Below are 282729 nucleotides of genomic sequence, written 5' to 3'. Positions count from 1 at the left end.
TTTATCCATTAGAATCAAAGGAAGAGATGTTAGGGGGTTACATGAATTCCACTGGTGTTAGATTAAGGGGACAGGGAAAAGCAAAGCAGGGAAATATCTGAGCTTAGATAAAAAGTAAAGCAGAGAGACACATACTTGTTTTACATTGGAAGGTACAGGATGGTTAATATTTATAGCACATAGAGACGGTATGCTGGGGACAAGATGACAATGAGGGGTTCTGTGGTCTCCTGCAAAAGATTACTCTGAGATTTCAGAGATATGTTACCTTAGATGCAAAAAGACAATAGACAAGCTTACTTAAAGATTGACCTTTGTCAAGGAAGCTACAGGTCTAGGATGTGAGTACCCACTATGACCTGCTTTTAAGCTAGGAATTTGTATGTTCAGACCATCATATGTGGATACTTCTAGTCTTTAAGTTTGTGAGGCCAGCCATACAGGCCTCCCCTGAGCTTGTCAGGTTTGGAATGTCACCCCTTCTTGCCCACAAAGTTAATTTTTGCCTTTTGAATAGCCTTGGAAACCTGGCTGAAAGTCATTGGGCTACAGTTGTATGGGTTTATTTCTGGACCCTCAATTCTGTAGAGAATTTTTATGAATTTGAGACAACTGACAACATATGCAAGGAAGCAAGATATCAAATGCTCAAGAGAATAACAGTTTGCAGTTTCTTTTTTTTTTTTTTTTTTTTTAAATATATTTTATTGATTATGCTGTTACAGTAGTTCCAATTTTTTCCCCTTTACTCCCCTCCACCCAGTATCTCCCTCCCCCAGCATCCCCCCCCAAGTCCATACCCATGGTTCGTAAAAAATAACTATCCCTCCCTCTCAGATATTAAGACCCTTTGTAATCTTGTAAAGGACAATGGGCGAAGGTCTCAAGCTCCTCTAGCTGCTTCAAGCTGGACATGGTCGTCGTCCTACCTACCCTTGGGTCCAGAAATCCCTAATAAGAGTGGGGGTGTGGAGGGGAGGGTGGCCTTCCCACATGGGGAAGGATCATGCAGACTCCAGGTCAGTTGGCTGTCTCCGGACAACGGCGTGCTTGGTTTAGCAGGCTGGCATCCTTGTTGTGTTCTGGGGGCAACAGATTTGGCAAAAAGGGTTAAAAAGCATCATTCAATCCATAACTACTAGGTGGCAAAAGGCAGGGATTAATTTTTCAATGTTCCACATTAGGAGAAAAAAAAAAAAAAAAGGGCTTCTTTGGAGGAAGGTGTGCTAGGCACATCTCTCCTGTCCAAAACCCTTTTGCCCATTTTATTTAGTTTGGGCTGAGGGAAATAGTTTATGTTTCCCCCTTCTCAGACCTCTGGGCCCTTTCTGTCCAAGCCATTAGGATAGAAAAGAGAATTTAGTTTTAAAGTGAAGCCCACAGACCACCCCATTCTTCACCAACTCAACCATTTAGTTCAGCCAAACTGTTGAGTCTCCGGAGGCAGCGCTGCAGAGAGGATTAAGTGAGGCTTATGCATACAGACAATCACTCAGGTAATGCGGTCATAGGCTTATGCCCTTTGAAAACAGAAAACACATGTTAATTTATGTAACATAACCAACAAAAAAGTCTCTAAATCTGTAAGACTGTCTTATTGGGAAGACATACAGTTGCAAGGCACTTGACATTCTACTTGCCTGCAACTTGAATCTCTTTGGTGATATCACAGATATGGTTTAATTTTCAAGTGAAACCATTTTTTAAATTAGAAGAAACTTTTAAGACGGTTAGCTGCCCTACTTTACAGTCTGCCACTGATCATTGTGATTTTCCTTGAATACTGATTTTTCTCCCTAAGATTACTCTCCTTGTCTTTAAAGGGACTACATTAAGTCCATTTTTAATTTATCCTGTTCATTTGCATAAGCATAACAAGAGCAGCAAATGATCACTTATGATCTTTAGTTCTGTTTTGCTGGAACTTACCCAAGGAACATTTAGGGTGGCCCTCAGTTTGCTCTTCAGTGCACAGAAGCTGGGCCACATACCTGGCATTCATCCTTGCCTGTACACACCTGTCCTTTCCAAGTCTTTCTGGTTTTCCATTGTGCCGTAAGGTCCCTTCTAGCCATCTTTCAGGAAAACAACCTTCGTTCCTTCCCTGGAGAGATTGCTGTGGACCGCACAACCAACCATGGCAGCAGGCCTTTTATTTCGCAGGCTTTTATTACCTTTGAAAGTCATTCCCAGTTCCTTAGGGCTTTTTGGTAACAACATGAGCCCAAGCATGTCTCCTTTAGGCTTGACATTCCAGTCAAAGGCTTGTTCAGAAAAAGGAACCTCTATTAACAACTGGTCTTATTAGGTCTATGCAAAGAAACTTAAGTCATTACTTACTTGTTTAGAATGCCAAACTCTGGAGAGATCAAATAGGGAGAAAAATATACAACGTGAAGGAAAATCTTTGTCCTAATATTCACTGAACTGGCATTTCCATTCTTCATATTTTCATTTTCCCCCACTAAAAAAAATTTTTTTGTTTGTTTTTCCATTACAGTTGTCTCTCTTTTTTTTTTTTTTTTCCCCTCTTGCTTCCCTGTATCCTGCCCCTCCCTTCCCCCACATTCAGTCCCCACTCAGTTGCCCATGTCTGTGGGTCATTTATACATGTTCTTTGATCTTACACTTCCCCTTCTTACCCCCTTTTCTCCCTCCCCCCTCCCCCCTTGTTACTGTTAGTCTACTCCTTGTTTACATACCTCTGGTTCAATTTTGCTCATTTGTTTGTGTTGTTCATTAGTTTTCTGTAATATTCACCCTCCATTTTGAATGAGAGCTTTGCTGGGTATAGTATTCTAGGTTGTAGGCCTTTGTTTTTCATTGCTTGGAATACTTTTTGCCATTCCCTTCTGGCTTGTAGTGTTTCTGCTGAGAAATCTGATGATAGCCTTATTGGAGTACCCTTGTATATTATTAGTTGTTTTTCTCTTGCTGCTTTTAGGATCCTCTCTTTGTCTTTGAATGTTGCCATTTTAATTATGATGTGTCTTGAGGTGGGCCTGTTGGGGTTCATCTTCATTGGGACCCTCTGTGCTTCCTGGACTTGCGTGACTCTTTCTCTCGTCATGTTAGGAAAGTTTTCTGTCATTAGTTTTTCAAAGAGGTTTTCTATCCCTTGCTCTTCTTCTTCTCCTTCTGGAATTCCTATGATACGGATATTATTACGTTTCATGTTGTCCTGCAGCTGTCTTAGAACCTCTTCAGTCTTGTTCAGTCTTTTTTCATTTTGTTGCATTGTCTGGGAGTTTTTGTGTAGGTTGTCCTCCAGCTCGCTGATCCGATCTTCTGCTTCCTCTAGCCTGCTTTTAATTCCTTCTACTGTGTTCTTCAATTCAGAGATCGTATTTTTCATTTCCTCCTGGCTCTTATTGATAGCTTCTATGTCCTTTTTCATGCTCACGTAATTTTCTGTGAGTTCCTTGTAGTTTTTCTGGAGTTCTTTGAAGTTTCCGCTGAGCTCATTCAGCTTCTCCATAATCCATGTTTTGAATTCCATATCTGATAGTTCGCTCCCCTCTATTTCATTTAGCACTCTTTCTGGGGATTCTACCTTTCCTTTTGATGGGAGGTTGTTTCTCTGTCTCCCCATTTTTTTGACTCCTATTGTTTGTTGGTGCTTCTTGGAATGATCTGCACTTCCTGGATCTGCCTCTGGTGGCGTCAGATCATGTACCAGTCTGGCCCTAGGCAGCCTGTTGGAGACTTCCAGGGATCTACTGCTGTTGTCTGTCTTCTTTGATTGTTAATCTATTCAATCTGTGATTAGCTGTCAGGCTTAAGAACTGTGGGTGTGGCAGCTTAATTCCTGTAGGCAGGGCTTTTGCTTCCCCTCAGGCTGACGCCACTTGGAGGGGAACGGTCTACCCGCAGTACTGGGGATGAGTCAGCACTGGGACCCAGTCAGCTGCTCCTCCAGTTCTCCCCTCAAAGCCACCGTGCCAAATTCTCCCCAAGTGTCTCCAGTCCTCTCTGCCTTCCCTCTGCTTGAGCCCAGGGTAAGTGGTGGCCAAAATATTTTCGTATGTGATCCACTTAAGAGCTCTTTTTCTCCTGCTGTTTCTCTCCGGCTAGCAAGAAAGCCTGTGGCTTTTCGCTTTTCACAGCTGATACTATTTTACTTTCCACTCTGTCGCTGTAGGCTGGGAAGCCCAGCTGGGGGTTTAGACCCTGCCCTTCTCAGGGGGAATCCCCGGCTGCTGAGCTGTTTCTCAGTCCCTTCAGCAGCCACCCGTGTGAGCCCAGCCAGCCCTTCCGCGTCTCCGCACTCCCTACCGGTCACGTTGTGATGTAGCGGCCTTTTCTGTCTCTCCGTGGTTATAAGACTTCTTTCCAGCTAGTGTTCCGTTGGTTATTCCAGATGATTTCTCCAAAATTAAGTTGTAAATCCAGACTGGTCCTAGGAGGAGGTTAGTGTAGCTTCCACTTACTCCTCCGCCATCTTGGATCTTGCAGTTTCTATTATACATTTGGATTTAAAGAGGGAACATGAGGAAGATAACATGAAGGTGGGGGAAAGCAAGGGAAGGATTGGATTAGAAGGGGGAGTGAAAGAGATCATTTCAAAGGTGTGTTAATCCAGATGCACAGAAACAATGGACAGGGCTTGCTTAAGGCAAAGACAGGCCTTTTTGTAAAGAAGTTGTATACCTGGGGTCTCACTACCCACCTAGACCTAGCCAGTTAGGAATTTACGATCAGATCACCCTGTGAGGTTCCTTGCCGTAGAACCTACTTTTCTTCTGTAGTACTACCCTTCTTTTGGTCATAAATCTATCCAAAGGGTGCATTGATGACCAACCTTTTGATCAGATAGTGTGGTCTCACAGCACTAGGAAGGCTTGTTCCTAGGATGTCTCAGTATTGACGTCATCTTGTTGACCATGGGGGTGGGGCAGTACAGTAAAAGCATGGGATATGAGTTGAGGCCAGATTTTCCTGAAATGGGAAGGGCAGGTAAGTGGAAGGCAGTCAGGTCTTGTGGTTTTCATTATGAAAAAAACACTGGATCATTTCCATCCCTTAAACCAGTATGATTTGAGTTTTGCTTTCTGCCTCATTTTTCTGTATTTGGCATCTAGTATAACATTTACACAGCCATAAGAAAGAATATTAACAGTTATCTTTTATATGTTCAGTTGGAGTATGTAGAGAAACCCAAAGAACAAGTGTAACTATTATTATGACTAATATCATCAGCAGACAAATAAAGACAAACAGAATGGGTTTCTGAGTTCAGTATCAATCTGTAGGTATAGAGGCCTTGTTGATATCTTGGGATAGCTGTCTATCTCTGATGTCAGTGACTTCTCAGCTTTGAGGAGTTTTTGATGTCCCTTATAGGCAGAGGCAAGTGTCAGAGACAGTTAGATGTTGATTCATGGTTAGGCTTCTGGTAAGGTCTGTTTCATTAAGGCTGGAGAGTGTATTTTATTTGATGTCTTTCCCAATAAACAAAATCTCCAGGTGATTGTCAATGATATTTAAAGTCTTTGTCTTCCCAAGCTCACTGTGAAAGGAAGAGTTTACACTGGCATTTTCTTGAAGTAACTCTTTCAAACCTTGGTAATAGGGTAAGATGTGGCCTTTCAATAATGTCAACTCATAAATTCAACTTAAATGCACTATGATGCAAGGAGGAATGCAAAAATCAAAAAATAGGGAATTAGGAAAAGAACCAAGCAGCTATCTTGGGTTTCCAATAGCCCCAACTATTTTTTTTTTTTAAATCACTTAACCTCCTCAAACATATTTCATAGACATCAAAATAAATTATTAACATGGACTTATTTTTGTAAAACCTAGGTGAAATAAAGACATGTCTGCCCTACTTAAACCAACAAACAAGCTAGATTTATTTAATAAGGATTAATCTTTTAGCACATGAACTTGAAAAGCATGAGTTAATTTCTGTATTTCTGATAATTTTAACATACCTAATCCTCACAAGCGCTTGCCTTTAAATTAATTTTAACAATACTATCCAGAGGTAGAATATATTATCTCACATTTACAACATACATTTATAGACTCACTGAAACAGATACAGAGAGAGAACAGTTGGATCCAAATTTTGTTTTAGTGGCATTTACAATCTGTCTATCCTTGACAAGTCAAGTTCCAAATGACCTTCCCCCTTTTAAAATAAAGACAGCCATTTTTAATACCTTAAAGAATTGGTTTGCCGCCTAACTGACATCATTGGTTGATCCATTTATATAAATGCGTTCTCTTTTTTTTCTTGTAAATCCTTTTACATAGATTCATTTTAGCTTAGGGGACAAAGTCTTTTTAAGTTCTGAGACAGTCTCTAATCATTTTCTTTTCATTCATTCTGCCTGACTGAATAGCTGGCTTTTTCTAGTTGTACACACAAAAATCAATTTATAGGTATCAAAGGCTCCTCATCTTGGCCATCTTAGTATTAATAGGAGGCTGACTGTCGTGGGGCTTGTTGGCTCAGAGGCATGATTTCCCATGTTAATTTTGAGGTCTGTAAAGTTTGAACAACCTTCTAGGGAAAACCAGCCTTTATGTCCACGTCTCTGGACAAGCCAAATGAGGTGGTTGTCCCTAATAGGACTACTTCACACCCTAGAGGGCATTTTTCCTCTTACAACCCCACAAAGATTCTTAATCACCTAAGAATACCTGAGCAAGGGCCAGGAAGAGCTTACTGGACACCACCAGAACTGTAATGCTTTTCCAGGGTGAACCCCAGGACTCCCACTGGTTTCTCCAATCCTGGACAGCCCTGGGGCCCATCTCCGCCACTCCAGATTTGGGGATCTGAACAAGTCATCACCCTAGTTGCCATTCATGTTGGGAAAGCAAGTATCCTTTCTCTTTTGGAGCTAAAAAGATTCAATTTCTTGGTTAAGTAGGAAAGGTTTTGTTCAGATTGCTTTGAATACTACTGACTTCTTAACAGTATTAAGTCTTTCAATGCATGAGTGCAGGATGTTTTCCATTTATTTAGGTTTCTTTAATTTCTCCTAGAAATGTTTTGTACCATGTTTAAAGTATACAAGTCTTTCATTTCACTGGTTAGATGTATTTTATTCCTTTTGGGTACTATTGTATAATAGAATTGTTTTCTTAATTTCCTTTTGGATTATTCATTGCTAGAAACACAACTGATTTTTGCATGTTGATTTTGTACCCTGCACCTTTGCTGCACCTTTGCTGAATCCATTTATTAGCCCTAGTAGGTTTTTTGTGGATTCTTTGGGATTTTCTATATACAATATCAAGACATCTGTAGAAAGAGATGGTTTTACTTCCTCCGTTCTAATTTGACTGCTTCATTCTTGATTTTCTGTCCCAGACTTTGTTCACAGGATGACACATTTCTCAGGGCTCATTGGTTTTGAATTCAAACACTGTCAACAGAGCATAGCATGTGAGGTGGGAGAACGGTGCCCCCACCCTGGGAGGAGGGGGGCTTTGGACAGCACTGACCAGAGAACCCAAGTGCATGTTCCAACCACACACATCTGTTTCCCCAGTTGTCCCTGTATGCAGGGACATGATTTCTCCTCCCTATGACTTGCTCACGTCCACACACCTTTGCTCTACATTCAGCCATCACTATGGATTTACTGTCATCATTTGTGGAATTCCTGCCAGATCCTTGTGAGAGTTCAGCAAGCCTGATCATGCCTTCTGCAGTTGAAACGCTGCCCTGAAAGGACACAGAGGTTGAATAATTTACTAGTGTCTAATCAAAATACCTCACTCACCTCCACCCTACCTCACCTCCTACCTCACCTTCCCCCTCCTCACCACATTCCCTCATTTTCCCCCTCCCTCACCTCTGCTTCTCACTCACTTCCACCCTCACTCACCTCCTGCTCACTCACCTCCACCTTTTCTCAACAACACCCTCTCTTTATTCATGACTCATCTCCACCCTCCCACACCTCGACCCTCTCTCACCTCCACCGTCCTCACCTCCACCTCTCACTCACCTCCACGTTTACCCACTTCTACCCTCACTCACCCACCTTCCCCGCACTCACCCCCCTTCACTCACCTCCTCCTTCATTCACCTCCACTCTCATTCATCTTCACTTCCACTTACCTCCACTCCTCAGTCATCTCCATCATCATTTGCCTCCCACTCTTCACTCACCTCCTACCCTTCACTCAATGGTGAGGCCAGTTGGGAGAGAAGCAAATTGTGAAAATTCAGGATAATAAACCTGTGGTCACTTGAGCTGAGAACTGCCACCTTATGGGCTCGAGGAAGCCCACATCTTAGAAGTAGAATGACCATAGCATTTACTGTCCAGATTTGAACACTTTGAGGGGGAAAAGAGAGGTAACACGAGGACCACAGGTGAAAACTCAGATTGTCTCCCTTCCGGAGACTTCATTGTAAACGGCAGGAGTAAGTCCCACTGTGGATAGGGGGTGCTCATGAACCACTTGCCTACCAACTCCCTCCCAAAGCCAAGTGCTGTAACTCCAGTGGGAGCACTTCAGAGGCAGGCTGTGCAGAGATGCTGACTACACAGCATGCAGCCATCCCCCAGCAGGTGTGAACACTCCCTCTGTCCTCATGAGCCAGCCCACTGTTGGCGCTCTGCCAGCTCCAGACTGCTTCTACACTGAGCCTGGCCACCGCTGGGCACTCCACCTCTTGTCAGTGGTTTTCCAGTGTGCACTAGCACCTCCTTTCCTCTATGCTGTGTCTGTCTTTCTTGCATCAGAATACTCCTCTTCTGGAATATGAACAGTTGGTAAGTCTCCTGACTTGCCCACTCTGAGTGTGGGTTTGGGCTCCAGGCTCCGGCTTCATCTTTAGACTCAGAATCCCCAACAGTTTTGTTGAGCATGTCTTTCTGGGTCCCTTTTTGAACCCAACGTGGGAAACCTCAGGGGCCTGTTCACATCATATACAGCCATACATGTGCAGCTTGCCTTTGCCTGGGGCTATTTGCTTCCTGCACTAGCCTAAGGGTGCCCTTCCTGGGCAGGGAGGCCATGCAAAGGACTGCTTAGCACTCCAAGGACATGCATCATAGGTTTCTCATTAAAATAACTTTTTGTTACAGTTTTTATTATGTATATAGAGTTTGCATTTCCTTTAAAATTCCTTAAATTGTGCTTTATCATCTGCCTCTTACCTCTCCCTTCCTGCACTCTGGTAGTGCCTCATGAGGTATTCCTACAGAGCTTTCCCAGCCAGACATGCAATCTTGAAGCCTTCACTTCAGCCTCCTTCTGGAATAAACGAAGGTGCTTCAGTCCAGGCCCAGCACCAAATCCTGAAAAACCTCAGCCTGGAGTCAGCACTGATTTCCAGACAGCCTCAGCCCAGGGTCTACAGTCATAACCTGTCCCGCTAAAGCTAGAGATGTATTAAGTCTAAGTCCTGGGGTCCTTTAGGAAAAGCACAGGAATCATGTAGAATTTAAACCACATCTGTGCTCTTCCATGAATACCATAAATTAGAGACTTTTTACTTTCATTGTTAAAATCAAATTAGGACCAAGGTACCAGCTATCTTCAAGGCACCATCAAGCAGAGCAACACTGCCAGTCGGAGGGCGACTTTTCTGGATTCCTGTACTCCCGTTTGAAGAACCCCAGATCAGACTGACTCCTGATTTGGGTCACAGCTGTAGCATATCAGCTGTGGTCTGGGGTCCCTCCTCACAGGATGCTTAGGAAAGATGTTAGGTGACATTTTTAAGCTAGCAGTGCAGATACACAGTGTCACACTCCCATGCAGCGTTTTTGTACCTACTTTTAAAAATTTTATGTTGAAATGTAACCTGAAAGTGTGACGAAAACGTGTAATTGGTGATTTAGGTGGAATCCGCTGTCAGATCTGCAATTTAGAAAAATTAGTTTCAACCCTTCCTCAAGGGTATCAACTGGAATTAATTGTTTGTTGGAAACTGGGTGGGAAAGGTGTGGGGATGCCAGGTGTGCTGACTGAAGACAGGATGCTAGGCAGACACTGGCAAAGCAGCTGGACTCAGACAAAAGAGAACTTACCTGTTTTTGAAGGTGGTTTGTTTTGGCTCCGTTTGACAGTGGTGTGAACAAGAAAGGACAACAGAAAACGTGGAGGGATGAGAATAAGTTTTGCTTTTTATGCATGAGAAGCTATACATTTCATTGAGCCGGCACATTTCAAGAGCACTTTCTTTTCCTGGCCAAGGGTTTTTCAAATACATTAAACAGGAAAGAATGGATGTTACCAATTGTCCTCATAAAGAACTGTAGCTGTGAGTGCAGAGACAGACGGGTGCTTGTGGGCTGAGCAGATCCCAGCCTCATGGTGGTGCCTCTGTGCTTACCCATGCTCCAGGTCTTGATGGAGTATCCAATGTAGGGAGCTAGGTTTGCTTTAAGTAGGAGCACAGGAGGTTAACTTGATATAATCTTTCTAGTCCAGCCATGATTTAGAACAAACAAAACCTACTTCCGTTGAAATTACATTTCAGCATGAGGAACCCAGTCTGCACTGATGGTGATTAATAACAGTCTTGTACACTTTTTATCGAGTACCTTCAAAGAACTAAAAGAATTAAAGAACTAAATTCAGCCAAAAGTGCCTTGAAAACCAACATTTTATTGTCAGCTTGCCTTTTGTATTAAAAAAGAAAAAGCTTTGAAGTCCTTTTAAGATAAAATATATTGTTACCGTTGTGGAATAATTGGTGGATTAGATTTATAGTAATTTTCCCATTTTACAAATGAGTAAACCAGATGTGTAGAAATGTTGGGGACTTTATATTATGAAACAACCAAAGTAGAACCTCAGGTGACATTTTCATGTAGTGTCATCCCCTCCACCCCACCACCCTTGCCTTGGGCCCCGGGGATACTGCCCACTGCCTGGCCAACCTCTCTTCATTGGCACCTTCATGCAAACCCCCTTGGTCCCTGCCTGGGGGCTGCTTCCAATCCTGCCAGCCCTGTCTCCTGCCTGCCCATTCTTCCTTCTGCATCTCTGGTAGCTTCATTTCCCCTCTGTGCTGAGGGCAGGACTAGGTGTGTTCACTGACCACTGGAGGATCAGCAGGTGAGCAGTAAGGTGGGGTTGCTTCCTGGCTGCTGCTTGCACTATGTGTTCCTGTGCCCAGGGCAGGCCTTGGTCTGGGGCCTTGTGCTTGCAGCTGCTTTTGTCCTGGGTACAGACCAAGTGAACATACAATAGGTGGAGAGGGTTGTGCTTGACTCCCCACGTGCAGCCATCATTCCCTAACATGCTGCCCGGTAGAGCACCCCAGGACTTTCCCAGCCCCCGACTTGGGAATTCCCCTGTGGAAAAAGATATAGGACTTTAAATGACTACATTAGATACTTTCCATGCACTTGACCATGAGTAGAAATGAGCAAGCCCCAATAGATCAAAGTGCCTGGTGGCCATCCCCTCCATTGCAGGCTGAGACCATCAACTGCCCAGCCTCCGAGCACATGGAGCAAAGCTGTCCCTAGGCTATATCATGAAGGATCACATGCTACTGCAATTAGTTGAAACTTAATTGTTGAATCAGAGAATGGTGTGAGCAGAGCCCTCCCTCCCTCCATGTCTTCACCCAGAACTGCAGCCGTGCTGAGCCAGGCTGAGCCAGGCTCCACGCCATGGGGGCAGCAGATGGAGAGGTGGGTGGGGCTGCCCCTCGGCAGCCTGGCAGGAGTCCCTCTCTGAAGATGGGGTCAGCATATCTTCTGTGAAAGGCCAGACAGTATTTGAGGCTTTTGATGGTCTTGGTCACAACTACTCAACTCTGCTTTTGTAGTACAAAAGCAGCCGTAGGCTGAGCGTGGCTGTGTTCCAATAAAACTTTATTTATGGACACTGAAACTTGAGTTTCATGTGATTTTCATGTCACAGACTAGTGTTCATCTGTGGTTATCTTTTCTGACTGCTGGGTCATGGTTTGTGGATTGCTGAGCATTTATAGAGAGCAGCAAGGACAGACCTGGGGTGACACAGGATGTCCACACATCCAGGTGAGACCCTGCGGCAGAGAACATGCAGGCAAAGGTTGTCAGTGTGCCTGGTGGAGGCAGATTCACCAGGAGATGAAACCCTGTCAGACCAAGGCCATTCTGTGACGTGGTAGGTTGGATAGAGTGGTGAATGATATAATTGCAGCGTTAGCGCAGAACTGTGGGACTGGATTGCTTTCTCTGTCATGGGAGTTAGAGTGTGTGAATATGGTTGTAAATTGTGAAGTGCCCTCAGTTACTATCACTGATGGTTGTGGCATTATAGTTTGGGGGTACACAGACACCCCACAGGTGGCCTGGGAGCCGAGGTACACAGCCCTCTGGTGCCCTGGTTTAGGGGCAGCTCCTGGAATGGGGTCTGGGGTGAATACCCCCCAACTCTGCACCAGCAGTTGGGTGGCCATGACACCTCCATGACCCTACAACTGACTTAGTTTTCTCCCCTTTGAAGGAAGGCACTCTTATATTCTTTCTGTCTCTGAAGCTCTGTTTGGGGAGGGTTGGTTTTATAAATGCTTGAGAAGTTATGTTTATATGATTTTGTTTTATAACATAGGATTGTATCTATTTGTAATTTGTTTAATGTAAAGCCCTGGATAGGAAAGCAGGTGCCTCATAACATGACTAAAATGGGAAAATGAGATCCTCCTGGAACACAAATAGGTATCATGTTGAAGAAGAACATAGCTTCTGAGCTGGGCATGTGAGAGTGAAGCTCCCCAGGAGGAGCGCTGCCTCTGGCAGGCCTTGTCAGATGCCATCTTTGGTGGACCAGGTGCCCTCCCGAGGTTCCTGCCCTCAGTCCTTGCAGCCACCCTGTGAGCTCCTGTGTGTGAAACAGCCAAGGAAAACAAGGCCCGGAGTAGAGATGGAGTAGGTCACACAGGCCTGGCCCCTCTCTTACATCCAAGGCCACCTGATGTGACTAGAGACCTTGAGCCCACCCAGCTGTCCTGGCCGGGCCAGTGGGCAGGTGTGAGAGGGGGAGGGTCTGAGTTCTTCCTTCAGAACAGCCTAACCCAGACATCTTATCGTGACTGCAGTGGTAGCAGCAGCTCTTCGAGTTTCGCTGTGCTGCCCAGGGACAAGAAGAAAAAAGATGCTGGAAAGCCGGCCAAGAAAGACAAAGACCCAGTGAACAAATCTGGGCCAAGGCCAAAAAGAAGTGGTCCAAAGGCAAAGTTTGGGACAAGCTCAATAATCTAGTCTTGTTTGACAAAGCAACATATGACAAACTGTAAGGAAGTTCCCAACTAGAAGCTTATAACCCCCGCTGTTGTCTGTGAGAGACTGAAGATCTGTGGTTCTTTGGCCGGGGCAGCCCTGCAGGAGCTCCTTCGTAAAGGGCTTATTCAACTAGTTTCAAAGCACAGAGCCCAAGTAATTTACACCAGAAACACCAAAGGTGGGGATGCCCTAGCTTCTGGTGAAGATGCATGAGCAACAGGTCCCACCAGCTGTACATTTTGAAAAATAAAATTTATTAAAAAACAACAACAACAGCCTAACCCCCAGCTGTGCTTGCCAGTTCCACCTTAGTTTAGTCTGGGCAGCTGGGATAGCAGGAAGAAGGTGAAATCATTTAAAAAAGAAATCGGAACATAAGCCACCTGTGAAGGCCTTCCTTGCTCCAGGTAAATCTGAGCATCTGAGGAGGGAGAAAAGAAAAGGAAGTGGCAGGATAGCCTCATTCTGCTCATAAACTTGAGAGAAGCCCGTCTGGCGACCATCCCAGCAGAGTTCTTGGCATGACATTGCAATGGGGAGCAGTTCTAACATGCCGGCGGAGACAGTGGCTGGGCTGAGTATTTAGTGCTGTTAACGGATTTTCATTGTTAGTGGTCCCCAGCATCCTATAATCCATTGTAATCGCACACCAGCGTTAAATTGCTGAAGTCAGGTGGTTGTGTGTTTCATGTGTAGTAAGTTGTGTATAAATTCAGAGAAGACATTTCCAGGTTATATTTGGAGACATTACTTTCTGGATTCTCCTCCTGGGCCAGTTATACAAGGTACAGCCCTGAAGAATGACCCTGAAAATGGTACCTTTGTTTTGACATGCTCCCAGTGTGGCCCTGAAAATTGTGAAGTGTTGGTACCATGGAAAAGTGAAATCTGTGGATGATGAAACTCAGAGCTAGGGTGTTTCCAGAACAGTCCCAGCCTCTTGGAAGTGCAGACAACATGGAGAAATGCCACATGGGCCTGTCACCCTGAAGCCACCATGCCAACTGTGGGAGGGACAGAGCCCCAAGTTCCTGCTCCTCAAGCTACCTCATTAGGCTTGGTCTATCCATGGAACCTCTCAGAACCAGCTCCAGCTAAGGATGCACTGACGTGTCTGCAGACAGCCCAGTCCTCCCAGGTGCATACAGGACACCTGTCCATCAGGGCCCATCAGTAGAGGTGGTAACCAATGTGGGGGTGTGTACTGTGGCTGCCCTGGTGGGCGAAGGCCTGAGTTTGGGTGTCCACTGGATCCGTGTTCCAGGCCCTAGGGAGCATTAGTCAGGATGGGCAGGCTGTGCTGCTGTCACCAATGCCCCTGAGTCTCAGTGGCCAGCATAGTGATGACCTGCTCATGCCACACACCCATCACAGTCATCATCACATCAATCTTATTCTGGTGTCTAGGCTCAGGGAATGACCCCTCTCTGGGGTGTTGCCTGACAGATGGTGACACATGTGCCGGCTCCAAAAGCTTCTTCCAGGACTGGTATCTGCCATGGCCACCACATTTCTTTGTCACATGGCCATTCCTAATGCCAGTGGGCAGGGATTCTGTGAACAGTGATGCCCACCACAGCTCTGTCTTGTGCCAGATCAGTACCTTAGTGGAACCCAGTATTTCCTGTACCTCAGAGGTCTTTTCCATGTAATGAAGCTCTTTTGGAGCCTGGACTTCTTTGTGGTAAACATTTGGGCAGACATTTTCCTGCCTCTCTCTTCAGAAGATCCTGAAGACACTTCTTGATTTAACTTGACTTCATAGACATGCAGGACCTAAAAGCAGAGCCTGGTTTTGGAGACATACAACAAGATGACAGCTAAGTGCCAAGTGAGCAATTTTGAACTTGAGGAAGAAGCCCTTACCTGGATTAGGAAAGCCAAGAGTGTGTGTGGAAGGTGTAAGGTGAGCTATGATGCCCAGGTGTCATGCTTGGGGAGTGCTTGTCAGGGTGAGTTACACCCGGCCCCCAGGCGGCAGATACTGCTGCCTCTGCCCAGGAAAGGTTCAGAGTGGTGGCTGGGGTCACCAATGGGGCAAATGGAGGCTTAGCTGAAGAGACAGGTCCAGATGGAGGGAGCATCTGCTCAGAGTAGCCTGAATTTTCCTGGGAGCAACTGCCTTTTTCAGAATTTTTCATGCGTCCTGATTCTCACAAGGTGTTTAGAGACCCTTGTATCTGCTAAGCCTGCTGGCAACCTTAGCAATATCACTATCACTCACTGACAAATAGCGTTGAGGGTCCAGTTCGGGCAGGAGGTTTTGGGTGGTGGGCATTCATACAGGACCCTAACCTGAAAGTACTAGGAAGAGGGAAAAAGGGACAGAAAGGGCGGTTGTAGCTTCAAGAGTGGCTTCTTTAGCTTTTGCCTTCCAGCTGCTGTAAATGTAAGGATCCTTGTTTGAATATGAAAGAACTGGGAATAGCATATTACTAGTCCTTCTTACTTGTTTCCAGTTACTTGTGGGAAACACAGGCAGCTCTGCATCCAGCTCTGTTTTTTTTTCAGGTGAATGTCCTAGTTCTTAGAAGTTTTGCTCTTCAGATTTAAAAAAAACACCTTAGACCTAAATACACAGTGCTGTTTTTAAATACTTGCATATTGATTTATTTTAATAGTTTTATTTTAATTAGAAATAAAGATCTGCGAACAGTATTTAGTATCCAATGTAATGAAGACTTAGCACTGAACTTTACAAAGAAGTTTTAAATTAGAGTTGTTCCTCATAACTGCTATGTAAGCTCCAGGCTTACAGAGCTCCTGATGCTCCTCCTGCTGCCGGACGGGGGCTGAGAACAGACCTAGGTGAGGGAAGCAAGGCTGTGAAAACGAGAGGTTGAGTCCAGGTGTGCACAGACAGGAGTGCAGGGAGTTTCCTAGCACTTTCTGAGTGTCTGTGCACATGTGTGTGCCTGTGTATGTGGGTGTGCGCACACACGCGTGCGGGAAGACCAATGTATTGTACAAGGCACCATTCCCAGCAGGCTGGAATGTGAGGCTTTCTGAGGCCTGCCCGCGGGGATGGGCTGTCACAGACCCATCTCTCTCAGGCTGTAGGAGTTCAAGATAATGGGCTCATTATCAGTGCTTAGTGGCTCTAAAGCCAGCTCTAGCCCTCACTTGTCTCTCACTGCTGCAGGAGGGCGCCAGTTCTGGGGTCAGCCCTGGGGGCCAATGGATGACACTCCCTCACTGTTGTTGCTCAAGGGACTTCTGCTTCTTCCTGGAAACCTGACCCCACAGACACCCTGTGTGGCCTTCTGGGCTCTCTGCACTGGGTTGCTCATCCCCTGTTTAAGCACATAGGCCCTGGCCTCATTCTCGCCTCTTTTGTGGGTTCCTCCAGATAGCCAAGACAGCTCCTGGCCGTCCCAGGGGATAGGTGGGCACCCTGTAGGAAAGGAGAAGGAATCAGTGGAAGGCTCTTCCCCCAATCTGCCCACCCAGTGTGACCTTGTTCACATCTATGCCCTGTGTCTATGGGAAGTCAGCCTGGAACCCGGGCACTGCTCTCTGCCCAGTCTGTGCTCCCACCTGCCTGCCTGCCCTGGTCTGGGCTAATTCTCTGGTCCAATTCACTGGTCCATGGTCAGTTCTTTGGAGTCCTCTGCCCCTTACCCTGTGAGTCAGTGGAGGGCCAGGTCACTCTGGGCAGGGGCTCAGAAAAAGGGAACTGGACCAGCCATGGGGCCTCCTGAGGCTTTAAGCCTCCTGTGCTGTGGTGTGGGAAGGGGGGATCTGGCCAGGTTACGTTGGTATTGTCACCTGGGCCACCCCCAGGTCCTGGTTGAGAGGTCCAGGTGGGGCTGCGGTATCAGATCTAGATAAAGGAGCTTTGGGGCTGTAGGGAGTACAAGCATTGGGATAAGAAGGGTGAAGCAGGGCTCTTCCTGTAGCAGCCAATATCCCAGGCTCAGCTATAACCAAGAGGTTTAAATGGAGGCTGTGGAACCATGAGAGAAAGGGTCTCGGTGATAGAGGATTCCCCAGAGCCACCCCCCATCCCTGGCTGCTGATGTCTCACGTCTCTAGTAGGCTTCTTGTGCCAACTTAAGTAGAATATAGGTCGGGAAAAATATGTGCCAGATGAGGCTTCTCACCTGGGCCCAAGGATCTCCAAGTCTACATCAGTGGCATTAGAGGTGCACATTGCTTTTGTTAATCACCGAGCTCTCCCAAGGGTGTAGAGTACAGACTTAAAGAGGCACCGCCACTTTTCCTTCCTTCTCCTTCCTTCTGGACACCAGCTTTGGGCCAAAAGAATCTTCACCCCTTAGGAATATCTCAGCCTCCCCAGCTATGAGGGTCAGGAATTCCAAATATATAGCAGCCTGTGAGTGTAAAAAAGGCAGGTATAGGTAGGTTGGGTGTAGACCAGATGCAGGCAGACTTGGTATAGGCAGGGTAGACATAGGCAGACTGGGTATAGGTAGACAGGCTGGGGCACCAGCCCAGATGAGGGGACCAGGCTTTTTAGACAGGCTTCTTGGATTCAAAGGTGCTTTCTGGGTCTGTGCACACAGGAAACCAGCGATGGCCATCGGCAGCCGGGGCAGGACGCTGGGTGCAGTCACTGGGCCCTTTCAGGAAGGAGGCCTCTGTTAATAGCACCTGAGCGGCTCTAAACAGGTTGGCTGCCCAGAGCAAGCCTCTTGGGAGTGTGGGTTTCACACACAGCTCCTTCACCCGCAGGGTTGAGAAAGCAGCTATTGATGGAAAGTGGGGCAGAGCAAGGCCCCCTTTGACCCAGGCCCTGCTTGGAGGGGTTGCAGGACGCTCCAGTGTACATCCTGGTTTTTGTTTATGAATTCTGGCTAGAGGCAAAGGCACAACGATGAATTAAAAGGCTGTTCTGCCTTCTGGGCTAGAAGTACCTGGGTGACAGACCCAGTGCACTCCCCCACTCAGAATGGCTTCACCCTGGGCTGCAGCATCTAATCATTGAGGGCTGGTGTTGGGGCTGCTGGAGGAGCCAAGCTCTCAGACCAGATGAGGGGCCTTTGTGATCACCGCCCCCACCATCGTCCACCCACCCAAGCCTCGCCATCTGGGTGATGCCCCCAGCCCACGTTCTCTCACTCTGTTGGAGCCCCAGCCCCACATTCTATCTGCTCTTTGTATCCCGATGTCAGAATGAGACAATGTGACTGGGTCCCAGAAGAGCCCCCTCGCCTGGCTGATTGGGCGGGGGTGCGGAGGTAGAGAGGACTTTACCAGCTTTTGCCACCACTGTTTATTGGTCCTTCTCCCCACCCCAAGCCCTTGTCCTAAGTGCCCTGTGGTCCTGTCCTATACATACCCCACTGTCCTTGGGTGCAGGTACCCAAACATGAAGGAAACACCCACAAGATTGGGCAGCGGGATCCTTTGGTCATAGGGGTGGCCACGGGGAAGATTTCTCCAAGGTGGCTGTGCTGGGAGGGTGGGAAGAGGGTCTTGGAGCCCTGTCTGTGTGGGGACCTTGCTATCTTAGGCTGTCCTTCCATGGGGGGTGGGATGGCCTCCTCAGCAGGTAAGGGGTCCTGATGTCTAGGCCCAGCCTGCTGACAGCCACTCCCGAAGTCCTGGGCTCCAGCCTGGATTTACCTCTTCACTTGCCCTTAGGGATGCTGTTCTTGAATTAAAACTTCAGTATTGATGGACATCTCTTGCTGGGACAGCCTCAGCCACATCCCTCCAGTCTGCAGGGCCCTGGGCAGGGTGCCCCTGCTGTTTCCCTTTCCAATTCAACTGGTCTCCTTTAGGTCAACACAATCCTCAAAGTGAAAAGAAGTTCCCTCTGCCCCCTGCCCCCTCCCACACCTTTCCTGTGAGGAAGAAGTGGCTTTCCCAAGTTCCAGAGACCGGCTCCCCCATGATTGGGCACCAACAGACCTACTGACCCCAGCCTCTGTGTTCCCACCTCTCGCACATGTGGGGCCAGGGGGTCACGCTGAGACGGTCGCCTTCTGAGGACCCAGTGCCAAGAGAAGCATGCTTATTCCCGGGGGAACAGGGATATGATGAGAAACAAAGATCTTGACTTTAAAGATCATCCCCATTTCAATAAAATTTTACCTAAAGTTAATAGGGAAAATAAGTCCTTTGTTGAAGAGTGAAGCTTTAAAATGTCTTGCGTGACCTAAATTTTCTGTTGTTAACATGCAAAGGCATTCCCCCAGTTGGCCAAATAACACACCGAATTCACAGTTCAGCAAAATGGTGATTCAATGCTTTTATGCAAGTACTGTACCTGTCATTCTGCTAACATATGTGTAGCATATAATCCCATTCTAAGCCACAGTAAGAGTTATGATCAAGTAAACAGGCAAGATTCTGCGTTTTGGAGTCAGCACATCTCCATGTGTGTGGGAATCCTGAGGTATAGAAGGAAAAGAAATTAGTGCTTTATGGTCAACAAAGTCATCAACATTTGTCTGTCTCCTCTCCTCTTATTTTTGGATGTTTTGATAATATATGAGGTTTTGATGAATAGATGAGTTATATCATACAGAAGCCAGGCTGAAATGGTTAGAAGTGCTGACCCTTGGTCTACCTCCTTCATTTTGTTTGCACCCAAAGGCCTAGAAACTATTTTAAGAATTTGTCAACATGTATTTCTCTTGGCTCACCATTTCTCTACCCATGCACACACACACCTGTAGAAACCTTTGTGCACAGACACTGACCCTGAACACACCCAGCACAATTGGCCCTCCCATACAAGCAGGCATGCGCGCGCGTGTGCGCACAACACACACACACGCCGTCACACACACTCATTGCCCCACACACACACCAGCTTCTGCTACACACACAGACACACACTGATCCCCCCCCACACAACAATCCCCACACACACACCAGCCCTTATATACACACATTTGGTCCAGCAAACGTGAGGGAAGAAAACGCTAAACAGAGTAAGTATTCCAGATGACTGAACTTGACCCTTTAAGATACCAAGACACTGTTCTCTTTTTAAGTATGTATTATGGAAATCTTTCTAAAATATATTGTATGTTTTCCTGTTTTCTTTAGCTCCCTTGAATATAGTCAAGCTAACTTGATTTTGGTGTAATTTAAGAGTTTCTGCCTCAGCTCTCAGGCTCCTGTGTATCTGTCTCCCCCTCTCATAATTCACATGTCCTGAAAAACTAAATTGTTAAGTTGTGCGCAAGTGGGAATGGTTATCCTGTGCCAGGTACACACACACAGTGTTCCAGCCTGGGATAGCCCTAACCTGGCTGGTCACATAACCTGACTTATTCATTAGAACCCCTCTTCCCAAGACGAAGAACAATCACCATCCGTAAAATGATTGGGGAGCTCCTGCAGCAGCGGCCCTGAGCACGACTTGGTATCTCTCTCTCTCCATCATCATGAAGCACCCAGTGAGGTGTGTGCCAGTCAGGAGGTTTAGGCACATTAGCATATGAACCTGGAGAAGACCACAATGAGATGCCACCTCACACCTGTCAGAATGGCCATCATCAAGAAATCCAGCAACAAGGTCTGCCAAGGATGTGGAGAAAAGGAACCTTTGTGCAATGTTGGGATTGTAAATTGATGCAGCCGCTGTGGAAAACAGTATGGAGAGTACTCAAAAAACTAAAAATAGAACGTGACCCAGCAATTCCACTTCTTATTTATCTATAGAAACCCAAAACATTAATTTGAAAAGATATATGCACCCCTATGTTTATTGCAGCATACTTACAATAGTGAAGATATGGAAGCAACTTAAGTGCCCATTGTTAGACAATTAGATAAAGATGATGCGGTACATACACACAATGGCATATTACTCAGCCATAAAAAAGAGTGAAATCTTGCCATTTGTGACAAATAGATGGCCCTAGAGGGTATTGTGCTATAAAATAAGTCAGACAAATACCATATGATCTCACTTATATGTGGAATCTAGTAAACAAAATAACAAACAAAATAGAAATAAACTCATAGATGTGGAGAACATTTTGATGGCCACCAGATGGAAGAGGTTTGGAGGGATTGGTGAAATGGGTGAAGGGGTTAAGGAGTACAAATTACCAGTTATAAAAACAGTCACAGGCCATGACTGGGTCAGTTGGTTGGAGCATTATCCTGTACACCAATAAAAGGTTTCAGGTTTGATTCCTGGTCAGGGCACATACCTAGATTACAGGTTCAATTCCCAATTGGAGTTCATATAGGAGGCAACCATGTGATGTGATGCTTCTCTCTCACATTGATGTCTCTCTTTCTCTCTCTCTCCCTCCCTCCCTCTATCTAAAATCAATAAGTGTATCTTTGGATAAGGATTAAAAAAAACAGTCACAGGAATGTAAAGTAGGGAATATAGTCAATAGTATTGTAATAACTCTGTTGGTGTCAGATGGGTACTAGACTTACTGGGTGAGCAGTCATTTCATAAGTGATATAAATGTCTAACCACTATTATACACCTGAAACTAATATAATATTGTATGTCAACTGTAATTGAAAAATATTTTTTTTAATTTTTAAAAAAGAACATGGAGAAGTTGTTTTCCTTTGGCTAACTCAATGTTTCCTCAACTTACTTGACTGGGAAATGGCCTCTTAGCCAGCAGACAACTTCCCTTGGGCAGCTCTGGCCAGAACCAGGCTCTGAATGGGGCCAGACGGCAGCACAGGGAGTTGGAACCAGTGGAGGGGCACACCCAAGGCTATGTGTGGGGGCCTAACCCAGTCATCATTGAAATCAAAGGGCAGAGAAGGAGCCAGGGAGGCTGTGGCTGCCCTGTGAGTGATGCGGGCTGTCTCTGGGATCTCAGCATTGATTCCTTTCCTTCAATGTTGGGTAGTTTTCAGAAGATGAACTGGTGAGGTGGAGCCCAGGAGACACACCCATTGGGAGGCTGCTGACCACAGCTGGACATGAGAAGTCAGGACCTTCTCAGAGGAATGGGCCTGGATTAGGTCATCTGAGCAACAGAAAGACATCTCTTCCTGAAAGGGTGCAAAGTTTGCATTTCAGTTCTTCCATCATAGGTCACTAAAGATGTGTCCCCTGGGATCATATTCCATTTCCTTCCCAACAGTGTCTTTTATCACATTAGCATTTGCTTTGAATTTCTGTAGGGAGCTGCACAGCCCCTGGAGGATGATTCCCACCCCTGGCTCAGAACCAGCTGCATTTATTCTCATGGACTAGCTATTAGCTTCTGACTTGGCTGTGATTTGAGTTTTTGGAAATCAGACCACACTGGCATTTTCTAGACAAAATCGGTATTAGGTAATTCCCATTGACAGGGGAGAACCAGCCATGGCAAGACTTGTGTGGGGCGTGGATGCTCCAGAGGGTGTCTGCCCCAGTGCCGCACCATACTGACGTGGAGGCGGGAGCTGAGCTGGCTCAGGTCTGCCTCACATCCAGTGGTTTGTAGAAGCTCAGTTTGACACTGTAGCACACACCTGCCGCATCTCTGTTTGACCTGGTCCCTCAGATAGTACAGACAGCCTCCCCCTGAGTTCTGTCCCCTTCAGGCCCGGAGATTTCGCTGCTTTACTGTCCATTTTCTTAGGAAATTATCTGTATCATTAGCTGGTCAGAGGAGTCTCAGATGTAACATCTGTCCCTTTAAAAATCCACTTGGCAATTTAACCTCTTTGGCTTTTAACTGTTATTTGTAGCTTTTCATTTATTTTCCAAACAAATGAATGTTGTGGTATTTCCTCAGGAAATGTTATATCTAAAAATAGCATTAAACCTTTTTATAAAAAATAAAAACATTCCATCTTTATATAAAAGCATGTTGCACCAAACATGTAAAGGGGACCAAGTACCAGTGATACTGTTTGCAAAGTGACTGAAAGGGCACAATTCTGTGATTTTTGACAGTGGTTTCTATTTAAATTTTTACAACGTCAATACAATTAAAATGGATTTACTGTGGATGAGCTTATTTCTGAGTATAAAATGGCATGTCCTCCCCACAGCCGCCCCCCCATTCCATGTGCAGACTCAGGAGTGCCAGGGAATGGGGAGCCAGGGAAGCAGAAGGCCCCCTGAGAAATTTCGTGTGCTCCATGGAAAATCCTAAAATATAGCATTTAAGGTGTATATTTCAGAATTTGATGGGATGGAACTTCTGCCAAATCTAAACTTGATTGTGCCTCGTGTGAAAATATTGACAACCTTCACTTACAAAATGTTATTTAGTGTTGCCCTAGTGGGCAGAGGTCTCAAGTCTACAGGTACAGCTGTGGAAACTTCCTCAGTGTGCTACTGCTGTGTGACAAATATAATTCAGGGACCCCTAAGTACCAGCCTGTGAAAGTCTCCATGCACCTGTCTTTATTGGTATCTTAACTTTTCGGATCCTCTCTTCCATTTCAGGACCTGGAATCCCTCGACACCTACATCCAGAACACACTCTCTGCTCTCTACCCGCCATTTGAGGCCACGGCAGCCACGGTGCTCTGGCAAGTGTTCAGCGTGGCTGAGAGGCTCCACGGAGGGGATGGGCTGCGCTGCCTCACGGACTTCCTCATCCCGGCCAAGAGGGCTCTGCAGCACCTGCAGCAGGAAGCCTGTGTGAGTACCCATCTCAGGGGACAGAGCCTGTGTGAGACCCTCCCCTCAGGGAACAGAGCTTATGTGAGACACTCCCCTCAGGGGACAGAGCCTATGTGAGACCCTCCCGCAGGGCACAGAGCCTGTGTGAGATTCTGGCCTCAGAGGACAGAGCCTTGTGAGGACTTCCCTGTGGATAATAACCTTAACTGTGCTTTACCTGGGGAAGAAGCAGGCAAAGATACCTGGTACCTGGAAAATATTCAATATTTAAGCAGAGAAAATGGAATTTTAGAACCAGTGAGATATGCCACTGATGGAGGCAAGGGAGAGCATTTGAAATTAAACCAGCAATGAAAACCAACATAGCCCTGGCTGGTGTGGCTCAGTGGACTGAGTGCTGGCCTGCGAACCAAAGGGTTGCCGGTTTGATTCCTAGTCAGGGCACATGCCTGGATTGTGGACCAGGCCCCTGGGGTGTGCTAGAGGCTACCGCACGTTGATGTTTCTCTCCCTCTCTTTCTCCCTCCCTTATCCTCTCTCTAAAAATAAATCTTAAAAACAAAAAGAAAACATAATTCAAGTGAGCATTTGTTGTTTTCTTTCTAAAAGAAAGCTGTGAGATAATGAGAAAACAAAACTATATTGTAATCTCAGCCATGTTTTCATAGAATTTAAACACAAACAGAGACTTCCAGCCAAGATGGAGGCCTAGACAGACATGCTGGGTCTCCCTCCACAACTAAGAAGGAATACCGCTACCTCAAAACTAGAGACAACCAGAAGTTCCAGAAAATCAAGCTGCATGGAAGTCCAACAAACAAAGATATAAAGAAGAAATACTCATCCACAGGTAGGAGGGGTGGAGTCAGGGTGGAGAGGACACATTGTGGTGGTGGCAGCGGCAGGCCAGTGGAAAGTGCAGTCACACATTTTAAAAAGTCAGGAGGGACACCTGGGGAGTGTTCCCAGCCCCAGACCAGACCATGCAGCTCACAGTCCCAGCGCCAGGGAAAATAAAGCCTCATTGCTTCTGACTATGGAAACCAGTGGGGGTTGAGACGGAGGAAGAAACTGCCAGTCTCAGCAGAGTCTGCTTGTTTAAAGGGCTCCCATGGTCCTAGAATGTCCACAGACCCACCCACTCTGGGAACAATGGCCAGGGCAATAGCTAGAGAGGTGCCAGTCCCATATGGGTATGGGAGAGGTGCCTGGAAAAGGGGCGAGTGCTGAGCAAACAGCACTGTTCTCTCTCAGACCCCTCCCCCACACACAGCGCCACAACGTGGTGAAACGGGTCACCTTCTACTGACGAATACCTAAGGCACCACCCCTTACAACGTAACAGGTGCGACAGCGCTACCTAAGACATAGAGGCAAACAAACCCAGGAGCCTGTCAAGATGAAGAGACAGAGAAGTATGGCCCAAAAGATGGAACAGATCAAGGTTCCAGTGGGAGAACTAGGTGATGAGGAGATAGACAACATAACAGACGTAGAGTTCAAAACACTGATGATAAAGATGCTCACAGATTTGACAGTTATGCTTAAGTACAGCAAATGCGTAAGAGAAGAAGTGAAGTCTATGTTAAGTGAAACGAAGGGAAATCCACACAAAACCAATGGTGAAGGGAAGGAAACCAGGGTTCAAATCAATGATTTGGAATATAAGGAAGAAAAAAAACAGTCAACCATTACAGAATAAGGAAACAAGAATTGAAAAAAAATGAGGAGAGGCTTAGGAACCTCTGGAACCACTTTAAACATGCCAACATCTGAACCATAGGGGAGCCAGAAGGAGAAGAGGAAGAGCAAGAAATTGAAAGCTTATGTGAGGATGATAATGAAGGAAAACTCCCCAAATTTGGCAAAGGAAATAGAGATACAAGTCCAGAAAGCACAGAGAGTCCCAAACAAGCTAGACTGAAGGAGGACCACTCTAAGACACATCATAATTAAAATGCCAAAGGTTAAAGATAAGGAGAGAATCTTAAAAGCAGCAAGAGAAAAGCAGAGAGTTACCTACAAAGGGGTGCCTATAAGACTATCAGCTGATTTCTCAAAAGAAACTTTGCAGGCAAGAAGGGGCTGGCAAGAAGTATTCAAGGTGATGAAAAGCAAGGATCTACAACCAAGATTACTCTATCCAGCAAAGCTATCATTTGGAATGGAAGGGCAGATAAAGTGCTTCCCAGACAAGGTAAAGCTAAAGGAGCTTATCATTACCAAGCTATTATTATATGAAATGTCAAAGGGACTTACTTAAGAAAAAGAAGATCAAAACTATGAACACTAAAGTGACAACAAACTCACAACTATCAACAACAGAATCTAAAAAATAAAAACAAAATCCAACTAAGCAAGCCAGAATAGGAAGGAACAGAATCATAGGTATGGGGATGATTTGGAGGGTTATCAACTGGGAGGGGGAAGGGAGAGAAATGGAGAAATGGTTCAGGGATTAAGAAGCATAATTAGTTAGTAAAAAATAGACAAGGGGAAGTTAAGAATAATATAGGAAAGGGTGAAGCCAAAGAACTTAAACGCACGACCCATGGACATGAACTAAGGGGGGTGGCATTGCTGGAGGGAAGTGGGGGACACTGGGCAGAGGGGAGCAAAGAGAAAAAATATTGGGACTACTGTAATAACATAATCAATAAAATATACTAAAAAAAAAAAAAAGACAAAAAAACCCCAAAACATACAAATAGAGAAATCTTCCCATTCCCCTCTATCTGATGGATCCATCAGGTTACTGGCTCATCTCCCACTTTCTAGCTTCTGGCTCCTCCTTTTTCTTGACCCAAATGATGGGTAAAATAAGACTATGTGTACCAGAAACCAGGTTTGTCAGGCCTGCTAGGGAGTGTAGAGTCCACTAAGTCTGCAGGTAACCACTCTGGCCTCCCCACAATGAACTTTCACTACAGTCTTTTAATGGAGGAAGTAAGTCACACTCTTGAATAAGTATCTCAGGGCCAACTTATTGGAGCAGTTACAATATATGCAAAAGAATCCTGCTTAATGAATTTCTCATGTATTCACTTTATTTCTTGGGATATTTTTATTGTAGGTTATTTTTGAGGCAGCGCTAACACTAATGGCAGCCAAGTTGTGGGTATATTGCAGTGAGCTGCTGGAAAGATTATAGCTCAATCTTAAAAAGAGAGATCTTTATTTATCAGCACCTTTTATTACTCCATTTATATTAAATTAGGGCTTAAAAAATAAAAAACTACCATTGGGCTACTTCAGTTTATTAAACTCTTTGAATATCTTTCAGTTAAAATGACCATGGTAGAGAAATAACCAAGGATATCCTAGATTTGATCCTTTGTTTGAAGTAGTCTACCCAGAGGATATTTTCCTTTGTGATTATGTACATTGACATAGAGCAGAAGTAGAGAAAGGTGCCTCTCAGGAGAGGTAAACAGCAGCACAGAAAACCAATCTGCTTTAAGTTAGATCTGAGGATACCTGTCCCCTTTTAAAGGCATGTCTTGAAAAGCTATTCTGACCATTCTGACCTAATGTGTTGCCTTTTTTCTTTTAAGTTTCTTTTTTCTTCCATTTTAATCGTGCCATCCCTTCTCATACCTTCTCACTTACACAACTGCCTATTTTCTGAAAAAGTCATATTAATAATATTACTCCTTAATATGGGTGCATATTTACAAGTGTTTAATAAGTGCAAAATGAAATTTAGGGACAATCTTACTATTTGCATATTTCTATTGCTATTGATTTTTACTTTTTAATAAAGAACATAAAAGTTGATCATCTTTATGACATAGGAGAAAATGAACTTATTCTAACAACTGTGAATTTAAATATATTTTAGTTAATATAAGTTCAATGCAGTTTTTATTCATTTACCCACTTTTGTCAAAGTATGTGACTTGGAAGTCATTATTAATCATACTAACTTTAAGATAAGTTATATTAAACTAATATTTCAATGACCACCATTCTGTTATCTCTAGATAGAAGAAGTGCTTAAAATCACTTATTGGCTTATTTGTAATTTTGTTTCATCAGTTTGGATCAGAAAATGTCTGGAGAAGTTTAAAGAAAAGTTATCAGAGAGATATAAAAATAGAATATTTCTACTAAGGGGGAAAGCAAGAGGGGATTAGAATAAAGAAAATGAAATCAAGTAGAAGTCAAAAAAGGAGGGAGTTAATAAAACAAGACATGGGAAGTAAAAAGCGCAACTTACATAACAGGTTAAAACTAAAGTTATTAAAGATGGTAGACCAGCAAAATTCTAACCAAAGGCTAACCTGTATAGCAATATTCATAACAAACTAAATATAGTAAAAGTCAGAATGCATTTTTAGGGCTAAAGAGGATCATTCAATAGTAGTACTAGTCACAACCAGAACTACATTAAAAACTAAATACTTAGCATAGCGTGAAAATGTTTGAAGCATAAACTGAGGGAATTACAAGGAGTAATTCATAATCATAGTGGGAGATTTTACCTCTCTCAAAAGTCCACAGAATAAGCAAACCACATATTAGTTAAGGTGTACATTTGAACACATATCTCTCTTCCGCTAATAGCATTCATAGAGTGCTGAACCCAGTAATTTTAGAATACATATCCTTCCCAAGTGCACATGGAACGTTTTCCATCTTTAATCAAAATTTGATAAAATTCTGGTCAGATTTTACAATAAGAGAATATACGTTTATCTCAAGAACTTACATTCTTCTTAAGTGTACATGTACATTTACCAAAATTGACCAGAATTGACCATTAGCCATAAAGTATCAACAAATAACAAAGAATTGATATCTACAGACTGCAAGATAGTAAAACTAGAAATAAATAACAACAACAACAAAACCCTTAATTTGGAAAATTGTAAATATACTCCTATAAACAGATAAAGAGTCAAACAAAACCACAAAGGAAATAAGCAAAACATTTCTTAGTGATGAATTGGTGAGTTCTATTTCTAGTTAGGATGTAAAAGTATATGAAAGACCTTTACTCCTGCCAAAAGAAATCCTAAAATAAATCAAAAAGCAATTACTCTTTCCTTTAAAACCATCCAAGAACTATGGAAACAAAAAGATCCAAAAGAACTAAACTATGAAGAGACAATGCTTTCCTAAATGAACAAAGAACAGAAAACAGTTTTTTTTTAATAGAATACAAATAAAAGTTTATTGTATAAAATTAAGGCCTTCACATTTCATATTTCACTAGTAGGCTAAAGAAAGATTAGGTAATTTTTAAAAACCTACATGAGAATTTCACATTCACTTCCTCTCACTCCCAAGTATTAAAATGGCCTGACCAAATGTTATCAAAACAAACATTATAAATAACACTGAGTCCTTTAAAGACAGCTATCCTAAATGTTATTTCTTGGCATAGGTGATCTTCATGGCATGGGACAGTGTGATCTTAAGTCCTTGTAGAGCATCCCTGGCCTCTCCAGCCTGTCCATCATTTTCAAATTCAGCAAATACAATGTCATGCCTCCCAGGTACCAAATGTACTTCCTTGAAACCAGAGAACTGATTAAACAGCATGGATAACATCATCTCATTAGTCTCTTCTAGTAAATTATTAATTAATAAAATATAGAGTGGAGGGACTGAGGATTTGGTGTTGCATTTCTTTGGGTATTAGCTGAATTTGGTGCTCCCTGGCCAGGCTTTTTATTAGCAGTAACTGCTGTCTGTCCCACAGTTTTGGCTTTTTCCTTTTCTTTGTCAGCAAAGGTGCCACACGTTTTAGATACTATATAGATCTGTTTTTGAATACTGGATTTGTATTGATTTTACCATAAAATGGAAATCCATGTAACTGTCTCAAGGCATTTGTGGATGAGCCCATTTCTTTATATAACAAAGGCTTGGCCCCTCATCTTCATGGCCTTTAAAAGCCACAGTATCTACTACATGGCCAAACCGAGAAAACAGGGCATATAGGGATCTCTTCAATCTCTTCAATTTTTCTTTTTTGTCATTCACGTTATTGATATATATTGTATGGTTTGGTCTGGTATCCATCTTTGGGGTTAAACTGTTCAAATAGCCTGGGGATGGCACGCTGTCCCTTAAGACCCAAAAGAAAACACTTCTATACCCACAGCCAGTCACTGAGTCTGCAGGGAGCAAGGATGGAGGGAAAGCTGCCAGAGAAGGACTGTATGTATACTCAGATGAAGAGAAATTGAACTCAAGGAACCTCAGGGCTGATACAGAGAGTCTATCTAAGAGAGCCTTGAACGTAAGGATGATCCTCTTTCCTAATGCTAAGCATTCTCTTACAGGCAATTCTGCTGAGTAAGTGGAGACTAAGAAATGGGGAAAGAAAGCAAAAGAAGATCTCAAAATCTAATAGTCACAGTTTCAAAGTGTCATAATCTCTAACTCCCGTGGTCTCATGGCCACATAGTCTTAAAATTTTAGTATCGTAATTCAAGCATCTCTCAGTTTTGAAGTCCAGTGGTGGTTGGTACCAGGATCCCCTGGATGGAGACTTGTGAACTCACCATCAAAGCATTTGAAACCAGAGCTAAGTTGAAATTAACCAAAGCTGAACCACAACCCACCCAGTTCAGATGTTTTAAGATACCCGTGGTTGCTGAGGGAGTCAGGGGCTGAGCTGGAAAATGGAGAGGTATCTCATTAGGCTCCTGGAGCTTAAATTCCAAGGCTCCACTAGAGTTTAAAGCCTCCGCCCACCCCAATCTACCTCTATTTCTACATGCATTAAATTGATAAGCCCCTTATCATAGCTACCTAAGAGAGGAAGAAGCATTTCTTCTTTTACAAAATTATCTACTTTAGACACAATCTCTGCATACAATTAAAAAATTACAAGATGTACAAAGGCACCAGATTATCAACCCATTAACAAGAGAAAAAATTTCAATAGAAACAGGCTCATACTACCCAGGTTTGGAATTATCAGGCAAAGACTTTAAAAACTGAGTAATTTTAGATGAATTGGTTGGAGAGAGAGAGAATTTCAGGAAAGATTTGGAAACTAAGAGAACGAAATGGAAATCTTAGTACTGAAATATACCATATCTGCAATTTTTATAAACATATTAGATGGGATTAATGTAGATTGGACACAAGAAAGGAAAGGATGCATGAATTTGAAGACATGCCAAAAGAAATCCAGCAAATGGAAGTACAGACAGAAATGAGAAAGGGGGGCAGGAATGAACAAAACCTCAATTACCTGTGGGAGGAGCAAGCAGTCAAACTTATGTGTGACTGGATTCCCAGGTGAGGAGGAGTGAGAAAATAGGACAGAAAAAAAGCATTTAAAGAAACATTGTTGGAAAATTTTTTCAATTTGTTAAAAAACAGCAAACCTTAGATTCAGGAAGCTCATCAAATGCAGAAGAGGATAGATGCAAAAACAAAACAGAACACTTAGATACATTGTAATTAAACTGCTGAAAACCAATCCTAAAGAGAAAATAAAGCTGCCAGCGAAGCAAGGCGCATCGCATACAGGGAACAGCAATAAGAATGACGACTGACTCTTCATCCAAAGCATTGGATCTCAATAGGCAATGAGAAAATATCTTTAAATGTTGAAAGGAAAAATATGTCAACCTAAGATTTTATACCCAGTGAAAATATCTTTCAAACATAAAGATAAAATAATGACATTTTAGATAAATAAAAGTGCCCTAGCAGAGGTGTGATGCAGGAAATGTTGAAGGAGGTCTTTAGGCTGAAGAGAAATGGCACCAGATAGAAGCTCAGCTCTATAGTGAGAAATGAAGAGCACAAACAAGGCTAATATATGAGTAAGTGTGAATTTCTCTTAAAAATTATTGACTGCTTGGAGCAATGTATTGTGGGATCTGTAATGTAGAAATAAAATATATGACAACACAAGCACAAAGTGTGGGAGGGAGTAAATTGAATTATACTAATGTAAGGTTCTACATTGTTTTTAAAAAATTTTTATTTATTTTTCGAGAGCAAGGAAGGGAGGGAGGCAGTGAGGGAAAGAAGCATCAAAGTGCAAGAGAAACATTGCTCAGTTGCCTCTCGTGCCCTCAACCCAGGCATGCGCCCTGACTGAGAATTGAACCGGTGACTGTCAGAGCTCCACCTCCTGTCCCCACCTCCGCCCCATCCATGGAAATATTGTCTTCCACGAAAATGGTCCCTGGTACCAAAAAGGTTGAGGACCTCTGATCTCGTCGGCAGCCGTCCGTCTCGAGAGACGATGGTGTAGCTTCTTAAGAGTCTATCTGCACCGCCGAGAATGGCTGTGCAGTCCGACTCGGGAGTGACACGGTATCTGTCTCCTCCCGTGTTGAATCGACATCTTGCGATGACGCTGGAGTGTCCTCTCCAGTGAAGCTGAAGCTACAGAGCCTGGGCAGGGTGATATGGAGGGTCTGCTGTTGCCCATGCAGCAGACCCCCCCTCTCTTCGCAGCTGAAGGGTCCAAGGGAAAGACGGAGTCAATACAGCTTGGCTTCAGGTGCGCCGCAGGAGTTGCCGGTGTTGACTACAACGTCAAACCGCCTTAGGGACTCCGGCTCCGGATTTTCTGTCGGGGTTTACTCCCTTAGCCTTTCCCCTGAAGAGGTATGCCGCAAGGCAGCGGAGGTTTTTTGGAATCAGAGTTTTCCTTCTCTGATGTGCCCTGACTGGAAGATCGAACCAGCGACACTTAGCTCGCAGGCCGACACTCAATCCACTGAGCCAAACCAGCCAGGGCATACCTCTGATCTAATAACACGGGATTAACTCTAAAGGGGCAGCAAGAGCTGGTCAAAAAAGAAGACAGACCCTGTATGATTCCACTTTATATGAATCTCTAGAGGAGTCAAAATCATAGGTGCAGAAGGTAGAATGGTGGTCCCCACAGGCAGGGGGACAGGGATGGGGAGTTACAGTTTAATGGGTAGAATTCTAATTTGGGGAGATGGAAAAGTCTGGACATGGATCATGGTGACAGTTATACAACAATGAATGTACTTAATGAGGACAATCCAGTCCATATTGAGAATAGTGTTGGTCTTGTCACAGATTTAATAGAGGTGTGGACCCCTGGAGGTGGGACAAAAGACCCCAAAATTCCAACTTGCTTCCACTTGTGTTTTCTAACAGAGCAAAACGCAGTGGTTATTCCAAAGCCAAGTAACTATTTTTTATTTTTAAGATTTTATTTATTTATTTTTAGAGAGGGAGGAGAGGAGGGAGAAAGAGAAGGAGAGAAACATTGATATGTGAGGGAAACATTGATCGGTTGCATGCCCCCAGCCAGGGATCAAACCTGCAACCCAGGCATGTACCCTTACTGGGAACTGAACCAGCGACCTTTCCCTTTGCAGGCCTGTACTCAATCCACTGAGCCACACCAGCCAGGGCGACAAGTAACTATACCTTAAGTGCTCATTTGCGCATTCCACATCAGATCAGCTCTTCAGTGAGAAATGTCCTGGACCCAAATACTGTGCTGTGGTGGGCATTTGCATCACCTGGGATGGGCCCTCGATGTTTTGGGGGGCAGACTTGGTGTGGGGTCCCTGTGGGCCAGTGGCTGCCTTTCTTTAGTGGGGTGAAATGTGCAGGGAGAGGTGGGGATGGCCCAATCTGAGGACATGCATTTCCTTGGGCACCAGGCCCTGTGCACAGCATTTGGGGAGGTGTGTTGTGGAATTACTTCTTGAATTATGTGCTCACTGATGTAAGGAACAGTGTCAGAGGTTTTAAGAATTATATGAGGTAATGCCGGAGTGGACAGTGCAGCTGCAGGCTCAGCACGCCCTAAGGAGCTCCTGTGCCTGTCCCCAATCTCTGCTGTTTAAACAATATGACTCCTATTTAGTGGCCACAGAAGACCCAAGGAAGACCCTGCTCCAGGTATTGTTTTCCATCTGAAATGGAAATACAGTTTCTGTTTCTTTTTCTGCATTGCTTTCAATTATTAATTTGTTATTTTCTGAAATCATGGTATCCTGCAGGCAGTAGGATCCAACACAGGAACATGGGCTAAAGGTGACCGCTGGGTCTGGTGTGCACAGGCTCAGTGGGGAGGTGGGTTGCATTTGGACTGCAGTGGCCTGAGGAGGGCTGGAGAATACAGAAACGACTGTGACCACAAGGAGGGCATGACAGGTCAGGGAGGCGGTGTACTTTTTTGGAGGAGAGTTGAGCATGCTTACAGCTGGTGAGAGGAGCCGAAGATGAGGGAGGGAGGGAGGGAGATAAGTGGCAGAGCTCAGTGCCTAAGCCAGCAGGAAGCGCATCCAGTGTGTCATCGCCATGCTCAGACCAGACATGTCCAGACTCCAGTCACGATGTCAGAACAGAAAGAGGAGATGGGCAGAGCCAGGCCAGGTTGCTCCTGGAACCTACAGACCGCTGTGCCCACACCCACCTCTGGGACATGGCAGAAGAGTGGAAGGAGGATGGGTCCCAATATATGGCACTGGGCAACTTGGTATCCGCGTGTAAAAAAATAGTTGGACCCTACCTCACACCATACACAAAAATCCATTCCAAGTGGACAGAGTCTTAATGCAAACCTCAAAACTAAAACTTTGAGAAAACAATGCAGGGGAACATTCGAAACACATAACCAATAAAGGACTATATACAGATCATATGGAGAAATCTACAAATAAGAAAAAAAAAAAAAACCTAAAGAAAAATGAGTAAAAGACTTGAACTGAAGACATGAGATACTGCTTCACAACCTCCAGGATGACAAAAATGTTCAGGTCTGTTACCAAATGAGGAGAGTGTGGAGTGATTGACATGGTTATACATGTACATACTGGGAAGAATGGATTTGTACCACCACCTTAGAAAACAGTTTGGCTCCAGCAAAGTTGATTTACACAAACCCAATTCCACTTCTAGGGCTATCCCCATGGAACAGTCTTGTATCTGTACACCGGGATTGGTTGTCAAGAGTGTTCACTGTAGCTGTGTCTGTAACCACCAAAGTGTACAGGACAGACATTTAGAAGCAGCTCAAATGCCCATCAATAGCTCTTCTCCCAAGGGCTCACCATGGCCTCCCTCCCCATATGTCAAAGCATTTGCTCTTATCCTTTTGAGTCTAGACTGTCCATAGTGACTCACTTGACCAATAAAATATAGCAGGAGTGATATCCCAAGATTTCTTAGGAAGGTCATAGAGGTGGGAGTTTGGAATGCTTGTTTCTGGAACAATCACTGTGGGGAAGTCTGACCACCCTGAGCCCACCACACTGTGAGGAAGCCCCTGTCATGGGCGAGACTGGAGAATCAAAAAGCCCTTTGGAGGAGGGACAGAGACAAGAGGAGAGAGACGAAGAAAGATCATGGAGTGCCATGGTGCAGATGTGGGGGTGAGGAAGCCACCTCACAGTGGGCTGTCTGGCTCACACCCCGGCTCCAAAACAAACCTGTAGCCAAGCCCTTCCCTGATTCCTGACTCACAAAGGTGTGAGCAAAATAGTTTTTGTAAACCATTAATTTCTTTTGGGGATAGTTGGTTATACTAGTAATAGTAAAAGATCAAATTACTACATAGCAAAGAACATGAATAAACTACAGCTGTGTGTAACAGTATTGATGAATTTCAGAGTTGATTGAAAAACAAGTCAGAAGAATACAGACTGTATGACTCCATTTCTGTGAAGTTCAGACACATGCAAAAGTAAAACATTTATTATATAGGGATTCAAGCATGTGGTAAATATAGAGAAAAGGAAGAGATTGGTAACAACATTTGGAAAAGTGCCTCCCTCTAAGGACATGAGCATGCAGGAGACAGCACTGATGGGCGACATTCTTTTCCTTAAACTGCTGTATCATGATATTTTATGATGTGTTATCTTCTGTAACACATGTAAACATTCTTTTGTATCTTAATATTTAATAAAAACTTTAAACTATTTCTTATCACTGTTTCTCACAAAGATGGGAAATACCTGCCTCTCCCACAAGACCTAACAGAAATAGCTCAGACAGGTCCATTTTTGCATCACCTGCCTTTCTGATAGGAGACCATGTGATGTGGCCAGAGTGCCAAATGCCACATCACAGGTATGACTGGCTCTTCCCCTTGCCTGGGCAGCGTAGCTCCTGCTCCTGTGGGGCCAGTGTTCTCTGCCGCAGCCTTGGAGCTTCCTGCCTATGGCCTGTTGGATGGTGGCAGCAAACCCAGGATGTGGACAGTCAAGCTGCTTTCATGCCAGGAGAGGAGTGGGCAGGACAGGGGTGTGAAGGCTGCGGTCACGGGTCACCAAGGGACAGCCCACCCTGACCTTGCTCAGGCCCTCCAAAAAGGGGTTGCCTCAGTTGGACTTGGACTCTCTGATTCTGGAACTTTCTGTCATGAAGGTCATTCCTAGGGCTCAAACCACAGACCCCAGCTGCACATCTTTAGGCCACAGCTCAGGTTGAACTTCTCTCCCTGACAGCTGTTGGGTTCCTGGCAGCTGCCAGGCCGGAAATCTCACTGTTGCTGACCGTGGGGCGGGACAGTGTCCTGAATCTTCGTGTCCAGTGTGGTAAGGTCGCTGACTACTCAGCAGGACCATGGCCCACATCTGCAGCCACCCACACCAGCAGGCACTGGCTCACCCCAAGGGCCCGGGAATAACCATACTCTTTGACCTGCTCTAAAACCTCAGATTCCACAGGAGCATCTGAAATCCCAGCTGGGCTCCAGGCCCAGAGAAGTCCATGGTATTTTTACATGTCAGAGCCAAGTTTGGGGAAGTTGGGATCTAGCAGTGAAGTGATCTGTGGGAAGAGTTTCTAACAGTCAGGAAATGCTGATGAAGTCATGTTTACAGGAGAAATCAAGGTGCACAGCGAACTTGTGATGTCATCACAACCATTACAAATGCACAGAGAAAGCAGTGCAGTGAAACACATAAATGTCCACAATGCTGACCTGGGGATTGGTGTTGGGATCATTTTATTCTTGAATCTCAAAGTCTTAATTTTTAATTAAATGTGGCCACAGGTGTGAGGGCACCTGGCAGGTGCCAAGTAAACACTAGCTGCATCTGCACCAGAGGCCATGCTGCGCTGCCCTCCTCGCAGGCCGTCCACCTCAGCTTCTTGTCCAGACCATCCACTCCTCCTTTCTGTGACATGTGCGTGCACAGTGAGCTCATGTCAGCAGGGACATAGCTAATGTCCTTCACTCTTAAGAACACATTGGTGTATTTGAGGTACAATTTTCAAAGTAAATTCCAGGTATATGAGGTCTGTCCAGAAAAAGTCCAGCCACTGTTAATATAACAAGAACAGTTTGTGTGATGTCCGTGTAACCTGGCAGCCAAGGAGAGTGGACTGGAACGCTCATGTGCGAACAATGACAGTGGCACGGTACTAGTCAGTGGGGGCGGTAGACACCTTTGAGTGAGCATGTGTACTGTGTGGCAGTTGCATTCAAAATGGCTGAGCAAATAGAGCAATGAATCTGCATCAGATTTTGCATTAAGCTTGAACATTTCCTCTGCATAAACTATTCGGATGATTCAGAAGGGCGCAGCTATGAGTGACTGGTGATTGGCAGCTTTAACACGACAACACGCCCACTCATGCGTCACGTCTGGTGCAGAGTTTTTTGGTGAAACAGCAAACCACGTGGTGACTCAGCCCCCCTATGGCCCAGATTTTGTGCCCTGTGACTTCTGGCTTTTCCTAACACTAAAATCACCTTTGAAAGGAAAGAGATTTCAGATAGTCGATGAGATTCAGGAAAATACAATGGGGCAGCTGATGGCAATTGGGAGAACTGTGTGAGGTCCCAAGGTCCCTGCTTTGAAGGGACTGAGGTATGTCACTGTATGTACAATGTTTCTTGTATCTTTTTCAATAAATGTCTTATATTTTTCATATTACATGGCTGGATACCTTCTGGACAGACCTTGTATGAAATACTAAATATTTTTTAGACCTCAACTCTTAGGAAAACTGAATGAAATAAGTTTTAAAGGCAACCTCTGGTAAGATACCAAGTTCGGAGTTGTAAGGCAATAAAAGATATCACCTAAAAGCTCGAGAAATGCAACTTGTATAAAATTTAAACATCTGTAGAGAAGAAAAGAACATAACTAAACTGTAAAGCAAGTGAACTGGGAAGAATAGGTGCAGCAGTTGATACATTACTGAAACATTTGCTAATGGTGATTGCAGAAAATTGTTACATTTTTTAAAAAACCCATGGCAACTCAAGGCAAAAACAAGACAACAATGGAGCAAAAATACATACAGAAAATTAAAAAGGGTTGACTTCATTATCACATAAATTGAATTAGAAGAGCAATATTCCAGTATACACACCAATTTAGAAAATGATTTCTTAAAAATAAAAAATTATTTATTTGATTTTAGAGAGGGGGGAGGGAGAGAGAAACATCAATGTGTGGTTGCCTCTCAGGTGCCCCCAACTGGGGACCTGGCCTGCAATCCAGGCATGTGCCCTGACTGGGAATCGAACCTGTGATCTTTCAGTTTGCAGGCCAGCACTCAATCCACTGAGCCACACCAACCAGGGCTAGAAAATGATTTCTTAATGCAAAGCCCAATGCTACTGAATCACAGCAAACCTATTACAGTGACAATGCCAACAGTGTGTCTCTTTCATGGCAAAATGGTCATAGTGCCAAGAGTCATAAAAGACATTCATAACCTTTGGTCCCAGAAGCATATCCTAAAACAATCATTTAAAGGAAAAAGAAACTGTATCATGAAAATGTTCTTGTATTTATTGTTCATGATAGGAAAAGTTAGAAGCACTATAGATTTACAACAACAGGAACAGTTAAGTCGCCATCACGGTGGTAACTATGAGACAGTGATGTAAAAAAATGTTTGTAGCCCTGGCTGCTGTGGCTCAGTGGATTGAGCATTGGCCTGTGAACCAAGTGTCGCTGGTTCAATTCCCAGTCAGGGTGCATGACTGGGTTGCATGTCAGATCCCCAGTTGGGAGCGCGTGAGAGGCAGCCATACAGTGATGTTTCTCTCCCTCTCTTTCTCTTTTCCCCTCTCTCTAAAAATAAATAAATAAATAAATAAATAAAATTGTAAAAAAAAAAGTTTGCTAAGGCAGACAAGAATGCCAAATTATATCTATGTTACAGTTTCGAAAAGTTACTTCCTGTATGGGTAAGGACAAAGGAAAGTTTAAAATCTCTTAAGATATATTGGGTTGAGATTTTTAAAAAATTTTCTCTATTATTGTAATAATGTGAGTACAGTAAGTTCATGCTGGGATGGGGAAATGTAAGTTGCAAAGCAAAAAATATTGGAACTAAACTTGTCCTGTAGAATGTGGTTTCAAGTTAGAACGAGTAGCCGCAGCTTCTAACATACCAGGGTCCCCCACCTCGTTCCCTAAGTGCTGGACACTCATACCTTGTGAAGACACGGCCCATGTTTGATGATATCTCATCTGTCCTGAAGCTGAAACCTTTTCTAGAGCAAGTTCTTTCAAAGAGTGCTTAAGAACTTTCCCAGTAACCTATAGCCTCGCTGTAAATGTCACTGACTCGTTAATAAGTAGAAACCGCCCATTGCATTAGGTGGCAGTTTGCGGCCAATGTTGTTGGTGTCCTGCCCAGAACCCACATTTTCTCATTGTGCCCCTGCCCTGCGATTCCAGAAGTCAGTCGTGCTCTTTGAGGGAGAGCCTACGGGCACCAGGAAGCCCTTGGAGGTTAGAGGGCAGGGGTTGGGGAGGCAAGAGTGTGGAAGCCCAGGTGGGGACAATCCCAAGGTGTCACTCCCCACAGAGCCCCCTTGGGCTCTGGCTGCATGAGACTGTGTCTGGGGTGGCTTCCTCCCTTCCTGTCCCATTGCCTACCCTCCCCCAGCCTCCCAGAAGGAACTGTAAAAGTGCAGTTCTGACTGACTGCACTGAATCAGAAAGAAACCCAGTTTCAGTCCCAATCTGATTGTTGTTCTGAGGTGCAGGGAGGGCGTCTCGTCTCTCACTCTCCCTGCTGGATGGAGACCAGGGGTCCCAGCAGGTTCCATGCCAGCCGCTAATCTCCCTCCTGTTCTTGTCCCAGGCCAGGTACACAGGTCTCATCTTGTTCCATGAAGGCTGGCCACTGTGCATCCACGGGAAGGTGGTGGTGCAGCTGGCGTCCCTCCGTGGAGTCAGGCTCAGGCCCGGGGACTTTTACCTGCAGGTCACATCAGTGGGGAAGCAGTCGGCCAGACTGGTCTTAAAATGCCTCTCTCAGCTGGGAAGAGGCTCAGAGGAAGTTGCTGTACCTGAGGCCATGTATGGCTGTGTCTTCACAGGAGAGTTCCTGGACCAGGTGAACAGGGAACGCAACAGTGTCCTCTTGAAAAACTGCTTGCTGACCTCAGGCTCCACCGTCTACCGCACCCCGTGGAGTAACATCACAGTCCCCATGTTTGTACCCACCCGCGGAAGAGTACTGCCCAGCAGCTCCAGCCGTCCCGGGCCTAAGCATCCTCCCAGCAGCACCTCAGAGGTCCTGGCCCCAGTACCAGCCATGGCCAGCCCCTGTCTGCAGGAGAGCACCTCTCCCAGTGACACTCCGACTTTGCCTCACTGCGCTGGGTGTTCTGGCAGTGACCAGCCCAGCCACCTTCCTCACCTGAGGAGAGCTGAGTGTGAAAGCCCCATGACCCTGCCCAGGAGCTCTGACGTCAGTCCGCAGGAGGTCCCTGAGAGCCCTGAAGGACCAGAAGGGAGGCTGGACCACGTGGACAAGAAAGGTGGCTCCCAGGCCCTTACCTCTCCTGAGGACACAGACAGCCCAAGAAAGCGGCCACCTGAGGTCCCTGATGGCATGGAGACCAGACGCTGGTTCAGGAAATCCTACATGGAGGCCCTTCAGAACCCCATGCCCCTGGGCTCTAGCTCTGAGGAGTCCCTCATGGATGAGGTCTCCAGCACCCAGAGCAAGAGGGCAGGGCCAGCTGCCAACCCGACCCAGAAAGAAATCCCCAGGCCCCAGGGAGACTCCCAGGGGATCTGGAGTCCAGAGAGCCGTCCAGGAACCACTGGGAGGACCCTCACCAGAAGGTCTAGGTCCTTGGACAGGTACCTACGGAGCATCCGAGGTGATGTCCGGCAGTCCTCCTCCCATTCAGCCAGCGCTGGACCCAGAGGTCTCTTAGGAGGACAAGCTGTGGGAACCAGAAACTTGGGCTCCAGCCACCCCTCTGTCTGCACCAAAGAGAAAGGTAAATGTCTCCTCTCCCCTCCCCCATCCCTTCTACTTTCCCCCACTGTCCCCTTTCTCCCTCAACTTCCTGTCCTCCCCGCTCCCACCCTGTCCCATTTGGTCCGATCACTTGGTTTAGTAGAAGCCTGTCTCCATATCCATATTAACTATTGAAAATAATATTCACGCATGTTCCTTTCCTGTGGCTCCTGCACAAAGTACCACAAACACAGTGGCTTGGAATGGTAGAAATCCATCCTTCCATGGTCTGGAGGCCAGAAGTCTGACCTCACAGTGCCACAGGCTCAAAGTGAGGGGTCTTCCAGCCTCTTCAGCTTCTGGGGGCTCCAGGCACTCCTGGGCTTATGGCCACATGCCTGTTTCTCCTCTCTGTCTCTCCCCACCTCAAACCTCCCTGTCCTTTCTCTTATGAGGACACCTGTCTTTGGATTTCAGACCTACCCTAAACTTTATGTATTCACCTCTGCAAAGACCCTTTTCCACATAAGGTCACATCCCATGTTCCGGGAGTGGACACATCCTTTTGTGGTCACCGTGCACCTGTCATTGTATTAATAATTGTTCACATATATAAATTCTGTTTAATGTTCATTTTAAATGACACGAGGTCAGTGACTTTGTGCCCCTTAGTCACACACACTCAGAGACCCTCAGTGAGTTTCTGAGTATCCATTCCTGGAGCACTTCTCCATTGGCTCTGGAGGGAAAATGATTAGTATCTAGAGGACTGTGTGCTGTGCATAAAGAAAGATAAGGAAAGAATGACAACATATTTCTCAAGTCAAATATTTCAGCTATTTCCCCCTTTTTGTAGAAAATGTTCTGTGAACAAAAACAGTGCCTCTGGAAAGAAGCAGGAAGTGTGCTGTGCTGTAGGCCTTAGAAAGCAGGTTTGGCAAGTGCTAGCAGCCCCACACAATAAATACAGTAGTGGATGTAAGGGCTCCTCTCTGGTCTCCTTGCCTGGCCTCCCCACCTGGCCCCCGTGGTGGAGGGAGAGGGCTCCAGTGTTGTTTGTGTTTGAGGACTCTTGGAGACCCCACCGCTGCGGGTGGGCCTTCCACCGCGCCTGTGCAGGGCCTCTCCCAAAATTAGACTGTGTGCTCCTGCCTGAACTTCTGACAGGATGCAGATAGCATAGCACATACACTGGGCTTTCTACAAAGAGTTTTATAATATGATTTCCTTAGGGTTGACACTTAAAAAACATTCTGCCACCTCTCTGCAATTCAATTAAAATTAAAATAAAGCAATAACACCCTGACCATTGTTTCCAACTTCCTAAACTGTCTCTTATTGTCCATATCCTTCCCCTTTCGTGTTGGGCAGGAAACACAATCCCCCACACACACTGGGTGTCACTGTGAAAACTCATGTCTGCAGCAAATCTGCAGGTAGGAGACAGAGCTTATGTCTTCACCCCACGTGTGCGTGTAAAACATAATCAAGTAAATTTCTCCCTACGGAGTCATGCTGGCTGTGCAAATGCTTTCGTGGACATGCAGGCACCATGTCACTGGGTGGTAGCCAGGGTCACAGATGTTTGACAACAACCAGATGATGTCTGACAGTCAGGAAGGTGGCAGGTTTAGTTTAAACAGACCAGCACTGTCCACTGGAAGCGGGGCCAGTTGCCTCCCTGTGTGTAGAGTAGCACATCTAAGAAGGTTCAAGGTCTCGTCATCAGAAATGTTATCTTCTCAAGTCATCATTTCTCTTGGGCCCAGTGCGCTTTGTCTACTCAGTATCCGGAGATTGCAAGTGAGTTAACACCTGAGGGCTGCCAGGGGGACCTGAGGGTGGAGGAGTTACTACCTGGGGAAGATGCCCCTTCCCTCCTTACTCCATCTCCTCTCCTTCCTCGCTGATGAAGCGGAACCCACATATGTGGTGTCTAACATCCAGGAAGGAAGGAAGACACTGAATAAGCAGAGGCCGCTTATGCCCGTGAGGAGGTGGGCAGTGGTACCAAAGGTCTGGTCAGAGGGCTGGGACCACTGATTGCCCACTGATACGTGCTTTCCCTTTCACACCCTGCTGCCCCTGGAGTCAAGTTTGTGGTGTGGTCTCAGACTCCATGTGTCCATTAACACAGGACAATGCCTCCTCTGAAACCCTGTGCTGACACCCATATTAAACAAGTGACATTTAGCACATTCATTCTTCTGTAGCGACAGGCACAGCTTGCTCCTCCAGTTCCAGCTTTCTGCTCTTCCGTCCCAGCTTGTTCCTCCTCTGTTCCCGCACAGTATTCCCTCGCTTATTGTGGGTATTACGTTCTAGGCCCCCTGTGAAGTAGAAACCTTACTTTTATTCTACACTCTTAAGCCTTCGTAACTTTAACAACATACGTATACAGTACCACAAAATCCCATGATATAGCAAACAATCTGCGATAAATAATTAAATATAATATTTTTAAAAATCCCATGATACAGTGAGGGCGCAATAAGTGAACTGTGATATAGAGCGGGACTGCTGTATTCCTGGCCATTTTAACATTGCAGCCCCTACCTGAGACCTCTCTTCTCATGGTCTCACGGTGCAGGCTGAATTCATGAAAAGCCTACACGAATGACCTACTCAACTAGGAAGAGGTCTGATGAGAAAAGTCCTATGTGAATGTGATGTCTGCTCCAACTGTCTGTGTAAGAAAACTTGCGGTTTGCTGCAGAACTGGCTTTACCCTTGGCTGGTGACATGTCCTAGAAAATGTGTGAGCACACATGAAAAAAATTAACTCTCAGAGATACTGTGCAATTGGAGTTCACCAGCTGGTGGAGGGATAGACCAAATGCAGTCCATCAGACAGTGGAGTAAGACCCACCACGGATAGGAAGGAGGCTCTGGCACAGGCGATGGCGTGGGTGAACCTCAGAAATAGTTCTGCTGAATGAGAGAAGCTAGACAGGAGACCACAGTCGTGTTCAGTTCCATCTATAGGATAGGTGCAGAGTAGGTAAACTTACAGACAGAAAGTAGACGGGTGGTTGCCTGCAGCTAAGTTGGGAGAGGATATTCACTGTAAAGGGACATGGCAGATCTTTTTCAAGAAACGAAAATGTTCTAAAACTGATTTATGGTGATGGTTGCACCACTTGGTCAAGTAGCTAAGAACCTCTGAATTGCACACACGAAGTGCGTGAATTTTATGATATGTTAAATATACCACAATAAAGCTTTTTTTTTAATACATAAAAATGCTGTGGACCTCTCAGGCCCAGCTCTAATAAGGAAATCATGCACAGTTATACAATGTTAGCTGAGACAGAAGTTAAAGATGAGGCTGAGGGCCAGGGAACTAAAGTGTGGGCTGCTTCGTAGTGCCCCAGGAGACTCAGGTTTGAACATCCACTTGCCATCTCTTACTGCGCATGTCCCTCCACCCAGGCGATTACAAGGCAGGGTTTTGGGTCCGTTTGCCCTGTTTGTGATGTGGCTGTCCTGTGGAGTGCTGTGTGGGTACAGCGCTGGCTGGAGTACGTCCAGCCAGGGCCACTGCCACCCCCTCCACTGTCGTGCACATCCTCTGGATGTGGCCAGGATCCCACAAATCACTAGGACGGTGCCGGCCCCGGGGTGCTCTCACCACCTACGGGCATATTTTTATGACACTCTGGGAAATTTGTATTACAAAATAAACTAGAATGACAACATTTAGCACTAAATGTTGCTCCCTGAGGTCTTCAGGTAGTGAGCACTCCTGGTGGAACTGCAGTATTCAACTGTACATGTTTATTTGTGCCCCACTTCTCAGGAACAAATACACCTGTCCTAGAAGGTGTGGTATGCTTACATTTCCACCAGGAATGGGACAGGTTCTCATGGAAACCCACTATTTTCACTCACAATTTTATCCTTGTGTTTATAGCAAGCTGAGCAGCTAGCTGCCTTCACGCCAGGGCAATACTTCATCTGTGACCAGGTCTCTTTCTGTTGTCCAGCTGGTGTCGATGCAGATGGCTGCAGCTTCCAAGGACATGACCCCCACAAGTTTCCAGACATGCTTGCTGAGCTGCTGTGTTCTGAGGGTGAAGGGCAGCCACCCGGCACAGGAGACCCGTCCAAGCAGGTGCCCAGGCAGGTGCTGGAGATCAACTCGGAGCTGCTGCAGTCCGGGGCCGTCACCCTCCCAGGTGCACATGGCTGTCTTTCTCTTTTGGGGCTGCTATAACAAATGCCACAGACTGGGTGGCTTGTAAAAGCAAATTTCTTTCATACAGTTCTGGAAGCTGAAGGTCTATGGTCAAGATGCTAACATCATCAGGTTCTGGTGCAGGGCCTCTTCCCTTTTCACTGTGTGCTCACATAGTAGAAGGGATAACGGAGTCTTGTGGGATTTCTTATAAGGACTCTAATCCCATTCATGAGAGCTCCACCCTCATCACCTAAGCACCTCCCATGGGCCCCACTTCCTAACACCATGACATCAGGCATTAGGATTTGAACATAGGAATTTGGGGGAACACAAACATTCAGATGATAACAATGGCCGTCACTCTCTCAGGTGAGTGCCAGGCTCTCCTCTCCTGTCAGAGCTCACATCTAAGCCAATAACAGTTTGCAGACCCTAGCTCAGTATTTCTCAAGCTTGAAGCCATGTGTGTCCCTATCGGGGCTTCCCCTTCAAAATGCCCTCTGTTTCTGCAGGGACCAGAGACCGCCAGGGGAGAGCAGTAGTGCAGGTCTGCACAAGGAGCCCGCTCTGGTCCAGTCAACACATGTCCAGTGCTGAGCTGACCCACCTGCTGAAGTACCTCCATGGCATCCCCAGGTGAGACTAAGCCAGGTTTCCACCTTCCAGACCCCTCTGGGGATAAACTCATGAGTGTGTGTCCTCACATGAGCATTTTCATCTACAGCTTCAGGGACTCTTGTGACATGGGCAATACACTCCTCCCTGCCCCTCAGTCTCCTGCTGTCTGGCTCCTCTCTGCCCTCAGCCCCATCTCCCATTCTCCCCTCCCCCACACATCACGCCTTTCTGCTCACCCTGACCTCTCCCCTCTGAAGCGAGGCTCTGCCACACACTTGAGCCCTGAACTCTGCGTGGCTCTGCCTTGTTCAGTATTCACTCTAAGCATTCTTTATTTACACGGTTTATATCCACCTCTTTCTAAAACATATGAAGTGGCCTTAGATAAAGACATGAACTGATATGAAGATAATATTTAGGATAAACAGGTGAAGAACTCATTCAAATGAGTAGAATCTGTTACTAGGAAGCAGGCAAGACTGCCGTGTGATAATTGGGCCTTACGTTCAGCTGCGCAATGCCATGTGCCGGATAGAGAGTGTGCCAGCTCCTCAAGAGGCATCATCCTGACAGAATTCTCTAGAGTGGCAGGCCTCCTGGACCCTGCGTAAGGACAACGGCATGGAGCAGGTCTGCCTGGGAAGCAGCCATGTTCAGGGGACCTTTTCTGGGGCAGTAGATTTGGGTCTTCCATGGACCAAGGACAGAGACAGAAGAGCTGGAGTCCAGGATGGTTCAAGTGCATTATTTAGGCCCCTCAATCATCCTACAGTTGCCAGACCAAGACTCCCGCCGCAGTGTTGGTGGAAGCACCCCAAAAGAGGATGAGCTCAGTCATAATAAGGACACATGGCCCGTCTCCAAATCCTGGCTCTGAGCCTACTGGCTGGGCACATGGTGCACCTCAGCATACAACGGTGGTGATAGCTCTCTCAAAGTTATGTTATGATCTCCCTCAGGTGCCTGCACTGGAGTCCAGAGCATCATCTTCCACCACATCACATCCCAACAGTTACATAGCACACACCATGTGATGTGATCTCACGTGAGAACATGCCGTGTGATACACACATGAGTTAGTGTGAGCATGTTATGTGGCACACGGTCACATGATACATCAGCACGTGCTCTCATGTTCTTTGTGGTGTATCAACTTTCTATTTTAATTTCTTCTGAAACAGTGTAGGTAGATCAGTGAGGGAACATTCAGGCAGAAAAAAGGAGTTAAAATAGTCTCCCTGACGCTCCTTTTTACAGAACTGATTGTCCAGTTATCTGCAGGGCACTAGTGTTGTTGCCTTTGAGGGAGCCTAGGATTTCAAATTTGCCCTTCAGCACAGATTTCAATCTATATTGAAACTTTACTGAGAAAAAATAGTTTCACTCTCACATTAGTTTATACCCTATAAGTCTCAGGTAAACACTTTCAAATCTTTTGGATAACGATGTTTTGTATTCACAAAAGCTTTTAATGGGAATTGCAGTGGAGGGCTATGTACTTTTGGAGCATACAACCTTCTGCATCTTCAGCCTCGCAGAGCTGGTGAGTGGTGCTGTGTTCTCTTTTGTAATGAAACACCTGTAAGTCAAAGTGGAGGGTACTTATGGGGTCGGTGAGGTCAACACTTGAACCTGGAAATTCAGCCCTCTGCTTTTTCTGCCTTGTGACAGCAAATTCAGACAGCCTGACTCTCCTCACCAGCTCACAATGCTCTGGGGGAAAGCCTTTGTTGAGGAACATTCCTAAAGCACTTGGGACAAACTTGTCCTGGGGCCCTGTGCTTTGACTGGTTATCTCTGCGAGCCCTGAGAAGCTGAAATCCACCTGCAATCGTGGGATGTGACACGGGCCTTCACCTCTCTGAATGAGGTACCTGAGATGTCAGCATTATTAGGAAGAGCATCCAGCAGTATCTTGTTAGTGGTTACTGCAGGTGTGCTACAAGGAGCCGCGTATTCTGTGGGCGTGCCTTGTAAATGCACTACCATCAAATGCAAAAGGTACACAAAATCTTAAAATTAGAAAGGATGTTGGTTGTCATTCACCTGACCTGTGCAGTGAAGGAATTCATCATCCATCTATCTATCTTATACTTACCTGGGAATACAAAAGAGAATAGGATACGGTTCCTGCCCTAAGGGAGACATGCATGGAACCCAGTTTACCGCAGCTTCCAGCAGCAGACAAGTCCACAGTGCTGGGAAGCAGCTGCATTCTCCACCAGGGAAGGGGACTTCCCAATGTGCTCTGTGTCCTGGAGGAGAGTGAGTGCAGACAAGAAGAAAAGGCTCTCCAGGTAGAAGGAAGAGCACACACAGCCCCAGGACAGTTGGTCACTTTCTGGTCAGGAGTTGGCACTGACGGAGGCAGGGAGCAGTGTGAAGGGAGCAGGTGCCCCTCAGTCAGATGACGACGCTGACCTCAGCGTGCAGCAGATGGCGAGGCTGGAGTGGTGGCAGGAAGACAGTTCTGAGGCTTCGGCAGCTCCCCCTGCCTGGAGACGCTGTCGGACATGAATGGTCCATCACAGTGAGGCCTGATTGCCTGCTTCCAACTGGTAAGCAGCTTGATTCCTGAGGAGGTGGAAGGTTGATGTGTCAGGAATCCTGAGTGCTAGAGATGGGAGCATCTGGGTGAGGATGTCTCACTGGGAGATGGAGAAACTCATCCTGGAAGAGATGTAACCTGCAATGGTTAACACTGTCTGTCTTTCTCCAGGAAGGAGGTGCGGGACCTGGGGCTGGTCATCCTGGTGGATGCACGCAAGAGTCCAGCCGCTCCTGCCCTCTCCCAGGCCCTGGCAGCTCTGCAGGTGAGTTGGGGTCACTCCTGTCCTCCCTGCCTGGGGTCTCAGGACTGTGTGGGCTGTGCAGGCGTTCTGGTGTCATGTTCTGTCTTAGCAGGAATGGTAACAACCCCTGCCCTTCATAGCACGTCCATGTCAAACATCTGACTAAATCAGGGTGCAGGGGTACGCACATCACCCTACCAGACAGGAATGGAGGCGGAGGCATGAAAGGGCAGCCGCCACTCACTATGAGGACGAGGGCCCTGGACCTTGGGTGCCCAGGACTTCTGAGAGGCATCTGGGATGGGTTCAAGGGAGGTTGTTCAGGAGGTTCACGGTGCCCCCAGGGAGACCCCATCCTGGATTCTGGTTCATGAGTAAAATCCAGAGGAAATTTGAATCCCTGGAGCGGGGATAAAGGCACCATGGGGATGTTCCAGGGACCCAGGGCCAGATGGGGGCCTGAGCACATCAGTCTCCCTGAGCCCTGTATAGCACTTGGGACTTGTGTGCCAAGTGCTGTCCTGCCGTCTGGGGTCTCAGAGGCACCTGGAAGCTTCTCCAGCTGCCCCAGCTACTCCCGGAGCTAAAATTAGTCTCCTGTACCTTTAGCAGAGACAGAGTACGTCACTGTCCCTAAGTTTAGGGACACCAACTGGAAGGGCTTTCGAAGAAAGACAGAGGCTGGGGTGTGTCTGAATGCAAGTGTTGAAGCCGGGGAAGCCAGGCCAGAGAGACCTAGGGAGATTATGGAAACCTCCAGGCAGGAGACACGAGGCCAGGAAGTGGGGTGGACAGGTTAGCAGGAGCAGGGACGTCCCTGGTGAGGGCCACTGAGCAGTGGTGCTGCTCCTGGCCTGGCACAGGAATAAAAGCCAGGGAGCAGCTTCTGGGAGAGGAAACAAGGCTGCTGGCCGCCCAGCACTGCTGAAAGGAATCTCAGAGCAAACCCATGGGTAACGTCTGCATTTCCGGCAATTTTATTGTATATAACAGTAAAGGCTGAGAAATTGCCAAGTAAAGTTTTTTAAGAAAATAAATAAATAAGTGCTTTCCAGAAAGATTTTGAGGGAAGTTCTGTTGAAAAAAGGGATGGAAGTGTTGGCAAACCTAAGATTTTCTCCGAGTTCTTTGATTTTGCTAAAAGATTGTTAATATGAACTTCCTGTTTCGCTGTAATCCAACTGGACACTAAGGGAACATTTGTTTATATCTCAGGAATTTATTTCTCTGAAGTTAGTGGTTGCAGGGGGTATGCCTCAGGTAATAACATCAGGTCAGGACCCATATCAATAGCAAGTTGAGAGAAAAACGACTTTGTTTTTGCCTCCAAAACCAAACTAAAATGTCACCATTGATTAAAGGTTTTGAAAAATGCAACGAGAAGTTTTGACCAAATTCCTAGAAATCCTTTCATTTGCTTCATGTAGCTTGTTGAAAAATATATCATCATGCAAGACCTGTGAGCACTACCAGACCTGTGTGCTGCACAGGAAGTCCTGGTGGGTGTCCGGCCGCACGTGGTGCTTCTGTGACCCACGTGGGTTTCAGACACTCAGATCTTAGTGCCCTCATGGAAGCCTTTTATGAAACTCAGAGGCCAAAGCAGACAGTTGCTCACAGCCCCACCCACGGAAGCCCCTCTGGAGGGTACTTACCTGTCTCCCCCTCGTGGGGACCCAACCAACACTTACCCTTGTCCACTGGCAGCCCCTGCCTGCTCTGGACAGTGCTCTGGGAGCCCTCAAAGGGGCCAGCCCTTCCCTCCTTTCCTCTTTATTTCTTCCACCTTCAGCCCCAGGTGGAGGTTAGGGGCCTGTGGGAGAGACTGTTGTGGCTGTCACCCCATCAGCTGGGTGCTCTGTCACCCTTGTCAGCCCTGATTCATAGCCTTTAATTCAGGGTCAGTAAATTGTGTCCAGGCTGGTCACTATTGTCATTAGCTGCCTTGGAGAATGTGATGAAGGTTTGAAATTTGTATTCAAAGCGGGGGGCTGGGGTGGTGTAGGACAACTATAGCATAAACAATAAATACATATATACATATATGTGTATATATGTGTGTGTGTATGTATATATATGTACGCACACTATATATTTTATATATATATATATTTGTATTCTGAGGAAGCCTGGAAATCCAGCGCCTTGCTGCAGGACTCAGGACAGCACCCTCCCTGGCTAGAAGGTGGTACTTGAGCCACAGGCTCCCCATGGTGTCTCTTCCTGTCTGAGTGGCATGGCCAGAGCCCCTAAGACGGTGGGGTTAGTGCTGGGGCACCTTTCACACGTGTAAAGTGCTTGGAGAACTCTGATGGCAGGTTGTCATTCTCAGGCCAGTACTGAGAGGTGAGGTGTAGATTCTGGGAGCGAATGAGGGCAGAACCCCAGGCAAGTGCAAGGTGAGGCCAGAAACATGTGTGTGCCAAGGGTGGGACTGGCATGATATCCCACCTCCCCCTACCACCACGATGCCCCTCACCTGCACCCAGGATGGCACTGGTTTTGCGAGAGGTTATCTAGGTACCAGTGTGAGCCACCTGGGGGTTCTCTTGCTGCAGTGTGTTACGTGCATGGCGCGTGTGGGATCAGGAGCACAGCAGGGCCATACAGCCAGGAAGATGCTGTTGCGTGGGCTCTTCCTGAAGGCAGAGGACTGCTGCGACCTCTGCTCCTTTGGCATCCAGTAAAATCTCAAAGATTAAGTCTCCAGCCTCAAATAGAGATGCGTGAGGCCTTCATGGGAAGTCTACAGACTTAGCAGCAGCGCGTACCATTGTGTGCGAGACCCAGGCAGCCCCACCTGTGGCCCTACAGCCCTTCAGTTGTCGATATGAGTTCTCAGTGACTGGACAAAGTCAGCCCAGAGCCATTTATCAATTTTCTTTATAAGAACAGCCCCTTCCCAGCATTTTTTTTTTTTTTAAGAGTTCCCTTAAACCCTGTGCCACTCAAATCCCACGGTAGAAGACTAAGCCCCGAGTAAGATGGTCACTGTCCACCCATATGTCTCCAGGGGATGAGCTGGGACCTTTAACTTTTTATCACAAGCGAATCTCCTAAGGATCTTCACGCCAGTTTATGAGAGGAGTCCAGTTGCACTGTAACTGCTCCACAATACTGGCATTCAGACGGCCTGCAGCCTTGACGCTTGAATTCTGGCACAGGTTCCCACCTCCACTGCCCTGGTTTGCAGCAGGGCCAACAGCAAGGTTTGCAGTTTATGTGAGAAGCGTGGAAATGACCTGGGACTCAAGGGTCATGTTTTATGTTTTCAATTTCATTTTTGAGGAATATAAAAAGTAGGTAAATTCCTAGAGAGCAAAAAACCATGTAACTTTTTCATAACTATCTCAAGTAACTATGCTTCAAATTTACTAATTATTAAACTTTAAATACCATTAAAAACTTTCCGTTTTGAAAGGAAATACTGATTTTTTTTCTCCCCTTGGTAGAAGAAAATCCTAAGAATTTATTCATTTTTACTGCCCCCTCCACACACATACAACACATAACTATTAGACACTAATATGGGTAATTGTCATAAAGCATAGACTCTGTTCTCATTTATCTAGAATTAGTATTATTTTTCTGTGTAATAGAACAGATCTTAATAGTAAAAATTCACTCAAATAGGAATATATGAGAAATATAAAACACTTCGCAAAGCTGTAGTTTTAATGCATGATAACTCAAAAGTTTAGCTAACCTGAGTGAGAGAACTAGAATACAGCTCTATAATGGGAAAGCAAGAATGGTGTTTTCCTTTGGGCTTCTATGGTTAATTTATTCAACGACTATTTATAAACTGTCATTCATAAGAAGCCACTTAACAAAAATATAAATATATAAGATTAAAGTAAGACAAAGAAGATATCAGTTCTGAGGCTCATCCAGTAAGTTTATTTCAAAATAAGGAATTTTCTAAAATCTGTTTATCACTTTAAGAAACTTGGAAAAAGTAAAGCTTTAGAGAATATTAATGAAGAAGCACTATGTAAGTAAAAGCATTTTATTGCTGAATGATCTGACCTCAATATATTCTAGCAAACAGAAACCAAGGAGATTTGATTATAGTCATAAACACATCAAAAAATAAGATTTTTCAACCAGTAGGGCCAGAACAATTGTGTATCTGTATACAAAAGAAAAGGGAAAAACACATACCTCATACTATATGCAAAAATTAACTAAAAATGGATCATAGACCTACATGTAAAACCCCAAACTACAATACTACCGGAAGAACGCAAAGGAGAGAATCTTTGTGACCTTGGTTTAGGCAAAGATTTCTTACCAATTACCCCAGTAGCATAATTCATAAAAGGAAAAAAATTGGACTTCATCAAAATTTAAAACTTCTCAAAAGACACTTACTAAAATGAAAATACAAGCTATGGACTAGGAGAAAATGTTTGCAAAACATATCTAATAAAGGATTTGTACCCAGAATATATAAAGTCTCAAAACTCAATAATGAGAAAACAAACAACCCAGTAAAATTGGGGCAGAAGATTTTAACACACTTAACCAAAGAGAATGTATGAACAGCAAATAAGCACATGAAAATCTATTCAACCTCACCAGTCATTGGAGAACTGTAATTAAAACCAAAATGAGATGACACACATACCACAACAACACAACCGGACAATGACAAGCACTTCGTGTTGCTGGTGGGAATGCAGAACGGCCCAGCCGCTCTGGAAAACAATGGGCTATTTCTTTAGAAGTTGAACATAAACTTATTATAGGACCCAGCAGTCCTACTACTCGCTATTTACCCAAGAGAAATGAAAACTTATGTTCATACAGTGTTTATGGTGGCTTTACTTATGATTGCCAAAAGCTAGAAACAGCCCGAATGTCCGTCAACTATTGAATGAAACAACAGACTGTGGCACCTTCATGCAGTGGAATACTGCTCAGCAATGAAAAGGGATGAACTGTTGATATTCACAACACGGGCAAATTGCGACTGCACTGTGCTAAATGAAGGAAGCCAATATTGTGCGATTCCATTTATACAATAACTGGAAAATGCACATTTATTGAAACAGAAAACAGATCAGTGGTTGCCAGGGGCTGGGGGACTTGACTACAAAGGAGCATGAGGAAATTTGGGGGATGTTAAATTGTTCTATATCTTCATAGTCATAGTGGTTATGTGACTATAAGGTACATCAAAACTTAGAGAACTGTACACTAAAAAGGGTGAATTTTGTTATGTAAATCACAACCAATAAACCTGATTACATTAAATAATTTATAAGGGCCAGTAATGTACATTCAGAGCAAAGGCAACTGCCTTTTATGCATTCTAAGTATTTTGGGAAAATACCAAAGTAGGAGTAGCACCAATCAAAACTGGACAATTCTGTTAACTCAATGAAGTTAAAAATTAGAAAGCTAATTAGTGTTTTTTTGTTTTGTTTTGTTTTTACTTATTTCAGAACACATCTCCTCCCATAATTCATAGTATTTTGCTGTTGGTGGATAAAGAATCAGCATTCAGGCCTGACAAGCCTGCAGCAATTCAGGTAATGGTTTTAGACTCTTATCATTAGACATGACTCTGAGTGATGAATAAAATTAAATATTAAGGCACCCAGATGAGATATGAGATAAAACATATGAAAGAATTTATGTAAATTCTCATCTAACCCACAAAGGAGCCCTGAGACCTGTCTCTGACTTCAGTTCTTGCAGGAGCAGGGCAGAGCCTAACATCAGAACATGATGAAAATCTAATCTTTCTTCTCCACCTCAGTTATTTTCTGTCCTTTCTCTTTCTTCTTTTTTCTTCCTCTTTTATCCAAAAAGGTTCTTACTTTGCCTTCTTTCTTGAAGGATATTTTCACTAGATATAGAATTTTGGCTTTACAGTAGTTTTTCTGTTCATTTATTTTCCAGCACTTTAAAGATGTTGTTCTGTTGTTTTCTGACCCATTATCTGATGAAAAATTCATAGTAATTCAAGTAATGTGTCATTTTCCTCTGGCTACTTTCAAGATTTTTTCCTTCTTTTCAGCAAATTGACTGATGTGACTGGGTGTGATTTTTGTTTCTTATTTTTTCATATTTATGCAGTTAGGTATGGCTGAAATTTTATACCAACAAATTTAGAAACTTTTCAGTCATTATTTCTTGAAATTTTTTTTCTGCCTGATTTTCTCCTCTTTTTCTAGGATTTCAATTACACATACTAATATCATGTCATAGGTACCTGAGAATGTGTTTTTTAAAAACGTTTTTTCTCTCTCTTCTTCAAATCAGATCTATCTTCAAGGTCACTGTCTCCATACTCTCATCTCCATTCAGCTGTTAATTCCATCTAGTAAATTATTTAGTTCAGATATTGTATTTTTCAGCTACAAATAACCTGTGGATTTTTAGATGTATCTTCTGTATCTCTGCTGAGATTTCCTATCCTCTCATTAATTAGAAGCATTTTTCCTTTACAACACTGAGCATAGTTATAATAGTTGCTTTAAAGTGCTTGTTTAATAATTCCAGCATCTGGGTCTTCTCTGGGTTGACCTCTGTTGATTGTCTTTTCCTCTGAGAATGAGTCACATTTTCCTGATTCTTCATGTGTCAAGTAATTTTGGATGGTATTCTAGACATTGTGAATATTCTGTTGTTAAAGACTCTGGATTCTCTTATAAACCCCCACAAGGTGCTATTTTAGCGTGAATTGAACTTGATTAGACTCCAACTGAAAACCATCCTGACATAGGTCCAGTTCAGTTCATCTTGCCTTCAGCTGCTTGAAGTCCTCCCCATACACGCATGGTTCAGGGTCAGAGTTTACAGACATCTAGACCTTCCTTTCCCAGCTTCCTCTCTTATGAGAACTGATCTACACTTTCTTCTGTCTATCCTCTGATTCTTTGGACCAGAAAGATGCCAATTTTCTATCAGAACTTCAGCCACTCCAGTCTGATAATTGGCAGCCTGCCTTCCCACCAAAGCCACAGAAACAGGACGCTTCCTCCATGCTGGTCCCTTCATCCAAGTTTCAGTTGCTCACAATAAGCCCGGCTCTTCCTCCTTCAGAGCTTTCAGACAGTTGTCGTTGCACTTTGCCCAGAATTTGTGGTTTTGTCTGAGAAGGTTCTACTCTGCCATACCAGAAGTAGCACATCCTCAATTCCATCCTCACTTTTCCCATACTCTTCCTGCCTTTTCTCTTCTCCCCTTATCATCTCGCCCTTGCTTCCTTCCCAGTTTTTTCCCTTTTTTTTTTATCCTCCTGCAATTGGGACCTTTCCTTCATTTCTCTTTGCTACCCTTTCACTTTTCACCTTCATTCCCGTATCAACCGCACCAGTCCATTAATGCCAGCAGCAAGGCAGCCTCACTGAACCCATCAATAGCAGCTCGTCCAGGAACGAGCCACTGCAGCAGTGTTTCCTTCCCCTTGGCAGTGTGAGGTGGTGGGCTCCCTGAAGGCCCTGCACAAGTTTGTCGACAGCTCCCAGCTGACCGCAGACCTGGAAGGCTCTTTTCCCTACAGCCACAGTCACTGGATCTGCTTCCGAAGGGTAAGGAGCAGCTCACAGCGGCTGCGTGTGCCACAGTCACCAGGGGACTTTTCCTAATGGGTGTTCTTATTCAAATCTAGCCTGTGTCTAACAACCACGCTGCACAGGCTTAAGAATGCCACTGAAATCCAGGCCTGGGCGGGGAGGTTGCTTCTGTAGACACCCAGAGGTCTCTGGGTAACACAGTGACAGGTTTACTACCGGCGATCCGTTTAAATGTGGGAACTCACACCTGCTCACTTCAGCGTCTAATAGAATGTGTCTTTTCCATCTCACCCTCTCCAACCACAATAGAAGCTGGAGCCCTTTACCACAAACTGCCAGGATGCCATTGCTTTCCTACAGAACTTAATCAGCTCCCTGAACACCCACAGGACCCTAAACACGGCACAGGTGAGTCCTCAGTGCTTTATTTTATTTCACAGTTGGAAACAGAGATCTAGCTAAAACTTGAAAATGACTATTTGATTTCACCATCACCCATAGCAGAAATTCTCAAACTGTTGGTTTGTAGATCCCTTTCAGTTAGCAAATGACTTCCAAGGGGCCTAGACCTCCATTCCTCTGACAGGCATGCTCTGACTTCCAAAGGATCACTTCCCCTGCCTTGTGACCAAAGTAAAATCCCATGCGGCCAGAAAGAGAAACAACACCATCACAAGTGATGCTCTGCCAGCAAGGCATGAGTGATTGCTGCTGGGAGCAAGCAATTCAACACAATACAGAGGGAGCTGGCCGGAGGGACTGTGACAACCTGGAGACACCTCTTGGGTGCCCAGGTGTGCTGCCCTCCAGATGCCAGGTTCTCCTACTGCCGAGTTTCAGCTTCCCTCTGTCCCCTGCCCTCAAGTCCCAGTCTCAGACTTCCCTCCCCTGAGTGAGGCATCTGGAATCTGCTACCCACCCTCCTGCTAGGCCTGGGTAGCTGGTGTGGCCATCCAAATGTGCTTGGAGATTGATTGATGGAAGCCCAGTGTGGTCACACTTAACTCCTACCCAGCATTAGACCTGGGAGGACCTACCTAGAGGAGGGGGTTCTATGACCACTCCTCTCACCCCCACAGGAGGTCACTGAGTCCATCAACAAGCACAAGGCCATAATGAAGCGAGTCCTGGAAGATGAGCTGCTGGTCACCATTCGCCTGGAAGGTGGCACTGTGCTGGCACGGCTGAGGAGGGAAGAGCGTGGGGCCAGCCGAGACGCCCGGTGAGTGTCGTGCTGGGGCAGGTAGGGGTGAAGCGCAGCGTTCTGCCCCACAGGGGAAGCAGCGTCTCCAAGGGGCCCAGACCTCCATTCCTCTGACAGGCATGCTTGACTGGGCCAGGGCTTGTCTCATTGGAGGACTCCAAGGAAAAAGTTGCCCATTCCTTGGCGTGCTCAAGTGGAAGACAAAACTCATTGTAGTGGGAGTCAGCAGTCAGAGGTCCTGACCAGGTGCTTCCTCCTAGCTGCGGTGCTGCGTCCACCCACCCACATTTCAGTCCCACCTCTGAGGCGCCTGCATGAGTGCGGCCAGTAGGTGTCGCCACTCACGGGCGCATTCAAGTTCCTGCTCTGGCTGTGGCCCGCTTCCATTTCTGCCAGATGTGAAGGGCATAAAAGAGTGCAGCTGTGTTTTTTAAGTAGGTTGTCACCAACGGCATACTCCCGAGGGGAGGGCGTGTGAACAAACCAGCGATCAGGATGTGTCACCCAACAGCTGCCTTCTCTTCCAGAGACAGCATTGAGGCTGCCTCCCAGCTGTACAACCAAGTGGATGAAGAGGTCCACAGGCTGGTCCTCACCTCCAACAGGTGTCTGCAGGAGCTGGAGAGTCTACGGGAACTGAGGACACTTCAGGAGGAAGGTGACCAGGTCAGTGCCCCAGGAGGGAGGTGACCAGGTCAGTACCCCAGGAGGCAGGTGACCGAGTCAGTGCTCCAGGAGGGAGGTGACCAGGTCAGAATCCAGGAGGGAGGTGACCAGCTTAGTGCTCCAGTCAGAGGAACCAAATGTGAAAAAGATTTTAAACCTCTACCTCTTGAAATAATCAGTGTTAGCACGCAGTATGTTATAACCCAGACTTTTCTCCATACACATGCATATAAATGCTTTTCAAGAGCTTGTATAGTCACGTGCTGCATAATGATGGGGCTACATTCTGAGGAAGTGCATGGTCCGGTGATTCCGTCGTTGGGAGAACACAGGCACTCACACAGCCCCGTTTGCACAGCCCATCGCACACCAAGACCGTGGTACAGCCTGCTGCTCCTGGGCTGCCAGCTGTACGCCCGTTACTGCGCCCAACAGCACGAGATTAAATCAAGCACAAGAGAAAATGATGCCATCGAGAGACACAGTAACCACAAGACGTATGATGCTGGCATAACACAACTACTGTTCCACAGTAAACGGTTTTATACGTAGAAAGAGTACACTCTGAAATCATGACTAACGTATAGTGAGTACATAAACCGTAGCATAGTTGTTTATTATCAAGTATTATGTACTGTACATAACTGTATGTGCTGTACTTTTCGTACAACGGGCAGTTCAGCGGGTTTGTGTGCACCAGCATCACCACAAACATGTGACTGATGCGTTGTGCTACGACGGTCCCATGGCTGCGGCATCTTCACTAGGCGATAGGAATTTTTCAGCTCCACTGTATTCTCATGGGGGGACCACCATCACACATGCGGTCTGTTGGTGACTAAAACAGCATTATGCTGCACATGACTACATACTTTAAGTAAAATCCTTATTATTTTATAAACCACTATTTTCATGTAAATAATGTGAAAACGGGAGTGTGCACAGCCAGGTGTGTAGGGCAAGGTGACTCTGGATCCTCAAGTTGTCAGATCACCTTAGGGCAGTTAGGGTGGGAGGGTCACCACTGCTACAGGGTTCCCAGGGTGGCCATCAGGCATGGTGGGGTGTGGACACTGTATTTTCCCCTCCCTGGTCTCCCCACAACCAACCCCAGCTCCAGTCATGGGCCAGCAGGGCACAGGGGTAGGGTCGATGATGACGGGGCTGATCCAGGCTTCAGGGCAGGGGCAGGAGCCCGTCAGCATGTCTAGGACAAGGCAGGTGCAGACAGGAGGTGGAGCAGCTCACCAGGTGCCAGCTGGTGGTGGCCTGGAGCGTGGCTGAAGGGGCTGCCCTGCCTGGGGGCACCTCTGACTCGTGGGGCCTCTTCTCATCCTCTTTCTCTTCCTCTTCCATCCTGTGGGTCACCTCTCTTTCCTGTGGGGGTTTCTCTCTGTCCTTGGGGTCTCCTCTCTGTCCTGTGGCATCTCCTTTGTCCTATGGGGACTGCTATTTCTCATATGTCCAGTTTTCCTTTTACTTCATTTTTCTGTTGTTTTGAGTAGAATACTCACCAGGACTTTCCAGAGAAAGGGATGGTGGAATAAAAATTTCTGGGATCTTGCATATCTGACAATGTCTTTTTCTGCCTTCATATTTCACAGTGGCTTTAATTTCCCTACTGAATTTTGGAGGCAGTTTCACGTCTTTTAGCTTCATGCATTGCAGTGGAGGAGCCCTTATCTGTTCTTCTCTTGACCTTGGTCTGGTCCCTATTTTTTCTCACTGGTCTCCTCAGGGCATTTTGGCCCCAGTGATCGCAGGGCATGGGGTTCCTCCTTTGGCCACCATGTCTGTCTGCTCTGAGATCTCTCGTCCTCGATGAGCTCTCCCATTTTCTATAATTCCACATTTCCACCCAGTTCACTCATTTTCTCTTCTGTTTTGTTTTCTGTATTGTTGGTTTTTTTGTTCTACTTTCAGCATAGATTTTTTTAAACTTCATTTCCTAACCCTATGTGAGTGTTTTTGCTTCTGCTATAACATTTTTAATCTCCGTGGAGTTTTGTTTGTTTTCTGAATGTCTCTCCGTGATGGTGTCCTGCTAGACATGCTGTCCCTGCCTGCCTACGGCCACCCCCTCACCTTGCTGCCTGCCCAGCACTCCCATGGCCCTCCTACAGTCTGTCCCTCCTCCCCAGCCCCACTGCTCCCCCATCCTTTTTGCCTTAAAGGACTTTTCTAAAGCTTTCATAGTGTTTCAGGAGGAAGCAAAATTAGGTATGTCTTAATCTGCCTTCTTCACCCAAAACTAAATACATTTTAACCTAAAAATGGGATCATTCTATATACAATGTATTTCACTTCTTTTCAACCAAAGACATGCATGAACACTATGGAAGAATTAGAAAAGAAATAGTTTTTTACAAAAGTGTGACCATGACGTGCACAGCTGTCCCTGACCTGCTTTGTCTGGCAGGCTGTGCGCTGGCTGCCCCGAGCAGCTGCACCTCCTGGGCTCCACCCTGCTCTTCACTATCACAAACATCACTACACCTGCTTCTTTACCCCTTTGTGATCCTTCACTATGGACAGACTCCTCAACTCAGGATAGCTGAGTGGAGCACACATTTTTTGAGGCTTTTACACATTTGGCAGGCAGCCCTCCATCAGCCTGCCCAGTTTTGATTATCACCTCCCTCATCTGGTGAGTGAAAATTCTGGGTCTCACTGATGTTTGCATTTGGGATTTTATGCTGCAGCTGAACTTTGTCTTCATACATTTATTGGTTATTTTTATTTACTCTCTAATAAGTTGCATTTTTCTTGCACTTGGCCAGTTTCTCTACTGTTTGTAATAGTTTCATTGTATCACGTCTACTGATCCTTTGATGATGTTGCAAATAATTTCCCCCGTTTGCAATTTGTCCTTTAACTTTGCTTATGATTTAAATGGGCTTTTCTACCTGAAGGTTACAGACAGCTAATATATTCCATCATAAGGCTCTTATGGTTTGAATTTTCCCATTTAAATCCTCAAAGCAACTGGAATTTCCTTTTTTTCACGAAGTTGTAGGGGGCTCTCCACCTCTTGGGGCCTTCACTCCCCTGGCCGTTCTCTGCTCCTTCACCCAGTGGCTCTGAGATTACAGTGCTTCCTCATGAAAATCTCCTCTCAATGTTTTCCTCCATGACTCTATCCACAAAGAAAGTGCACCCTGATTTCTCTCCTCTGCCTGTACATCGGGGATCACTAACTTGAATTCTGGTGGTCATAGGTGCAGCCCAATGACACCATTTTTCGTAACAGACCTCTCTTCTTGGGCACCTAACAGTCAGGGGTCCCAACGAGAACTGTGCATGAAAATGAAGCATTTCCTTATGACATGTTCAGTAGGAACCAAGGGACATTGCCACAGGCTTTGTCTCTAAAATGAGAACCTGGACCTCGTCACACTGGGAGGTGCAGGCTGGGCTGCGATCGGCTCCTCTTTCACTCCCAGGCAGCCCCTGGGTGTCCAAGCATCACCAGCCTGAAGAATATTTCTGGGGTATGTTTAGCATAGTAAGAAGTTTCAAAACAAAGTTCTGGATCTACTTTTCAATGACCTTAATTTCCATTTCCAAACAATGAAAATAGTTATAAACTGGAGCCTTTATTGTGGCCATTGCTGCTCTGTAGTAACTGGCAACACATTTGAGTAAGATGCAGTGTTTATTTTGCATCAGAATGAGGAGGGCCGTGTGGGAATGAGCAAGCCAGCCCTAGCACCGTCAGGCACCTCCCCTGTCCTCCAAGTCTGAGAGCCAGACTCCTTCACCTGTGTAAAAGTAAAACCTTCTTTCCCTGTGTAGATCAAGTCATGGTTTGAAAAAGAGCAAAAGAAATTCCTGGGCCCTTTGGAACTGCTCTCTGTTGAGACTGTGAAGCAGCAGCCGCAGGAGCTGCAGGCCAGACCCCCCAGGCCAACGGTGGGTGCAGTCCAGCCCTCGCTTGGAAACCCTAGAGTAAGTGCCCAGCTTGTGCTGATGGTTGGTTCCTTGGGTTACAGCGGTGTTGTCAGAAAGGACAACAGCTGATGGAGAAGGGCCAGCAGGACACAGAGGAAACAGTCCAAGATGTTGGGAGGTGTCTGAGCCCCACAGCCAGCCAGGCTGAGTGGAGAGAGGGAAGGCCGGCCCAGTGCGTTTGCCAGCCCCAGTTCTGCGAGACAGTAAGAGACCCAGCAGAGTTTCTCCTGGGAATCCACTTTTCCTTTACTATTCAGACGTTTAGTGAGCACTATCCCTATGCAGGTCTGGGTGAGCCAAGTGTTGGTACAGCTGGCCAGCCCTCCCATCAGACCATGTCCCTGGCTCTCAGTAGACATGTGAGGCATTTGTATATTGTTCTAAACAGGTGGGCCAAATGGACACGTAAACTTTTTGCTTGTTTACCGGCTCAGTTATAAAAGTCCGCTTACCACCAAAGACCCCAAAATAATTGCCATAGTATGGCACATACCTGCGACCTCACCAGTACCCAAGACTTGTCTAGCCATTGGAGGCTCTGGGGCTAGAGCCCTCAGGAGCACAGCCCCTCTTGACAGAATCTGAGGGGTCAGGGAAGGTCGGCACAGGCCAAGGCAGGGATAGGAGGAGTTCTCTGCCCTGCTATGTCTTGGGCTCCCACACCAGGATGAGATGTGGAGTAACTGATTCATAGACATCCATGGTCCTGGGACACCCCTCATGGTGCCCTTGGGGACTGTGGAGAACTTGTCTGCTCTGTGGGTGAGTCCGGATGGCAGCTGTCCCCATGGGCAAAGGGGTGTTCCTCTCGCTCTGGCTGCCTGGCTTGCCCTGACCCTTGATTTGGGCATCTGGATAGCAGAATGAATCTGTCCTGAGTTCACTTGAGCCACTCACTGGCCACATGACATTGGGTGGGGCCTACAGAGCCATCTGGCCTTCCCAGCTCTCTGCTGTACTGATCAGTGCGCTTCCTTCGCTGCACAGGTGAACGGGATGATACTGCATCGCAGTGAGTGCCTGGAGTGCCTGGGCCCAGAGCTGGCGGCTGAGCATGTGAAGAGCTGTCACCAGGAGGCCACGGGGGTGTCTGCGAACATGGCAGGGTTGGGTCTGGGTGGCCAGCAGCCACTGGGGCAGTGGCACACTTTGAGGCTACAGTGCCAGCAGGCCCACCTCCCCTCCCAAGAGGCCGTTTCTGAGGCTTCCCTGGGCCCTAGTGCCCCACCTTCGGACCAGAGCCCCTTGAAGCACGAGCTTGTTCAGGGGGCCGAGATGAAGCACCGTGAGGCACCCTGGATCCCCCTCACTGATCCTGAGGGCTGCACTGGGGAGTGGGCACGACTGCTGCCCAGCCCCCCTGGACAGGTCTCTCTGTGTGGGCAGGAGGCTGAGCACCTGGCCCCAGGTGTGCACACACCAGACGACAGCTCCACTTGTTCCTACGAGTCCATCCGGACTCCCATCATCCACCATAGGAAACATCCCATGAAGAAAATTATGAGGAAAACACTAAGCTTTGAGATGCCACAGCTTGACGGTGGCCCCAGGGACTCCCACTGGCCAGGCCACACTGGGGTCTTCATCAAAGGGCTGGAGGTGACCAGCACTGTGGCCTCAGAGAAGAAGCCCCCACCAAGGCCACATGCCGAAAGCCCCCTAGTGGCTCTGAACCGAAGCTTGTCCTCTCCCTCCAGGATCCACCCCTCTGGGGAGGACAGGCGGAGGCCATCAGGAAGGTAAAGTGGACGCCCCTGCAGCCTGAGGGTAGAGCAGTCAGTGGGGATCTAGAAGTGCGAAACCATTAAATGCGCTTCTGCAATATAGAAAATCCATGGATATCCTTCCCAGCTATGCTGTCCTGCCCTGACCAGACACTTGCCTTTGATCTTAAGCAAGATGTTAGTTGCCTCTAGTGTTCAGAACCTTTGAAAACTACTTCCTTTTTTATGACATGTGGTGACCTGGCACATCCACTCTGCTGGTTATACCACCAAGTCTAGTTACTTGGAGCCCATTTATAGAAATGACAATAAGCAAATCAAGCCCACAATAGGAAGGGAGAAAAAAAGCCTCTAAGTGCTGCAGTGTGTACCTGTTTATTTATTGCCCAAATGATGATAGATGCCCCTTTTAATTCATCTTTGAGCTGTTTGCAAAATGATACTTTTTATTAAATGTTTAGATTAAGTGGTAGGAGCTCTGCCCATCCCTAATGCCAGATAGTGACACTGGCCTGGGGTCACAGCACCTCTGAGCTGTTTGCCATTTTTACAGTGAGCCTTTGAGGCCTGGAGCTGGGGCATCCTAGTTTATTTGTTGGTTTGTTGTCCTGTGTTTCCTCCTCATGCAGAACAGCTATAATCTGAACTGAGATGGTTACAAAATACTCTTCTGAAACACACCTTTAAGTTTCAAAACCTTGGGCAGTTGCAATGTACCTTGATGAAGGTAAAGGTTTCATTTTTGCACTGGCGGGTGCAGCTGGGGTGTATTTCCCTGTGGGCTGGAATCCATGGGAAGGCGGCAGAGGGTGACACAGGTTTGTGGATGGCCTTCCAGCTCCACCATGCTCATGCAGAAAGTGCCAGGGCAGCAGAGCAAAGGGGTGCAACCGTCCACTCACCAGAGCTCTCCCTGGTCACTCAGAGTGGACATTGTGGGTCAGGAAGGGAGCAGGTTTGGAAAGCTGTCCTGCCTTGGCCCCTGGGGACAGGTCCCCTCTCCCACCATTCACAGGCCACAGACCCACCACCCCAAGATCTGGTAGTGAGGAGTCCACCGCATACCCAGAGAGGGGACAAGTCATCCTCAAACTCCAGGGCCTGGAGGTTGGGGGTGGTGGAGATCATTAAACCAAACCCATCTCTCCTGCTAGGTGTCCAGAGGGAGCACCTGTCACCTGGCCAGAGGTTGCTTCCCTAGAAGTTTCTGGCTATTATGACTTCATGAGTTAGTTTCCATTTATTTGGTCCAAATCCTCAGACCACTCTCATTTTACCTTTGTATCTGAGTATCTAAGGAGGACATTTGTTTTTCTGTGAGTGTTGATGAGAGGTGATTCTCCACAGCCTGTGCTTTGCACCGGGGGCACCTTCAGGCTACCCCGCAGTAGGTGTTCTGGCCAGGTATCTGCTTGGAAACAATAAGCATTTGTAAAATCTGTTATGGGGGGCGAGGGGAGCCAGGTTCTCCAGGTCTGTAGTAGACAGGATGTAGTCAGAAGCATTCTGACCACATATCTTTCCCATCGTTATTTGCTTTTAATTTTTTTCCAAATTAAAAAACAAGTAAAGATAGATAATGGCAGAAAATATTGCCAACTGCTATTAGTATCATTAGGGGTGAGTAATTTAAGAAAGCTGACAATTGGAATCTGTCAAGTACGGGAGAAAGCAGTGTCCCTCATTATTAGTGGGTGTGGCCTAGGTCACCAGCAGACCTCTTCTTGGTACCCTGCTGTTGTAGTTGATTGGGGACACGAACACGCTAGCATGCCACACCAGAAGGCACCCCAGAAGCCCTGGACCAGTGGGGAGAGGAGGTGTCTGCCACCCCCTCCATCCCCACCCCCCACTGAAATCCTCCTGCCCCCTGTTGTCCGGCTCCTGACTGTCCTGAGCCCCCAAGGCCCAGCTCTGGTGTCTTCTGCTCCAGCTGCTTCTCCTTAGGCCCTGCATCGGATATCACTACACTTTAAAGCTGCTTTTTCAGAAATATTTTATGGTAGATTAGAAGTCAGGGTGCATCAGAAATCTGTTTTCTCATAAATCTCCAGCACAGCCTTCCTTGCACAGGGCTCGCCACCACCGCTGTGAGCCAAGTATTCCAACTGCTGGAGCCGCCCCCAGAAGCGGGCGCTAATCGGGCTGCCTGGACATGAGAGCCCACAGAAGTCCATTTAGTTGGTCTGGGAGACTGCAAATCTCTCCTTTTCAGTTTCCAAAGGGATTTTCGTCTGAAAAGGCCACGACCAGTAACATGGAAACGTTTCATGTCACAGGCATCCCTCCCCTGTGTCTCTCACCCTTTCTTACTGGACATCAGGAGAGCAGCTTGGGTAACCGTGGGCGTGACTCGGGTGTGGGGCATGCCTGGCCTTATTCGCAGCTGAACATAGAACACTTACCCATGCGTCTCCCATCCACACCCTGTCCTGTTTATCCCTCAGCGTCCCGTCCGCTCTCTGTGTTTTCCAGCAGCCGCCTGCAGCACATAATGGCCGAGATGATCTCCACGGAGAGGGAGTATGTTAGGTCCTTAGGATATGTCGTCGACAACTATTTTCCAGAGATGGAAAGAGTGGACCTGCCGCAGGACCTGCGAGGGAAGCGCAGTGTCATTTTTGGGAACTTGGAGAAGCTCTACAACTTCCACCGCCACCATTTCCTCACGGAGCTGGAACGCTGTCGGCACTGCCCCTTGGCTGTAGGACGTGTGTTCCTGAAACACGTAAGTCCCCCCACCCCCCGTGTGGTGGGCAGAGGTGACTTCAGCCCAGCTCGCCCTTGGAGCAGCAGGGTCTGGAGTGCCCGCCCACATTCCAGGCCATGGGGAGCCGGCATCCAGGCTTAGGAAATGTGTCCCCAGCAGCACATTAAGACCTGTCGATACACAGGCGCCCCAAATAGACAATAAGGCAGCAGCAATGGACATTGTACTCACGGTTCTCCTGGCAGCACCCTTGTTGAAGGCCACATGGTGCTGGGGGCTTCATCTACATCATCACAGTTAGTTCTTTTGGCAGCCTCAATTCCTCACCCCTAGAGCCTAACTGGCCAAAAGGAACATCCAGAATCAGTTTGTTTCCTGCACTAGGAAGCCCACCTGGTCCCTTCATAATCCTCCTGCCCAAGGTCCACCCAGCTCCCCTTCCAGATGGACCCCAGGACCAACCTGATGAATTCTGAGAGAACCTGGGTGGGATGCACAGACTGACTTGAGAGCTGCCCTCTCTGCTGAGTCTATTCTCAACCGTGAACATGGAATATCTCCCTGTTGGGGTCTCTGAGAAAAATCTTAATTCACTCTGAACAGATTCTTTCAGCAAGTAGCTCCAAGGCACTGTTCTAGGCACTGGGCACCCAAGTGGCTCTGTGCTGTGGGCAGGTGACACGTTTGCCTCAGCGTTACTCAATATAAGTAACCACGAGAAAACACCATGGATAACGGAAAGCACACGTTAAGTCTTTTCAGCTATTTTTAAGGGGTGCTTTAGACATAAGGTACAACTTGTATATTGTTTTATATTGACAATAATTTTGAGAATTTTAAATGTTTAGACAACTTTGATCCTTAACTCTTAACAAAAATTTCAGCACTCCCCATGCCCCTCCTTGGCCCACCCTGTGAGTGCTCCTGGTGTCTCTTCCCCCAGTCTCTGTGCTTAAGACCCGTCCAGAACTCTGGCATTGCCCCCAGGAGCACCCACTGTGCTGGGTGAGCTGAGGTGGCCCTAATGCAGCACTGAGTTCTTTTCTCGTGACCATAGTGAGAACTGTGCTACAGGGCTGGGGCCACGGCACAGGTTCTGACCAGAGCCCTGCCTCAGGTGCATCATGCCCTCCCCTTTGCAGGAAGAACAGTTTGGCATGTACGTGCTCTACAGCAAGAACAAGCCCCAGTCGGACGCCCTGCTCTGCAGCCATGGCCACGCCTTCTTCAAGGTCATCCCCCTGCCTGTGAGCCCACCACACCTCCTCTGGCCTGGCCCAAGCTGACCCTGTCCCCTGGCCCTTGCAGGACAAGCAGCGGGCGCTGGGTGATAAGATGGACCTGGCCTCCTACCTGCTGAAGCCCGTGCAGCGCATGGGCAAGTACGCACTTCTGCTCCAGGACCTGGTCAAGGAGGCCAGACGCTGCCCCGCCCGCGAGCAGGAGCTGTGCGAGCTGAAGGCCGCCGAGGACATGCTGCGCTTTCAGCTGCGCCATGGCAACGATCTGCTGGCCATGGACGGTGTCCGTGGCTGCACCGTAAGTGCCCCGAGGCCCCGACAGGCTCCCATGTCTCAGGGCTTTGAGTTGATGAAGGGGAAGGACATGCGTGGGGTCAGGAGCACAGAGCTCTCCTTTAGGAATGTCCCCAAAGCTTAGACCTCCAGAGGCCCCCACCTGAGGCAGAGAGGGGAGCAGAGGGGACCTGTGTCTGTTTTTGGAGCAGCAGGTGTAGAGTATGAGAGCAGGTGGGCTCTAAATGCTACAGGTCGGCTCATTGGGGCTATTTTAACACAACCGAATGTGTGAAAATTGTGCTGGGCCATTGGGCTTGGGGCCTGGCCTGCCAGTTTACAGGCTGGTCTCTGCTGGGGACAGAGGTCAGGCATCCTATCCCTGACATGGTGGCGTGGCAGCACTACATGGGCAGGAAGAAGAGAACCCCTCCTGAGGCAGGACCCTCTTGTCTCTGTTGGTCAGAGGGATGGCTACAGAATTTCCAGATCACAGTGAAAATGCAGGCACTTTGCTAAAAGTGACGTTAAGAATTTCAAGACAACAGCAAAACGATAAACTGCAGGGTTATCACCAAATACCCTCAGCCACTCAGATTCTCCTAGCGAGCTTGGCTGAGCAATTGGGAGGACTGGGTTCCACCCAGAGTTCTCAGGCCTCACCCAGGACAGGTCTGTGCACTGAGGGAAGGTGGTAGGAGAGACGTCCTAATGGTGTCTGCCTTTGGGATCCATCCACAAAGAGCACCAGCGTGGGCCCAGGTTGCAGCTAAGCGGCATCTCCATGGTGGGAGACAGCTCAGGTGTGGAATTCATAATGTGACTCCTGGGGCTGCCACATGGGACGTTTATACACAGTGATTGAGACTCTGACACTTCAACAAGGGGGGTTCTGTTCAAACAAACAAAAGGGCTATGAAGTGGAAAGTTAAGTAAAACTGAAGACGGAGGCTTTTACCGTAACATCCACGCAGATGGGTAGGAACGTGGACACAGGAACCTCACCCTGAGGGTTTTGGCCCCAATTCCGATGTGGGGTTTCCCCCCACACATTGCAGCAGTTCTTGGATTCACTTCTGATATCTTCTACCCCTCGATGACACTAGACCCCACAGGTTAAGGGCTCAGTGCCACAAGACTCCTACCACCCTACTTCAGATGCCACTTGCAAGTCCAGGTTATCACCTGTTCTTCTGACCAATCAGCTGTAGATGGGGGTTCCCACAACCCCTCCTGGGTTCCATTAATTGGCAAGAGCAGCTCACAGAACTCAGGGAAACATTCCACTTACTGGATTGCCTGTTTATTATAAAGGATACAATTCAGGGATAGCGGTTGGAGGAGATGCACAGGACAAACTGTGGGGGAAGGGTACGGAGCATCCCCACATATTCAGGTGCTCAACAATGGGAAGCTCTGCAAACCTGTCTCTTTGGGGTTTTATGGAGGCCTCATTACATAAGTGTATTGATCAGATCATTGGCCTTTGGTGTTGACTCAGCCTTCAGCCGCTCCCCTTCCAGAGGTCAGGGTGAGATCAGATCAAACCCAGTGGTCCCTGAGGGAGTCTTCCTTCATCTGCAGGTGAACTTGAAGGAGCAGGGGCAGCTGAGATGCCGGGATGAATTCATCGTGTGCTGTGGAAGAAAGAAGTATCTGAGGCATGTCTTCCTTTTTGATGACCTCATCTTGTTTAGCAAGACCAGAAAGGTGGAGGGAGGCTACGACATCTACACATACAAGCAATCCTTCAAGGTAATGCACCTGCCTGTGCCTCACGCCTCTGGCATCAGGCCAGACCCCTGCAGATGAACAGAGACCATGTGATATTTGTTCTTTCCTGTGGTTCTTCGGCTGAATTTTGAAAACCTCAAACTCCAAAAGCATCAAGGCTTTCCATCTTCCAGCTCAGAAGCTGGAAAACAATTTCTTCTCAGTCACCTCATTTTGGATTTTGATAAAAGCGAACACCAGAGAGGCCCTCCCTTTGGTGTGAGGCTCTGGGAGTAAAGAGCTTCTGGGGCTCCTGGGAGGAGCCCACACCCATAACCCCTTACCTGCCAGCACCGAGGAACACATAGCAGTGTGGCAGTTGTGTGACCCCATCCAGTGTATGACAGCCTGAGGGCACCACAGAACCTTTGGTTTAGCCCTCATTTCTCCAGCAGGGAAACTGAGGCCCCAAGGGGGGCCAGTGTGGAAAGGGTGGAAATGATCTGCCTTGTCTCATGCTAGACCCTGGCTTGGCCTCATCCACACCATTTGGTGTCTGGGTGAAGGGGCCTCTAGCGCTGAGGCACTGGGGTCAAAATGTCAGCCCAAAAGAGGTCAGTTGTTCAGAGAGCATCTGTCTGGTTCCCTCCCATTATGTGACTGCAGATGGCTGACATCGGGATGACAGAGACCGTCGGGGACAGTGGTGTGAGGTTTGAGATCTGGTTCCGCCGCCGCCGGAAATCCCAGGAGTCCTACATTCTCCAGGCGAGCTCTCCCGAGGTCAAGACCCTGTGGACTGACATGATCGGGAAGATCCTGTGGCGGCAGGCTCTGAGGAACAGAGGTGGGCAAGAGGGCGCAAGGCCAGTGCCATGTCAGGGGGCCCACCGTCCAACAGGCCCAGGCCTGGTAGCCTCTGGGAGGCCCTCAGTCAGCACCATCACCAGGAAATGCATGGATCTGTCCCATCAGCCCACAAACACGTATTTCTCCTTAAGACAAATACGGCAGGACCCCTGCCCCCACACTGCAGCGCTTCTAGAGGAAGGGCTCAGGCTCAGGCTCTCTGACCCCTTAGGCCCATGGGGGTCAGTGGTCTGCCCTTCCCTGCCTTGCTTGTCAAGGCCTCCCAACTGAATGCTGGGCTGATGGCCACTCCTCCATTAGGCACCTTGTCCCTCCTGCTGAGACCCCTACCCAAGTTTCTTCCTCCTTGCTGTCACCCTTTTGGTCCCCCCTCTGCCTCAATTTAGTCACCGGGGCACCTCTGTCTACACCGACAAGGTGGCCATTATAAGTGCCATCTTCATAGCGACCCTCAAGCTGGCCTTCCCATAGCAGCTTGTACTCCCAGGCCTGAGAAACCCTAAGGGCTCTAATGGCCAAATGGCCAAACTTGGCCACCTGTCCCCTCAGTGGCTGTACACTGGCCAGAGCCTCAACCTATCACAAAGATGCCCCACAGCCCCCCACTGCTGCCTCCTTTGAAGCATAGACCACCCCTGCACATGTGTGAACACATATGCACACGTGTGCACATATGCACGTGCTCACGCCACACAAGGCAGCTCTGCTCAGGGTGTACAGTGGCGCCTTGGTCCCCTTGGAATGGATCCAGCCCTGTAAAGAGTTGGAGGCCCTGTGGCCAGTTCCCCAATCCCCTCCCCATTCTCCTCTGTTCCCTGCCCCTCCTTCTTCATCCTCCTACCTACTATAATTATTATCTTACTTTCCTTTTTTTTAGTTTTACCATGTAATTCATTCTTAGAATTATCCTTAGATCTAAGGATCACCTTATCCTTAGATCTCCTCTCAGTACTCAGAGACACACAGACACCTGTCAGTGTGTCCTTCTCATGTCGTATACTTCCTGGAGGCCTCTGTCCCTGACTCCACACTGGACCTACTCATCTCCCTTCACCAGTAGACAGGGACCCCTTCCTTCTCTACCCACTTGGATACCCGGTTTATGGCCCCATGTCCTCTGAGAGACGCCACTGTGAGGCCAGACCAGGTGCACGTGCCAGACTGGGAGCCCTGGCACCTCGGCCCCCAAGCATCATTCTGGGGAGCAGGGCCTGGCTCTGACAGTTTCAGATGCAGAGCACCATCAAGAGTGGTATTAAACCCAAGGAGTTGCTTGGAAAAGTGTTTACATTTTCTATTTCAGAACTCAGAATGCAAGAAATGGTATCTATAGGGTTAGGCAGCAAACCATTACTGGACATCAAGCCCAGCGACGCAGCCATAAGTGATCGGGCTGTCAATTACATCATGAACGGAACAGGTAAGGTGGCCACTGCCCTCTCCTCACTCTGCTCCTCCAACTGAGACCCAGGTCCCAGAGCCCCAGGGGCAGCACTCAGCACAGTGGACTGACTGCAGGCAGGGCAGCCTGGTCATCCCAGAAGGCCCTGTCTGGTTCTTGCATCTAGGCTGCACTTCCGGAGCAGAGGCCAGAACAACTTGCTTTCTGTCCCCTTCCAGAGTCCAGAACCCCAGCGTCCATAGCTGTGCCCTCCCGGAACCGTACCACCCCCTTCAAGAGACCGCACTCCACCATCTCCGACAGCAGCACCTCCTCCTCCAGCAGCCAGTCCTCTGCCACCCTGCACGTGTCCACCAGTCAAGCCCACTGTCCCTGGCCATATGATGTCCACACCTGCATCGAGGAGGACGAGCTGGAGCAGGAGATGGGGAGCCAGACTCCGCTACGTGAGTGCACTTGTGCGCTGCGGCCACGTGCGCTCTAGCCACTGACAGCTGATGTGGGTGGGGGCCAGTTTAGGTGTTCTTTTGTTTCAGTTGATTTTATATACTGTCAACGTTTTCAAACAAATTAGAAGCTTTCTTTTATTAAACAAAAAACAAAAATCTTCTACTTCCACCCAAGACAGTGTAACAGGGAACAGATTAGAACAAATAAGCCAAATAAATAAATAGACAAAACAAAACCAGATGAAATATATGAAGTGAAATACTTCAAAACACAGGACGTCTGACACAGAGCGCAGTGACCCTGAGAGGTGGGAGGACGATGTGAGCCCTGTGACTGCCCTGGCTGCTGCCTGAGAGTCCTGGGACAGGTGTGTGGGCCCCTGAGTGGAGGAGACCAAGGTGGCGGGGCTCACAGGACAGAGTAGGAGAGGCCTGTGCAGTGAGGGGCCTTGGGGGTCTGACAGATGGGTCCCCTCCAGAATCCAGCAAAGTGCTGGTCAGTACAGCGTGTGAGGAGCCCCCAAAGCCGGGGAGCCCCTGAAAGGATAAGAGAACACTTTCCGCAGTCACCTGGGCACCTGTTCCCACCAGCCGGATGGGACACTTGTGACTCAAGGGGTGCTAGGTGAGTCCTTGGAAAGGCCTTCCTCAGGAGGAGGGAGCATTCTGCTGAACACTGCCCCCAACCCACCCACCAGATCGCTAAGCAAGACCTAACTACACCCCAGGACAAAGCTCATGGGAATTATAGACTCACAAAAGGTCAACTCACATTATGTGACATCCGGTCAGAGCAACAGGTAAACAAAGAAGTAGAAAACATAAACCAGAATGAGAATAATCAATCACGCAAAACCATCCCGAAGCCGACATGAATGTCAGAATTGTTAGCTGTGGCCTTCAGACCATTGTTATAACCATCCTTGGTGTCTAAAAATTTAAACAATCACGTGGAAGATATGAAAGCACCAAGACTGAACATACAGGGGCAGAAACTGCAATATCTGAGATGAAAACGACATGAGATGAGGAGACAGGAGAAAATGTAAGACGTGTCAGGAGAAAGTACCCAAAATGAAACACAGAATCGGAAAGAAGCACATCAGTGAGCTGTCAGGCAACAAAGTGCACTAACTATTTGTGAACTGAGTAATATCACTTGAAGGTAAATTGTGATCCATTAGATTATAAACCCCAAACAGCCTCTAAAATAAAACAGACAGAGCTGATACATCAACAAAGGAGACCCTATTAAATTGTAAGAAAATATTTCAAAGAGCGTGAGAAAGAGGAAGAGGGAACAAAAAAACAGAGGGCTGGCTGGTCTGAGGTGGACCCAGTGCTTGTGTGTCAGTGACCACACTGAACATATATGAGCAGCTTTGGGGGAGTGACATGCATGTCCTCTCTGGCTGGGGTGTATGCACGTGTGACCTCATGGTGTATACACATGTCCAAAGTTGTCCATGTGAACTGGAGAGGTATGCAGTTTGTTGTGTCTCTCACACCCAGTAATGCTGTATTTGGCACACTCCTCCCCGTGGAGGAATGGATGTCAGGGGAATTCACCGATGCTGGTTCTCTTGGCATTTTCTGCGTGTGATGTGAGGACCACGGGTTTCAGATGTCCTCAGATCAGTGAGGTCTCTCAGAGAAACCTATCCCACAGCCCACATGTGGCCCATCCTTAGCCCAGATGTGGCCCATCCTTGGGCCACACTGCTTGGGACAAGCGCCCTCCCAAGTCCAAAATATGTCATTGCCAATAAGACAACATCTGAGGGCTTTGCAACGGACACCAAGGCATCTCTGTGCCCAGTGGAAGGTGTTGTGTGCGAAACCTACTTGGGAGCCCAGGTGGCCAGGTGCTGCACACCTGTCAGAACAGGCAGCAGCCATCGTGGGACAGGCCACTGGAGCACAATGGGGACATGCTATATTGCCATCCCAGAGTACGTGCATTCCCCTGGATGCATACTTCGGGCTCCAAGACCGCAGGTAACTGGCATCTGGTCTGAAGCAGCCTCCAGTCAAGGCCACATCTGGGGAACAGGAGCCTGGATGTGAGGACAAGGTGGAAGTGTATGTGTTGAGGGCTCAGGTTGGCCGTCCTCAGCTCAGTGCCCAAATGGCACTTGAAATCCCTGCAGAGGAGCACAGGGGAAAACCACTGCCCGCTCACATAACACTGGCCTAGAGCACAGATCCAGATGTGGGGAGTGACCCCAAGCCTGGACCCAGTGGCTTTGGCTAGGTCTGGGTTTGGGGCGATACAGGAGAGCCCGACAGTCCTGCAGGGGAGATGGGGGTGGGGCAGGGGGTCAGGCCTCATCAGTCCTGTTCTAGCTTGTTGTTTAAAGCAGGCAGCCCTTCTCTGGTCTCGGTTTCTGCTTCCCCTTTGACTTGCATGTCCAGTGGTCACAGAGATGCCCAGCATGAGCTGGAGGCCTCCTGCTGGTGGAGAGGTTGCCTGAGTGCTTCCCACCCTCGTCTTCTGGCTACATTGGCTCTACTCTGATTTCTGAAAAGCAGGTCAAGAAACACTGGTCCATTTGCCCATGAGCATACATGGTTGCCTACCTTCCAGCCAGACTGTCCTGTTCTGACCCAGCCCTCACAGGCTGTTAGAAACCTGCACATGGAGCAGGAAACAGCCCTTGGTGACAGCATCTGGGGCCCCCAGCTGTGGAAGGGGGCAGCCCTCACCCTGATGAACCAGCCCTAACTCAGCTCCTCTTCTCAGGGACTGAGAGCTCCGAGTCTTCCCAGTGCGTGTCGGCGGACAGCAGCCCTGGCCAACCCAGGCTATCACAGCCCTTCCCCCCAGGACTGTTCTCTGATGAGGGCCCCCAGGGAACATCTCCCACCCTTCTCCAGAGGGACCCTCAGCCACAGATCGATGGAGGCCAGTTCACCACAACTGTGAGTGCCCCCTTTTCTGAGACCCCAGGCGAGAGGCTCAGGTGCTGAGGGGGTAGTTAGCAACTGCTCAAGTGATGCTGGGTTGCCTGGGACCGCAAGGGCCCCCCCCCCCCCAGATCATTCTGCATACAAATCTGCTCCCCATCCATACCCCAATACAGCACACCTGGCAGGCATGCTGGAGTGAAATCAAAGGCCTGGCTCCATCCCTGGGCAGTTTCAAATCACTTAGCAGTCACTCAACAATGGAGCTTTAGGGCCTTCTCACTGCCTAGACTTTGCCGGCCACATGGAAGCCTGACCTATACTGTCTGGCATTTACTGGTTTCAGGCTCAGCAGTGCCCCCACTCAAGGCCCTCTCAGTCCTGGGTGAAGGACGGCTGATAGTCAGCAGAGTCAGTTTCCAAAGAGCCCAGTAAGGAGAAAGCTGGAACCACAGGAGGTAGGGTTGAGGGTCAGCAGCTCTGCCTAGAGTCCAGCCCCTCCTGGGATATTCATAGGACCCCCAGTTTTGCTCTTCTGACTAGCAAATCAGTGTTCCCCAGAACTGATGCAAATGTGTGTTTTCACCTGTGGAGGATGTCTGGGGCCCAGCCTGTTTTAGGGGGAGGCCCAAGACATTGCCCTGGATGTACACACACAGACATCATCCCTGAAAGTGGGGGACTGAAGTGGCCAAGGAGGGGTGCCCATCAGACAGGAAACAAGGAGATCTTTTCCTCAGAATGTGGCCAGGCCTGTGAGTTTGGCAGACTTCACCTATCCCAGGTCACAAATGTCACTCTGCAAACACATCTCCAATTCTGGAGGATGCCCTCAGTCCACCTCCTGGCAGCATCAGAAGGGAAGGTTTAGTGTTAAGGGTGTGCTGAGCTGAGAGGGCACAAGGCTTCAGTCGTCATGACGTCATGACGAATGATGCTGCTTCTATAGTGATGGCCCCTCCTACCCCTCCGTCTTGTCAGAACAAAACCCGTCATGTCTTAGGCTTCTGGACAGCACTTTGAGTGGCAGGCAAAACACTCTGTAGGTAACAGGCTTTCTTAGCTTCCCCAGTACACCAGGGGTTCTCTCGTCCACTGTAACCCCTAAGGCGCTGGGCACACTGCCACCACCCAGGCTGCCACCACCCAGGCCTGATTGTGTCTGCCTGTTGCAGATGCTTCCAAATTGCGATGGCTCAGCTGGGATTAACAGCACTGTGTGTGGGGGGGGGTTGCTTTGGCCAGGCAGGGCTGTTCCCCTGCTCTTCTGCCTCCCTGACTGAACTCCCTGGGGGATTCGCAGCCTAAGGTCCCTGGTAACAGGCATATTCAAGAGGCCAGTGTCCGGCCATTTCTGAGAGCTCAGGCCTTTCTCTGACAGGAGGTCCAGGCCCCTCTGCCCCTGTGCAGTTAGTCACTCCCCAGAGGCCAGGCCAAAGCACTGGAGACCATTTCCATCCACCCCTGAAAACGGGGCCTCCCTGACACCCACTCCCACCTGCCTGTGCCCTACGGCTGGAGCTTGGCCAGTGATTGTCCTCAGATGAGGCTGTGTTTTAGCCAGTGCTGCCACTCCTGCTGCCCAGGACTCTGTGCGGGCATTCCCGTGCACGCTTCAAATGCAAGTAGCATCAGGCACATGGTGCTGGGTGGGGGCTGCACCTTGGGTGGGAGCCATAGTACACTCATCAGGGTGAGGCCTCGGTGGAAGGTTCCTTGGGTGTGAAGCCACGTCCTCCACAGAGATCGCAAGGTCTGGACATTCTCAGCGGGCTGTGGGAGAGGCACAAAGGAGCTCCAGGAGACATCTTGGCTCGAGTTCCATGCTCAGAATCAAGAAGAATCCCCCTGCCCACCAACTCCCGCCATCCCTACCGTCTCCTGAGCCTTTCTGCACTGATTGCCTTCAATGCGTGTGTAGGTCCCAGAGCTAATTACAAATCTACACATACTTGTGGATCCCTTGTACCTATAAAATAGACTTTTTTCTACAAACCACATGTGAAATTAGTGATTTCAGTTCACATGACTGGCTGCTAGTGAGACACACACACACACACACACACACACACACACACACACACACACACACACACACACACACACACACACACACACACACACACACACACTCAGTTCCAGGATCAGAACAGCAAACACAGACCTGACTGACACATTTCAGGGCCAGAACCCTTTCCCCCAAGGATGCCCTGTGATGCTGAGTGCTTCCAGGGGTCACTCCTGTCCATGCCCAGACCTGCCAGCTTACAGACTAGCACCGCACCTGCCACAAGGGAAGTTGGCCTCACAGAGGCTCTTGTTTTTGATGTCCTGTCCTTATCCAGACCCAAGTGCTTCTTAGAAAGGATGTATGTCCATGAGCCAAGAATGCCTTTTGGGGTGTGAGGACCCCTGCAGAGCCTCACAGACAAGGACTCTGCACTGTGACAGACCTGGGGGCTGAGGGGCCGGTGGGGGGAGGCCAGGGCATGTGACTAACAGGGTCATTCTTTTGACAGCTCTGAGACCTGGACAGGATGTGGCTTTCCAGTGAGAACCCCAGGGGGTGCACCGAGGAGCCTCAGCCCAGACCTGTGCATGGAGTCTGGGGATGAAACACCAGCTGGGGCTGCTGACGTGCCCAGCCCCCAGCCACGGACTACTCGGGCGACTCACCACATGCCCCTTGAGGCCTGAAGTCATCCCCATTACTGCCCCACCACCACCACCACCTCGGCATGGCCAGGCCTCCTTCCATCCTTCCTTGTACAGCTCCTTCTCCAGCTCCTTCCAGCACGGACACCCCGTGTGGCCCAGCTTCTCCCACCATGGTGGGAGCACACAGACCCTCGGTCCCGTGCAGGGGCCCAGACATCCTCAGGCCTCCGAGCAGGGTGAGCCCTCTGGGACTGTGCTTCCCCACCTTCCAGGCAGCTTGGCCGTGGGGAATGGTCCCCAGGTGGGGCCCCATGGAAGTGCATCCCAGACGCAGGGCAAGTATAATGGGAATTTCAGTTCTGTTTCCTTTTTGACAAGTTGTATGTAGTCAGAGGAGTGGTACTCAAGTTAGGCTCGGGCCACGGTCACCCCTGTGAGCTTGGGTCAAGGCTACACCTGCTTCCCAGGTAGGCGCCAGGTTGGGGCAGAGGCACAGCAGCTGGGCCTGATGCTCTGAGGAGCTAGTGCTGGGAGGTCCTGCCAGTGTGGACCTTGCCCAAGAGGACCACCATTACCAGATGAGCTGAATCAGAAGCAGGGAGAGCCGGGGAGATGCCAGACCTGTAATGAACTTCATGCTGCAGGCATCTCCCCTCTTCCCCGCCCCCCAAGACCAGGACAGTGGCAGCGGTGGTGGCAGGAGCCACCTCTGTGATCTGCCAGCTGTGTAAACTGTTTTGTTACTTTAGTGCTGACTTGTCCCCTACTTGAGGAACAGAAATAAATCGGACATGTTTCTACCACATGGTGGCGTGTCTCTGTAAGGGCTGTTGGGTCCAAGGACATCTGCATATGTCACCTGCGTCACCAGGGAACCCAGCTCCTGTGAGGGAGGGGATGTGGCTGGGACAGCAAGGCCTCACTCTGGGGTCCACATCCACACTGAACACCCTCTGGCCATGTCAGGCGAAGCCCCGCTGCCTTGCACGCACACCTCACCTGCCCAACTGTGGTGGGCTCCACCCTGGGAGCTGAGATGCCGTGAGGCTCGTCGGGGACAACTGCCTGGCAGGACTCTGAGGGAGGGCCCACACTCATGACCGCACCCCTCCGCACATTCTTTCCTCCCTTTTCCTCCACTGCCTTTCTCTGCCTCTCTCCCTTCTCTTGCTCTTTCTCTCTCTAGCTCTGTCCCAGCTGTGGTCCTCCCAGACCAGTGCTTGTCCAGGTGGCCTGTGAGCTAACTGCCCCAGCCCTGTCCCAGTGGATGGTGATTGTGTGTGTGTGTGTGTGTGTTGGGGGGGGTGGGGGTGTTAGTTATTTAATCATCATTTAACAGCAATCAATGCCCAGGGTGGGTGTGTGGGTGTGTATGTGTGTTGAGGGGTGGAGGTGTTAGTTATTTAATCATCATTTAACAGCAATCAATGCCCAGGGGTGTGTGTGTGTGTGTGTGTGTGTGTGTGTGTGTGTGTTGGGGGGTGGGGGTGTTAGTTATTTAATCATCATTTAACAGCAATCAATGCCCAGGGTGTGTGTGTGTGTGTGTGTGTGTGTGTTGGGGGGTGGGGGTGTTAGTTATTTAATGATCATTTAACAGCAATCAATGCCCGGGTGTGTGTGTGTGTGTGTGTGTGTGTGTGTGTGTGTGTGTGTGTTGGGGGTGTTAGTTATTTAATGATCATTTAACAGCAATCAATGCCCAGGCTCTGCAGGGAGGAAATATTTCTCCACCCACCTTAGTAACAAAAGACAGATTAATGAGAGAAAAGCAAACAGATTCATCTAACCTACATTTCAGGTGACATAGAGCCCTCACAGGAAATGAAGACCCAACATGGATAAGCCCAAGCATTTCTCTACTAAGTTGCACAAAGATGCAGTCGTGGAAAAGTAAAGGAAGACGATTTACTTCATGAGGTCTGTGTGCTCCAAATTCTGTGGCTGACCTCCATCCCCCCTGGGGCAGGGAGGGTGACTTTCATACAGAGCTGTAACTTCTGCTTTCAGGAAGAAACGGGGAGGTCAGTGGTCCTGCTGTTGTTCAAGTGCCTTTAGTTCAAAATATTCCTGCCAAAGTGGCATATTTGGAACATTGTGTTCTGCCACCCTTCAGAATGAATAGCTGAACACCTGTTTGGGAGGCATCACAGCTCCCAGGACCTCTGATCCAGCCTGCTGGGTCTTGTGGTCACTGATAAGGACACTGCAGGTGGCTGGATGGTGTGGGGGGGGCGGGGGGGCGGGGTGCGTCAAGCCCTACCTCTTCCTGCTGCTCTCAGGCCCACAAGGAACCACCTGCACGGGTGAAGCAGGCTCGATAGCTCATGGAGTTGGCATTATTTGTCTTGTCTTGAAATCAGGAACAGTTATCAGAGATGCCTACCCCCATTCTCGTTACCAAGGGTGGACTCCAGCCCCCAGAGGCTGACTGTTCTCTGCTCCTATGATGGTAGGACAGACTCAGAGCTGGGACTGACATGCTCCACCCAAGGAGGCCTCCCCAGGACCAGCTTACTGCAGCTCCCAAGCATAGGCCACTCCTGCAGTGGGCATGGGTGGCCCTTTTCAGGGGCCCAGGCCCCCCTGAGCTAAGCACTCAGCTCTGCGTTTACCAGCCGAGCTCCACTAAGACATGCCAGCCACTGCCAGACACCTCGCCCAGAGCCAAACAGGCACCCAGGACCAAAATAACGATCAGATGACCACAGGACTGGCTGGCCAGCCACCTCCCTCCCCAAGGCAAACTGCTCACAGCAGCTGTAGTTAAAAATAGGGGAGGAGGGCATACACGTGTCTTTGGGAGTATCACAAGGGGAGAGCACTGTCCTGTCTTTGCCACCACAGGCAGGCATGATGAAGTCACTACGCTTTGCTTCTGCTGAGGCCCTGGTGTCCCACCCCCATGTGGCCCTGCAGAGCCTGGACAGTGTGGCCCACAACCTCTACCCACTCCTGTTCAAAGCCAGCTACTTGCTGGAGCGGGTGGAGGTGATCCGGGTACTGCTGGAGCGTTGGCCGCTGGAGGAGCTCCGGCTGGGTGCCCTGCTGGGGCCAAGCACAGACCACGCTGATGACCTGCGGGACCGAGCCTGCAGGGCCTGCCTGGAGGCCTGCGTGAGAGGCCTGGCAGACCATGTGCTCCAGGGCAGGAGCCAGCAGCGGCTGCGGTTGGCAGATCTCACAGGAGTCAGAGATGTGCAGGTGCAGCAGTGCCCCTGTGGGAGGGCGCTGGGCAGGTGGGGCCGAACCGAGCTCCTGGCCAGGACCTGCTGTGAGCTGCAGGCGGGTCACCATGCAGCCTGGCCTCCCATCAAGGTTCTGGCTGATATCTTTGTCACTGAGGGAAACTTCCAGGCGGTGGTGCAGGCCCTGGGGCCGACAGGCCCCGCCCCACTGCACGTGCACTGCCTCTCCTTCCGGGCAGACAGCCTAGACCCCAGCCAGCTCTTGCAGGTGCTGCATCTGGCCAGGCCAGGTGAGCTGCGCAGGCTGCAGGTGGTACACAACGTGCGGCTGCACGCCGGCCACGTGCAGCAGCTGCTGGCCCAGGTGCGCTTCCCCCTGCTGGCCTCACTCACCCTGCCTGCCAAGGCCTTCGACAGGCCCCCTGCCTGCACCTCAGCTGCAGAGGATGAGGACCCCCTCTTCACCTCCATTGCCTGGGAGCTCAGCCAGATGACCCAGCTTACTGAGCTGAGTGTAGCTTTTTCCACACTGACAGGGAAGATCCAGAAACTGCTCGGGTGAGTCTGGGGTGACCAGAGGGAGGCCGCAGGGTGGGTACAGTCTCTGCTCAGAGCCCCTCACCTGGGTCAGGCCAACATGGGGCCATCTTGGAGGCTAAACTAAAGATGCGCCAAGGACCGGATAATGCGACCTTATGATTTACAAGAGGCTCAAAGCAGCAGGAGGGGCCAGACTAGAGAAGGCAGGGGGTGTATCACTAGGGACTTTTCAGTCAGTAAGCAGAAGAGCAAATTCGTCGTCGGCAGCCGTCCGCCTCGAGAGACGATGGTGTAGCTTCTTAAGAGTCTATCTGCACCGCCGAGAATGGCTGTGCAGTCCGACTCGGGAGTGACACGGTATCTGTCTCCTCCCGTGTTGAATCGACATCTTGCGATGACGCTGGAGTGTCCTCTCCAGTGAAGCTGAAGCTACAGAGCCTGGGCAGGGTGATATGGAGGGTCTGCTGTTGCCCATGCAGCAGTCCCCCCCTCTCTTCGCAGCTGAAGGGTCCAAGGGAAAGACAGAGTCAATACAGCTTGGCTTCAGGTGTGCCGCAGGAGTTGCCGGTGTTTACTACAACGTCAAACCGCCTTAGGGACTCCGGCTCCGGATTTTCTGTCGGGGTTTACTCCCTTAGCCTTTCCCCTGAAGAGGTATGCCGCAAGGCAGCGGAGGTTTTTTGGAGTCAGAGTTTTCCTTCTCTGATGTGCCCTGACTGGAAGATCGAACCAGCGACACTTAGCTCGCAGGCCGACGCTCAATCCACTGAGCCAAACCAGCCAGGGCCTAGAAGAGCAAATTACAGATTAGCAAATTAACAACATGGAAGTAGCTATGTAATGTTGTGTTAATTACTTGCTATTGTAAGAAACTACCCCAACACTGGGCTGAACACATGAGCTTACCTCAAGGTTGCCTCGGCTGTTGGTGGGCTGCACTCTCCTTGAAGACTTGGCAGGGTGGTAAGTGGGGGATCTGCTTCCAACCTGGCTGTGCGCAGGTGGCCTGGGCTTTGTGCCACATGGGCTCGTCATAAGCCTCTGGCTGCTCATCTGAGAGCCAGAGTGCCCAGTGGGGAGGCTGTGCTTGTAACCTCCCCTCGAGAGCATGTCCTCACTTCTGTATTATCACGTTGGTTAGAAGCCAGTCGCCACACAAGGGTGTGAGCACCAGGAGGGCTGTCGGGTCACCTTGGCGGTCATCTGCAATGAATATACTTATACAAGTGTATAGAAAATTGAACTTCTTATTCTTGAGCCAGGAAGTGTGAAGGTTTTTTTCCTAGTTTAGGGAGCCCTTGGCTTACAGGTCTTTCTCTTTTACACAAAGGTAACCCAGAAGCCGCCAGCCCAGATGGCCTGGAGGCCACACTCCCTCTCCTCCCCTACAGGCACCCTGACTCCCCATCCATGCTCTTCCATCCCAGGTCTGCCGGTGGAGAAAGGAGGGCTCCCTCCTGTCCCCCACAGGACTGCAATCTCCCGACAGAGCAAAGGGTGGCCACTGAGCTCTCGCACAAGTAAAACTGATGGGTGGCTGGCTCTGTGGGACCTTTAGGACAGTCCTGCATTTGACTGGCCTGTATCCTCAACCCAGATGTGCCTTTGTGCTGGGGTGGTGTGTTCCACAGCCAGAAGGACCCATCACAAGCCTGGCCGGGCTATCTTGTTAACACAATCCCTGAAATGCTTTCCCATGCCCGGCACACTCTCACCCTCCCACGCATGGAGCCTGTGCTCTGTGGCATATTTCCGTGGGGCTGGCTGCTGACAGTTCATCTAGGGCTCTTGGGAGGTCAGGCATGGAGTGCATCAGGGAAGGCATACTCCTGAGGTCACCTTTGAGAATGAGGAACAGCCTGAGAGGGGACCACAGGTACAAAAGGCCCAAGTTGGGGATATGACGGGGCCAGGGGTCAGCAGGGAGAGGGCAGTATGAGGATGGGGCAGGGAAAAGGAGAAAATGAGGGGAGGGCTTCAGCTCTGAAAGTTCTGAGCAAGAAGGTGGCATCATCTGTTCGTATTTACAAGGGTCACCCTGACCTCTTTGGCCCCCAGAGCACACCTGGATGGAGGAGCGAGGAGACCCGTGTAGGAAGTGTCAGGTCCCCAAGACCAGCTAGGCTTGGTGATTCCTAGGACTCAGCGTACAATCGTCCTCACAGCTGTGATTTATTATAGAAAAAGGATACAGCACAATCCACAGAGAGAAAAGCATGTGGGAGGAGGTGGTGTGGGGGTGGAGCTCAGGCAGGAGCACCAAGGTCGTCTCCCGGTGGCGTCCTTGGACACGCTTGGTCCCTCAGCACCGTGTAATGCCATCTACCAGGGAGTTCATTAGACACCCATGCCCAGGGTGTTTTCTGAGCACTGGTAGGTGGGCTCCATACCCCAGAAGGAAGCACAGGTTTGGTATGAACCATGTTGTTTGTTCAAACAATCTAGGGCCAGGAACCACCCATCAGTTGAGTAGGGGAGCCCTCCCCAAATCCAAGCCCCAGATGCAGGCCTCCAATGTCAGTAGTGAGGCTGCTCAGTTGACCCTTTTTTCAAATAGAAGGTCCTCCCAAGTCCAGATAAAGAAGGACTGGGGCTAAGATCATCTGTGAGCAAGGCAGGTGGTGAGCAGAGCTCAGCCCTGGACTTGATGTGAGGGAGAATTGATTGAATTTCCAGGTGGATGGATGTAGCATGAGAGAAATGGGAAGAGAAGCCTTCACTCACGGAGCCAAGCAAGGATGCAGAGAGCACACTGTGGGGTAGACAGCAGGTACTTGTGGTGCAGGGTCCTGGGTAGACACCAGGTGCTCAGTGCATACACAGTACAGGTGCAGGAGGTGGGGGGAGAGCACCTCCAGCAGGAGGATGGGCAGGGATAGAGAACATGACCCAGTTCATCCTCCTGTGACACCAGGCTCAGGTCCAGTGACCAGGGTGCAGGTAGACCAAGAATGTGCATCTCCCCTAGCACCCTGGGGTGTGTGCTGTTCCTGACTTTGAGGACCATAGGCCAAAGCAGGGTCACACCCCGGCTGTGTGTTTATTGATGTGAGGCCACCTACATCACAAAGGGAGGACCTTTAGGTCCCAGGCAATGCTAAACCTGGAATAGATGTCTCCAAGGCCCTTCCCAGCCCTAAAACTGGCTTTTGCTCTTGAATGAAACCTGGGTGTTTCATTCCCTGCCAGTTCACATGCATCTCACTGCCCCACAATAAGCTTGTGACCAGACATTCTCTAAAGGGACCACTGAGGTCACTTCTCTACACTCAACCCCCAAAGAGTGTTGACAAAACAGATTTATCCTCTTAGGAGCTGTGGACAAGGGCAGACCTGCCTTTGGCAAAGTTAACTCTTCACTACCCGCAGCCACACCACTGTCTCGAGGATGCAGTTCTGCCTTTTTGACCCCAAAGCAGCCACAGGCAGTACATAGATGAATGAGTGAGGCTGTGTCCCAATAATGCTTAATTCGTGACCACTAAAATGTGAATTTCATATAACTTTCCCATGTCACAAACTATTCTTCTTTTGATTTGTTCAACTATTTTGAAATGTCAGAACCATTTTAGCTCTCAGGCTGAACGACATCAGGCGGCTGGTGGATTTGGCCCTCCAGTCGTGGGCTGCTGACCCCTGAGACAGAATTCACCTAATTGCCCCGAGAGCTCCTCTCCGGGACCCCCTTTCACTTCTGCTGTTTTCCACCCTGCCCTGCAGCCCCCTGAGAACCCCACTGAGAGCGCTGGACCTGGCCAACTGCTCCCTGAACCATGCGGACATGGCCTTCTTGGCAGACTGCACCCATGCCGCCCACCTGGAGGTGCTGGACCTCAGTGGGCACAGCCTGGTCCACCTTTTCCCTTCCACCTTCTTCAGGCTGCTGGGCCGGGCCGCCCAGACACTGCGGGTCCTCACCCTGGAGGAGTGCAACATTGAGGACCGCCACGTAAGCACGCTGATCCTGGCCCTGAGCCCCTGCCACCAGCTCCAGGAGCTCCGCTTCCTGGGGAACCCGCTGTCTGCCTCTGCCCTGCGGCGCCTCTTCGAGGCGCTCTGTGAGCTCCCCAGGCTGTGGTGGGTGGAGTTCCCAGTGCCCAAGGACTGCTACCCTGAGGGTGCCGCCTACCCGCAGGATGAGCTGGCCATGTCCAGATTTGACCAGCAGAAATACAACATGATTGCCGAGGACCTGCGTGGGGTGCTGCTGCGGGCTGGCCGGGACGACATCCAGGTCTCCACACCAGTTTTTGGAAGTTTTGACCCAGATATTCAAGAAACAAGCAACGAACTTGGAACTTTCTTGCTGCAAGCTTTCAAAACTGCCCTAGAAAACTTTTCCAGGGCACTGAAACAAATGGAGTAGTCCTGGCAGCAGGCCACAGCAGGCCTCGCACTACAGCCCCGGCTCGGCAGCGTGGGCTGAGCGTTTGTGCCCTCAACACCGCCACCCAAAGCATTTCTCAGTCGAAGTAGTATGTGGTATCTGTTAGGCGCTATAGGAGAGGAAGCCATGCCTTCCAGTAGATGTGACATGAGGACCACCTTAGTGTCAAAGCACAGAGGGCGTGCTGGAGTGGACAATGCCCCGGGATCGGCAGAAGTCACCATCACAATGGCGGGCAAAAAGCAGCACCAGGGGACCGAGAGCAGCTGTCCTGGTCGTGGTGTGTCCTGGGCCGCATGTGAGGTGCAGGCTGGTAGTGGTAGCCAAGAGGCGGTGCGGGGAGCAGGACCTCATGCAGGCTGGTATGAGGGGGTAAGAAATGAGAGAAAATGTCATGGAACAGATGTCAGAAAACAGCCAACTGGGAAAAGAGTGAAAGTGAAGAGCATGGGAGCCACATGCTGCCCCACTCCTGGTTGTTTGGAGTGCTGACGCTTACAAGTGCCGTCTGTTTGAATATTTGCAAAGGCCAGTCTAGCACGGCCCATGGGCTTTGGTTATTAATGGCTTCCATCCACTTTTGAGGGGGCGAGCAGTGCTCGGGCTCTGCTGCTGGCTGAGTCTGAGAGCACAAGGATGGGGAAACAAAGGGCCTCCTGGGAGGGCGGAGTGTGAAGGGCGTCTGTCCCTGCAGGGAAACCACAGTGCCTGCAATGACCCCACCCTCTGCTGCCCCCTTAGACTCTGAGGCCACGGGCAGGGTTCTCTGCTCTGATCCGGGGGAGCTGCTCTGCCTGGCACTCAAGGGGAGGACATGGGTAGACTTGGTTTCCACCCAGCTCTGATTGGTGCAAAGGTGACTACTAGGATGACTAAATGCAAAGAAAACGTTAGTGTGCCTTATTCAGATGTGACTTTAATTTCAGTGTAATTCAGAAGTTTTAAAGGAACCTAAAGAAAATAAAACATTTTCTCAAACAGAAGCTAGTACTTGATCTGACTAAACCTTCCTCACACCCCCAGCCATCCCAATGCCCCATGAGTGTTTGCCCTCTGGTCCAACTCCCTGATGCCCTCACCCCGGGTGTGACCCTACCCTGGTGCTCCCACAGCTCTCCCCAGGTGTGTCCCCACCCAGGTACTCCTGCCCTCCCCCCCACAGGTGTGTTTCATGCCTTTCTCCCACAAAGGAGTGGGCCCCTGGGATTGGGTCTCCAGAGTGACAGCCATCTAAGGGATCTGCTGGCTGGGGGAGACTAACCTTCCTTCCACTGAGTGGGCAGAAGGGGGAGGGAAGAGGAGACTTGGAGCTCTCCATGCTAATCAGATCTGTTCTCTGCTTACCCACTGCGCGCCTTGGATCTATCATGCTGGTGGTCTCTGGAAACCTATTTCAGACACATGGAGTTTACTATTCTAAGAAGCTCTTGGAAAGAGTAGGCATGGTAACATTTTAAAATGATTTGATTCTAACTGTGCAGAGCAGAGTAGCTTCCAATATTTGTGGAATTCTCTTGATGACAGACTTGGCTTCTGGGTGCTAGCCAGGTGGGACCCCAACACGTATATGGCTGAGACTGGCAGCCATGGTACAGAAGGGGCCAGGGGTGCTGTGGTGACCTGGGACCTGTGATTTGGCACACAGATGTCCGCTGGTGGCAAATGTCCCTGTGCTCTGGGGTCCCCGGGGCAAAACCATTGTTATGAAACCCAAGAGACTGGGAGGCTCAGTGGAGCCACTGTGGAGCCCCTATAGCAGCCTGAGCAGGACCGGTGCCTCCACACAGTCCTGGTGCCCGCAATTAACTCGTTCCTGTGGGCTTGCTCAGCCCTGACCCAGAGTGTGCCACTTCCGGCCACAAAGGATTTTCACTGCACCTGCCCAGCCTGTGACTTGTGGCTCAATATGGCAGCAGCTGTGACAGGTTTCTGCCAGGGTCCAGGAGCAGATGTAGCCCCCACACAAAAGCAAACTGTGGGCATGAGGAAATGCACTCAGAAATGTCTAATCATTGTGCTGTACACCTGAAACTAATAAAATATTATATTAGACTGTAATAGAAAAATAAATTTAAAAAGAAAACGTACTCATTACTGGGGGCCAGACAGGTAACTCAGATGAAGACACGATGGGCCCACCATGATGGACACGGTGGGACCATCACCCTAAACACTGTGGGAACTACTGTGATGGACACTGAGGGATAATACAGGGACATGGGGACACCACCGGTGCTGCCCCTACATTCTTTGTAGGGGATTAAGCATTTTTCTTCCTCCTGGAGTTCAGCACTGCTTCCTGTTCACCATCCTGGCCAAGAGAGGGCGCAGAATCATCCTACCTTCACAACTCTTGTGCCTGATGGTTCATCCCAATTACATGCTCAGCTCGTGGGCAGCTATTATTTTTCTCCATTTAAAACCATTTCAGTTCAATAATGTTCCACCATAATCTCACTTTATCCAGAAATCTTTTGGTACATCTGTGAAGCCATCATATGCCACTGCACTATGTAACATTTCAAGCCTAATAACATCAATTTTAAAAAGATACATGGCATCAAATTTATACTCAGTTAAGTTTGTTGATGGAAGATAGCCATGCCATGAAAATACAATGTGGCTTAAATCATTTTTCTGTAGAAAACTTGTCTTACTAATCTTATAATCTAAATAGGTTTGATTTAACTGAACTTATTTATCTAGCTGATGAAGGAGGCAAGGGTCAGAACATGCTTGACATTAGAAAACAGGGTGAAGATGAACAATTCTCCTTGAAAATCATTCACCTACTAAATGGCTGGGTGTGTTTTCCTCATTTTATTTATTTTTTATTTTTTTAAATTATATTTTATTGATTATGCTATTACAGGTGTCCCAATTTTTACCCTTTGGCCCCATCCACACAGCACTGCCCCCGCCTCAGGCAATCCCTACACCATTGTTCATGTCCATGAGTCACGCGTGTAAGTCCTTTGGCTACTCCATTCCTATACTGTATTTTACATCCCCATGGCTATTCCGTAACTACCAATTTGTACTTCTTAATCCACTCACCTCTTCACGCATTCCTCCATATCACCCTCTCATCTGGCAACCATCAAAACACTCTCTGCATCCATGATCCTCTCTCTGTTCTTTGCTTAGTTTGTTTTTTAGATTCAATTGTTGATAGATATGTATTTGTTGCCATTTTATTGTTCATAGTTTTAATTTTCTTTTTCTTAAGTCACTTTAACAAATTTCATATAGTAATGGTTTGGTGATGATAAACTCCTTTAGTTTTTTCTTGTCTGGGAAGCTCTATATCTGCCCTTCCATTCTAAATGATAGCTTTGCTGGGTAGCACAATCATGGCTGTAGGTCCCTGCTTTTCATGACTTTGAATATTTCTTGCCAATCCCTTCTAGCCTGCAAAGTTTCTTTTGAGAAATCAGCTGACAGTCATATGGAAACTCCCCTATAGGTAACTAACTGTTTTTCTCTTGCTGCTTTTAAGATTCTCTCTTTATCGGTAAACTTTGGCATTTTAATTATGATCTGTCTTGGAGTGGGCCCCTTTGCATCCATCTTGTTTGGGACTCTGTGCTTCCTGGACTTGCATGTCTATTTCCTTCACCAAATTAGGGAAGTTTTCTTTCATTATTTTTTCAAATAGATTTCCAATTTCTTGCTCTTTCTCTTCTCCTCCTGGCACCCTTGTGATGCAAACGTTGGATCCCTTGGAGTTGTCCCAGAGACTGCTTACACTAGCCTTGTTATTTTTGTGTGTTCTTTTTTCTTCTTGTTGATCTGTTTGGTTGTTTTTTTCTTATGTTCCAAATCATTGATTTGTTCTCAGCTTCATCCACTCTACTGTTGTTTCCCTGTAAATTGTTCTTTAATTAGTGTATCCTTCATTTTTTATGTTGTTGAAGTCCTCACTAAGTTTTTTGAGCTTCTTATAACCAGTGTTTTGAGCTCTGTATCTGATAAGATTGCTTATCTCTATTTTGTTTAGTTCTTTTTTCTGGATTTTTTATCTGTTCAGCCTCCTTGTGTTTGTTTCTATGTATTTGGTAGAGCTGCTATGACTCCCTGTCTTGGTAGCATTGCCTAATGTAGTAGGTGTCCTGTAGGGTCCAGTGATACAGCCTCCTCTATTACTCATGCTGGGTACTTGAGATGTGCCCTTTGTGTGGGCTGAGTACACCCTCCTGTTGTAGTTGAGCCTTGATTACTGTTGGCTAGTCAACAGGAGGAATTTATCCAGGCCAGTCAGCCGCAAGGATTGGCTGTGACCACTGACCATCAATCTTGCCCTCTGTGGGGGATCAGCTGTGCAGGGGCAGGGTAGTGGTGCTCTGACATGGTCTGAAGTTGTCCACTGCATGTGCAGGCTCTGGGGTTTCCTGGGTGGTGCAGGCCAAGGTCAGCCTCCTCTGTGTTTTGCCTGGGGCCACCCTGCCTGAGCTATAAAGTAATCTGAGATGCCTGCTATTTGTGCTAGGCTTGGAGATTCCCAGGTGAAGCCAAGCTGGTTGTTGCTAGTGCTGGACCTGGGGCCCCTTAGCAAGAGGTATGGGGGATTGGGGGCTCACTGAAGCTGGCTGTAGCTTGTTTGTGGGGATTTAGGAAGTTGTGAAGCCTGAACTAAGACCAGCCATTCACATGGAAAAGCAGGTTGGGTGGGCCTGTAAGTTGGTCGGGATAGAATCTCTGGGGATCTCCAGGGCAGGGCAAACAGTGCTTGCCAGGTTGATGGAGTCTCATATGGCACCCGCATGCCAGCTCTGTGGCTCTGTGGGGAGAGGGTTCAGAAGAGGGAAAATGGCCCACCTTTCTGTCTGGAGAAGGCTGCCCCAGTCCTTGCTTTGATGCCAGACACTTCACTTTCTCCCTGTATGCCACTGGTGCCCTTCGAGCTGCTACTCCAGTGCTGGAGCTCAAAAGGAGGGAGTCTGATTAAGTCTGTGTGTGGACTCTTTTAAGAGGAACTACTTGGAACTCTAGAAGTTTCTTCCACTGACTCAATCTCCACTGGTTTTTGCAGCCAGAAGTTATGGGGGCTTATTTCCTGGCACTGGAACCCTGGGCTGGGGGCCCTGGTGTGAGGCTGGGACTCCTTGCTCCCAGAATATCCCTCCCAAATTTTTATCCACCACACCTGGATGTGGGACCAGCCCATTCCACATCTCTGCCCCTCCTTCCAGTCTGAGTGGGTGTGGTTTCTTTAATTCCAGTTGTCAAACATTCATTCAACTTGATATCTAATGGTTCTGAGAGATGGTTGTTCTATATCTTTGTTGTAATTTTGATGTGCCTGTGCAAGGAGGCAAGCTGTGTATGCCACCATCTTGACTGAAGTCCCTATTTTTCATTTTAAAGACATAAACCAAGTGAAAAGCATTAAGTAGTTTACCCAAGGACATGTGACAAATCAGTTGCATAACAGGAACTGTAATATGCACCAGATTTAACTGAAGAAATCACTTACTCAGATCAGTGATGGCAATCTAGCAGAAAGACATTCTAAAGCTTTAAAGAAAGCTTTGGACCACGGTAAGCAGAGCCCAGGAGCTCTGGGAAGAGCCAGGGCAAAGGACCTGAATTCATTTTAGGGAACTTGCTGAGGCAGCTTCCTCATCTCTAAAATGGTTCTGAAGATTTTAACAACATATGAGCATAAATTATGTAAGATTCAGTGTGCAGTACGTATCCCACAAAAAGTAGCTTTAATGATTATACCCTATAATTAAACTGAAGTTTTTTTATAAGCTTAATTTTTTCAATAATATGTCTTATTGCCACATAGCCAGACAAGCAGGCAGGCAGGGTGAAGACAGGATTTGAAACTAGATGGATCTCAACCCAGTCACTTCAAGGCCACTTACTTTCACATATTTGAACCTAAGTTACCAGTAGCTCTGGAGCCAAAATGCCTGAGTTCATCCTGGCTCCAACATTACTGCCAGGGTGACCTTGAGCAGGTTTACTTTTGATGACCTTGCTGCCAGTTTCTTTCACCTGTAAAGTGAGGATGTACAGAAAAGAGTTCATACAACAGGCCTGAGACTGTGGTCCTCTGAAAGGTCTGCTTACAAGGGTGGGGTCTTGCATTTTGGGAGGGTTACCACAACCATTAACTAGTAAGAGCGGCTAACTGTTCTTAAACTATGTGCATAGTTTGGACTGAACACCTGCTTTCCTTCTGGGCACTTGGAATTTGCTGGGTACGCGCGATGCCAGGCAGAGGGTGCCTGTGTGACCCGCCCTCAACAAAAACCCTGGGTGCTGTCTCTGTGGAGCGTCCCTGGTTGGCAATATCTCGCATACTGTCGCAGCTCATTGCTGGGGATCACATCCCCTGGGAGGGTGACTCTGGGGCTGCACCTAATCTCCTTACTTCACCTCGTGTCCCTTTCCTTTTGTATCCTTTCCATGTACTAAATCTTAGCTGTGAGCACAGCTCTGTGCTGAGTCCTCAAACCTAGGGGTGGTCTCAGGGATCCTGGACCCAGAGAATAGTAACATTAGTTTACTGCATAGGATTGGGTTTGGGATTACTTGCATGATGTGTATAATACATATCAAAGGCTGATTCATATTCGCTTTGTGAAAAATGGGGCCATAGGTGCCTTCCTACCTATTAATTTGTGGCAAAAATTGAGATAACTTATGTAAAAACATTTTGTAAAGAGTAAAAAATTACACACATAAATGGTAGGTAGCTTTGAAACTGCAGGTATTTTTTTATTATGTCATCAGTAATCAACAATATCTGCTTATTGAATACAGACACAAGCCAAATTCCAAAGACCCACTAGGGAATCAAATGGATACAAGAAACCCTTATTTTCCCTTTGGTGGGAGAGATCTTTAAAACAATATAAAACCTTGATAATATTACTACTCCCTTATTATCATATGTTAGGCAGTTCTTCTATCCATTACCTGACGACTTCTAAATATAATTTTAGAAGAAAAATAATTTGAGAGAAAAACAGACATTATTTAGGGAGTGATAAAACCAGACAGGATATTTCTTATAGTGAGGATCACTATTGTATTTCACTTTCTTAAAAACAGTTTTACCCTAGAGCTAAGATACAAGGTTATACTCTCTGCTTAATAAAATGCTGCCAGCTTAAAAAATGCTTCTGAGAAACAGCTTCCTTACTAATTGTAGAGGATCAGGGAGGAGACCTTTCATCTGCTGAGGGCTGCTGTCCCACACAGAGGGTGGCAGGCTGGAAGGGCACTCTGTGCATGTGGCCACAACACAGGTAACACAGGTAACAGGAAGGAAAGGAAACACCAGATGACCCAGAATGCCACAAAGACAGTCTGACCTTGAGTCATTTATAAGCAATTGTGTTTCCTTCTTGTCTTACTCTTCTAGTATGGCTTTCTCTACTTTCTTAAACTTTTTCAGTTCAACAATTAGTTCCCAATATTGGAGATACAGCCACATGAGTCTCCCATTCTGGCGTTTGTTGGTGTTCCAGACATCACCACAATAGGTATCATGCTTAAATATGTCCGTCAAGCCAGCTGCCATTTCGAGGTCGGCAGCAACTGGGTCAGTGGATGCTCGGACCAGCAAGTTCTTCTCTATTTCTAGTCGCTTGCTGCGAGGGAGAACCAGGCTGCAGTAAATATTCTGTCTTTCTGAAAGGGCGCCTTCAAACTCTTTCAGCAGAAGCCGGGCTCTCCTCTGCCAGTCTTCTTCCTTTTCCAGGCAGCTCAGATATGCACTTCTCAAGGGCTGCAACTGTCTCTTTTCTTGCATGACCTGAGCCCGTTCCTGTTCCAGAAGCTTCTTTTCTTCCACCAACTTGCGTCCCTGAGAGATCAGGGCTTCTCGATAACTAGTTGTTCTGTTTTGTTCCTTTTCAAGTTCCAAAGACAACTGAGCAACGGCCCGTCGATTTTCTGAGATCATGGCATGGTACTTGGCTTCCAGGTCGCGCTGGAAAGCAGCCGTTCTCTGACGGTATGCTTCTCTCTCTTTTTCTATTTCTTTCTGGGATTCTCTAGACCAAATCCAACCTGACATGAATAAATTGAGGGAGAAAAAGACACATAATGAAAGCCAGAGCTTAAATTCTAGAGTATTAAACAAACAAACAAACATAAAGCAGCTAAGACAGCATTTCAATAAACTCTTAAGTCTTGAAAGGTACAAAAAGAAGATTTTTTGTATGAAACTATATAATATGCAAAGTTTTTATATCAGATAAAGGCTCCCAAAAGACGAGTATGACAGGCTGCAGTCTTTGAATTTTCCATGGCTAAGAAAAGCCAACTGCTTTCTTTTGCTCTCAAACCTACTGTGGCCACCCTGCCCCATGTATTATTGGCAAGATTTAAAAATTAATATGGGTTACTTGTTGAAAAAAATTAATATGCATATCCTTCAAATATTATTGGCCAGGTTATAGTAAATTTCAAAATGTGTTCAGCTTTGCCTGGCCATCACTAGTAAACAGCTGAAGTCCCAGATGTCTGCCTGTTATTACAGGGGTACATAAAAGTAAGATGGAGTGAGAAGTTCAACGTCAAGACATGGTGTCATCAGGCCAGAGGATCAGCAGGAAGCCTGGACTTCTACCCGGACCTGGGAGTAAGGAGGCAGCACCACCCTTTTCCTACCACAGCACTGCCCACAAAGCCAGCCAGAAAAGGTCTGAATAAAAACCACTTTCATAACATAATATCCAAAATGCCCAGGTTTCCACTGAAAATCACGCTTCACACCAAGAATCAGGAAGATCTCAAATTGACTTAAAAAATATTATCAGTAGATGCCATTGCTTAGATGACGGAGAGGTTAGTGTTACCTGACAGAGAGTTTAAGGCGGCCATCATAATAAAAAGTCTAGGCAAAGAAATACAGAGTTGCAGTAAAGAAATAGAAGACCCAAAAAAGGACATTTTAGAACTGAAAAATACAATAACTGAGATAAAAAATCAGGATGCTGAAATAGGTGTGAAGAGAGAGAACCTTGCCAAAGGGCTGAAATACTCAATATATCCCTTAGGAGCAGAGACATGAAAGTCCTTAACAAAATGTTAGCAAATATAATTCTACAATATTTCAAAAGAATTATACGCCATGATCGAGTGGGGATTATTCCAAAAAATGTGAGTGGTTCAATATTCAAAAATCAATCAATGTAATCCAATATATTATCAGGCTAAACGAATCAATCAAACAACCATATCAAATGATGCAGAAAAACATTTGACAAAAACTTAACACTCGCCCTGGCTGGTGTGACTCAGTGGATTGAATGCTGGCCTGCAAACCAAAAGGTCGCCAGTTCGATTCCCGGTCAGGGCATATGCCTGGGTTGCAGGCCAGTTTCCCAGGTGGGGGCGCATGAGAGACAACCACACATTTATGTTTCTCTCCCTCTCTCCCTTCCTTCCCTTCTCTCTAAAAATAAATAAATAAAATCTTAAAAACAACAACAACAAACAACTTAATACCCATTCATGATAAAAACACAGAGAAACAGGAATCAAGGAAATTTCCTTGCCTTGATACATAGCATCTATGAAAAACCTATAGCTACCACTGTACTTAATGGTGAAAAGGCTGAAAGCTTTTCCTGTAAAATCAGGAACTATTCAAGAGAATCCTGGAAGTCTCAACCAGTGAAGAAAGCATGAAAGGAAAAAAAAAATGCAAACAGGTTGGAAAAGAAGGAATAAAACCCAAGTTGCAGATCTTAGACAAAAATTAACTCAAAATGCATTGCCCACTCTTTGTGTAAAGTGTAAAACTAAAACTTTAGGAAATACATATGAAAGAGCCTTCAGGATCTAAGGATAAGCAAAGACTTCTCAGACTTGGCATGGGTATAAAAGGAAAAGTTGATTCAGCTGGACTTTATCAAAATTAAAACTTTTGCTATGTGAAATACTCCATTAAGAGAATAAAAAGACAAGCTGCAGACTTCGAGAAGATGTCTGCAAGCCGGATAGCCAATAAAATATTAGAATCTGGGATATGGTAAAAACTCAGAAGTCAGCATTAAAAAACTATCCAATTAGGAAATGGCTGAATGACAGGAACATTTCATGGAAGAGGGTACATGGATGGTGAGTAAGTAGTGGAAAGACGCTCCACGTCACTAGCCATTAGGGAAATGCACATTAAAACCCCAGTGGGCTATCACTCCACACCTACAAGAATGGGTGAAGCAGAAACAATAGTGACCACACCAAATGCTGGCGAGGATGCCCAGAAACTGGATCACTTGCACACTGCTGGTGAGAACATAAAATGGTACAGCCACTCTGGAAAACATGTTGGCACTTTCTTAGAAAAATGAACATTGACTCCCATGGAGTCTGACAAGACTTAGTGGTTTTTATGACTCAGTGACCTGTACAATGCCTGCTTCTCAGTGAAAGACTAAATCCAGCCCTAAGGCATTGACACCTTGCAAAGCACAATTTAACACTTGGAAGGACTACCTGCTGCCTGTGGCTAGGGTGATGAACTTGGTAAGTGAATTGAAAGGTTTATAATTACAATTACTAATGGAATAATTAGTTTTGATGCTGGGAGAGGCCCTGGAGTGACTTTCATTTTCTGTTTGTTTTTGAGACTCATCGCAAGTTTTATAGCCTTTCTTGACAACCTTTACTTTTCAAGTTCTTGTCCTGAAACTTTTGAAACGATGCTTTCTGTCCCTGAGAAGGGTTGAGGAATATTTTGTTTCTTCTTGGTTGTCTTGCTTAGGTAATATGATTAAAGAAGGCTTTTAACTGCATTCTTATAAGGATTCTCCAAAAAAATGTGTAATTACATGGTTGAGAAATCATATTGCAACATAAGGGTGTTAACTAGAAGCCTAGAATAGTCTAAAAGAAAAGGCAGATAAACAAAGTTGATAAAACTACTCTTGTCAGCCTCCACTTCGTCTATGTAAACCCATCCACCTAAGGAATCCTGGCACATAAAGTAGCACTCCATAAAAATTATCACTGGAAATAGAAAGCAACTTTTATTTTTCTTCCATTCATTTTCTCATATTCTTAAGTGCCAGCCCAGAACCATGGGATATGATATGACAAAATATATAACCAACTCCTCAACATCTGAAACTTTATCATGTAGTGAGGGATGTAAGCTAAGAGCTGGAATAATTACAATTGAATGGTGACTGGTAATTTCCCCAAAGTGGTGCAAAGTTACTTCAAACCAGACAGAATTTCTAGCCCGGCTGAACAGGTTTCACAGATGAAGTCTCCCAAAGACTGATTTCTAAACATTAAACAGATATCCACAACTGGTTTTCTTTTAGGCCCATTTTATTCTCCCCCCTCAGTCCTTCTAAGGGCGATGGAAACAGGGGAGCCACCAGCAGAGTAGTGAAGCCTTGAAAGGGAGACGACAGTTATTAAAACCCACTCCACACAAATGCTCCTAAATATCTTGCCTTATTTAACCCTCACATCAAGGCAATTCTGATTTGCCACCTCCATGGACAGGGAAACTGAGGCTCAGAGGGTAAAGTAATTTGCTCAAGACACACCATTTGGGATAAAACATGGATGTACACTTGCACCTGTCAGGTCCCAAAGCCCAAGGTCTTTGGGCTCCACACCATCTGCCCAGAAAATGCACCTCGTAGAAAAACTGTGACTTACGAAAAGCAGCCAATCCCAGCATGGGAACCAAGAGGGCATAATTCCATTTGCTTCCATCACCCCCATCATCCCTGGAATTAGGCCGGATATTCCAATTTGGGGGGTCATTTAAGTTATTCATGAAGATATACCTTGAAGTAAATAATAAAACCATTAGCCATACAAAAGGAATAAAATACATCAGTCACAATTTCAGCATTTACATGGCTCATAGGAATCCTTTTTTTCTTCCAAAACATTTTATTCAGACTACATGTGTTGCACGTCCCTGAACCTTATGGGATCAGAAGAAAACAACAAGATCTCAGATCAAAGCAGCTGGCGATGTAGTGATGACACAGACGTCTCAATAACTGAAATAACAAGTCGAATGAGGAAAGTTCTTTAGTATAAAAGTGTTTAAAGTTATGGTGGTACATTAAGACATATAAATAGAAGGTGTCCAAACACTGGCTGCTTTAGGAAAGGTGACAGGTATTGAGGGACTGAGGCCAGGGAGTAGAGGCTTCTTCATCCCAGGCACTGGTCATGAACCCCAGCTTACAGATCTTTCTGCCCGAAGCTCCTGGTTTATCTCCATCACCAAGCTGGGGTCTCATATTAATATGCATTTAACACCTCACTAAGTGCCTACACTAGGTTGGGCATTTCCGCAAAATACTGTTTCTGTGTGACTGTGACAAATCATACAGACTGATGACAAAAGAAATAGTAAAGGGACAGTTGAAAAAAAGATTCACCTGAATTTTGAAAATCTTAATGAGTTTTTCAATAGACACTTGCTTAACACCTAAAAACCTAAAATTCTAATTGGCAATAAAGAAGTGCCAAAAAATATGGCTCAGGACTTCATGGTAAGGAGTTTGTGGTAACAACGGAATAAAAAAAGTTAATTATCTGAAAATACTAGACTACATGACTTTCAAAGGACATGTGGGAAACGTGATGTTTATTCCCTCGGAACCTGTGGCCTAAGAAAACATATAATTCTAATAAAAGCACCGTAGTCCTTACAAAAAGACACAGGTTAGGCCTTATTAACTAGTAGCAAAAATTTGGCAACAATATAAATGTCAGTGAAATGTAAACGATCCCTTAAACTTACTCAATTCAAAATTATGTTGCACAGTTGCGTCCCCCAAAGGTCTTAATAATCTAAAGTTATGTGAAAAGCGGGTCGACGAACACACTACTTCTGACTATTGCTACTATTATTCCCACGCCACTTCCTTTCACAAAAGATCTCAGACATCTCAAAACACAGAACGAAAGGAGAAACACCATCTAGACCCCAGGTGACATCAGGCGAGTAGGTAAAGACACCCAAGCACAGACCTGAACCGGAACCCGGCCAGGTCGTCAACCCGCTCAACCTCGGGGACTTCCAAAGGAGGGAGCCCAGCTCACGCCCGAACAGTCAGGCCTGCAGTCCGCGGAGCGTGCAGACCCCGCAACCTACCCCCTCGCCTGGAGCGCGGAACACAGCAACACTGTCTGTAGCAGTCCACGAGTCCTCTCTGCGCAGGCGCGGTGCCTCCAAGTAATACTCCCTCCCGGGGTCGCGGCGAGGTGCGCAGGCGCGGTTTCTCTTCTGGCTGCAACCCTGGGAGCAGCGTGGGGCGCAGGCGCAGTGTCCTCCTTCCTCCACCACGGACACGGCGAGGTGCGCAGGCGCGGCCCGGCAAGGGGGGCTGGTAGGACCACACTGCGGAGGCTAGACATGTCGGGGGTCAGGGTTGTGTCGCAGCTGCTGCGCGCCAGACGCCTGGCGCTGACCGGGGCGGTGAGTCGGCACCGCGGGCTGGTTCGAGGTCGGCTGGTCTGGGGCAGGGCGGGTAGGGGCCGAAGTGGGTGCAGATGTTCCCTGCAGGCCGGGGCCAAGCAGACATCGGGTCCCCGCGCCCCAATCTCTCATCCTGGACGTTCTCCGGAGGGCCTGCGGGCTAGAACGTGGAGGACCCGCGGGGCAGCCCGAGGGTCTGGCTCCGTCCGGGGGCAAAGGGGCCCGCCAGACCTTCTCCGAAGCCGGCCGGGCCGCGTCCCGGTGAAGGTCATGATCCCGCGAGCCTCCCAGGCGCTGCCTTCCGTCCGGGATGTGGATACCCCGTTGGGCCAAGGGCGCCCGGCCTCCGCTCCCGGCACGGGAATGCCAAGAGGAGGCGGGTAGCGGTCTCTGGGTGCCTGGGGCCTCTAAATCCCAAAACGTCAGAACTGGGATGGAGGCAGAACCGTGACCGCAGAGGCCAGCAGGGCGGGGCACTCCGCCTACAGTTTGCCGGACCGTCCCGTCCCGTCTGATCCCTGCAGCCCCGCGGTGGGGCAGCCGAGGCCCCGTGTGGCAGGTGGCAGGTGGCAGGGTGAGGTTCGAGCCCTTGACCCCGAGCCTGGCTCTGTCCTTGCCGCCGAAGGCGGTGTGAGGAAACTCAACTTGCCTTGCAACTGTTTGCAGAACCGGGCCCCCTTTCGGGAAAGCATAGATTGTGTTCGCACCGAGGCCTGGCCAGTAAGTTTAGGTCCTTCATTTTGGAATTTGGATTGTGTCCTTTGCGCATAGTTTTAAAAATCAGGCGAAGAATTTCTGCGCACTGACTGCAACGCCGGGACGTTTGTTTTCCTGCGTTATCTGTGGAGGATTAGCTTTCCTGAGCCCTCCGTGCTGGGTTTTTCAAATGTACTCTTTACAAGTACATGTTAGGAATCGATATTTTACGATTTCTGTAAACACACTATCTTTAGAGGATTTAGTTATTTCTTTTAAATGAACTGTTCACTCTCCTACTTAGTAATTTACAGCGTAAAAGTTCCGATAGGAACCAAGGCATTCAACAGTTTGACATTATACCTGTAGATTTCTCCTTGAAAAGTATGGATAAAAAATGGCGTTAAATGTGAGAGGATTTAGCTATCCCAGCCCGCCAACACCAGAAAGCATTTTAAATGCTGGTTTACGACCAGAGCCCCCCCCCCCCTTTTCCATTTTAGGCTCTTAAGATACAGGTAAGTAGGGAGTCCAAGTGAAGTCTGGAGGTCCATGGGGTATTTTTAGTCAGCCAAACATGAACAGGTATCTCTTAAGTGCTTCCTGCTTGTTCGGTGAAATGACAGATTGGTAACTGATGGTGATTGGAAAAGGGCTAATACGGATATCTTTCCTCAACCAGATTGGCCCCCAGGCGTTCTTATACAAACTAAGACCCCCTCCAGCCTGTGGGACGACTCCCTTCAACCAGCACCCACCCTTTGTCAATTTATAAAAACAAAAGTTATTTATCCTTTATCCAGGCTGGACTGGAATTCTGGCTTGAGCTCATGGCCGAAAGTGAGAGTAAGGCTGTAAGCACAGAAGGTCAGAGTGTATAAACCTGTTGAGTCAGCTATTAGCTGCCAGCGCTTTCCTCGTTTGCTCCTTGAATCTTCTCCACTGTCCTGTGTTTAGGTAGTTGCTGTAAATAAACATGGTGGCAAGATAGAGACAGTAAAATTGTGCAATGTAGGCCTACAAAAGGTGGTCTCGGGTTTCTAAAATCTTTGCATCTTGATGAAGATAGGTTTTCCTATGGAAATTAGTTCTGCCCTCGAGCAATATATTGGAGATTAAGATCGGCAAGAACAAAAGCATCAATTTGACAGGACTTAAAAAGAGAAATTTATGATGACAACTGAGAAATGTCCACAGAGAGTAAGTGATGAGGATCATTTGAATCAATTCCACAGACAATTTTTTATCTCATTTTGTATAATTCTGTGGTGTTTCTAAGTCACTTAATGTTGATAGCTGCTTTCAAGTTACAAAATTATCCTATTTTGCCATTGTTTTCTTTCCAGTTTCCCTAATGCACGACACACTTTGCAACTGTTCCAAACAGTTTAATGAAAAGGAAAAGTAAAACCAAGGACATTAGATAAACCCAAGAGGTTTGTGCTTGGGGTGCTCTATTCAAAAACCAGACATGGCTGTTGTAAGGTAGTTTTATTCACTTAAGGAAGTAAAGGAAACAGGATTCAGGGTTAGTATCCAAAGCTCTGCTTCCCCAAAGGAAGGCTTAGCCATTGTTTATAGACACTGTTTGCTCAATTACATATTGATTCCTTTTTTGTAGTTGCTGCCTTTTTCAGTTGGTTATTTCCTCGTTCTGTTTACTGCTGCATCTGCAAAATGCTATGCTATATTTTAACATTAAGGAAGAAATAGCATTTAGAACTGCTCAGACCTTGAGACCCTTGTCCAATCTATTTTTTTCTTTGTATGTATTGTTCTGAATGTTTTAGTGGTATGTCTAGAATTATATTGCTTCTTGGCATAATAAGAGTGCAGATTGCGTAGTTTTGTGTTATGTGTGATGTTTTTCCTGGTTCACTTGGATAATTGTGGCTCAGTTTTGATATATAACCTGGATATTCATCTTCATTTGAAGTTCCAGAGCATCCCCCCCCCCCACAACCCAGGGGTCTTTACATAGTAGGGAAAGTACAGGATGTGGAACTAGCAGGCAGACCCAAATCCAGAGCTCAGGTACCCTGGATAGACTCAGTTTTTCTGTGGAGTTAATGAGGATTCTATGATGTAATGTGTGAAACGTTCATGTGTGCTCATCTGAGTCAGGGCCCACAGCTTGCAGCCTGTGTTATAATTTTGTCAGCTGTATTTTAAGCATCCTGTTTTAAAAGTCTTTAAATTTTTAATGAAAATAATTACATATAGTTGTAAAAAAAGAAAAAAGTCAATGAGTGCAGAAGGCCTTATAAATGAAGATGAATAAGATCCCCTTTCCCCCAGACCTGTTCCCCAGTAGAATCACTTATGAATTGTTTCTGGTATTGACCCCTGGTATTTACCTCCATGTCTCTAGCTAATATGTGGGTACATTTTTATCCATTTTAGACATGGAGTTTTGCTGCTAAGTAAGGATTTAGTTTACTTAAACCATCCTACTTCCCACATTCTCAGTGTTTCCAATATAGTTAAGCAACCACTTTCAAATCTTCTATTGGCTACTTTTGTAGTTGTATAGATTGCACTTACAAATGAGTTTCTTGTTCATGATTCATAGGTGTAGTGTGTTAGGTGAGGACTCCCCACTTGGCTAGATTGGGGATATCAATCTCGACCCTTCTCTTTTGTTCTTCCTCTTACCTCCTACTTCAGTCACCTGTACTTTTATGCCATTAAAAGATCTGAGTGCCTTTTAGTTGTACTTTAGGTAGAATTCCCTATTCTTCATGTTGTCCTTTTAGAAAATGTTTGGTGGTTGCTCTTAAAACATTAGATTAGTAAGTAGCACAAAATTAGTTTTATCTAAAGACAGAAATTGGGTTACAATTGGACTCTCCAAATTCTACAATCATCCTCCCACCCCACTTCAGTAAGATGTAGATAAAAAAGTCACTAACTTGTGTGTGTGTGTGTGTGTGTGTTTATTCAACATAAATACCTAAGCAAGAAATTACAATTACTTAGGGAATCTCACTATTCTTTTTTAATTTGGTATTACAGAATGTACTGTTTTTATTGGTACCATTACCTATATTTATATTGTACTTTATAAAATTTTCAAGAATGCTTATATTAAAATGCTTTCAATGACTTAATTCTTTGTTAAAAATAATGATTTTACCATTAAGAAAATTAAATTGAAGCAGAGGAATATTTGTTCTTTTTAGTTCTTTTTAATTCATTTCCTAAAAGGAAACACAAAATTGGCTTATGTCAATAAAAACAAGTGTGCTTAAAAATAAATCAGACGTTTTAAGAATATTGTTCTTATCTGTCCAGCTCTTTTTAAAAATCTAAGAAACTACTTTGTAATTGGAGCTATTGAAATAAACTCAAATATTTGTACCAGTCATCATTCGGTCTCAGAGTCAGAAGGAGCTTTAAAAGGAGGAGTCTCTTGACTTTCTTCACTGGTGGACAAGTCACTCAGCCCTGGCCTCAGTCCTTTCATCTTGCAGGGAAGTCCATTTACTTTACAGAGGCTTAGTAAAGAGTTCATATTGTGTTTTGCCAAATTCTCTTCACTGTAACCCCCACTTGTTTGTCCTACAGAATAATTTTTTTAATCCACAGAATAAATAACATCTCTTCCAAATTGTAGAATACTTGAAGGTATCTCTTATATCCCCTTTTGTCATTGTTGAATGTGCTTATTTCCTAAAACTGTTCTTTATGCAATTTCTAAGACTCATTGGTTTATTAGTAAGTCTACTAAAATGCAGTCAGCAGAATGGAAAAACATATCCCCTAAGTTGTTGACTATTTCTAGTATATGAAGAATGTTGCCTCTCATGTTGGGCTGTGATCTCATTAGGACCAGTTTTCTTGGGTAAATGCTTATAGGATGGGACTGTTAAGCCTGGACTTGGAGAACGGTAGAGGTTCTCGAGGGAAAGGCCAGGCAGAGGGAGTAGCACTGTGGTGTAGGCAGATGAGCGGGGGTGGGGCTGCAGCCTAGTGCAGATGAGCAGAGTGGTGAAGCAGGACTGTTAGCATCTCTGGACCTGGAATCCTCGTGTGTGTAGTGAAGGGATAATGGCACTGGTGCCTAAGTGTCACAACAAGGAGTAGAGCCTGTTCTAGAGCATTGATCTCCTGATACAAGGTCCTGTACCTTTCCCAATGAACCATAAAACCTCATAGATGGATGGAGCTCCAGTATGAAGAGGGTTGTGATGGATTCAGTAGAAATGCTTCCTTGTTTGCTAAACTACCACTTAGACAATGTAGATGTCTTCCCCATTGTCCATTTAAGTAACATAAATTAAGAAATTAATGTGAAGGTATAGCTCCCTATCTGAGTTAGTAAGTGTCCTGTTTGGAAACCAGCTTCACCTAGAAGGGCTTCTCCTAGAGTGCCAAGTCCCCCATGGGCTTGCCTGGGTCCTTGGTGCCTGCCCTACCCTTCAGCGTTCAGTACAGACTCCGGGGTGAAGTTTCTAGGTAAAGGGGAGCACTTGAGTACCTAAAAAGGTTAACATCTTAGTAGAGGAAATTTTAATTATAGGTCCCCTGTACCTTCAAGACACTTAGTGCTGTCCTTCTGTCTCAGCAGCGGCCAGCAGCATTGCAGACAAGATCCCGCGGTTTTCACTTCACTGTTGATGGGAATAAGAGGTCATCTGCTAAAGTTTCAGATTCAGTAAGTTCATGGCTTCTTGTTCCATTGTAAATGATTTTCTTGGCTTAGAGGGGTCAAACTCTATACCAGTTTTCACTATATTTGAGTAATAAACAGGTTTATTTAAAGGAAAAAAAAAAATCTCATTCCAATGTATGCCCAGATTCTTCTTTTTAGCATAGTTAATACTTAATGAGTACAAATATAAACGTAGATGTTAACATTTTTTCTTATAGCTCTTAGATATCTAAACCAGATAAAAATTTAAATCAAGTAAAATAACAAAACAATAAAATACAAATGAGAAATGAACAGTGTTGACTGTGGTGGATGATGACACCCTGCTCCACACGGGACCACACGTCTGGGCTCTTTTGTGTCGCTGCTCGTCTGCTCTCTGTTCAAGACACTGAAATGTGCTTACAGGTTCTTTTCTCGTAACTGCACAATAGTACTGAATACTAGTTGGGACCTTCTCAATCAAAAATGCAAATGTGGGCCTGACTTAGAGTTGTGGCCCTTGGTCCTTCTGTCATTGCCGAGATGAACTGGAATATGCTTATCTAAATGAAAAAAGCCTTTAATTTTAACATTTTCATGGGAAGCTTGCACATCATGGGGATGGGTGACCGTGCACAGCAAAAGGGAGAAGGGGTGTGGGGAGTGTAACTCAGAGTTTGGAGTTTATTACTTGGCATTAAGTATTTCTTGTCTTTAACACACGCCCATAAATACCATTAGGATTATTTTGTCATAAAATTATGCAGATTTGTTGAGTATGTGCCAGGTGGAGAATTGTGATCACACTACATTATAAGCTCAGAGTCATATAAGTATGTATATGGGTACAAACAACAACAAAAAAAAACATAAGTAAAAATGATAGTTAAAAAGAAAAGCCAGCTTTAGAATTGGCATTTTGATCTGTGTCGGTGCTTTCTTTTGTGTCTACAGCTTCTCCCTGCTTGGAGGTATGCCTGTACGTTTTCAGAATTCCAACTAATGTTAGTTTCATAGCTCCGTAGGGGTAGATGGCTCTACCCAGTGTGGGTAGAGCTGGCTGGGCCCTTCCGGTGAGGGTGTGCCTGCCACAGCTCAGGACCACAAGTTGTTGTTTCCAGCCTCATGCAGGGTGGAGGCCCTCTGCGCCCTTGATCTTATATATTTCTTCTTTCATTCCCTTTAATCTCTTTCACTGCAGCATAGTTGAATGGGTGATTGACAGGTGAATTTTTCTTTTCCAGATTTCTACACAGTACCCCGTAGTGGATCATGAATTTGACGCAGTGGTGGTTGGCGCTGGAGGGGCAGGCTTGCGAGCTGCGTTTGGCCTTTCTGAGGCAGGGTTTAACACAGCCTGTGTTACAAAGCTCTTTCCCACCAGGTCCCACACTGTGGCAGCCCAGGTAAGAAAAAGGGGCTCTCTCCGTGCTTGGGCACCCGCGAGGCACTGTGCAATACAGCTTCTGCCTGAGCAGCCTCCTGCCACAGGCGGCCTCCCATCATGCTCCTGCACTCACTCGGTCCCACTCCCTCAGGGACCTCTGCCCACACTGCCCCACTCTCACTGCCTGGAGCCATGTGGTCACTCTTGTTTCTGTATTCCGCCAGCACTCTAATACTTAACATATTTTATCAGGGCTGCTTTTGGGTTTATAGTTGGAGGGGTTGAAGAAGGGAGGAAGGAAGTAACCAGGTTCCTTGCTCTCTGCCAGTGACTCAGTTTGTCCCAACACGTAGCTTGGGACACTGAGCAAAACAGCACTGAGTGGGGAAGGAATGCCAGTGTGGGTGTGCTTGATTCTGAAGTTGTGATTGAATAACAGTTGGAAAAAGAGAGGTAAGTTAGAAAGTGTGCCTTCACTTGTGAAAAAAGGATTATCTGAAGAGAAGGAGGGGTCCATTTTTAAGTTGGGGAGGGAAGGGCAAGGCTTATATTTGTCCCTGAGCTGTGTTTTCTGTGCCTCTGAGGGGCGGAGGCAGTGGGGACATCATGGGGATGGGTGACCGTGCACAGCAAAAGGGAGAAGGGGTGTGGGGAGTGTAACTCAGAGTTTGGAGTTTATTACTTGGCATTAAGTACTTCTTGTCTTTAACACACGCCCATAAATACCATTAGGATTATTTTGTCATAAAATTATGCAGATTTGTTGAGTATGTGCCAGGTTTGGTGAGAAGCGCTACACATGTAACCTCTCACTCAGTTCTCCAGATAGCTCTTCAAGCAGTTCAGCTTCATGTCCTGTTCACAGACACAGAGCCTGAGGCTGAGGGTTGCAATAACTTGGCCCCATCATTAGCTTGGTAAGCAGAGGAGGCATGATTTAGAATCTGTTCTACAGTGCAGCCTCCCTCTGGTAATGAACGTCCTGGAACTGGTCCGCAGCCAGGTCCTTCACAGATAGTTACCTCGCAAGTGCTTGGCTTTCTCCAACTCTGCTTCCCAGGGAGGGACCATAGAGAGATGGGCCCGGAAGGTGCTGTGGGGCTCCCATTTGTAGCTCCTAAGTTTGTTCTGTGTTTGTTTCCAGGGAGGAATCAATGCTGCTCTGGGGAACATGGAGGAGGACAACTGGAGGTGGCACTTCTATGACACCGTGAAGGGTTCTGACTGGCTGGGGGACCAGGATGCCATCCACTACATGACAGAGCAGGCCCCCGCCTCCGTGGTTGAGGTAACGTCCTCGCAGTCTGTTTTTAATGGTACTGAGGCAGGTGTGATTGGCTGATAAGGGTGGGGACAAGCCAGTGTAACAAGGGAAATCTTTTCTGCTATTAACCATTCAGTTAATAAAGAAATATTTCTCTTTCCTGTCATGCCAGTGTTTTAGTAGACTATATGAGTGTTGGGTTTGCAGATTCAGGTTGAAATTGCTCAGAGTAAATTAGCCATGAGTGTCTTGATTCCTTTAAAGTACTAGGTGTGCCCTGACTGGTATTGCTCAGTGGATTGGGTGTCAGCCTGTAAACCCAGGGGTTGCTTGTTTGATTCTCGGTCAGGGCACATGCCTGGGTTGTGGGCCACGTCCCCATTTGGGGGTGTGCAAGAGGCAATTGATAATGTTTCTCTCCTTTTTCTTTCTTCCTTCCCCTCTCTCTAAAAAGTAAATAAAATCTTTAAAAAAAAAAAAAAGTACTAGGTGTTTATTTTTTCCCACAGCTAGAGAATTACGGCATGCCGTTTAGCAGAACTGAGGATGGAAAGATATACCAGCGGGCCTTTGGCGGACAGAGCCTCAAGTTTGGGAAAGGCGGACAGGCCCATCGGTGCTGCTGTGTGGCCGACCGCACCGGCCACTCACTGCTACACACGTTGTATGGAAGGGTGAGGCCGCCCTGTGTGCCCGGGGTGGTGGGATGTGGTCCAGTCTGGCCAAGCATGTGGTGATGAGCCGGGGCTAGGCCACCTGTCAGCCTGAGGTGTAATGTCTTAAAAAGCAACAGAATAACTTGGTAGGCCCTATGTAGTAATTGTCAATTGGGAATTATCTATTGTAGAAAACTAAATTGATCATCATTACATACCAGGTTGGAACTTATAACCTGTCACACTGGAAGTATAAGAGAAGAGCACATATTTTAAGTACCTTTCATCCCCTCTGAGTTCATGAACTGATTGCTTTGTTTCAATACTTAGCTGTTAAAACTGGACTAAGACTTGAGGGCTAGTAGTCACTGGATAATCAGGACAAACTTTGACTTGGCCAAATAATCAATATTCTGAGTAATACTGATTCAGAATAATCAGTATTCTGAACTCTTATTTACAAATGGAACAGGTAAATTGATTTGCCAGTGTTGGGACACCAATGACTTCTCTAGCCAAGTGTATTGACAAATATGTGGTAGGACCTGCTCATCCCACAGAATTGTATGTCACATGGGAAGCTGACAGTTTCATGAGAGACCCTTCCATGAGCTGAGGGGACCATCAGATCCAGGGCTTGGGCCATTGTTGTCTAGTATTGAACCTTCTGTTGCCTACAAATATACTTATCTGGGCTGTGCAGTCCAGCAGCTTCCCACCATGTGGGACCATCACAGATGTGTCTGGTGCTGAGGGACTGTATGTATTGTTTTATTTAAGTGGCTGCATGTGGCTAGCAGCTCCCATGTAGTATAGACCAGCCTAAGTCAAGACCTGGTTTCTGGCCCCCAGCTCTGGCATCAAGCCACATCTAGCACCAGAGAGCCTGGAATGCCTCTTAGGGTGCGTAGCAATAAGAGATGTATTAGCACATTACCAGTCTCCTCCTGGCATGCACTGACGTGTGTGCACCTTTTAATGTTTTGTTTATACAACCAAGAATAGAGCCCTTTCGGGCTGTTTCACAGTAGCCTCAGCACTGGTGGTGTGAATTGGCACCTATGACTTGCTTCCAGCCAGTACTCTCCAGGGTTTGCCTGATCTGTTTGTTACACACCACATCAAGGTTTTTAACCTGTTCACATGAACAGTATCACCTTAAATGTTGGTTTAACACCCTAAATGCAGTTGGAAATAGAGGATCATTTAATTATTTTTATTTATTTTTTATTTATTTTTTAGTCTTTGCGGTATGATACCAGCTATTTTGTGGAGTATTTTGCCTTGGACCTATTGATGGAAAATGGGGAATGTCGTGGTGTTATCGCACTGTGCATAGAAGATGGGTCCATCCATCGCATAAGAGCAAAGAACACTGTTATAGCTACTGGGTAAGAATCTAATTTTTATTGTGTTTTAATTTCTCTGTAGGGAAGTTGAGTTTCAGAGGTTTTTTATCCAAATAAAAGTAGAGGCATTTTGGATGTGTGGTTCAGACACAGGCTATCACTTAGCCTGTGAGGGTGATAACTTTTGCCAGCCCCAGTTCCTCCTCTCAAGGGGGCAACAATAGCACCCGCCTCTGAGGTGCTTAAGAAAGTATCTTATCATCAGTTTGCAGTGGGGCGGACCCTTGAGGAAACTGAGGCCTAGAGTCACATGAGCTTGGAATAATATTTCTTTTGCTTTAATGGATACTGTTTTATACTGATTTTTTAGTTAGATAAGTGCTCTTTGTTCACATGGTGAAAAGAAGTAAATTCCATTTTATACCATCAGTCTGTTATTTTAATCCTTTAAAAAGGTGAATCCATTAACATTTAAAAACTTCATTGTAAAAGTGAAGTATGCTTCTCGTGCTCAGACATCACAAAAGTACTAAAGTACGGATGAGAGTACCTTCTCTGTCCCAGGGGCCCCTCCCTGTTGCCCAGGTAGTGTGTATAGAGGGCAGCTCTGGTGGTGTCGCATGGGCCGCTCTCCATTCGGTGCCATTAAGAAGGCGTTTCCAAAGGGGCGCTGTGTGGAGTCACCACCCTCTCTGAGCCGGCTTGTCTGTTTTCCAGAGGCTACGGGCGCACCTACTTCAGCTGCACGTCTGCACACACCAGCACCGGAGATGGCACCGCCATGATCACCAGGGCAGGCCTTCCCTGCCAGGACTTGGAGTTCGTTCAGTTCCACCCCACAGGTAGGATGGGGCTACCTTCGTGGAACTGAAGCTCTTTGTGTCTTAAGCGCTCAATACCTGTGGAATGCTCCTCTGTGGCGCCTGTACAAACTTACTCATCTCTCAGGTCCTGTCTTGTCATTTCCTTATAGACTTTCCCTGCTTCCCTCGAGGGAGTGGAGGTCCTCTCTTAACTACACCTTGCCCTGGTGTACTTACCCAGTCATAAAGCAACAATTGTTCAGTGTCTCTTTCCCCACTGGGTATCAGCTCCAGAAGGAAGAGGCAGGTCACTGTCATTCACTGCTGTGTTCTCAGTACCTGGCACCTGGTGGGACCCCAGTCAGTGTTAACTGAGTGAATATGCTGAAAGCGAGAGGGAAATACATGTGACCAGAAAGTGGCATTGGCATATTTCAGTTTGTAGGGAGAACATCAGGCTGCTGCAGTAACAGAGTGCCATCAGGATTCAGCTCTTGACATACAGGGCTCCATGAGGTGCTCACGAGTGAGGGTGCCATTCCTGGTGGAGGTGACCTCATTGTGTGTCACTAGGCATTGCAGGTATGGGATTCGGACAGTTGGAGTGCGGTCTAGGCTGGGATTGCAGCGTTGAGAGATTGGGCAGGGTGTCATTCATAAATGAATCTCAGAATCTGTCTCTTGGGAGATGAATCCCATCCTGACCTTTCTTTCGGGGTTGCTTTTCTGATCTGTCCACAGGGGAGAGTCCACACATGGTGACAGTGGCCACCATGCTAAGAGCTAGACCTGTGTTTTCTCTTTGCTCTCTTGTCAGTATGTTCTTTCTGATCCCTGATAGGGATGAAAAATAAATAATACATTAGGTGGTTTTATAATTACTAGTTTTAACCAGACTTTTGAATTCCCTTGGTGATTTATTTAGAGCTCCATTTCTTATGCTTCCTTATCGGTGTGTGAGAAGTAAACCACTGGAAAAAATGCCACTGAAAATAGGAACGTTAAAAAGCAAATGAAATGTAGGAATTTGTATTCTCGTTTTGAAGGCAAGATAACTCTTTTAGTGTACGAATGAAAGTGTTAGCTGCCAAATTACATTATGTGTCTGTCTCCTGTGTTAAAACTGGAGCATGGCCCGGCATTCCGCATTTTTATTATATTGAGGACCGAGCTGGGGAGAAGGGCGCAGACCTCATGTGTTGCCAGGTGTGAGCTTGGGCTCTGCTCCTCCCAGCTGTGGGACCTTGGGCAACTCACTGAGCTTTAATTGCCCTTCTCTGAAACTGGGGATACTGTTACCTGGAATCATTGTACAATGTAAGTATTAACTATATAATTATTACCATTGTTGGTATTTGGTTACTTTATTTTATTTTCATTTATTGATTTTAGAGGAAAAGAGAGAAAGAGAGAGAAAGAAACATTGATTCCACTTATTTGTGCATTCACTGGTTGATTCTTATACATGCCCTTACCGGGGGTTGAACCTGCAACCTTGGTATATTAGGACGTTCTAACCAACTGAGCTACCCGGCCAGGGTGGTATTTGGTTACTTTAGATACAAAGTTTCCAAGTTGTTGTTTTTTTTTTAACCTGAATTAGTCACCACAATTTCAAGGTACAAAAGGATGTTCAAAAATTAAAACCTGAGATATTTAACATATATTTAGTTGTGTTGAAAGGTTATCATGCAGTTAAAATCAGAGTTAAACCTGAGATATTTCACATATACGGAGTTGTGTTTAAAGGTTAAAATGCAGTTAAACTTAGCAGGGCATTATCGTTGTCCACAGCAGCTGTCCTTCCTCCTCAGTGCAAGAAGTGCCTTCGTTATAGAAACTTCATACTTACTATTCCTTAACTTTTCTTCTGTCTTACTGCGGTGACTTTAATGTCCTTTGCACATCCCTTACCTCCTCCCCCCAAAACGTCTTTCAGAAAATACTTGCATAGGCCTAACATTGTCAGATTATAAATAGTTAATCGGGTTCTTTGCAGGCATATATGGTGCTGGTTGTCTCATCACAGAAGGATGCCGCGGAGAAGGTGGCATTCTCATTAACAGTCAAGGCGAGAGGTTCATGGAGCGATACGCCCCAGTCGCAAAGGACCTGGCCTCCAGAGATGTCGTTTCTCGGTCCATGACTCTGGAAATCCGTGAAGGAAGGTGTGTGTGATTACCACTGAAGGTGTCTGAGTGCACACACGTGCAGGCACAGCCTCCTTTGGGGGCTGTTGTCCACATCTGCACTCTAACATGGCTAGTGAGGCTTCTGTGTGAGTCACAGCACCCATGCCCACCCCTGTGTAGGCGGGCGGGCTTTTGTCTCTGCTACTTCTCACTGTTGTCTGTTAGTTTATGTCTCTCTAGAAAGTTACATTTTGAGAAACTTAGCCAGTTTGATCTAAATCTTTCTCAAATGTTTGAAACATAATTATGTAAGCGAGAGTGTGTGATGGAGACAGTCACCCAGTCTTAGAGAAGACTTGATACCCCCAACCAGAAGGTAGTATATGAGCCTTTGGTGTTATATTGTGTTTTATCCCACATTTTGGTGCCTTCAAGGTGTGTGGGCTATTTGTTCTTCAACAAGGCAGCGATAGGCTCTCCAGTGCCTGACACTGTGCCTTACCGTGGTGACATGTCAAATGTCCGCTGGTGTGGCCTTTAGAGGCTTTACATTTTTATGTTAAAAAATGAGAAGTCAAATTATTTTGGAGTATTTGGCATAAAAGGACATTCTAATGCATTTACCAAGAAAAGTGTAGCAAACTGTGAGCACAGTGAGGCCGGATGTCTGTCCGTGGTGTTGACGGCTGTGTCCAGCATCTGGAGTCCACCCGGCACGTAATAGGTGCTTAGAAAAGATGAGGTGAATGGGTTTTATTCAGTATCAAAAAATGGGGAGCGTCTTGTGCTTCAGTGATTTCACAGTCTCATGGTTTCTGTAATCACTGTTCTTTGACTTGTGTTGCGCTGTCCTTTTTACCAGAGGCTGTGGCCCTGAGAAAGATCACGTCTACCTGCAGTTGCACCACCTGCCCCCGGAGCAGCTGGCCATCCGCCTGCCTGGCATCTCGGAGACGGCCATGATCTTTGCGGGTGTGGACGTGACCAAGGAGCCGATCCCTGTCCTTCCCACTGTGCATTATAACATGGGTGGCATTCCCACCAACTACAAGGGGCAGGTGATTACACAGCAGGAAAGAGGATGGGGACAGTGGGCCCACCTCGCAGTTGTCCCCTTACATCTTAGAGGAAAAGTCAGATATTTTTCTCAAAAAAGTACCTGTTGTTTGATAGGCTGCACTTTATTCAAATTACTATTACTGGAGAACAGGAGAAGGCCTTAGTTATATTCCAGTTTTTGCCTTCACTCCTTAATAACAATTCTCAATAATTTATTAATCCCTGCTTAGTAAGTGGTCATAAACATCATCTGCAGTTTTTCCTTTATGATCTTACGTTATTTTTACAGTGACCTTGTAAATTGTGTGTTCCTTACAATTAATATGTTGGGGTGGTTTGCAGTTCACAAAGAGCTTTTCTTTCTCTCTCTTTTTAATTTATTGACTTCAGAAGGATGGAGAAATATTGATTTGTTTTTCCACTTATGTATGCTTTCATTAGTTGATTCTTGTACGTGCCCTGACTAGGGGATTGAACCTGCAACCCTGGTGGGTCCAGACAGTGCTCTTAGCCAACTGAGCCAGGGTAAAGAGCTTTTCAGTCAGTTACCTTACTTTAGTTCTTCCTCAGGTGAGGTGGGAAAAATTGTATTCTCACTTCACATAGATAAGTAATAAGTTGGAAGAATCTGAATTACAACTCAAGTCTTCTACCTCATTGTTTCGTGTTCCTGCACCCTGCCGTGCTCCCTTCATCTGAATCTGGAATCGGAGGGTGGGAATAAAGGGGTCAAGTCAGGTGATGGTTGAGGCTTCTGATGAGAGTTAGTCATGGAATTGAAATCACAGGTGCTGCTGTTTGGGGTCCTTTGACCTCAGCCCAGGGTAACCAAGTATCCCAAGGCACAGGGAGGAGAGTGGACAGTTAGATCCAAAGAGTTCCTGCAGATGAGAGAAGACCTTGTCCTTGCTCTGACCTAGCATGGCTGCTCCTTGTGGAGAAGAGCCTGTGCAGACTGCACTCTTACCTCTCTTTCCCTCTTTCCTGCAGGTTCTGAGGCATGTGAATGGCCAGGACCAGGTCGTGCCCGGCCTGTACGCCTGTGGGGAGGCCGCCTGCGCCTCAGTGCATGGTGCCAACCGTCTCGGGGCAAACTCACTTTTGGACCTGGTCGTCTTTGGCCGGGCATGTGCCCTGAGTATCGCAGAGTCCTGTAGACCTGGTATGTTTTCTACAAGTAGCTAGCCAGGGTGTTTCAGGGGGCAGAGGGTTGCAAAGTTAAGGTCTGTAATTGGACATTTGTTTAGTAATCATATGGTGGTGGTCTGGTTTTTTCCCCGGGACTGAGGAAACAAATTTAGAAGTTTACATGGTGGCACACGTGCAGCTGGACACAGGCTGGGTAGGGGGTGTTGACACATAAAAGAGTAACGTGCTTGATCTTTTTTTTTATAATTATTTGCATTTGTTATGTTCTCAGAAAAATCACTGCTAGGAAATTGTTTTTTTGAGGGGAAGTTTATCACGTATTACTTGCCTGATATAAATTAGTTGCTTGCGATGAAGTATTTTAAATCATAGGTATACATGAATATATAACTTTTGGTACTTATACAAAAGTAACTTAGGCCATTCTGAAAACAAAAGTGTAACTAATCTAAAAGAGGGATGATTGAATGCAAACAAGACAAATAATGGGGTCATGGCTCTTCCCCTTTGGTGATAGAATGGGTGTTAAGCAGTGATTTCTTCTTGTGGTTATTTTATACATTTGCAGAGGGGAAAATACTATGTGCAGAAAGTGTGAACCTGCACTTAGTACTGCTGAGAACAGGGCGGTTATTTGCTCTGATCTTCCAAAGGGCCTTCACATTGGTTACCTTGCCCCACTTGTTCAGAACAACACTGTGAGGTGGAGACACCCTTCCTGAGGCAAGGTTGGCGAACAGTCTCTGTGCCCTGGCACTTTCCATTACATTTCACTGGTTGTAACTCTTCAGTCAGTTTCCCTTTTTATTGAACACAGATTTGAAGTTGGTGAAAGTGATACTATGAAATCAGTACAGTTTTGCCAACCACTAATTAAACATAACTTTTAGTGTAGCAAGTTGCTACACCCCCTTTTGTATCTGTAGGTATCGAGATGTACATAATAAAAAGGGCAGGTTACATGTTCAGAGACACATTCGTGCTCTGACCACCACTCCAGGCTGAAAAGCAGAGGCAGGAGCCTTGTCTCCATCATTGTCTCACTGGCAAAAATGAAACCCACCTTGTCTGACTCCAGATCTAGTGCTCATTTCCCTGTCAGGGAGCCTAATACCAAATCTTCCAAAGCAAAGCAGAAAACTTGAAGTTCCCTTTTTTTGAAAATGAGAAAAAAAAAAGTTTCAGAATAATACCTTATAGTTTTATATCCGAAGGATCAATACACACCTAAAATTTTTTTTAACTCACCGAAAAAAAGGAACAAACTACCCATACATGCATCAACATGAATGAATATCAAATGTGTTAGGCTATATGACCCAGACTCAGAGGACCACACCTGTATGACTCTATTTATATAATGTTCCAGAAAAGGCAGAACTAGGGATGAGGTGGGTCGGTGGTGTCCTGCTTGTGGTGGATCCTGTGCATCTCTGTCCAGACTTGTAAAACTCGGCACTAAAACTGGTATTGTTCCTTAATTGTACTTTAATTTTTTAAAGTGCAAAAAGGAGAGGAAAAATGTTTGTACCACTACTTCCCTCAAAATATGAATATTTTAAATATTAATGTGTTTAAACCCTATTCTGTATGTTGATAATAGTAGTTAAAAGAATCTATGTGTATGAAATGTGTAGCACTATGTACCTAAAAGGCAGTCAGTTTTACTAAATGGTGATTTTTTTTAAATATTAAAAATAAAAACAGACGGAACACCAGCCTGCCTAGAAGGGCTCAGGCAGAACAGAGTGGCCATTGCCCCTGCTTTATCTACAGGCCTTTGTCTCCTGTGTTTCATACCTCCTGCATGTATTACATGCTGAAGAAAAGACATTTAAAAACATCATTCCCAAAAAGCCTTGAAAAGCCTCAAGATATTTATCTTTTTAGAAAGTCGAGAACAGCAAATCTTGAAATGTAGTTAAGTGGGTATAAGGTCCAGGATCAGTGAGAGATATAAAAGCAGCTGGCCAGGCCAATGAGGGGGACGGAAGGACTGGCAGATATGCTGAGAACCATTGTCCTGGCGGGTGCCTTTTTCCCCTTAATAGAGAGTAATGGCACAAGGTCTGTTTGCGTGAATCTAATTTTTAAACTTAAAAGATTGTTTCTCTTTTGTTCATTCAAAAACTACTTACTGGACACCTACTCTTTGCGAGAAATTTTGTTTTTATGTTGACTCTTTGACCCCAAGTTAACAGATGGCTCCTCAAGTATAAGGTGTTCCAGATGGAGTTATAGGTACATTCTGCAAACTTCCTAAAAGGTTATAATACACATTTGGTGTCATTCAATTCATCTGGTTTTTTTCAGAAGTTAAATTCTAGCTTTTCTTTTTCAGGAGATAAAGTCCCCCCTATTAAAGCAAATGCTGGAGAAGAATCTGTCATGAATCTTGACAAACTGAGATTTGCTGATGGAAGCATAAGAACATCAGAACTACGACTCAATATGCAGAAGGTAAGAACCTGGACTCACTGCAGTGAGCAGCCTGACCTCTTCAATAGGCCTGCACTGGGGTTTGGTGTAACAGCAGAAGGACATATTCCTTAATGTATCAAGTAGAAGTAAAAAGGAGATTAAATAAGATAAGAGTACATGTCTTTCTACACAGAAGGCTGAAGGCAGTGACCCAGGGCAGTAATAGTGACTCTGCAGCATCAGGGATTCAGCCTTCTCTCATAAACCCCAGGATGCTTGCATGTGGACTACTTGCCTCACACCATTTCTGGCCACCCTGTATACATCACAGCCTGAAGGAGGAGGGACAGTGGAAGGTCTGAGCTCAGTTATTAGCTGGAGGCTTCCTTTTAATAGGCTTCCTCTAAGCTCAGCACATCTCACTGTTGAGAAATGAATCCCGTCATCACACCTATCTTCCTCTGGGAAGTGTCTATACTGGACCATCAATTCCTGTAAGTAAAATCAGGAAGAGGGGAGCATGGATCGTGGTTGGGAACTGTAATCTGTGCATTGGTTCCTATCAGAGTATTTACTTTCTAGATCAGCATGTCTGGGAGAACATTCTATGAGGGTGGAAATGTTCTGTGTCTTTGACCACATGTGACTGTGGAGCATGTGAAATGTAATCAGTGTGCTAAGGAACTGAATTTTAAATTTATTTAATTTCAATTTTAATGTAAATAGGTACGTGTGGTTAGTGGCTACTGCATTGGATAATACAGGTTTAGATCAATAAAAATAATATGTAAGACAGCTTGAAATCTATCAAACTCTTCTAATACAAGGATTCATGGTCCATGAATGAGATCTCTATCCACCTGAAATTATTTTCAAGAATTTCTGTGTGGAGACATTTTCTGAAAAGAAGGCCCTTGCTTCAATCATATTCTGAAAGAGGTCCAATGCCACATACACACAGCTACTATAAAAAAAAAAAAAAGTTTCATATAACCATGCAACTTCTGTCTTCAGGTGAGACTGAGCTTTAGGGGGGCTGCGTGGACTGGTAACGAAAATAGCATGAGTGAAGGAAGAATATTTATGGAAGTTAAGTGATACTCTGCAGGACTTCTGTAGGGTGTTGATATCATGGGTAGAGGGCCATCTAGGACTGATATGACCACTGTGTTATACAGGTAATGGAAATGGCCAGTCCAGTAGAGACTTTGACACAGGAAGCACTAGAGGCATTCCACCAAAGAGGGCATGTACTAGTACACTGTGTGCCAGCCAGTTCGCTGCCAAGAGTTGACATGGAACAAAACACAAATTTATGCCCTTGTGGAATTTACATTTGGAGGGGCGGTGAATTTTTGTTGTGGTTGTTGTTGATTCCAGCTTATACAGTAAGAAACAAGAAAGAAATTAGGTATGTACCGAAAAGAAATAGATAAAATTATCTTTACTTACAAGTAAGATTACCTAAAAACTTCAAGAGAATAAACTGAAAAACTAATAAGAACAATGCAACAATGAAGTATGGCGTCTGGATAAAAGATTCATATACAAATATCAGTAGCTTTCCAAGATGCCTTCAGTAATCCATTCAGAAGTCAATATTCTCAGTGCGGCCAAAAAAATGTGAATGCCTTCAATAAACCTAGCCTTTTTACCCTGTGTAAAAAGGGTATGAAAATAATAGACTACTGAAGAACTAAAAAACGTATTAACTAATATTTACCAGATTCTAAGACAATTATTTTTCATTTGGTCTTCCGGAAAAACTGTAACATTGATGGTGTGCATTATAATCTTACAGTGATGCATCATTCTAAGGAAGTAGGTGAGATGTCTATTAAATAGAATTAAATTATAAAACTACATTAGTGTGATATTGGTAGAGGAAGAGATATCTAGGTCAGTAGAACAAAATCAAGTCCAGAAATAGGCATCTTGGTACATGCTGGGATTTAGCATATGATAAAGGGGTTTTTCAAGAGTGATGAAGGTTGCCCAGTAAATGATAGGAAACAAAGGTAGATTCTATTTCTCATCATGCCTAAAATAATTTTCAACTTTATTTCATATCACATTTCTTATGAACATAAACAGTGTAACTCTAAAGGTACTTAATATATGAGGAGCTTCTACAGAATTACCAGCAGAGCAAGCAGTGACGGTCCCCAGGCCTCTTCACAACCTATCACCTCAGCACCCACTGCTAACCACCTCATTATCTCAGCACTTCTTAGTTTGCATCACCAAGGGGGCATCTGCTGACTCCTGTAACAGTTAACACCAGACCTTGTGAGTGGAGTGAGAAGATGTCCTATAGCCCTTATGGAGCTGCTGTCTTCTTGGGTATTTGAGGATGGAGAGCTTATGCCCTTCCTGCCACCAAGTATTAAAAGCTTTAATCAAAACTTTATCTTAACATTTATTTATGATAAAAACTCAACAAAGTGGGTATAGAAAAAACATATGTCAACATAATAAAGGCCATAGCTTACATCATACTCAACAGTGAAAGGCTGAAAACTTCCTCTAAGATTAGGATCAAGAGAAGGATGCTCACTGTCACCACTTTTATTCAACATAATATTGGAAGTTCTAGTCAAAGCTATTAGGCAAGAAAAAAACTAAAATGTACCCAAATTAGAAAAGAAGAAGTAAAACTGTCACTATTTGCAGATGACATGATAATGTATATAGAGAACTCTAAAGATTCCACCAAAAAACAACTAGAACTAATAAATGAAGTCATTAAAGTTGCAGGAGACAAAAATCAACATACAGAAATCTGTGGCATTTCTATGTACTGATAATAAACTGCCAGAGAAATTAAGAAAACAGTCCTGTGGGTGTGTGGAGGGGAGGGTGGCCTTCCCACATGGGGAAGGATCATGCAGACTCCAGGTCAGTTGGCTGTTCCTGGACAACGGCATGCTTGGTTTAACCGGCTGGCATCCTTGTTGTATTCTGGGAGCAACAGATTTGGCAACAGGGCTTAAAAGGCATAATTCAATCCATAACCACTAGATGACAAAAGGCAGGGATTAATTTTTCATTGTCCCACGTTAGGGGGGAAAAAAAGGCTTCTTTGGAGGAAGGTGTGCAAGACACGTCACATCTGTCCAAAGCCCTTTTGCCCACTCTACCTAGTTTGGGTTGAGGGGAATATTTTAGGTTTCCCCCCCTCTCAGACCTCTGGGCCCTTTCTCTCTGAGCCATTAGAATAGAAAAGAGAAACCAGTTTTAAAGTGAAGCCCACAGACACCCCATACTTCACCAACCCAGCCACTTAGTTCAGCCAAACCATTGAGTCTCAAGAGGCAGCGATGCAGACAGGATTAAGTGAGGGCTATACATACAGACAATCACTCAGGCATTGAGATCATAGGCTTATGCCCTATGAAAACAGAACACACATGTTAATTTACGCAACATAACCCACAAACCAGTCTCTAAATCTGCAAGACTGTCTTACTGGAAAGACATCCAGTTGCAAGGCATTTGACATTCTTCTTGCCTGTAAATTAAGCATCTCTGATGATGTCACAGACCTAGTTTAACTTTCAAATGAAAACAAACTTTAAAGATAGTTAGCTGCACTAGTTTATAGTCTACCACTGAGCATTGTGATTTTCCTTGAATCATGATTTTTCTCCTTAAGATTACCCTCCTTGTCATTAAAAGGACTGCATTAAGTCCAGTTTTAATTTATCCTGTTCTTTTGCATAAATACAACAAGAGCAGCAAATGATCTCATATGATCTTTTTTTTTTTCAACTTCCAGCATCATTTATTTTTCCTAGAATCTGGATACAATTTACTGTAGCAAGACAGTACTCAATACTATTTAAGCCTCATTTTAGGTTCTTTTAAACTATCTCAGCATTTGTAAACGTGAATTCACATTTCAGTAAAGATGGAAACTAAAATCAGACATAAATGTACTCAATATTGATGTTAACTACAATTCTTTTATATGTAACACGTGGACTTTAATATAGCAGAATTTGGCCTTTATAAACTAGCTTACACGTAAACAGTTACTTTATTTGTCCTAATCTATTTAGTGTTGCACCAGAGCCCCCCCCCACCCCCAACTCTATATAAATAGATTTCTCCTGTAAGGACAAGTGAAAAAGTCCCCGCCCAGAAAAAAAAAAAAAAAAAAGCTAACAGAATTACCCTAAATTATCAGCAGATATAACACCAGAAACATATGAGCTACTCTTAAGTCTTTTAACCTAAGTAATATAAAAGTTACAGTGTTGACCAAAAGAACACACAGGTTTCTCATTAAACTTTGTTTTAATGGGTCTCAAAAATTCTGTGACAGATTTTGGTCAAGTTGTTTCCATTAAAAAGTACTGATTTTAAAAACTAATAACTTAACTGCCACACACACAAAAAAACCCAAATGGTCCACAAAATTCTCCTTTCCTTCTGAAGGTTTTACGATGCATTGTAATCATTAACCAGTCCTTTACTATTAAACTTAAATGGCCAATTGAGACAAACAGTTCTGAGACCGTTCTTCCACCACTGATTAAGACTGGGGTGACAGGTGTTGGGGATATTATTCATTCAGCCTTCTGAGCTTTCTAGGCAGACTTAGTGACTTTGCCAGCTCCAGCTGCCTTCTTGTCCACTGCTTTGATGACACCCACAGCAACTGTCTGTCTCATGTCACGAACAGCAAAGTGGCCCAGAGGAGGATAGTCAGAGAAGCTCTCAACACACATGGGCTTGCCAGGAACCATATCAACGATGGCAGCATCACCAGATTTCAAAAACTTTGGGCCATCTTCCAGCTTTTTCCCAGAACGAGGATCAATCTTCTCCTTCAGCTCAGCAAATTTGCAAGCAATATGGGCTGTGTGACAATCCAGAACAGGAGCATATCCAGCACTGATTTGGCCTGGATGGTTCAGGATAATCACCTGAGCTGTGAAGCCAGCTGCTTCCATTGGTGGGTCATTTTTGCTGTCACCAGCCACATTGCCACGACAAACATCTTTGACAGACACGTTCTTGACATTGAAGCCCACATTGTCCCCAGGAAGAGCTTCACTCAAAGCTTCATGGTGCATTTCAACAGACTTTACTTCAGTTGTAACATTGACTGGAGCAAAGGTGACCACCATGCTGGGTTTGAGAACACCAGTCTCCACTCGACCCACAGGGACAGTACCAATACCACCAATTTTATAGACATCCTGGAGGGGCAGACGCAGAGGCTTGTCAGTTGGACGAGTTGGTGGCAGGATGCAATCCAGAGCTTCAAGCAGTGTGGTTCCACTGGCATTGCCATCTTTACGGGTGACTTTCCATCCCTTAAACCAAGGCATGTTAGCACTTGGCTCCAGCATGTTGTCGCCATTCCAACCAGAAATTGGCACGAATGCTACTGTGTCAGGGTTGTAGCCAATTTTCTTAATGTAGGTGCTGACTTCTTTAACAATTTCCTCGTATCTCTTCTGGCTGTAGGGTGGCTCAGTGGAATCCATTTTGTTAACACCAACAATTAGCTGTTTCACACCCAGTGTGTAAGCCAGAAGGGCATGCTCACGGGTCTGCCCATTCTTGGAGATACCTGCTTCAAATTCACCAACACCAGCAGCAACAATCAGGACAGCACAGTCAGCCTGAGATGTGCCTGTAATCATGTTTTTGATAAAGTCTCTGTGTCCTGGGGCATCGATGATGGTCACATAATACTTGCTGGTCTCAAATTTCCACAGGGAGATATCAATGGTGATACCACGCTCACGTTCAGCTTTAAGTTTATCCAAGACCCAGGCATACTTGAAGGAGCCCTTGCCCATCTCAGCGGCCTCCTTCTCAAATTTTTCAATGGTTCTTTTGTCGATCCCACCACATTTGTAGATCAGATGGCCAGTAGTGGTAGACTTGCCGGAATCTACGTGTCCAATGACCACAATGTTGATGTGAGTCTTTTCCTTTCCCATTTTGGCTTTGATTTAGTAGTGTTGGTTTTCGCGACACCTGTGTTCTGGCGGCAAACCCGTTGCGAAAAAGAAGCCTCATATGATCTTGACATCTGCTTTGCTGGAACTTACACAAGGAACCTTTAGGATGACTTTCAGTCTGCCCTTCAGGACACAAGAGCTGAGCCACATACCTGCCATTCAGCCTTGCCTGTAAACACCTGTCTTTTCCAAGTCATTTGGGTTTTCCATTGTGCCTTAAGATACCTTAAGGTTGCAGGCCAGGGCCCCAGTCATGAACGTGAGAGAGGCAACCACACATTGATGTCCTTCTCCCTCTCTTTCTCCTTCCCTTCTCCCCTCTTTGAAAATAAATAAATAAAGTCTTAAAAAAAAAAGAATAGTAGAAAAGGAGATAGGGCAATGAAGGTGATAAGAGAGGAAGGGTCTGGGAAGGAAGAAAAAGTGAAGAGAAAGGAGGAAAACATAGGTGACTATAGTTGATAACACTAGATTGTATAATAAACTTTGCTAAGAGATAGAACTTAAATGTTATCACAAAAAAAGGTAAATAAGTGATGTGATGAATGTGTTAATTGAGATCATTTAACAATGTATATGTATCAAGTCATCATGCTGTACACTTTAAATATTTTACAATTATATTTGTCAGTGATACCTCAGTAAAGTTATAAAAAGAGAAAGGAAGAACATGCTAAGCAAATCCAGTAAATAAAAATCTATGCTGGACAACTTAAAAAAAAAAAAAAGAAAACGTTCCCATTTATATTTGCATCCAAGGGAATAAAATAAGTAGGAATAAATGTAACCAAGGAAGTGAAAAACCTCTATACTGAAAAATATAACACATTGATTAAAGAAATTAAAGAAGACACAAATAAATGGAAAGAGATTTTGTGTTCATAGATAGTAAGAATTAATATTGTTAAAATGTCCATACTGCTGAAAGCAATCTACAAATTCAGTGTAATTCCTGTCAAAATTCCAATGCCATTTTTTACATAAATCCTAAAATTTGTATGGAATCCACAAAAGACCCTGAATAGCCACAGTAATCTTGAAAAGGAAGAACAAAGCTGGAGGTATCACACTCTATGCTTTCAAACTATATTACAAAGCTCTAGTAATAAAAGTAGTAGGTATGGTATTGGCATAAAAACAAATGTATAGGTCAGTGGAATGGAATAGTTGAATAAGCCATGTATATCTGGTCAGTGAATTTATGACAACAGAGCCGAGAATGTACAATAGGGAAAGCACAGACTCTTCAATAATAGAGTTGGGAAAATTGGACATCCATAAGCAAAAGAATGAAACTGGACCACTGTCTTACACTCTACACAAAACTTAACTCAAAATGAATTAAAGACTTGAATGTAAGACTTGAAACCATAAAGCTAAAAGAAAACAGGGAGTGAGCTTCTTGACATCAATCTTAGCTATGATTTGGGGATATGACAGCAGAAGCAAAGGCAACTGAAGCATAAATGAACAAGTGGGACGACATCAAACTAGAGAGCTTCTGCACAGCAAAGCAACCCATCAGCAAGATGAGAAGGCAGCCTATGGAATGGGAGAATAATGGCCAATCATATGTCTAATAAGGGACTAATACACAAATATATAAAGAATTCATATAATTTAATAGCAAAAAAATCTGATTTAAAAATGGGCAGAGGATCTTAATAGACACTTTTCCAAAGAAGATATATGAATGGTCTACAGATACAAGAAAAGATGCTCAACACTATAATCATCAGGGAAATAGAAGTAAAAACCAGTGCAATATTACCTCACACAATTGTGAAGTCATGAAAACTATGACAGATAAATGGATAAAGATGAAACACATATATACAGTGGAATACTATTCAGCCATAAAAAAAGTTCTGCCATGTACAACAACATGGATGAACCTGGAGGGTATTATGCTAAGTGAAATAAGTCAGAGAAAGACAGTTACCATACACTTTTATACGAGGTCTGTCTGGAAAAAGTCCAGCCATTGTTAATATAACAAGACCAGTTTGCATGACATTGATGTAACCTGCAAGCCAAGGAGAGTGCACTGGAAAGCCTATGCATGAATGACAACTTCACTGTACTAGTCAGTAGGGGAGGTAGACGCCACTGAGTGGGCATCTGTACTGTGTGGCTGTCACATTCAAAATGATTGAGTGAGTAGAGCAATGAATCTGCATCCAGTTTTGCGTTAAGCTTGAACATTCCTTCTTGGAAACTATTCGGATGATTGAAGAGGCTGCAGCTGTGGGCAACTGGTGATTGGCATCTTCATCACGACAACGTACCCACTCATGCATCATGTCTGGTGCAGCGTTTTTTGGTGAAACATCAAATAATCCAGGTGACTCAGCCCCCCTACAGCCCAGATTTGCTGCCCTGTAACTTCTGGCCTTTCCCAAAACTAAAATCACCTTTGAAAGGGAAGAGATTTCAGACCATTGATGAGGTTCAGGAAAATACAACAGGGCAGCTGATGGTGATTGGGAGAACTGTGTGAGGTCCTAAGGTGCCTACTTTGAAGGGGACTGAGGTGTCATTGTCCTGTGTACAATGTTTCTTGTATCTTCTTCAATAAATGTCTCTTTTTAATATTACGTGGCTGGATACTTTCTGGACAGACCTGGTATGTGGAATCTTAAAACACACACACACACACACACACACACACACACACACACACACACACACACACACACACACACACACACACACACAAACTGAGCTCATAGGTACAGAGAACAGATTGGTGGTTGCCAGAGGTAGGGAGTGAGCAAAATGAGTGAAGTGGGTCAAAGAAATATGTCCTGGGGATATAATGTACATCATGGTGACTACAGTTAATAATACTGTATTGCATATTCGAAAATTGCTGAATATCTCACAAACAAAAAAGAACACTTCATTTTAAAATTTAGAGTAATAAACACAGTTTGAATCTCCTAGTTTTTCTATGTAATTTACATAAGTATTTACAATAAATTAAATATATAAGAGGAAATATGAAGGTTCAGCAGTTTTTGATATGGCTTCTTTTTGTGGATAAAAGTTTTCCAATGATGCTTTGTGTTACAGTCAATGCAAAATCATGCAGCAGTGTTCCGTCTGGGCAGCGTGTTACAGGAGGGCTGTGAGAAAATCAGCCAGCTCTATGGAGAACTAAAGCATGTGAAGACCTTTGACAGAGGTGAGCAGTTCCTAGGCCCCTGCACCCAGTTGGGGTGCAGGATGTCCTAGTCAGCGAAGACTTAGCCCCAACCTGCCCATCACTCACGGGTGCCTTGTGTGTCCTCAGGAATGGTCTGGAACACAGACTTAGTGGAGACCTTGGAGCTGCAGAACCTGCTGCTCTGCGCACTTCAGACCATTTATGGAGCAGAGGCAAGGAAGGAGTCACGTGGTGCTCACGCCCGGGAAGATTTCAAGGTGCGCTTTTGTGACACACTCGTGTGCACCGGTGTCCTCCCCATGGGCATCCCTCAGTCCCTAACAGACCCTGCAACTTTTCCACATTTTACTCCATTTTGAGTAAATTGAGAAAAGTATATTGAGCAACATGCTTTCCTTTAACCTCCTGGTAACTTTTATACCTGTGTTCTCACTGTACTTGAACCACAGAACTTTCTTCTGGCTTTGGGTCATCATCTCCTGCTGCCAACAGTGGCATCTCTAAGCACAGTGTACTTTCCTCTCTAGGGTGAAGGTTAGCCTGCAGCCTGAGTACTGTTGCCAGAAAATGCTACCTTAGTGATTTAAAATGATGAGTAAGTCATCATTTTGGGCCTGTGATTATGGGTCCTCATCTTGGGGCCACTGTTTTTTTAAAGGAGCTGATTTTTATGTAGAGCACGCTTGTCAGATTGGCCAGGAAAGAGCTTATGAGAGCAAAAAGTCATGGACAGGGGAGCTTGGGGCAAATACCAGTTAAGGATAAATGACCTCAGCAAGCCCTGGGCCACTTTCCCCACCCGGACAGACACAGAGTCTGGTCCAGGGCAGTGTTTGGGTTGCTGACAGCCTTACTGGTCTACCAGACAGGAAGAGCGGGGTACTGGCTAAGCTAGAGGGTCTTGATTTACTCTGAAATTTTATTAATTGATCCTCAACCAATTGAGGCTGGACTAGATTTGCTGTTTACTTGATGTGAAGGAAGAGATTGGCAAGCACATTTGTCATGTGTATGGAAGGACTGGAAGCTTCTCTCTTGTTTGGCAGTTCTTGTGGTTGCAACAAAGACTTCATTTCATTGTCAGATAGCATGTAGAACCGCTCACCCTAGGAGAGCACGTCCCATCCTTGCAGGTTTAGAGGAGAATGTGCTGTGACTCGCTTGCCTCTAGGTAAAAGGTCTTGCTTCTGCCCACTCCCACGCTTGCCTCACTGCAGAAATAGCAAGGGTTTAGGTCTTTTGGTTTTTATTTGAAGAGGCTCTTGTATGACTTAATTATTACCATGTGCAAGTTACTCTTTAAAGCATTCAGCTTCTCTTTAAGAGATTTTGAAAATTTTAATATATGGTCAAATCTCAGTCCTTGAACATCTCCCATCTCAAACACTTTGGTTACCTACCAAGTTTTTCATGGGAAAAAGTCTCGGATGTTGAACAAAACTTCGGTTCTCGACCCGACAACTCATTCATGCTAATACCTATATGATCAGTCATGCATCTCTCAGGTGACAAAGGAGAGAATGTGCGAGCATAGGTATGATTCGGTTTTCAAATAAATTGCTTCCTGAACAGCCTTCTGGAATGAATGAAGTTTGAGAACCAAGGTTCCACTGTAATTGCTAAGATTGAAGCATTTAAATAAAAAAGGCTGAAGAAGTTGAAATCTCCCAGAATACAGAACAAAAAGACAAAGTATTTGATAAACTTTTTAGTGCATAAAAGCACATAGATGAAACTTAGGACCCTCCCTGCCTCTACAAACCTATCGCCCAGCTGTGTGGCTTGACCTCAGGAGTCCTGACCTCATTAGGACTTTGGCTGTGGTGGAAATGGGCTGAGTAAAAGCGTGGGATGCTGGGATAGGCTGGTACAGAGTGAGGGGCTTACCAGTAACTGCAGAGGCTGATGACTGGCATGTCATGGTTCTCTGTTCCCCTGCGTCTGGTACTTAGTTGCACCCTGCTGCAGGCCATGTGTTCTTTTAAGTGAGATGTACACAACTGGGGTTTTATTAGGAATTACAGAGGGGCAGACATGGGTTGGCAAATGGATTGGGAAGGTCCTGCTCTGAACAAGGTATGCTTAGCACAATGGGACCTCCTTGTTGAGGGGATGTGGGAGTTCATATCAGACCAGTCTCTCATGTATCAGTTTAATGAGTTTGCAGGTTTTGTGGTTATATTGCTGTCAGAGTAATGAGAAATTTGAAATGTAATTGTTGATGGTGTTTTCTGAAATTTACTTTCTCGGCCTTAGGAGCGGATTGATGAGTATGATTATTCCAAGCCCATCCAGGGGCAGCAAAAGAAGCCATTTGAGCAGCACTGGAGGAAGCACACCCTTTCCTATGTTGATATCAAGACTGGAAAGGTAGGTGGGGAACATGGTTTGATCACATATGCACTGACACATGCGTTTGATGAACTGGGAGAAGCACCATGGATTTAAATTGACTGCTGATAGTTTTGAGACACTGCTGAAAAAGACACTGTTAGTCAGGCTGCTGCCTGGAAACAGAATCCAGCATGTGTGGGTAGTTCAGAAGGGCTGGCTCTCTAAAGCATTGGCGGTGGGCAGGGAGTGAGCACCCAAGGCCTGGTGGCAGGATCTAAAATGGTGATCCCGGATCGTATGGAGAGTGGGGGGTGGGACAGGAAAACTCCCCTTTCTCCCTCCTCTCCCATTGGCTAGACCACCTGGAAGCAGCCTCAGGGAAACCCAGGGGACGCATGGAGCAAGCAGAGAAGGGGTGGGGTAGGCAGGTTCTAGGCCAGCTGAAATTGCAACAGTGGCTCCTGGTTTTACCCATTGGGCATTTTTGCTGCGTGTTAAGATTCAGAAATAATTGAAGTGTTTACTCTTAAGCTTTTCATAACTTATAAGGATAGTCTTGATCCTTTATCGGGGTCTATAGAAATTAAGTTGTGTTCTGTGGTCATCACTTTATAGAGTTTAATCCGGGCAGTCTGTCATTTTCATAATTTTTCATGAAGGCTATTTTCTGACTGTATAGGAAGAAGGCGGACTTCCCTCTCTCAGTACAACCCTGTTTTTAGCACTATTTGGGGGTTTTGATGATTATAAAAGAAATACATGCTCATATTAGAAAGTATAGAAGGTACAAAAAGAATAAAGAAAATTAACATTTATAAGCTCACCAATTAGAAATATCCTTTATTGGCATTTTGAAATATTTCTTTTGTGTATATTCTTTTCCTTTGTGTGTGTATACAGACACTCAATTACAAGTAGAAAAAAATGGAAGTAAACACAGTATAAAGGTAGTTCAAGTATGACAATATATACAGGGTTTTACCTACTTTTTGAGCATTTTTATAAAACAGCAAGAATTTTGTGGTCATTTTAGTTGCTGTGTTCTACTACGTGGCTAGTCGCCCGCTGTGCATTGAGATCACTTTCAAGTTTGTTGTTGAGAAATATTCCACTGAATACCTTTGTTTTTAAGTGCCTGTATATTTGTCTGCAAATTTACTTTTATAGTTAATTTTTCAGAAAAGCTTAAGACTGTTGTTGTTAGTACATCTTTGTGCCCCAACTTACCACTGACTCTTCTGTTTAAGGTCTCGCTGGAATACAGACCTGTAATCGACAAAACGTTGAACGAGTCCGACTGCGCCACAGTGCCCCCAGCCATTCGCTCCTACTGATGAGCCTGGAGTTGCCCTGCTTTTGTAATTATGTATAATAGTTCACATGTTCAAAGCGTAACTGTATTAAAAATCTCTACTGTAGTGAACAAGGAGTGCCATCTCGGTAGAGATCGTGTACCCAGTGGCCAGCAGCTTGCCAGTAATTAAAGCCAAAAGTGTTAAGCTTACATTTATCACTTGCTTCATTCTTGTGAAATAATAAAAGTTGGCAGGATTCTTAAATAAAAAATCAATTGCAGACTGGCTTTAGGCATATTTGTTGACAACTGATGTGGATGTACATGGATTTCTTGCTTCCCCACTTTCACGAACATTTCCTCCTTGTTCTTAATAAACAGATGGTTTCATATGTGAACATGTGTCCTAATAACCAAATACTAAATGAAACTGGTGTGGATTTAAATGGATTTCTCCCCTCCCCATTTCCTTTCAGGTGCTGCTAGGGGTCACCTCCACGTCCTTGTCTCAGTGTCAGCTTCTGTGGTGGAATCCAACGAGGCAATTATGTTCATTCAGATTCTATTTTTTAGTTTTAGAGATGGTCATAGAGTTTTTTTTTAATTTATAAATATGTTGAATATGTACATGATTTCAAAGTCTGTTGTATTCAGAGCTCACCTCCTTAATTGTCTCTGTGCCTTCTCGCCACCCCCTAGAACATCACTTAATTTTTCTAATGAGCTAAGAAGAAAAGAAAGCAAACATATTTGTATTATATGAACTATATATCCTGGGGCTGGTTATTCCTTATCATCAGTGGAGTCTCTCTCATTCCTTCTGCAGCTTCATAGTACTCCACTGCTGAATGGACCTTATCCCCTAGTGTAGACATTTGTGCTGTTTCCAGTATTACAGATGCCACAATGAATAACTTTGTGTGTTAAGTCATTTTCTTTGCCAGTTTCTTTGAGGTGGAGTCCTACATATAGGATTGCTGGGTCATCTTTTGTCAGATGTTACCAAACCCTCTTTCCCACCAGCAAGTATGAGAGTCTGCTTTGCAAAGAAGGTGTGATGGCAAGCTTCTAGGTGTTTACCACTCACAGAATGAGAAATTTTATCTTAGTATAGCTTTTCCTTCTTTTTTTTTTTTTTTTATTGTCGTCGTTAGCATTGTTAACATTTTTTTGAGGTATATTTGGCAGGAGATAATAAACGTATTCAGCACCCCCAAATACCTATCTCCCCCTTTATCACCACCAGCCCACAGGAAACCCCTGATCCGCTTTCCATTCTTAGATAATATTTTGCATTCTCTACATTTTTTTTTTAAGGTGCTCCCTTCTTATTTTATTTTTAAATTTTTTATTTATTGATTTTAGGGAGAAAGAGAGAAACATCGATTTATTGTTCCACTTATTTAATGCATTCATTGGTTGCTTCTTGTATGTGCCCTGACCAGAGATCAAATCCTCAACGTTGGTATATTGGGACGACACTCTTAATACCCTGAGCTAACCAGTCAGGACTAGGCATTCTCTACGTTTTATATAAGTGGAAACACACAGCATGTGATATTTTATTTGTCTTCTCTTACTCAGCAAGGTAATTCAGATTCATCCGTGCTGCTGAACCAGTAGTTCACAAGCAAGGGGACTGGTCTGTTTCATGGGTTGAGGGATGCATCCAGGGTGTCAGAACTCCTGGCCCTGCTCCATGCCACACTTCTACCACGAGAGAAAGCCCTCAGGCAGAGTTGCGAGTTCTTGGGACAAGAAGCAAGGGGCTGCACAGCTCTGGTGAGTGCTGAGTGACAGCATCAGGTGTCTGCATCCCAACTGCAAATCCAGCTGTGAGCCACACAAAGGGGAACGTTAGGTAGCATGGAGTCTACAACTTTAGTAAACTAGAATCTAACAACAAATAGAGCCACTAACAAGTTCTAAATTTCAATCAGTTATCTCATTATTGGTAGTAAGTTTGGAATTTATCTTTTGAAATGGTGTAGTATAAGTTAAAGCTAATAAGTAATTATGTAATGTTAAAACATTTTTTTTTAAGAAAGGAAACATAGAAAATCAGAGTGCTGAAAACCCTATAATATTAAATTTGGTACAGAAATGTAAGTGTAAATTCATTCTTTTCTTTGTTCTTCTAAAAATTACACGTTTCCTAGCACTGCCCTAGTAGCAGTGGACACTCCAAGCACCTGGATTGGGGCCTGCGTACCATATCCCACTGAAAGAAACCAGGGCTCCTCGAAGAATTGCCAATTCCTGGACTGGGGAAGGAAGTGTGTAAGATGAACCTAAATAGTTTTCTGATTCAGAGAGCCAAGAAACGATCATACATCACTAGGGCCATGTCAGAGCGCATGGGAGCCAGCAAACAATAATGATCGCATCCGATTAAAAGATTGAATATTAAAAACAATGGCTAGCCCTTGCCGGGTAGCTGTTAGAGCATTGGTCCCCAACCTTTTTGGCACCAGGGACCGGTTTCAGGGAAGATAATTTTTCCACGGACCAGGGGTGGGACATGGTTTCGGAAGATAAAAAGCATTACATTCAAGCTCACTTCTTGCTGGGCAGCTCGGTTCCTATGGGCCTGGACAGGTACCATTCTGTGGCCCGAGGTCTGGGGACCCCTGGGTTAGAGAATTGTCCAGATAAACCAAGGTTGTGGGTCAGCTCTCCAGTCAGGGTACATACAAGAAGCAACCAGTGAAAGCATAAATAAATGCAACAACAAATTGATGTGTCTCTCTTTCACCCTAAAATCAATAAATAATAAAAATTTTTAACTGAATATGTAATGATAGTTTAAAAAAAGAAAAACATAATTGATCACTCTTGGAACTCCTAACACTGAAAATGGAAAATTAAAAGAAAATACACAATTCTGCCTTTTCTCTACAAACTGCAATTCAGGATAACCTAGTTGATTAGGGAAAGTTCTTTACAGAGGAATTCCTCAAAATAAATAAGGACTAATAGGATATGAAGATCACCACTTTGCAATCCCTAATACAGTGGTTCTGGAACTTGAGTGTGCTTGATAATCACATTGAGGAATTGTTAAGAAATTCGTGTCCAAGGACCACACTTTGAAGAGCACCTGCATGGAATGATGTGACCCAACAAACATGAAGGAGGTAATTTTCAGAAGAAAACGGAGAAAAAAAACTGATTACTGCAGACAGCTTCATCCCAACCAGTAGACGTAATGAGAAAGTATATGCCTGAGAATTTTGTAAACTACGTGTAAATGTTAATATAGGCTTTCAAGCAACATTTAAGTATTAAGACAATGAATTAAAAGCTGGCACAGCTACCCCTGAAGCACAATAAGTTAACAATAAAAGGGCTGATCAGGATTCAAAGAAATAACTGTCATGGTTTCCTTATGCCTGTCTGCTCCTTCTGAACCAGAAACCTTTGAAATATTTTTTAAGTGTATTTTATTGATTATGTTGTTACAATTGTCCCAATTTCTTTTCCCTTTGCTCCCCTCTGCCTAGTACTCCCTTCCCTCCAGCAATCCCACCCCTCATCCTCCCTTAGTTCATGTCCATGCGTTGTGCGTGTAAGTTCTTTGGTTTCACCATTTCCTATATAACTCGTAACTTCCCCCTGTCTATTCTGTACCTACCAATTATGCTTCTTAGTCCCTGCACCTTTTCCCCATTTACCCCCCGCCCCCCTCCCTGCTGATAATCCTTCAAGTGATCCCCATATCTATGATTCTGTTCCTATTCTGGTTTGCTTAGTTGGATTTTGTTTTTATTTTTTAGGTTTAGTTGCTGATAGTTGTGAGTTTGTGGTCATTTTAATGTTCATAGTTTTGATCCTCTTTTTCTTAAATAAGTCCCTTTAACATTTCATATAATAATGGCTTAGTGATGATGAGCTCCTCTAGCTTTACCTTGTCTGGGAAGCACTTTATCTGCCCTTCCATTCTAAATGATAGCTTTGCTGGATAGAGTAATCTTGGTTGTAGGCCCTTGCTTTTCATCACATTGAATACTTCTTGCCCGTCCCTTCTAGCCTGCAAAGTTTCTTTCGAGAAGTCAGCTGATAGTCTTATAGGCACCCCTTTGTAGGTAACCCTCTGCTTTTCTCTTGCTGCTTTTAAGATTCTCTCCTTATCTTTAACCTTTGGCATTTTATTTATAATGTGTCTTGCTGTGGTCCTCTTTAGGTCTAGCTTGTTTGCGACTCTCTGTGCTTCCTGGACTTGTATGTCTGTTTCCTTCGCCAAATTTGGGAAGTTTTCCTTCATTATTTTTTTACATAAGCTTTCAATTTCTTGCTCTTCCTCTTCTCCTTCTGGCACCCCTATGATTCAGATGTTGGCATGTTTAAAGTTGTCCTAGAGGTTTGTTCCTAAGCCTCTCATTTTTTTCAATTCTTGTTTCCTCATTCTTTACTGGTTGACTTTTTCCTTCCTTATGTTCCAAACTATTGCTCTGAACCCGTTTCCTTTCCTTCACCATTGGTTTTGTGTGGATTTTCCTTCTTTTCATTTAGCCATAGCCTTCACTTCTTCCTTACTGCGTTTGCCGTACTTAAGCATATCTGTCAAGTCTGTGAGCATCTTTATGACCAGTGTTTTGAACTCTACATCTGTTAGGTTGGCTATCTTCTCATTGCTTATTTCTCCCACTGGAACCTGATCTGTTCCCTCTTTTCGGTCATAATTCTCTGTCTCCTCATCTTGATAGGCTCCTGTGTTTGTTTGCCTCTGTCTTAGGTAGAGCTGTCACACCTGTTACATTCGTCGTAAGGGCGGAGCCTTAGGGATTTGTCAGTACCGGTGACTTGTTTCTCCATGTTGTGGCACTCTATGTGGGGGAGGGGTGTGAGAGGGAACAATACCGCTTGCTCAGCACTCGCTCCTTTTCCAGGCACTTCTCCTGCTCCTCATACGGGACTGGCACGCCTCTACCTGTTGTCCAGGCCGCTGTCCCCAGAGTGGATGGGTCTGCAGATGTTCTAAGACCGCAGACTCTGCTAAGAGACTGGCAGTTTCTTCTTCCACCCTAACCCTCACTGGTTTTCAGTCAGGAGCAATGAGGCTTTATTTTTTCCCAGTGCTGGAACTGTGAGCTGTGTGGTCTGCTCTGGTGCTGGGAGCACTCCACAGGTGTCCCTCCATACTTTTTAAAACGTGTAACTGCGCTTTCCACTGACCTGCCACTGCCGCCACTGCTGCTGCTGCTGCCACCACTGCCACTGCCGCTGCTGCCACCACTGCCACTGCCGCCACTGCCACCACCACCACTGTTACCGCCACACTGCTTCCTATCCACACCTCCTACCTGTCTGGATGAGTATTTCTTCTTTATATCTTTGTTTGTGGGACTTCATGCAGTTCGATTTTCTGGAACTTCTGGTTGTCTCTGCTTTTGAGATAGTTGTATTCCTTCTTAGTTGTGGAGGGAGACACAGCGTGCCTCTCTAGGGCTTTATCTTGGCTGGAAGTCTCGAACTATTTTCATGAGTATTCTGAGACCAAGGAAACTACCAATGAGTGGGTAGTTTGGAAATATAAGTTTCTATGGGCCTCCTCTAGTTAAGGAGCCATGGGACAGAATATTTCACACTGGGAAGATTCGTAAAATGTGTTCACAGTTTCTAAATGAACCCACCGGTGTTAGGGGAATTGATGAACCAGACGAGTTTTAAAAAAAGTCAAGATATAAAGAAAATAGAATACTGCCCAAAGAGATGATGTGGATTTCTAATATGGATTAAAAGAACCAAAAGGTAAAATACAGTAAAATATTCAGACTTGCACTGCCATAGCAATAGCCATAAGCACATGGGTAGTCACATTTAAATTAATTAAATAAAATTCAAAATTCCATTCCCAAGCCACCTTGATCCATTTCAAGTGCTGAGTAGCCACACGTGGCAAGTAGCTATCACACTGGACAGCATATGCAAAACAACTATCTTTGCAGAAAGTTCTATTGGCTAATACTAAGGTAGATATTTGCTAGTATCTAAGAAAAGAGGATATATTTGATGAGTTGACCAGTACTCAGTAAGAAGCCTGATGAAAAGTAGTAGGGCATATACTTTCATGCTGAATTCTGACTAGAATATGGTTTGGGGAGGAAGGGGAAGGCTGGGTGTGGTGGGTTTTGTGTGTCCCCTAGAATTATACACCAGGGTCTGTAAAAGGGAAAGAGATTGAAAAAGGAAAGTTTTCCATTGTGTAAATATCACAGTACAGCAGATGAGAAAAGACACAGGTAATCTATTAAGATGCATACAAAAATCAGTCTTTCTTTGTTTAGCATATTTATAGAGAACTGGTCGTATGCCAAAGACAATGACCAAGAGGATGGACCATGGAAAGTGTTAGGAATTCCAGCATCCAGCTAGAACCAATGTTTAGAAAAATTCTAAGTATAATAAAAGAGGCATTTCCCAATTAGCTCAGAGAAATTAGATTAAAAGGAAAGACTGGCCTGAGATTTGATACGTTGTGTGGTAATGTTAATGTACAGAAGAAAGAAGTGTTGCATTTCAGTTTATATCCTCCTCCATCCAGGAGCACCACCTAAATGGAAAGTTTAGAACAGACCTGGTAAGGAGGGAATTGAATCCTGAGATAGGCGAGGAGATAGTGACGGGCACATCAATACTTTAAATGACTGAGTCAGCAGGACCAGAGGCAGGAGATAATCTGTTTCTTTCTGTTGTCAGAAGGCGGTCTCCACTTTGTAACATGGTGACAGGATCCCATGCAACGCTCCTCATCAATGGCAATGACTTCAAGGCTTGGCTGTACCCTAGCAGTGCAGCACAGGTGTGTGACCCAACTGCAGTGCTCACCCTCCTGGAGCCAGAGGTTCCTTAGAGGTGGGGGATGTTTGAAGGGAGGGACTGAACCTGCCTGGTTTGTGAGTGCACCAGGCCAGTCTGGTGACTCCTTTCGAAGTGCATGTGTACATTTATATGAGTATACATGGGGCAGGGGTGAGTTTTCTATTAACCTTTATTTCCTAGTACTTAATCTCCCTTTTAAGAGTCAGCCTTGCCACCACTGTGGTAATGCAGAAAAAGAGTAAATTGCCTTTTTGAACTTAGGCCAGTTATGGTTCTCTCATCAGTAAAATGTGGACCTTTGGACAATATCTTGCAATCAGATACTGGTATGAGGATTACATAAAGTAACACTTAAACACTAGGGTAGATTCTAGCTCATTGTAAGCATCCAGTAAGTGATTCTTACCTTAAATGAATCGTTTTCCAACCCTAGAACTACTGTAAAAAGAAAGCAGAGTTGGGCTTCAGATGGTGTTGGCTGTGCCAATCCAGGCTGGAGACTTGGCCAAGGGTTCGTGGAGCCAGTGTCACTGTGGATGGAGAGAGGGAAGCAGGGGCCCTCTGCAGCCGCCAAGATTTTTCTGGCTTAAGTTTCTATATGTACACTGTACTAGAAAAGTTACAAATTGGGTTGGAAAATCAGTTATTAACTTTGTAGAGATCTAGAAAACACAAAAGGAGCTAGAGATGGAATAAAGGATAAAGATGGATTTCAAACACTACAAAGAGCTGTGCAAAATCTAGAAAGGACTGTTGTCAACAAGTGATGTGAATACTTTATGAGAAAACCAGAAACCATTTAATTCACTGAGTCATGAGAAAAAAATCCATTGTTGAAAAGGTTTGAGGATTAATACTGCGGGCGAATGCCAAAGTCACAAAATATCTTAATTTCTTTGTAGAAACTGAGAGAACTCTCCAGCATGTGTCCCTGTATTAAGTGGGACAGAGAGTAACAGTTGGGAGAATGATCGCTGGTCAGATCTGCAGCTGTGCCCAGAGCGCTGAATAATGGATATGTGTCCACTGGGAGCAAAGTCTCAGGTGCCTCCAGTAAAAGGCCATGTCCTTGGCCGCCATTCCTTCCACGTTCTGGTAAGAAATGCTTCCCCGGTAGTAAGTGGGAGTGGAATAGTAGACAGCAAGATGTTGAGAAGAACTATATGCACAACCAATGGGTATGGACTAAGGGGGCGGGGCACTGGAGCGAGGGGGACGGTCGCTGGGTGGAGGGGAACAAAGAGAAAAGAATTGGGACAATTATAACAGCATAATCAATAAAGCATATTAAAAAGAAAGAAATGCTTCCCCAGATGAAACGAGCCAGCAATCATTGAATCAGGAATTAAAAAACCTGCGAAACTGGAAGTCTAGGAACGCCCAGGAAAAAATTCTGGGTCCGGATCTGGGCGGGAGAGGGCAAGGTTTGCAAACGGGAAGGGGACGTGAGTGCCCTTAAGTTGGGACGTCACTGAAAATGCTCAGGGTTGCACCACCGTCCAAATGAGGTGTCTGTCACTCGGAGAAGGGTCCAGCCTGGCCGTGAGTGTGAGGGGCCCTGGGTCCGCAGGCACTGAGAGTCGCTGGTGACCCTAAGTGGGGTAGCGCGCTGGGACAGGGGCTGGGAAACCCACAGTAGCGCATGAGTGTGTCTGCCACGTGCATTGCCCCCCTCCGTCACACTCGCTTTCACGACTTTCTTTTGGTGCAGGAATTAAACGTGCCGGAGTGAAACCCCTTCCGCTCATCACGTGCGCTCTGCGGAGCTGACACAGGATGTACCCGAACCCGGAAGCAGCTGGCCGAAAGGAAGCGGGGCTGCAAAGGGATTGGCAGTGTCCGGCCCCGTGATCTTCTCGAAGCCAGGCACTTCCGGTTGCTTCTGGAAGTTGCGTGGGCTCTAGGTCACACCCCCAGCAGAGGCGGAAGTGCAGCTAGCCCTGGGCGTTTCTTGTCGCCTCCGACTCCCTAGCCTAACCTCACCCCTGGGCCCATGGCCGCCTACCCTTACCGCCCGAGCGCCGGGGCCGGCCCCGGCCCAGCCGTGGGTGCGGCACTGCCAGATCAGAGCTTCCTGTGGAACGTCTTCCAGAGGTGAGATCCTGCGTGCGGGCACTGACAGGAGTCCGCCGGCCTCTGCTCCGCCACCCCCCCCCCCCAAGTCCTGGCCTCTCCCCAGCCTGCACTCCAGCCTCTCCACAACCTCCTGCTCAATTTTACCCCTTAGCCTCTCCCCAGCCTTCACTTTGGCCTGCCCCCCATCTCTCCCCAGCCCCCACTCCGCCTTCCTCAGCCTTGCCCTGGCCTCCTGCCCCATCTACTCCCTTAACCCAGCCTCTCCCAAGGTCTCCGCTCTGCTCACTGCCCTTCCTCCCCTCATGTGCCTTGCCCAGTCCCCTTCTGTCTCGGGGTCTTCCCTGGCGCTGGACCTCTCCCGAGGTGTGGAGCCTGCCGAAGACTCCCTGCCTCCACCCCTCCCACTAACAGCCAAAAACCCACAGTAGAGGGGCGGGCTCTTGCTGCTCGGTAAGAGTCTCCTTGCGATGCTAGTTTTAGATAAACAGAAACAAGACTCTGCTCCAGCGCTATTAAAATGCCAGCAGCCAGTTAGGAAGCTGGGACGTGATGGCTGCCATGGAAGGTGATCTTTACCTGAGTTCCTTCTGGCCATGACCGCCCTTCCAGTGAATAAATGACGGAAACTTGGGTGACTCACGGCCAGGGAATGACTGGGTTGAGAAAATCTTTTCTTGTTCATGAACAAGAGAGAAACCGGTGCAAGTGGAACTCAGGCCAAAGGAGAATCGAACAAAAAGGCCTGGGCACCAACTTGGACTTGGGCAGGGGCAGTGCTCAGGATGAGAGAGGAGCTTCAGCATTTCTTTATTCCCCAGCAGAACAAACTGAAAGGTCTGTGGGAAGAAACATCCCAGAATTAACGTAGGATGGTCCGTGGGGTTAAATGTTTGTGCTTACCATAGTTTGCTTTTCGTGCACTTTTAACCACCAGGCGAACTGGTCTTGATTTTATAGGGTTGATAAAGACAGGAGCGGCGTGATATCCGACAATGAGCTTCAGCAAGCACTGTCCAATGGTGAGTGGGCTGTGGCCATCAGGACTTCTAAACTGCAAGCCTGTAAAGGCACGGGCTGGCGGTGGTTCTGATTTATTTTGCCAAGTGCTCCTGTGTTAGTGCTGCTCTGAGTGCCTTGCACAACAACTGTGGGTCAGCACGGGGAACTGCTGTTTGAGAAGAGCAGGCTGGAGGTATAGGTTTTAGGGAGGGAGAAGATTAGCTTTGTACAGCAAGTATCCTTCAGGTATCTTGAAGAGCATTGAATTTCTTAGGTAACTGATCTTTGCGACCCTCCTGGAGAGGGTCACCGAGGTCTGAGAGGCCACCAGGTTGTGGGGAGGTGGTCTTGTCTGTGGCAGAATTCTAGGCATTCAGATAAGGATGAGGGTTACAGCGTTTGTGGGTGGTGTGTTGCAGGCTCTCCATGGAGTTGAGTTCTTGCCAGTTTCAATGTGATTAATCCGTGAAAGTGCTATTAGAGATCTTCTACTTTGATAAATATCCTGACTGCGTTTCCCTTTTTTTAATCCCTCAGATGAACTGTCTTTTCTGATTCTTATATAAGAATCAGAACCTTGCCTTTACAAAGTTTAGCTTTGTACAGCAGGTATCCTTCAGGTATCTTGAAGATCATTGAATTTCTTAGGTAACTGAACTTTGCGATCCTCCTGGAGAGGGTCACCAAGGTCTGATTCTTGCCTTCCCACTAGAAATATGCTAGAAAAGGGATTGATTTTTAAGATGTTATAAAGATGTTGGAAGTCTCCTTTTTATTAGTGGCAAGCAGTTTGATGTCATGGAAAGATTGGACTAGGAAGTGAGAAAGACCCGGGGTGCTGACTCCGCTTCCCAGTGCTGGGTATGGGGTTAAAGACAGCATGCGCCCCTCATGTTCACACGTGCCAGGAACTCAGTGTTAGTGTATTTTATTGCCTCATGATTCACATAAAACTGAAGCTTCGTATTTACATTAGTACTTTTACTTTATAGAAGGGTAGATAACTTTCCAGTGTTTAACATGTGTGGGCCACAGATGTTGGTGTACAGCTTCAGGTGTATTTATATAGATAGTTTTCAGGAAATTAAGAAATTCCATTAGTTCGGCCTTGACGATTGTGCCTTCTTGATTCCTCTCTGATCATTATTAACCCCCTTTCTAAAAAAATTTGTGTCCCCAGTGCTAAAGTTACATTAGGGCAAGTAGAAGGCAGGGTTACTAGAAAGATGAAAGATGTCCAGGGCACCTGGAATCCAGCAGACCACAGTCTGGCAAATCCTGGCTTAAATCTTTGTAAGTGTTGACTACAATGGATGATTTCTTCACATCGTGTGCTAATTGTGGCCGGATGTTAAAGATATTGGCCAGGACAGTGATAGTGCCCCATGGCGGTGAGTGTTTTCTGTTGAGCTCTTCTGCAGTGAGGGAGGACTGATTCGTGATCTTTTTTGTCCATTTGCTATCAAGTTTAAGAGTGCTGCCCAGGTTTAGGGTTTGTGTGAAACCTGCTCAGTTAGGAGTGATGGTCACGCACTCGACATCTCTCCATCTTTGGTGGGCTCATTGGGGTCACGGGACTCAACCTGCCTGGGTTCAAACCCTGGCTCTACCAGTTCTAGGAATGTGACCTTGAGCAAAGACCTGGCCTTCCTGGGTCTGTGTCCCACAGTTACTGGGACGGTAAATTGAGGAAATGCATGTAGAGCACCAGTGAGGGATGAGGAATAGTGGTGTGACTGCCACTGTTAATGGCCAAAGAGCTGCCTCGAGTCTGATGACCTTTCCTTCCCTAATGATAGTGGGGATGGCGGTTACCACCTAGGGAGCACCCACTGCACGTGGGCACTGTGCTGGGCGCTTCACAAACCTGTCCCCCTGCTGCTTCTGCCTAGAACGCCTGCCTCTCCTCCCTCTGAGGCGGATGCCACCCGCACCACCGTGCCTTCTAACCCTTTCCTCCCTTTGAGCAGCATTTCTGCTTCCTCGATGTGCTCCTTTCTCTCCCTTCTTCTGTAACCATTTTGTGGTGCTCTCTTCCTGAACAGGGGCTGAACTGGTGACAGGATAGACAATGTTGGTTCTCCTTGCACCTTGAATTCCTGTAGCTGATATGATTGAAGTTATTTTCAGTTCTGATTTTTCTCCTAGTAATGGGTTATTTCATAAAATTGTTTTTACGAGTTTATTGCTGGTGGGGAAACTGGAGTTACAGAACAGCGTGGTCTCTCACTTCAGTTAGACCTGTGGTTTGGAGTGCTGTCTGTTTAAAGTCGAGCGGAGACTGCTCTGGAAAAGGGCTTTTGTAGGTCCCACACACTGAGTCCTTTGTAGGAAAGCCTCCAGAAATGACTGCTTTCAGGATGTGTGGTCAGTGGGTCTGAAGAGAGAGGGGACTGTGCCTGTGCCTTCGTTTTAAAATAACCTGCCGCAAACAATCTTGATTTTGAGGTACTTGTTTATTTACTTTTTTCCTTTCACACTATTTTTTGGAATTAAGGGAAGTTAATTTTGCTCAAGCTTCTTTTTTGTGCTTTAAGGTTTGCCTTAACGTAAGATATTGATGTATTTTGAGGAGGCATTTTTAGCTATGCTTTAAAAAGTAATGATTTGTATATTTTTTTAGGGCCTTTTTATCAAAATAGAGTTCCAGATTTCTTGGGATCCTGTATTTTTAAAAAATGAGAGAAATGAGACCATCCAAGCAGATAGTCCCTGCAGTTACATCTCTGTCCTGTCCCCACTCAGTGTCGTGGGTGATGGTGTTTGTGTCCCAGATGCAGCAGAGAGAGTGAGGTTCACCTGCCGCCCCCATCTGCCGGGTGAGGGCTGACTCAGCGGGCTGGGCTACTCTGAGCCTGCTTGTTTCCAGGAAGGGCCTGTTTTATGATGGGCTGCCTCTGGAATGTTCTGACTGATAAGAGTGTTTTGCCCACTGAGGGCCTTAAGCGCTTTGTACCCATTTGCCTGGAGATAGTTCACACAGTTTGGTGATGGCAAGCACCTGTCTTCCCTCTGGGCATCAGGAGCTTCAGTGACTGACCCCCAAGAGAAACCCTGGACTCCCTGGCTCAGGGGAGCATCTCTGGTTGACAGCACTTCATGTGTGTCATCATCCTGTCCTGTGTGGCCACACGTGGTCCGCTCTGCAAGCTGTGCCTGGTCTCCCCAGACTTGTCCCAGTGTCTTTCCCTCTGCTGGTTTTACTTTCTGTCCTTTCACTCTACCAAACTGAGCATGAGTGGTGTTGTCCTAGCTAGTTACCGAGCCTGAGGGAGGTCTGGGGACCCTCAGGACAGCCTATTACATTTGCTCTTCCTAGAAGCTTGCCCACCAGAGTTTCAGATAGAAACAAGGAAGGTTTGGAGTGGATGGCCTGGCTTTGCCGACAGGTTACTGCACGAGCCTGGGCAGGTCATAGCATTCGTGGCCTCAGTGTCTCTGGGTGTAAAAACAGGGCCTGTAGTATGTGTTCTGTGCCTTCAGTGAGCACTGTTGAATAGTGTGATTTCTTACAGAACACTGTTTTATAAGCTGTTTAGGTTTTCAGGCTGACACTCAGGTGCATTTATTGCTCAGTATAACCAAAATGTGAAATGTCTGCACATTGCAGCTTTTCAGCTTCATTGTGGGTTGTTAAGGTTTGATGTTAAGCCCGGAAAGAAGGTGAGAGGACTGAGAGTCAGTTACCTGTTGGCTGTTATGGTCCCCTGGTTTCTGTGGAGAGTTGGGTCCCTTTTGGGTAGCAAGAAGGACGAGTGGATGTCTGAAGCCTTCCTCCACGTTCCAGGTCTCTCCATCATTGACTCAGCCCCAGACCCTTCAGTTCTCAGACTCCCCCAGGACGGCTGGGTCCCCCAGGCTTGCCTCTCTGGGGTGCGCTATCTGTGCACTCCCCCTCTGCCTGTCGGGGCCCTCGGTCCTCACCACAGGGGGGCCTGTGTGTGCAGCATTACTTAACTAGTCTACTTGTACTGCTCTTGTTTAGCACTTGTTCCGCCAAGTCAGCTCCTGACAGCCCAGGGGTGATACGCGCAGTTGGGTTGGGCTAACCCTCCAGTTCTGCACAGGCAGCTTGGTCCAGCCCATGCTCACAACTCCTCTCCTGTGGTCACTTAGTCTGTGTCAGGCGGCCGGAACACGCAGGAAGGAAGAGACACCAGTGGGTGCTTGTGGTGTCTGGCACAAGTGGCGCGTTATCTTCTGTGAAACCCACTTCAGTGCAGGGAGCCACTGGGAGGGAGGGAGGAGAGGGCAGGCATGGGTGACGCAGTGATACTCCCCATGTGTGGAATTTTCCTGTAACATAGTTTTGCTTTTATACTGATTTCCAGTAATACTGACTTTTCCTAGTACCTTTATACACATACTTGTGCCTGCCTTTCCCCCAGAGGTCTGTGAAGCCTGCACAAAGGTGCCGTCCAGCACTGATGTGTGCCAGGCCTGGGTGGGGACATGGGAGCCCCTGCTTTCTTGGGAGGACCAGCCTTCATGGAGTCATGACGGTTGCAGGTGTTCTGAAGGGGCAGTCAGAAGACATGGGCAGAACAGATGGATTTAACTCAGCCATTTGGAGTTTGGGGCACTCAGGGAACGCTCCCTGAGGAAGCATCCCGCCTGAGGCCTACGGGGAGGTAGGAGTTGGGTGGAGAATGAGCATGTGTTTAGAGGGGCACCTGTGAAGGTGAGAAGCCTGGACAAGCCCGGAGTTGGGTGGGCGTTGACTCTGGAGGGGCTGCAGGGCCCAGTGTCCCTGAGTGTGAGGTGTGGCACCCGGAAGACTCCAGCCCGCCACAACTCAAAGGTCGGGGCAGGTCTCTGTGTGCCGCCCAGAACTGAAACAGTAGGTATATAAGGGAAAATGGGCTATTTTTATACAAGTGAGGGGTGGGCAGAGATACTGCTTTTCCTCCATAAAAAAACATTTTTTTTTACTTTGTTTCTACTGAGTGTAAAAATCAATTAAAGTACAAATCGCACTCTCTTACTTTAGTTCCTGTTTGTTTTCAGGCACCTGGACCCCGTTTAATCCGGTGACTGTCAGGTCAATCATATGTAAGTAAGGGTACTGGCATCCTGTCCGTGCAGGCAGACAGATGTGGGCTGCTTGGTGCAGCATGTGCCTCCTACCTTTTCCTCCCAGAATTCTGTTAGATGTGGGCCTTCATCCTGCCCTTCTGTCCCCTGATTCTTTTTTTTTTAAATCCTTGCCCAAGGTCCATTTTTTTTATTTTGGAGGGAGAGGGAGAGAGAATGAAAGCGAATGAGAGAGAATGAGAGAAACATCCATGGGCTGCCTCCTGTACATGCCCCGACTGGGGGTGGAACCTGAAACCTAGGTATGTGCCCAAAGCAGGGATCGAACTAGCACCCTTTTTGGTGTACAGGGTGACTCTCCATCCAACTGAGGCACCCGGCCAGGGCTGATTCTTTACTGTTAGTCTACGTCTGATCTGCCCTTTCAGTTGCCAACCCTGAAGGTTTCATACACACACTGGACTGCGTGTTCCACACACAATCCTTATCCCATGTAACCTTAGCCTGGAGGGATCCCCTGTTTTTTTATTACATGAAACTTCACTGAATGTAGTGTACTTCTGACCACACCAAGAGCATTCATACTACAGGCTTACATTAATCTCCTTACCTGAAGAGATACCAAATGATTTACCATTTTCCTTATGGCACTAATTCAGACTGCATTTTTATATACGTATATTTTAGCCATTTTGCAATTTAATGTGAATATAGTTTTAGGTTCTTTAGTATTTGAACCTGGAATTGGGCTGGTTTTTTTTTTTTGTTGTTGTTGTTTTGTTTTTTAATGAAAGGTTTTACTAAGAAAACGTTAAATCTAGTAGTGTCTCTCCCTGGCTGGTGTGGCTCAGTGGGTTGAGCTCTGGCCTGGGAACAGAAAGGTTGTTGTCAGTTCAATTCCCAATCAGGGCACACGCCTGGGCTGTGGGCCAGGTCCCTGGTCAGGGGGCTGTGAGAGGCAGCCCATTGATGTTTCTCTCGCACATACATGTTTCTCTCCATCTCTTTCTCCCGCCCTTCCCCTTCCTAAAGAATAAATAAAATCTTTTAAAAAATAAAAATAAAGCAGTAGAGTCTCTTTCTCATTGAAGTGGTCTCTGCTGGAGGATGTCAGTCCTGGGGAATGGGGTGGGGGGGCCCGTGTTCTAGGCCCAGATCTAGGTGCTGGGAGTAAGGGGCACTTAGCACTGGCATCTTCCTGACAAAGCAAGAGCACCCAGTGGTCGTGCTTCTGTAGAACCTACTTCAGTATGAAGTATTCTTTTTATTGTGACTCTTAATAGTGTGTTTTGCTTGCACTTTCCTTTTCATAGGGGCTGTGGCTGGGTGGCATTGTCCCTGCCCCTCCCCAGCAGGGGTGATCTTGCCCCTGACTCAGCCAATGAGCGTGATTAGCAGCAACACTTAGGGATTTGCAGGCTGAATGCCATGCTGGGCCCAGAGGAATCCAGGTCTGCTGGACGTGGAGAGGTCACTGCTGTGGCCTTGTTTCTTGCTGATTAGCGTTGAGATTCCATTCACTGCGCACCACTCACACTCCTTTTTGTCTCAGCAATGTTCGACCGCGAGAACAAGGCCGGCGTGAACTTCAACGAGTTCACAGGCGTCTGGAAGTACATCACAGACTGGCAGAATGTCTTCCGCACCTACGACAGGGACAACTCGGGGATGATTGACAAGAATGAGCTCAAGCAAGCACTCTCAGGTTTTGGTAATTCATTTATCTTGATTGTGTAGCATGTTTCATTTTGGAACCTAGGTACCATTAAAGTTCTTTTTCCTTTGTTCAACTTACTGATTTTTTAACCCAGTCTATGTGAAATTTTTGTTTACATCATATAGATTTACGTGTTGATGTTATTGGAGACTTATGCTGTTTTTATCGCATTTTTTTTTCATCCAAAATGAGATAAGGGCTATACAATCGTTTATCTTTTGTGAATTGGAATGATATCACAAGCACATTGAGAATGTGGCTTTGAAAAAATTTAAAGTGAATCAGTGAAAAACACAGTGTAGGGCAGCTTATATTTTATGATACATCGCATACACAGAAAGGTGGAAAATCGCCATTAGAGACAATTCTCTAAGCTGCAATGCACATCGCGGGCCTCGGGTAGGGCATTAGAGTCAGCGGGAGCTCCCATTCTCAAGTGCGTGTCAGGTGTGTGCGTGCAGTGCTGTCAGGGGTGTGCACATGGTACCTTTCCAGAGTGGGTCAGCGGGCCTTTGATGCCTTGGCATAGATCTGAGAAGCAGTTTTTTTTTTTTTTTTTTTTTTTAATAGAGGAAAAACTGAAATGTTGAAGGACTTGTTCAAGGTTTGAAGTTACACTAAGATTCTAATTTGGGGCAACTTCACTCAGCCCTGTGTTCACTGGGCCATATGACAAAATCCCTTCTATGTTTTTGTTACAAGGCTGCTTATAAATTCCTTCTAGAAGAAAATAGGAAAAGTTAGATTATAATGTACTGTTTTCTAGGTATTTCAAGTTTTAATACTATAAACTGCATTTCGGTTCTTGTGGTTGTTAACGAAGTCCTGCCCTCTCCATTTTTCTCTGATCATGTACTTTACAGCTGTCTTCTCTTTCTGTCACTTTCTTTTCTTGCCTTATGAACTTGGACATAGTATCAAATAGAGGCTGTGATGGCACAGGACGTCTGTGTGGTCAGTTTGGGCAGGACGTGGACCTTGGGTTCTTTGAGTTGGAACTAGGAATGCAGCTGACCTTGTTCTTCCATTAGGTGGGGGAACTGCTGGGGGTCCTAGGGAAGTCTGGGAGGGAAGGAGCCAGGTGCCTGGCCAGGCTGGGAAGAACTTGGGAGAAGTCCAGATCCTGTGAATGATTTCCAGTCAAGTGACTTCAGGTATCACAGGTCACAGAACACAGCATTTTCTAACCTTGTGAGGCCCAGAGCCCTCTTTTGTTACTTGGTGCTGTGAACTCTGGCTCCTTGGAGCTCCTGGTGGAATTGCTTATGTGGAGGATGTCATGGACCTCTCGGGCCTCGCAGTCTCCATCAGACCCGGGATGGCTGCAACTGCGGCAGAGGTGCCTGGTGGTCAGGAACTGGCAGGCCCCTCACACTGTCAGTGCTGAGAGTCTTCCTGACTTCTGAGCTTTTCTGGAAAAATTAAATAATCTTTTTGCAGCATTTCTTCATTTATTCCAAAAAGTTTCTTCTTGTGATTAGTTCTTGGTTTTCCAGGGCTTCTCTGAAGCTTTGTTTTCTGTGCAAGGAACATGATCTTTTTCCCATAGTGATTATTTTGGAAGATTTTTCTGTAGTAACTATTAGGAAATGTGCCACAGAAGCAAGAAGTCCCATTCAGTTTTGACCCCTAAGAACAAGTATCTTGCTTCGGGTAAGCAGAGGGCTAAGTTTTAGCTCAGCAGGTGTGTGAAGGCGTCTGGGGGATGAACCCTGAGGAGCCCTCTGACCTTCATCAGCTCCATGCTGGTAGCTTAGGCCAGCCCTGGCAGCACCGTGTGACTGACTGGCACACATGCTGGATTTGATAGTCCATTCACTTAAGAGTTTTTATTGATATGTGCTGTACACCATGTACAGAGACCTAGAGATGAACAGGTACATGAGGCACAGCCCTCAGTCGTGCTGGCGTGGAGGCCACTGCTCCCCAGGTGGAGCCGACTCACACAGTACAGGCCTCCAGGGCAGCGCTGACCCTTGACAGGCAGGCACTGGGCAGCCCCATACCCAGCTCGCCTTTCTTCCACCTGGGCCCTGTTGGCTATTAAGCCAATGTAGTGTTTATTATGGAAACTTTTTGAAATGTAATGAACCTCCATTTATTCACAACTCAGTCACCCTTTTTCTATCATTTTGCTGCATTTGCTTTGCCCCCTTTTTATTCTGAAGCAGAAAGGTGCTCAGCCACAGATTGGGGTAAGGCCCTGCAGCCAGCATGCCAGATCTGAAGGGCAGCCAGTCCCAGCCAGAGCTCTAGAGTCACTGGAAGTTAATGGCAGGAGCAGTACAAGCTGCTTCCATTATCTGTAGGTTGTGGAGATACTGTGTCGTTGTTACTCTCTTCTCTGTCCTTTCTCATTCTGGGCAGGAGACCATTGCACCCAAATGGGCACGGCCTTGTTGCTGTGTCCCAAGCTCAGCCCTCAGCGGCCTGGGCCTCTGTCTTACCTGACCACGGGCACAGGTGCTGGTGTGAGGAGATGAGAATCGTAGGGGCCAGGAGGAGTGACAGCCATCCAGGACCTACTGTTTCTAAGTCAGGCATGTCAGCTTGCAGGAAAGGGGGACCTGGATTTAAGTCATAGAGACGTGCAAAGCACGCTGGCCACTCAAGAAGGTACCATCACATGTTTGCATGTTAAAATCTTTTTTAGTCAAGTGTTAAGTATTTATACAGGTAATTAACTGTGAAATTCACTCAGACAGTATGGTGTACATTTCCTTGCAAAGACTGCAGCAAGACTGAAAACCAGTAAAAATATTTTGGCACCTGGATCTTGTCTCCTGAATAAGTAAGGATACCATGGTCACACAGGTAGTGGGATTAATTAAGAGGGGAGGAAGGGGCAGGAAGTAGGTGTCCTGCACGGGAGTCCCCCACACAGGGGACTGTGTGTCCGCACATCTCCAGACCCGTCTTCCTGCTGGAGATCTTTTTCAGACACATGTAGTAAATTGAAAATGGAATCAGTGACCCTTTGCCATAAGATTTGTTGAACCTGTAGTAGTTTTGAGCTTTGTGAGGCTACCTTACTCATTGTAATGTTTAATTGCCTAATCACTTAATTTCTCTGGGGGAAATATCTATCAATTAATCTGTTTCCTCCTTAGGCTTATGTTTTGTTTAATTGGAAGACGTCATTGATATTTTATCTTTTAAAACATTCTCTAGTAATGAGTAACCCAGGAGAGCTGAGCTATACAGAACTTTCATCTGAGTTAATAAATGTAATAAAATGTATTAGTAAAGGACTTTTTTAAATGATCACTCCTTTGCATTCAAGAAACTTGGCCTGGCTGCTTTGCAGGGTGGTCAGTGGTGGGGCCACCCAGTGGAGTGCAGGTGTGATGTGAACTAGTGGGCATCCTTCAGCTCATGGTGTGGTCCAGACTCCAGTTACTCCTCACACTCCAGGAAGACAATGTGGCCTGTCAGCAGTGGTCACTGCTGAATGACTCACGGAGCTTCGAGTGCATTTGAATGAATGTGCACCATGTGTTTCCCACCCAGCCCAGACCATTCATTATCAGTTGTGATAAAAGGCGTGGTCTGTTGGGGGAGAAGGGCAAGTGTGGTGCTGAAGGAAGCACCTGCTCTCCTGGCACTCTATTTACTCTGATTCCTTTTCAAGGCTACCGGCTCTCTGACCAGTTTCACGACATCCTCATTCGGAAGTTTGACAGACAAGGACGGGGACAAATCGCCTTTGATGACTTCATCCAGGGCTGCATCGTCTTGCAGGTAATTGGGCTCCTCAAGAGTGAAAAGGAAATACCTTTCTGAAATTATTGATACACTGAGTCAGACGTATATAAAATTAGTTCCTGGAGCTTCTAAAAGTTAATCTTGCCTTTGGAGAGGTAACTATTTTTTCTGTTACACAGAGGTGTAAACAGTAGTGCTCTTTTTTCCTCATGGAAATGCTATAGAGCAGTCCATTTGGAAGAGGTGGGGTTTTTCCCCCCCATATCCAGTGGGTTATTTGCATTTATACTCACTGTTTTTGTTGTATTTTTATTCTGAGGAAATGGGTAGGTTTTCCATGTGTTTTTCCTTCTGCCCTGCCTTCCTGTGTGAGGCGAGCTCCAGATCCCCAACCTGGCTCCCGAGCTCACAGGTTCTTGTGTGGGTGTTGGTGCCATTCCTGGCCAGCATCTGGTGGAGCTCATGAGTCACGCTGACCCCTGCACGTCCCATGAGACATCCGTCCTACAGCAAAAAAATCACAGTAACAGAGACAACAGTAAAACGAACCCATGTTCCCATCACTCGGATTCAGCAGTTACCACTTGTGGACAATGGATTATAATAACTCTATAACCCCCTCCCCCATTATTCTGAATCAAGTTCCACTTAATGGAAAGAGAATGGTTTTTCCGTCAATATTTTAGGAGAATATTTTAGTAGGATCCATCTCTAGAAGAAAAATCCTAGCAACTTGAATCAAAATTGAGGTTCCATCTTGTCAGCTTTAGAATTCACTTAAGATGTGAACAGCACAAGGTTTTTAAATGTAATTTGGAATTTTTAAAACATTCTCAGATTTTTCTTTTCTCATTAAAATGGTAAGTCAATAAAAGTGAAGTTTCTAATTTCTTTACCAGTGAATCTGGTGGGTCATTTTCTCTCCAGATCCACATCTGTTAACTCTTAAGCTTCAGCTCCCTGAGATGGGAGAGCCTGACTCTGTCTGTCAGGGTCTGGTGAGATTGGGGTACATGTTTGCAGTATTTAAACACAAATCTCATTAGGATCTGTGTCTGATTTGCTTTAGGATTTTCATTTGAGATTATGTCCCATAAGTAAACATACAATTCTTGTATTTCTTCCTAAGCAATGGTTACTGTATGTAGGCTCAGCAGCTGAGGTAATGGGATGAGCCCTCTAAGAAACTCCCCCTGGGCTGAGGACAAGCCAGCCACTGCCTCCAGGCAGGCCTCCAAGCTATGCCTGGGGCCTGATTGCCAGTTACTAGTCCTGCCCACACTTTGAGAATGACCTTAAATGCTGGACAGAGGTGGGGAATTGAAAAGAAAAGCTGCAGGCCACTAATAAAAAGCCCTCAAAATGTTTTCCTTTGTCTGCCTTTTTCTGAAAAGAAAAAGGCTTTTGGAAAATTGTTTCTGACAAAATAACATGAAAACTTGTAGAGCTTTGACTGGTGTGGCTCACTTGGTTGGGCATTGTCATGTGAAGCGAAAGGTCTCCGATTGATTCCCAGTCTGGGCACATGCAGGTTCAGTCCCTGGTCAGGGTGTGTATGAGAGGCAACTGATCAATGTTTCTGTTTTACATTGATGTTTTTCTCCCTCTCTTCTCCTCTTTCTAAAAATAAATAAAATCTAAAAAAAACAAAAACAACTTGTAGAAATCACTTAAAACATGAAAAAAGATTTCTCATTGTTCTTCAAACCAGAGTTAAGTGCTGCTGGCGGTTTCTGTCATTTTGCACATGTGCTGGGACATTCCTGTCTGACACCAAGGGGTGATCACCCTTGTCAGGCCCCGTGTGCTGTAGCCATTTCACCTGCCCCAGGACTGGAGGGACAACAGGTGGAGCCCTGAGGAGATTAGGGCATGCACAGCCCACATGGCCAGGCTCTAGCCTTTCTGGGTCCTGCTCAGGTCAGCTGGCTGGACACCAAGGTCATGATGAACCAGGGCGTTGATTTCTTCTCTTGGCATTAGGATTCTTCAGAATCTAGTGCGGTCGCCAGCCCTGTCCTTTGGGGCAGTCCTTAACCTGACTGTTCCTGCTGTTGGGTAAGGTGGTCTCCTTTCTGCTTCTGACCTGACCTGGATGGTCAGGCTTGTGCTTAGACTAAAGTGGAGCCTTGGGATGGGAGATTGGCAGACAGGAGACTGTGGGGGGCAGGGAGACCTGCCCTTCCATGCTGTGCACTGAGCCTCACCTGCTGCAGTTGGGATCTAAGGGAGGGGCCCTGGGATCAGGCCTGGCTTGAGAAGTAGACAGGAATTCCCCCACCCATGCTTCCCTGCGCTGGTCTCTTGTCAGGAGGTGTGGAGGCATGAATGCTTCTGAAATTGGGTTCCTAAATGTCTTCTGCCAAATTGATTGTTCCTTCTGTTTAATATCAAGATCTAAATGCCTGTGGTTTTTTTTTTCCCCAGAGGTTGACAGATATATTCAGACGCTATGATACAGATCAGGACGGCTGGATTCAGGTGTCATATGAACAGTATCTCTCCATGGTCTTCAGCATCGTATAACACTGGCCTTTTACAAATAGCAACATGACTTTCGGAAAAAGAGACTGAAAATGCCAAATCTCTTATATTTAACGAAATGGAGCATGGATGCAGTAGACACTGTTCTTCCTTTAGACTTTATATAATTAATATTTGGGGACACAACTGTACATATGTGGATAATCTGATTAACTTTTTGCAGTTGTAACAATAGTCATATTGTTATTCATGTACAGGCATTTGATTTGGGACTGTTTGTGCCATGAGGTAAGATATAATAATGTTTCACGTATTCTGCATGTAAAACATTCATCATGTGCTTTTCTATATAGCTCTAATTCTACAGTGGATGTACTTTTATTAGCCAATAGGAATTTTAAAATTATACGAAACTTGCACAGAAGGCTTTTCATGTGCCTTACTTTTTAATAAAGGGGTTTATTGTATTTATTTGAGTATGCAACATAAGCAATAAAGCAGTGTACCCCTTGTCCCAATCCATCTCTGATGTGCTCACGAGGGGAGCTTATTGCAATGTGTAGGTCCCATCTATCCTGTTCTAAGGGTTTGTTTAAATTTCATAGGACTTCTTTGGACATATAAATCCAAGTGTAGTTTAGAGGTGTATTTTTGTTATTTGCTAACGATTCAGTGTGTCCTATGATGATCTGTTACAGTGTTTTCAATCATGAAAGTGAAATGGGTGAGTGATCAGTCAGCTTGTGACCCTTGACTCTGCCACTCAAGGAATCACCTTAGTCTGTTTCTCCTCCCCCTTTCAGTGTGCTTCCCCAAACCAGAATTGGAGGGGTCAGGTGTGAGGACTTTTGGGAGCTGAATGGGTGTCGATTACTTATATATTGGTCTGGGACATCAGAAATTAGGTAGCCCTGAGGGTCTGTGCTTGGATACCTTGCTGGCTGGGGATATGGGGACTTCAGGGGCTGTGGGTTTCTTAATCTGTGGTGTCTGTGATTAGAGGGATGAGAGCATCACTGATCACAATCTATGGGCCTCAGAGACTGACCTTGTGAGCTGTGGGGGTGGGGTCCACAGGGGTTTGAGGATTTCCACTCTTGTTCATGTTGGGTGTCTCTCTGGATGTTGACATTTATGACACAGCACCAGCACATGACCCCAAGCTCTGCTTGAGTGAGGTCAGTCTCCTGACCCCAAACCCCATATTTGCAGCTACAAGCAGCATTCAGACCCTCAGGCCCCAAGCTTCGGATTCCACGAGGCCTTCAGACCCAAGAATCAACTTTGTGAGTCCCACACATTCAGGTGCTTAGGTGACTGCGCCCTGGGTTCTCGTGGACACACTGGACTCAGCATCTTCCATCTAGTAAGTCCCACACCATCCCGCCTGCACCCAGTAACCACCTCTGCCTCCCTGTCCCCGTTCCCATGCCACACACCATGGCTACCAGAAGTGCCTGTGGAAGGCATCACTCCCATTTCTCCCTTGATCTCAAGCCTGTAAAGAACTCAAGCTTAGAGTGAGGGTAGCAAGCATCACCACTTGTCCAGCATTGTGCTTTACCCCATCCTGCTAATGCTGGCTTCCCCAGTCCGCCCACTACACCCCACCTACCCTGCCCCTGTAGCCTGTTGGACCCTGGAGTCTGCCTGGAACCCTGAGGAGCTGGCCTCGGAGCAATGTCAGGTCAGGGCGGAAGGGAGGCCCCTTCCCGCAGGCACCCGGTGTTTAATCTCCACGGATCACTGGATGCTGAGAGGCCTGTTCTCACCCTTCATCGGTCACAGTGAGGAGATTGTGGGAGGTGTGAACATGAATAGCTGCATTCCTGATTTAGGGACGGTGAGGCAGACACCAAGAAAAGGTCAAATTGTAAGTGGGTTAAGGTCCCATCCATTCTCATTAGCAGGGAGAGCTGTTTCTATATGAAAACAGTATGAGCTTTTCATCAACTCACAGGTGGGTGGTACAGATATTTTTTAAAGATACATATGTACACAGGTGTGCAGATTCAGGTAAGGTACATATGTGCTCAGTTGAGCAGATAAGGTACAGGTATGTTCGTGTGGGGGGGGCAGATAGGTATGGTACTGATGCTCTCAGGTATGGGACAGATGTGCTCAGGTATGTGGTGCAGATACTCTCAGATAAGGTACAGGTGTGCTCAGGTGTGGTATAGATAGGTAAGCTAGATTTGCTCAGGTGTGATCATATCAGGTAAGATAGGAATGTGCTCAGGATGTGGTATAGACATACAGGTGTGCAGTACAGATATGCTCAGGTGTCCGGTATAGACATTCAGGTGTGTGGCACAGATCCTGTCAGTGGGAGTCAAGGGTTTTGGCCAATGGAGACATGGTGAGGCGTGGGGGGTGGTTGGGCAGCCTCTGAGGGCTGTGGTGGGCAGACAGAACTCTGCTCACTGAAGGCCAGAAAGGCACATGAGCTTTGGGACTTGAGGGGACCCTGCTGGAGGGCAGGGCTACCTGAAGTATGGTGAGCAAGCCCTCCTGAGCCACCAGGCTGCCCTGGCAGGAGGATCAGAAGGTAAGACTCCAAATGCAGCCTGCAGTCATCAGTAGGCCACACGGGGGCAGTGCGTCACCCCTCAGAGGGACACCACACTGACCTGCCAGCCTGGAATTCACAGAAGCTACCCAGAAACCAGCGACAGTGGGGCTCAAAGTGGTGGGGAGGCAACAACGGCCTAGAAAGCTTTTCATGTATCAAGTTGCTCTGCTCAAGTGGCATCGGTCCACTCTGAGTCTGCTGTTTGGGATGAGCAGAAGCAACACTGCTGGACGCCTGGCCTGGTGAGGTCACAGGGAGGTTAAGCCAGGCAAGCTGCTGAGGCCACCACTGTACCCTGTCCGTCTCCTGTTTCCCTTCCTTTGTTCCCCATAACTCCTCAGCCCCAATTCTTGTCCTCCATCCCCCATCTTTCCTCCCCTATAACTCCTCAGTCTCCTATTCCTAGTCCCCTGTCCCCCATTCCCTGGTCACTGCTCCCAGTCACGTGCTATCACAGCTTCCTCTTGTCATTTGAACTTTCAGAGAAATGAAAAATCTGCTTAAGACCCCTGGAGTTCTTGCCCAGTTGTTCATGAAGAGGAAAATAATCCCAGAACAGTCAGGACATCTGACCTTCGCCTATATGCAGGTCACCACTAAAATCACCTTTGCCAGCTGGGAGAGTCACCTGTCCCAGTCTAGATGAGTTTGGCCAAGGAGGAGAGCAAATGGGGGTCAGGACAGAGAGGGTGTTACCACCAGGGGTCAGGATGGGAGAGATGGGGGCTGTTACCCTTCATGTGGCGAAGGGGAGGGTTGCAGGCAGAGCAGAGGTCAGATCTGTTCTTCCTGTTGTGTGGGTGAGTCAGTCCCCATGGAGTCCCCACTGGGCCCTCCTCTTGTCCCTCTGACCAGTGTTCCCATGCAGAAGTGCTTGCTGCACTGAAAGGCAGGGACCTGAGAAGCTGGACAGTGGGTACCCAGCTTCCTTGTACCCAGACCCTCACCCCACCCGACAGATGGGCCTGGAGCCAGCCTGGAGTTCGCTGCTTCTCTAGCAGTAAAGTGCAGTGTGGACTTATGCATGCACATGTAAATGTGACTGCATGTGTGCATGAGTGTACAAGTGCATGTGTGTATATGAGTGTATATGTGTACTTTGTGTGTATGTGTATGTATGTGACCCCATAAACTAGAGGCTCCAGGAAGCCAGCCAATATCTGCCTCTGCTCTGAGTGGGAACATACGTACCTGGCGGGTGGTATTCTTAGCCTGTGTGTGTGTGGTAAAATATACAGAACATGGAATTTATCATTTTAACTATTTTTAAGCATTCATTGAGCATATTCACATAGTGCAGCTGTCAGCACCAGAAGTTCACCATCTTCCCAAAATGAAACTGTCCTCACGAAATACTAACTTCCCATCCCTGTCCCCCAGCCCTGGCACTTACCATTTACTTTCTGTCTCTTGGAATTCAATGACTCTAGGGACCTCGTATAAGTGATATCACAGTATTTGTCCTTTTGTGATTGGCTTCTTTCACTCAGAATAGTATCTTCAAGGTTAATCCATGTTGCAGCATTTATCAGAATTTCCTTCCTTTTTAAGACTGAATAATAGTCCATTGTATACATGTAGCACATTTTGCTCATCTATTCATTTATTAGTAGACATTTGGTTTGTTTCCACCTTTTGGCCATTGTGAATAGCTGCTATGAACATGGGTGTAGAAATTTATCTTCAAGTCCCTGCTTTCACTTCTTTTGGTTCTATACCCAGAAGTGGTGGATTAAATGGTAATTCTATGTTTAATTTTTTGAGGAGCCTCCATACTGTTTTCCATAGTGGCTGCACCATCTTACATTTTTACCAACAGTGCATGGGCTTCCAACTTCTCCACATCACTTAAAAACAAAAACAGAAAAACATTTCAATGGATGTGAAGTAGTATCTCATTGTGTTTTGATTTGCATTCCCTAATGATTCGTGATATTGTTGAGCATCTTTCCATGTGCTTATTGGCCATTTGCATATATTTGGAGAAATGTCTATTGAAGTCCTTTGTCCAGTTTTTTTTTTTAAAGATTTTATTTGTTTTTAGAGAGAGGAGAAGGGAAGAAGAAAGGGAGAGAAACATCAATGTGTGGTTGTCTCTTGCGCACCCCAGACTGGGGACCTGGCCCGCAACCAAGGTATGCACCCTGACTGGGAATCAAACCATCAACCCTTTGGTTCACGGTGCTCAATTCACTGAGCCACACCAGTCAAGGTCCTTTGTCCAGTTTTTAACTGGTGGTTTCTCTTTTTGCTTTTGAGTTGTGGGAGCTCTATATATTCTGGATGTCAATCCGTTATTTGCAATTACTTTCTGATATGATAGGCTGTGTTTTCATTCTGTCATTAGTGTCCTTTGTGCACAAAAGTTTTAGATTTTGATGTAATTTTTCTCTTTTTTTGTTTTGGGTGTCATTATGTAGGATATCAATGCCAAATCAATGTCATGAAGCTTTCCCCCTGTGTTTTCTGCTAAGAGTTTTATCTTTTATGTTTAGATCGTTGGTTCATTTTGAGTTAATATTTGCATTTGGTACAAGGTGAGCATCCAACTTCATCCTTTTGCATGTGGAGACCCTTTGTCCCATCACCATTTCTTGGAAAAATTGTTCTTTACCCGTTGAACGATCTTGGCATCCTTGTCAAGTGTCATTGACCATATACGTGAGGGTTTATTTCTGGGGGTTTTCTATTCTGTTCTATTGGTTTATAGTTACCTTTTTTTTTTTTTTAACAGATAGGAAAATGGAGACCCAGAGAGAACCCATAATTTGGCTGAGGTTACGTTATCAGCAGTGGTTTGGCTGGGGTCAGACCCTGCCCTGTTCACACAGGGAGGTGGGGAGTGCAGAGGGCACATCTGGCCTGTCAGCTCTTCCCACCAGATGACACGCAGGCCAGTGGGGTGTTTTAAATAGGTCATGCTAGCTGCCAAAACTTCAGGAAGATTTTAAGATGGCAAAGTTCCTCTTGACATTGCCTTCAACAATGTAAAGAACCAGAGTGGGAAACAAAGTTTCAGCCTCTAATGACATCAGAAGACACCTGTCCCCAGATTCCAGGAAGGACAATTCAGGAGAGAAGAGAGAAGGTACCAGTCCCTGCAGAGCCTGGGAAGGCTCAGAAGGGTGGTGGCAGCAAAAAGGGTGGGGCGAGGAGGGGCTACACACAGGGGAATGAGGGAGTCCTGGGTGCTTCCTATAGGACAAGCCCCCCACCCTAGGCATGAGGCCCAAGAAACCACCATCCTGAGAATGCGCTGCAATACTCACCATCCAACAAGCCCACCCTCAGAGTGCCTGTTCGGGGCCATGCTACCCTCCTGTATGAAGCCCAGCAGAGTTCCTCTGACATTTGTATAGGCAATTGAGGAACTACAAGAAGCAGAATCCCACAGTCTACAGCCAAGCATCTCAGGTAACTGAAGACACTGCATCCGTTAAAAAATGAACCAATCCTATAAGAAAGAAACAGTACAGAATGAGAATTAACTTGTAGAAGTTAAAAACAATATCTGGTAAGAAAAATGAAAGAACAGAGAAAAGGACAGGGAAGAAAGTTTCAAAACAAAAGGAAGGGCATTTTCCAGAAGAGGTGAGGCTGGTTTGGAAGGAAGGGTCCCCTAGTGTCCAGCACTGTGGGTGGACACGGTTGCCTTGAGGACCACAGGGGACAAGGAGACCCTAACCCTCTCATAAGGACTGGCATAGGCCCACATGAGGCTCAGGGGCAGGCGGCTGCACTAGCAGCAGCAAACGTCAGGCATGTTCTTTCCACCTTCAGTTCTGTCCTCTAGCATCCAGCAGTTGTGCAGGTGGGCTAAGTCTTCAAGAAGTTCTTTCCCCACATTCTTTTAGCTCTTGGAGGGTGTGCTCCAGCAAAAGTGAGTCAACTGTGAGGAGGGCCTGGGGCTCAGGAAATGAAACCAACATGGAACAGGCCAAGGGAAGCTGGGAGAGGGGGCAGCGGCCTGGAGGGAGCTGTTCCTGTGTGTGTGGGATTGAGATGGTCTGACTCATGGAACCCTGTGGAAGGTTCATGGGCAGAATTTACAGAGCTTCCAGAGGATGTGGAGGACAGCAGCAGGTTCAGAGAAAACCAAGCCAATGAATCTTTGTTCAGCCGGGGGTGGGGTTATATAAGAAAGGAAATAAAATATAGTCAATTGGCCTTCCCTTCCTCCCCCTCTTGCTCACCTCTCTCCCCATCTCTTTTCCTTCCCCTCCCTCTCCCTTCCTTCCTTTCCCCCTTTCCTCTCCCTCCTCCTATGGGCTATGGAGCTGTAGCAGGGAACAAGATGAATGAACGTTTCTGCACTATTCTCCCAACTTAAACCCAAATGTCAGGTGGTGAAGGGCATATGGGTAGCCTCTTCTACAATAAAAGGGGACCTTTAAGCTGAAGGAGTAGGACAGGCCAGAATGTGCAGGGAAGAGCATGCTAGTCCGAGAAAACAGCACCTGCAAGCCCTGAAGGGTCTTTGCTATGCCCTCTTCTCAAGTGTGGACTCCCCACCCCGCAGTTCTTGGAAGGAAGGTGCTATCCTGCACCCCCAGGAGTGGCTTCACTGCTAGACACCCTGTGTTGGGTGGGACCCAGATGGTCAGCTTCAGGTGGGGAATCCATCTTGGTTCCTTGCTAGCAGGGGGGTCTACAAAGGATGGTCACCTGGTGGGGGCCCGAGACATGCCTTTGAGATCAGCTGGCAGGGATGGAGCTCTTGAGGCTTCAGGGCCACCAGAGGCTGGGCTGTTGGCACCAGGGTGGGAGAACTGGGAGGTGGAGGTGAGTGGCAGGGTCAGACCAGCCCACTCCCTGAGGGTATTTCATCTCACTTTCTGTGCCTGTTTGCCAGTCGGCCATAGCCAGTGTCGTTGGTGTTCAGGAACAACCCCCGAATTGCATTTAATTGACTCAAATGTCCCTGGGCCAGTGGAGTTCCTGGTCTCCCAAGATGGGCACTTACTGGACGGTCCTACCCCTTCCTGCACCTCTGTCTTGGGGCCTCCTGAGGATGGAGAGTCTGGGGAGGCACCCGGAGCCCCAGCTGCTGCAGGGCCATCTTTTGAGTGGTCACAGTTCACATAGCTAGCTTTCACATCCCTGATTTCTCACATGGGATGGAGACGTTTAAGAGATGCAGTCGTTTAAGAGAGAGAGTGGCACCTCGGGGTTTCCTCTTTCCCCAGCATTTATTCCCGTCACTCTGGGAGGACAATGGACCCAGGAAAGAGGAACTCCTCCCCAACTGGTAGCAGCTGGAGGACTCAGGCCACAGAGCCTGTTTGCAGTGGAGGGTCCTGACTGGAGGGAGAGAATGGACATCTACTAGGAGGTTCGGAGGAAACCGCTGAGATTGGGAACGTGTCCCGCTGCATGTGCACCCTTGTGATGGAAGTAGAGGCAGGGTAGTCACCATGAGGACGGTATAGGGGACGTCTGGATGTATGCTGTAAACTGTTGTGTGCATACAGCACCCTTGTGAACAGGAAGCTGCCAGAGGGAAGATGTGCCCACTGATCTCCTGGAAATGCTGCCTCAGATGCAGAAGGGCGGCAACCACTTTGCTCTGGTGGGGTGACCAGAGGCTCCCAGGAAGGGTGCTCCCCTGGGAACCCTGAGACTGCAAGGAAGACAGCCTTCCTGGGGAGGGTCATCTGTTTCTGCTCGGTCCCACTGACTGCCTGAGACTCTCTGCTTTGGGGAACAGCATGGTTGGTGTTGAGTGGCCTGTGCGCATCCAGTGCAGTGTGAGAGAAGGATGGGGGAGGTGGACACTGGTTTTCCTCGGCTCCTTGGGCTGCACAGCTTCACCTGTCTGGCTGCAGCCAGTTCCCTGGTGGTATGGGGCAGGTGGGTGTGACTGATGTCTGGGGCTTCCCTGAGATGTGGGGGTGCAATCTTCCCATGCAGGGGAAGTGTCGGCTCTTACTACAAAGCTCCAGTTCCTCAGGGTGGGTGATCACTCAGGTGTCTCTGCCCAGATTCCTAGATCCAAGAGTACCCCCATAGGCTTGGACTTTCCATGGCCGATCCACATTACCATTGCCACTCCAAGAGTTGTCCCCCCCCAACATCATACATATGCTTGCTTATTTTTTTTAACAAAAGAAAAACCTACCAAAAGACACAAAAGCGCCACATGCTTCTTGCAAAAATATTTAGGAATTATAGAAATTGAAAAAGGATAAAAGGTATTAAAGTTCACCTGTAACCTCAGAGTTATCCAATCAACATTTCTTTGTATAATGCACTTTACAAAAGTTGGATCAGGCTACAACTATTGATTTTAACTACTTAAAACATGCAGCAATATAGCTGCACAGTGTTCCATGTCAAAAATAATATACGTAAAACCATTTACTCAGCCAATGTTTTCTCTACAGCAGGCGCCACACTTCCCTGGAGAGAGGCGTACAGGATAGCCCTGGTGGGTTTGCCTGTTAGACACAAGATGTCAAGGAACACGTGCTGTAATCTCAGGGGTGCATACACTATGAAAAACATCAGGGAGAAGAGATGGATGGGGGGACTTCCATTTGGGGTTCTCTTTGAGGACACAGAAAAGGAGGCTGGCCCTGTAAGCAGCTGGAGAAGAGTTTTCCTGAGGGGACAGCAAGAGCAAAGGTCCTGAGGCACATTGCTCATTCAGAGGGCATCAGTGAAGCCAGGGGGAAGGAGTTCGGGCTTCTGGGGAGACAGCGTTTTGCTCAGAGCCGGGAAGTGGGCTGGAGTGACATCTTGGCTACAACTGCAGGGCAGGAGCGGCACGAAAGCCCCTACAGGGCCAGCTGCGGGGATGTGAGGTCGGTCTATGGAGCTTGGATGAGGACGGCGGTGGGTACTGAGGTGCCACCCCCGGGAACCACTGAGGAACTAGACGTGGGAGAAAACAGAGGCCGGGCGACTCCGTGGCGGGGTCAGTGAGGACTGTGGCGCCAGAGTGGTCTGGGGTCTTTGGGGCTCCTCAGACGTTGCGCAGAGACCTCAAGATGTGAGGCCAGGCTCTGGGAGTGTTCTGGGAGCTCCAGGACAGGACACAAGGTCCGAGCGGGGATGGGGAGGTTGTGCAAGTCAGGAGGTATTCACAAGGACGGAAGAGGGGAAGGGGCCTGAGGACTGCAGGATGGAAGAGAGGAGGAGGAGGGAGCATGGCAACGGGGTTGGCTGGTATCCCTCGCTGGAGGCCCAAGGAAGAGAGGCGAGGGGCAGGATATTGCGCTCGGCTAGCCGGGTTCCCGGTGCCCACAGCGTGCGTGTTGACAGAGCAGGGCGTCTACACCGTGCGCACCTTCCTGGTTGGACCCTAAATGTCAAGGATTGGCACGTAGCACGAACGATGCTGCGGTTCCTGGGAATTCAGGGTCAAAAGTATTATATGCATTACTGTTTTACAGTTTGTGAAACCTTTTGATTTGCACAACATCCCCTCGGAGCAGGCGGGACAGGACACGTTATCTTTCTGTTACTTATTCGATCAGAACCGCTGGGGCCCCGGCGCTAGAGACCCTGGCCTTGCAGCTCTGCACTTCGCGCAGGTGTACGCTCTAGTGTCCCGGGCACAGGTGGAAGGGCCGCGAGACAGAGCGCGAGGAATAGAGAACGTGAGAGGAGCTTGGGGGCCTCGAGAGTCTCAGGGCACCATCCACCCCGGAGCGGACAGGTCCCTGGGGAGGCCATGGTGACAGAAGGGTACAGGGCGCAACCCCGCCAAAGCGCCTTCGGACCGGGTGGATCGGAGGACAAGAGGGGATGCGTGCGCGCGCGGGCGCGCGCGCGCGCGCCCCCTGCCGCCTCCGGGTCCCTCGACTACGGGGCGGGGCGGACTCGCGTGCCGGGGTGGGGCTGTCCGCTGCAGCCGCCGTCTGGTCCCCGAGATGCGAGATCCCGCAGCTGCGCTGCCACAGCTCCTGGCCCTGGCGTGTTTTCCCCACGGGCGCTCCTGAGCCTCCGAGCCGAGCGGCCCCGGTAAGTGCCCTGGGCGGGCTTCTCAGCCCCGCTGCGCGATGGAGACACTCGTGGGGAGCCCTTCTCCTACGACGAGTCCTCCTACCCCATCCTCCCTTAGATTACCCTCCTTCCACCCTATTCCCATGTCTCCAGGCCCTGGGGTTCAACGGGCAGCTTCTCACGTAAAAATAAAAACGGAACTTTTGAGGGAAAGCCGGTCCACTTCCACTGCTCATGGTCCACTTCCACTGCTCATGGTCCCTCAATTCCCCCTACCTTATAGCCTCAGCACCCCACCCCGACCCCCCATGCAGTGAATTGAAGCTCATGTTTGTGACCCACCCGCGCTGGGGGAGTTGGTCTAATTGCCCTCATTCTTAGCCCAGTTTCAGAAAAGTTTTGGGCAGATGCTGGCGGGAGGCTTTGAACCCACGCCCTGAGCCTTCACCAGGGCAGCTGGGGGTGGAAAAGTCCAGGCTGGGGGCTCCCAGAGGCGCTGTGGCACAGCTTGGTCCCTGGCACAGCTCAGCGCCTGCTTCCAGGTTTGGTTCTCACACTTGGGAAGGGCGGAAGGGCCCATGTTCCAGGAATTCGCCGGGCTGCAGTCAGTGGCACCAAGAAAGTTTTTTCCCCCTAAAGTCTTGTTTTGAGTGGCTGAAAATTCCCAGATTGTGGATACTTCTTGAGTGGCACAGACCCTTAGGGACCCGCCCACCCTGGCATTTCCTCAGTGACCCCCATTGGGAGGGGCAGGTACTGATCAGGCTCAGAGGTCAGAGACCTTCAGCAGTTCAGCTCTTGGGTCCCTCCTTTTGTTTCCCGGTTGGTTCCAAAGACAGGCTGGAGATACTGTATTTGCTCCTGGAAGCGTCAGGCAGGCCTCCAGTTGTTAGTGTCATTGTTGGGGGCATGGGGACGGGGAGATGGCTTCTGAGGGACCAGCCACAGGCTCTGGTTATGTGTGCCCTGGGTGTCTGTTCCCAGGCTCTGGGCACTCGACAGCTGTGAACTGGACTTCTCCATGAAGACCACTCTCCAGGGGGCTTCTGGCAGAGGCAGGCCTTCAAACCTATCTGGCCTATGCCCGGTGTCCATGTCACTAGGGCCTCAGGCCTGGGTGGGAGCCTGTCAGTCATGGTGGAAGAGGAGATCCAGTGGTGATGTGCAGGCATCCCCACTGGTGTGCAGGTACAGCCCTGATGTGGGGGGGTTCTGCTATCTCCTGTGGTCCTTCTGAGGTGGCCGGAAGTCCCCTGTTTTATGGAGGAGTTTTAGGCAATAACTGGCGGAGTTTGGACCCAGACTGTGTGTGGTTTCTGTCCAGGCTTGGTCCCAGACTGGTGTGTGCCCTATGGAAAGAGGGATGGGGGTTGCTGCTGGGTGGGGAGAATTTTTGTTTGTGTTTTGCTTACATGTATTTTTTTAAATGGACAGTTATTCCTTTTACCTCTTATAAGAGGAAAGTTTGTGTAAAAATTCTGATTTCTCTGAGACATAGTCAGCTCAGAGCTTGATGGGGGTTGGAGGTCCACAGGATGCCTGGTTGGGTTCAGGGCACCTGTTCTTGGCCTGTGTGGCACCCAGCCCCCAGTGTGCCCCTGCCCCAGCACTGCTCATGGCTGCAGGAGGACTCTGGACCTGGGCAGACGTGGGTCACACGGCGCCTAGTGGGGAGGGTCTCTGGCCCCCTGAGATAGAGAAAGAAGCTGGCCCTCTCCGGGGATCTGCGTCCCTCCTTGAAGGGGCGTTTCTTTGTGGAGGTTGGTTCAATCTGAGGAGGCTTCATCTTTTTGAGGAGAATGCACAAATATTTAGCAAAACAGAGAAGCTACTGCATAGTATCTGCCTCCTATATTTATGATTCCTGGGTTAGGAACTCAGGACAGATCAGACTCCACGCTGTGTTCCCCAGCTGGGGTTGTGGCTAGGGAAGGTGGGGTGGGCATCAACGGAGGCTTCCACACCCCCAGTGGAGAGAGGTACCTGGAGATATTCATCCAGATATTTTTGCCATAATCTGAGTTTTGGGGCCTACTGAGCACTGAGCTGGAGACACTGAGGAAGAATGTGGCTTTGTGCAGGTGTGGGTGGGGTGCAAGGCTGGAGAGGGGGTCACATGAGGAGGAGCCAGGATCCTGTCTTAGCTCCTGCTGTGGGAAGGAGGGTTTTGGATGGAGAGTGACGGGGCAGTGCCCAAGGGTCCCCTGGTCCCCTGCTCATCTTCCCTGTTGTCCCACCACCCAACATCATCCCTGCTCCGAGGCTCAGGCTGATTTGGGGAATGGTGGTGCTGGGGACAACGTTTCCTGGTGCTGGGATCTCTGGGGCTGGTATAGGTCAACTGTCCCCTTCACTTTTGACTTAGAGGGGTGGCTGAGAGGGTTACTCAGTGCCTGGCCTATCTTGGGGTTCAAGCAAACCTCCCTGGCCTGTTCTCCCCCAGGCTGGGGATGGGCCTGGGTGCAGCTCAGTATTCTCCTGATTGAATTGAAAGGCCTTGTAGTTCAAATGGGAGGGTCTTGCATACTGGCATCCAGCCACCATGGGCCCGACCTGGCTTCTCAAAGAAGGGCAGGCAGGGTGGCCCTGGCATTGGGTGAGGCTGGGAAGGCTGGGCCTTCTGAAGCATCCATCTACCTGTTCCTGCTCCAGCCTGTGGCCACCTGGACCCTATCCCCACTCACTCACCCCAACCCATGGCTGAAGGCTCCCTGTTCCCTTGACAGCACCTTCTCCGTCAACTTTATCATGCTGTTGACTTCTAAGCCCCTGCTGCCCCGCCACCCTCTGCCCCATCAGTACAGAGATCCCTGCAGGTGTTGCCTTCTCTGCTGTACCCTTTCTATCTTACCCTTCTGGAAACTTTATTTATATTTGCATGTAAATTTGTATTGTACCTTTTTAAAAATCCTCACCCAAGGATATGTTTATTGATTTTTAGAGAGAAAGGAAGGGGAGGGGAGAAAGAGACATCGATGTGAGAGAGAAACATCAATAGGTTGCCTCCTGTACATACCCCAACTAGGGGTCAAACATGAAAACCTAGGTATGTGCCCTGACCAAGAATCAAACTCATGACCTTTTGGTGCATGGGCTGACACTTCAATAACCTGAGCCACTCGGCCACAGCATACATTTTATTGAGGTAAAAGTCACATAACATAAGATTAACCATTTAGAAGTATATACATTTCAGTGGCATTTATTTAGTGTATTGCCAGAGTAGTGCAACTACCACCTCTGTCTAATTCCAAAATATTTTCTTCACCCCGAAGGGAAACTCTGTGCTCATTTAGTGATCACTTCTCGTTCCTCCCTCCAGCCCCTGGCAACCATCAGTCTACTTTCTGTCTCTATGGATTTGCCTATTCTGGACATTTCATATCAATGAAGTCAATGCGTGCCCTTCTGTGGCCGCCTTCTTTCATGTAGCATCACAGTATCAGGGTTCATCCATGTTGTAGCATCAGAACATTCCTTTTATGGCTGAGTAATAGCCCAGTCTGTGGAAAGAGCACATCTTGTTTATCCATCCATGAGATGATGGACATTTGGGTTGCTTCCCCTTTCCGGCTCCTGTGGGATGCGGCTCTGAGCATTTGTATGCCAGGTTTTCTTTCAACATGTTTTCAGTTCTCTTGGGCATTCACCAAGGAGTAGGGTTGCTGGGTCATACGGTAACTCTGTGTTTAGCTTTTTGAGGAAATGTCACACTGTTCGGCACAGCAGCTACACAATATTACATTCCCACTAAGAGTGCACAAGGGTCCTGATTTCTCTACAGTCTCACCAAGACTTGTTATTTTCCATTTATTTGATTACAGCCATCCCAGTGGGTATGACGTGGCATCTTATGGTGGATTTGATTTACATTCCCCAGTGACTAATGGTATTTAGCATCTTTTCATGTGTTTGTGGGCTATTTCTACATTTTCTTTGGAAAAATATCTATTCAAGTTATTTGCCCATTTTTTAATTGGGTTGTTTGTCTTTTTGTTGTTGAGCTGTAGAAGTTCTTTGTATAGTATGAATACTAGACTCTTATCAGTTGTATGATTGGTAAATATTTTCTCCCATTCTTTGGGTTGTCTTTTTACTATTTTTTGATAGTGTTCTTTAAGGCATAAGTTTTAATTTTGATGAAGTCTATCTTTTCTATTTTTTTTTTCTTACTTGTGCTTTTGGTAACATGTCTAAAAATCCGTTGCCAAATTTAAGGCCATGAAGATATATCTTTACATTTTCATCCAGAGTTTTATAGTTTAACTTTTACACTTTGGTCTTTTAACTAATTTTGGTTAACTTTTTTTATATGGTGTGAGGTAGGGATCCAACTTCATTCTCTGGCCTGTGGATATCCAGTTGCCCCAGCACTATCTGTTAAAGAGACTGTCCTTTCCCCATTAAATGACTTTAGCATCCTTGTTGCAAATCAACTGACCACAGTATGCCTATTCTTATGGGACATTTTCTCTCTTTTTAATGCTTTAAAAATTATTATGGGTATTTTCAAATGTTTTACAAAAAAGGACACAATTTTATAAGGAGCCCAATTTAGTCATCAGCCAGCACAGATGGTCAACTATCCACAGTGGCTGGTCCAGTTCCATTTAGACCCCACTCTCCTTCCCAGTTATAGAAGTGAGTCCCTGACATATCATTTCTTTTGTATGTGTTTTAGTATGTATCTCTAAAATATGTGCACTTTAAAAAAATCAGCTTTTTATATTTTTAACTTAATGTTTTATGATGTGAGAGACTTAAATATAAAGAAGTATTAGCTACAACAGTGGAGTAACTGCAGAGATGAAAAGAGGACCCTAAAGGGTTCTCCAGGGCTGAGCAAGTGGAGGAGCACACTTGGATGTGGAGGGTCCTCTCCAAACCTGGGTTCAGGCCTCATTGGAAAAGGTATCGTTAAGCACCCAGGTTGGTGAAGTTTACTGAGTCCCAGCCTCTGGCAGTGGTGAGCAGAAACAAACAAAAATTGGAAGCCCTAGAACCTGAAGCCTCTCATTCTTACATGTCCCTCCTGTACCTTTACTGGCAGTGACACATCGTGCTGACTTCAAAGCAGAAATGCTTGAAGGGTCCAGCCCATGAGTGCAGAGCAGGCAAGGAGGGTGAATGTAGAGCCTGGAGGCAATACTGTTCTATCACTTCACAAGTAGTGTGGGAACCTTTCCCCAGCGTGCTTCCCCTCTTGGTATTCGTACTGTCCGTGCCATGCCCTTAACATCTACATATGTTGTAAACCCCACGATACATTGTTGTCATTGTGTTTAAACAGTTGATTATCTTTTAAAGATATTTAATAGCAAGAACAAATCCATGCTTTGTGTTCCATGTTACCATCTGGTATCAGTTTCCTTTGGCCTGAGGACACCCTTTCACATTTCTTCCAGTGTGGGTCAGCAGGAAGTGAATTCTTTCAGCTTTTGTATGTCTGAAAAAGTCCTTATTTCACCTTCATTTTTGAAAGGTATTTTCACAGGGTGTGGAATTCTAGGTCTCAGTGTTTTTTCTCTCCATGCTTTCAGGCCAATGTCCCAATGTCTTCCCACGCACATGTTTCTGACAAGGCATCTGCCGTCATTCTCACCTTTGTTTCTCTGCCCAATGACTGTTTCTCTGGTGGCCATCAAGCTTATTCTATTTATTGCTGGTTATGAGCATTTGTTTATGATGTGCCCAGATGTCATTTTTTTTCACATTTTTTGTGCTTAGGGGTCATTGGCCTTCTGGAATTTGTAGGTTTACAGTTTTCATTACGTTTGGAAATTTTTCTGCTATTATTTCTTATTTTTTTCCCCCATCACCTCCTTTACCAACCTATTCTTTAGGACCCCAGTTACACCTCCTGAAATACCTAAGTATTTCATTTTTATTTTGGTGCTATTGTAAATGATACTGGTTTCTAAAAATCTGTATTCAGATTGTTCATTGCCAGTCTATAGAAATAACAGTGTACTTTTGTGTTTACTTTACCCTGTGACCTTGCTGAACTCAATTATTGGTTATAAGATTTGTCTTAGTAAAATTGTTGGAATGTGCAACCATGTGTCTGTGAACACAGAGTATGTTTCTCCTTTTTCCAGTGTCATGACATTTCTTTTTGTCACCTCCTTGTCCTGACTGGTGCACAAATGAGATATTTGATGGAAATGGCATGGAGGGTGTCCTGGCCTTGTTTTATCAACCTTTCACTGTTGGGTGTGATACTGGCTGCAGGCTTTTTTAGATACCCTTTCTCAGGTTAATTAAATTAATTACTTACTCTTAGTTTGATGAGAATTATTCATTATTATGAACGATTTGGATTTTTGTCAAAAGCTTTTTTGCATATTTTGAGATGATCATATGTATTTTTCTTTAGTTTATTGATACAGTGAATTACATTGATGAATTTTTGGTTGTTGAAGCCACCTTGAATTCTTTGGATAAATCTCACTTGTGATGTATTGTCCTCTTTATATATTGCTGGATTCCATTTTCTAATATCTAATTGAGGATTAGATATTTTCATGAAGTATATGGCCTGTAGTTATTTCTTCTTGAAATGTCTGCTTTTTGGTATCAGAATAATGCTGAACTTATAAATCAGTTGGCATTTTTTAATTTTATTTTCAATTTTTTGCTAGAGGTTGCAGAGAATTGGTATTAATTTATTCTTTAAATTGATAGAACTTACCAGTGAAATAATTGTTGTTGTTGTTGTTGGAATAGGAGATTTATTTCTCATGGTTCTGAAGGCTGGGAGTCCAAGATCAGGGTGCCAGCTGATTTGGTTTCCAATGAGACCCTCTCCTTGGCTTGAAGATGGTCTCTTCACATGGTAAGGAGAGAACTCTTTTTCTTCTTACCAGGGCAACAGTTCTATTGGGTCAGAGCTCCACCTTCATGACCCTATTTAACCTTAATTACTCCTGAAATGCACTGTCTCCAGTACAGTCAAATGGAGGATTAGGGCTTCAACACATGAATTTTTGGAAGACACAACTAAGTCTATAGCGGCAGTCTCTTATTTCCCTTCTGGTGTATGTGTGGTCTGTAGTGATGCCCCTTCTTTCATTCCTGGTATTGGTAATTTTTGTCTCTCTGTTTCTGGATCAGTCTGGCTCGAGGTTTATCAATTTTGATGATCTTTTCAAAGAACTGACTTTTGGCATTAGTGATTTTTTAAAAAAGATTTTCTTTATTTTTAGAGAGAGAGGAAGAGAAGGATAAGGAGTGGAAGAGAAACATCAATGTGTGGTTGCCTCTTATATGCCCCCAACTGGGGACCTGGCCCACAACCAAGGCATGTGCCCTGACTGGGAATCAAACCTGCAACCCTTTGGTTCGCAGGCCAGCACTCAATTCACTGAGCCACACCAGCCAGGGCATTAGTGATTTTTTAATTTTTCTGTTTAAGTGTCATTGATTATTTTTTCCTCTTCATTATTTCCATCTTTTTGCTTGATTTGTATTTCTTTTCTTCTAATTAGTTAAAATAGAAACCCAGATTACTTATTTAAGACATTTTTTCTAATATAAATGTTTAATGCTATCAGTTTCCATCAAAGTACTGCTCAGCTTATATCCCACAAAGTATGATATGGTGTATTCATTTTTTATTCAATCCAAAAGGTTTTTAAATTCCTTTGAGACTTTCTCTTTGACCCATGCTTATTTAGAAATGGGTTACTTTCCAAATATTTGGACATTTTTGATATATATTTGTAGTTTTTAATTCCATAGTTGACAGCAAACATACTTATAATTTCTATTCTTTTAAATTTGTTTTAATTTCCAGGATATAGTCTATCTTGGTGAATGTATACTCTGCTGTTTTGGGGTGGAGTGTTCTGTAAGTTCCAGTTAGTTCATGTCTGTTGTTGTTTGGATGCTCTATAACCTTTTGATTTTGCTTACTTGTTCTATTGATTACTGAGAGAGCAATGTTGAAGTCTCCGATGAATTATCTTTTTCTGTTTTATCAGCTTTTGCTTCATGTATTTTGAAGCATACATATCATTAGGTACATACACATTTAGGATTGCTATGTCTTCTTGGAAAACTGAACCATCTATAAGTATTACTTGTCACTAGTAATCCCTTTTTTGAAACCTATTTTGTCTGTAGCCTCTTTTGATTAGTGTTTGCATGGTGTGTCTTTTTCCATCCATTTACTTTACCTGCTTACATCTTTATATTCAAACTGTGTTTCTTGTATTTAAAGCAGGTCCATGACACATTTCCAATATTCTCACGGCACTTACTGCACAGGTTGGAAGTTGTGTGTTATAGTCTGCCTCCTCTTCTAGGTTGCACACATTTGAGGCCAGGTGAGGGCTCCTGGCCTCCTCTCCACACCTGTTGGCCCTGAACCTGGCATTGAGTGGTCACAGACATTCTCACTGCACAGAAACCTGAAGTGACTGGTGAGCTGACCAGCCTCAGGACACAGTTCGTGGACTGCCCCTCAGGGGCCGCTGCTCAGATTCTGGTGGGTTTGGTCAGCTGGGCTTGGTGCAGCTGTGAATTAGTGGCCGAAATGGAAGCCCCGCACTGTGGACCCAAGTGAGAGATTTTACTCAGAAAAGAGGAAGCCTATTGGCCCAGAAGTTCAGGGCCATAAGGGGGGATGGGAAGAGGAAGAAGACCCACCACAAAGGCCACTGAGAGAGGACACACAGTCCCAGGACTGCACGGAGCCCTGACACTGTGACTTGGCTGTGTGTTCTGCTCGGGGAGCCATGTGGAATGGCTTCTGGGATGTGATGGTAGGCTCAGTATGTTTGTCTGCTCTAAGCTTTTCGAGCCGGGCCCAAGGTCACTGGGCTGTTCTCTAGAGGGGTGCAATGTCGGAGGTCCTGGGGCCAGGCTGGGGGACCGTGATGCTGCCCGTGGAAGGGGAGATGCTGGCCAGTGGTGTACTGAGTGAGATGAGGCGTGAAGAGCGCTGGCTTGTGCTGGAAGTGCTGGGGGTCGTCTTGCTGGGGGTCATCTTGCTTGAATGGAGGAGTGAGACCCGAGGAGTGTGGGCAGGACAGCATGATGCCTTGATCCAGGCACAGGGACCTCAGCTGACATTGCTGCCTTTGGTGATTTAGGGAGTCATTCAGGCACTGGGGGCACTTTAATATGACCAACTTGATGCTCCTTTTATTTTTTAGGGCCAAAGACGATGATCCCGCCAGGGGAGTGCATGTACGCAGGGAGGAAAAGAAGGAAGCCCATCCAGAAACAGTAAAGTATCACCTATTTTTTGCTGATTTTTACCGATGAAGGGGGAAGGTGTTTGTGTTTTTATTGGCAAAAGGGAATTTCAGGGACAAAGTGAGAGTGGGAGGGGTTTCAGTCATGCCTCCCTGAGGGATGGAGGGGCTTGTGGAGGCTGGCTGGCTCCTGCAGCAGGAGACCACCACTGCCCTCCTTCAGTGGTGACATGGGAGAACCTGCTTCGGCTGCTCTCCTGCTTTGATGGAAGGTGAGCTGGGGGCTCAGTGATGCTTATTTGGCCAGAAGCCCACACAGAGGGCTGTGACATCACCCCTATCTGTGGTGAGCACCTGACCCCTCTCTGACACCTCATGCTCAGTGAGGACGCACCCAGCACTCCTTTGAGAGCTTCACCACAGATGAAAGGCGACCAGGGGGTCTCATCCTTCCCATCTGGGGGCTCTGGAACCCCATGGCTCCAGCCCCCCGCCACCTCCAGGACACATTACCACTGTTCATGGTCCCTCTACCTGCCCATAGCCAGCCCAGTGAAGCTCTGAGCCAGTGAGGTGTGAGGTCTTCAGCAGCTACAGGAATAATGGAATTTGGGGGATGCCCTGCTGAGTGGTCAGCAGGGAGTGGCATACCATAGGCCCACAGACTGCCTCTGGCCTCTCCAGCAGGGGTCCTGCTGGTGTCCACTGTCCGCTGGGGCTCTATGTGTGTGTAATACAGCTGTGTGTGTGTATGTGTGTGAGGTACAGCTGTATGTGTATATAATACAGCTATGTGGCTATGTGTGTTTAATATTGCTGTGCTGAGTGTATGTGAAATACAGCTCTGTGTGTGTGCAAGGCAGCTGTGTATATAATACAGTTGTGTGCATATGTGTATTACAGCTCTGTGTGCATGTGTGTAACACAGCTCTGAGTGACTGTGTGTGTGCATTAGGCTGTGTGTGGGGGTGCACACCTGCAGCATTGTTTATGTGACCCAGGCCACCCTCCTGGCCTCTGGTGGCTGCGGGATTTGGTGGAAGGTTCTCAGGAATGTGGCACCCCTAGCCCCAAGGATAGGCAGCAAAGACCCATGAGGCTGGACTTTGACAAGTGGATTTGTCACCTGGGTCTGTCATTTGGCCACTGTGACCTTGGACACTGCAGGCCTTAGGTAGTGTGGGTGCTGGGAGCACAGGCACAGCCTGTTCTGTAGGCAAGGCGGCTGTAGAATGGAGCTATTCACACCTGGACGAGGGCAAGGCAGAGGGGCCAGCGTCCATGGGGCCGTAGCAGGTTATTAGCTTGTAAGAAGGTAAACCAAGGCCCAGACCCAACATGCACACGCATGCCTAAGGTGGGATTGCTCAGTCGACGATGCGGGTGTTTGTGACGTTGACAAGTCACCACACTGCCCACCACTGGAGATGTGCCTCCTCCCCAGCCTGGACACACGGTACAGTGCAGAATGTGGTAATCTGTGTGCTTTTGTCACAGGTGAGGTTTTGGAGCCATTGTATTTCCTTTTCTCTGCTCATTTTTCTATTAAATTGTTAATTTTTGGTGCTTTTTGATCCTTAGGAACTTGTATACTAGGGAGACTAATTCTTGAGTGTGTTTCAAATACCTTTTCCCAGTTTTCTTTTCTTTTTTTTTTTAAATCCTCAGCTGAGAGGGGGAGAGAGAGAGAGACATTGATGTGAGAAATAAACATTGATTGGTTGCCCTCTCATACGCACGCTGACTGGGGATAGAACCTGAAACCTTGGTATGTGCTCTGACCAGGAACTGAACCTGCGACCTTTTGGTCGATGGAATAAGGCTCCAACCAACTGAGCCACACTTGCCAGGGCTCCCCAGTTTTAATTTATTTATGGTGTTTGCTGTCATACAGAAATATTTAATTTTTATGAAGTTAAATTTATTAATATTTTCTTTGTGGCTAATTAATTTTACATCATTATTAGAGAGCTCTCTGCTTCACATTTATAAGAGAATTTTCCAAATATTTCTGATCATCTCTCATGGATTCCTTAACAAAATTTAAAATTTTGAGCCCTTAGAATTTTTCCTGGTATAAAGAGTGGGGTCTGAATCCATCTCATTCTTTCCCTTTTGGCCGCCAGTTGTTCTTAATACTTTAATTGAATAATCACTCTTTTCCTCACCGATTTAAGTGGCATTGGGCATTTTATTTATTTATTTATTTATCTTGAAAAATTTGTTTCCTTTTTATTGAACTTATTGGGGGGACTCCGGTTAACAAAACTGTACAGGTTTCAGGTGCACAATTCCACATCATCCGTACTCTGTATTGTGTGCTCACCACCCCAAGTCAAGTCTCCACCCGTCACCATTTATCCCCCTCTACCCTCCTCCACCTCTCCCCAACTCCCTTCCCCCTCACCCCCAGCAATCACCACACTTGTTTGCATCCATTAGTTTTTTCTCTTTTTTTCTTCATTGCTCAATCCCTCTGCCAACCCACCCAGCCCCTCAACATTTCCCCCCACAGCTGTCAGCCTGCTCTGTATCTATAAGTCTGTCTCTATTTTGCTTGTTAGTTCATTTTGTTCATTACATTCCACATATGAGTGAAATAATATGGTATTTGTCTTTCTCTGACTGGCCTATTTCATTTAGCATAATGTTCTCCAAGTCCATCCATGCTATCACAAAGGGTGAGATTTCCTTCCTTTTTATGGCTGAGAAGTATTCTATTGTGTAAATGTACCAGGTCTTTTTTATCCCCTTATCTTCTGATGGACTCTTGGGCTGCTTCCAAATCTTGGCTATTGTAAATAAAACTGCAATGAACATAGAGGTGCATATATTCTTTCATATCAGTGTTTCAGGTTTCTCTGGATATATTCGCAGAAGTGGAATCACTGGGTCATAAGGCATTTACATTTTTATTTATTTATTTTAGTTAAGTCCATACTGTTTTCCGCAGGGGCTGTGCCAATGTGCATTCCCACCAACAATGCACGAAGGTTCCCCTTTCTCCACATCCTCGCCAACACTTGTTTGTTGATTTATTAATGATAACCATTCTGACAAATGTGAGATGATATCTCATTGTGGTTTTAATTTGCATTTCTCTGATGATTAGTGGCATTGAGCATCTTTTCATATGTTTATTTGCCATCTATGTGTTCTCTTTGGAGAAGCGTGTATCAAGGCCCTTTGCCCATTTAAAAAAAAAATAGATTGTTTGGGGGGTTTTTTGGTGTTGAGTTGTATAAGTTCTTTATAGATTTTGGATATTAACCCCCTATCAGATGTATCATTGGCAAATATATTCTCCCATTCAATGGGTTGTCTTTTCATTTTGTAGATGGTTTCCTTTGCTGTACAAAACCTTTTTAGTTTGAGGTAGTCCCATTTATTTATTTTTTCTTTTGTTTCCCTTGCCCAAGAAAATATATCAGAAAAAAATATTGCTACAAAAAATGTCTGAATACTTACTGCGTACGTTTTCTTCTAGGATTTTTATGGTTTCAAGTCAAATATTTAAGTATTTAATCCATTTTTTAGTTTATTCTGTGTATTGTGTAAGAAGGTGGTCCAGTTTTATATTTTGCATGTACTGCTCCAATATTCCCAAAACCATTTATTCAATAGACTATCTTTACCCCATTGTAAGTTCTTGTCTCCTTTGTCAAATATTAATTAACTGTAAAGGCATGGATTTATTTCTGGGCTCTCTATTCTGTTCCACTGATCTCTGTGTCTGTTTTATGCCAGTACCATGCTGTTTTGATTACTATGGCCCTGTAGTATATAGTTTGATATCAGGTAGTATGATTCCTTCAACTTTGTTTTTCTTTCTCAAGATTGCTGTGGCTGTTCTGGGTCTTTTGTGGTTTCATATAAATTTTTGGAATATTTCTTCTGGTTCTGTGAAATATGTCATTGGTATTTTGACAGGAATTGTGTTGAATCTGTAGATTGCTTTGGGTAGTATGGATATTTGAATTATGGTAATTCTTCTTATCCATGAATATGGTATATGCTTCCACTTATTTGTATCTTCTTCAGTTTCTTTATGGCATTGAGCATTTTAGACTTGTGGTTTGAGAAGCTCATGGGGAGTAGCTGGGTGTGTGCGTGTGAGTCAAGCATCTCCACAGGGATGTGTTCTGGGAAACTGAGGGCCAGACAGCTTCTGTCTTTGATGTTTCAGTGCAGGGCACCTGAGCCCGCAACCTTCCTTGGTTGTGAGCTACATCCCTTCATTCCAGATGTGATCCCAGCCTTCTCACCATGCCAGAGGGCTGTGGGGCCATGGTCTGGCCCTGCCCTCTGGAGTGGGTGGTGGGTGATGCATCTGTGAATGCCCATATTTCTCTAGGAAGATGTAAGTGATGAAAGTAATGGAGCACAGGGTGAACAGAGAAGATAGAATTTGGCTGGACTTATGGGCACCCGGCTCCTGGGAAGAACCTGAGCCTAAAAAGCTTCCTCAGAGTTGAATGCAGAGAGTGGATGTATAGAGCACAGACCTTGGTGCTGTTGGGTTCATGGGACTTCTGGGTGCAATGTGACTCTGTTCTCCTGGGGTGGCACTTTGATCTCCCTGGGGTGAATGAACGGTGAGCATTCACTTCTGTCGTCTGCATTTTCCATCTTTATTGGGCTATAACTGAAGTACCTTGGACTGCACAGATTTAAAGTGCACAGTTCAATTGGCTTTGACATGTGTAAACACCTGTGAAAGCATTGCTGAAACCAAGGTCACAGACACGCCTGTTATGCCCTGAGTTTTTCCCTGTCATACCTAGTCCCTGGCAACCTCTGATGTGCCCTGCCCTACAGACTGGTTTGCATTTCCTGGAAGTTTCTATAAATGGAATCACCCGCCGTTGTGATGGGCTCCTTTAACTGGACAGGACGACTTTGAGATTTCTCCATGGTTTGTGCATCGGAGTCTTGCCCAATTCCACGTTCATTTATCCACAGGCAGACAGAAAGCTGGGCTGGTCCCAGTTCGGGGCCTTTGTGACTGAAGCTGCTGTGGACATTTAGTGTGCAGCTCTTTGTGTGGATGTGTGTTTCCATTTCTCTTGAGTAAATACCTAGGAATGGAACTGCTGAGTCATATAGTGGGTGTGTGTTTAACTTCTTAAGAAACCACCAAATTGTTTCTGAAGCAGTTGCACTGTTTATATCTTGGTGGCAGTGCGCGAGCATCCTGGGTCCTCCGTACTCTGTCCAGGACCTGGGACACTGGTCCCCTTAGCATCAGCCATCTGGTTTTGTGGTTCTCAACCTGCATTTCCCTATTGACTACTGGTGTTGAGGACCTTTCAGGTGATTATTTGCCAACCATACATCTTCTCTGGTGAAGTGTCAGCTTAAATAATTTGCTTATCTTATTGGGTTATTTGTTTTTTCACTGAGTTATAACACTTCTTTACATGTTCTGGATATCAGCGCTTGTGAACATATTTTTTCTTATTTATGACTTCCCTCTTGATCTTTTGAAAGACATTGACTAACTTTTGATGAAGATCAGTTTATCAATTTTTTTCTTTTATGATCTTTTTTGTGTGTGTTCTAAGAGTCTAGGTTGTAGATTCAGGTCTCTGATCCATTTTGTTGAATTTTGAGTGTTGTGTGAGGTAAGGGTTGATGTTCACTTGTTTTCAGAGATGTCCAGTTGACCAGCACCATTTATTGAAAAGACTTTTCTTTCCCTATTGAATTGCTTTAGTAGTATCTTTGTCAAATGAATTGACCAAAAATATTTGGGTCTATTTATAGACTATTTTGTTCCATTGATCTATATTTCTATCTTGTCTGTAATACCAAATCATCTTGAATATTGTAGCTTTAGAAAAGGCTTAAAATAAATAGAATAAGTCCTCCAACTTCATTCTTTCTTAATCTGGGTCCCTTGCATTTCCATGCAAATTTAGAATCAGCTTGTTAATTTCTGTAGAAAGGCCTGTTGGAATTTAAATTGCTATTACATTCAACCTACAGATGAGCTTATGGGAGTATTAGCACCTTAACAATGTCGAGTCTTCCAGTCTATGAGCGTGGTATATCTTTTCAGTTATTTAGGTACTTAAAGTTTCTTCTCAGCAATATTTTATCATTTTGATTTAGGTGTCTGGGATGTCTTTCGTTAAATTTATTCTAAGAATTTCATATTTCTGGTGTCATGAGACTTCCTTTGTCACTCTCCATCCGTCTGAGCTGCCTGTGGCCCCTCCTGCACTGTTTCCGTGTTGATGGTTCTGGGTCCCTGGTGCCCATCGCTTCCTGCTGAGTCTTTGCCCTGGGAGATTGGAGCTTCCTTCATGTGTCCCTTACCCCATTCCTTCTCACCCACCTGGGCGTGGGAAGGGTGGTTCCTGCTCTGGTCCCTCGAGCTGGGAGTGGGGTGGAAGAGCTGCATTGGGGGCAGGCAGGTGTCCTGAGAATGTTGGAAGGAACAGAGTGATGATTGCCTAGCTCTTTGGATGCCCATTTCTTCAGCAGATGATTGTCCATCCCCCAAGGTGTCCTAGGGGGGTAGGGGTGGGAGAATAGTCACTCTCAGCTCATTCTCAGACTTGTGCTTTCTGGGGAGGCAGGTGGGCGACTGCTCCCCCAGGTCTACACAGAGGTGAGTTTTAAGCCAGGGCTTCCTGCCCATTTCCCAGCATCTTTCCTCTTCACATACCGTTGGTGTTGCCCTGTTTCTGGGGACACTTGGGGGCTCTTTCACCGACAGGGTGGGCCTCTTCTCTGGCCAACAAGTGCCAGTCCACACTGGAGTCTGCTTAGTTTATCTCCAAGTCTCTTGCCTATTTATGTGTTGGCTGGTGGTGTGAGTAAATTTGGGAAAGGGGCCTCATTAAGACAAAAAAAACAAAAACCCACAGAAAGTGAAAAGATAACCAAAGATATGGGAGAAAATATTTGAAAATTATTGGGACTTGTATCTAGAATATATAAAGAACTCCTACAACTCAACAATAAAGACAAATAACCCAATTAAAAAGTAGGGAAAGGAATTGAATAGACATTTTTCCAAAGAAGATACAAAAATGGCTATCAAACACATGAAAAGATGCTCAACATTATTGGTCATTAAGGACATGCAAATCAAAGCACATTGAGATACCATTTCACACAAGTGAGAATGTTTCTTAGAATAAGAAGAAAAATCACAAGTGTGGGCAAGATGTGGAGCAACTGAGTCCCTCCTGCTGGGAATGTGAAGTGGTATGGCCCTCAAGGGAACAGTTTGGCAATTTTTCAAAAAGTTAAACACAGAATCACAAATCAACCCAGCTACTCCACTGCTGGGCTTATGTCCAAGGGAGCTGAGCACATGTGTTCAAGTGAAAACTTGGACGTGAATGTCTGTGCAGTATGTTCACAATACCCACCAAGGGGAAGTGACTCAAATGTGTGTGGGATGGCCAGGGGATAAGCCAAATGTGGTAAATCCATGCGGAGGAACATTATTCAGCCTCAAAAAGGAAAAAAGATCTGATAAATGCCACAGCACAGGTGACTCTTAAAAACATGATGTTGAGTGAAGGAAGCCAGACAAGAAAAATGTCACACTGTATGGTTCCATTTATGTTCATTGTCCCTAATGGGCAAATCCTTGGAGATGGAAAGCAGATGGCAGTTTCCTGGGCTGAGAGGAGGGGAAATGGAGAGAAACTGGGATTGATTTGGGGGTGATGAAAGTGGTTTGGACCCAGACAGAGGTGGTGGTCACACAACACTGTGAACGTACAAAATGCCACTGAACTATACACTTTAAATCGGTTCGTTATGTGTCATATGAATTATATCTCAACCAAAAAAAGAAGTGCTGTGGGTTTGGGGCTGGAGGTTCTGCCGTGGTTCTTGTGGCCAAGGCCCTCAGACAGCAAGGAGGCTGGTTTTGTAGACAGAACAGAGAGGACGGATTGTTCGAGGCTTGCTTTCAGTGGACTTACAAGTGAACACACAATAGAAAAATAGGAACTTCTGGACAAAAGAGACTCAAGCCCCGAAAGGCAGTGGGAGCCCAGGGAGGGTCAGTAGGCCTTGGAGCCAGTGCCCCCCGCCTAGCAGCTCCAGTGCTCTGGCTGCCACTTTCGGGGCAGAAGTTTTCCTGTGATGACTGAGGAAGAACACGTGGGAGAAGCTGTTCTGTGATGTAGGAAATAGGGTCAGATGAAGGGGATTGTCATCCTGGAGGGCATGAAGGTCAGGAGAGAGAGGTGAGTTCTGGGGTCAGGGAGAGTGGGCAGGGGACACTCCTGAGGGAAGAGCAGGTCTGTTGTGGGCAGGGGGAAAAGCAGCCAGGGCCTTGCCCACCTGCACGGCAGCACAGCCCTTGACTTCAGGCCTTGGAGGGGTGGGCGGGACAGCACCCATGGTGCTCAAGGTCCTTACTTACCTTCACCTCATTCCCTTTCAGCCCTGACGTGTAGAAGGGAAGCTGAAGCCACTTGCACTCGGACTGCAGGGCTAGGAATCCAGGTCCTAAGAAGGCTGTGTGTTTAGACACCGAGGAATTACTGAAAGCGGCTGAACAGATGCAGCCTAGGGCCAGCTGTCCTTCTCCCACTTCTGGGAAAGTTAGCACAGAGAGGTCAAGAACCATGCTAGAGTCACACAGCTTGCACTGAGCCACCTTCTGAGGCTGCCTGTTCTTCATCTCTCTGTTTGTTCCCTTCCAGTAATGAGATAGAGGCACAGAGGTACAGTTTCCGATTTTTCGCCTGTACGTTTTCAGGAATGGGTGAGTTTTAGTTCATTTCAGCACTTTTTTCCTGGCGGCACTCCATTTTGAAACAGGGACAGGTTTCCATCCGTGTGGCCGATGGCCTCTGGTGGAGTCACCCAAATCTGACTGTGGTCATTTCCCCACAGGAAGCCCGCTGTGGGGGCTGAGAAGTCGAATCCTTCCAAGCGGCACCGAGACCGCCTCAACGCTGAGCTGGACCACCTGGCCAGCCTGCTGCCCTTCCCACCAGATGTGGTCTCTAAGCTGGACAAGCTCTCAGTGTTGCGTCTCAGCGTCAGTTACCTCAGGGTGAAGAGCTTCTTCCAAGGTAGGACTCTCCTCTGTGCCCGGCTGCGCCCAGCTGGGTCTCACCTGGGTTCCACCCTCTTTGCCGGGAGGGGCCCGTTTGTGCCTCTCGTCCGGGGTGACTATTTAGAGGAGGACTCGCTGGATGCTGCTGATGAACCAGAGCAGCTGTGGTGGAAAGGGCAGAGCTGGTTCTCCCCTTCTTGGCCTCACTCTCTGCCTGGGCCCTGGGGCTCCCTCACAACCCCGGGCTCCAGGGGACTGGGCGGATGTGCTTCGTGCTCTGCTGCTGACCAGTGTGAGGCTGGGTGGCCGGCCTCCCTGTGGTCGCTTGGCCTGTCCTGGTGCCTGGTGTGCTCGCCCACATCTGACGCCCTGGTCCTGCTGCTGTCCCTGTGGCCTGGCTCAGCTCCCGAGAAAGAAATGTGGTTGTCACCAACTTTAAAACCTGTGACTGCCACTCCTAGTGAATGAAGTGTGAACTTTTTACAAAATCATGAACTTACGATATGTCTTTGGGAGCAGGGAAGGTAAATGTCTCAGGTGGATACATGTGGACAACAGGGGGTGGGGGGTGGGGATGCAGCAAATGGTAGGGTTTTCTGTTCCACCTACTGTCGACCTCCACGTGCTGCTGAACAGAATGCCTTGGGCGGCAGGGAGGATGGACGGTAGGTGAGGGCCGAGGCCTGGACGGTGGGAACCAGGTCTGTCCACTTGCCACACCAGTGGGGGCAGTTTGCTCGGAGATGTGACTGGTGTGGGACTCAGCCTCTGCCCATTGCTAGCTTTCTCTGTTCCTCCAGGAGAGGGAAGGCAGCTTTCCTGAGGACTCAGCTCTGGCTGCCATGCCCTCCAGCTGGACACTGATCCCTCCTCCATAGGGTCCCCTTTGCCTTCATTTCCTCTCACGGAGCAGAAGCCCCAAATCCTCTGGCCACTGCTGGCCTCCGAGAGCCCTGCTCTGTGTGTGAGAACTCTGCACGGGTGGTCTTAGTTCCCTCCCAGCCTCTGTGTGGAGCCCAATCCCCTGTGTTCCCACTCTGCTCTGAGGCTGACCCGGAGCCCCGCTGAGTTGTCCCTCTGTGGGAAGGCCGTCTGCCCCCATGGGAGGCCGAGCACATGAGGCTGTGGCTGTGGGATGTGCTGAGCTGGGCTTGGTTCTATGTGCTGGCAGCTGAGGTGTTGGCTATGCCCGGGGCTCCTCTGGGATGTCCCAGTTCCCCATGCATATCTGTGTCCCCTGAAGCCACCTGCCGGTGTCCACCCCACACTCCTGTGTGTGGGCACCTTAGGCAGGGATGGTGACCTGAGATTTTGCAGCCTGGGCTTGGAGCTCACCCAGTACCCAGCCCAAGTCAGTCCTCCCCAGGAAAGCACACACATTTCCTTTGGGTTAAAAGGTGTCTGTCACCCAGACTCCAGTGGCTGGAGGTGCAAGCTCACAAAACATTTACTGAAAAGTAGGTTTGGAGAACAACAGAGAATGGTGGGTTCCATGGGCTGGGGGAATTCAGTAGGGGTCACCAGAGGGTCAAGTGGGCTGGAAGGCTTCCTGGAGGAGGCGGGGGTGGAGGGGGCAGGTGCCCTCTGCAAGCTGCACTGAGGTTTTCCTGTATCTCATTGGGCCCTCTTCAGTGTCTGTACCTTCCCGCTGTAGCCTGGACCCCGGACCCCTTCCCCAGGGGCAGAGGGATTTTCTGTTCCTATCCAGCTGCACGGGGGTTTTACTAGGCCCTAGGGTGATGGGCTTGCTGCCACCCCCTCCCCCGGCCTGCACCAGAACTCTTGCCCAGGCCCCTCTTCTCTGTGAGCACCCTGAGGTCCCCAGAGAAGCAGCTTCAGTGGGTACAGGACCCATCTTGAACCTTCGTAAGTGCCAGTGTTCCGGGTTCTCTCGCTGGGTCCTGGGCCCACATACAGACTGATGTCTGAGTTGTGCCTGAGTTCTCCTTCCCAGTGTCCGCCGTATCAGGCCTGTGTCCTGTCTGTCCCTGGAAGCACTTTTATTTCCTTAGATTTTGGGTCATTGGTTGCCCTGGAACCTTGGGTCTCTGATGAGTCCACGAAAACTTGCAGACTTGCAGGTCACTCGGTGTTTTGTTGTGAGGTGGAGTGACTGGCTTTGGGCTTCTGCATTCCAACTGGAAACTGAAAATGACATCCCCTTGAGTGGTTTTAAATCACACTCCTTTTATCATTAAAAATCAGCAGTCATCCAGCCAGTGGGGCCTCCGAGAGGGGTCGAGAGAGTGTTGTTGCTGACCCTCTGTGGGCTCAGCACTGGCTGCCAGGCCCTCGGGGGGCTGTGAGTAGACCAGGGCTGTGGTAGCTTTCCTATGTGAGTGGGGGCTCTGCACAGGCCTCTCACTGGCCCTCCTGTGGCCCTTGAGGGAGGAGAGTCTGTCTTGGGCTTGTGCGACAGCTCACTACGGGGACCCTGATGGTCTCCATGCACCTTAGATGTCCCTTGTGAAGGGTGTTGGCTGTGGGGATGCTGGACAGGGCACCCAAATGGCATTAACACTCGGCATTGTCCCGTGACCCTGCAGTGGGGGCTTCGTCAGCCCCGTCCCCAGGTCCTGGCCAGCCCAGCCTATGAATCAGACACACGAATGTGTTAGCAGCAGGTATCTCCATGGAGACGTTCCAGGGGTTTTGTTTTAGTTTCCAGGGGTTTCAGTTTCATACTGCAATGTATTAATTTTATAAATATGAAAAGCTCAAATGTGTAAAAGAGCCCAGAAAAATCTCAGCAGCGCTGCTGCCATCTTGCTGTGGGGACTCCAGGAAACCTGGTTATGCTGGGGTTGCTGGACAGATAGTTCAAATGAGTCAAATAATTGTTGAAATGGTCACTTAGTTCCTTGTGCATAAGGGTGATAACCAAACATCAAACAGTAATTTATACAAGCGAGCACGGGCAGACGTTGCCCCCGCCTGTGCCAATGGCAGGACAGTCCCTCAGCGGGCAGGGTGGGCTGGGGTGGAGGGAGGCATCCACCAACAGCAAAGGAAGCCTGCTGTAGGAACGCTGAAGGAGCAGAAGGAATTCTGTCTCATCAGGAAAAGCGACATGACTCTGAGAACCAAGAAAGCAGGCATTCTTGTGCCCTGACTGTTGGGTCAGAAGGGCTGTGTTCACGAAGCCAAGAGAGTTTCTGAAGGGAATGGCCAAGGGGGCCCTTCAGACACAGAGCCTGTACAGCAGGTACGCGCTCATGCATCCGGGTCCTGTGCATGGCCTGATACTGCGGGGCCACACACCCATGTCCTGACGCCTGAAGCTCCCCTCACTCGGGGCCCCAACCCCACACCTGGTGTTGAGGTCCGTTGACTCGGTGACCTGAAGCATTATCACATTGTGCAGGATGCCTGTGCTTTTCCAGGTCGGCCGTGATGTGATAAAGTTGAGAAAGTCACACAAAATGATAGAGCACCATTGCAGGGGCCACCAGGCTTGCCTCTGTGAAGCACCCATTTTATAGTTGGAGCTCCTGGGCAGTTTGGACAGTTCTGGCCAGGTCTGGGGCCTCCCGATGGGGCTGTCAGTTCACTCTCCTCCCACTGACATACCCACGAAGACCACACGTCCTGGCTGGGAGATTTGGAGGGGACCCATCCCTTCCTCTCTGGACTGGTCCAGCTGTGCCCAGCCAGGGCCAAGGTTGGCAGTCTCGGAAAGACTCTGCTGTTTTCAGGAGTTCAGATGACTGTCCAGGTGTCCATCGCATGCCTAGTTTTAACCAAAAGCATCTTGCCACTGACTCCACATTTCCCCCTGGTGCAGGGCTCCCACTGCCTGAGCCTGTGAGGCTGACTTCATGCTCTGCTGAGGCTGGCCAGGCTGCAAGGCTCGACACACCATGGGAGCATTGTGACTGTCACCACTGAGTGGAATAACAAACCCGTTTCTCTACCACCTTTTTTCTCAAGGATTCCGAAGTTGTGCATTTTAGAGGAAATTCAAAGTACTTTCCTGAATTCATTTCCACTGTGTAGTTAGAAAAAAAGTCAAGCTATAAAAATTGGATCTTAATCTGTGCTTCCTGACTCAGAAATGAACGAATTAATTTCATTACAGCCTCTATAAAAAGTCACCTTTGGGAAGGACGTGAGCTGGAAAGTTTCAGCTTCATAACAATGGCCTGAAAATTTCCAGTAATGTTTATTTTAGTGGTGACTTTCATGAATTTTTAAAAAGACAGTGGGATTATTTTATTTTATTTATTAGGTTTTTGCATAGAGCAAAGGGCTGGGGCTTGTGAGTTATAAACCCTCTGCTTGTACCCAAGAGTGGAGTTTTCCACTAGTAAATCTCACCACTCACAAGAGGGATGTTGTTGGGGAAGGCAGGCAGAGGAGAAGCATGAAGGACCCCTGAGGTGGGGCTGGAGTGGAGCTGGTTCCTTCTAGGACGTGTGACCCCAGCATGTGTAGGTCCAAGAAGCCCCTCGCTCCCTCACTTAGGCTGAATGGTCGGTTAGGCCTGAGCTCCCACTCATCTTGGAGACTCATTGGGTCTATGGACAGCGCCTGGCAAGGAGAAGCAGCATGCACGGATGACAGAGGGCCAATGTTCATGCAGGCCTGGCACACGGACGGTATCCCCAGTGAGTCACACAGATGGGAGTGTTGATGGGGGTAACAGATGTGTGCTCCTGATACCCTGGAGCAAAGTGCCAGGGAGAGGGGACCGATCTCAGGAAACACAACTGAGAAGGGAAAGATTAGAAAACTCGGAGATTCTTCACATCGTGCCCCACCACATTCTTCATGTACCCTGTGATGGAAACTGGGCCTCCTGTCCCTTTGAGTCTTTGTGCTCAGCCCCTGGCACTCAGTTCCACACTTTCCTGTCCTGGGGCTCTGTGTGGTTGGCCCTGGTCTCCTCAGCACCTGTGCTGGATGGTCACCCAGACCATGGGCAGGCAGGTCCAGAAGTCCTCGAATCATGAGTGTGTGTCCTGGGGCCTCCACGTGGGTGCCATGTTCATTAGGCGTCAGAAGTGAAATGCCCCTTGAGACCCTTAATGATCTTATAACCCAGGACTGAAGAGAATATAATTATTAAGCTAAATTGTACCAGTTTGCAGCCTTCACCGAGGAGTCATCCTTCCCTTGTGAGCCCTGTTATGGACATATTGAAGCCCTGACCCCCAGGGTGGCGGTCCTTGGGGACGGGGCCTCTAAGGAGGTAGTTAAATGAAGGTACAGGGTGGGGCGCTGATCTGATGGGACTGGTGTTCTTAAAAGAAGAGATGCCAGACCTCCCTCCATCTCTCCCTGTGGTGGGGCTGAGGAAAGGCCACGTGAGGATTCAGCGAGAAGGCGTCTGCAGACCAGCGGAAGAGCCATCCCCGCAAACTGAATCTGCCGGCACCCTGGTCTCGGATGTCCAGAATGAGTTGAAGCTGCCCACCTGTGGTCTCTTGTTAAAGTAGCCGGAGCAGACTGAGATGGCCCTGTGGTGTGGCCAGGGGTTTGGGACCAGCCTCTTCTCTTTTGGACGTTCAGTGAGTTTCTTCTCACAGGATGGATGTGGGTTGCTCCTGCCAGAGCCACCTCCAGACGACAGCTTACCCGGAGGCATTTACAGCAAAGACACAATAGCTTTGAACTATTCAGGACTGAGAGCCAATTCTACATCAAAGTCATGGTGACCATCGTGTGGCCACCTGCCTCTCTGGCCCCAGGGTCCCAGGAGGTCCCTGCAGTTGTGTGGAAAGATCTCTCTTGATCATTTTATATGTCATTTTCATTTTTCTTACCACCTCTTAATGATAAACCTGCCCAAGAGAAGAAGCAGGTCCTCTGTTCATTCTTTCATTCATCCACCCCCAGGACACAGGAAGGAGACAGAATGCAGGTCAACAGAAAACAGCTTTGACGTCTCTATTTGGTATCTTCCAGTCACTGAGCCCCAAGCAGGCTGAGCAGCAGCATGGGAGAGAGGAGAATTGGGAGGGGTTCCATGCAACTGGCACCACTGGGCCTTGGCACATACTGCTTGGCCAGGATCTGGGGGCTCTTGGGTGCTTTCATGGTTTCCTGAGAGACCATATACCTGGGAGTCTGTCTGCTGCTGTTGGCCAACTCAGACAATCCATTCTCTCCAGCTGGTTCCTTGTGCTTCCTTCCTTAGCCCCAGATGTCTGATGGTGCCTCCAGCCTCTTCTCAAGCCTACAGGCACCTCCTGAGAGGATTTGAGACATCCAAGGCCAATCTTTTGGTATGTGGCCCACCTGCTCTTCAGAAAATATGCACTTTGACCCACCCGGTTCGCACATGGTATTTCCCACACTCAGTCCTACTGCCTGCCAGGAGTTCCAAGTGCAGCCTTTGCCCCTTGGATTTCCTGAGTGTAGAGAGACACCAGCCTTTAGCGTCCCCACAAGCTCCAGGAGGCAGATGGCAGGCCCTCGAAGGGTTCTCATGAAGCCCCTATCACTGGGTATAAGGCGAAGAGAGAAGTGCCCCACTCCTCTCCTGGTGCAGGTGGCAGCATGGGATTCACAGCACAGCCCCTCTAAGGAAACCCTTCTCCCAGCCTGAGTGTCTCTCATCCCTGACACTGGCTTTGCAGCCTTGGTCACCTGGAATCTCACTGTGGGACTTGGATGTAGTAGGCACCTGTTGCCTTGGAACCTCAGCTAAAATTCAGAGTAAAACAGTTCCACATTAACAACCTGTTATAGTGCAAGTAAAGAGCACAGCCACCCTGGCATTCAGCGTCTGGTGGAGAAGATGTGCTCCAAACATGCAGTTTCTTCTATTTCCGGCAACTAGCAGACAAGTAACCAGTCAGTCCTCCTGCTGATAACAGCCAAAAATACAAGATAAAATATCTGAAACCCTTTAAAATATGTTGATGAGCCAGCAGAAAATTGAGGAATACTTGGAGACCAAATCTAAATGAAGCTGAGAAACCAAGGAGAACTCTATTAGAGGAAATTTTGAAGAAGGGGAATTCCAGGTGGCAGATCTGAGAAGCAAGGAGGAAGACTAGAAGGTGGTGACTGTGGGTACATCAGGCCCCGACTGTGTGAAGCAATAGCACTGATACACTGTAAGAACAAAGAGAAATAAATTGCAGCCAAAAGAGCGTGTAAATTTGGAGCAAGAGATTTGTGTTAAATAATTCAATGGTTCTTGTATTAATTACCTTTGCAGGTTGATTAGCAAATTTGTAATAAAATTTTCAGAATAATCATCAAGGCAAGAGAAATGGGATTTAACTTTCAAACTAGTAGAGAGAAAAAGGTGGAATAAGGAAGGCAATCAACCAAAAGAAAAAAGACAAGAAAGGAGAAAAAAAGAAACGTGAAAAGGGTGGAACAAGTAGAAAGCACTAAATTCTAAAGTTAATGAATACAGAAAATATAGATGGACCAAGCTTGCCAACCTGTGGCCTGGGGTTATGAGAGTAGACAGCTGTTCACAGAGGGTACAGGACAGGACAGTGAGAGGGTAGAGAGATGCTAACTGGAAGAAATCTGATGAAACCATAATAATGTCAAAAAATCATTTTGGGGGTAACAACAATTAACTGGAAATCATAAGACAATGTCCTCACATAATGATTAGAACATTCACTTCATCAAGCAGATAAAATAATTTTAAATTAGTGTGCTTCTAATAACATAATCCCCAAAACAAAACAAAGATAGACAGAACTATAAGGAAAAATAATACATGAAATTCATCATCAGAGAGAAAGATGTTAAATAATTCTCTCAGTCTTTAATAAAGAAAATAAATAAAAATTAGTAAAGATTACAGACTATTTGAACAATGCAAAAAGGCTCAATCTAATGGACAAACATAAAACACTATAGTCTAAAACTACAGAATTGATATATTTTCAAGCTCACATAAAACCTGCACATATATTGAAAACAGATTGGTCAATAAAGCAAGTCTCAATAAATTTCAAAAGATAAAATCATGAAGAATGCATGGTGAGAACTTAATGCAATTAAGCTGGAAATCAATAATGAAAAGATGACTTGAAAACCCTCATATTTGGAAATAAACACTTTTATAAAGAACTCATTGTTCAAAGAAGAAAATATGGAATTTACAATATATTTACAAATTAAAATGTGTGGGAGGCACCTAACACAATAGTTACAAATAAATAACCTTAAGTGTTTATATAAAAGAAGAAAGGAAAGACTGAAAATTAATGGTCTAAGCATTCAGCTTAGTAGTTTTGATAAAGAAAAGCAAAATAAACAAAGAGTCAAAGAAAGCAAATAAGATATTGGTGAAATAGAAAAGAAACATACAGTGGAGTTCCTTTAAAATGATAAAATTTGCAAAGATCTGGTGAGACTGATGAAAGAGAAAAGAACTGTCAGGAATATCAAAGGGACACAATGATAGATAATGTCGGTATTTCAAAGATAATTTGAGGCTACTATGAACAAACACGTGCCAATACACTTGAAAACACACATGAGTAAATTCCTAGAAATACAGCTTATTAAAATTGACTCTAGAAGAAATAGAAAACCCAAATAGCCATATGACCATTAAAGAAGCTAAATCAGTTATAAATCTTGGCCAAGATAGTTTTAAAGCAATTTCTACCAAATACTAAAAGAAAAATAGTTTCACTCTATACTAAATCCTGTGGTTTTGACTTAGAGTTGGAGGTACTGGTGTGAAATCATGGATTTTTAGATATTTAAATACAGACATAAATATACGAGGTCTGTCTGGGAAAAGTCCAGCCATTGTTAATATAATGAGAATGGTTTGCACAACATCAGTGTAACCTGGCAGCCAAGGAGAGTGGACTGGAATGTGCATGTGTGAACAATGATGACTTCACTATACCAGTCAGTGGGGGCAGTAGACACCACTGAGTGCACATGTGTACTGTGTGGCAGTCGCATTCAAAATGAGTGAGTAGAGCAAAGAATTTGCATCAAATTTTGCGTTAAGCTTGAACATTTCTCTATGGAATCTATTTGGATGATTCAGAAGGCTTTCAGGGATGATGCAATGAGTGCAGCGCAAGTAAAAGTGAGGCATAAACACTTCAAAGATGGTCAAGAATCTGTTGACAGTGATCCAAGTTCTAGAAGGCCTACAACAAGCAGAATCCCTGAGAATGTTGAACATGTATGGACTGCAATCAACAAAGATTGGAGATGACAGTGTGGGAAATAGAAGCTGATTTGGGGATTCCAAAAACTACTGTGTCCGAGATTTTTGACGCAGGATGTTGGCATGAAATGCGTCATGGCAAAATTCGTTTTGTGACTTCTGCTACAGAGCAGAAGAAACATGGTGCTACAGTTGCTAATGACTTGATTCAAACCGCTACCAATGAGCCATATTTCCTCAAGGAGGTCATAACTGGAGGTGCATTGTGGGTCTACAGCTATGATCTGGAAATGAAAGTTGTATCTTGCACCTTATATCTTCTTCAATAAATGTCTCTAGTTTTCACTGTACATTGCTGGATATGCTGGATACTTTCTGGGCAGATCACATATGTGTATAAATGTGTGTGTTCTAGTTCTGCCCAGTGATAGGGTCTGGGAGCCATTACACGACAGTGTCAGTGAGCACAACTCACATTCAGGTCTTGGTACCTAGACACTTAATGGCCTTTTTTTAAAATTTTTTATTTTTTGACCTCTTTCCAGAGTCAGAGCAGGGAAAGTACAAGAGAAGCTTAGAAAATTCAGGCCAGAAAGCAAGGCTGTGCGCAGACAGCGATGAGGACATCATGGGACACAGCCATCTGAAGGGCTGCACTGGCCATGTCTGGGACAATTTCAACATTAATGTGAGTAAGGATAGTACTAGATTATAATCCAGTGAATAAAATAGGATTTCTTGCGTCCACACTGTTATGAATACATGAATAATAAGGGAAAGCTCCTCCTTACAGTAAGCTAGTAACTAATAGAAGGGGACAGAATTCTAGACAGATAGCTGTAGGTAGAAGAGGTGAATTATAAATTCACTAGTTGGTAATCATTGAGGCAAGAAATATCAAAGATGCTGAAATTAGTGTGTCAAAGTAGGGTGAGAAGAGGGATTTTTGTAGTCTTGAATTAACTCCCAACAAAATACAAATGAATCACAAAGGGGAAAAAGTTAGAGTGGAGAAACCCAGCACACACTGTCCTAAGTATGTAATCCAATTTGACCCCAGCGATAATGGAATAAACTGACATTGTGCATGAGAAGAACACAGGGTCACTTCTGTCATATTCTGGCTGAAGATGATTAACCTCGGTCTAATCATGAGAAAACATCGGACAGACTCAAATGGAGGAGCAGTCTACAAAACAGTTTGATAGAATTATTGGAGTCAAGGAGCACTCTGGATGGAGGGGAACAGAGTGTGGGACAACAGGACCAGAACCCAGGCTTAAAGGATGTTACTGGGACAGTAGGCAGAGTGGAGTCTCTGGGCAAAAGATATTTGGGGTGCTTTGTACCATTCTTATAACTTGCCTACAAGTCCGACATTGTCTCAAAACATAAACAAACAGGAGAAGGAACAAAGAAAACTACACAACCGAAAATTTGCTCTGTGCGTATGAATGTTGGGGCTCCTGGAGGGGCCATGGGGAGAACAGGTGTCCCAGGGAAGGGAGGGCAGAAGGATGGTGAGGGCAGGTGTTCAGGGCAGCAAACTGGATGGAGCAGCTGTGTTCAGGGAGTATGGTATGCTTGTCAAGGTTTGTGAGGCAAGTCATGTTTGGACCTCTTAAGAGTACTTGGCATTTTCAGGCACCCAATCCTTTTGTCAAGAGAAACATGAGAAGAGCCAGGGCTTTCCTCACAGCCACCATTGCCACCAACCATTTCACAAATGCAGTATGAGCAGGTGGGAGCAGGGGAGTGGGTGGCTGTGGCCATAAGGATGCAGTGCAATGGAGCAAAGACGGGTCCCTGCCTCAGAGGGGGATGCTCTGCTGACCACCCAGCTCCCTGTGGTTTCCTTACAGCCACGCCTCTGCTGGTCCCTCCGCTCCTCCAGGTCTTTTCATCAATTAGGTCTGTGTCTATTGATGGTGAATTATGTGTGACTGATAGGAACCGAGGTGTGATTGATTTGGGAGAAAACTGAGGGTGATGATGACCGACAGGCTGACTTCAGGTTGGAGTTACTTCCAAATCTAGGTAACTGGAGACCGGGCCTCCAGTTTTTATTGTATAAACTTATTGTAAATTTACTATAAATTCATGACTCATGCAGGAATCAGAGGCTGTCTGACAGCTGAACCGAGCACTCCTATAAGGTCTGGGACACTGGCCGTAAGGGGACTGCTGTCAGCTGGGACTGCTACTGAGAATGCTCTGTGGGGATGTCCCGCCAGGACTCTGTCCTATTGGAACTCCAATCAGGGTTCCCTGGCTGTCACTGTGTCAAGTACTGGGTCCTGCATGGTGCTTGTGTGCCTCATCTTCACACCTGTGCTCCATGCAATTATTAACTGAAAAAATACCAGAATTTTTTTATACTTTCAACCATATCTTCTTTTAAAAAAACGATTATTTACTTGTAGAGAGAGGGGAAAGGAGAAAGAGAGGGAGAGAAACATCACTGTGTGGTTGCCTCTCACTCGCGCCTCCAACTGGGGACCTGACATGCAACCTAGTCACGCGCCCTGACTGGGAATCAAACCAGCGACACGTGGTTCACAGGCCAACGCTCAATCCACTGAGCCACAGCAGCCAGGGCTTAATACCAGAGTTTTTAAAAGCACCAGGACACCTTTTTTATTTCCCCCCACAGAAGTTTTCTTGAAGCCTTGGCTTGATGCTGGCGCACTTTCCATCTGATGTGTTGAAACTCAACAAAAGCACCCAAATAGTTGGCTTCTTCCAGGTGTTTTACACCATGAACAGAATATGGACCCACAATGCATATGAATGAGATTCCTTTTATCTTCTTCTTTCCAGAGAGCTATTTTTGGTTGCACTTTGCACTGTGGCATGGGCGATTACAGACAAGAAGGGTGTGTCCTTGCCGCAGAACCTGTGACCAAGTTCCCGCAGAGCCCCCTGTGGGCTCCAGGGAGGAGTGACCTCAGAAAGTGGTTAGAAATGCATCCTCTTGACCAGAGAAAACCAGACTCACCGAGTGCTGCCTCCCCATCCTCACTGGCTCTGAAGAAATGCATTTTTGGTTGTTCTTCGAGCCATATTGCACTGTGAAATGCCCAAAGCTTGCCTAGTGTATTTTAGAAAATATGGAAATTCTTTCTATAGAAAATTAATAACTTGATGCATATACATTATGGAACGTGCTCTCATTTTCTACATATGTGAAATGCACATATTTATTTACACTCCTGATGAGTTTTCTAAGGGAACTTAGGGCTTTGAAATGCAGTTTTAGTCCCTTCTCCCCACAAGCTGTACCAGTAAGGAGGGTGGACAAGCATTTGGGAGGACATACACCCACGCCAAATCCCACATGCTGGGACCCTCTCTCCACACGTGTGCGTCACGCTGTTAAAGCACGTTCGTACCACGTGTGGAAGGCATCCTCACAAAGGAATCATTTTCTCCCACTCATTGTCTTAACCCAAAACAGGACATTCACAAACACGGAGCATGCTGGTGACTCCCACCTCTGTGGTCCCTCCTTGCCTGTTATTTTACCCATTGGGCCCACCTGGCTGGCTGGCATGCAGCTAGCTCTCACAGGAGGGACACTGCCTGGGGAGGACAGGGCTGCCGGGCCTTGTGGGCAATGGAGATGTGGCCAAGAAGGGGAGGCCTGCAGGCTTGCCCCTCACCTTGCCCCCCTGTACTACCCCCTGGGGCTCTCCTCCAGGCCAGGGTGCAAACCTGGGGCAGGTTGTGGAGCCTGTGAGTGAAGTGCACTGTGGGCAGTGCCCTTTGATCAAGGCGGGTGAGGTTCCCACAGATCCACAGAGGGAGCTCTTGGGTAAGAGGATGAGAGCTGGTGAGAGACCCATCCTTGCCAGGTTGGGGCTAGCATGCCCTCATGTTCTCACTCTGCTGGGAAAAGAAGGATGCACCTGTGATGCTCAGGAGCTCCCGCACCTCCAGGTGGCAGCCTGGACAGAGCTCTGCTCCCTCTCACCTGGTGCCACATGTGTTCTGGGAGGGCTAGGGGGTACTTTTGGGGACTCTTATCATCCTGACCCCTCCCCAGACACTTACTCTGGCTGGTGTCCCCCATGTGCTGGACCCACCTTTCTCTGCAGAGCTAAAGTGTGTGCGTTCCTTGCTTATTTATAGACATATACACAGTCCTTCCAGAACCGCCAGGGGACCTCTGTCTCCTGTCACACAGTTTAAGGCTGCCTTTGCATATTTCCTGTGACCCATCTGGGAGCTCCCAACTTATCTGTGGGGACTCCACCTCCCTAGGGTGGTTAGGTGAGAGGGGCCTGAGTCTCCCACACAGGGGACCTTTGGGTGGTATCCAGTACTTTCCCTCACCCTCCCTGTGCAGAGCCAGACAGGTTTGGTACACTAAGTGCAGTTACCCTGCCAGATGCTAAGAAGGACGTGAAGGATTAATTGTCTGCACCCAAGGTACAGGAAACACAGTCTGTGCAGAAGGTAATAACTGAGGCCAGGAGCTTCCTCTACAAATACAGTTTGTAGCCATCAAGAAACACTAAGCCCCGAATGGGTGGCTCAGTTGCTGTGTAGATGCAGTAGAAATAGGGAGCAGAGGTCAGAGGTGGAGCATCCCCTCTCCCCTCCTGCCCTCCCACAGAGTACCTGCCCTCTCTCCCTCTCCTTCTCCTGGAGTGTATATGCTCTCTCCCTCCACTGGAGTGTATACCCTCTCTCCCTCCCCTGGAGTATATACCCTCTCTCCCTCCCCTGGAGTGCCCACTCTTCATCTCCTGGAGCTCCTGCCCTCTCTCCCAGTCCTGGAGCATCTTCCCTTCCTCCCCCGGAGCACCTGCCATCCCTCCCTTGGAGCTCATGCCCTCTCTCTCTCCCCTGGAGCACCTACTCATCTGCGCTGCCCCCCCAGGCCCTGGTCATTTCCTCCCCTTGGCCTGGCTGCACTGCACTGCGTGGGACTCACAAACATGTCCGGCAGTCATGGAGAGAGCAGGGTGTTATGAGAAGTGAGCTGGGACTTTCGGGTCACTTGTCAACTCCTGGACTCATGTTGGCTCTGGGCCCCTGGAGAGGCGTCACCATCGTCACCAAGAAGGGCAGCACAGTTTCACTGAGCTGCCCCCACCCCTGGTCCCAGTTTCTTGGCTGCACAAAGGGGATAGGCCACCTGCAGTACGCCTGGCAAGTGGCCCAGGTGCGCAGGCTGCCAGGGACTCTGCCCCACTGGACATGTGGCCATGTGGTTGCGATCTGTATACTTTGGTAACTACCCATCTTAGTCAACTCAGGCTGCTGTAACAAACGGCCACAGACGGGGCAGCCTATAAACAAGTGACACTTACGTCTCACATTCTGGAGGCTGGACGTGTGAGCCCTGGGTGCCCACACAGCCGGGCTCTGTGAGAACTTCTCCCAGCAGCGGATGCGGCCTTCTCTCTGTCCTCACCTGCCAGAGAGGTGGGTAAGGGTACTAATCACATTCATGGGGCTCCACCCTCATGACTCAATCATCTCCCAAAGCCTCACCTCCAGATACAGCTTGGGAGTTAGGTTTCAGCACATGAATTTGGGGGGGCATACATTCAGTGAGTAGCGTCACGTCACTGTGGGTGGTGTTGAGTTAGTGGTAACAAGATGTGGAAGTAGAACAGAAAGGTGTTTATGGGGTACCTGCTGCCCAGGCTGCATAAGGCATGTCAGGTGTGTGGCCTTGTTGGACTCTGTCTTACTGGGGGTCCTGGGACTAGCCCTAAGCTGTGCACATCCCTCTGCTGCGCATGACTCCTGAGGGGCTGGGCTGGAAGTTAGCTTCCAACAAGCACGGGCCAAAATGGGGGCCATGGTCATGCCAGCTGCCTGTAGAGGGACACAAGGCCATGTGGAGGTGACCTCTGAATGGTGAGCTTCGGGCAGGAGGCTGAGCCCTAGGGGCCCGCGAGCTGCTGGACCAGGGCTGGAGGAGGGGACACCCAGATAACACTTGCTATGGATGCTGTCCCAAGCATGGAGGTTCAGGTCACAGTCACAGGAACTGCAGCTGGTCAGAATCAGGTTTTCCATTCAGCCTCCTGTGAGAGCCCTGGCTCTCTGTCACCCTGGTGACAGGAGTTCTGTATCCCAGCCCCTAGAGAGCCCCATGAATTCCACATTTAGTGCATCCCACATCCTGGGCTCATCTGTCCTGGACCCACCTTTCCTAAACTCACCTGTTGTGGATTCATGTGTCCTGGACCCACCTGTCTGTCCACCAAGGTGTTGGCTTCACCTGAGCTGGGAGCCAAGTGGTTGCCACCTTCCGGGCATCACAGCATTGTCCAGAGGCAGAGATGGGGGAGTCCCCTGACTCCCATCAGGAGCACTTGGCACTTATCACTGGCCAGACTCAGGCACAAGACCCCTAAACAGCTGCTGATGGGGGACTGGGCCCACATGGCACGTGATTCAACTCAAGGTTACACCTTGCCCAGAGTGTCCTCTGTACAAGGGAAGTGGAGGTCTCTTAACAAGCAGAGTAGGGGGTACTGGGTGGGGGCCGGCAGGGTACAGTCAGCCTCAGTCTGAGTCTCAAAGGGAAGTCCCTACACCACCTTGCATGGGTACACACCCTGTCTGCATAGCACCTGCACAGGGAGGCCCACTGTCTCCATGATAATTCTTCACATTCTCGCTGTTCCAAATGAAAGAAATGCAAGAAATCAATGAAATGAGAGAAAGGCTGGTTCCAGTTAATTCTGCAGCCAGCTGGGGGGCAGCATGGATGGGGCCGTGGGATTCGCAAATGCGGCTGCACTTCCAGTCTTGTGATACTCAGTGGGGGAGGTCACAGGGGGCCAGACCAATGTCACAGTTCAAGTAGCTGCGTGCGCCTGCGATCCCTCCATTTCTGGAAGTGGACAGCCCTGGCCCCTGCTGCCTGGCCCTGAGCTCTGTCTGACAGACAGCAATTCAAATGCCCCAGGATCTGACCAGGGTAAGATCAACTTCCATGGGACTCCTCCCCATGACTGCCCCTCAGAGGCCAGGCACTGGGCACTTGGATGTGGATGGGCCTCTCAATCACTGGTGGGTTCCACAGGGAGGTCCTTGCACCCCGGGTCTTGGGGCACGTCTCATCCCAAGAACTTCCTCCACTACCTTCTCCACAGCTGGGCCTTGCGGGGGGGGGGGGTGCACAGTGACTCTTTCCACACTTTCACTAACGCCCTGAAAAGACACCACACACCTCCCTTCCAGCCTTGCTCCTTGACCCCTTACCTTGGGCAGTCAGGCACAGGTGGAATGGGACCTGGAACCAGCCTTGTTGGTGGGCTTGCCCTCCTCACACAGGAGCAGGAGGCTGAGGATGGGGAGGGTGGGGTGTGGCCTACTCCCCCAGGTGGGACCCCCCCAGGCTATGCCCTGCAGTGGGGCTGGGGTCTGTCTGCTGGCACCCCTGCCCACAGCCCTACCTCCATTCAGCTCCCTGCTCAGAGGGGCTGGTTCCCCTCCCAGGTCAGACCCTCAGGTCTGAGTTCCAGGGAGAAGAGTGACTCAGGAGAGAGCCCCTGAGATGGAAGGGCAGATCCGGATGACCAGGCAGGGCTGAGCCAGGAGCTGCTGGGATGGGGTGGGGGGGTGCTTGCAGTGGGTGTGGGGGCGTTGCTCCCCCATGATCTCCCTAGTGTGTTATCACCGTCACCCTCTGGTAACAGAGCCCTTGAGGCTCCCCCTGCTGTGACCCCTCAGAGCCATTGCCCTCCCCCGCTGTGACCCCCCCATTGGCGTTTGCTGCCCCTGAACTGGGGGACCTGGGAAGTGAGGGGGCAGGCCGTATCTGCTCAGGGATTTCTGGAAAGTGGCGCCCCCAACCCCCACCCCCGCCCCCGCCCCTGCGAATCGCATTCGGTTTCTTTTTGTCTTGCCGCAGGCCTGGGGGTGGGGATGGGGGTGGCGGTCCTGCTCGCACGCGAAGCCCTGGCCGGGGTCCAGGCGGCTGTCACTGCGCGCTGAGGCCCCATCGCGTGACAGGACCCGAGGAGGCCGCTGGGTGTGGCCCGGAATGTGGCTGCGGAGGAGGGAAGTGGGGGAGCCCGCGGCGCAGGGGGGGACCCCGCGATGCCGAGGGGGTGGTGTCCAGGCGAAGAGATGTGTGGAGGAGGGAAGTGGGGGGTATACCCGTGGCACGACGGGGGTGGGATGTGGGGTGGGGGGACACGCGATGCTGGGGGGTGGTATCTGGGTGCAGAGATGTTGGGGGAGGACGCGATGCGGGGGGCGGGGTGGTGCCCACGTGCGGAGAGCAGCAGGGATGGGGGAGAAGAGAAGTTAGGCGGTGGAATGACCCGCCACTTTGGGCCCCATGCCTGGGCTGCAGCCCCTGTGCACCTGGGAGTGAACTGTGCACATTGCCGCACGGGTGGGGGCTGGCGGGGGTGAAGGGGTCGGTGCCCGCTGTGACGTCACCACCTGGATTTATGCGCGCCCTCCCCCCGCCCACTCACACACAACTGTAGGAGTCAGCATCCCCACCCACAGGGTCTGCAGGGGCGAGAGAGACGGAAGGCAGGGTCAGTCCAGCCCCAAACCTCTCCTTTCCACTCAATTCCAAGGAACTGTTGGGGAGGGTTGGGGCGAGGAGCCGATTTGAGCTATGGTGGGGGCGACCCCTGCAATTGAGTTTGCAGAAAGGGAGGCCTTGGTGGTCTGGAGTCTGTAGCAGGCAACCTGAGTGCACTGATGTGGGGGTCCTCCCCGCGGCCCCAGCACCACTCCTGGCCTTTACTGAGCTCCAAATCGTCCCAGCCCCTGTGGGCTCCACCCTCACCCCACCAGGTCCAGCCCAGAGCCCTGATATGGTAGGACTGGGTGGGCAGGAAGCCTGGCCTAGCCATAAAGGCTGCCTGGAGGAGTTGGGGGAGGGGTCCAAGTGGGAAGGGGCGGGGAGGGGTAGACCTCCTCCTCTCATCCCACCAGCTTCTTGATCTTTCTCAGCATCGGAGAACACACACCGACAGACCCGCTGTCAGAAGCTCACCTCCGCCTTCTGCAGTGTTCTGAGGCCAGGAGGTCCCTTCAGGAGAAGGGGCTGCTCCTGGGTCTGTCTTTGTCTTCTGGAAGGAGAGCTGTAGCAGTTCAGTGCGTTCAGAGCTCTCAAGACTTCGGAACTCCAGTGTGGAATGGAGTAAGCAGAGTGCAGTACAAAGGGGATTAAAAGTAACCGCCTTTAACGTCTCAGAGCTCAGCCTGTCTGCCTCGAAAACCAGCAGTCCTGTGGCGGTTTGCTTACCGTGAGGTTTCCACTAGAGAGCGTGGCTGGCAGCGCAGACAGCCTCTGCATATTTGTCAGGGACCCCCTACCCCGCCAGGTGCCACCCTTTACGTCTGCGGGAATACACCTGTCTGTGGGAGGAAATGGGTTCCTTTCTTCTTGTATTCAGTGCAGTGACCAGAGGTTTAGTGCGTATTAGCTATGGGAGAGGAGGGCGATGGCACAGAGGCTTCTGAAAGAGGGAGGGACAGAGAGGCAGCGGAGACCAAGGGCCACAACATGGCCCAGAGGTGGCCACTGTCTGTGGGGCTGTCCCAAGGGCTGCCTCCCTGCGTTGAGTTCTCTGCCCTGAAGACACTCTACTGGTTAGCACCAGGGGGCTTAAATGAAGGGCCCATGTGGTGGGGTGGGGGTGGGGCTGCTGGTCCTGGGGGGACCAGGGAGGAGGGCCAGGCACAGTGTCTCAAGCTGGAGCACACATTCGGGCCCTGCTGTGCTGTGCGTCTGGGGGCCTGGAACCCCCGAGAGCAGATGCTGCCCATCTCTCACTAACGGGTGAGGGTGCATCTGTGGGGAGCCGGCCCTTTGTCTGAGTGGGGCTCAGTGGGGAGCTGAAGGCAGAGCCTTGTGGTTTCCCTCACAATCGTTGGATGACAAGCATCACAGACCAGTGCATCCTGGAGCAAAAGTTCAGCACGACTTACTGGTTTTGAAAGAAAAAATGCTGGAGATTTAAGTGCCTGTGTTCACATTTTATTCCGAGACCAGAGGAAGCGGGCAGCTCCACCTCCTGGACGGGCCCCTGGCCCTCAGTTGCACTGACACCACCTGTAGCTTCAGTTTGCAAATCCCAGAAATGAGGACAAGCTGTGAGGCACTTCCCAACCCACCCTCCACAGGGACAAGGCCCTGAGCTCCTGACTGGATCCCTCTACTCACCTGTCCCCTTTGCCCTTGGGGGTCCTCCCATAACACCCATGTGCCAATGACGATACTGAGCATGGAGTTGAGGGTCCCTAACCAGCTCTAGGGAGCTGGGATATGGACAATGTCTGTCTGTCTGTCTGAGCTCTACCCCCAAAGTGGAGATGAGGCCAGCCTGGGTGTGCGGGGTGGGCATGGGGTAGGCATAGGGAGTCGCCAGAGTCACAGGGAAGGGTGGCAATGCAAGACAGGCGACTCCTGGAGCTGGAGCAATCAGTGCCGTAATGGACAACTATGGAGTGTGGGCTGCTCCACACCAGGGGTCCCTGAAGCTGATGGGACTCTGAGGGGTTTACAGGAGGGGGCAGAGAGCAGTTTCAGGGGAGCAGAGTGGGGTGGGGTCTTCAGGGTTGGGCCCAGCTATGATGTCCTGATCTCCCAAATGGCTGCCCTGGTGGGATGTCCTGGCTCCTCTTGCTCTGCCCCGTTCCTGGGGAGGCAGAGCCGCCCCAGTGTATCCTGGGGGCCACAGGTCAGCATGCGACCTCAACTTTGTCCGAAGTGGGTGGCAGTGAAGAACGTTGGGGTGGATAATGGAGAAATGTAACCTAACAAAGCTTGCAACAGGCCTGGGCCAGGATGATGCTAATGTCCCCTGTTCTTCTCTGACAGCTGTGCAGGAGAAGTGCCCACTGGGACCAGCAGTCAGTGTCCCCTCACCAGGAGACAGCGGTCATGGAGGGTCAGCTGTGCTGGAGGGAAGGTTGCTGCTGGAGGTGAGCCCCCTTGACCTTTGATCATGTGCAGGGTCATGGTGTGCAGGCTACTCCCCTAGGGCCCTGATGTTGTCACCATTTACAATTAACTAGAGTTAAGCCTCTGGGAGGTGTTTGTGGATGGAGTCCCAGGACATCCTGGGAGAAGCACAAAATTGGAGTCTCAGGTGCTCTGGGTGAGGGGCTGGACAGAGAGAACCAGCCATGGCCACCCTTCAAATCTGAAAACCATATTCAGTCTGCATTCTCTGGTTTTACCTGTCCACGGGAGAACCAAATAAAATATTAAGCAGGGTGTCTTTTTCTTTCAAATTAAAGACAGAAAATTGTGCATTAAGCTTCTTGGGGTCTGGCAGGCATGGCTGGCTAGTCCATTTACTGGCATCACACGCTGGTTGTCGAGGGTCAGGTCAGCATTTTCACCTGAGATGGACACCACCCCCCGCCCCGCTCCATGATTCTCGGGTCTTTCCCTGACCCTGCCACATCGGCCTTTACCTACAGGATGGGAGAGTTGTGATCAGTTCCTTAAGGAGAGGTAATGGTGAGGAGTTCTCTGGGCTGTATCAAGTCACTCTCTCACAGAGTGAGGCTGTCACTGCCTCACCAGGGGCCAAAGGCACTCAGTACCCCAGGCCCTGGTTTGTTCTTTCTCAGGAGAGGCCTCGAAGATGCAGCAGTCTCTTTGTGAGAGGGTGTGGGGGCCACAGAGAGAGAAGGCCAGGACAGGTGGCCCCATAACCGGCAGCCAAGTGCCTCCCTGGGAGAGGCTGGGCCCACGTCCCCCAGAGGGTCCACCTCAGACCCCTATGTCCAGAACAGAACTTACCTCCAACCCCAGCCCTATTTGGTGGCAGTTCCGACCCTGAGTGAAGCCTCCTCGGCTCTCCTCCCCACGTTCGGTCTATCTATTAGGCTGATGAGTTGGAGGCCAGAAATGGTGGACTATCGGTGACATTTAAGCTGGGTCAAGTCCCCCTTTCTGTGAACGGTGGCAGCAGCTTTGCTCCAGACGGTTCTTCTGCACCCCAGCCTGCTCAGCAGCAACTAGGACGACAGGCAGACCCTGAAAGCAAGCCTCAGTCCTTTGCCCCCACCTGACACCCATTCTCCTGGAATTGCCTCTGTGGTTTCTGCAGTTCGCTTTCTGTTCACTGTCTCCTCCCCAGTGGTGTGCCAGCCTTTCAAAGGAGGACAGATTGTCCCCTGGGCTTGGGCCTCTCACAGAGACACATGACTGACCTTGGCCAGCCCAGAGTGGCCTCATGGACCAGAGCAGCGCTGGGCCTAGGGGCCTGGTGAGGCTGCTGTCTGAGGTGGAAACCCCAGGTGAGGCCCCAACCTCAGGCTCACTCAGCCCCTCGACCCTCCTCCTCTGACTGCAGCTTTTCAGTCCAACTTCCCTCGAAGCTTTTCTGGGTCCTCTTGACAGCTTCCCTGGTCAGTCCTGTAAGTTCTTAGATGTTCAGCTATTTAACTGGCGTGGGCTGTGGTGGGGGTGGTGTGTCCTCTGACCATCTCAGGCCTTGAGACCGGTCACAGTCTGTAGTTCTCATGAGATTGTGGCCCCTTTGGGTGATGAAGGGGAACTCACCTGATTCCTTTCCTGTCCGGCTCAGCCAAGCCCCTCTCCCCTTGTTCACTTTCCAGTTTTTATTAGAAAGTTCAAATGCACACAAGGAAGGGAAGAGAGACCTGTAGCCAGGCCTCAGTGGTGGTCAGCTTTGGCTCGCTCGCTCCTCCTCGTCCCCCCAGTCCTCCTCATCTCTCCCCAGATTCTGGCTCTGCTTTAGCATCTCAGAGCCTTCCCTCACCCCGAGATGTCTGGGTCCCTGGCATCCCTGCATCGCGCTGCACCTTCTCATTATGTGCGCACTGTGTCCAGCCCTCTTCCTCCCCATCTGCCCGGCCCTGAGCTCTGCTATTTCTGAGTACCTGCGTGAGTATCCAAATACAGTGGGGCCAGCTAGGGGTGATGGTGGATGGACTGACAGACAGACAACATCTAGAGTGTATTATTGGAGGGTAGTGGGAGAGAGGGAGAGATTAGCAGCATAGGATCTAGGGGTGTTGGTGCCAGATGGAGCTTGGTGGTTCTGTGTTCTCACTTGCCACATATGTACCCCACATGACTCTGCCCAGCTTTCATGGCCCTCATGAACCCCTAACTCCCATGGTCCCCACAGGGACCTATGGTCCCCCATGACCCAGGGTCCCCTAGGGTCTGTGTCCTGCTGAAGGGTTTGGGTGAGTTCTTATGAAGATCAATGAGCTTATAAATCATTTCCTTTTTTAAAAAAATAAAAATATGTGAGGAAGTATTTACATTATTGCTGTCTGGTTTGCTGGGTTTGTGGGTGTTCGGGGGACTTCTGTCTGGGAGCCATTGCAGGTTTCATTTCAGTTTTATCTGGAGCAGAGCATGGGGCCAGCAGCAGAGTGTGGGTTGAAATGTCAGACTTTCAGGGCAGGAAATAATCCATACTTCATTATTTATCAGGTTTTTAGGAAGTCAATTCTTAAATATAATTTTTCCTTAAAACAATTTTTTTTGGCCAGTGCTAGTAAAATTGGAGCTGGAAATGTGGCAGTTTGAATTTTATTTTGGCAATATAATTGGCATTACTTTTTTATTATTCATGTTCAAAGTTAAGATAAAATCTTAATCATAAAATATTTTAAAAACTTTGTTCTGAGGTATAATACAGGAGCTTATGCACAAAGTGCCTGATCTCCCGGCTGGAGCTCAGGGGACAGTGTCACCTGTGTCACCCATACCCTCACGTGACCGCACCACTAACCCTCTCCCTGCTCCTCTGCTGGGTTTGCTGAGAGCAGCACCCCAGAGGGTGTCCTGCACCCTCACCCCGTGGTTCTATTCTGGGGGTCTTAGTCTTCCCTGGGGCCTCCGGGCTAAGGCTGAAGCCCAGGAACTAATGAGCAGGCCTGACTCTTGGGTCCCCACAAACTGCCTCAGGGCAGCACCCAGCCCCTTTATCTGCCACTGATATTCTGAGTCCCACTGCCCAGTGTGTGCGAATGTTTTTGGAGCTCCCTTTCAGGGTGGGACTTTTCCAAGGAATAGGTCCCAAGGCTCAGGAGCTGGGGTCCGCTGCCCATCTGCTCAGAGCACTGTGGGCTGTCCTGGTGACCACCCCACCCACCGGCTCCCTGCCAGGTTGGAATAATGCCCCCCTGCCCCCCACAGCACTTTAGAGAACAAGGTCCAACAGTTCTGGAAGCCTCATTCTGCCGCCTCTTGTTTATTGTTCTGTGTAGCCCACAGGAAGTTTCTGGAAGTTTCCTTTGGTTGCAATCAAGGAGGTTATGTGGTGAGGGTCCTCCTTCACCCGATGATTCTCAAACTTAGGGGTTAGACTCTTTTTTTCTTTTTTAATGAGTTTATTGGGGTGACATTGGTTAAAAAAATTATATAGGTTTCAGGTGTACAATTCTATAATATAGCATCTGGATTGTATGAAGTTTAAAAGTAGTCCCAAATAGAGCAAAAGAAGCAGATTAAGCAACAATAACAAAAAAAAATCTCAGTTTTTATTTCCAATCTTTAATTCCTTGAAGATAAACTAGAAAAAAAGGAGAGGTTTATGGCAGGGCATTATTAATTCATAAAAATTTAGAGTTGGTGCAGACATGGAGTCCCTGTGGTCTAATGTCTGTTATTTTAAGATGAAGAAAACAAGATGTGCAGCTCTTAGGGACTGGTCCAGGGTCCCCACTGGGTTTGGGGCTCTGGGGTTGGGCCCATGTTTCTTTGTCTGAGTTTAGTGGCTCTTGTGCTCAGTGGCTCCAAGTCCTTGCTCCCCTGGGAAGCCAGGACAGACAGGCAGAGCTGCCACCTAGTGAGCACCTTGCACAGGCACTGGGTATGGGGGACAGCAGAGGCTTGGGGGTGGGAAGTAGGTGGGAGGAAGAAACCAGGAGGGGATGTGGTGGAATACAGGGTCCTGGACGTGCACACACTTTAGGTATTCAACTAGAGGAACACTGTGAGGTTTGAGCATGGTTCAGAATGCCTGGGTTTTTATTTCTACATCTAAGGTGGGCTGCAAGGCCATTGCATGTATTGTGGACATTGCAACATGTTCACAAGAATGTGAACTTGGGCCTGTGTGTGTTGAGGGTGTGGCCAGTAACATTATGACTGCTTGATCCTGGCTAGAGTTCAAGTGCCTTGTGGCTGCATGGTACATTTTCTAACATTTTAATTTTTTAATTGAATTTGTTGGGGTTACATTGGTTAATAAAAATTATATCAGTTTTGAATGTATATTCTATAATATATTACCTGTATATTTTATAGTGTATTCACTATCCAAAGTCTAGTTTCCTTCCATCACCACTTATCGCGTTTACCCTCTTATACCTGCCCCCGCCCCCTTCCCTCTGGTACTCACTGTACTGTTGTCTGTGTCTGTGAGTTTTCTTTTGCTTAATCCTTCCACCTGTTTCACTCAGCCCCACAGCCTCCCTCCCCTCTGACAGCTGTCAATCTGTTCTCTGTATCTATGAGTCTGTTTCTATTTTGTTTTTTCATTTTGTTCATTAGATTCCACATACAAGTGAAATCATATGGTACTTGTCTTTCTCTGACTGGCTTGTTTCACTGAGCATGATACTCTCTAGGTCCATTCATGCTGTTGTGAAAGGTAAGATTTCCTTCTTTTTTATGTCCGAGTAGTATTCCATTGTGTAAATGTACCAGAGCTTTTTTATTCACTCATCTACTGATGGACATTCGAGCAGCTTCCAAATCTTGGATATTGTAAATAACACTGCAATGAACATAGGGGTGCATAATTATTTCAAATCAGTTTTTCAGGTTGCTTCGGATATATTCCCAGAAGTGGGATCACTGGGTGATAAAGCAGTTCCATTTTTAAATTATTTTTGAGGTAACTCCATACTGCTTTCCATAGTGGCTGCACCAACGTGCATTCCCATCAACAGTGCACAAGGGCTCCTTTTTCTCCACATCCTCGCCAGCACTTGGTATTTGTTGATTTATTCATGATAGCCATTCTGACAGGTGTAAGATGGTATCTCTTTGTGGTATTAATTTGCATTTCTCTGATGGTTAGTGACATTGAGCATCTTTTCATATATCTATTGGCCATCTTTATGTCCTCTTTGGAGAAGTGTCTGTTCAGGTCCTTTGACCATTTTTTAATTGGATTGTTTGCTTTTTTGGTGTTGAATTGTATAACTTCTTTATAAATTTTGGATATTAACTCCTTATCAGATGTATTTACATATTCAGTGGGTTGTCTCTTAATTTTGTTGATGGTTTCCTTTGCTATGCAAAAACTGTTTAATTTGATGTAGTCCCATTTATTAATTTTTTTCTTTTGTTTCCCTTGCCCAAGGATATATATCAGAAAAAATATTGCTACAAGAAATGTCTGAAATTTTACTGGCTATGTTTTCTTCTAGGATTTTATGGTTTTGAGTTTCACATTAGTTCTTTAATCTATTTTGAGTTTATTCTTGTGTGTGGTGTAAAAAGGTGATCTAGTTTCATTTTTTTGCATGTATCTGCCCCATCTTCCCAATACCATTTATAGAATAGACTCTCTTTACCCCATTGTATATTATTGCCTCCTTTGTCAAATATTAATTGACCATAAATGTGTGGATTATTTCTGGGCTCTCTGTTTTGTTCCATTGATGTGTATGTCTGTCTTCATGCCAATACCATGCTATTTTGATTACTATGGCCTTGTAGTATAGATTGATATCTCAGTACCATGCTGTTTTGATTACAGTGGCCTTGTAGTATAGTTTGATATCAGGTAGTGTGATTCCTCCTACTTTGTTCTTCTTTCTCAAGATTTCTGGGGACATTCAGGATCTTTTGTGGTTCCATATAAATTTTTAAAATACTTGTTCTAGTTCTGTGAAATACACCATTGGTATTTTGATAGGAATTGCATTGAATCTATAGATTACTTTGGGTATTATGGACATTTTAATGATGTTAATTCTTGCTATCCATGAACATGGTATATGCTTCCACTTATTTGTATCTTCCTCAATTACTTTCCTCAGTATCTTTTAATTTGTTGAGTTTAGGTATTTTACCTTCTTGATTAAATTTATTCTTAGATACCTTATTTTTTGGATGCAATTGTAAATGGGATTTTTTTTTAAGTTTTTCTTTCTGATAGTTTATTATTGGTGTATAAAAATGCCACTGATTTCTGAGTATCAATTTTGTATCCTGCTACTTTACCGAATTCATTGATCATTCTAGTGGTTTTTTTCTTTTGGTGGAGCCTATAGGGTTTTCTATGTACAATATCATGCCATCTGCAAATAATAACAGTTTTACTTCTTCCTTTCCAACTTAGATAACTCTTATTTCTTCTTCTTGTCTGATTTATGTGGCCTGAACTTCCAGTACTATATTGACTAAGAGTGGTGAAAATGGACATCCCTGTCTTGTTCCTGATCTTAAAGGAAACTCTTTTAGTTTTTGCCCATTGAGTATGACGTTGGCTGTGGATTTGTCATATATGGGCTTTATTATATTGAGGTATGTTCCCTCAATTCCCATTTGCTGAGTTTTTAATCACAAATGGGTGCTGGATATTATCAAGTGCTTTTTCTGCATCTATTGATATGACCACATGATTTTTATCCTTCACTTTGTTTATGTGGTGTATTGCATTTATTGATTTGTGGATATTATACCAAACTTGCATCCATGAGATAAATCCCACCTGATCATGGTGTATGATCATTGTAATGTATTGGTGGATCCAGTTTACTAATATTGTATTGATAATTTTAGTATCTGTGTTCATCAGGGCTGGTGGTCTATAATTTTCTTTCTTTGTAGTGTTTTTATCTGGTTTGGGTATTAGGATAATGTTAGCCTCAAAAAAATGAACTTGGGAGTGTTCCCTCCTCTTGAATTTTTTAGAATAGTTTGAGAAGGATAGGTGTTAGTTCTTCTTTGAAAGTTTGAAAAAATTCACCTGTGAAACCATCTGGTCCAGGACTTCCATTTGCTGGGAGTTTTTTGACTACTGCTTCAATTTCATTAGTTGTGATCTGTCTATCCAGATTTTATGATTTTTCCTGATTCAGTTTTGGAAGATTGTATGTTTAGGAATTTATTCATTTTGTCCAGGTTGTCCAATTTGTTGGCATATAGTTGTTCATGATCGTATTCTAACATTTTAAAATTTACACACACTAAACTTTGTTCTTTTTGGCAATATGATGGGACCACCACCATAATCAAGATACAGAACAATTTCATCACCCCCAAATCTCCCTCATGCAGTCAGATACCCCCTGCCCCACTCCTACCACTGCTGTGCTCCCCATCCCTATGGACTTCTTTAACAGCCTTTCTTAGAATGCCCCTTAATCAACACAACAGCACAAAGCTGTTGGGGTCAGGCTGCTTTCACTCAGCATGATGCAGCTGTGACCCACTGTAGATCCATTTGTGACCCTCTGCGTTGCTGTGTGTATCACAGGTCCTGTCTGGCATCTGTGACGCAGGTGTATTTCAGTGTATGAGCCCATCTCACAGTGGAGGGACATTTGGGCTGTTTCCAGGATTTGGTGTTTAAGAATAAAGCTGCGGCAGACATACACACACAAGTTTTTCTCTGAACATCTGTTTTTTGTTTTGTTTGGGTAACACCTTGCATGTGCTTGCCGGGTCATAAAGTAAGTGCATTTTTAACTTGATGAGAAATTGCCACACTGTTTTCCAAAGTGTCTGTGCCATGTTGTGTCCCCACTGGCAGTGATGGGTGTTCTGGTTGCTCCAAGTCAGGGCTGTTGTCTGTTCTCAATGCCATTTTAATAAGTGTATACTGGAACCTCAATGAAGTTTTAATTTACATTTCCTTTAGGATTAATGGTACTGGGAACATTTTCATGCATTTTTTTGCCACCAATACATTCTCTTTGTAAACTGTCTGCCCGTTTTTAAATATCAGGTTGCTTGCTTTCTTACAATTGTAGTTAGGAGATTTCTTTACCTATTCTGGACACATATCCTTTGTCGTATGTATGATTTGTAAGTATTTTCTCCCAGTTTATGGGTTGTACTTTAATTCTGTTGACAAGGTCTTGCAGAGAGCAAAAGTATTTGATTTTGATGAAGTGCAATTTATCAACTTATTTTTTAATAGAGGATGATTTTGGTGTCATATCTAAAAACTGTTTACCTAACCTAAGGTTACAAAGGTTTTTAAAAATGCTTGCATATCTTTGTAGGAATCATTTGGCCATATTTTTGTGAGTCTATTTCTGGACTCTATTCTTTTCCACTTATTGTGGTTTGACCTTTCACAAGTAATTACTATACTGTATTCATTACTGTTGCTTTGTAAGTCCTGAAATCGGTGTGAATCTTCCTTGTTTTTCTTTTCTTTTCTTTTTCAAACTTTTTTTGGCTATTCTTGTTCCTCTGTCTTTCCTTATAAATTTTAGAATTAGCTTGTTGATATCTACAAAAATCTTACTGGGACTGTAACTGGTACTCTGTTAAATCTGTAAATAAGTTTGGGGAGAAGTAAGTACTGACTCTGCCAGCCAGTGCATGAACACAGTGTATCTCATTTAGATGTTCTCTTTCAGTAGAAACTTGTGTATACTGCTAGGCTTATACCTGTGTATTTCATATTTTGATTGCTATTATAAGTGTAACTGTTATTTCATTTCCATTTTCACTATTCATATATAGAAAGACAATTTCTTTTTCTAGGTTGACTTTGTAGCTGTGAGCTTGCTGAATTCATTAGTATTTCTTGAAGTTTCTTTTTGCAGAGTCTATGGAAATTTTTACATAGATCATCATGTTGTCTGAGAATAGAGACCATTTTATATCTACTTTTTCAATTGACATGGTTTGTTTGTTTATTTATTTATTTATTTTTGCCATATTGCACTTCTAGGGCTTAGAGTACAATGTAGAATAGGAGAACATCTCTGCTTTGTTCCATGTCTTAGGGAGAAATCTTTAGTCTTTCAACCATAAGTATGACATTAGCTTAGGTTTTTTTGTGTGTGTGTTTTTTTATTTTTTTTAGAAGCCTTATATAAGATTAAGAAATTTCCCTCTATTTCTTGTTTTCCAAGAGTTTCTGTTAACCTTGTCATATGTTTTCTGGATCTGTTGAGTTGATTATGGTATTTCTTCAGGTTGTTTTCTTTCTTACAGTTTAAGTTAAGAGATTTCTTTATCTATCCTGGACACATATCCTTTGTTATATGTATGATTTGTAAGTATTTTCTGTAGTCTCTGTAGTGATGTCTCCTCTTTTGGTAATTTGTGTCTTCTTTAATTTTTACTTAGTCATCTGGACTAGAGGTTTACCAGTTTTATTGTTTTTTTTTCGAAGACCAGTTATTTCTTTCACCAACAGTTGCTATGGACTGAATATTTGTACCCCCCCACCCCAAATCCCAAGTTCATATGTGGAGATCTAATATCCAATATGATGGTGTTTGGACATGTGGCCTTTGGAAGATGATTAACTAATGAGGGTGGAACTCTCCTGAATGGGATTAGTACCCTTATAAAAGAGGCCCCAAAGAGGTCCTTTCCTCTTCTGCCATGTGATGTTATAGCAAAAAAAGACAGCCATTAATGAACCAGGAAGTGGGCCTTCATTAGACAGTGTCATTGGATGAATTATTCTATAAACATCAATTATATCCAGTTGGTTCAAGTCTTTTATATCCTTGATGATTTTCTATCGAGTCTCAACCTTAAAGACAGGTGTTGATGTTTTCCAGCATAATTGTGAATTTTAAAATTTTTTGTTTCGGTTCTATCAGTTTTTGCTTTATGTAGTTTGGAGTTGTGTTGGAGGGTGCATACTCATTTAGGGTTGTTTTCTTTATGAATTGACTCTTCTGGTATTATCGTTATGTAAAATGCATCTTTATTCTTGGTAATTTTTTTTGTTTTGAAGCCTACTTTGCCTGATACCAATACAACCCATCTGGCTTGCTTTTTATTAATATTTGCTTAGTATATTTTACTCCACCTTTTTACTTTTTATGCTTTTATGTGATATTTAAAGTGTAATATTATTATTATTTTTTTACTTTTTAAAATGCATCTCATTATTGCCCTGATTGGTGTGGCTCAGCTAGTTGGGCATTGTCCTGCAAAGCTAAAGGCTGCCGGTTTGATTCCTGGTTAGGACACATGCCTGGGTTGCAGGTTTGGTTCCCAGTCAGGGTGCATGTGAGAGGCAGCCAGTTGATGTTTTTCTCTCACAGTGATATTTCTCTCCCTCCATTCCCTTCTTTCTAAAAATAAATAAATAAAATCTAAAAAAAATTTTTAAAAGATAAATGCACCTCATTATTTATTTAGATGTTTAAGCTTTCACACTAGATTTTTACAAGTTGGTGAACTCTGACAAATTATTTTTCCCACAGAACTATAACCATACATTCCCAGACAGTATAAATATATGGTTAACTAACATTAATATATGATCACCATTTTATAAATTACATAATAAAACAAATTATAAGTTGTCCAAATAGTAAGTTACATAGCTCAAAAAGCACATAAAATATTAAGTGTCTACTCAATTCATTAGCAGAAACCCACTTCTTTTTCATTTCAAGAGTGGGTGGTAAGGAAAAAAAATCACACTTCAAACAAAAATAAGTTAGTAAACAACTTTAGAAAGTATGAAAAAATACAAAAAATTCAGAATTTTTATGATTAAGAATTGTTTTAGCTACAAGTCAAAGCATCTCTACCTTTATTTACTCAATTAAAGAATATACTCTATGTGTTCCACGTAAGACAATGGCAACATTTTACTAAAAATGCTTAATAGCTTCCTCCATTCTTTTCTCAGGGCCTCCTTATAAGTTGCACACCAAGTGCAAACATTAAAATTAATTGTAAGGCTTTTTGTCTAGAGACATTAAAGACATGTTTCTGTACAATGCAGATTTTCAAAATGGAAGCTTTCCATAACAGCACAAAATGAAATTTATAGAAAGACATAAAATAATCACTAAGACTTGGTATAAAAAAATTTTTTTTAAAGTTGAGCAGCCCTGATGTATACTTGTATGAGTGTGGGAAATATAAACATAAAGTGAGCAGGCAAATAACCTATAGGCCCCATTTTCTATGTTTGAAATAACTGAAGGGATAAGCCACATAATGTCCAGAGTACTCAGAGTTCCAGGGCTTTTAGTTTTGTATGATACTAAAAATATGCACGTATTGTGCTGGGTATTTTGGCTAATCTTTCTAAATCTCATATATTTATGAGATTGTGGCATGGGAATAGATTTAAACACATAACTCAATACTGCATGATTTCAGGAGAAGTCAGTTGGTACAAATGATGAGCACATTTTAAATGCTGGAGAGTAAGAATCTTCTGCTAAGTGTCAAAATAGATTGATCGTAACCCAAACATAGAGGTTGCAATTCTGTCAAACTTGTGGCCTCGTATAACTGCTTTTTAATACTACTATGGGAGCTTCATTAGACTTATTCACCAAGCTGACATGTTTGACAAATTAGGTCCTCTTTCAGGATCCACATCGAAGGCAATGTCATCAAGCCTCCATTGTATTGAATGCAACAGTTGTTTCATTTCAAGAGTGCTTACTTTTATTTCATTAGCTGTTTTAAAATTCTACACTGATAATTCCACCATTTGTGTCATTTCAGAGGTGGCATCTGTTTATTGTCTTTTCCCTTGAGTATGACTCTCCTGCCTTAGTTCTTAGTATCTATAGTAATTTTGGATTGTATGGTAGGCAGTATAATAGTCCCCAAAGATGTTCACATCTTAATTCTCAGAGCCTATGAAAATATTACTTTACATGACAAAAGGGACTATACAGGTGGGACTAAAGATACAAAAAATGGAGAGATGATCCTGGATTATCCAAGTGGGACCAGTATAATTATAAGGATTTGTAAAAGTGGACACCCCTTCCTAGCTGTGGTCAGAGAAAGAGATGTAGCAACAGAAGAGTCAGAGAGATGCTACACTGTCAACATCGGACGTGGGGAAAGAAGCAGATGCCAAGGAATAAGCATCTCTAGAAGGTCAGAAAGGCAAGAAAGTGGATTCTCCCCCAGAGCACCCAGAAGGAAGGCAGCCATGCTATCACCTTGATTTTACCCCACAAAACTCATTTTGGACTTCTAAGTTACAGAACATTAAGAAAATATATTTGAGTTGCTTGTTGTAATTTGTTATAGCAGTATTAGGAAACTAATTCAGATTGTATCCTGGACATTTTTCACATATGTTGTGAGACTCTGGGTCCTTTCAAAACCCTTTGGGGAATGTTGGTTATTTTTAATTTTATTTTATCTTCAGCCAGCCCAGTTAGGTTCAGCAAGCAGATTCTTTCTTCTTGTGTCAGCTGGTTGTCAAAGCCTCTGTGGTGCTCTGTGGGCCTGCCCCTCACTTGCATCACTCAGGACCTTGGGCAGCGGATTATATCACAGTCCAGCTCTCAAAGCCATCACTCTGCTTCTCTAGGTGTGTTCCACACATGTACACAGTTGGAGTGAGCCGGGATTCATGTCAATTCATACACGGAAGTTGGGGGACCCTGCTCCCGCTGTCTCCTCTACAGGATCCCCCTACATTTGGGGCCCATGTCCTGGTCTTCTGAATAGAAAGAGAATATGTCTCTTGAAGGTGTAGCCACCGGTATTGCTGTATGGTTCTGTGAGGTGAGCTCAGCATCAGAGCAAAGTGAGGAGATGAAGAATAATAAAGACCCCCCATCTTTGCACAGCAGGCCCTCATCCCTGGTTCCTCCTTGCAGAGGGACACCTTTGTCTCCAGGCTCTTGCATGCACACACCATTCCTGCTGCAGCCATAGCATGGCTGCTCAACCTGCCCTTCTCTGGTGTTTGGTGGTAGATGGGAGCCCAGTGAGGCCTGTCCTTATCGAGAGAGGGCCCAGGATTGGGGCGCTGACCTCTCCCTTCCTTACCTGTAGCTTCTAATAACAACAATGGCAATAACAATAAGTGGTGGTGGTAGAAGTTCATGGTTTCTGAATGCCATAATGTGCCAAGGACATATACCTGCTGAGATTCAGTTGACTGCTATATTTATTGATTTCTTGTGGCTGCCTTAACAAATAACTGCACACTGAGGGCTTAGACAACAGAAATGTGCTCTTCGCAGTTCTGGAGGCCAGAAGTCTGAAACCATTATCACTGGGCCGAAAGCAAGGTGGGCTCCTTCAGGAGGTTTAGGGGAGAAGATATTCCTGGCCTCTCCCCTCGCGTCTGGTGGCATTCTTCCCTGTGTGTCTCTGTGTCTCTCTCTGCATCTCTGTGTCCAAATTTCCCTTTTATAAGGATGTACTGGATTCCCTCCTGTCAAGTTGGATTTGGGGCCCATGTGAATCCAGACTAACCTCATCTAAATTACATCTGCAAAGACCCTGTTTCCAAATAAGGTCACCTTCACAGGTTCCAGGTGAACATGAGTTTGGGGGCCACTATTCAGCTCAGTACAAATGTCCATTTTATAGGGGAGGAACATCAGGTTAAAGTCAGGTTGGGGCAGAGACTCAGGCCTCTCCCACCTCCAAACACACGCCCCTCACTGCTGTCACGGCCAAAACTGAGCCCGACTGTGCAGCGCCATTCCAGACCGTGGAGCACATGGATGCATTCAACCCTCAACAGCCCTCTGGGCAGATACTGTCACATTGTTTATTTTACAGATAGGGAAACTGAAGCACAGAGTGGTTCTGTAGGTCGCTCAGTGTCATATCCTAGTAAGGACGGAGCAGGGATGGGCCCCCACTGCCCCTCCCTATGGGTCTCTGCAGGGCCTGGGCTGAGACTGCTCTGCCCTAGGCAGCCTGTATGGCCTGGCAATGTGTGGGGCTGGAGTCAGGGCCAGGGGCTCATCCCAATGTCAGCAGGGATGATGATGTTGAGTGGAATGACCCCTCCTGGTCTTGCAGGGTGCTCTTGGAGCTTCAGTTTCAAACCTGAGAGCACTGGGGGAAGGCTGGACTGGGGCGGCTTCTGTCAGGCTTGGGATGCAGTCCCTGACACCTTCACTTCCTGCCCAAACTCAAACAGGAAGGTGGCAGGAAGGTGCCGGGTGGCCAGGGCTGGTTGCCTGGTCACCAGTTCTCAGGATAAAACCCACATTTTAGAGAATTTTCTCTGAGCATTTCACACAGAAGATACAACAGAACCCACTGGGAAACCCAAGGGTGAAATACCCAAGAAATGACACTTGGAAGGGAACGCTGGCTGGGTGACTCACGAACAAGAGTCCTTCCGGGGGTGCTGCTGGGCAGGAAGCTCCCCTGGAATCACAGTTCGTGCAGGCAGCCAGGTCTGAGCACTGCAGTTCTGGATCCTCAGGGAAACCAGCCATCACATAAGCTTGGTGACGATGCTGATGATGCTCCTAGGGAGCCCAGGTGGGGTCAGCGAGGGCTGAGAGGTGGGATGACGTGGTGAGCAGGCGCTTGGGTTTAAGTAGGACTTGTCAGTAGATTAGGATGAAGGGGTGGATTTTCAAGGGAAAAAGCTGTGAATTCAGGCAGTATTAGTGATCACTTCATAATTTCACACAAAGTCCTTGAAAACCAAAAAGAAATAGCCACGGAGGTCATTGGGAGCCGTGGGGACCAGGCCCTGGACCCTGGACCCTGGACTTGTGTTCTCAAAGAGAACTGAAGAGATTAAAGTCAAAACACAATCAACACAGGGGACTTAGAGATCATCTCAGCATGTGGACCCCCTGGCTCCTGATGGGAATGACTGTTACAAATGTAACTAGGGAGTAGTTAGCTGCCAGGAGGCCCTGCGGTCCTGCAGCCAGACGTTGGGGTCTCTGGCCCCTCACACAACCAGATGGCCGATGCTACACATGTGTGCTGAGCCTAAGTTCTAATTCAGCCCCCAGAGCACTGACCACTTCCGCCTCGAGGTACGAGGAAGGGCAAGGCACCTCCATGCAGCCTGGCAGCCCAGAGAAAGGACCCAAAGATGCCAACCCCAGTGCTTCCCTCCAGAGCACACTGCTCCAAAGCCAGCAGCATGCAGGCTCCATTGTGGGTGCAGGGCTTCCTATCCTCTCCTGTGCCTGCTCCTAAATCAAGAACACCAGGATGACTGGACCCTTCAGGAAAGAGGCTGGACAGGAGCAAAACACAGGGCCGAGGGTCAGGGCAGCATGCATGAAGTAGATGTGCAGAGGGAAGTGATGAAGAGAAAACAAACCAGGATGTCACTGGGCTCCTCAGAGAGAATGGAAGGTCCACAAAATAAAAACAGGTTGCTGTAAAAAAGAATAGTCAGAGAATTTTTTTTAAAGATCAACAATTGAGAGCAAAAGTTAGAAATCCATAGGAGGGTCAGAAATTAAAGTTGAAGGGGCCTTTCTGAGAGTAAAATAAAAATAGGGGAGGCCTGGTTGGGTGGCTCAGTTGGCTGGAGCATTGTCTTGTGCACCAGATTGTTGCAGGTTCCATCCATTCCCAGTCAGGGCACATACCTAGGTTGCAGGTTTTTTCTCTCACATTGATATCTGTCTCTTTCTCTGGAATTGGTGAAAATATCCTTGGGTGAGGAAGGAAAGAAAGAAAAAGGAAAGTAAGAAAGGAAGACAGAAAGAGAAATGAATGAATGAATGAATAAATAAATAAATAAATAAAATATAGGGGAGAAAAGGAGGAAAGTCAGGCAGACTGCCAGATCCCACAAGACCTGAGTAATCAGAACTCTAGAAAGATCAGAAGGGAGGAAATGGGCAAGGAAGCAACCCAGAGAGTTTCCCAGAACCCAGGACTGAGTTTCCGGCCCAGAAGGTCCCACTGGGTGACCAGCACAATGGATGAAAGGACTGGGGTGTCTGCCTTTGTGAAATTCTACTCCCAGGGACAATGAGAAAATCCTCTGTGCTCCCAGAGAGAAGGAGCAGGTTTCCCCACACATCCATGGGACGCCGGAGGCTGGACTGCCGGGAGGAAACGCCTGCAAAGCGCTGAAGGAAGATGATTTCCCACCTGGGAATCACACACACACCGTTGGAAAGGAGGTGGCATAAGGATGGCTTCAGACATTCTGGGTCTGAAAAGTTTCACTTCCTCTGCATGGTTTCTCAGGAGGACGATCTCTGTACCAGAACCAGGGTGACGAAGAGGGGAAAGAGGCCAGATTCCAGGAGATGGGTGAACAGGACGCCTGCAGATAGAAGGCTTTACTCTGCTCGGGAGGTTTAGGGGTTAAGCCAGGGATAGTGTAAATAAATCAGCAAACCAATTTTTGTTAGCTGCAGGCCCCCAGTGAAGTGTTCAGAGCGCATCTGCCTGGCTCAGCTGAGAGGAGTCTGTAATAACACAAACACTGTGCATTGACTTAAGCAAAGTTATGACACAGCTAAATTAGGACGGTGGAGCGGAAGCTAGCGTGTGAGCGTGTGTGGTGGGCAGGTACACGTGGCAGCAAGCCAGCAGTGACATCTGAACCCAAGGAAATGGAGAGCGAACCATTATGTAAGCGAGCAGCAACTCAATGAACTGAGATCAGCCCCACCAGCCCAACCACCACAGGGCAAGAGCCAGATGCGGCAGCTTGAAGGAGCAGGAGGTTGTGTGGCAAGGGTCTGGCAGGGATAGCTAATGTAGTTACAGGCTTGGGGTGGCCCATGCCCCTTAAATCTTGCACGTTTGACTTTAACCCTTTTGTCCCAGCAAATTACATTTGACCGTATATAAAATTGTCCCCAGCTTTCTCTGGGTTCCTTGCCGCTTGACATATCTTCTGTGTTCTTTCATTTTTAGTTTTTCCTCTCTTTTTAAGTCTGCCTCTTGGAGACATAGGTGAAGGACCCTTCCCCCAAACTTTCTTCTGGTGATATTTTAACCTCTTTGTACTTCTTGTAATGACTCTTATTGGAGCTAACTTCTGTCATCATATTATCTATTTGCCACTTGCTGTACTTTCACTTGTTTCTTTTTTTCCTCTCTAGTTCTCCATTTATAGGTTGAGCTTTCATAAGCCTTTGTCCTTATGGGGTTGCCTTCAGCATAAGCCCTTTTCGTGTTGGTTTGATCTGATTTATTATTGTAGATTTGTCAGTGTTGGCATTTCCCCAACAAGACTTGCACATGGCATACACCCAGGTCCTCTGGTTCCTCCCCTCCCCCTCCCCCACACACTTGCATATTGATTTGGTCTAGAAGTTGAATCCTGGATGGCAAAGATTCTAGTCTTTGTTCCTAACTTTTTAAAAGACTCTGCTTTACAGTTTACTGGGATTTGGTCACCATCCTTATTATGTCTTGTAGCCCAGATGTGTTTCTCTTCGAACGCTTCCCTGAAAGTGTGTTCCTTGTGGATCTGGGTGTGAAATCCTCCTTGGTCCCCTGTTTACTGGGATGTTGTTATGCCTTCACATCTGGATAATAATTGGGCTGAATATACAATTTTAGGTTCAAAGTTTTTAATCCTTTGATCTTTGAAAATTGTTTGCAGCATCCTTGTGGCTGCTGGTGTGGAGAAATCTGAGGGGTTCAATTCCCATTGTGTCTTGCCATTTCTTGCAGCTTTGGGATTCTTTCTTTGGCTTTGATGTTCTTCGGTTTCACTGCATCGCTTGCCTGTGTCACCTGCGTGGTACTCTGTGCTCTGTCCATCTGAGCTCTTCCGTCTTCAGTTTGGGTGTCTTACCTCCATCATTCATCCACCATTGTCCCCTCTGCATCATTGTTTCATCTACTGGAGCTGTCGTTGTCCAGGTGCCGGCCACTCTACATCATCCTCCCCTGCCTGGCTTCTCTTACATATAGTTTTCTCCCACCTGCCTTAGCGGGCGGTGGACCCATCACTCGAAGCCCCTCAACAGTTTTCTTCCCTTTGTGCCATTTTAATTCCTAGTATTTCCCATTGACTTGTTGGTACTATCTCTTGTTCTTGTTTCATTTTGCTGATAGCTTTTCTAATCTCCTTAAATATATGTATTTAAAAGCATGATTCTCTCAGCTCTTTGGTGTCTGCTCTGTGCTGCCATGGGCTGGGCATCCACCAGGCTCCTGTATGCTCTGTCCCTGCAGGTGTCTGACACCAGCTCCTCTGATGAGCTGTGCACTAGCCAAGGGTCAAGGTTGGAGAGAGGGGAGGTTCGGGTCTGGGTGGGCGTTTGCCTCCCCTTTAGAAAGGGGCACAGTGGGAGGAGCCTCTGGCCTGGGGGTTGCACAAGAAGAGAAAGAGGGATCCGTGCCTGGAGGGCAGCTCAGCTGCTCTCACTCCAGCCAGCCCTGCACCTCCAATCCTGCCCCTGTTGCTCCACCAGGCAGCCTGTCCCCGGGCAACCTGGAGGAGCAGCAGCAGAACATGAAAAGAATTTCTTCCATCTTTCTCTGCTTCCCCAAAGCCCCCACAGGCTGCAGCCTCCAGCCTCCTCCTCACCCCAGCCCAGGCAGCCTTGGGCTGGTGGGAGGAGCCCAGGGGCCCACCTGCCAGTCTTTGTGGCCCCAGTACCTCTGCCAATTGCATCCTTCAAGAACTGCTCTCAAGTGCTGTAGCTGCTTCATGGCAGAGAGTCAAGCCTGAGTGTACTGTTTGTGGGATCTATAAACAGCAAGTTATTCTGCTCCCCAAGCAGGAACGCCACTCGCACGCACACTGGCCGCAGAGAGGCCCAGTGAGTGATCTGGCTCCAGGAGGCTGAGCCAGCTGCCCGCCACCCCAAGTCAGTGCCCGCTCACTCCCTGGGCTCGCGTGACTAGCAGGCTTTGGCCTTGTGTTGTTGCTTGGTGACCTTGGCAACAACTCTCAGGGGAGTGCTCTGCTCCCTGCTGCCCTTTACTCTGGGAGGAGCAATGAGGGGCTGTGAGAATTGTTTCTTTTCCCTCTCTTTTTCTCTGCCATGACCTTGACAAAACCATCTCTGAAGTACTTGCTGGCTATTTCTTTGCCACAGGACTGGAAGAGATCAGGATATTCAAAGGGTTGGCCAGAGGAAGTCCTGGATTTCTCAGATGTCCCTTTTTCCTGAAAAGGGGCTGCATATGGCAATGGTGTCTGTGGCCGAGCCAGACGGGAAGCACTGGCACCTCGGACCCTCGCCCTGAAGTGGCAGGTGCACGTTTCGTGACTTGCAGTAATTGAATGTAGATGTGATTATTTTCCCCTCTAAAAAAAATGCAGCCTTCAGCTTGCGGCCAAGTCCTGTTTTCCACTTGGAAAAGTGATCTCATTTTCCATGTACCATGTTTAAAAAAAAACACACAAAACTCTTGTAGGATTAAAAAGAGAGAGGGAGAGAAAACAAACAAACGCTCACGATGCATATTTGAAGGATGGTCCCACATGTGTAAAAGTATTTGGCGCGATGACTTTGGACCAGAAAGTCAGTCTGATATTGAATCCATATGACTCGGCAAATAGCATTTTATGGTCTTTCTTCTTATTTTAAATTTCTGCTTTGTGAGTTAAAATTAAGGTTGTTTTGGTTGTGACTAATCTCATAAAATCTTTTTTAAGAAGGCATTTTATATGCTAAAGGCTTGAGCATTTCTTTGGTCTTTGAACTATTATTAGTAGGATATCAGTATGCGGCAACCTCGGCATCAGGAGAAGTTGTAGGGGAGCCAGTGTCCGGCCCCGGTTCCCCCTCTTGCACCCGGACTGCTCACTGAGTTGCTGAGCACAGGGGATGGGGCTGCCGCAGCCCTGCAGGTGGCTGCACCCCTTCAGCTTGCCGGGGGATGGAGCTGAGGTCCCTTGAGGTCACTACTGCCCAGCATTCATGGGTGATTGGATTCTGACCACTGCCCTCTTAGCATATGTTCCCTGGACCATGCAGCCCACTGGCTACATCAGGTTTTCACTTTTTGGTGATTGGCTGTTATATGTTATAGCAAATACTCGCTCTAATAGTCTATTAGAATTGACGCCTCATCTTCTAAGACCCCCTGGGTGGACCCCAGCATTGCCCGATCCTACCTCTGCCCAAATCTTAGGGGCAAGGCTGCAGGGGCCTGATGGAGTGGGTATTAGGCAGGCAGCCTGCAGAGCCCCCCATCCTGGGATGCTGTTGCTGGCTCCTGATAAGGCATGAGCCTCTGTGGTGATAGCACTCCATCCAGTGAGCACCTGTGGGAGCCAGGCATTGGGCTTCCTGGTTTGTCTGAGTGTGCTCCTGTCACCACCTGGGAAGTAGGTGGTACCAGCCCTGTTCTCCCTGCCAAGGCCCTGAAACCCACATTCTCCATCAGCACCAGCCCCAGAGCCTCAGCTGTACCCAGGTTCTGCTGAACATGGAGCAGGAGCAATTTGTGCACACATTCTGATCAAGTCCAGGTGAGTGGGAGCTCCAAGGTTTCTGAGACACAGCACATTGAGGCCATCACAGGACAGGTATAAAATGCAGGCTGAGTGCTATCTGTCCTTTTAAAAAGACTTCCAGTACTTCCAGCCAAGATGGTAGCCTAGACACTGTGTCTCCCTCCACAACTAAGAAGGAATACAACTACCTCAAAACTGGAGACAACCAGAAGTTCCAGAAAGTTTAGCTACATGGAAGCCCCAAAAACAAAGATATAAAGAAGAAATCCTCATCCAGACAGGTAGGAGGGATGGAGCTGGGACGGAGAGAACAAGGTGTGGCAGCTGTTGGCACAGCAAAAAGCAGGTGAAAAGTACAGTCATACACTTTAAATCTGGGAAGCAATCCCAGCCCCAGACCAGAACACGCAGCACATGGTTCCAGCACCAGTGAAGATAGAGCTACATTGCTTCTGACTGTGAAAACCAGTGGGGGTTGGGGCAAAGGAAGAAACTGCCAGTCTCTCAGCAGGCTCTGTTTGTTTAAAGGGCCCACACAGTCCTAGAATGTCCACAAACCCAAAAACTCTGGGAACCGTGGCTAGGGCAACAGCTAGAGAGGTGCCAGTCCTATATGGAAGTGGGAGAAGTGCCTGGAAAAGGGGAAAGTGCTAGGCAAGTGGCATTGTTCCCTCTCAGACCCCCCTCCCACATACAGTACCACAACGTGGTAAAACAGGTCACCCCATATTGACGCATACCTAAGGTTCCACCCCTTACAATGTAACAGGTGCAACAGCTCCACCTAAGCACAGGGGCAAACACAGAAGCCTGTCAAGTTGAGGAGACAGAGAAGTATGGCCCAAAAGGGGGAACAGTTCAAGGTTCCAGTGGGAGAACTAAACAATGAGGAGAAAGCCAACCTAATAGATGAGGAGCTAGCCAACCTAACAGACAGAGAGTTCAAAACACTGGTGATAATGATGCTCACAGATTTGACAGATATGCTTGAGTGTGGCAAACACAAAAGAGAAGAAGTGAAGACTATGCTAAGTAAAACAAAGGAAAATCTGCATAAAACCAGTGGTGAAGGGAAGGGAATCGGGGTTGAAATCAATGACTTGGAACATAAGAAAGAAATAAACAGTCAACCAGGACAGAATGAAGAAACAAGAATTGAAAAAAATGAAGAGAGGCTTAGGAACCTCTGAGACAACTTTAAACGTGCCAACATCTGAATCACAGGGGTGCCAGAAGGAGAAGAGGAAGAGCAAGAAATTGAAAATGTATGTGAAAAAATAATGAAGGAAAACTTCCCAAATTTGGGGAAGAAAATAGACATACAAGTCCAGGAAGCACAGAGAAACCCAAACAAGCTAGACCTGAAGAGGACCACACCAAGACACATCATAATTAAAATGCCAAAGGTTAAGGATAAAGAGAGAATCTTAAAAGCAGCAAGAGAAAAGCAGAGTTACCTACAAAGGGGTGCCTATAAAACTATCAGCTGACTTCTCAAAAGAAACTTTGCAGGCATGAAGGGACTGGCAAGAAGTATTCAAAGTGATGAAAAGCAAGGACCTACAACCAAGATTACTCTATCTAGCAAAGCTATCAATTAGAATGGAAGGGCAGATAAAGTGCTTCCCAGACAAGGTAAAGCTAAAGGAGTTCATCATCACCAAGCCACTATTATATGAAATGTTAAAGGGACTTATTTAATAAAAAGAGGATCAAAACTATGAACATTAAAATGACAAAAAACTCACAACTATCAACAACAGAACCTTATAAAAAAAAAGAAACTAAGCACACAACCAGAATAGGAACAGAATCCTAGGTACGGGAATCATTTGGAGGGTTATCATCTGGGAGGAGGAAGGGGGAGAAATGGGGAAATGGTGCAGGAATTAACAAGCATAATTGGTAGGTACAAGATAGACAACGGGAATTTAAAAATAATACAGGAAAGGATGAAACCAAAGAATTTATATACACAACCCATGGACATGAACTAAGGGAGGTGGGATTGCTGGAGGGAAGGGGGGTACTGGGCAGAGGGGGAAAAGGGAAAAGAAATCAGGACAACCGTAACAGCATAATCACTAAAATATACTTTAAAAACTAAAAAAAATAATAAATAAAAAGACTTCCAGCTGGGCAGGTTGGCAGCATGTTTAAACCTCATTATGAGCCTCTTTTATCCCAGGCAGGGTATCAGGGAAGAGCAAAGTGTTGTTGAAATAAATTTCATGCTTACCTCAGATAACTCTCTTCTTGAAAATGTGCTCACTGTCTTACTGGTACCCTATGGTCACAGCAGCATCATTCACAGTAGCCAGAAGTGGGAGCAACCCCAGGGTCCATTGATGTTTGAATGATAAGCACAATGTGGTCCATTCATACACTGGAATATTACTCTGTCCTAAAAAAGGAAGAAGATTCCAACATACACTGCAATGTGGATAAGCCTTGAAGACATTATGCTGAGTGAGATAAGCTGGTCTGAAAAGGACACATCCTATGTGAGTCCACTAATATGAGGTCCCTAGAGTTGTCAAGTCCATAGAGACAGAAAGTAGAAGAGGAGGTGCCTGGGCTGGGGAAAGGGTGTGGGGAGTTAATGTTTAATGGGCACAGAGTCTTGGTTTGGGAAGATGGAAAAGTTCTGGAGATGATGGTGGATATGGCTGCACAACAATGTGAATGTGCCAACAAACTGTACACTTAAAAATGGTTAAAATGCTGAATTTTATGTTATGCGTATTTTACCACAACTTCTAAAAATTTAGTTTAAAAAATTGTCATAATTCATTGGCTTGACTGCGTCAGTGGTCTGAGGGACACAGAAATCTGGACGTTAGTGGAGCACAGCTTGGTCACAGGTGCTGATAGTACAGGCACTTTAGGAAATCCTCTGAGCTGGTGGAAGAGGATGAGACAGTCTTAGATATTTAGGTCAAATGTCTCTGAAATGGCACAGGATACGATGTGGGGATCACTGATTGCCGGGGTGGGGAGACCAGCCTTCAAGAAGAGGACCCACCTGTTTAGGAAAACACCCACATGATGTGGCTTTCACAACCTCCACTTGCCCAGCTTCAGGTCCTAGAGACTGGCCAAAATGCCAGGGAAAGAGCTGTGTCCTCTCTGTACTCATTAGATCAGACAAATCTGGTTTTTTGTTAAAAGATGTAAGCAAGTAAATCCCTTGCCCTGGCCGGTCTGACTAAGTTGGTTGGAGCATCGTCCTGTACACTGAAAGGTTGCAGGTTCGATTCCCAGTCAGTGTGTATGCCTAGGTTGCAGGTTTGATCCTCTGTCAAAGTGTGTATGGGAGACAACTGATCGATGTTTCTCTCCCTCTTCCTCACACATTCTGTCTCTTCCCTCCCCCCACTTCCTCTCTCTTTTAAAAGCAATGAAAAAATGTCCTCGAGTGAGGATTTAAAAAAAAAAAAACAAGTAAATCTTAAATGTTTCACAGGTTTTCCCCCAAGAAATACTGTGTGTCTCAGAACAGAGGCACTGGGGAGACTGGCACGTTCTCAGACTCAGCAATAACCCAGTAGCCTGAAGTTCGGGCAGACACTGCCAGTCCCTCTCTACTCAGAGATATCAAGGCAGTGGGACCAGGCACTTCTCCATGGAGTCACACAGAAATTGAAATGGCAAATAACACAGTCTGTGGCAGATGCAGTCTGTGGTCAGCTTCCCATTCTTCAGAAGTACATTGGAGGTGAGGTGAGGGTGGCTGATAACGGGCTTTGCAGTGATTTGTGGTCATCGTCTTGGGCTGGACCATTGAAAGCGGGCACTGCAGCTGTGGTGCCCTGTGAGCTGGGTTTTCTTGCTCAAAAATCTCAGCACAGAGTCTCAATCGCATTGTGAAGTCACTGCCCTGGTGTTTGCACCTCTGTCGGGAAAGTTATCTGAAACGTAGAAATAAGGCAACAACTTGGGTGGCATGTCCTTCCACTCAAGGATCATCCAGGGACTTAGCTTTGCATCTCACAGCAACCGCGGCCTGACTGCTTCTCTTGAGTAAAACTTTGACATGGGCTCATTTTATATTTCCATGAGCATCGTGACTTTTCCTTTCTGAATTATCGTAATGGTTGAGAGTGTTGGAATGAGGTAGCAGTCAGGGTTCACTTTCTCCAGCCACATAACCAACTGTCTAATACATTTGTATAAAAGACTTCCCTTTCCCCATTGGATTGGCCCAGCACTTCTGCTGAAGACTGCTTGCCTGTCCTTGTACCAAGTGGCCTTAATTGCTGTACCTTTGGAGTCAGGAAGGCAGTCAGCATAAGTCTTACACTTTTGTTCTAACTCTACTGAGTCTTTTAATCAGAAACATGCATATCAGTGTATTTAGGGCTCCTCTCTGCACTGTGTCATTGTTTTCAGCATGTAGGTCTTGCCCGTGTTTTATTAGATTTATTACTGGGTTTAAAACTTTTTTTTTTTTTTTCATCCGGACCTGAAGTTTTCTTTGTGGGATAGTTTTGATTACAACTTTAATTTGTTTAATAAATATTGGGCTACTTAGATTTTCTAGTTCTTCTTATATCACTTTTCTTAGTGTTTTTCAAGGAATCTGTCCATTTTATTTAAATTGTTTACTTTATTGAATATCAGTCTTAATGTTTCTTACTATCTTTATAATGTCTGTAGGATCTGTAGTGATGCAGCCTTTAAAATTCCTGGTGTCAGTAATTTGTATTTCTCCTGATCAAACTTCAAAGAACTGAATTTTGACTTTATTGATAACCTTCATTATTTGACTGCTTTAGACAATTTTCCTTGATTTTTATTCTTATTCTTACTTTTCCTTCCTTCTACTTACCATGAACTTCATTGGCTTCTTTCCCTAGTTTCTTGAGGGGGGGATTCTGCACTTTTCCTTTTGAAACAGTCACGTTAGGCTCACTGGGACTTCGTGCTGCCTTTTCTGCTAATAAGTTGAAGTTCATTGTGTCCTCACCAAGTCAAGGACCGTCGGTTGTGCAGCTTTCTTTGTTCTCATTGCTCTCCCTCATTTTTTAGAAGCATGGGGCTGGGATCTAGGTGGCTGCCATTTATGCTAGGCTGCCTAGAAATCTTTAATATCAGTAATTTAAAAGTTGTTAGAAGTTGATATTTATAAACCCTAATGGAAAAACTAGCATATGACCTGCATGGACAGTTTACCAAAGCAAAATAGAAGTTACCGATGACTATATGAAATGTTTTCAGCCTCATTCATAATGAAAAAGATGAAAATCATAATAATGGTAAAATAATTTATTGCTTATCAAGTTGGCAAAGGTTTTTAAAAAAGGAGAAAAAAGGAAGTCCCCAGATGGTCAAGAATTAAGTGACTATTATGATACACTGCAGATGGTCACAGACTTCAGGGAAATTAAAGTCCCTAAATGTCTGCATTTTAAAGATATAAATTGAAATATTTATGAACTCCATTGTCTGGGTGTCCCAGCCTCCCTCACCTCCAGCTTCTGTGCTGGCAAAGTGGAGTCACAGCGGTTCCTGTCTCATGGAGGTGATGTGCAATTGAGTGAGATATTTCATGTGAGATGCCTGACTCTCATAAGGACCTACACAGCAAGTGCTTCCCTTACTTTATCATGGTGTAGGTCAGGATGATTGAGAAGATGATGATAGATAGATATGCAGATACATAGATGGTAGATAGATAGATGATACAATGCTCGCTGGTCCTGCCATTAGGTGCTATGAGCTCCTGTGCCTCTTCAGTAGTGACAGCCCTGGGAAACCACTGCAGGATGGTCCAGGGGGGCTTGCTTTACAAATGAAGGGAGACTTTAAGCCAAGCACAAGAACCACATGCCCTACTTTTCTCCACACACGCGAAGTCCACAATAATTATAGATATTAAAAATTTAATAATAATAGCACTGCGAATAACATATACTAGCAAATTTAAAATCAAGATGAAATGGAGGCATTGTTACAAAATATTTTAAGATGCCAGAATTTATATAAGAAAATAATTTAAACCTGAATATGCTAACAATCATTAAATAAATTATATAATACAAAAATTTACTCATTTTCACTTACCACTTCCCCAGAATGTGCCCAAACTAAATGATCTAAGGGATGAGGTGAACCAAACTCTCAAGGAGCACATGAACCTCATCTTAAATAAGTGGGTCCAGAAAAATGAAAGGAGGGGCAAGGGGTTTGACTTATGTTTGATAATTATGTATACTTGACGTAAAAATGAGAGAAGCTTACTGTCTGGCTTTTCCTTAAATATAGACTATATTTATGAATAACTCCTAAATGAAATGAATCAATTTATAGCATATAAAGTTATGATCAGATAAGTTCACCCTATGTGTGCCAGAATGACTTTTTTTATCCTTATCTGAGGATATTGATTTTAGAGAGAGAGGAAGGGAGAGATAGCGAGAGAGAGAGAACCATCAACGTGAGAGAGAAACATACGCACCCTGGCTGGGGATTGAACCTGCACACTTTTGCTGTATGGGACAATGCTCCAACCAACTGAGCCATCCGGCCAGGGCAGAATGATTCTTCATCAGGAAATCTATACCTGTAATTCACCACATTAATAGACTAACAAAAATTTATGTGATTACTTCAGTAGATATAGAAATAGCACTTGATGGAGTTCAATATTTTCTCATGATTAAAAAGTCTTAGAAAAACGAAAGCACAATAAAGAAAGTGGATGAGTGGGGAAGTCACACAGGTGAAATGAAAGGCTTCTGTTAGTTTCAGGTGCTGATGGTATGTCATCATTTCATGATGATGTTAACATTTTATAAAACAAATTTAGTAAACATCACAAAAAACAAGAGCTCAAGTCTTGAGCCTTATGAACCATGACCAAGTTCCCACGTGATCTGCTAACTTGGGAACTGTTACAAAATGGTCACAAATAAATTAAAAGTAGTATTTCTGGGGATTATGAGTACAGACTACAAAACAGGGAAGAAAGGTTGAAATCTCAAGCAGAAATGATACTTGTGCTTTTTTATTTTGAGTGATGAATGTATCTTGGAGCCAACTCGACTTTTGTTCCTTCCAGTCCCTGGATGGCTTTGCTCTGGTTGTGAGTGCGGAAGGGGTGATATTTTATGCATCAGCCACAATCACGGACTACCTGGGCTTCCACCAGGTAAGCACAGCTCTTCCTTCTGCCGCACGATAGTTTCCATTGCTCATTTTCTTCAAGGTTAAAACATCTCCAAAATCAAGCTTTCATTATTATGGAGGTTTTGTCAGGTAAGGATTTCTACAGCCCAGCTTTGTCTGGGGTTCAGTCATGGCAAGAGGTGTGACGGTGCCCGGGGTGTCCTGAGTCTGAAGAGAAACAGCAACTACTCTGACTGTGGCATGGCGCCCATGCTTGTCACTCTCTGGTGAGTCCTCACCAGTAGCATTGATGTCTTAAACCCCAGGACAAAGTGTATTCTGCAAATGCCCTCATGGACGTGCTGATAATCCATATGGAATGTTGCTGCAGACCAGCCAGGGGGTTGGTTCCAGACATTGGGGCCAAGAGTCGCTGCTGAGGCCCATCAAATGCTGGGACCCAGAGGGGCAGCTCCTCCAAGAAAAGGAGCAATGAGACGTCCTACCCCCAGTCCAGGAAGGGAAAAGGAAACTTCTCTACATGGCCTCTGGGGAGGGAAAGAAGTCTCTTGTGAGAAATCCAAAACCTAAATACAATTTACACTCCCATGGAGTGCAGATTCCTGTGTCTGGGGAGAGGAGTCCACAGTATGAAATCACAAGCCCACGGGAAGCCATGGCCTATAAGGGGCTGGCATGGTCCTTGAGAACTCATGATAAAAAACAGGTGGATTCAAGGAAGAGCAAAATAGAACTTTGAAATTGAAGAATACAGTGTGTCAGTCATTCAAGGTCTGGTCAAGAGGTGAAAACTGCAGTGATCGAAACAGTTTGATATAAAGAATTACTGTCAGTTTATGGAAAGATTTATTAACTAGTAACACAGATTAGCAATAAGGGAGAACAGACATAAACACATGCAGTGGATGGAGGCCAGCAGTGGCCATAGCACCGAGGCTGGGCATACAGGCAGAGCATATTTTAGAGACCTCTCCTCACTGGTGAGGTGAAGCCCTTGGCCTGTGGTTACAGAATTCCCTCATGGTGCCCCAGGCCAGGACTAGCCAGGAGGAAATTGCCCACTGGGATGCTGGTGGGACTCTTGAAGAGGTTGCCTGTGGTGGGGTGCTCCCTGGGAGGCTGATCAGAATGTCTGACATTTGAGGGGACGGATCACCCCCTGCAGAGCCCAGAGCACCATTGCTGGCCAAAGGGAAATGTAGGATCCAGAACAGAGCAGAGCTGTGAAAGGAGGGGTTGGAGCCAAGAGGCAAGTGATGAATTTAGTAGCAAAAATCTCACTGGACGGGCAGGACACCAAGGGGGGTGCCTGGAAGCAAGGGATGATGGGAGCCAGTATTTGAGAATGTGGGTCCCTAACACACCATGAAAGTTCAAGTCTGCCTGAGGCCCCTGAGGCTGAGAAAGTGTTCAATCTGATTTCCATGGAAGCGGTCATTTTGAATGTTCGCAAAACTAAAGTAGCTGTCATCCCACCATGATCCCGAGGAGCAGTTTCTCTAACACCTGACTCTAAGTTTGCTTTCCTACCACCTGAACACAAGGACTGACTGGCCACCACACCCTATCCTGCACAGGCTCCCTTCTTATGGGGCCCAGGGCAGCCCTTTGGCAGTCCACATGCCCACAGTAGGACTCCCCTTCCCCAGCTTCTAGTGCAGCCAATCATGTGGCCTGAGTGAGACCCTGCAGCACGTGGAGGTGTGGCCCCTGAGGGACGCCATAGGGCAGCCAGTATGTGGTCCGTGAGTGAGTGAAGTGTGGTGGGCACAACCTCCAAGCGGCATTCCCAGGCTGCGTGTCAGCCTTGGCTCTGACCATCCTGAGCCTTGTTTTCCTCCCCCACATTGATGGGCAGCAGCAGTGTCCATAGCCGAGGCAGCTGCTGGGAACACACGGGTTCCTATATGAACAGAGCACTGGGAAGGGCATTGACATCCGTGACACTTGTGAGAGGCATCCCCACCACCAGCCCCACTGCCTGGGGTGTTTCTCCCCTTGGTTGCACATGACAGTATGTGACAAGAGCTCTGTCACCCCATCCATCTCCTAAAGACACCCCCATCTTAGAGAGGTGGGTAGTGATGAGTAATGAGTCTCTCTTTCGTAGACCAGCTTAGCCCTGATGCCCTCCCTCTCCACAGTCCTCTCCTGTACATCACAGTTGCTCTGGGGTACCTTGTCTACACACTGCTGTCTCCACCCCTAAGAGACCAGTAGATTGGTGGGCATGGTTGGGGTCAATGGCTGCCTCGCTGGGGAGTCCATTCACACAATGCAGAGCTCACAGGACCACTGTGAGGATGTGAACATGACTCGATTCCGGCCCCCAAGTAGCAAAGCTTTTGACGGACTTCCCACGATTGCTTGTGCAGCGCTCGTGTCTAGAGAAAGCGGTGTGGTCTGCCTTCTTGGGCTGTCACCCAAGTGGCCCGTGAATTCTTTCGCTGTAATTCGAAGATCTTAGTGCAGGTTTTGCTCAGTGGTCAAGGCAACAGTCCTGTAGAGTGGCCTTGATTCCAGGTCTGAACTTGTCTCAAAGCTTGATAATTTCCCTCCAAGAGTTAGAAGTAAAAAAAAAATAATTTTCTTTTCTTATATAGACATTATTTCGAAATGCCATTAAATTGGGCATTGACTAATTTATGCAAAATATTTCATAAAAATATTAGAACAGCTTTGTACTATTGTGAGCTTCTTGTACAAAATGCGTTACAAAGTCAGGAGCCAGATTCTTCCCATCAGGAAGACTCCATTTTTTATCTTCAAGTCCAGCATGTTTTATGATGAATACATAGGGTAATATGTGTATTTCAGTTACCATTGACATTTATTGATTGAAAAAGTTGTCTGTTGTCTCAAAGGCAAGCAGTTGGGGTAAGTTGTCCCCGCATGAGCCAGGGCACCAGCTGGAGCTTGTTGATTGGAGCACAGGCATGAGTCACAGACATGCACCTGCTTTGCACAAAAAAGTGAAGATGCTAACTGCTGGAATGAGGACTTTGTTAAAGTGATGCTTTTCTTCCTACCTCCATAAGTTATGGCTTAGGGCTAAAATAATGACTGCTTTTACTTGATCGAAGTCCTGCTTTTGCCTATTTGAATAATTGTTATATTATTTTCTCCCCTCCTCTCATTTCCCCCCACCATTTATTTTTCTTGACTTCACTTTGTAGGAATCAAACCGTAGGAGATTAAAAATGATGAAGGTGGTTAGACATACAAACCCTTGTTTCCTCAAGCTGAAAAATAGTTACATTTAATGTCTTCAAGTTTGCGTTAGTCAGAAAGGCCTTTCCCAGTTTTATTATGCCCTCCTCGAAGTTAATCTGTCCCCTGATTGGGTTGAGCCACAGATTCATACCTTGCATGTTAATTTCACACATCCCTTTTGTTAATAACTAAAGGATGACAATGACAAATGGGGCACCCAGAGAGACCTGTGGGCTGCTCACCACCTTCCAGGTTCTGTAAAGCTTGGGGTCATTGGCTAAAACCCATGAGAGAGTAATATGCACCACAGTGAGAACCATGACTACCCAGTGCTCAAGGTCAGCATAATCTTTCTCTTAATCAAAACCATAGAGGGAAAAGTGACATCCATCTACAACAGGGTGGAAAAGCATCAAATTCTCGGTAACGACTCAGCCACCCAGAAAACATAGAACGTACTTTAAAGAAATGAAAGATGTTCCAGATAAATTAAAGGATATGTCAAATTCATGAATTGGAGAACCCAGTATTATTACAAAGATATCAGATCAAGTTATATAATTAAGGGCATTACCACAAAAAATGAGCAACTTTTCTGGATATTGGCAAGCTAATTGGAAGTGTAGAGAATGAAGGTAATCTGAGCAGGGGAAGGGAGCCATGGGAAGGGAGTGTGGGGTGATTATGGGGGACTTATGATTGTGGACACAAGACTTTCTGCAAAACTTGGCAGTTAGGACAGTGTGGCCTCAGTGCAAGGACAAAGAGACCCACAGGAGAACTGAAAGTCAGAGAAGACGTGTGTGCATGTATGGGATTTATGATAAAGGCAGCACAGCTGATGGTGGGGAAATGGTGGTCTTGTCAATAAATGGAGCTGGGAGAACTGGACCCACTGGCAGAAAAATGAATCTTGACTCTTGCCTCACACCATACACAGTAAACATCAGGTGGATGGTAGAAGCTTCTAGAAGATAACAGGGCAGAGTCAGATCTATAAGGAAAGATTTCTTAGGACAAAACCCCATCTCTGGGAAAAGACTGCTGAATTAAACTGAGTTAGATCCATCGAGAGAGCAGGAAGGCAGGCCAGGGAGTGCAAATGTTTGCAGTGGAACACACCCAACGAAGTCTTTGAGTCCAGAATAGACAAAGAACACTGATGGATCAGCACAACAGCTCCATGGAAAACAGAGAAAAAGACACAAGTGGGCAACATGCACCCACACACGACACATGTACATGCACTCACATCTGAAGACCAATAAATATGTGAGATGCTCAATTTCCATAGATTTTATGATGTGCAAATTAAAACCACATGAAGAAACCCTGACACGTTTGCCAGAGTGGCGCAAACAAGAAAAGCTGGCGTGCCGGATGTTGGCCAGAATGTAAAGCAACTGGACTTTCACACCTGCCACAACAGGAGTGTGTATGTATACACTCACTTTGGAACGTTGTTTGGCACTATACGCTGAAGCTGAAGTTCGGCCACCATGACCATGGAATTCCACTCCTGGGTGTGCACTCACAGACCCAGCAGCCTCATGCATAACAGGCCCAGATGGGAAACAGCCCAAATGTCCATCCGCACAAGGGGACTAGCCAGAGGTGGGGTATCCATGCAGTGAAACTCATACAACAATGGGGATGAAAACTGCCACACACACACACACACATACACACACACACACACACAACATGGGTAAATAGACAGGCCCCAAAGAACACAGCGCTCCATTTACATACAGAACCAGTGAAGTCAGCGCTGTGAGGGCCTCTGGGGAGGATGGAGAGTAGGGACCTCTGAGGTGCTGTTGGTATTCTGTTTCCTGATTGGGTGGAGATTACATGGGGAACTCATCAGGTTGTATATTTATAATTTGGGCACTTTTCAGCCTATTTGTTTTGCTTGAAACATAAAAGTTTATTAGGAAAACATCCCTGTGGGAAGTGCACTTGTGATCATAGAGCCTCCAGGTAAGGTGAGAGCCATCAGGTGAACTGGAAACCACCAGGTGAGACAAGAACCTTCAGGTGAGATGGGAGCTGCCAGATAAGGCAGGAGCCAGCAGGCTTGGAGCTGGAGGGAAAGCCTGTGCATCCCCTTCCACTGTGAGCTGGTCTCTGCGTTGGTCCCCCATTCATGTCCAGAGCCTCTGACCCTGGTGAACACTGACCAAGGACAATACCACTTCTGACCTCTGTGTCCACTTCTTTCTGTGCAAACATGGGTCTCTCTGGACTGTGAGGTGCACAGGAGATTGGAGCCCAATCTTTGAGTTATGATCACATTCCTGTTCTACCTTCCAGAGGTTGTGTGTTGTTTGACATTCAGAGCATCCCAACCAGCTTTGGCCAGAATTACAGTTAAGAGAAGATAGTGGGAGATGTGAACAGGCCCTCATCATTTATCTACATGCTCTAAGAATGTTTTTACCAACAATAGTAACAGCTTTTGTGGCCTGTGGTTGTGGCCTTTGTGCCCCAGACAGTGACTTCCTAGTGTGGGTCTGGTGCCTGTGAGGGTCGGCGTCTCTGTTTAGAACCCAAGCAAATGGGAGGACAGAGGACCATAGAGAAAGCTGTGGACTGGTGGGTCCATGTGGCATCCTGGAAGGGGGTGAATGTAGCCTGGAGGTGCCAGGAATAAGGAAGTCACTGGGCAGGAGGCACTGGTGGCTCCTACCTCACCTCCCAGGGGTGATTTCCTAACAAATTTTTGTGATTTGAATATAACACAGAGTCTACAAAGTGCTCAAATAATACAGCTTGATGAGTTCCCCGAATCACAGAGGGTCAGAATCAATTTAGAAAAGTGGTTATCTTGGTCCCAAAAGGCATTTGCTCTCCGAGTCTCCTGCTCTGCCACTGAAGGTGTCACCTGGCTCTGTGTTCCAGGCTGTGTGGCCCATCCTCCCAGGGAGGGAATGGCCCTGAGGGCAAGCTCTGGTCTTTTCTGTGGACTTTCTCTTCATGGTTGTGACTTGCTCTTGACAGGTGGATGAGGTGTTTGTGCAGGTAGTAATCATTGGGTATTATGTGGAAACCCCCTCAAGGTAAGGCTGAAATAACTGTTCAATGTTTCAGACGGATGTGATGCACCAAAACATTTATGATTACATCCATGTGGATGACCGCCAGGACTTCTGCCGGCAGCTCCACTGGGCCATGGACCCACCCCAGGTGGTGTGTGGGCAACCCCTGCACTCGGAGACAGGTGGGTCTCACCAAGACTGGGAGCCCTTCAACATGGTTTCTGTCCAAGAAACTGTCCACCTACCTTCCATCGCTTTTCCTTCACATTAAATGCAGTGCCCTCCTCTTTCAGCGCCCCTCTTGCCTTGTCTATTCAGCTCCACATGGCTCTCAGACTCCTGAGTGTGATGGCATCTCTGACCACTTCTGTGTGCCCTGCCAGGGCCTGAGAACCCCTCACCAAAGAGCTGCAGTGCCTGTCTTCCCCTGGGGACACAGTCTTCCAGGAAGTTACTTTGGTCCACATTAGATTTACCTTTTTTAAAAAGCTCCCAAAGATTGGGGTCTGCTCACAGATGTTGCCCTTTGCAGGCAGAACCCCCCCAAGAAGCCCCACCAGAATGAGGATGCTCTTGGCTGGTGCCCAGCTCCTGTAGGGCAGACTGGCACTCAGGGGACAGAACACTCGGGTGCTAGGAGACAGGGAGCCATCCACCTGGGGTCCAGCAGGGGGAGAGTGAGTCCCGGTTCTTTCACACGTCTCCCCAGAAGTTGCAAATGATTCAAGAAAAGTTTCCAACATAACTCACACAACAGCATAATTGCCTCATAAAGCTGAGTGAAGAAAGCAAACCCCAGGTGCCAGCACGCAATCCCATTTCGTAAAGCTCAAAACAGACGGAGAAAACACCCGATGGTGTCCCATGTGCAGTCGTACTGGAGTGACGTTTTTAAGGGCAAAGGACCGTGAGCACATTTGTCAGAGCATCTGTCTCTACGCGGTCATGGGGGTGGGGGATGGGCAGGAGCACAGGGGGACATGCAAGTTGTGCCCTACAGGGTGGCGTGTCATGTGGTGACAGCTGACTGTTACATGTATGACCTTGCTTATCAGTGTGTTTTCTTGGTTTCTCTTGGTCACTGCCTTTCTGGCTCTCACCACTGCCTGCGGCCACCTGGGCAGGAGAGGATGCTGTCCTGGGGAGGCTCCTCAGGGCCCAGGAGGGGGCTACAGGTCCCACTGAGTACTCAGCCTTCCTGACTCGCTGCTTCGTCTGCCGCGTGCGCTGCCTGCTGGACAGCACCTCGGGCTTCCTGGTGAGTGTCTGGCGCATTCCCAAACGGATGGGGAAGTGAGGGGCCAGGTGCAAACTGCACGTGGTTCTCAGCAGGACCGAGTGACAGTGGGTGGATGAGGGAGAGTGAACCTGTGACACCTGCTCCAGATTGATGACACGATGCAGCTGAAATGTTAAAAATCTGCAGGAGATCTTACACTGGACTGAGTTTTTGTTTACACTTAGTTGTACCTTCATTTCAAATTCATTTTCAACAGTTTTCTCAGTATGCACCATGAGAACCCGAGACCGTATTCCTGCCAGACTTTTTGGTTTAACCTCTTCTCCTGCAAATAGATACTTGGGTTCCCACTTCTCATACTTGACCATTTCCTCTTCCAGCTTCTCACTGAAGGGGTGAGGGGAAGGGAAGAGACATCCTCCTGGGGGCACAACAGAGCAGAACCCCCAGTCCATGCCAGACCTCCGCTGACCTCCCAGACTGTGTGGCGTTCCTGTGCTCTGCCGCTACCCCTTCCCCACCTGGGTCCCCACACTCTCCTCTGGGTCACAGCCTCCCAAGAGCCTCAGTGCTCCCATCCTTGGGTAGCAGTTCATCACTGAGACCCTTTGACCCCATGGTCTTTCACCATCAGTGGTGTAGGGCATGCCTCCTGGGCTCAACTTCCATCCCCATCTGGGTGTGTGCACTGCTGCCGCCATCCCCCAACCACTGCACAGCCCTGCCTAGGCCCACCTGGACTGTGCACCCCTGAGGGATTTGTCTCCCCTACCTGGACTTTGGGCCCCTACCCTGGGATCTGGCTCCCCAACTGGACTCTGGGCCCCTGGGAGGGATGAACCTCTGGTGTTTGGTGTTTGGCAAAGCCCCTGAGTGTTGGTCCAGGACTAGGCTCGTGATTTCTAGCAGGTACTTACTGTGCCTGTAAGAAGGGAAGGCAGGCATAGGAGGGTGGCCTGCCTGTGGATCATCCTCTAAGTGGCTCTGGAAGAGGGAGCAGTCCCTGCAGACCAGTCCTCGGGCGCCACCTACAGGCTTGTCGCAGCAGTGCCTGTCTCACTGTTGTTTTGCGCCAGTTTTTCCAGCTCAGGGCCCTTGGAGCCACTCCCCTAACCCCAGACCTTGCAGGAAATGCACGCCCGAACCACCCCACATCCCACATCGGAGTAGCCCATCGGTCCTGGGCTGAGGGGCAGACCCCCTCAGGACTTGAGGTCCCCAGCATCAGTAACCTGGGCCTCCCAGCGCCCAGTCCTCTCCAGGCTGGGCTCAGGGCAGAGAAGCCCGTGCCTAGCCCCACTGGCTATAGTTTCATTTACCTTTTGCTGTTGGTTGGTTGTTTTACTTCTGCATTAAAAGTTGTTTTTTGCTTAATTCAAACATTATTTGTACATAATACAAATTTAGTCACTTCAGAACTGTAGAGAATGGAAAAGGGTTCCCAGGCCCCTTCTCCAGACGTCACTGCCCCAGCTGCGCATCCTTCTTGAGGTGTTTTTGCCCAGCTTCTTGTTCTCCTTTTCACACACCCCCCATACCCCTTCCTCTCTGCTCCACCCTGACCAATGAGGGAGATGAGCTGCTGCTGGGTCTTGGAGACCCTCCCCAGGTCCCAGGACCTGTGTGCTGGTGATCTCCTGAGCCCTCTGTGTGCTTCTCCCCAGGCCTTGCCTGGTGACCCTTCTCCAAACCGCGGCTTCCCACCAGAGGTGCTGTACTTCCAGCCCCACGTCACCTGCCTCAGCCTTTGCATTTGCCCAGAGTGACAGCAGCTTAGGGAGTCACTCCTGGCTGCCTCTGGGCAACCTTACTGTTTATGGCAATATTGTGGCTTCAATTATCTGGTAGTGAATTGACAGCTTCATGGTCCCTGCATTTTATTCTCCTGATTCAAGGGGACCATGAAGAAGGTGGCTGGTGGGTGACAGTGGGCATGTCTCTTGACCCAGCTCTGAGGAACTCTGCCCAGCCCCATAGGAACATCTTGAAGACCTGCTTACTTTTGCAGGTCCCCCAACCCCCACCAGGACGCTTCGTCAGTAAAAAAATTAGCTGTTCATTTGCACCACAATCCTGACATACACACAATCTCTCATCTTTTATTTAGGCAATTGGTTGTCCATAAAGTCTTTTATTTTGATATTTTGTTCTAAGTTTTGTGGGAGACTAAGATAGTTTTACTGTAGCTAGATAGAGATATTGTACATCTTACTATATAATCAAGCAGAGATTGAAATATAGGTTAAAAATAAAACTGTAAAAGCACAGAGAAAACAAGCAAAATAAGTTAGTTGGAGAAGTGTCTGGTTACCTTTTACCCTTAAGTTCCTTACTGCACGGCGGAAAGTGCTCAGGCACTTACAACGAAGGGACTGAGAACAAGTGCACGGGGCAACACAGATGTGCATGACCCCAAGGCTCTTCCCAGCTCTGCCTGTGACAGTGTGAACCTCCCCGATCCCACAGGCTGGGCAAGGTGGTGTTACATGAAGCTGGCTTGTTACAATTCAGGAATTTAGAGATCCAGTTGATGTTAAGCTGGTAGCTTGTAATCGGCCATGATAGAAATATTTACACCGAAGAAACTGGCAAGTAATACAAATCAGGTCTTTTTTCTCCAGAGAGCCTGATGTTAAATACATCCCAGCATACCACTGCCTTGAATCCTCTATATCAAGCGTGTGACTAGCATATAGTAGATGCTTTGTAGGTATTTGTTCATTCAGTAAATCAATAGACAGATGGAGAGATGGACAGAAGGATGTGTGGGTGGATGGAAGGATAAATGGATGGACAGAAGGAAGGAAGAAAGGGAGGGAGGAAGGATAGGGAGAGAGTGGGGCCATGTTGTAGAGAGAAACATCACCGTGTGGTTGCCTCTCACGTGCCCCCAACTGGGGACCTGGCCTGCAATCCAGGCATGTGCCCTGATCGGGAATCAAACTGGTGACCCTCTGGTTTGCAGGCTGGTGCTCAATCCACTGAGCCACACCAGAGCTGTGGTGTTATTCTTATATAAAGGGCAGGAGCTTGAGCACCCTAAGGGCACTTGGTAACTAACTCAATTATAAATCAGCTTTTCTATTATGTAGAGATATTTTATTTTAATTTGTCATAAAATGTTAAGTTACATGCTGGCTTTTAAACTTACACTATGGACTGTCGATAAACAAAATCAAGCTGCCCCTAAACTTTGTCATAAGTGAAGGAATGATCATTTAGAAATGGAGGGTTAAAGCTGGAACAGTCCTCAGAGATCACCCACTCCAGCAAACTGCACTGAGGTCAGTGTCAGCCCAAGCTGATGCACATTCACACTCACATGTGACACATGAGCACATATATGTCAGTTAAAGGATAACAGAGACTCCAGAGAAACCCCGAATCACCCCGAAGGCCTTGGGATAGTCCCTGTGCATGGGGGCCAAGCATGGATAAATGTTGGCTTGTGTCTCCTTGGTGACTGAGGATAAGATTTTTGACTGTGTTTCTACCCCTGAGAACATCATTTCTGCCTCTTTTGACCCTGTGGCTAATTGCTCTGTGAACATTTTTCTGTCTTTCAAAACTAGACGATGCAATTTCAAGGAAAACTAAAATTCCTGTTTGGACAGAAAAGGAAGGCACCATCAGGGACAGTCCTGTCCCCTCGGCTCTCTCTGTTCTGCATCGTGGTACCCGTCCTCCTACCTTCTGTGGCAGAGATGAAAATGAAGGGTGCGTTTCTGAGGGCGAAGCACAGGGCAGACATCTCAGCCACTGTGGACACCAAGTGAGTAAGAACCCCTCAGCCGCCACATTCACTGTTGCTGGTGCTTAAAGCAAAGTGCCCGACACAGAGCACTTTCTTTCTATTCTTTCTTTATTGCCAGCAAACAATAAAATGAGAAAGCTGGTGTCTTTTAAGCTAGCACATTGTGGAAGCAGCTATTAGAAAATAAGAAATACCACCCTGGCTAGTGTGGTTCAGTTGGTTGGAACGTCATCTCAGAACCAAGAGGTTGTGGGTTCAATTTTCTGTCCAGGCATGTATGAGAGGAAACCAATCGATGCTTCTCTCTCTCTCTAATAGCAATAAAAAAAAATGCCTCAGGTGAGGATAAAGAAAAAAAGATTCTTTTGTGAACTGTGGCAGCCAACACTGCCTAGACCACTTCATCCCTAAATCCTCCAGCTATACTCCAGACACAGGAGGCTTCTCTCTCAAGCCCCAAAGGCCACCTTCAAAACTATCCCCTTTGGTGGGTGAGACTGTCCACTCCTCTTCATCATCCATGATTAACCTCTGGTGTCTTCAATGACCACTTAGACAATTAGAAAACCAGACCGCAGCTGCGGTGATTGGAGTGCTCCCAATGTGTGTCTGGTTTCTTGTGACTGTCATTTTCATTTCCACTCCTGTGATGTGGTCTGCCTGGAGTCTGCAGTTGGAGCCATTGACTTCATGGCACAAGCCCCTACCTTGCTGCTGCTGGTCTCACATGTCTGCACTGAAGGTGGCTTCTAGGGACACAGCCGTCCATGAGCCCAGGGCCATCCTCTGGGTCCCTGACAGGTGCCAGCATGCTCAGACAGCAGCACTGTGGAGCAGTTTTCAATGAAATATATATGCCTTTTTAAATGTCAAAGATAACAAAATGCTATGAAATATAAAGGAGGAAAAAATAAAATACCCAATGAGAACAACTATAAATCCAAGTGATAAATCAAGATAAATCAGGAAGGTGTGCCAATGTGCAGAGTATACTTATTGCCCAGGGTCACCCCCCGCACACACACACACTTGCGCAGAACCCATTGCAAAGGTCTTATCTGCCTGGTGAGGGTTGAGCCTGTCCATACCTGCTGTCTTATCACTTGCACTAACACACTCCTCTTCGTCTTCATTTACCCTCTTCCATTATTCTGTGTTTTTAAGCTCTTGTGGCTTGATAATTATAACGGAAACTCACGCAATGAGTTTTCTATTTCCTGTATATGTTCTTCCAACCCTACAAACAACAGAGAGGAAAATTCTACCCTTCCCATCTCCTCATAGAGGTCTGTGTGCATGGTGGGCTCCCACTGCCCCCTGGTGACCACACAGGGAAGCACCTCCAAAATCAATATCCAGGGGCTTCTGCAGTTGTTCGTGGTCATGCACGGACTGGCAGATATTTGAGTTGCCCAATGAACACATTCCAACCAAGGGAGATGCTTCACCCTCTTTCTCTGCTCTTTCCTCGTTTCTCTCGTCTTCTCAGTTCTCTGTCTCTCATCTCTATTCTCCAGAGATGACCAGAGGGTGGTGAGGTGGGGCAGGGCAGGGCAGGAAACTCTGGCTCTGGGGCCAGCCAGGCAACTGGATTTGCATCCCAGTCCCCTTCTAGAGGGGTGGCCCCAAGCAAGTCACTTAACACTTCTGAGCCTGTCTTTTCTCTTGAAAAAAAAAAAAATTAAAAAAAGAATCTAGCAGGAGGGGTTGCCTCAGACTTAAGATTCTGCATAAGCTCTGTGAGGGGTGTTGTGTGTGTGTGTGTGTGTGTGTGTGTGTACACCCTCAGTAGTGATGGCTCAGTATTCACTAACTTAGTGTTCACAGTGACATTGTAGAACATAACTAGTATAAATGAGAATCGGCTGTATTTTCATTCTAGCTATCCAAAATAAAACAAAAGCCCTGAAAATCATTCTGTGTGCAAGTCAACTTTCTGAATCAAATTCACTAGCCCTTTATTAACCTAAAAAGTGAGGTGAATTGGAATTTTCAGCAAATCTCTAGCTGAGAAAAGGCTTTACAATCTATACAAAGTTAAAAAGTGTGAGCTTCTGTTGTGTCTCCCCTCCCAGCTGTGACAGTAATGCCTGTCATGTTAACGTCTACCATCAATGCATGTACCCTGCATGTTATTTTTTTTGTTATCTGTTCTTCACAGAGCAAAAGCCACCAGGAGTCTGTGTTTGTCGGAACTGCACGGAAAACCCAACTACTTAGCAGGTACTTTTAAAAGTTCACTATGTCATCCTTTTTAAATAGGTGCAATCTGTCTGTGTCCCGCAGAGGGCTCTCCCTGCCTCCAAAAGCCATGGTGCATCTTGCGGAAAGGCCATTGGAGCAAGTGGAGCTGGGATGCTGGTGGGCTCCTGTGAGCACTGGGCTGTGCATTTCAGAGGAGCTCCATGAGTCACATCCATGGGGAACAAAGTAGCTCATCAAGTCCCGGTGCTGTTCAGTTCATGCCGTGACGGATTTTCCCTTCTCTGAATCCTGACAGGAAGAAACAATGGAGAAAATGGCATTTCTGTGTTCAGGGCACAAATGGATGCCTGCCGCTGGGCCCGGGTTCCAGCCAGGGCCACATGTTTGTGCCTCAGAGGTGGCCCCGACGTCATCCTTTACCCCGAGGGGGCTGCAGGGTAAGTGATGCCTCCACCCAAGCCCATCCCTAGCAAAGTCACAGCTGACTTGTGGCCTTGACCATGATGGCTCAACCTTGCTCTTAGTGGGACATGCAGATACACACAAAACATGCCAAAACATGCCTCTCACCCTGGACATCATCATTACACATGTGGGGACTAGTCGGAGACAGGGGAGGAGACTTCAGTCGGGGCTTCCAGGACCTTTGAACTCACCCTCTGCCTGTAGCCTGGATCCTGAGTGGGTGACTGCCCCATCCTCCGCCCTCACCTTTGCTTGGAGACCCCTTGCACTCCTCCCCTGCCCCGGTCCCCTCCCCTGACCAGTGGGTCTATTCTTGGAGGACTGGCCAGCTGTGTGGTTGCAGGACTCCACCTCTTGTTCCCGGTCACTGTCTCCCGTGTCACCACCAAGTAATGAGTATGGCAGCAACATGGTCATTGACAGGGCCTGGCACACAGAAAGCACCCGGAAACCCTCTCCCAGTGTTAGTAGCTACTGGTGTAGCTGACCCTTCACACGTGGCATGAGCCTCGTGGAGATGCTGCTCTCTGTACCCCCACCCCATCCTGGGCCCTCAGAATCCTGCCAGGCACCCAGGAGGTGGCGGAGGGTCAAGCACAGGAAGGGAGGATGCTGGCGCTGGCATGTGGTATGGGCACATAGCAGCCTCACAGGTTCAGTCAGTGTCACCCAAATGACCACCCTCCACCCCTGCCCTGCCTGACTGGCCATCTCCTGTCTGCAGGGACTGGGTAGGAGAGGAGCACAGAAGGGTGCCAGGCGGCTCCTCTGGGGTGAGGAGGAGAAGAAGGGAAACACATGCATGTGACTGCTGCTTGGAGACACCAGGACCCATGAGGCAGCTGAACTGGGCGGTAGGAAAACATGGTCAGGATGGTGCCAAGTTGAAGCTGGAGCCCAGCAGGAGTGATCCATTCTCTGTGCAGGCCATGCCCCGGGGCTCCTGCATGCCCTTTGCCAGCACCCCAGGCACGGTTCCTGCCTTCAGGAATTCCCCCAGCTCTCATCATTCCCCCACTGCTTACGCCAGCCAGCCGAGCAGAGCCTTGCGGGATGGTGATCTCGGCCAAGTACAACCCCCCACCAGCTGCTCCTTCCCGCAGGGGAGCCTGGAGAACCAGCTCCTTCAGCCTGGAGTACAGTATCTCCCAGCAGGAGCCTATTCTACTGAGGACATCAAGTTGCCAGGTGTGCCCATGCCCTTGGAGGCCCCGTGCAACCCCATGTTGTCACTCAACATGCCCATCAAGATGGAGAGCGACTCTGGGCCCGAGGACACAGCAGATGGCTACTCTGTGTCCCCAAGCCAGGTGTGGCTGGGAACCAGTGATGTGGCTAAGAGACAGCTGGTCACTTTCCCTACCAGGATGCACTTGAAAACAGAGCCAGACTCTAAGCACCACCTATACCCCCCACACCTGGGGCATGGCTTGCTGGGGGCTCCCCACAGGCTTGGCAGGGAGCTGGCCCCATTCCATCCTGCACACTTCGTCTGCCTGGAGCGTGGTCATGGCCCTCCCGAACCGGAACCTGCCCCCTGCCTCTGTGTGCAGAGCCATCGGCCCCCCACTCTGGGCTGTGACTGCAGAGCTCCTGGGACCACGCCCATGATCAAGCTTGAGCCCTTGGACTCACCCCCGTGGGCTGCTCACAGCCAGGGTGGGGTGCCCAGGATGCTCCCCAAAAGTGCCTTGGCAACACTGGTGCCACCGAAAGCCTCTGAATGCTCTTTTCTGCCATAAAGCTGGGTGTTTGTTAAAAGTGGCGTCTGGCCACACACTAATTTACCTGTCAGCTGGGATGGCAGATGCAGGGAGGAGCCTGTCTTCAGTGACACTCTGCAGAACAGCACAGGTTCAGTCCTCTGTTATATGTCACATGCAAGAGCATATTCTGTTTTGTAAAATATCACCGATGTTCTTAAGTACAAAGTGGACTTAAGTTTGTTCAGTATAACACTATTTCCCTCTGAGAGATTAAAAATTTTCAGGAAGTGGCCACCGCAGGGCATGTGGGCCTGATGGGGTGTACTCCAGGCTTGAGAGGTGGCAGCAAGCTCTGGGCTCGCTGTCAATCATGTCCACAGTGCATGCAAGCTGTGGAAGTGAAGTTTCCTGTGGCCCCACCCCTGCCTCCCAGCTCCTGGGTTACATTCAGAGAGCAGCCTCACCCTGGGGATTCCACTGCCAGGCAGTAACTTAGGGCTGGCTGCAACTTACTGAGCTGCAGGTGAGCACATACCCATTCGTGGAAGGAATCTAGGAAGTTCCAGGCAGAAGGCACTATGAGCACCAGGTCCTGCAGCACATGCTCTGTGATCCGCGGCGGTCTTTGAGGCCATACCAGAGTGGAGATTGACAGGGTGATGTCTGGTTCCTTCCAGAAGTCTCTCTGAGGTTTTAAGTGGGCCTCTGAAGATGGTTTATGCTCATATGTCTCTTGGTGTAGTGTGGAACCTATGAAGCTGTTTGGTAAATGCCATCCTGAGGACCTGCCACCGGTGAGGACCAGCTGCTCTCAGGATCACCTACTTCCCCTTCTCATGCCATGGTGGCCCAGCATCCCCTATCTACTCCGTTCTCACACTGAGCGTAGCACACCTCTGCTCTCTGGGTATCTATAGGTTTAATAATCCCAAAGACAAGAAGTGGAGTTTCAGAATCTTCCTGCTTCCTTCCTATACAAACTGAGTGCCCACTCCTCATTACAGGAAGCCCCTGCGCATCTCTCAGAAGTAGCCGTCTACTCTCTGTGCTCCCACCTGGGAGGGCTCTCCCTCAGCACCTCCTCTCCCTTCACTCAACTAAAGGGATGCAGGCCACTGCCCTTCTTGATCTTAGGGTTCAGCAGATGGGCAGTGCTGCACATGTGTAATATGCAACTATGAAAACATGGGACTGAAGAGATGGAATTCAGAGACATCATTGCATCTTTGCACACTGTAGCTAGATCCCAGCATAACTGAAGGAGAGCTGCAGCATGAAGGTCATGTGAGGAGAAGCCTTTCCAAACATACTCAGTGGTCCCTGCCCACAGGGGCCGAGGTGCCTGTCCTGCCCATGTCAGTGCCCCTGCTGCCCCACCTCCTCTCTAACATTCAGATGAACCTGTCCGTCCACATTCTCCCTGGACCATGTGCACAGAATTGGTCACTGTTGGGTGGACAAGTCATGCATGTTGATGGAGAATTCAGCATCTGGACCTCAATTCCATAGGTTTTCTGTCCTTGAGACCTCCCTTGTGCTTGGGTCAGCAGCAACAGAACGTCCCTGAGCCAGCACTTCTGTTATTTTACACGCTTGTCTGTCCTGCAAACTGTGTGGGGAAGATGATGGCGGGAGGCAGAGGCACAGCTGTGGCATTCCCGTGCTCAGAAGTCAAGAACAATACTAATCACATGTGTGTTCTTTGGTGGTCTGTGGCTTTTGCCTGTGTTGCTGAAACAGGTTACAATCAAACAGAAGGTGTGGATGGGATTAAAGGAAGGAGATAAACAGAAATTATATTTTATATTTTTGCAGTTTCTACTGGAAGAAAAAGGTTTTCGATGTCTAGACTGATTTTTTTGAATTACAAATGGAGACTATAATGTAACTTCTTATTTTCTTGGTGCCTTTAGAAAGAGCTTTCAAATGTATTTCTGATACTGTCGTTTCATTACATTTGCAATATTGATGTAAAATAAATCATGGTAATATGGGTTTATCATAAATGGAAACAGCTACTTGATTTTTTCAAGTAAAGTCACTTCATTTCTTTTACAAATGTGTGTTGGTTAACTTACATTTTGAGACCGTTCTTTACTACAGGTGCAAGGCAGTAATATAAGTAAAAATGAACATAGTGGAGCCAAAAGTCACAAGCAGGAGGGAGACTGACTACCTGGACAGCATCCTTCCTGTGGCCTAAGAGTGCTTTCTCCCTCCTCCCGCCAACCCCTCTCCTGCCCATCACTGAGGGTTAGGGGACTCCCCCAGGTGCCTTCAGGACAGCCCAGATTTGACCTTTCCAGTGAGAGCAGATGTCTCTGCCATGTGTGTGTGAAGACTAGAGGCCCTGTGGGATCAGTCCTGCCTGGCCCAGGACCTGATGTAGGCTGTGTGGGAAGGGGCAAGGGTCATCAGGGCCCAGGCAGAGACCCCTCCCAAGGCCCAGAGAGTGGTAGTTTTGTTTTCTTCATTTGGTCAGACAGCACCTCCAAAACAACATGTTTCAGGTGCCCTGGTCAGAACATGGATCTGCACCTGCCTGCAGCTGGTCAAGCTCTGGCCAGACTCCTGTGTTCTTCACAGGGGAGAGCAGGCCAGCCACCTCCCATCTGCTGGGCCAAACCCACCTTCTCCCTCCGTAGTGGCTGCCTGTCCTCCCTTGTGCCCCTGTGCCACCTCCCCATCTTGCATATGTTCTTCAGACTCACCTGTGTTGAGACCTGAGATGGAAGTCACTCTTTCACTCTGTCACATAACTACTCTGCTCCTGTGGGACAGATGGGCATGGGGGCCAATTCCAGACCCCCCCAATGCACTCTTAGGGGCTGAAGACACCCCAAGAGTGCTGCCTGTGATCCTTCAGAGGGGTCCTGCTATGTGGGTGCCTCGGTCCCCTTGTAGCAGCACCACCGCAGATGGGGGTTCATCAACAACAGACTCACATTCTGGAGGCTGGACCCTGAGATCAGGGTGCCGGATAGCGGGTGAGGACGCAGCCAACTCTTCACTGTGTCCTCACTGGTGGGAGGGGCGAGCTCAGTGGCATCTTTGCTTAAGGACACTTAGGGCCTAGTCCCCCTTCAAAGGTCCACCTCCTAACACCATCACCTTTGGGGTTAGGTTTCAGCATATGAAGTTTGTGGGAAACAAAGAGACCATAGCTGTACCCCACCAGCAGCCTTGGGGCTCATGTTCCCACCAAACACTGGGTGTTGTCAGATGCTTTGGTTTTGTCCTTTGAAGAGTGAATAGTAGTTAGTTGTTTTATGTGTATTTACTTCCTTTCATCATTCAACAGTCATTGTTAGGTCTCTGGTGAACATCAGGCCCTGTGCTGTGCTGAAGTTGACACCCATGTGTGTGTGCACGCTGCATGGGGGCAGGGGAAGAGAAGTGACCACAGAATCATTAATTCTGCAATGCATCAGAAGGGGATGGGGGCCACACAAATGGACTAGCAGGGGTGAGGCAAGGGCAGCCCATGTGGCAGCTTTGAGGCCAAGGCTGTGCTGGGAGGCTGTGGGTTTGAGCCAAGGCCTGAAGTTGACCTGCACATACAGGAACAGCTCAGGTGGGTAGGGGTGGAGGTGGCCGTGGTCTGACATGGAAGGAGAGGAGAGGGTGGGTGGGACAAGGTCTTGTAGGGCCCCACAGGTCACAGGTAGGTCTGAGTGGGACGGGATGGCAGGGCTTCGAGTGGGAATGACCCTGGTCTGTGGTTTGAAGGTTGTGAGGGCTTCAGGGTGGGAGGGACCCTCCTTGTCTCCCTGAGGTCACACAGGCTTGGTTTCTTCCCTGCTCTCCTGCACACTTCCTCTCCCTGGGAGACTTGTGGATCTCTTTGCTCCAGATAGCAGTGCCCCTCAGTTACAGATTGCTGTCTGCAGCTTGCTTTTTCATTAAGGATTTTTAAAAAAATCATACAAGAGTTTAAGATTTTAGCATAGCAAACTGTTTCTTTATGGCTTAGGCATTTAGTATCTTAGCTCTGATAGTGCCTTTGACATAAAGCCCGTTTTGTTTGACACCAACTTTCTTGGCCCCACCTGGCCATGTGCAAACTGCGTCCATGCTTAGCCATCCTGTTCATGTTTTAGGTTTTTCTCATTAATAACTGTTTTTGCTATTTTAAAATCCATTTACTTGTGCTCTGATAATTGATATAGTTGAACATATTTCTACTTTGTATTACTAGTTACATATTATCCTTTGGCATTGCCTCCTTTCCTACTGTCCATGTGGGATTGCTGGGTTTCCTGTTCCTTCCCCCATTTGTTTGGAAATCACAACTCTATTTCTGTGTCTTCAGTGGTTATCACGTATGTGCTTATTTAACAAGGTCTCAGTTGGAGCTAATCAAGATCTCTATTCCCTCAGAACTGACAAGGGTCTCAGGACGCTTCAGAACAGGCCACCTCATTCCCCTTACTCTGCCAACGTTGGAGGAGCCTCTCTAGAAATGTTCCTGGTTTGTTTCTGCCAAGGGGTGAGTTTTAGTGAGAGCTTCTAAACTGGGGAGGGCATAAACCCAAGTGAAGTGCAGGCCCCTCCCTTTGAGTTCCTGGGTGCTTCCCTTCACCTAGGGATCCTGGTAACTGAAGAAGCTGGTTTTCGGGGCTGTTGTTTGTTTCTCCTGGTCCACTCTGGCACTGATGCACGCTTTGAGCATCTTGGCCTTATGCAAGAGTGTCAGAATCCACCTGCAGGAGCTGTGGCCCCACATTGGGCATTAGGACTATCCCCCCACCCCTACTCCAGGGGAAGTTTTCACTTACCTCACTCTCCCCTCTCTGCTTTGCCACCCTGGTCATTTCCTTTGCTTGCTTGTGAATGCTCCTGTGCATTTAAATGGGTGATTGCTATTTTTATTCAATGTTTTACAGGAGGCATTTCAGTTATTTGGTTAGCCAAACAAAAACAAAAACACACAAAAAACCCTAAGTCATAAAAGACTTTTAATCAATGTTTTGTTCTTCTAGTTTTTAAGGGTGAAAAAACGTCATTTAACAAAGCATCACTGGCAATGGTGGGGGCTCACACACCTCCATTTTCCTGCCCCCTCCCCTGCTGTGCACCCAGGTGTGTGCAAGTGTGCGGGATCACGTGTGCATGAATGTGTGTATTCACATATGTGTGTGCAGACATCCATCCCCTCTGCTGCTGCCCCACCTTCCTCCCTTCCAGATCTGCTCCTTGCCTGTTCAGGACTCTCCTGACTTCCAGGTGTTAAAGGTTTCCTTTTCCAGCTCACCCGCCCACCCCCGGACAGCCCCAACCCTCTCATCCAGCCAGCGAGGCAACTTCATTCTCCAAGACCCTCAGGCTCAGCTTGCGGCCTCACATTCCAGCATTCCGTGACCTCCAGTCCCAGGTGGGCTGCTCCCACGTGGGCTTCTGATCTGTTTGTACTGCCCGACGGGCTTAGTTTCATATCAGATTCCAGCGTGCAACGACAGCTCACGAAGAAACTGCCAAGGGACACGGAGGGTGTCGAGTGTTCCACGTGACGCTCATCTATAGAACGTCCGCCACATGCCAATCGTTGGTCTAGGGACAGGGCCCTGCCACACTGTGCCGGGCAGACACGTGTAGCAGAGAAACGGGGAGCATCAGAGGTGGACGCTGTGGTGGAGACACACACACACACACACACACACACACACACTCAATGCTACAGCGGACGTGCGGGGGAACAGCACTGGTGAGGGTGAGTCATGACGACGGGTTCTGGGAAAGAGAGGGCCGAAGGGCCCCTCCCACCAGCAGCGAAGCAGCCTGAGGGTAAGATCTGGAGGATCCTGAAAGCGGGTGGGCACAGCCCCCGAATAGGAACGCCATCAGTCCCGCCCTTCCGGTCATGCGGCCGGAAGCGGAAGTGGTCCCGGACCGTTTAATTCCGGTCCGGCGGCAGGCGACGGTGGTACTGACGGTGAGGGGGCTGCAGACGGGGGGCGGGGGCAGACGCAGGCTCCTCGGCGGTGGTCCCCGGCCTCCGCAGCTGTTCCTTCCCGGGCTCGGGTGGGCGGGGCGCAGTCTTGCAGCCATCGCGTCCCCGTCACCCCAAGTATGGTGGGGCCGCAGTCAGTCGTTGCCTCCTAGTGAGCGACCGCGGTTTCGCCCCCTGTCTGGAGACTCCATCGCGAGGTGACCGTCCGATTCCGACGGCGCCCGGCTGTCCCCGGCGTTCGGAGCTGCGGCCGCCCACATCCCCAAGGCACCGACTGATGCTTTGCGCACCTGCGGCTCCTGGAGATTCCCCTCCTTGTGCGACTCTCCGCCGCGTCGTGAAAGTCGTGCAGGTGTTAATGTCGCTTGCGATGCTGGAAACATGTCAAAGTGAAACAAGGAAACAAAGCAAATACAGGCTTAGGTACGCAGGTGGATGTCAACTTCAGAATGCAAAGGAGACACCAGGAGCCCTGATAGAAGTGCCTGCCTCTGGATGGTGGATTTAAGGCAGGATTACCCGTTCAAATTTTCTGCATTGGTGTCTATAACTTAGTAATCAGAAGAAGAAGAAGAAAAAAAGACAGTGGTTGCAATATAGTTCAGTTTGGAAGGGAAATGAAAAAGTACAGAGGACTGACTTAACATTGAGCCCTTAGGAAATCTTCCGTGGATTTCATTGCTTTTCTGAAAACATGTAGGAATGGAGAATGGAAAATTTAGGGAGAGAGTGGGTCTTTTTCTTACTTTTAAGAAGTTGTGTACAGAAAACGCGAATGAAAATGGACGTGGAATTGCTGAAGTCAAGGGGAACAGATTCTTGCTTGATCCTCTCATTTGCCAGGCACTCACCAACTCTCTCTTTGGCTCCATGACCAGGATGTTGGTGGAACTGGGGTTGAAGGCAGATTTGCTTGGTGTTGGAACATCTCCTCTCTACATTGAACCTGAGCCTTCTGTCCTCTCACTTTTGTTTACTAGACTCTGTTAAATAGGAGGAAAGAGAAATGGATGCTACAGACAGGAGTGGTTTTTGAGGGGTATCATAGGATGTGTGCTGGGACTTCAGCTGGGATGGTGAGGTATACTGTCCCTGTGCCTCCATGTCCTCACTGAGCTATTCTGTTGCAGCTCCCCCTCCAGCATGGCCAAGGGGTGGGGTGGTGTGATGGCTTTGGAAATAAGAAATTGGCCCTTTCTGGGCAACAGAAATGCCTTGGAGACTGACATTGATATGCTGAGTAGTCTGGGGTCCCCACAGAGACATCCTTCATATGTTCATATCTTACACATCTGAATGCTTCTGCTCACCCTAAAGGTAGAACTTTCTCCATATTTGAGTTCTGAAGATTTATATTTATTATTAAGGGGTTGATCATCATCGTCCAACGTTCTTTCAGGTTTACTAGATTAATCAAATGTGCTCCTTGTAACTCCACTATGAACAGCTGACTATAGGGAGCGTGAATTATGTACCTAATATTACTAACTTACTGACATATTATTCCTTCTCCTCATGCACACAGGGTACGTAACTCTAGTATGACAGGTTCCAAGATTCCGACTGCTTTTTAATCATGAAGGAGACTGATCGGGAGGCTGTTGCAACAGCGGTCCAAAGGGTTGCTGGGATGCTTCAGCGCCCGGACCAGCTGGACAAAGTGGAGCAGTATCGCAGAAGAGAGGCCCGGAAGAAGGCCTCCGTGGAGGCCAGATTAAAGGTACGAGGCCAGAGAGGCCACAGGCACCTGCTGAAACCCCAGGCAGGACATAGTCATTTATCGTGAGTTTTAGGTTCTTAGCTTCATTATAGTAATTTTCCTAAATTAGACTTAGTGATGATCTGGAAGGAGGCAGAGCAGAGCATTACCTTTACTTAGCACATTCCTTCCAATGTATATTACCAATCAGTAAATTTATAAGTAAGATTGGGGAACTGTTGAAAACACCAAGGGAACAATCTTTTTAATCACCTGTAATTTCCACTTAACTTTTTTTTAAAAAAGATTTTATTTACTTATTTTTAGAGAGAGGGGAAGGGAGGGAGAAAGATAGGGAGAGAAACACGAATGTGTGGTTGCCTCTCATGTGCCCCCCCCCCCCCACCAACTGAGAACTTGGCCAGCAACCCAGGCATGTGCCCTGACTGGGAACTGAACCAGTGCCCCGCCCCCTACCCTCTTCCCCCTACCCCTGTCCACAGGCCAGCACTCAATGCACTGAGCCACACCAGCCAGGGCCCACTCAACTTCTTAAAAGCTCTTCTACAGAGTGCTTCCTGAGAATATTTTGTTTAGATCACTTCAGCACATGCTGTAGCAGGCTGACTGTGTGCCAGGTATTCTGCTGGCCCTGGGGTAGGAGGGAGGAGCAGAGTTAGACACATGTATTAAGAGTGTGTGAGAGTGGGGCAAGAAAGAAAACCATTCTTTTCAAGATATCTTATGATTTGGATTGGCTTTTAACTTAATGCATATGAAAAGGGGAGATTTCATTAAAATATGCACATTCAGTATAGTTATACAAATGTTAAAACCTTGGGCTGCTGTGGTTGACAGGCAGCAGAACGGTTTTGATTTGCCTTTGAGGAAGGTTAATTCTCACACCGATAGGGCAGTGAAGTCAGTTTTCCACTAGAAAAGCCTAGCATCCAGGTGAGGAATGGCAGCCTTGGTGGGACAGAATGAGGCAATTTGTACCAAGGAGGCACCCCAAAACCATGGATGGATTGAAACAGCAGTTTCATATTAATTTTAAAGAGTATGGACCTGCTGTATTTTTAGTCAGAATTTTAATCTATTCTAGAAACTTGTGGGATTAACTAAGGATTATCTATAGTGACTTAGAAACCTTGTGTAATTTAATTATTTCTAAATACAACTTAAGACTCTTGGGTTAAAAGTGTTCCTGGCCTCATTTGTGCTACCTGGTCTTTCCCTTCCCTTCCACCTCTGTCCTCTGTCATGCTCTCTCCCTTCTGACTGTACTGCTCACTGGGTGGTGTTCTGGTGGGTCCACAGAATGAGTCTGCGCCTTAAGCGTACCAGCTGTTTGCGGTGGGGCTGGCTCTCCTTGAGTGGAGTCTGTTCAGGGTGAATGGCTGGAGACCCCTCATCTCTAAGGCTGATGAGCAAGTCCTGACAGTTCTCTGCACTGAGATAAGGCCTGCTAGGAAACTGAGAGGCACCTGGGAGATCATGGGAGGGGGGGGTCCTTGTAAAGATACCATTTATGAAGTGGCCTGGGACCAGAGGCGCACCCATGGTGCCGACCATTGTCTTCAGGTGGAGGGACTGGATGAGGAGTGTTGTGAGATTTTCTCAAAAAGCTTTAAAAGGTATTGTTTTTTTCCAAGGCAGCAATGGAAAAAAGATAAAGTTCTCTTGGGAATCAGTTGGGTACTTGTTGAGTTTTACTCTCTTTTCTCTGGTTATTGACTATTCCCTGTAACTGAAATGGCATTTCTGCACTTGAGCCTCCTGGGAAGATTTGTTTGTGGCTGCCCAGCACTGCCACTGCCCACTATCTCCCCCAGGCAGCTATCCAGTCGCAGTTAGATGGGGTGCGCACAGGCCTGAGCCAGCTCCACAATGCACTGAATGACGTGAAGGACATTCAGCGGTCTTTGGGCGATGTCAGCAAGGACTGGAGACAGAGCATCAACACCATCGAGAGCCTCAAGGATGTGAAGGATGCTGTGGTGCGGCATAGCCAGCTTGCCGCCGCCGTGGAGAACCTCAAGAACATTTTCTCAGGTAGCTGGGCCAACAGCAGGGCATGTGGGCACTATGGGCATCACAGTGCAGAGTGCCATTGGTGCTTGTGCCCATGGCTCTCAGCTGGTTTTCCTTGTTCTGTGGGGGATGCACAGGTGGTCCAGCTTCTGTGCAGAGTGTTTTGTAGACCTATTTCAGAGTGAGCAGTAGGTGTGATTCCTACTTGCACAGTTAGTGTCTTATTTTGGACATTGGTGGAAATGATCAACTGAGCAAGTAAAGGCTAGTAGTTCTGTGCTTGTCAGGACAGAGGCACAGAAGTGGGGAACTAAACCACTGCTGAGTGAGCTGTGTTTACTCAGCAGTAGGGTGACAGTTGTTAGATCAGTAGACCAGCTGGGACACTGCTGAGTGCAGAAGAATAAAGATGCACCACACCCTTGAAAGGAGCTGTGGTCTGTAAGAGCAGCAGCCGTGTGAACAGGACAGAGAGGGGGTAATCATCAGAGGGAGAGCAGCAGCTCCCAGGAGGAGGAAGAGTATGCACAAGCCAGGGACTTGCAGGGCAGGTGGGGCACACTCTGGAGTCTCAGCCTTAGCTGGAACCAGCCTTGGTAGAGGCTGTGGGGCTGGTGGGGATGGTGTGGGGGCAGGAAGGTGTGGGACCGACCCTTTCAGGGTAATCTCCCAACACCTCCATAGTGGTAAGAAGAATGCTCCATGGCCTATTCAGGCAAGTGTCAGCTGTCACCTGGGTGAGCTCCCTGTTGTGTTCAGCACAGCTTCCTGCTGTGATGGGAACTCCTCATGCGCCTCCCCCCACCCCCACCCCCTGTCTCTGTCAGTTCGCCATCATCCCAGCAAGAATCCTTGGGATGGTCTGATCAGTTCTCTACCTTCGTCTCATGTCTGGTCTCAATGAGTTCTTTCTGTCTTTCCCCAAGTTCTGCTTGAGCCCTGAGTGTAACCTAGCGCAGTTCTTCCTACCTACCCACTATTGTGCATCCATAGCACAGGAGGCCTTGCTCTTGCCACCTCGTACCTTGGTGATCTGTGTCCTGTTCTCATGCCTGTGTCTGATGGCAGCACTGTTGAGTACCTGGCCCCATTGCTTCGTGCGTGTTCATCTTCCTGGAGTCATGCTCTGAGTCGTTTCTTGTGTCCCTCCATTAATGGCTCAGCACTACCGACTCCATGGTGGATGCCTAGGAAGCAGCTCCTCTTGGTGACTGTGGACCGCCTGGAATGGGAACCAAGTCCCCACACCAGGATCTCCTTCATGTCATTCAGCCAGTACTTTCCCAGTTAATTTCCTCCTCTTATAATTGCCTGTTGACTGGCAGCATTTTCTTCCACCTTGTAAAGCTAAAGCCAAATGACCAAAGTTTCTTTACTGGAAGAAGTTTATCCACAGAATTTAAAATTTTTTTATTCCCATGACGAACAAATGTGCTTATGTTGTATAAGTGTTTTTTGTTAGTAGATTTTTCCTGAGAGGATATTGTGCTGATTTGGCTCCCTCCAGACTTGTCTCTTTACCTGTAATTCAGTAGTGCCGTGCACACGTTTTTCCCCCACTTTTCAGAATTGAAAGTACATGTGATATAAAATTTACCATCTTCACCATTTTAAGTGTACAGTTTTGTGATATTAAGTGTTTTCATATTGTTGTGCTACTATCATCACCATCAATCTTTGGAACTCTTTTCATCTTACAAACTGAACCTCTTCGTACAGTGCAGTATGTCAATTATATCTCAAAACTGGAAGAAAAAACCCTGAAACTTTACCCACTGAGTGATAGCTCCCCATGGCCCCTCCTGTCAGCCCCTTACTAGTCAGAGGTCTATTTAGATTTTCAGCTTCTTCATGATTTAGTCTCAGTAGGTTGTGTCTTTCTAGTGATTTGCCATTTCATCTAGGTTATCCAATATGTTGGCCTATAGTTGTTCATGGTATTCTCTATTTCTGTGGAATTAGTAGTAATGTCCCCACTTTCATTTCTGATTTGAGAATTTGAGTCTTTTCTCTTTTTCTTAGTCCATCTAGCTAAAGAATTGTCATTCGTGATCTTTTCAAAGAAACCACATTTTGGTTTGGTTGATATTCTCTATTATTTTTCTGTTCTCTATTTTTTTTTATTTCTGCTCTAGTCATCATTATTTCCTTTCTTCAGGGTAGCTTTAGGTTTAGCTTGTTATTCTTTTTCTAGTTCCTTAAATTGTAAAGTTAGGTTGTTAATTTGAAATCTTTCTTCTTTTTCAATGTCATTGTTTATAACTATATACTCCTTTAGCACTGCTTTCCTTACAACCTGTAAGTTTGGTAAGTGTTTTTATTTTCATTTGTCCCTAAGTATTTTCTAATTTCCCTTTTGATTTTCCCTTTGACCCATTGATTAAGAGTGTGTTGTTTGCCCTGGCTGGTGTGGCTCAGTGGATTGATTGCTGGCCTGTGAACCAGGGGGTCGCCGGTTCCCAGTCAGGGCACATGCCGGGGTTGTGAGCCAGGTCCCCAGGTGAGGGAGCACATGAGAGGCAACCATGGATTGATGTTTCTCTCCATCTCTTTCTCTCTCCCTCCCTCTCTCTAAAAATAAATAAAATCTTAAAAAAAAAAAAAAAAAGTGTGCTGTTTAATTTCCTCAAATTTGTAAATTTTCATCTGTTACAGATTGCTAATTTTATCCATTGTGGTCACAGAAGATAGTTTGTGTGATTTCTATCTTTTAACATCTATTGAGATTTAATTTGTGGCCTAACCTCTGGTCTATCCTGGAAAACATCTCGTGCACTTCAGAAAAATGTGTGTACAATTGTTGTTGGGTAGTGTTCTGTATTATGTCTGTTAGATCTATTGGTTTATAGTGTTGCTTAAATACGCTGTTTTCTTACCTTCTGTCTGATTTTTCTAGCCATTGTTGTGAATGGTGTATTGAAGTCTCCAGTTATTATTAAAGAACTGTTTCTCCATTCGGTTGTCAGTTTTTGTTTCATATATGAGTATTTTCGTGGTCTCTCATTAGGTGCATAAATGTTTATTATTGTTGTAGAGCCTTGCTGGAGTGAACCTTCTATTAATGTATGCTTTTTTCTTTGTCTCTTGTAATTTTTTAAAATTTCAGTATTTCATCTGCTGTTAATATATGCACCCCTACTCTATTTTGGTGACTATTTGCATGGAATACCTTTCTGTCCTTTCATTTTCAGTCTGTGGTTTTGGATCTCAAGTCAGTTTCTTGCAGACAGTGTGTAGTTGGATTATGTGATTTTTACCAATTTTTTTCAACCTTTTAGAGAGTTTAATTACATTTTAAGTAATTACCAATAAGGAGGGACTTAATTCTGTCGTTTTCCCATTTGTTTTCTATATGTCTTAGAGCTTTTTTTATCCTTCATGTTCTGCATTATTGTCTACTTTTGTGTTTAGTGGACTTTTTGTGCTGAAACATTTTACTTCTTGTCTTTTCCTTTTGCGTATATTCTATAGTGTTTTCATTGTGATTCCCATGGGATTACATTTAACATCCTTAAATTATATAATACTCTAAATTTATGCAAGCTTTATTTCAATAACATAAAAACTCTATAACTCTATCCTCACCTCCTTTAAGTTGTTGATGTCACAGAAGTACATATTTATACATTGTGTGTCCAAAAGCATAGTTTTTTAATGTATTTGTTTCTCAAATTATATATAAAACAAAATTGGAAATTATAAACCAAAATTACAGCAATACTAGCTTTGTACTGATATTTTTATTTTCTATAAATGTATTAGTCTCTTAAATTACATAGAGTAAAAAGTAGAGTCACAAACCAAATTTACAAAAATACTTACTTTTACAATTACCCACCTATTTATCTTTGCTGAGAGTGTTATTTCTCCACTAGCTTCAAGTTAGTGTCTCGTGCCCTTTCATTTCACCTCGTAGGACTCCCTTGAGCATTTCTGGTGGTCATGAACTCCCTCAGCTGTTGTTTGGCTGGATATCTCTTAACTTCTCCTTCAGTTCCCCAGCACAGTAGTCCCTCTCTATATCGCGGTTCGCTTATTGTGGCCTCACTATAGCGCGGGATTTTTAAAATATTATATTTAATTATTTATCGCGGATTTTTCACTATATCACAGGATTTTGCTGTACTGTATACGTATATTGTTAAAGTTACATCGGTTTAAGAGTGTAGAATAAATGTAAGGTTCCTACTTTGCTGGGGGGGGGGGTGTCTAGAACGTAATACCTGCAATAAGTGAGGGAATACTGTATAGTCATGCCAGATAAAGGATTCGTAGGTAACAGTTTTTATCTTCTAACACTTTGAATATACAGCCCACTGTTCTTTGTTTCCAAAGTTTCTGATGGGAAATCTGCCTATAATCTTATTGAGAATCTCTGGTATGTAATGAGTTGTTTCTCTCTTGCTGCTTTCAAGATTCTCTCGTCATCTTTGGCTTTCAGCAGTTTGTTGATAAGGTCTTAGTATGGATATCTGAGTTTTTCCTACTTGGAGTTTGTTGAACTTTTGAATGTTTATATTCATGTACTTCATCAAATTTGAAAACTTTATTGCCATTATTCAAATAATCTCTCTTCCCCTTTATCTCCCTTTTCTTCTTCTGGGATTCCCATAGTGTGTGTGTTGGTCTGCCTGATGGTGTCCCAGAGGTCCCTTAGGCTCTGCCATGCTTCTTTAGTAATTTTTCTTTCTGTTTCTCATACTTGATCGTTTCTATTGTATCATCTTCAAGTTTACTGATTCTCTCTTCTGCCTGTTCAAATCTATCTTTGAATCCCTGAAGTAAAATTTTCATTTCAGTTATTATCCTTTTTAGCTCCTGAATTTGGGGAGGAGGTTCTTTTGATTTTTTATATCTTGATTTATATTTCCGTTTTGTTTATGTGTTCTTTTCTTAACTTTCTCCACATCTTCCTTTTGTTCTTTGAACATATTTAAAGCTTATTTTAAAGCCTTTGTTTAATAAATTTGCCACCTAGTCTTTCCCAAGGACAGTTTCTGTTGGTTTATTTTTTACTTTGAACCTTCATACTTCCCTGTATCATTGTATGCCTTGTGATTCTTTTGGTCGAACGCTAGACATTTGAATCTAATAACTAGGTAAGTTGAAATCAGTTTCTCCTCTTCCCCAAGAATACTGATTTTGTTTATTTTTTGTTTGTTTGTTTTTTTATTATTTTAGGCTGTCTGTGCTGAGGATCAGCCTGAGATGTAAACTTAAGGTCTTCCTAAGTCTTTTCTGAGCCTATGACTTTCCCTAGGCCTGTGCAATCACTTTCTAAATTCCCCTTTATATGAAGTTGCTTTTAAAAGGGAAAAGGTGAAAAAAGAAAGGGGTAAAAAGGCACTGGTCCTATAAGTCCCCTGGAAGTCACTTCACCTACTGGGGGAGGGGCTTGCAACAGTGGCACCCACCGCTGTGTCTGTACCTCTGTGATCAGAAGCAGCAATCAGCAATTAGAGCACAGATCCCCAGTATTTGGAAGTCAGGGCTCTCTTTGCATACTCTGGCTCCCGCAAGCTATATGTAAGCTGCTTTAGAAACATGTGGCAGGTGTGGTGATAGCTGGGGGACACTAGTTGCTGTTGTGCTGAGAGCTGAAATTGACCAACATTCTGTCCAAGCCTTCCCTTGGAAGTTGCAAGCCTTCCGTAGACTCTAGAGTTCCAGAATAGTTACATCAGACAGATTCTGTCAGTGCAATTGTACAGAAAGGGGGGAGACAGATTCCCGGTGCTTCTTCCTCTGCCATCTTCCCAGAATCCTGCACAGCCTTATGTGATTTTTTTATGGTGCCATCTTGTCCCTTTTTCCCCAGTGCCTGAGATTGTGAGGGAAACCCAGGACCTCATAGAGCAAGGGGCACTCCTGCAGGCCCACCGGAAGCTGATGGACTTGGAGTGCTCCCGGGATGGGCTGATGTACGAGCAGTACCGCATAGACAGTGGGAATACTCGTGACATGAGCCTCATCCACAGCTACTTTGGGAGCACACAGGGGCTCTCGGACGAGCTGGCCAAGCAGCTGTGGATGGTGCTGCAGAGGTCGCTGGTCACCGTCCGCCGTGACCCCACCTTGCTGGTGTCAGTTGTCAGGATCATCGAAAGAGAAGAGAAGATTGACAGGCGAATACTTGATCGAAAAAAGCAAACTGGCTTTGTTCCTCCGGGGAGGCCCAAGAATTGGAAGGAGAAGATGTTTGCCATCTTGGACAGAACCGTAACTACCAGAATTGAAGGCACGCAGGCAGACACCAGGGAATCTGACAAGATGTGGCTCGTTCGCCACTTAGAAATTATAAGGAAGTACGTCCTAGATGACCTCATTGTTGCCAAAAACTTGATGGTTCAGTGTTTTCCTCCCCATTATGAGATTTTCAGGAATCTCCTGAGCATGTATCACCAGGCCCTGACCACACGGATGCAGGAGCTTGCATTGGAAAACCTAGAAGCAAATGAGATTGTGAGCCTGTTGACTTGGGTCTTAAACACCTACACAAGGTAACACTAACTTTATGTCTTGTATTTTACATAGAAACCGTAACAAATATGTACCAGCCTTCTCTAAACAGCTGTCTTTTTGCTCCAGTCATGTGCTCAGCACCCAAAGGCATTATTTCCTGGTTGATGAAAGTCTTCTTTCTGTGGGAGCTTGTCCTTGAGGTCAGGGCCCGGCCTCTGGTTGGTTCAGTGCTCTTACGTTTGGGTGGTGCCTCTGCCCTTAACACCAATCCATATTGAGCAGTTCAGGGTGGGCTTTCCTGTGGTACTAAGTGCTCGCTGTGCACTAACCCACTTTCACCTCGAGGTGACGCTGAGCAGGTGGTTTCAGTGGACAGGTGAGTTCACTTGGGCCCAGGAGGTCCTTCAAAGTCACTGTGGTTGGTGAGGAGACACCCTTGCTTCTTCCCAGGTTTGGTTTGGTTTTTCTCACCAGTATGCTGGCAAGTTCAGTTATCCTTTTTGGATCTCAGCCTTGGGACTTTGTCACTTCACTAAAGAAATCAAAACGAGACGGTGGTGAAGTATTGTGAAGTTCTTTAGGATCAGCTAGCTGAGAGGAAAACACATGGTTTTGTGACTAGAAAACAGTATTAAGTATTGTAAGGACTTTTTTTTTCTTTTAGTCTTACCACTAGTGTAGATCTTAATTAAACTTATTTTAGCAGTAAGGTTTTGGGATTTTTTTATTTGTTTTGTTTTTGATAACAGCTTAGAGTAGAAAATGTGTACATTTCCATGCAGAAAAATAGAAAGAGAGGCAATATCTTACCTTTTGAAAGACAGTTCTGTGGCTGCAGCTTTGTCGCCTCCTGTGTGCTGCCCTCACACAGCCCGGGAGTCCATGGCTGCGGCTGCCCTTGACGGCTCCTCTGCAGTCACCTCTATGCAGCCATGGCCTGCTCGTGTTACCCATGAGGAAGGCACTGTGATGGTGATCTTCCTTTTGTATGTGAGGGGACGGAGGCACAGGGAGTAATATGTCCATTTCACACGGCCAGCGAGTCAAGTGGGGACCAGGGTTCAAATCTGACCCTGGGCCCTTGCCTGTGCTCCAGCCACCTGACCATGGGTGTGTGTTTGTGTGACATGCCCAGTTCTGTGTGTTGATTTTGTTTTTCACTGACTACGTTGTAAGCACTTTTCTGTCTAGGGCAGCTTCCTGTTGTCATCCCATTCCATCATATTGGACTTTATCATGGGAAGAATTGAACTGCTTTTATACTATAAACAATTTCATGCTGAGTTAAGGTTCTTGGGGGGGAAAATTATCTGAGTTAAGTAAATAGTCTTTTGACATTGGCATGATTTTATGAAATTCCTTTTTATTCAGGAAGACCTTGGATTTCTTATAGAGAGTGGACTAGTGTCATTTAAATAGATGTTTAGGGCTCTGGCCAATATGGCTCAGTTGGTTGGAGCATCATCCTGTAAAGCGAAAGGTCGCAGGTTCAATTCCTGGTAAGGGCACATACCCAGCTTGCAAGTTCAGGATGCATATGAAAAAGCAACCAACTGATATTTTTCTCTCTCTCTCTCTCTCAAAAAAAAAAAAAAAAGCAATGAAAAAATGTCCTCAGATGAGGATAAAGTAAATAAAACAAACAAACAACCACACACATTTAGGGAATATAGCATAAGGCAAATGAATTTTCTGAGCAGTTGAACCTTGGACTTTTATGAACCCAAGCACATACTCGGGTGTTAACTATTTTTTAGGAAAACTTTTTTCTGAAACTTAGTCCACATCTCTGCCTTCTTAATCATAGTAGACTGGATACAGTGATATTTTCCTTGCTGACTTGAGTTTCATTATAGATGTCATGTGTTCCCTGCAGTAGAGATTATTCTCCCATTTCATAAGACATGTCTGTTCAGCACCTCCTGTTTGCCCCTGGTCTTCCATGGGAGGCCCCATGGATGCAACAAACATCTGTCCCCCACAGGGCTTCTTTCCTAAGTGTGCCTCTAGTACCCTGTGGCATGGGCACAGGAGCTCCTTGGCCAGCACTCTTCCTGAGGCCCCACCTCCCCTCCCAACTGCCACTGGGGTTATTGGGTATTTGTGTGTGAAAAGAAATAGCAACTCTTAATTGAGAATTTCTGTTTGTTTTCCTGGTTCTTAATATTTCTCATCCCTGGGTTTTCCTTTAGCACAGAGATGATGGGAAATGTGGAATTGGCCCCGGAAGTGGATGTTAGCACCCTGGAGCCTTTGCTTTCTCCAAACGTGGTCTCTAAGCTGCTGAAGAAATACATGTCAACTCTTACTGTGAGTAGAGCAGCGTGTGGTCCCAAAACAGTCTGTATCTAGTGCCCAGACGCTGCATCGGGTCTCTGCATGTCGATTTGGAACCAGTGCCAGTGGGCAAAAGAAGGGGGTGAGACCCTGCCTTGACATGGGCCTCCTAAGAATTTACAGGCTCTGTTTCTGGGAAATGGGGTCTTGAAATGTACATCTGCCAGTTAGTTGAGGAGAGTGGCCCAGGCTCTAGTCCTGGATCTGGAGATTGTTGGGGGTATATATTCCACAGGTATGGAAACCCCGTCTCTGGTTATAGGAGTGACCCTGTTCTGTCCCCAGTAGGCTGGCAAGACCCTGGGACATCCTGCTGATGTGTCAGTGGTGCCTGGAAGCCACTTAGCACTGAGCCTGGGAATGAGAGGGTGGCAGTTAGGGCATTAAATGCTGTCCAGTGACCCTCAGGCAAGTTTCAGAGTAAGATGAGGAGGTCAGGGTCTGCTTCCTGCCTGCTCACCAGTGTTCTGACATGCGGAAGCCCACACCTTGGAGGCAGGGAGGTGGCTCTGTGCACAGGAAGTGATGGTGCTGGTGTCTGGTCTTCCATGGACAGGTCTGTCTCGATCTGTGTACTTCTGACAAACCTGGCCAAAGGTCAGTGGAGGTTGGTGGGGGCAATGCCACTGTGGAGTTGGCTCTTGGGATGGCTTTTCTGGCTTTCCCTTGTTTGGAAACAGAATTCCTAGGGTGCTGTGTTTGGTTTCTGCAGCTGCATCACTGTATCCTTGGCTCAGAGGGCATGTTCTTTTCTCCCTTCCTCTGATGCTAAACTTCCTTAGTCAAACATCACTGCCTGGCTGCGGAAAGCTCTAGAAACAGACAAGAAAGACTGGGTAAAAGAGACTGAGCCTGAAGCCGACCAAGACGGGTACTACCAGACGACACTTCCGGCCATTGTCTTCCAGGTACCATCTGTGGTTGTTGAGGTTCATTTGTGGGTAATGAATAGGGCCTGTGGGTTTTACAGATGAACACAAAGTACCTCCTTTCTTACTGAAGATAAAAAGAACCCTGCCTAGTGCCTCGGGTCCTTCTATCTCTGGAGATGACAACCTGAAGGTTATACCTGCCAAGTAGTTCTGCCGAGGGTCACTTTAGTTTTCCTAATCCTTTTGGACTTGAACCAGAACTGAATTCTGTTATTTGCATGCAGCGCTTGAATTTGAGTTTGCTTGTTTGGAGTTTCCTGATATTGTAAATGTCTTTTTAAATGCCATAGAACTGAGTCTAACCTGATGGGGTTGGGGAAGAGTCCTTTAGATTTTAATGATAATCATGCATTCTTACAGTTAATTTACTTTTTAATGCCTGGCTGCCTGCTGGTGTCCCCCAGTGTCCTTCCCTTTTTCTGTGGCCTGTGCAATTTTTTCATTTGAGTGGCTGAGAGTAGGAGGGCTGAGACCTGTTGGAATATTTATTCATATGGCACTCTGGCCTACAGATGTGAGTGCTGGAGGGGTTTTTCTCCAGGTGATCCTGTCAGTTAGCCACAGATTGGTTCTCACCCTTCCTCTATTTTGGGAAGCCAGACATCATGACAGCCCATTTGCAACAAGGACCTGGGGTGAGCTGTGACTGCTGGCTCATCTGCTGTCTTTTCAAGTTTAGTTTTCCTCAGCTCCAATATATGTCCTAATTCTTTAAAAATCCACATCACTAATCAGAGTGCAACACCCATGTCACCTCGCTGAGCCCTCATCTCCCTGTCAGCCTCCCCTTTAAGGAGATCTGCCAGTTTGCAGGTAATTAGGAAATGATTCACTTGGTTTTTTACCTGGTGAGAAAGTTGCTTAACTTTATTTTGCATGTGGTTTCATTTTTTTCTCTGAATTTGAACTGTTCTAACTACCGGTTAGCAGGTGGGGTTTTTATATAACGGGAAACCTGTGCTTTCGTGAGTTTACGTCAGAATTCATAAGTTCTCCAATTTTTAGATGTTCGAACAGAATCTTCAAGTTGCTGCTCAGATAAGTGAAGATCTGAAAACAAAGGTACTAGTTTTGTGTCTTCAGCAAATGAATTCTTTCTTAAATAGGTATGTATTTTTGCCAGTGTACTAATTTAGAAAGTATGTTTTAAAAATTAGAAGCAAAAATGTGTTGGTCCTGATATGCCTTATATTTAAAAAGAATTTAAGCCTGGGCTGACTGTAGTCACCTTCTTTTGTTATTTAGAAAGGCAGCCTTTTCTTGTTACCTCCTATTGAAGGTATTTCATGAGACCCCTGAGAACCTTGGCCTGACCTGTGACATCTCTAGCAGTGTTGTCAGTATGCCGCTGAGTGGACTTAGAGCTTCTCCTGAGACACTTACCCTGCCTGTAGTCTGAATTTCTGGGACGGGGAGGACAGCTCCAGGAGCAGTCACTCTGAATTCCTACCACTGAGAGGCACCCCCAGCAGAGCCAGTCCCGGACAGGGGCTCAGAGGGGCTGTGTCTCCAGGATACCTCCTTGCCTTGGAATTGTTCATGAGAAGATTTTCAAACCTGTGCAGGAGGAGAAAGAATGACATAAAAAACTGTTTACCCATCATCCAGTTTCAAAAGCTGTCCCTTTAAATCCACCCCTTGCCTCATCCGATCTCTCCCCTGCTCTCTCTCTGCTGAAAACTTTAAAGAAAATCCCAGGCATTGTGGAATTTCCCCTGCATTCTCTACCCTAACTACAGTGCTGTCAACCCCCACAAAAGTTGCACAATCACTCCATGGGACCATCTGACACCAAGTTTGTATTTGCGTTTTCCCAGTAGTTGCATACATATCTCTTTATAGTTACGAATTCTATATCATGTGTGGTTTTTTTGGGTTGTTGGGTCTGTGGTACAGGAGAACAGCCCTTCCCCCTCTATAAGCCATTGGCATGTGGAGAGCGCACATTGTCTTGTAGTCACCAGCATCCCCCAGTGCAGGTCTCAGATTGCCATCTGCCCACAACCACAGGTTGTCTCTAATTGCCTGTGAGAGACCCCTTATTTACTTATTGTTCTGTAAGAACCCTGCATAGGTGGTATGCGTACTTCACCTGGCAGCACATTAGGAGACGCATGTCCCTCCATCCTGCTTTGGTAGCTTGGTGCCAACAGTCAGGCCCCCAGAGTTCCCATCGGCCATCCATCTGGGGGACGTGACCTGAGTTAGTCATTTCATTAGAGGAATGAGGTGGGATTCTTCTGTAAAGAGGAAGTTTTCCTCATCTACCTCAGCTGTTTGATTACCTGAACCACACTTTGGACCTGAAGAATTTCCCTTTAATTGCCAGTTTTCATTTTGGTTCTTTTTTAAGATCTATAGTACATTGTACTGTTCTACTCTTGACATGTTTGAGGATCTTTGTAGTAAGTTAAAGAATAAAACATGCAGCCATCTCAGTTGTTTGTTTTCGTGACATCTAAAGAGTAATTTATTTTTAATTTGATTTCTTCAGAGAGTTTCAGAATGGGACATTTTATCTAATACTTGATAGTTTACCCATTGTATAAATTTCTAGGCAAATTATGTCATATAAAATACTTTCCCAATGACTCACAATCAAATGTTTGAGAATATTTGTATAATCAGATTACTGAACCCTATTTCAAAGAGTTGATATGAAATTAATTTTTAGTAATTCATTTAAAATTACCGACTTTGTTCTGTGAGTATTGAGCATCCAATTTTTTTGTTTGTTTGTTTTGTTAAAGACTCATCTGGTCAAGTGTTAGTGATGTGAACCATCTATGAGGAGTGATGTCAGCGTGGTGCTTGAAACACCTGCAGAGTATCCTCTGATAGCATTTGCTGTGGGTTGTGTGTCCTCAGATACAAAGAAGAAGCGCAGATGTACAAAGAGGAGCACCTGAGAAACCGGCAGCACCCTCACTGCTACGTCCAGTATATGATCGCCATCATCAACAACAGCCAGACCTTCAAGTAAGTGGCTGTTAGGGACAGAGACAGGCATGTGAGGATACCCAGCCGCCTCACTGAGCCTCAACTATTCCTTTGCAGAGAATCCATAGTCAGTTTAAAGAAGAAGTATTTAAAAAATGAAGTGGACGAAGGCATGTCTCTGAGCCAGCCGAGCATGGATGGGATTCTGGATGCTATCGCGAAGGAGGGCTGCAGCAGCCTGCTGGAGGAGGTCTTCTTGGACCTGGAGGTGGGGCGCTCTGCTATGCACTTGAGCTGAGTGTTCACCTGCCTTCATCCTCAGTCCCAGTTAAAGCACCAGGACTTTTCTGTGGCATGGTGTGTTCTGTGTGGCGTAGGTCTGAGTTTTGGTCCTTCTGCTACAAAACTGAATAGAGACCCCCAATAAGTATCAGTGGATTACAAACTAGAATCATGTCACAAGAAGCCTGTTACATTCATTAGCAGAATCTTGATGGCAAAGAAGTAAAAATTTAAAAATTACTCTTACTCATCAAGCTGGCAGGGATTACAAACATTGATACCACTCGTGTTGTCAAGGGCATGAACAAAGGGACGGTCTTATGTTCTGTGTAGAGTGTGAGTTGTGCAGGTTTTCGAGGACAGTTTGGAAACGGGTAATTGAGGTTTTAGTTTGCACACTTCTTGAGCAGTTCCACTTATAGGAGTTTCACCTGCAGAAGAGTACAAATTCATTGCATCATTGTTTTTCATTGCAAAATGTGAGAAATTTCAAATGCCCATCAGAATTGGGTGGGCAAATTACAGAATATTTGTATAATAGATCCATGGTGGGAAAAAAGCAGATTTATGGTTGTTTGTATGGAAAATAACAATAATAAATAATGACACAAGAATAAACTGTGTCGCATACTGACAACTGTACATCTACTTTTGCCCAACACTGTATATATAGTCATTAAAGGTGAAATGTGTACACACAGATACCTACATACCTCACAGGTATATGTGTTCTGAGTCCTGTGTGGTTCAAGTACACACTTGCAGGTCACACGCCAGTAGTACTTGCAATTACCAGGTGCTGTCACATCAGCACATCAGGCAGACTCAGCACCTCCCTCCCAATGCCAGGGTCTCAGTGTCAAGTTGATGTTTTATGTGGTCTGTGCTTTTTAGCAACATCTCAGTGAGCTGATGACAAGAAAGTGGTTGTCGGGATCGAACGCTGTGGACATCATCTGTGTCACCGTGGAAGACTATTTCAATGATTTTGCCAAAATTAAAAAGCCATATAAAAAGGTAAGAGTGTGGGGCATAGTCATTGCTGTGACCTCACCTGCATGCTGGAGCTCACATGGAATCTTGTGTAGAATTCAGTGTCAAATTCGTTCCGTGAATGGAAGTTCATAGGTGGTTTTATTAACCCAATGCAGGAGACTTCAGTGTAAAGATAAGTTAGAGGTGAAGGTGATGGGGCCTCTGAGTGAAGATCGAGAACATTCATCTAGCTTTACTGCCTCCTGACACCCCACTAAACTCACTCTGGCACAAGGCCAAAGCCCCAGAACCCTATGGGTGATGGTGGCAGTGGCCGTGGCTCTGATGAGAGGATGAGAGAAAGGGCAGAGGCCTGTCCAGATCCCCATCAGGACTCATTGGCTACTGGACTCTCCCCACTCTGCGGAGGCCCTGTGAGAACAGGGAGCTCCTGCGTTACGCGCCATCCAGTCTCCTCCAAGTCTTAACCATGAAACACCACCATGTCTTCATCCAGGGCTTAGGCATCTTTTTTTTTTTTTTTTTTTAATAATTTTTTTTTTATTTTTGGTTTTTCAATTACAGTTGTCCCCTTTTCCCCCAATTTCTCTCCGCCACCCAACCCACCCCCTCTCCCGCAATCATACCCCTCCCCGTTGTCCATGTCCATGAGTCATTTATATGGGTTCTTGACTAAACCCTTCCCTTACTTATCCCCCTTCTCTCCCTCTCCCCTCCCCCCTATTGACTGCTATTCTGCTCTTTGTTCTATTTAGTTCCTTTGTTTGTGTTGTTCTTTAGTTTCCTGTATTAGGTGATATCATATGATATTTTTCTTTCTTTACCTGACTTATTTCACTAAGCATATTCTCACTAGTTCCATCCATGTTGTTGCAAATGGCAGGAGTTCCTTCTTTCTTTCTGCTACATAGTATTCCATTGTGTAAATGTACCACAGTTTTTTGATCCACTCATCTACAGATGGGCACTTAGGTTGTTTCCAGCACTTAGCTATTGTAAACAGTGCTGCAATGAACATAGGGTTGCATAAGTTCTTTTGAATTGGTGTTTCAAGATTCTTTGGGTATAATCCTAGTAGTGGAGTCGCTGGTTCAAAAGGCAGTTCCATTTTTAATCTTTTGAGGTAATTCCATACTGTTTTCCATAGTGGCTGCACCAGTCTGCATTCCCACCAACAGTGCAGTAGGGTTCCCTTTTCTCCACACACATCCTCGCCAGCACTTGTTGTTTGTTGATTTGTTGATGATGGCCATTCTGACTGGTGTAAAATGGTATCTCATTGTGGTTTTTATTTGCATCTCCTTGATGGCTAATGATGTTGAGCATTTTTTCATGTGTCTATGGACCTTCTGTATGTCCTCTTCAGAGAAGTGTTTTTTCAGGTCCTTTGCCCATTTTTTAATTGGGTTGTTTGTTTTCTTGATGTTGAGTCGTATCAGCTCTTTGTATATTTTGGAAATCAGTCCCCTGTCTGTGATGTCTTTGGCAAATATGTTTTCCCATATGGTTGGTTTCCTTTTCATCTTGCTGATGTTTTCTTTTGCTGAGCAGAAACTCTTCAGTTTGATGTAATTCCATTTATTTTTTTCCTTTATTTCTCTTGCTTTAGGAGATGTATCCGTGAAGAAATTGTTACGTGAGATATCTGATATTTTCTTGCCTATGTTTTCCTCTAGGACTTTTATGGTGTCACGGCTTACATTTAAGTCTTTGATCCATCTTGAGTTTATTCTCATGTGTGGTGTAAGTTGGTGGTCTAGTTTCATTTTTTTGCAGGTCCCTATCCAGTTCTCCCAGCACCATTTGTTAAAGAGGCTCTTCTCACTCCATTTTATGTTCCTTCCTCCTTTATCAAATATTAGTTGACCATAGAGGCCTGGGTTTATTTCTGGACGCTCTGTTCTGTTCCACTGATCTATATGTCTGTTCTTATGCCAGTACCAGACTGTTTTGATTACAGTGGCTTTGTAGTATTGTTTGATGTCTGGTGTTGTGATTCCTCCTGCTGTGTTCTTCTGTCTCAAGATTGCTTTTGCTATTTGGGGTCTTTTTTGGTTCCATATGAATTTATGGAGTATTTGTTCTAGGTCTGAAATATGTCATTGGTATTTTAATAGGGATTGCATTGAATCTGTAAATTGCTTTGGGTAGTATGGCCATTTTGATGATGTTGATTCTTCCCATCCAAGAACATGGTATTTGCTTCCATTTATTTGTATCTTCCTTAATTTCTTTCTTCAATGTTATGTAATTTTCAGAGAACAGGTCTTTTATCTCTTTGGTTAAGTTTACTCCTAGGTACTTTATTTTTCTTGTTGCTATAGTAAATGGTATTTTCTTTTTTGTCTCTGTCTCTGCTATTTTATTGTTGGTGTACAGAAATGCCTTAGATTTCTGTATATTTATTTTGTACCCTGCTATTTTGCCAAATTCACTTATTATATCGAGTAGTCTTTTAGTGGAGTTTATAGGATTTTCTAGGTATACTATCATGTCATCTGCATATAATAAAAGTTTTACTTCCTCTTTCCCAATTTGGATGCCTTTTATTTCTTTTTCTTGTCTGATTGCTGTGGCTAGGACTTTCAACACTATGTTGAAAAGGAGTGGAGGGAGTGGACAACCTTGTCTAGTTCCTGAGTTCAGGGGGAATGCTTTCAGTTTTTGTCCATTGAGTATGATGTTGGCCTCAGGCTTCTCATATGTAGCCTTAATTATGTTAAGGTATGCTCCCTCTATTCCCATTTTGCTGAGTGTTTTCATCATAAATGGGTGTTGTACTTTATCAAATGCTTTTTCTGCATCTATTGATATGATCATGTGATTTTTGTCTTTCATTCTGTTTAGGTGATGTATTATATTTATTGATTTGCGAATATTAAACCATCCTTGCATCCCTGGAATGAAGCCCACTTGATTTTGATGTTTTGCTGGATCCTGTTTGCCAATATTTTATTGAGGATTTTAGCATCTATGTTCATCAGTGATATTGGCCTGTAGTTTTCTTTCTTTGTTGTGTCTTGACCTGGTTTGGGGATTAGGATAATACTGGCTTCATAGAAAGAGTTTGGGATTTTCCCCTCTTCTTGGATTTTTTGGAACAGTTTGAGGAGGATAGGAGTTAGTTCTTCGCTGAATGTTTTGTAGAATTCGCCTGTGAAGCCATCCGGTCCAGGGCTTTTGTGTACAGGGAGATTTTGGATTACTGTTTCAATTTCCTTTTTTGTTATTGGTCTGTTGAGACTTTCCACTTCTTCTTGATTCAGTTTTGGAAGGTTGTATGTTTCTAGAAATTTGTCCATTTGTTCTAGATTGTCAAATTTGTCATACAGTTGTCTGTAGTAATTTCTAACTATCATTTGTATTTCTGAGGTATCAGTCGTGATTTCTCCTCTTTCATTTCTGATTTTGTTTATTTGGGTCTTCTCTCTTTTTTTCTTGATTAGACTGGCTAGAGGCTTGTCGATTTTGTTTATTTTTTCGAAGAACCAGCTCCTAGTTTTGTTGATCTTTTGGATTGTTTGTTTAGTCTCTATGTCATTTAGTTCTGCTCTGATCTTGATATTTCATTCCTTCTTCTTGCCCTAGGCTTTGTTTGTTGTTGTTGTTCTAGTTCTTGTAGCTTTATGGTTAGGTTTTTTATTTGAGATTCTTCTTTTCAGATATGCCTGTATTGCTATGAACTTCCCTCTCAGGACTGCTTTTGCTGTGTCCCACAGGTTTTGGGCTGTTGTGTGCTCATTATCATTAGTTTCTAGAAATTTCTTGATTTCTTCTTTGATGTCATTGTTAACCCATTCATTATTTAATAGCATGTTATTCAATCTCCATGAATTTGGGTGTCTTTGATTTTTTTCTCTGAGGTTGATTTCTAGTTTCAAGGCATTGTGATCTGAAAAGATGCTTGATATGATTTCAATTTTCTTGAATTTGTTGACGCTTGTTTTGTGACCTATCATGTGATCTATCTTTGAAAATGTCCCATGTGCATTTGAAAAGAATGTATATTTTGCTTCTTTGGGGTGGAAAATTCTATATATATCAGTTAGATCCATGTGGTTTAGTGTGTTGTTCAATGCCTGTATATCCTTGGTGTTTCTTTGCTTTGATGATCTGTCTATTGTTGATAATGGAGTGTTGAAGTCCCCTACTATGAGTGTGTTGTTGTTGATATCCTTCTTGTGGTCTTCTAGTATTTGCTTTATGTATTTGGGTGCTCCTATGTTGGGTGCATATATGTTTATCAATGTCATATCTTCTTGATGGATTGTTCCTTTAAGTATTATGAAATGTCCTTCTTTGTCTCTTTTTATTGCCCTTGCTTTGAAATCCATTTTGTCTGATATGAGGACTGCTACCCCGGCTTTTTTTTTCCAGTCCGTTTGCTTGGAATATTTTTTTTATATCCCTTTACTTTCAGTCTGTGTAAATCTTTTGTTTTGAGGTGTGTTTCTTGTAGACAGCAAATATGTGGGTCCTGTTTTCTTATCCATTCTGTTACCCTATGTCTTTTAATTGGAGCATTTAATCCATTTACATTTAAGGTTATTATTGATGTGTATTTATTCATTGCCCTTTGTACCTCTGTTCCTCTCCTCTCTTGTTCTTTTCTTTTTTTTTCTTAGATCACACCCTTTAGCATCTCTTGCAATGCTGGTTTGGTGGAAATGTATTCTTTCAGTCTTCCTTTGTCTGAGAAACTCCTTATTTCACCTTCTATTTTGAATAAGAGCCTTGCTGGGTACAGTATTCTTGGTTGTAGGCTTTTGTTTTTCATTGCTTGAAATATTTTTGACCATTCCCTTCTGGCTTGTAATGTTTCTGTTGAGAAATCAGTTGATAGCCTTATCGGAGCTCCCTTGTATGTTATTTGCTGTTTTTCTCTTGCTGCTTTCAGGATTCTCTCTTTGTCTTGGAATGTTGCCATTTTAATTATGATGTGCCTTGGAGTGGGTTTTTGGGGGTTCCTCTTCGTTGGAACTCTCTGTGCTTCCTGAACTTGTATAATTTTTTCTCTCATCAGGTTCGGAAAATTTTCTGTCACTATTTCTCCTATCAGTTTTTCAATTCCATGGTCCTTTTCTTCTCCCTCTCTAATTCCTATGATCCTGATATTATTTCTTTTCATGCTATCCTGTAATTCCCTTACATCTTGTTCATATTTTTTCAATCTTTTTTCATTTTGCTGAATTGTCTGGGAGTTTTTCTCTACATTATCTTCTAACTTACTAATCCGATCCTCTGCTTCGTTTAGTCTGCTTTTGACTGATTCTACTGTGTTTTTCAGTTCAGAGATTGAATTCTTAAGTTCTTCCTGGTTCTTGTTAACAGTTTCTATGTCTTTTTTTATGCTGGTGTAGTTCTCTGCAAATTCCCTGTAATTTTCTTGGAGCTGCTGGTAACTTCCTTGGAGGTTGTCATAGTTGATTTTAAGGATGTCGAGTATATTGAGCTTCTTTACCACCATTGTTTTGAATTCCATATCTGACATTTGGGCTATGTCTATTTCATCTATCTCTCTTTCTGAGGATTCCTCTTTTCTCTTCATTGAGGGGTTATTTTTGTGTCTTACCATGTTGGATTCTTTTTGTTTCTTTTTATTTATTTGTTTTTTGGGGGGGGGCGGTGTAGTCTGCTTTGACTTCCTTCCTTTGTGGTGTGAGATTCTTTATCTGAGATCTGGGGGTTTCAGTGGTGCAGTCTCTTTGATATCCTGAGCCTGATGTTCTTGAGTTACCCTTTATGTCGTTTGTTTATGCTGTTTGGTTATATTTCAGATGTTCTTTGGTAGGATCTTCCTTCTGGCTAGTTGGTTGAGAGTCACTCTATCCGCTTTGTCTTGAGTTCTTTTGTGGATATGCTGTTAAAAACAAACACACAGCCCAGGCAGGAGACCCACACCCTCAAAAAGTATCCCCCACTCTATCCCACTATCGTCAGCCAACGAGCCCGTATTAATATAAATGTAAAGAGATTAGAGCTTTTATACTATAAGAAGGATAGATAAGAGTTGTTTTGGGGGAGGAAAAATATAATTTTTGATAGAGGGGGTGATAGATTAATAATAGTTGAGACTGTGCAAGCCAGTAGGTAATATTTACATTGTATGTTAATAAAAATAGAAAAAAAGGATGGAAAAATGCATAATATAGTGAGAAAGTGGGATTGTATTGTATTGGGTTTATATAGTAATTATATTCTATTATTTAGAGTGATAGGGGGGCTAAACTAGACACACAAATGAATAAACAATGATTAAAGAGAAAGGATGAGAAGGAGAGGTTATATGCAACACGTTAGAGATAAAGTTTGTTGTTCTTTTTGGAAGGGGAGGAAAACCTCCCCCCAAAAAACCCAAGAAAAGAGAAGAAAGAAAAGAAGAAATAAAGAAGGAAAGAAAAGAAAGAATATAGGAGAAAGAAAGAGAAGAAAGAGAGAAAACAACAATTGAAAAAAAAAAACACAAAAAAACCAAGAAAAGAGAAGAAAGATAAGAATAAGGAAAGAAAGAAAGAAAAGAAAGAATAAAGAAGAAAGAAAGAAAGAAGAAAGAGAGAAAAAAATTGGAAAAAAAAAAAAAGCGATGTTTTTACTCCGTTTTAGCCTTGGTGTGTTGCCTTTTTCTGCGTTCGCGGTGTGGCGGTTCAGAGGTTCTTGTTTCTTGCAGCACTGGTGCGCGCCCGCGGTTACCGGCAGGGCGCGCTCCCTTGCTGCCCGCTGGAGCCAGTTGAGGTGCCCTTGCGCGCGAGCCCCTGCACGGGTGGAGCGGCCGAGAGCTTGCCCCACGATTGGCGCGTATTGTTGCGGGGCCGAGGTGTCCCTGCGCGTGTCCCTGCACGGGCTGGGCGGCGGAGAACTTGCCCCGCGATTGGCACCTATTGTTGCCGGGCGGAGGTGTTTCTGTGTTTGCGCGGAAGTGTCCCTGCGCGCGTCCCTGCATGGGCGGGGCGGCCGAGAGCTTGCCCCATGATTGGTGCCTATTGTTGCCGGGCCCAGGTGTCCCTGCTCGTGTCCCTGCAGGCATCTTTTTCATATGCACCAAGCCTTGTGTAGTTTTTTCTGTTGTTATTAAAAGTTTAATTTGGCTCTGACTGGCATGGCTTATTGAATTGGGCATCATCCCATAGAGCAAAAGGTTTCGATTCCTGGTCAGGGCACATGCCTGGGTTGCGGGCTAGGTCCCTAGATGGGGGCGTGCGTGCGAGAGGCAAACTGATCACTGTTTCTCCCGCCCATCAGTGTTTCTCTCCCTCTTTTTCCCTCCCTTCCCCTCTTTCTCAAAATAAATAAAAAATTTTTAAAGTCTAATTTATAAAATCAGGCTTTCTAACTTTTTGATTTACAGTAATTAAGTGCTTTTGATATGTAGACCTCATATCCAGACACCTTATAAAACTCATTGTTTCTAGGATTTGTCTCCACATCTTTTCATGTCTCTAGGCAGACAGGTGTTTTATCTATGAATAGTGATATTGTATGTTTTCATTTCTGGTCCTTATAGCTTTTTTGTCTTCTCCATGTCTTACTGTACTGGACACCCAGCCCAGTGGGCATACATGTCTAATTCTAAATTTTAAAGGAAGTTTTTCTAACTGCTATTAAAAGTAATACTTGTGCCCTGGCTGGTGTGGCTCAGTGGATTGAGCACTGGCCTTTGAAACAAAGGGTCACCGGTTCAATCCCAGTCGGGGTACATGCCTGGATTGTGGGCCAGGTCCCCGAGTTGAGGGCACATGAGAGGCAACCACACATAGATGTTTCTCTCCCCCTGCCTACCCCTCTCTTTAAAAATAAATGGATAAAATCTTAAAAAAAAAAAAAAAAAATTGCAGGGAAACCCAGGTGTTTTAAGGCCACCTGACTGATAGGGACCTTCACAGCTGTCAGGAGCCTCTGGTGTTTAGACTAAGGTCAAATTGTAATTTCTTGTTGCTTGCACAGTTTTTAGTTCTACTTTTTATTTATTTAAACGTTTTTTATGTTGATTTAACAGTTGATGTCTGGGGTCTGTGTGTGGAGTCCTCAGGCTAGGAGCTTGTCTCCGCAAACTCCTAGTCTTAGGCACTTGTCTCCTGGTATGATTGATGCTCATGCCTAAAGGGAGGACGAATGTCCGCTCTTCCCGAGAGCCTGGGCTGTTGGACTGGCACACAGTCCTTTGAGCCTGGTCTCGGCCACAACCCCACACAGGTGCTGGGTGCTATGTTACTTACCTTGTTTTGGGTCCTTAGGGTTCCCCTCTTCAGCCATAGGGAGCAGAACATCCAGCCTCTGCAAGTAGACACAGCTTCTGGTTTGGTTCGGGCCTGTGATGCCACTCATCATGCCAGTGCAGTTTTATTTACATATTTGCGGGACAACTGCCTGGTACCCATGTGCCACTAGGAGTGGGCTTGGCGGGAGCTGGGGTCTATGTTGTGTCCACACGTGTTACGGAGAGAACCATGGCCTTCTCTGAAACATCCTCAAATGGACGGACTTGGACTTTCTCCTTCCTCTGAAGCCCTGTCACCATGTTCACAGACTAGCCATTAAACAGCCTTCTGTGGATGAGGCATGATGCGTGTGCTTGTTACACATCTCTCCTGTGGAGCCTGGCCTCTTGTGAGGGCTGGAGCCGGGGGCCTGGCCCGGGGTCCCCAGTTTTCCTCTGCCCTTGGAGCGGAGTGCTCTGAGACACATGCAGGATGGGGCAGCAAGAGGAGCTGACTGGAGTTCCCAGAGGGGTAGGCATGAGGCCCTGTGAAGGGGTCTGGGGAAAGCGCATGCTACGCTGGCGCACCTTGCGGGAAGCTGTCCTGCAGTGATGTCTGCTGCTAGAAAGATGTGTTGCATGAGCCTGCAGGCAGGCCTTGTATGGGGACCTTTTTCTGTTTGCCCTCTGGAGGGGACCATCAGCATCTGCGGCTCAGGGTCAGCTCTGCGGGCACCCACCTGCACGGCTCCTGTTTGTACTGCACCGTGCCTATGTGATTCCCTTTCACCACTGGATTTTAGGGAAACAGAGTGAATATTGCTATGATTTCCTAAAGTAAAATTTATAATTAAAAGTCACAGATGTGCTTATTTACGTAATATATTTACTCTGAAGTCCTGCCGTTTGTATTGATGGGAAACGGGAAGGAATGTGCTCTCTTCACATGTCGACCTAGATTTAAATGGAAGCCCGCATGTCTCTGCCCCTCAGCGGATGACGGCCGAGGCACACCGGCGCGTGGTGGTGGAGTACCTGCGGGCTGTCATGCAGAAGCGCATCTCCTTCCGTGGGCCTGAGGAGCGCAAGGAGGGAGCTGAAAGGATGGTCCGTGAGGCTGAGCAGCTGCGCTTCCTGTTCCGCAAGCTGGCGTCTGTGAGTACCATCTCCTCATGCCCTTTCAGGGTTACTGTCAATAATAAGTATCGCCGTGGCTTCTTCTCTAGTTTTCACCCATAGGACTTTTAGGACAGTTGATTGGAATCAGTCATGTCAGGAACCAAGTGGCTAATTCTTTCTTCCTTTGTAAACAGGAGAATCCGTGTACAGATCTGTCTGACCTGTGGTTGAGACACATGTCCTCAGGGCAGGTAGCTTCTAGACTTCTGGTGGCAGCACATAACCAGACTTCAGCTCTGAGACAGAATGCTCACATGTCCCTTCCTTGAAGAGGGGTTGAGCTGATTTCATGACCCTCCCAGACCCCCAACCCCATCTCTGTGCCAAGTGTTCCCGTGGGAACAACCCCCTGTGGGAACCTGTCTTGATGTTTATGTGAGAGGAGGGAACAGGCTGGCCAGCAAGGCCTCCTCAGCCAGAGGGAAGGTTTGAGAGACTCCAGCCTGTGTCCAGCTTGAGGCATGGTGCTGCTGTGTGCTACTCACGGCCACCACACTCGCTTCTAGGGATTTGGCGAAGAAGTGGATGGGTACTGCGACACGATCATCGCCATTGCAGAAGTGATTAAGCTGACAGATCCGTCCCTGCTCTACCTGGAAGTCTCAACTCTGGTCAGCAAATACCCAGATATCAGGTAATGGCCTCCTGTCTCAGCTGGAACTTGGGGAGCAGAGCAGCAGGATCATGGTTCCCAGGCTTTAGGTGAGGCTCTGAGGGGTGATAGTATGGCAGCTCCAGGCTCCTTCGAAGGTGAGCTGTGCCGACAACAGCTGCAGGCAGACTGGGCTTCTGAGAATGACAGCGGACATGCCCGCATTTCATGTGCCCTCCTGCAGCACTGTGGTGGTTTTGTGTACCTCCCAAATGTCAGAGTTGGGGTGGGCCAGGCTGGGACTCAATTTAGGTGGGAAAGTGGCTGAGCAGAGTGGTTTTAGGAAGCGTATGATATGCTTGTGGTGGATTCAGAAAAGGGAGCCTGTGTGCCATTGCTTGGCCAGGGCACCCTCCAGCCTTCATGGGATAAGGAGCCTGCCCACAGAGCTGGCTGCAGGCTCCCACCAGTCTTTGTGAACACACCCAGGTCCCCTCCCAGGCATGTTTTCTTCCTGCTGTTGCTCTGGGCTTGCTTCAAGCAGGAAGAACCAGTGGTCCTGTTCTCTCCAGGGTCGTCCCGCTCTAGTTAGTCTTTTAAACAAAAATTTAGAAAAACAACCTTTAAAAAACTTTACAATTGTAAACTGAAAAAAAAAAACCACATTATGATATGAAAACTTGGACTTCTCTCCTTCTGACATGACAAGGGAGACATACCTTTCACTTTCAGCTGTTGACCCCATTCTGGGGACCCTCAGTGTCAGCTGAGCTGCAGCAGGGGGTGGGGAGCTCAAGTAAGGCTCGAGGTGAGCGGCTCAGTGCATCTTCCCATGCACCCCTGCCATCCCCCCTCTCCCCCACTTCCAGAGACGACCACATCGGCGCTCTGCTGGCCATGCGAGGGGATACCAGCCGGGACATGAAGCAGACCATCATCGAGACACTGGAGCAGGGCTCCACGCAGGCAAATCCAAACTACGTGCCCATCTTCAAGGAAATCATAGTTCCCAGTCTGAATGTGGCCAAGCTCCTGAAGTAGCCTTTCCATTTTCAGCCTGTATCTGGTCCTGCATGTATCACCCCACAGGTGACAGCCAGTGACTCATAGTGCCGAGCCCAAGGCTTCCTGAGGGACAGGTGCTCTGGTGGTGACTTCTGGCTCTCTCATCTTGTTGTGGACAAGCTTTGTGAGCAGGGTCCTGGCTGACTCTTCTTGTTTGCCTCTCAGTCCCACTCCATTCTGTAGTCTCAGGACTTCTGATGCCGCTGTTCAATAAAAGGAAACACTGTGGGAAGATTAGTTTCCCAGCTTGGAGGTTTTCTTACTAGCGGTGACTGCAATGGGTCCAGATGCAGCATCTGAAGGCCACCTCATCCCTTACCAGCTGTGGACGGGGGTCCGACTGGCATCCCTTTGGCCCGCTGCCCTGCACCTGCATAGGCAGCAGCCCTGGGCTTTTCAGACTTATGGGCCCTGCATATTCCAGACACGGGGTCCCTGAGACCCTCTTTCTGTCATTCAGCCATCTCTCTTTGGTTGCCTTTAGCAGTAGCTTCATTTTATACGTTAATCTTCATACCAGGCCCAGGGGAAGTTCCACCGAGGATACACAGTGACCTCCGGCATGAGCCTCCCCAGCCTCACACTGCCATCCCAGTGAGCGGAATTCTTAGATGACGGTGCTCTGTTTTAACGTCACACTGCTGACTAAAGTGGGAAGCAGAGACGTTTGCCCCTGCTCCTCTGTCACAGGTTCCCTCCACCCGTGATTCAGCGTCCCAGGGACTGGCTACTCCGGGAGGGAGGGTTGTACTGGGGGAGACGCCTGTGCTGCTCCTTCCCTGCTGGACGGCTCGTTCACGTGGTGTTGGGCTACTTTAAACATCCGAGTGTGTCTGTGGGCGGCCTTCCTCTAAGACATGTTCCAGATAGCAAAGTTGATACTGTGCTCTCCTCAGGAGACATGAAAAATTCACAAATAGGACTTTTTCTTGGACGACTCAAAACTAAAGTGGAATTAAGTAACTAAAAATTAAATTCAGTTCTTATGAGCATTACTGGCTCAGAAGAGATATAATCCTCCTAAAGACGAACAGCTAATGTACAATTTCTCAGTATACATGTTAATCTAGTTCCCTACTTATGACATGCCTTAAATTGCATCTAGCAATGCTCAATACAGTCGTCGTCGGCAGCCGTCCGTCTCGAGAGACGATGGTGTAGCTTCTTAAGAGTCTATCTGCACCGCCGAGAATGGCTGTGCAGTCCGACTCGGGAGTGACACGGTATCTGTCTCCTCCCGTGTTGAATCGACATCTTGCGATGACGCTGGAGTGTCCTCTCCAGTGAAGCTGAAGCTACAGAGCCTGGGCAGGGTGATATGGAGGGTCTGCTGTTGCCCATGCAGCAGACCCCCCCTCTCTTCGCAGCTGAAGGGTCCAAGGGAAAGACAGAGTCAATACAGCTTGGCTTCAGGTGCGCCGCAGGAGTTGCCGGTGTTGACTACAACGTCAAACCGCCTTAGGGACTCCGGCTCCGGATTTTCTGTCGGGGTTTACTCCCTTAGCCTTTCCCCTGAAGAGGTATGCCGCAAGGCAGCGGAGGTTTTTTGGAGTCAGAGTTTTCCTTCTCTGATGTGCCCTGACTGGAAGATCGAACCAGCGACACTTAGCTCGCAGGCCGACGCTCAATCCACTGACCCAAACCAGCCAGGGGTGCTCAATACAGTATTCCCTCCCTTACCACAGGTATTACGTTCTAGACCCCCTGCAATAGGTGAAAATCCGCTAAGTAGAAAACTTACATTTATTTTAGTATTTATATATATTTTAAGGCTTTATAAACCCTTCCCACACACTTATAAACCGTTCCCAGTCCCTTATTAACCTTTCCCACTCCCTTATTAACCTTTTCCACACTTTTATAAACACTACTTATGTTCTTAAACATATTCTACACTCTTAAACCTACGTAACTTTAACAACATACGTATACAGTACTGCAAAATTCCGCGATACAGTGAGGCTGCGGTAAGTGAACCGCGACATAGAGAGGGACTACTGTAAATATTTTTAAATTATTGATAATCATTAACTATTGCCCCTTATAATAATAAAGATACATTTATTTTCACTCCAAGTTACTTCTGAAATAGATGTCCAAGGTGACTGTTTAGAGAATAACAGAGCCAAGTGGCACACATTGCGGCTGGTGTCCTGCTCTGATTATATGATGGTCACTGGCTATGTCCACTTTGGGGACACTGCAGTAAAGGTAGGCATTAGTTGCCCAAGCTGGATGCCAACATCAGCACAGCCCAAACAGTGGCATCATTACAGAGACAGGAAGTTGGCTAGGATGTGCAGGGAGGCGTGAGAGGCCCATGGTGGAGGTCATGTCCTGGTGGGTGGGCGGTAGCTAGGTATTCACGCCAATACCCAGGGGAGGGTCACATCCAGGCTACCTGGCAAGAGGCTTCCAGTACCCATGCTGAAGACCAGTGCCTGCCTTGCCCAGGCGCCAAATGCCCTGGATTTAACAGGACAGGCAGCCTGTACAAGAGCCAGCTTCAGCCTGTCTCATTGGGCCTGCTGTCTACTCACTGAGCTTCAGAGTCGTTCTCTGTAAAAACACTTGCCATTTAGGAGAAATTCCTTGACTCTCATTCAGTGGGTTTTCAGAGGGGGAAGGGGAAAAAGAAAGAACTGTCTAATTGATGGAACTGCATGTAGCACTTGCCAGTCAGCCTCACCGGGTGTGCTGTCCCCTCCTATCTGCTGATGCACTGTCCAGGCTGCTGTAATGAGGACATCCCAAGACACAGGTCCTGAGAGCATAGGGGTTTCTATGCAGAGAAAACCAATCATGCCTGGTGGGCAACACCAGGGCTGCTCTGCCTCCCCTTACTGTGTAGGGCATGCCTTAGCCAGGATGGTATCAAACACCAGGTGCCACCTGGGCGCAGACATGGGACACAGAGCAGGAGGCAGCCTGAAAATGGCCCCCTTTGGTAACCAACCTCTGAGAGGAGAGGTGGGGTTCCTAATGTGATATTACTGTGTCCTGAAAAGGTGAGACACCAGGTGAAGACAGGGTTGGGGTGATGTTTCTACAAGCCTAAGAATGACAGAGATTGCAGAGCTGGGAGGACCCTACAGGGTGCAGAGGGAGTGGGGCCCTGTCCACACCCTGATTTCGGGCTTCTGGCCACAAAGGTGTATTTTAAGCCACCAGTTTGTGGTGATTCCTATGACAGCCCCAGGAACCTCCTTTCTATCAATTGAAGTGGCAGGCCACACTCCTCATAAATGGTATCTGTGGACTTGATTTTGATACACTATTTTCTTTTTATAATAGGCATTCAAAATTTTAACTATTAGAAGGTGTCTGACATCAAGACTTCAAGAATGACCTGCTGGAAAATGATTGCCTAGGCTGGCTGCCCTGTGTGGTTCCACCTGGGCGTGTCTGGATCTACCTGAGGGGTGGGACTCACCTGGGAGGTGGGATCCATTGGGACATTTAGGGGGAGACACATGTCTCCATCTCTTGGGTCCACCCACGTCTATGCCTCCCCGACTAACCTTATCTTGACCCTGCAGAGACCCTCTTTGTTCACCAGGCTGTGGACCCCATTGTCCCGTCCAGCTCTTGTTTCAGCCCCAGGCTCACCCTCCTTGATGTTTCAGGTTCTTTGTCCTCCCACTTAGGCTGGGTGGACACTGCTCCCATCCTTCTTGGAGCCTGTCCTTTTTGTCATGATGAGCCTAAGCAAGTGGGTGAA

General features: G+C 46.5%; 7 protein-coding genes and 2 pseudogenes across 11 annotated transcripts; 6 read left to right on the top strand and 3 right to left on the bottom strand.

Annotated features, from left to right (window-relative positions):
* The first annotated feature begins 20667 nt into the window (after nt 1-20667).
* PLEKHG4B (pleckstrin homology and RhoGEF domain containing G4B) lies at nt 20668-77789 on the top strand. Its single transcript, XM_090279314.1, has 22 exons — nt 20668-20697; nt 23548-23745; nt 39760-40912; nt 44859-45050; nt 45565-45688; nt 48390-48483; nt 53913-53999; nt 55890-56006; nt 56301-56399; nt 57071-57213; nt 57723-57861; nt 61657-61809; nt 62800-63551; nt 66012-66264; nt 67389-67478; nt 67555-67785; nt 69345-69515; nt 70140-70320; nt 71647-71763; nt 71964-72191; nt 74938-75116; nt 77621-77789. The coding sequence occupies exons 1-22, from the start codon at nt 20668-20670 to the stop codon at nt 77624-77626; spliced, it is 4737 nt and encodes a 1578-aa protein (XP_090135440.1). The 3' UTR covers nt 77627-77789.
* LOC150008385 (U2 small nuclear ribonucleoprotein B'' pseudogene) lies at nt 29101-29757 on the bottom strand (annotated as a pseudogene).
* Nucleotides 77790-80558: 2769 nt separating the features above from the next.
* Nucleotides 80559-86847, top strand: LRRC14B (leucine rich repeat containing 14B). Its single transcript, XM_090276284.1, has 2 exons — nt 80559-81505; nt 85208-86847. The coding sequence occupies exons 1-2, from the start codon at nt 80613-80615 to the stop codon at nt 85851-85853; spliced, it is 1539 nt and encodes a 512-aa protein (XP_090132410.1). The 5' UTR covers nt 80559-80612; the 3' UTR covers nt 85854-86847.
* Nucleotides 86848-92792: 5945 nt separating this feature from the next.
* Nucleotides 92793-99309, bottom strand: CCDC127 (coiled-coil domain containing 127). Of its 3 annotated transcripts, none has more exons than XM_090276280.1 (3): nt 98980-99309; nt 97521-97651; nt 92793-93905 (listed from the first exon to the last, which is right to left on the bottom strand). In XM_090276280.1, the coding sequence occupies exons 1-3, from the start codon at nt 99240-99242 to the stop codon at nt 93244-93246; spliced, it is 1056 nt and encodes a 351-aa protein (XP_090132406.1). In that variant the 5' UTR covers nt 99243-99309; the 3' UTR covers nt 92793-93243. The 3 variants fall into 3 exon arrangements, with proteins under 3 accessions (XP_090132406.1, XP_090132407.1, XP_090132408.1); XM_090276281.1 differs by lacking the exon at nt 98980-99309 and adding an exon at nt 98856-98973; XM_090276282.1 differs by lacking the exon at nt 98980-99309 and adding an exon at nt 98802-98843.
* On the top strand, nt 99152-129914 carry SDHA (succinate dehydrogenase complex flavoprotein subunit A). 2 transcript variants are annotated; one of them, XM_090276279.1, is made up of 15 exons: nt 99152-99303; nt 104570-104656; nt 105880-106041; nt 107167-107310; nt 107796-107960; nt 109185-109333; nt 110009-110133; nt 112094-112262; nt 113089-113284; nt 114276-114447; nt 116776-116894; nt 125912-126023; nt 126132-126262; nt 128262-128375; nt 129587-129914. In XM_090276279.1, the coding sequence occupies exons 1-15, from the start codon at nt 99241-99243 to the stop codon at nt 129671-129673; spliced, it is 1995 nt and encodes a 664-aa protein (XP_090132405.1). In that variant the 5' UTR covers nt 99152-99240; the 3' UTR covers nt 129674-129914. The 2 variants fall into 2 exon arrangements, with proteins under 2 accessions (XP_090132405.1, XP_090132404.1); XM_090276278.1 differs by having other exon boundaries at nt 104567-104656.
* On the bottom strand, nt 121309-122858 carry LOC150008381 (elongation factor 1-alpha 1 pseudogene; annotated as a pseudogene).
* Nucleotides 129915-137939: 8025 nt separating the features above from the next.
* PDCD6 (programmed cell death 6) lies at nt 137940-153104 on the top strand. Of its 2 annotated transcripts, none has more exons than XM_090276277.1 (7): nt 137940-137997; nt 138167-138549; nt 139489-139550; nt 144538-144582; nt 146117-146269; nt 149913-150022; nt 152414-153104. In XM_090276277.1, exons 2-7 carry the CDS (start codon nt 138449-138451, stop codon nt 152510-152512), a joined length of 570 nt encoding a protein of 189 aa, XP_090132403.1. In that variant the 5' UTR covers nt 137940-137997; nt 138167-138448; the 3' UTR covers nt 152513-153104. The 2 variants fall into 2 exon arrangements, with proteins under 2 accessions (XP_090132403.1, XP_090132402.1); XM_090276276.1 differs by having other exon boundaries at nt 137943-137997; nt 146117-146275.
* A 9842-nt stretch (nt 153105-162946) lies between these two features.
* AHRR (aryl hydrocarbon receptor repressor) lies at nt 162947-245154 on the top strand. The gene is made up of 11 exons (XM_090278928.1): nt 162947-163007; nt 172148-172220; nt 181061-181242; nt 201158-201261; nt 228655-228744; nt 235029-235158; nt 236101-236234; nt 239789-239988; nt 242132-242193; nt 242471-242612; nt 243365-245154. The coding sequence occupies exons 2-11, from the start codon at nt 172159-172161 to the stop codon at nt 244380-244382; spliced, it is 2124 nt and encodes a 707-aa protein (XP_090135054.1). The 5' UTR covers nt 162947-163007; nt 172148-172158; the 3' UTR covers nt 244383-245154.
* Nucleotides 245155-251840: 6686 nt separating this feature from the next.
* Nucleotides 251841-279245, top strand: EXOC3 (exocyst complex component 3). The gene is made up of 12 exons (XM_090276274.1): nt 251841-252016; nt 253831-254050; nt 259848-260529; nt 262684-262801; nt 263611-263736; nt 264766-264866; nt 266629-266739; nt 266818-266968; nt 267877-267999; nt 277166-277327; nt 277858-277985; nt 278813-279245. Exons 1-12 carry the CDS (start codon nt 251873-251875, stop codon nt 278982-278984), a joined length of 2238 nt encoding a protein of 745 aa, XP_090132400.1. The 5' UTR covers nt 251841-251872; the 3' UTR covers nt 278985-279245.
* The last annotated feature ends 3484 nt before the right edge of the window (nt 279246-282729 follow it).

Source organism: Furipterus horrens, unplaced genomic scaffold, assembly GCF_987537825.1.
Source record: "Furipterus horrens unplaced genomic scaffold, mFurHor1.1.pri manual_scaffold_5, whole genome shotgun sequence".
Taxonomy (NCBI): domain Eukaryota; kingdom Metazoa; phylum Chordata; class Mammalia; order Chiroptera; family Furipteridae; genus Furipterus; species Furipterus horrens.
This window is presented reverse-complemented; position numbering and strand designations above follow the sequence as displayed.

Coding starts and splice junctions, on each gene's coding strand:
- PLEKHG4B (XM_090279314.1), top strand. CDS start 20,668: ATGGCCATCATCAAGAAATCCAGCAACAAG. Junction 20,698..23,547: donor TCAAGAAATCCAGCAACAAG/GTCTGCCAAGGA, acceptor CTTCCATTTCAG/GACCTGGAATCCCTCGACAC. Junction 56,007..56,300: donor ACTGGATCTGCTTCCGAAGG/GTAAGGAGCAGC, acceptor CAACCACAATAG/AAGCTGGAGCCCTTTACCAC.
- LRRC14B (XM_090276284.1), top strand. CDS start 80,613: ATGATGAAGTCACTACGCTTTGCTTCTGCTGAGGCCCTGGTGTCCCAC. Junction 81,506..85,207: donor AAGATCCAGAAACTGCTCGG/GTGAGTCTGGGG, acceptor CCTGCCCTGCAG/CCCCCTGAGAACCCCACTGA.
- SDHA (XM_090276278.1), top strand. CDS start 99,241: ATGTCGGGGGTCAGGGTTGTGTCGCAGCTGCTGCGCGCCAGACGCCTG. Junction 104,657..105,879: donor CTGCTAAAGTTTCAGATTCA/GTAAGTTCATGG, acceptor TTTCTTTTCCAG/ATTTCTACACAGTACCCCGT. Junction 126,263..128,261: donor ACGCCCGGGAAGATTTCAAG/GTGCGCTTTTGT, acceptor TCTCGGCCTTAG/GAGCGGATTGATGAGTATGA.
- CCDC127 (XM_090276280.1), bottom strand. CDS start 99,242: ATGTCTAGCCTCCGCAGTGTGGTCCTACCAGCCCCCCTTGCCGGGCCG. Junction 97,652..98,979: donor TCCGCGCTCCAGGCGAGGGG/GTAGGTTGCGGG, acceptor ATTTACTTCAAG/GTATATCTTCATGAATAACT. Junction 93,906..97,520: donor GCTGGGATTGGCTGCTTTTC/GTAAGTCACAGT, acceptor TATTCATGTCAG/GTTGGATTTGGTCTAGAGAA.
- PDCD6 (XM_090276276.1), top strand. CDS start 138,449: ATGGCCGCCTACCCTTACCGCCCGAGCGCCGGGGCCGGCCCCGGCCCA. Junction 138,550..139,488: donor CTGTGGAACGTCTTCCAGAG/GTGAGATCCTGC, acceptor TTGATTTTATAG/GGTTGATAAAGACAGGAGCG. Junction 150,023..152,413: donor AGGGCTGCATCGTCTTGCAG/GTAATTGGGCTC, acceptor TTTTTTCCCCAG/AGGTTGACAGATATATTCAG.
- AHRR (XM_090278928.1), top strand. CDS start 172,159: ATGATCCCGCCAGGGGAGTGCATGTACGCAGGGAGGAAAAGAAGGAAG. Junction 228,745..235,028: donor ACTACCTGGGCTTCCACCAG/GTAAGCACAGCT, acceptor TCAATGTTTCAG/ACGGATGTGATGCACCAAAA. Junction 242,194..242,470: donor AAAACCCAACTACTTAGCAG/GTACTTTTAAAA, acceptor GAATCCTGACAG/GAAGAAACAATGGAGAAAAT.
- EXOC3 (XM_090276274.1), top strand. CDS start 251,873: ATGAAGGAGACTGATCGGGAGGCTGTTGCAACAGCGGTCCAAAGGGTT. Junction 268,000..277,165: donor TTAAAAAGCCATATAAAAAG/GTAAGAGTGTGG, acceptor TCTGCCCCTCAG/CGGATGACGGCCGAGGCACA. Junction 277,986..278,812: donor AGCAAATACCCAGATATCAG/GTAATGGCCTCC, acceptor CCCCACTTCCAG/AGACGACCACATCGGCGCTC.